Genomic DNA, 243,793 nt, shown 5'->3' with positions numbered 1-243,793 from the left:
GGACACTTACTGAACAACATGAAGGCAGGATGTGTTTTAACTGTCTCATTTACACTATTGATAAAACTGTTTCCATTGATCCTGCTGAGCTGGAACTTTTCTTAAATCCTCCGTTGGACTTTTGTTTCTTAGACAGACAGTGAATGAATAACAACACAACGACCACTGGTGCTGTCAATCCCAGTCCACAGTAGAGGCCGATCCTTCCACTTCTTGCTGTGCTGGGTCTCTCAGGTGTGTCAGTGTTGGGTTTCTCAGGTTCTGGCCAATCCCTCGCTGCTGTAAAGAGACCAAACAACACAACAGGTGAAGTCGTGACATATTTCTCAGATACTGAGAGAATTAAGTGAAGGATTGTGGATTGTGGTCGTCCTCAATACTTTTCTTCAGGATCTTATTGATCCAAAAAAGCTGCTGAATTGAACCTAATAATAAAGTTCTACTGACTTCTACTCAACCAACTTACCAGAGACGTTGAGCCGACATTCACCAAAGTCCACACCATAGTTTGTCCTCACATCACACAGGTATCGGCCTGAGTCCTCAGTCCTGAGTCTGGACATGTGAAGTCTTGAGTCGTCCGTCTCTGAGGACATCTTTGTCCAACTGGACTCGTCCTACAAACTGTTGATCCCGAGACTCTGGGACCTCAACACATTCATGTAGATGAAACAGGACTGAGACTTTGTGATCTGTTATCATCTCACAGAAGATAAAAATGGAGTTGGGGGAAGTGTCAGTTGTGGTTGGGAACATCCATTCCAGTGTGATGTTGTGGTTCTCCTCTGCCTGATAGGAGGTCTGTGTCACATTCACTACAAATGTTCCTGTTGAAGAGACAGAGAGGGAAAGTGAGGAGCAGACACACTGACAACTTTAACATGGCAGCCTTTAAGCTCCATCCACACGTTTCTGTGGACAGTTTAGTGATGTCTCAGAGCTGCAAACTGCCTCCCACCCTCATAGATCTTTTGCTTGAGGATGCTCCAAAGGTTCCCAATAGGGGTGAGGTCAGGGGAGGATGGGGGCCACACCATGAGTTTCTCTCCTTTTATGCCAATAGCAGCCAATGACACAGAGGTATTCTTTGCAGCATGAGATGGTGCATTGCCATGCAGGAAGATGATTTTGCTACGGAAGGCACGGTTCTTCTTTTTGTATCTTGGAAGAAAGTGGTCAGTCAGAAACTCTATATAGTTTGCCGAGGTCATTTTCACACCTTCAGGGACCCTACAGGGGCCTACCAGCTCTCTCCCCATGATTCTGGCCCAAAACATGACTTTGCCACCTCCTTGCTGACGTCGCAGCCTTGTTGGGACATGGTGGCTATCCACCAACCATCCACTACTCCGTCCATCTGGACCATCCAGGGTTGCACGGCACTCATCAGTAAACAAGACTATTTGAAAATTACTCTTCATGTATTTCTGGGCCCACTGCAACCGTTTCTGCTTGTGAGCATTGGTTAGGGGTGGCCGAATAGTAGGTTTATGTGCAACTGCAAGCCTCTGGAGGATCCTACCCCTTGAGGTTGCTTTGTAATGGTTTTTGGCAGCTGCTCTCTTAATCCGATGAATTTGTCTGACAGAAACCTTCCTCATTATGCCTTTATCTGCACGAATTCGTCTGTGCTCTGAATCAGCCACAAATCTCTTCATAGTACGATGACCACGCTGAAGTTTTCGTGAAATATCTAATGTTTTCATACCTTGTCCAAGGCATTGCACTATTTGACACTTTTCAGCAGCAGAGAGATCCTTTTTACTTTCCCATATTGCTTGAAACCTGTGGCCTGCTTAATAATGTGGACATCCTTCTTAAGTAGTTGTCCTTTAATTGGGCTCACCTGGCAAACTAATTATCACAGGTGTCTGAGATTGATTTAATTGAAAAACAAAAAATGAAATGTTTATGACACTTAAATCCTATTTGCATAATAATTTGGAACGCGGTGTTATTCATTGAATCACAGTGTAATAAAGTGAAGCTGGAAACTAACCACAGACACAGTTGAGGCTGATGAGCAGCAGGATCCTGCAGATCATCTTCTCCCTGTGAGAGGAGACAGAGGTGAAGAGTCATGTGATCACAGTTTAGTCCTCACATGTACCACAACAAACATCAACAGTCTGTCTTTAGTCTTTACAATACTCCTTTGTCTTTATCATCCTGCTCATCACACACAAGGACTTCCTGACTGGACACAGTCTTGATGCTAACACTAAGCTGCTGTATTGTACTTCTCACACAAGATGGCGCCAGTGGTTAAACTGTGAAGATGAAGAGTTCAGTCCAACAGCTTTGATGGTGACTCAGTAAAAACACACCAGCAGCTGTTTGGTTCAGCAGATTAAAATGAAAGAACAGAAAATCATTTATCTTCATAATAAACTTCACTAAAGTGCCCAAAAGTATGTGGACATCTCGGGAAGCAAAAACGGCGCCATCTGGTGGAGAACAACACAGAACAAGTGCTGCATGGTGTCCCGAAGATAAACCAGGAAGTGGATTATTCAGCCTTTCTGGGTGTAGAGGTGTGACGACATAATGTCAGTGATGTAAACATGTAACAGTGATACATCAGAAACACATATAAACAGTGTCTCCATATAAAGACATGAGACAACAACTGCAAATAAACACAAACAACCTTGAATTTGGCATCATGTGTCTCATAGTTGAACATTTCCTCTACAGACTCAATGTTAAGATTCAAGATCAAAATGTTTTTGTTTGACAAGATGTTTAAAAGTAGAAATGAAGCTGTTTCTGGTATAAAGTCCCTCATACAGCTGACTGATCCCAGTGAGCATTTCACACGTCACTCATCACAACTGGTTCAAAAGTGAAAGTTGTTATTGTCACATTATAGATGATGAAAGTTGTTTTTAACGTGAAGAGAAAACAAAATAAACCTGAGTGAAGGGACACGAACCATCAGTGTTATAACTGATAAACTCAACAACTTTGAAATACTGGTTTGTTTTCACTGGGTTAAATTAAATAAATACATATATGAGTATGTGAGTCTTCGGTTATTTGTGGACGAAGAAATGAGAACAAGTCTTTGTTGCGTGGGATCAAAAATGGGGAACTCAACCAAACGGACTGTCTGTTGTTGTGAGGAGGAAGTAATGTGTTTAAACTCATCTGATGATGAAAGCTGCACTAACCACAGATCACACATACACAGACTGACTGCAGACACGACCATCGACTCATTTACATCCACTTTAATTAAGTTTAACCAGAATTTGACAACTGTAACCACGACGGAGTATTAGGGCCAGACTAAGATAAATTTTTTGGGGGGAAATTACGAGAATAATGTCGTAAAACTGTTTATGAATCAAAATGACAAACATTCATACAGTTATAGAGAATCCACAGGCTAGGCTAGCTTAAAATCAAAATTGTCTTGTGTTGTCATCGCAACGTGTACGTTGTGCTGCCAGAAAACGACTGCCCATAATGTTTTGTAATGTGACATGCGAATTTACACCGTTTTAACCTATAAATAAAGTTATAGCTGACTTAAATACCAATTTCAGTTTCAATGATTTTAGGAGGATAAATAAATGTGCTAAGCGACAGCGACGGTGCATGTCAGATGATCTGATTTTGTCCGTGTTTATTCTCGTAATATTATGACTTTATTCTCGTAATATTACGACTTTATTCTCGTAATATTATGACTTTATTCTCGTAATTTCCCCCAAAAATGTTTCTCTTAGTCTGGACCTAATACTCCGTCGTAGTAACAGATACAAATATTAATTATAGCTGCTGCGCAGCAATGGGTCGGGTCCGGGCTATTTTTGGCAAATTTAGGCAATTCTGAGCAACAAACAGGAGAATAGGAAGACAAGACAGTTGACAACAATGTTCATTTTGGACCACTTGAGTATTGAACCCGCAACTTCTGGAACCAAAGACTGTCATCTATCGCTCTGAGCTAATTGTGGTAATACAACAGTGGCTTCACAAATTGAGTAAGCCAGTCACTGTTGTGCAGGCAGATTTGAAACCACTGTAAAAAATTCAGTTATCAAGACAAAAATCTGAAAATACACATATTGCAGCATGGAGATGTTGGTAATTTTAGAAATGATTGATTTGCTCCATAAGTGAATAACTGGTGTTTAGCTATGTCATCATTGCATTGACTCCAGTTGTTCCCATGAAAGAAAAATTTAAAATGCTGTGAAAAATTCAGTTTTTGAGGGTCAATTTTTGATAAATCAAAGGAGGAGAGAGGAAATAGGTTTAAGAAGTTTTACAGTTTTTGAAAAAAAACTGAGTGATGTACTTCATAATTTTTAATAGGTTTAAATGTACACAAGTTTCTTCAATATTGAGGCTACAGTTTGATGAAAGTTCTGAAGCTGTAGCAAGTATGGTTGATTTGTTATGAATTTTCAAAGGTTTGAACTTTAGATGCTTGCTGTAGCACCACCATCAGGACTATTGGCTTGGGTTTACAGCTGAGGTAATCTGGCATGAGACTGGACCTTTGTGCAAAATTCGGTTAGCTTTCATCCATGGTCCAGTCCAAGCTATTTGATTTTATTTAATTTAGAGGCTTGCTGTGATGCCAGCGTCAGGACAATGGTCTTGTGTTTTATGTTGAGGACATCTGACATTTCGGTCTGTCGTCATCATCATCATCCTTGCTGGGTCTTGAACCCACAACCCCTGACACCAAGCACCAGCTCCTAACTCACTGAGCTAATTGGCTGGAAGTGAGACCTGCTGTGTGGCTTCATTTGTCGACTCAGGGAGTCACTGTCCGGGCAGTTGTTGTCAAGGCAGATTTCAAAAATGGTCAAAATGTCAGAAATTCCTTGACTTAAAAAAAATCTGATAATACATAAATTGCATCTTGACAGCATGGAAATGTTGGTGATTTGTTTTTAACTTAAAGTGTTGTACTTCATAAGAGAAAATTTGATGTTTAAAAATGCCACTCTTCCATTGACTCCAGTTGTTCCCATGAGAGCAGAATTCAAAATGTTCTCAAAAAATCAGTTTTTGAGATAAAATTCTGATATTTGCCAAACTCCATCAACCATGACTGCAAAATATTCTCAATTTTTTTTCAGGAAGATTGAAAATGTATTTAGCAAGAATTTGATAGTATATGTTTACAGTACTGTTTACAGTCAAACATTTTGATGCACTGTAGGCTTAATTTTTGATAAATCAAAAATCCGAGAAACAAGTTTTGTGGAGGATGGTCTGAAGATGCTCTCTAGCAAGTTTGGTGACAATTGGGCAAAAATTGTGGGAGGAGATAGGTTTTATAAGTTTTACAGGTTTTGAAAAAAACTGAGTGATGGACTTCATAATTTGTAATGAGTTTAAGTGGACTAAAGTTTCAGCAGTATTGGGGCTACAGTTTGGTGAAAGTTTCAAAACTGTAGCATGTACTGTTGATTTTGTAGGTATTTTTAAAGTTTTTAAATTTAAACGCTTATTGTGCCCCCCCCCAGGAGGAATATTGACATGTCCTTGGAATTAAGTAAATCTGGCATGGGGCCGGACATTTCTGTAAAGTTTGGTGAGTTTTCGCCCATGGGAAGTATGACTTCCTCGGAAGAAGAAGAAAGAAAGAAAGAAAGAATTCCTAGGAATACAATAGGTTCCTGGCAGCTTAGCTGCCCGGACCCTAAATACATATATATAGAGGATGATGTTTATATCAAAGATATTCATTAGAAAAACATTCTCAGATAAACTAATGTGTCTGGTCTGACAGTTTAGGAGTGAAACACGTCTTTTATTCCAGCTGAGATGGTTTAATGTGTCATTTATAGTTTAACATGTCTCTATATGAATCAATGTTTGGAGTCAAGAATAACATCTTTATACAAAAAACTTTTAGAGAATGAAACTATGTTTCTGGTAGAATTTAACTCCTCAGCTGACAAGTACAACTTAAATGAACACTTACACATGTCAGGTCCAGAGTCTTCAGTCAGTAACAGATGAAATCACGACGAGAGAAAAAGACTTTGTTTTTCAGTTATAAGAACTAACCCTGCATTCAATACGCCTACTTTCTGAGCTCTTTATTATATGATCGATGATAACCTCATGTCAGCCTACTAGAAAGAGGATGTGGTCTGTTAGGAGCTCTTGCATGCATTTGCACAGCATGATAACTTTAAGGAAACATGCTGAGTATTCCCCCAGTGATTACTGGACTTCAGTGAGACTGACAGATACCAGCATCAAGTTCTCGTTACTGTATCCTTTCAGTTTCTGGTGCTTCTAAAACAAACACAGTGAGGAAGTCCGGAGCATAGACGTCTATAAATAGACGCCTCACTGAGCACTGAATCGTACGTCGACTTCGCCGCCATATTGGATGTGGCAGATCTGCACCCTGAACTAATACAAGTCAATGGAGTGAACTTTATAAAGCTCCTTCTACAAAGTGCTATAAGTTAATGCCTCTCATTTACACATTCACACATGTACGAATATATCTGGGAAACAGACAGGTACAACGTATGTAACGTAAATGTTAACTACTCCTTATATGTTTAGTATACAGGTAGGCACCAAACCGACGTACGTATTTTTCCAATGTTTTTATGAGTGTTTACAGCCATACACATATGTACATATGTTATTCAATGAATCCTTGTACATGCAGCTGTATAGATATAAGCATGTATATATGTTCTTCAATTTGCCATGAAAACGATTCATCAAAATCAGTTAAATGTAAACGTCAGTGCTTTTTATTCCCACAGATGTCACATTTACATGTCAGGATCTGGTTATTATAGACACAGATTCAATATTTAACTGTCATTTATCATCACAGTGACAGCGGTACATACATTAGTAGCTGTAAACACTCAGCACTAAGAGAGCACTAAAAGTCTTCAGATGGTTCAGGAGGCTGCAGCTAGAGTCTTAACACCTACAAGAAAATGTGATCATATTACACCAATCCTAGCCTCACTGCACTGGCTCCTAATTCATATAAGATCAGACTTTAAGGTGCTGCTGATGACATACAAAACTGTACGTGGCCTCGCCCCGTCGTACATGTCAGATCTCATTATACCATATATTCCAACTCGTGCATTACACTCTCACAATTCAGGGCTCCTGACGGTTCCCAGGGTGAAGAAGAAGTCAGCTGGCTGCAGGGCTTTTTCCTATCGGGCCCCCTTCCTCTGGAATAACCTCCCAGCTGACATTCGCAATCTGGCTCTATTGACGCCTTTAAATCTAAACTCAAACCTCACTTTGTTGACTTAACCTTTAATTAGTCCTTGACTTGGACTGCTAGCTTCTTCAGTGGGTCGGTCTCAGTCTCAATGAGTTACCTATAGTATTAGAATTTACATTGTCCTGCCGACGAGAAACAATCTGCTTTTCTGATTCCTCCTCCTCCTCCTCTCTCTTCATCCAGGTTCCCTTCTAATGGACCTCGGGCCCCTGGGAACATCTACCTCTCCTGGCTCCTGCTGCCTCACATATTGATGCTTATGGATCATCACATCCTGGACTCCGCTGGATCATTGCTCTCCTCTGTTTTACTATCTCCTTATCTGTATTTCTGTAAAATTCACTCCGATCTTTTCTGTTTTACTCCTAATTATCTTGTGTGAAATGTCCTGAGAGGAAGTAGTGTGGCTCGGGCACCACTTGGTGATGCCTCGTCTCCTGGATCCACACACTTTACATATATTTTATAACTTGTATCAGATAATCTGTCAATGCAACTTGTAAACTGTGATTTTGTTGTTCTGTCCTGTACATACAACATCTACTGCATGTCTGTCCACATTTACAGCATTTAAAGAATTAAGCTTAAACTGTGATGTTTTGTTTAAAGTAAACATAAAGTAACATCATAGTGATAAAAACTGTATAAAGTACCCAGACCCGTGTGATTGGAGAATACAGACCAGATAACCTCTTTCTAATAGGCTGATATGAATTTTAAATTGGGTGCAGTTGTGAAAATCTGGTTAAACTTGATTAAAGTGGATGTAAATGAGTCGATGATCATGTCTGCAGTCTGTATATGTGTAATCTGTGCATGAGTGCAGCTTTCATCATCAGACGAGTTGAAACATGTTTCTTTCTCACCAGAATTGGTGGTTCTGGTACCACACGACAAAGATTTGTTCTCATTTCTTCGCTTGCAGATTACCTAAGACTCACAAACTCATATATGTATTTATTTAATTTAACCCAGTGAAAACAAACCAGGATTTCAACGTTGATTAACTGAAAGTCTAATAATGTGGAAATATATAGGCAGTCTACTGCTAACAAAAAGCCTCCAGGACATCGTAATGGGATCTTTTGCACATGAATGTAAAATAATACGCTGACTGAGAGCTTCACAGCTTTGACTACTATCACATCACCATCACATGAAACACTGAACTGATTCATTTAAGGTTTCCAGAAACTGAAATGTTTGAGTTTATCAGTTACACAGTAACATTGATGGTTCGTGTCCCGTCACTGAGGTTGTGGCAGTACTGGCTGTAAATTCCTTACAGGCCGGCCCAACCTACATAAAAATAAAAACAAAATACATGTAAAACTAGGGGAATGCCCAGTGTCCACTACTTGGACAATAAACAATAAAAAAATGCCTCTTTTGGATATAATGAACAAATGCCTCTTCCCACTATAATAAATAAATGTGCTCCTACAAGCCCCAGGGAAATAAAATGATAAACTGAAGGTGTAAAGGGGCTTTGGTTTTAACAGGTTCCCCAAATAAACAAAGTTCCCTCAAGAAAGATGTGGTCAGCCAAGAAAACAAATTGGGGCCTAAATAGACCAGAGTTTATGGCTGACAATCTAATTCAGGGATCGATTCAGACTGGGTCAGGGACAGATTCAGTATTAGGGTGAGAGCCCCCAGTTTGCCATTTCCCACCTCTCTTAAGCCTTTCAATCAGGGTGTCATCACATCTTGATTGGCTGGGAGGGAAATGCCCCAAGCTGCTTCCACTCCTCAATCAGGAGTCAGTCTCCCACCTGTGCACAGGTGCTCTGAATTCCCTGCAGTCTGTCATGAGGGAAATCAGCCCAAACAAAGAAAAACAGCAAGTCAAACAATTGGACTGCTACCAGTAGTGATGAGTGACGTGTGTGAAATGCTCACTGGTCAGCTGTATGAGGGACTTTCTACCAGAAACAGTTCCATTTCTACTTTTAAACATCTTGTGAAACAAATCATTTTAATCTTGAATCTTAACATTGAGTCTGTAGAGGACATGTTCAACTATAAGACCCATGATGCCAAATTCAAGGGTGTTTGTTTGTTTGCAGTTGTTTTCTCATTTCTTTATATGAAGACACTGTTTAAATGTGTTTCTAATGTATCAGTTTTACAACATTGACAACATGTCACCACTAGTTCTGCAGTGTTTTCATGTGGCAGCTAGATGCTGTAGTTTGAAGCTGGCTGGACAGTTTAACCACTGGCGCCATCTTGTGTCAGAAGTACAATACAGCAGCTTAGCGTTAGCATCAAGACTGTGTCCAGTCAGGAAGTCCTTGTGTGTAATGAGCAGGATAATAAAGACAAAGGAGTATTGTAAAGACTAAAGACAGACTGTTGATGTGTGTTGTGGTGTTTGTGAGGACTGAACTGTGATCACATGACTCTTCACCTCTGTCTCCTCTCACAGGGAGAATGTTAGATTTAGGAAACGTTGTTCTTCACCTTTATGTTGTTTATTATTTTGACAGGACGTCTCATCAAACTCTGTCACTTATTAGACAGATCTGAAATCTGCTCTGTGTTCACTTTACTGAAACATGTCGACCTCGTACACCATGTGTAACGACTCTGTGCACTTTATGTTGTTACCTTTTTCATTTATAGCTCTATATAATGAATTAGGCCTTAATAAGATATGACATGAACACTGACAGTATATCCTGTATATCCTGTACTGGCCTCCTGCAGGATGTAAAGAAGAATCAGGTGAACTTTAGAGCAGAGAACATTCAGCAGTTCAAAACAGAAATTACTGTTAAAGATTAAATAAACTGAAACCTGTAAAGAGATATTTTTCTTTAATATTGTGATACATGATCCCTCTAAGATTTAAGATTTAAGATTGGCTCTATTCATTCCACAACGGGGAAATTCACTTGTTACAACAGCTCAAGATGCAACAAGTACAGGACAAAAAGAGCCAGACAAATATGCATAAAGTTAAATAGAAAATAAATAGAAAACAACAAGATATGATGGGGATGAGGATGAATGATCTGTGGTAGCGCTCCTTCTTACACAGTGGGTGTAAGAGTCTGCTGCTGAAAGAGCTGCTCGAGGCTTCCACAGTCTGCTGCAGGGGGTGAGAGGTGTTGTCCATGATTGACGTCAGCTTGGCTAACATCCTCCTCTCACCCACCACCTCTATAGAGTCCAGTGGACAGTCCAGGACAGAGCTGGCCCTCCTGACCAGTTTGTTTAGTCTCTTCCTGTGCATAAAGGAGCACTGATGCCACCACAGTGTCATAAAATGTTCAAAGTAATGTCCTCTGCACCCCAAAGGACCTCAGTCCCCTCAGCAGATGGAGGCGACTTTGGCCCTTCGTGTACAGGGCATCCGTGTTGTCAGTCCAGTCCAGTTTATTGTTGAGGTGAACACCCAGGTATTTGTATTTTACCACCATCTCTATGTCCAAACCCTGGATGTTCACTGGTGTGAAGTTGATCATCATCTCCTTTGTTTTACTGGTTTTACTGTCATTTTAATGTCGTTCTCCTCAGACACACATCCAACAATGGCTGTATCATCGGTGAACTTTTGGAGGTGACAATTCACGGTGTTGTGCATGAAGTCCAATGTGTAGAGGGTGAAAAGGAAGGGAGAGAGCACCGTACCCTGAGGGGCCCCGTGCTGCATAATACCACATCTGAGACACAGTCCTTGAGTCTCACATACTGTGGTCTGTTGGTGAGAAAGTCTGTGGTCCATGCAGCTAGGTGTTGGTCAATTCCCTCCCTTCCAGTTTCCCCCTCAGAAGTGCCGGCTGTACTGTATTGAAAGCACTGGAGAAGTTCATCCAGTGTACTCCAGGTTTTGTAAATGTGTTTCAGTTCACTAAGCAAGTAAATAGCTGAATAAAATTACAAAAATAGAAGACGATGATCTCAAAACACTGCACCTCAGTGTGTGATTAGTATTGTTCTTTTCAAATGATTTAAACTCAATCAAAATGAGGAAGGCCTCAGTTATCTAAGACTTAAATAATGGTTTGAATTGAAGTGAAATGCTATTTTCCTTCTTACATAATAAAAACCAATGAAACATATTTATGTTTATGTCACAGGGCAGGACTCCACCTGTGTCCCTGGCAGTCCTGAGAGAGGACGTCAACCAAACCACACAAAGGCAACAGCACATCTGCAGACATCTGAAGTGACACAGCTTAATGTGAGATGTGTTTTTAACACTCGGGTGCATCATTGTTAAACTGCTCCTAAAACAACTTTGTCACCAGGAGGCTCTTTGAACAAGCAGGTACACTGAGTGGTTTGGATTCATTTGTAGAGTGCAGAACAGATCTTTTAAAATTCCCACATATCCAACAGATCTGGTAAAACCATCAATACGATACGGGAGTATGATAATGAGCACATTGGACAGGTTGTAAGCACATCACAAAGGAGAGAAGTCTGTGAAAACTCACACATATACACACACACACACACACACACACACACACACACACACACACACACACACACACACACACACAACTCCTTCCTATCAATGCAAATCTATGAAGGAATAAGTCAAGGGCAGAGGTGGAAGAAGTAAACAGATCTTGTATTTAAGTAAATGTAGCAATACCACAGTGTAAAAAATAATGTCAAATGAAATATGGGACTGATTTAATACTGCTATAATCTGGAGTTCATCTCATCCTGGATACTAAAGACAAATATGCATCATATTCAGAAATGGACAGTGGTGATATCTGCAGAAGATTCATTAGTGATGTCCAACGTCAGGATATTGTATAGATATGACCAGTAACCATGTCTGAAGTCTGAACACAAGTGGTATCTGCTGTCTGGATATTTCAAAAATATTAACAAAGTGATTTTAGGTCATACCTGATGAAATCATGAGTCACAGATGTTGTGGTTGGAGCATATCCAACTCCCGGTATGGGACCACTTTAATATTGCTAGAATCCATCAGGATATTGTATAGATACGACCAGTAACCGAGCACAAGTGATTTCTGCTGTCTGGATATTTCAAAAATATTTTAAGTCAGATCTTATGTATATCTCTGACAGTCACATCAGATGTCAGGAAAGACCTGTATATCACCATGTGTCATATTTCAACAGGATTAACTGGTCTTGTCTGTTAACTATAGAAAAAAAATAGTATGATAACAGAAATGACAGAAAACCACTCAAGTGCATATAACCCACTTTATTATACTAAATAAAGGCAAAAAACAAATTTTTATCTCATAATGTGACTTTTTATCTCACAATTTTGACTTACAATGGAAATATTTTTTCATCAAGCTCAGCTTTCTTCTTTTTTTTCTTTAACATCTTGGAAACAAGCTTCCACACAATGTGGCCGGTTCTTCCAAAAGTCACTCTCAGGTATTAATTGACCTCTGGCCCTAACCTCAGGTATTTTGGACCCCACAAAGTGAAGATTATAAGTGGAGCTCTTGTAGAAACACCTGCTACACACACAAATCCCACAGTTTACGTCATCAATTCAAACAAACTTTATTGGCATGAATGAAGTAACATTATCGCCAAATTTAAATGACATATTATTGAATGACGACATTTTACACAAGAAAACTAAATAAATCAATTTGCTGCACAGAATCCGTCACTCCATCACGCACAAGCACGCACGCACGCACGCAGGCCATGGAAACAGAACGTGGACCAAAGCTGCTCCTCATTATTTCTCTGTTCGCACATTGAACTTGACACGAGTTGACCTGTCGCGGATCTGTTGTTGTAAAGTTTAAATCTCGGAAACCTGATCCACTTGAAGACTTCATCACTAACACACCTGTTGGATAATACCTGATCACCTGAAGACTTTTTTTCCCTAAGAAAACCATTTGTATTACTGACCCAGAGGACAACTTCTGCAGAGCGTGGACCACCGTTAACTGCTGGAGAGGTGGTTTCTGGTGGACCCCCTGTGGCGAAGAGTCTCTGCAGGTAGGACATCTTTTATTATCACACCAAGTGTATTTACTCATCTTCTTAGAGGCGTAGAAATAAGTTTCAGCTGACAATGTACTCATGGTAAACTGTTGAATTTACAGATAGGATATTGATAGCATTTTAGCTAGCCTTTCATGAAAGTCAGTTTTGGGTGACACTGGACGTTTTCTCGGTGTAAAGTGATTTTGAGATGATAAGAATGTGCTGAAAGTCCCGCGACAGGTGAGGACTGTGTCCACGGTTGTGTAGCGATTTTAAAATACTGTTATTATGTTTGAGGGCATCCATTTTTACATATTTAATATCGAAAATTCAGGGAAAAGATGGCGACCGGGCCTTTATTTTGAAAAATGCCAAAATAAACAACATTTTTGTCTCGTGCGCCATGGAGGCGCTGGAAGGGAGGAGATGAGCGCGTGCAGGTGTAAACACACCAGGCCCGTCTCTCAGCCTGCAGCTCAGTTTGCTGCTATAATCGTTGAAACTGAACTGAAAGTGTAACCGGATATGTTTTCAGAGACGGTTCAAGTTCACAGATGATCATATTTTTTCACTTTGTCAGGTTTTACACTGTAGAGTTAAAAGTAAAAGTAGTTGTCATGCAGATTGGCTCCTTTCAAACAGTCATATTACTATAAAAATATTATATTGGAGTATTGTTATTGATGCATTACCATGTAAGCAGAGTTTTAATATTGTATTTGGTCCATGTGAAGCCAATTATAACAACTATATGTATGTTAAGTAGTTGAATCGGTAACAAATCATCACTTTTTTCTTAACCAATCATATATTTTGTCCATATCTGATGTTATATAAATGCAGTGAAGTACAATATATCCCTAAGTCAATATGATATATGTTAGTCCAGGTAAAAGTGTCTCAGAAGCAGCTTCTTTTCAATGTGACAGGAATCCAGTAACCCCAGAAAGAATTACGACTACGTCTTTCTTCTGGAAGAGTAAAAGGACCAGAAACTCCACTGACAATGATACCTGCTGCCGAGATGGCGCAGATGGTCACAGACATTGACCGTATGTTGTCAGAGATGGATTGGGAGGAGATTTCTTCCCTTCTCCAGGATGCCATTGTTGACCTACTGGAAGACCAATCCATCCCTTCACCTCCTCCCCCCGACCCTGCTCAGCTGAACACCCAGCCCGAACCTGTGCCTGCATACAGTCAGGTCGGAGGATCTGGTTGGTGCCTCCCCCAGAGAGCAGATCCTTCTATGTTGACTGCTCCCTCCATGTATAGTGGACAGGGTCATGTAGGCACCATGCAGTCAGGTCACCTGCACCATCAGCCAGGCGCTTATAGCCAAGTACAGGTCAGATACTAGGCATTTGTTAGGCCAAGATACATCATTAGGAGTAGATCGGTGTCTGTATGACACAGATATTTGTCAATGGTAGATGCTTTGTGGCAAAAGAAGTTCATTTTAATGTAAGATGACTTTGTTCTCCTGAATGTAATGATGCGCAACACATGTAAAGTGTCTGAATGCCGAGTGTGGTTTCATGTATGGAGGAAGGGTTTTGTGTGTTTATTAAATGTCTCTCTCTCTCTCTCTCTCTCTCTCTCTCTCTCTCCACAGTACCTGCTGTATCAGACGCCCGTGAATGGCGTCCCGATACCGGCAGCAGCAGCCGTCAGTCATCCTGCTGCTCCTCCTCCACACACAGTAAGACCCTGGTTCACCACACACACTCTGACATCTCCAATGTTTGGTTGCAGCAGACAGCAGGTTTAGTGCAGTAGGAGAAGGATATCAGTGCAGGAACAGTTACAGCTTTACAGGACAAACACATGTTAAATCTGACTTTGTCCTGCAGTTCCAGTTCAAAGGTCCCTTAGAAAAATCGCACATTTAAGAATTATTTAATGGAAAGTGAAGCTGTGTGCTCTTGAAGCTCAGTTGTATATTTTTTGAGGATTTCAGGTGTCAGGCTGAGGCCAAGTACATCTTAAAATTAAACAGCACTGCAGGTTAATTACATCAGTGAAACAGTAAAATTGGCCATACTTTCTTTCAGAGTTTAGACAGTCTATCATCCCAACAAATAATTTGTTACATGATAAATCTAAAGCCTACAGTTCACAGGTGGATGTTATTTCATTTAAAAGGTCACACATGACACCATCGCAGCTCGTCTAACCACCTGTTCTGTGTGTGTTTGTGTCTCCAGTATAACAACATGCCATTGTTGAGGCTCCCTGAAGGCTCCAACCGGAACCTGCAGTTTGTTGGAATGATGTAAGTAACACACACATGAATGCAAACAAACACACCAGTGCACACAGCTATAGAGGTTCAGTTTGCATCATATCACACACACACACACACACACACACCACACACACACACCTCTACTGTCTAATCATGTGTGTATCTGACTTGTTACCTGTGTAGGAATGGACAGCCGGTGTACTTTCGTCAAGCAGTAGTCGTCCCTCCTCCTTGTGTCCCTGCTGCTCCTCAGCCGTGCACCTCCAACTCAAAGTAAGTTTGCTGCGGACACTTCTGATCAAAATGTACTTTTCTCCTTTTTGTGACTTTCTCATGATCAGTCTGTTTGAATTGAATTCAATCAGATGTTGTTTGATTTCAGGTGACTGTTATTTATCTGTACATTTGTGATAATCAGTGTCTTTTAATGGGTTCAAATGTACAGTGCAGCACAGACAAGGTTACATTTTACGCATGTCTTGTATTTTTCTGTTTATCTTAACGTTTCCACAGCGTTAAGATGAGCTCTCACCCTGTTTTTGTGCTGTAGCAAGAGAAAGCGTGAAAGTGAGCAGGAGGATGACCGGCCGTACATCAAAAGGCCGCCAAATGCCTTCATGTTATACGTGAAGGAGCACAGGCCCCATGTCGAGCAGGACGTTAAGAGGATGGGGAACGGGGCTGTGAACACAGTCCTGGGACAGAGAGTAAGTGTGACAGTCAGTGTTACAAACTTGATCAATGTTTGGGAAAAAATGTTTTCTACAAATCATTACATCTTTACAGTGATTGACACCATTAATGAGGAGCTGTGTGCATATTTGTGTCTGTAGTCAGTGTGTATTGTGTGTGTGCTAACGATCAGTGTGTTGTCCATCTGTCCACAGTGGAAGTCACTGTCAGCGGAGGAGCAGGCTGTTTACTACCAACAGGCCGACAGAGAAAAAGAGCTCCACGCCCAGAGACACCCCGGCTGGTCTGTCCGCCAGAACTATGTAAGTACACACTGCTCACACACAACTCATACATGTTTACATCACCACATACATCACTGGACAAGAGTCACTGCAAACAGTTTTTATTGGCTGATGTCAGATGGAAAGTGTAAAGACGTTGGTTTTTTTTTGTATAGGGCAAAAAGAGGAAGATCGGAGGAGCTCCTAAAGGTCAGGACTGTCATGTGACATGTGATGAAAACTAAAAGATGTTTGATTATTAAACTGCATTGATTTTTAGTTCTTCACTGACTGATTTTTACCACATTAAAGGACAACACAATTTCACACTGTTTTACTTTGTTTATATGTGGCGGACCCTGCCACCTTCTTGCTTCAAACAGTGTTCTGGGACCTTTTTTGTCCTCTGAGAACAGCAGAACACAAATATTTCTGAGTTTGTATTATTACCTCATTAATTTTGTAAATATTAAAATTCTGAGTTTGAATTTCTTCTCCAAAACTACGTAGTGGCCCTTTAGCTGAAGACTGAATTGTGCATCTTACAAAAGTTGTGACTTTCTCAAATGTCTGTCATTTGATCCAATAACAGTATTTAGATGTAGTTTACTGCAGATGTAAGAAGAGGTATCTTATTTTCAAAGTGTTTTTAAAGTTTTAGAAGACTGATCTTTGTTTCTGTTTGTTGGTGTTGCAGCGTCCAAGAGGCCGTGTGTGTCACCGGTGGCATCCCCCTCACAGGCGGCTGACAGGGACTCCAGTGACCATTCATGTGAGTGACATATATCACCTGCCACAGGAGTACAATGTTAGTGCTGCCTCCTGGCTGCATGTTGTAGAAACAACAGTCCCATCTCTGTCCTCCTCTGCAGGACTCACACAGAGTCCAGCCACTCAGAGGATGAGGAGCATCACCCCGTGATGGAGCAGCTTGATCCTCCACCAAGTCCATCCAGTGCAGAGCATCAGCTGCCCTCCTCTCCTCCCTGTGGACTTCTCTGATGTCATGTAGATGTATTGATAGATGTTAAGTTAGATGTATAGTTAGATGTATGTTAAGATAGATGTATAGATGTATGTTAAGTAGATGTAGATGTATAGATGTATGTTAAGATAGATGTATAGATGTATGTTAAGTAGATGTATAGAAGTATGTTAAGATTGATGTATAGATGTATGTTGTGTAGATGTATAGATGTATGTTAAGTAGATGTAGATATATAGATGTATGTTAAATAGATGTATAGATGTATGTTAAGATAGATGTATAGATGTATGTTAAGTAGATGTATAGATTTATGTTAGGATAGATGTATAGATGTATGTTAAGTAGATGCAGATGTAAAGATGTATGTTAAGATAGATATATAGATGTATGTTAAGATAGATGTATGTTAAGATAGATGTATGTTAAGTAGATGAAGATGTATAGATGTATGTTAAGTAGATGTATAGAAGTAATTTGAGTAGATGTATAGATGTATGTTAAGTAGACGTAGATGTATAGATGTATGTTAAGTAGATGTATAGACGTATGTTAAATAGATGTATAGATGTATGTTAAGATAGATGTATGTTTAGTAGATGTATAGATGTATGTTAAGATAGATGTATAGATGTATGTTCAGTAGATGTAGATGTATAGATGTATGCTAAGATAGATATATAGATGTATGTTAAGATAGATGTATAGATGTATGTGAAGTAGATGTATAGATGTATGTGAAGTACTGTAGATGTATAGATGTATTTTAAGATAGATGTATGTTAAGTAGATGTATGTATAGATATGTGTATAGATATTTGTATAGATGTGTATAGATATATGTATATATTGATGTATATATTGATAAGATTGTTACACTCAATTAACTAAAACTTTTTAAACTATATTTAATCAGTTCAATATGATTCATTTTCTGCAATTACATGGTAAACACACCAAAACCTTTGTTACATCACACTGACTTATTTTTTATTTTTTTCAAAATGATCTTATTTTTTCAGTTTTACTAATTGGTAACTACAGAATACATAAAGCTGTGTTTAACATTTCAACAGGTCATCAGTAATTGTACCGGACTGCATTTTTAAACCTTGGTGAGGACATTTTCCAAACCAGACACCGGCTGCCACTTCTGCAAATCCCTGGTACAGTCCATCTAGCCTTATCTCAGGAGAATCATGCTGCACATGCAGTGGAGGGTGTATAGAGGTGCTGCAGATATGAACAGTGTTAGAAAAATAAAATAAAAACAAGAAAACAAGAGAAGTGAACAAAAGAAGACAAAAATGCATATAAAATATTCTTCACTTCACATTGGATGGTACATTCATACGATTCCTTTCCTCCTGTGAGGTTGTTTGATTGACTCCCGGGTGGGTTCTCTGCCCTCTGTGCCATTAAACCACATCGCTAACATCACTTTAAACCAACTATGTGCAGCATTTTTAACACCTCTAATTTATTGATGATAAAATGATAATTGATGTTAAAAAATGCAACACCTACAGGACCTTTAAACACCACATGTGGTGGAGCTTCACTTTCTTGCCTTCACTTTTAATTTCTTTTGTGATGTTGTATATGAACCTGACCTACTCACACCTGAACGAGAACGTCATATTTTTTTATTAATACTATTAATGTAAAATTGTCTCTTTTTGTTTGTGTGATCAAAACTGCAGGACTAGTTATGCGCCATAATAAAGCAGAATTAGTATTAGGAATACAATTCTAGTGTGCGATGCACTTTGTACATCATACACACTAAATTAGACAATCTTCTTGCTGATGTCTCCTTTGCTTACGTAGGTCATACAGAGTCATCTGTATCAAAGACAAACAGTCTTATCCAGTTAAAGTTCATCAAGGCTCCGCTGTTTAAAAAAACAACTCCAAAATCACCACTTATTAAAAGATTTTTTATTCACAATAGAAGTGTAACAAATATAGTTTATTAAAAAGTCTGCTGCTTATTAATATCATTTTAATCCATAAACTCAGAAGATTTTTATATAAATGTAGAACGGCTCATTTGCCGGAATGGAATATTTACATTTTTATTCAATAATAATATTAACACAATAAAACAGATTTCCCCACAAAATTAAAATATTGCATATAAACGCAAAGTAAACTATGTGCAATGGAATGATTATCAGCAATATTTTGTACAGATACATTTCTGAGGTTGGTTTCACGCATTTAAACCTTTTAAAGGGCAATGCCAACAATTTTAAAAATTCAGATTATTTGAGTCCCGGGACAGGTCAGTCATTTTTAGTGATTATGCACCACGTGTGAAGAAAAGTAATGATGTCAGTGTGGTATAAATTAGAAGTGGTGCAGCTTCACAGGGACTGACTTTGTTCTGAATTCCTAAAAAAGGCCGACATTCCCCTTTAATAATCACCAATAAAAAGGCATTGGAACGCAACAGATCGTCAACACAATATTCAGAAAATCACCAAAAACAATTCAACCTTTTGAGGAAAAAAAAAGAAAAGAAAAAGAGACAAAATCTGCGTATGGAAATGAGCAGATGCCTGATGTCCCGCTATGTGAAGCTAAAGCAGACTTAGCATTGATGGCTCACATGAAAAACCAAATACATTCTGCATTTCCTTCCTGTTCAGGTAGTGAAACGACCAGATCAGTGTCACATGAGTGGAAAAAAACATGTTTAAACTTTTTTAAGTTAAAGGACACCTACAGAGTAAATGCAAACAAATGTTGGACTCAAGTTGTATCCCAGCTTTGCTGATAACTCGTGAAAATGCAGTGGATCAGCCCTTTAATAAGTCTAAATTCAAGTCCGATGTTTCTAAGCTTCCACGTTTCCAAAATGCAAGTCTACACACATTTACTTTAATATATTTAAAATCACTTAAATCAAATTTCAGACTGTAGAATTGCACTAATAAATCTTAACATAGGGCGGGAAACTCATCTACCTGGAAACCATCTTCATTCAAACTCCATTAAGAAATCTTTGACAAATGACCACTAACTCACACCATCATACTTATTGTCGAAAAAACACCAAATATAACCTCCACCATTATACAAATCTTTGTAAGAATACAAGTCTGATCTACGACCAGACAACTATAATCAGACTTCAATCAAATCCAGGCACCATCAATACCTCAGTGCTGCAATGTAGCCTAAAAATACATATTTTTCAAATGAAGTTCTGTATGGAGTTTTTAAACAATTTGTACTTAATGAAGGAACACTACCACCAGTGGTTAACTCGATCATGTCCACCCACCATTCTGTGTTAGCTCGCTAACTTCAACTAAAATGCACTCAATCACCACTGAGACAGCTCTAACGGTCCCAATATTATATGTTAAATGCTTTATCAAAAGATTAACTAGCATGACTTGAGTTGATAACTTTAGCTAATGCCTTAAAGGTCCCATATTTTACAAAGTTTAAAGACAGACATTTTGAATAGAGGTGCTGCAGTAATGAACAATATGAGAAAAGTAATGTGTTTTTTGAACATTAAAGCATGTAAAAACCAGTATGAACCTGAATTAGCACAATATGGGACCTTTAAAGTCACTTTCATTGGTCACCAGCTCAGTATTAACCAACACCAAATTGTGACTTTGACATTTGCATGTTAAATTCAACATAGGGCAAAAATTTAAACATTAAAGTGTCTCTATAATAGACACTGAGCTACATTATATCACTGGTTTCTACAATCTGATGAATCTCATTCTAATCATGAAGTTCTGACTTGGTGTCTCTTTTTCTCTGAATTCAAGTGAAGCAACTTCAGTGTTTTAACACTAAACTGTACGATGAACACCAAATATGTCCATGTTTATGTGTCTGATCCGAATAAACCAAAACAATAAAACATAAATGAACTGATACACCTCATGTGGCAGATTTGGATCATTTCCTACATTAACGGCCCGTCGCTCCCCGCAGACTTTTCTGCGCCTGCACACATTGCTTCAACTCTTTGTGCTTTCCAAAATAAAATAAAAACAAGAAAACAACAAGAGAAGTGAACACAAGAAGACAAAAATGCATATAAAATATTCTTCACTTCACATTGGATGGTACATTCATACGATTCCTTTCCTCCCGTGAGGTTGTTTGATTGACTCCCAGGTGGGTTCTCTGCCCTCTGTGACATTAAACCGCATCGCTAACGTCACTTTAAACCAACTATGTGCAGCATTTTTAACACCTCTGATTTATTGATGCTAATATGATATTTTAAGTTAAAAATGCAACACCTACAGGACCTTTTACATTTACCGACATCAGTTCAGGATGTCTTTTTTTGGTAGATACCTGTATAACCCAGAGCGCCACCTGGGGGTCAGCTCACACACTGTCCAAGTCCTATGTTCACGACTACAGAATAAATTAACACAATCAGCAAAAATCAACCATTACAATACAACTTCACATGGATAATAAATGCCTCTAAACCAGCTAACTAAACAAAACACAGATGAAACACAGAGACACTGTCGTCTGTACAGTGATATAAAGAACACGGAGGGATTCTCACAGCTCAGAAACTCAACAATATATTCAATTTAAATATGATATGTCTGTCGGTCATTATGTGGGGAGGGCTCAATTATTTCATTTGTTTTGAAGAAACTAAGTAAAGTTAAGGAATTCATTTTGAATAATTACAACCAGGTGAGAATCAAATAAAAGAATAACATCATCTGGGACTGAATTAGATTTTAAAACATTTGCAGCACAAACACCTTCTTGTTTTTAAAATGCTCCCTGTGTTTTTCTCTTTAGTTTTTTATGTACCCTTTCGGTTGCATGGCTACGGTGATCAGCATCATCTTGCAGTAGAAAACAACACATTTTGGATGCACAGGGACATAAAATGTGGGAAAACAATGAGCCAGGAAAGCACCTATCTGCCCAAAAATGGTGGTTTTTCCTTGCCTGAAGTTGTACAGCGAGTCTGTGATACCTGGGCCAAATGTCTTTAGAAGAACCTGCTGTGGTCCAGTTCAGTTCAGTGAATCCACTCCAACAGAGTACTTCAGACAACGACGCTGCTGTTGACTGAACCTTCTAATGACTCACCATCTGCCAGATCTCCCAGTGACACTTAAAGCTCATTTGTGGGAACAGGAGCACTGGGGGAGCTGAATGTGGGCAGAGTTATTATCACACAACTCCCTGTGTCACATTAACTTATACAAGATAATAACTGAAGTTATTTCAATCAATCGACAAACATTTTTCATCAGTTGAAGGTCTAAAATAAGTAAAGTACCTAATTAAAGATTAAAGATCCAGACTTGTACTTAAATTCATGAGCTTAGGAGCTGGAGCCTCATTTATCCAGTCAATTCTGATCAAGTATGACTAATAAGTTATTATGAACCTTCAAGTGAAGTCTTGAATTGAATATTTGTGTAGGAAGACTGCACTTTCGTCCAATCCTGTGGTGAACTTTACACAAGCTTTATGAAAAATGTACAAAGACGACACATTCCTAATCTGCAAGCTTGTCTTTGTCACGCTACGATTTAATCCTCTGAATACTACGTGCTGTCTGGCTTCAGTCTCCTTTACCATCACTGTGATCTGGTCAGCTACGTCTTCCAAAAAGTCGGATTTTCTCTTTTGGTCCATGGCCTTTCCTGACTCAGTTTTGTCTGCATTTTATACAGGGAAACCACAAGGAAGGTTCAGTCCGTTTGGGATGATTTGAGATTTATGGATCACAGAGTGTAAATTACTAAAGGTCTTCTTAGAACCTGCATAATCGAGGTTTTTTTATGCTCAGCCTCTTTTTTGAATTAAACGTAAGCACACAATCTGATCTTAAAACTCCTTTAAGTATAGATCTAAGAACATTTCCATCAATGAGGCCTCGGAGCTCCTCTAATTATGTGACAACAAAAACAATAGATGAGATTCTTGAAAGCTGTTTTGTTTCCTTGATCCCAACAAGTCGACATTTTGGCATAAGGGGTTTGTTTTTACCAAGAATCATCGTGACGATCACACGTGTAAGAGTGACTGTTACAGAATTTACATCCATTGAGCCCAGTGACATGTGGAATGTAACTGAAAGATCTCACCACTAGATGTCAGTGTAGTCAAAGAAATAACTGGGGACTGGTTCCTTTCAGATGCCAAGAATAGTATCAGCATCTAAGACTTTTTTCTTTGTTAAATCACTGAGTGTGACCCTCAGATGGACCTTTAGTGGTCTTATCTCAAACTAACCACAAAGAAGTTTCCACTGACTCTTGGGCTGAACTCAAGCCAAACTTATATTAAATACTGAATGAAAAAGCAGGAATTATCCTTTAATCTGTCTCTAATTTTGGTATAATCCTCATCCGACACATGGGAACTTCACTTAAAGCTCTAAGACTTTTTTAAACTCGACTCTTTTGTGTTTGTGTGAGCTGCTTTCCCTCCGACTCCTCAGTGAAGGCACTAGATTGAAGACTAAACTGGATTTTAATCTGGCTACAGTTCTGTGTGGCGTCAGGAGAAATCTTTACCATAAAATCCAACTGAATGAGTTGAGAACTCGCTGGACGTAACGTACAACAACAGTAACAGCAACACAGCGTGTGTCAATGGAGTCATACACGCCTCCACCCTGGTGAGTGGAGGATGAAGAGAACAAAAGTCTCAACGACAGAATGGTAAAGCTGTAGAGAATCGGTATGGCTTCTTGTGTGTGTGTGTGTGTGTGTGTGTGTGTGAGGGTGAAATATTACAGCAAAGTCGAGTGTCCGCGTCTCCTCATGGAGGAGAGAACATCCTACAGCTGATCCTACGCTGGGACTGGAGGACGGAGACGAGAAGAAGCAACAACGAGACAGAGGGTTTGACCGACACACTGATGAACATGATCGATCAGTGTCCTCTTTAGTGGATCTGAAAGGGTCGAAAAAATCTGGTTTGAAGAGGAGAAACGTTCAAATTTAAGGAGATTATTAATCACAGGTGGAAGAAGGTGACGGAGAAAAAAAGAACAGAAGGAACAAAATTTAAATCCTTCATTTCAAAGACCTAAATTCAGCAGAACTGTCAACCATTAAAGTTTATCCTCGATGCTAAGCTGCACACTTATTAGCTAACGGCGGCTACAGTTAGCGGTTACTCCAGGGATATGCTGCCCCCTATTTTTTTTAATTCAACAGGTGGCCGATCTTACATACTGCACTTTTAATTTCAAACGCATGCTGTAATTGGCATTGAGCTATTTTTCTGGTTGGCGGCAAATAACGTCCTAAGGGAGAAAAACCCAAAACCTGTATCGGTCAAACCCCAGAAATAAAGCTGCAAACGTGAGAAAGAGAAAAGATCCAGAATGGATAGAAACGAACTAAAGATAAGCAGGAGAAGGGGAAGAGGGACAGCTTTGTGTAAACGTTGTAGGGAGGGAAAGAGGGACATTACTAGCAGGTAGAGAGCTGGTGTGGCTGCTCGTCCTGTGTCACACCAAACTCAGAGGGAGGAAGAAGCAGTCAGGTAACGGGGGGAAGCAGAGGTCTAAAAGTTCTGTGGGTTTATAAAAAGAGGCTCGGGTTGTGCTGCGTCTTTCCTTTAACTCCCACAGAGACAACCATTTTTATAAAATGTTTCTCTAAAGACGATGCAGATGTTGGGTGGCGGTGGTGGTGGTGGCACCAGCATTGGTGCAGGGAAACCGGTTTCTATTCAGATATCGAAGCGGTACAGCAGAAGGAAAAAGACGACACATGTGAAGTGAACAAAGCGAGCGTCCTTTGGCTCGCTGAGTCAGCCTTGTAATCCTCAGACAAGAGTTTTTCAGCCCGATGCTCAGGTCCAATATGTCCACATTAGGGAGACGACTGGTTCAGGTCTATCAGCGTTCTCCTTCACAAAAACAAACTGCAGCTACGAACAACAAAATCACTGACGAATAATGCGAGAACTGGTCACACTGTCCCTCTGAATGAGTTGGAAAAAAGAAAAAAAAACAACAACCTGGCGGTGAAAGAAACTGCCACTTAATGAAATTATATCTTCAGAGAGTGTTTGCAAGAATATTCAAATCTTACAATTCCACTCTGACGATATCACCGCGTGGTTTTCAGTTATCCGGCGGCTGGTTCAGGTCAGTCAGAGCTGAACAGACAAAAGCAAAAAACAAAAACTGGATTCTACAGCGAGAGTTCAGCGCCAGCAGGCCCGAACTCTATTTTGATCCCATTAAAAATAAAAAATTAAATCCAATCAACAGGCATCTGTAACCATCGGGGACTCCAAATAGCTAAACTGTTTTCAGACAGACAGCTGGAGGCTCAGGTATTCAGGATCAGAGGTTCGCAGCGCAGGAAAGGTCCACTACTCCACCTCGTTGGGTCTGTCTGTTTTGTCCTTCTTGATGACGGGCAGAGGGTGAGCCTCAGTGTTGAAGACCCAGTGGTCGAACGGTAGGTGGTCGTCGTCAGAGAACAGCAGGTAGAGATATCTGAAGGAGACACAGAAGGAGAGAGTTTATTTAAACCACAGTAGTCTTAAACTTTTACAGATAAAAACAGATATTGTGATTGAGGGCTCCATCTTCATGTTGGTACCAAACGCAGCACAAGCAGTGCTCCAACATAGTATTTTCATGACCTTGAATTCATCATTCAGGTGCAGGTTTGACTGAAAGAAGCAGCGCTACGCCACTTGCTGGTATTTTGGTCGAAATTCTTATAATAAAAGTCACTGATTCATTCAGCAAGGGCAAACTAAATACTTAGAGGAGATGTGCCACAATTATTAAATTGTAAAAGAATTAGAAAAAGCACTCCTGTAACACAGAATCACGTTGGACAGTTAGAAAAAGAAAGATCAGAATCGATGCCACACATCCAGAGATATTGTCATGTTTATTCCACACATTCTTTCTCCTCGTCACAACCTGGCGTCTACATTACCCACAATGCAACTTGACCACTGACAGTTCGGCCAGAGATTTGGTTGTGTTATGCTAGTAGCGGCTAATGTATGCTCGAGTCTTTCGCCTGCAGCAGAGGTATGGAGCGGGGTAAAGAAGATACTGTAATCGTATTTACAGCAACAACAGTGATGAGTTTTAATTATTACTTCCAAGAATATTCATTTCTCCATCTGTGGAGCCACTGTTGTCTTGCTCCACTGTATCAGAGCAGGGAGACCTTTAGTGTGTCTGTCTCAAGAGTGTGTTTGTTCATCCCCACACCCACGGTATTTCATTTTCCATCTCACCCAGCAGCACTTTATGCCTCAAAACCTACAGTACATGAACCAAAACAGCAGGTGCACTTGGAGATGAACTTGCATCATTAAACTATGGTCCTATGACTATGAAGAAAACCTTCAGGGAAGTAGAAAACTGGGGGAAAGAAAATGACAAAATATTTAAAATATGAAAGAGGAATCTTTAAGTGTCCAAATTGCGAATAAAATGATGGGTTAAATGAAAACCTCAAAATGCTTCAGCTCCTGTCTTCATTTATTTCTAAAGATTTATAAAGATGAGATGACTTTTTTTAGTATCTTGTGGAAGTGAAATATTGTTTACTTTTCAGTTTGCGGTTATGTTGATATTTTGCAATATCTATGAGCAGTCCTGCCAAGTAAACAAAACACATGTGGAACTGAGTGGGAAGGATGGGTGCGGCTCTGACCAGTTCAGGAAAGTCGAAGTGATGAAATTCTGCGGTTCAATGTCATCAGATCTCATTAAACAACCAGAAAATAACATTAAAAACAAGGGAGTGGCAGGAAAGAAGGTAAGTAAATAAAGTGACTGTTAGGGCAAATGCTGGTATATATTCACTTCAGTTTTCATCAAGAAGAGTCGGAAAGCAACCAAGTTCTTTAAGGAGAAAATACAGAAAATGCAGCTGGAGAAAAGCGACAAATGTGTCAGACTAAAACTAATGACTCAGCAGACGAGCTGGTCGTCAACGAAGCTCGCAACCTCCACAACAAGTCCCCGTCCTCCTCCGCCTGCCAACAAAGCACTAGAAAGCAGTGAGTGATTGAAGGCAGGCAGGCAGCAGTGTGAAGTATGGCCGTGTCCTTGGCAGCAGCGGGGAAGATGAATACTGGAAGTGGCTCCGCACGATGCCAAGATCCCTGAGTAACATTAGGAGGATTAGACTTATGGGTTTGCTGCTAAATGGGATTGATATTTTCTGTGTCCAGTGGGCTCCGTCTCTGATATCATGGATGTGATGCGGCTTGACTGATGAGGTAATTATTGTGCTGCTGTCCATGCTGGTGGTCGATTACACTCTTATTTTTCCTCTAGTTGTCTGCGGGAGGCTAATGAGACATTTTCTTTCTGTGCTGCTTCTCCTCAAAACATTTTTACTGCCTCTAAAAATATTTTCTCTTCTCTACCTTCTCTCATTTTGACTCAAAGTTGGATAAAGGGGATTTTTTAACTCTGATGAACAGAAAAAAACCCAACACTTTTATCTGGATGTCACAACCTGGCGGACGTGCAAAAAGAAGCCAGACATCTTACTTTGAGAGTGTTTGTGTGTGTGTGTGTGTGTGTGTGTGTGTGTGTGGTGTAATCAGGAGTAGAGGTGACGCTTGTTAAAATTTACTGCCTATAAAAAAGCTGGATTGGATGGCACCTCGCCCCCATTGGGCTCTGTTAGGCTAACCTTGACTTCCTGTCAACAGCTGTCTGGTGTGGTGGAAAAAAAAAAAAAAAAAACGATAGAAGGAGAAGAGGTGAGGAGGACGTGAACGGGGGAGGAAAAGATGGAGACTGCAGGAGAAGCTATAAAGATTTCAATGGAAGTAAAGGAAACAGAGGGGACGATAAATTTGGAGAAAGAAAGGGAGGATGGAGAATATAGAGGCTGTGCTGAGGTCCACTGTTGAACTAGTTTATGGATTAAATACAAGAAACAGCCTTTTTCAAGGAGATGACGCAGTTATGTTTCACCATATTTATCACATATGTCTTGCTCTATATCACCTTTGGGCCAGAATCACTCCTAATAATGGCAAAAAAGTCATTTTCTAGGTATTCTCAACGATATTTTAGAGTTTGCAATTTCCTGGGAAACGGAAAAAAAACAAACCGTTGGCGACTCTTCCTACAGTCTGGAGCGTATACTAAGATGGTGTCCGATAAATGCTTTCTTGATTTTTATGACGCTGTCATGGATGTATAAAAAGAAGTGCGCTGCCAGAGTGGAGTGCTTACGGGGTCCACTTTATAACTCAAAGATTGCTGTGCTAAGATGCCACAGCACTTCATTTTATTTTTTTTTCTCTCACTTTTTGGCTTTGTTGCTGAAACACACATTGCTTATGACAGAAATACTTTCATCAGCATTGGAAAAGGAAGCACAGGTTTTGGGTTAAGAGCAGCGGACCGTCGCTGCCCACAGCATCTTTCGACCATCCAACCAGACCAGCTGGACCGCCCCAGGGAGGTAGAGAGTCGCGGTAAGAGCCATGCTATTCCAGCTTGGTTTGAGGCTGCTCTTGGCTAATGTTCTCTCGCAGGAAAATGAAATGGACAAATGGGCAAAACAACGTGACATCAGAGACAGACCTGTCTCTACTCGACAGATGGACGGTGTTCCAGGCCGACAGAGTGCAGGACTACAGCTGGAAGAAGAGAGGTCATCGAAGATCATGTGAAGATGCCGACCATATTATCATCACCATCGTATCGCCAATGTTTACATTTACGAGATTGAATCTAAAAGACGTCCTATGGTATTATTTCCTAGGTTTATGTTTATAAATAACGGTATACTGGACATGTTTTGTGAAGCATGGAGGAGCTACAAATGTTAATTTTGTTTTTCAACCCTGTGTTGTATAATCACCTTGAACCTTGAGAAAACAACTTTATAACTTCCACAAAAACACAACTTTATAATTCTACTCACTGATTTGGGGAAACTGGATCATATCTATAAAAGAAAATATTTACTAGTTTTCCCTCTGATGTTCTCCGGCTTTGGACAGATTGCTTTACTTGTAACTAAGGTACCTGCTAACTGCTGCTAACCAGCAGTCTCCCTATGAAAAACTCTGAACCGTCGTATGCAGCCTCCAAGATCGGAGGCCAGTTACAGTGTTGAGGTGTTTCCTAATGCACAGATACAAGGAGCTTTGTTGCTAAGGTAACTGCTAACTGCTGCTAAATGTAGCTACTGTTAGCCGGTTAGCTTGGTTTGCCATGAAGGTCGTCAAGGCTAGGAACTGCCAGTCTGGATAGACTGAGGGTGGGGCGCACATTAAGTTCTATTAACTACTGTAAACACCAATCAATATCTCCACACACACATAGAGTACATGTACACACTTGTTCACACTTGTTAAACTGTAGTTGGGATGTCTTGTCATGCTTTAAACAGACTGTTCTCCTGAACACAGTTGGAGAGCCTGCTGAGAGGGAAAGCCCTATTAGCCACCAGGCATCGCACTGTGGCTGACAACACATTTAAAGAGCTGTTTGTGGCCACGCACTCACACCCTCACACCCACATTAACACACACAAACTCAGGCGGGTTAAGTAAAAATATCTGCCAACCATTAACAGGAAGTGAGAAGTCGTAACTGCCTGTGGTGTGTTGGGATGTGTGGTGTTTTCACACTTTCTGTCCTGCTCTAATATATTTCTACAATTTAAGACATAAGTACAGGCCTCTAGCCAGTTTATAAAGGAAATGCTTACACAAAGTTGCAGATTAGAGCAACCTATACGTGTATTACAGACACAATGTTTGCTGAAACGTGGGAGATATGCTCTGTTATTTAAAAAATGAGTTCTGCACTCAGAAACATTTGTTTCTTTTTATTTTCATATTATTATCGGTCTCACAGGAGAAATCACTCCAGTTCAGTGTGGGTGGCTTTTACTCAATAACAGGAAGAAAATATGTTCAAGCTGTCTTTATGTTACAATATGTGATTAACTGTGTCCAGATGGCATTAGTCATTTTACCAGCTGCACCTTCTCACCTCATTTTCATTGTTAACGATCACAGTTTTCTCATCATTGAATGTTTATCATGATAAAACACTATGTGTGTCTTTTTTAAACCTGCTATGTTGTCGTTGGCGTACAGCCTCCTTCTGCTGTTTATAATTAACATATTTTTATGTCACATAGATACTTAATCTTATGTGTACAGTTGGCACAAACATGCATCTTGTCACCTGCATGTAATGGTAGAACTGGCAGCACTGTTAAAATTGTTTATTGTATTACTCTACAAAGCCAGTGGTGGCAAAAAACTCAGGTAACAAACATTTCACCTTTAAGAGACCTGCAGACGTGCAGTATAAATATATTCACCCCTACAGAACCCCATGATCTTGAGCAGTGCTTTTGGTTTTCAGCTCCTCTAAAGGACCGCATTTGCACACAAACCAAAATACCACTATTTTTCTATGAATGACAATATTCTGATTTTGATACGGGTCATGTAAACAGCAAATTCCATTCAGCGTCCTCTGAACAAGGCCTTGTTTTCAAATGTGGCATTTTCCCATTAGGACATGTGGGATGTGCTGATATTATTCAGGTTTAAGGAGCACTCTTTGGATATCTATACAGCGCATTCTCAATATGCGTCTTACCACAGTTTGACACAGACAGCCTCTTGCCTGTTCATTCATCTCTGTGCGTTGCCAAGCCAACAATTTGTAAGGCCCTCTCTTAAACATTATGAAGACCTGGATATCAACAGATAAAAACACAGATCGCAACGCCGACCTTTTCAAGAAGGTTGTTGAAGGGATGAAGAGAGGCTGTGTTCATAATTGGAGAATGAATGGTGGCATGTAGACGAGAATGTTAATGGCATATTCAGCCATGAGAGCAGCTTAGTAGGAATACTGTCTTTTTTGAAAATACAGCAAAAATTGGACTATTTGTGCATGTAAATTTAGTCAATGAAGCAAAGTTTGGGCTTCATAAGATATATAGTTATCGGTCTACATGGTGCCCAAGAAATTATACTGCAGAAAAAGAAGCTTGGGATCATTTACCTACAATTAATAGATCCCCAGTAAGTTTTGTATCACTGCTGTCAATTTTAGACAACAAAGTGTGTGTGTTCCTACATCAACCGATGTATCACTATAGGAGTTTTTAAATGTTTGTATAATTGGTCGATATATCCATTTTTTCCCCCTTAATATCGGCATCGGCCACAAAAATCAAGTATCAGTTGGGCTCTAGATTGCTCTTTCATTTCTTGTCTACTATCTGATAATGATATATAAATGCCCTCAAAATACTTGAAAAAAGGGGAAAAAATGGAGCAATGTCAGTAAATTTTGAGTTGCAAGTGTCTACAGAAGTTTTTGATGTTTAAAGAGGTAAAATCATCTAGTGTTTTACAAAGAAAACGCCCAGATGGGAGAAAAAGCAGAGAATATGTTCACATAAAAATGTGAAGATCTGTTATTTTCATTTCTGCTATCCTTTTAACCATCTCACAACCCCATTAAAAGTATCTTGAAAGGATCACGACGCCAGGCTGGGAGCCACTGATTAAGAGCTGGTCTTCAAAAGTACTCATTATGACCCATAAAACGAAGTGCATCTTGATTAATATACTGATCTGAAGTGTCAGAATGAGTCTGACAAGACACAGAAATGATTTTAGCAGCAACATCAGGTCAGATGTTGGAGAAGGACACCAAAACTTTCAGATAATCTTTTAAAAACTTGTTTTATTCTTCCTTCTGTTATCAATCTCTGACTTATTTCTCCGCTTAATATCATATCCTTCTTGAATTAGAAGGTAATTATGGATGAAAGATTGAAGCATAAAGCTGTAAAAGCCTCTCAGATTCAGTGACGGAGTGTGTGGAGTGAAGTAACCTTGCCAGTGACCTCAGCCACTCTCTGGAGCTTATTCTGAGTGAATGACAACATCATATTTTGTGTTAGAGTGTGATTGTGTGTGTGTGTGTGATGAGTGACTGTCAGTTTGGGGAAGCGGGGGAACTTGTCCCTCCATAAAGTGCGATGACAGCACAATCATAAGAGGACAGATGTGAAGGGTGTGCGTTTACAGAGAGGCTCAGTTGTGCGTCTTACTTGAGTGTCTCGGCCAAGTAGAAGCTCTGTTGTACGTCGTCGTGGTTGGGAGTGGAAGCGTAGACGTCTCTGATGCCGCTGTAGCCTCCTTCTACTTTACAATGCTGCTCCAGAGCCTAAAGGAGGGAGGGAGAGAAACAGGGAAGACTTCAGTGATTAAACATCACTCAAGCCATTTGTGTACTTCAAATATCACCAGACTTCATTTAAATTAATCGACCCTCTGTTGGCTTTCGTCCTGACTGGTGTTGTTTGAAAGCTGCCAAATGATTCAATGTTAGCTGAAGTCTCACTGAAATAAAATCTTTCAAGCAGTAAGAACAGAAATGAGAACATTTTTGTCCAAATTGCGCATCTCTTACTAAACACACTACAACAAAAAGCAATTTTCATTGTAATTAACAAGCGTTTTACCTGAATAGCCTCCCAGCCCCACTCCCTGTATTTGGGGTCGTGGGTGAACCTCCACATGTACATGTAGGTCTCTATGACCTCAGGACGGAGGATGAAGTATTTCTCGTTCTGGCGGGTGGCGATAGCCTCGACACCGCCATCGAAGCGGAACGCCTCTGGACCCAGCTTCAAAGCTAGAGGAGAGAAATTAGAAATATAAATTGTACATATAACGCAGTTTATGGAAACACAATTTTCAATCATAGGAAGATGATCTTAAGAGGTACTGAATTGTGAATGGTTTTTCTTTATATTATCTATCGTTATCCATGTGTCAACATTTTGTCATGTTTAAAGGATTAGCTTGCCCAAAAATGAAATTTCAGTCATTATGTCCTCACCCCCATGTCGATGGAAAGTTGGGGTAAGTTTCATTCCACAAAACATTTCTGGAGCATCACAGAAAAATTGCATTGCAGCATTCTTCTGAACAACTGAAGTAGATGGGGACTTTTAAAATGCAAAACAACGACCAAAAAAACCCCATAAAATCACTTCATACTGGCGTTAAGGTCTCATTGATTTAAAAAACGCTGTTTTCAACTGACAGCTCGACTGTCCGTCTTCTGAAATCAGTTTGGGATCTTGGGGGCTTCTGGACACTTGGATTACACCAGATAAGCTGTATGGAGCATTTGATTTAATTTTTGGTTGTTTGTCACATTTTAAAACTAGTCCCCATCTACTTCAGCTGTCTAGGAGAATGCTGTAACACTGTTTTAATGTGAAGCCCCAGAAATGTTTTGTTGGCATGAGGGTGAGTAGATAATGACTCAATTTTCACTTTTTTCCTGAACTTATCCTTTAAGTTATGTATATGGGAGCAGTGCAGAACAGACATCAAGCCAATGCCCACACAAAGAACTAATATGCTATTCAACTAGCTGTAATGTTCCTGCAGTGCTGCCTTTATAAATCTTAATGTGACTTGAGGATGGATTAAAATGAAGGAGATAGAATAATAGAATAATTTGATTGTGGATTAAAATAAAAACTGATTAAAATAAAACTCTTAAATAAGGCCACTTTTCTTTGAATAAATGCTAATTTGAGTTTGCAGCTTAAAAAGGATGACAACTGCACTGACAGCATTAACAAAATCGTGACACTCTGCTTTAGGAGAAGATGCTGCTGTCACTAAAAGAAGTATAATATGATTACTTTTTTAAATAAGCAACATAACAAAGATCAGTGTATTAAAATAAGACACTTCTAAATAAGAATAAACATTTCTAAATGAGTTGACAAAGAAGTGACAGATATTAAAATAAAGTTTTTCCTGACTAAGATTAGAGTCACAGTCAGCTGAAGAAAATACGATCAAACATGAATCATTTTAGTGTTTATTGTCTTTATGTGGATATCTACCTGTTCTGGCGTAAGACTCATGACAGGTCCGGGCGATCTCGGCGGCCTGCTCCATCTGGTGGCCCGTCTTGTCGCTGGGCGCTCCATCAGCACCCAGAGCGATCATGCCTCCTGCGAAACAGGTCAGGTGACCCATCTTATGCTCCAGAAGACCCCCCTTCCACTCCGCTATGTAGGTCAGCCCGCTGCTCGACTTCCTCATCAGGTTGGTTTCTATCGCCTGAAAGACAAAAAAAAAAAAAAGAATAAAGCATTGACAGGTTTGATCCTCACACCTAAATCCTTCAAGTGACAACGCAGACATGAGAGAAAGAAAACTGTCTTTGGTGACTGTATCTCCACCCATTTTGTAGACAGCTGGTGAAAGATTGCTGCTTTAAAAACACATTTCAAAGAAAAAATAGTCAATTTCTGCACACACTTATCACCTCTGTATGGACTTATTGTCTGTGCTTGTTTTGGGTGATTGACTTTACATCACCGAAGAATGATGGAAAGGTACAATAGATCAAGTTGGTGTGGGCCAGTCAATACGTTAAGGTCTGTGGCAAACATTTCATCACAGGTTTGTTAATCATGTTACTGAGTAAATGATGTGTGCCGACTGTGCCTGTAGATCGAAGCGAATCAGAAGAGTCTTTGTGTTCGTGTAACTACAGTTTATAATGTGAACAAAATATGGTCCTATTATAAAACACCTGCTTTTAAATTGGAGTTTGGTTTAACAGTCTGTCCACCGACGGACATCCAAAGTCCCAGGCCAGGTGTGAAGTTGGCAACCTAAAGCCTACATGCAATTAAACACTTTAATTCCTGGTGTTCGTGACTGAAATGTTGATTGTTTCATCCATTTGTGATATTCAAAAACAAACCAATTCTCTAACTTGGAGCCCTACCAAAACGCTGTGAAGCCTGATATCTCAGTCATCATGTTGCAGTGATTTTCTGTTCCGATTGTAAATTGTTATTATAACTCCCGGCGTTCTGTGGTTTTGGTTTGTTTGTTCTTACTGTTTAATCTTGTTTTTCTTTCTCCTGTGGATTTTGAAATGTGTTCATCCACAAAGTTTAATCCACAAAGACAAGACTGCTTCCTTCAGCACACCGTCCTTATAAAAAGGTGTTTCAAACTTTCAGTAGAAGATCTCACGGACACGGCTCACAATCACATAGTAACCATGTAAAAATTGCTGGAAAGAAAAGATAAATCTTGATGGATGGGTAGCACTCAAAGGGAGAAGAAAAGCTTTTAAAGTATTTTAAATGTACTGACCCTTTAACACGGCCCAGATTGTATTAAGTCAGAGTTATCATTTCATTTTTCCTGCTGTGACTCAGACATTCACCCTGTTGCTGCTGTCTCTCTCTCCTCCGGGGCTTCTTCTTGGCAAATAAATCAAGAACGGCTCTAATCCTTGAAGATTGGGAGGGATTATGTGTGTATTATATTAAGTATCCCTGCATGGTTAATTCTGTATTTTAGTCACAGTGTAATATATTTGCTCCTCACTGTGTAACGGAAAAACAATCGCAGCATCAGCTCCCTACAGCTGAGACCTGTCGCTTGTCAACACAATTTAAGTTGACAATTTGTTTAAACAGAGAAAAGCTCTCTGTACGTTCACTTTGATTCATCTGCTTCCTGTCTTTGTCTTCTTATATCGTGTGTTTAGCTCCATCTGAGCCATCATCTTCCCTTCTGCTCAAACTCACTATCTGGCTCCTGAGGATTAAAGGGGAAACTTTGAATATTTAAAAATGTCAGCATGACAGTGGTGGAAGTAAAAGATAGAGAACATTTAATCACTAAATTGCCACTTTAAGCAAAATACAAATCTGCATTAGCAACACAAAACTTAATTTCTCATCTCAGTTGCCTCAGAAAAAATTATGGTAATAACATCATCATCATTTTAATTATTCCTTTTATTATCTCATGAGCAACACTCGGATGCTTCAAGGTTATTTTTCCAACTGGATTCCTGTAATATCCCCCCCTCCAGGGAGAAATAAATCCAACAGCGGGACCACTTTTCGATATCTAAAGCTGACCTCATGTTTGATGTCCACTATTATCAAACAGCCACTTATCATGACTCAGAGGGTGTATGAGAGATGCAAAACCCCGTGGAGAAAATCCATGCAGCTCACCATGAGTAAAACAGCATGTTGTTATCCATTCACTGAGAACATCTTCCAATTAGAGGTTACTGGCCGTTTACTGTACATTCAGAGCTTTATAGTGGTTATCCATGTAGTGTAAAAGTTTTCACATATTGATGCAATACAAGGCAACGTTATATTTTACTTTGGGCTGCTCAGCCATTAAACAGAGGAGAGTTTTCAGTGGTAGAAGTGCAACAGATTGGAAATTACAGCCCGTAGAGATCAGTGCTGTGACATGATGGGATTGTTGGGACTGAAAAGGGGATTAACACCATTCCCAGATGGTGCTTTTAGAGACCCGCAGACAGGTGACAAGTGATGATTTCTGTTTCAGTGGTACAAATACAGCTTTCAGAAGGAAAACAAACAGAGGAAGTTTTGGTAAAATATGCAGTCAATCGACACTGACAAGTTGACTTTCTATTGCTTCTGACTGACTTTCTAATATACTGTACATCAGTTCCATAAAGGACCACTTTGGAAACCCTAAGCTTCAGTATGTGATGAGTTGGGAATGAGACTTTTTTTGCTTGGAAATTAACTCAAACTATATATCGATTATCCATCTGAATCGAGTCAAAGTCACCTTAACCCTCATTGAAAAGGTTTCTGCTGTGTGTGTGTTACCTGAAGGGCATCATAGTACATCTTCTTTCCTTCATCATCAGTCCTGTCAGACATGAGCCAGGCCTTCAGCAGGTACTCATAGAAACTGTCACCTAGGCCACCCACAGACACGTGATCTGCAACACATAGATAAACAATGCTTATGAGACACACACACACACGCACGCACGCACATGCACAGGTCTCCCACATGTATGCTGCATTAGATTGCAACTGTTGGACCACATATAGATCATCCTCACATGTGACAGAGCTGGATGTATGTGTGTAATATAGAGAGAACACACCTGCAGTGTGTGATATACTACAGTAATATGTGTGTGTGTGGGGGGGGTTGCTTTCACAGGTGAGCCTCCAGCCAGTGAAGGCTCATCCATATGCATGTGTCATTAACAGAGTCCAGCCCTGTTTGTGGAGCGCAGAGATTAAATGTCAGCTGTGATCATCTTGAAGTGAAGAGAGGGGAGGCTGGCGGAGAAGACGGTTTGGTTTTGAGCCGATAAGAGTACCCCACCCTCAACGATTGAAACCAGGAACACGAGCGTCAAAAAATCAAGAAAGACGACAGTGATCTGCCAAATAACACTTCAACTGTCTGATTATAGACGTCATGAAAAGCGATGACAAAAGAACATATTCGTGATGTGAAATCTGACTTAACGTCTCTTATCAACACCCGGTAACATAACAGCTTTTTGCATTAACCTACCAGACATGACTTGTATGTATGCACAGTTTAAGAAAGACATAGGCTAAGTAAGCATCTCTGTGAGGCTGTACTGCTGAGATATTTTTCAGACAACATTAGGCTGCAAACATCCCGAGGTCATAATTTATTCAACAAATCCCATCACCATTGCATAATTTCTTTCTAGATGAAAACCCCTCTCTGACTAAGATGAGGATGAAAGCGTTTTTTTTCCCTGAGTTCTGTTAAAACTCGCTGTTTCTATTCAGCATTCCTAATTGAATATGTCATCATTTGCATAAAATACTTGGATGAAAACACAGTCACTGGCTGTGGTTAAGAGTGTCAGCTAAATGCCAACAATTATAACTGTGGATGTGCTCTCGGTAGTTTTATTCATCAGATAATATAAAGTAAGTAGAGCAGAGGTGCAGGTCCATATTTAACCATCGCAGACACTAACAGCCCTCCAAAAGAAGGCCTGGGTATAAAAAAAAAACACCAGACAGGACTGTAATAAACTCTGAAATATATCTAGAGGTGTAAAAATCCAAATAATAAAACAGGATCAAAGGATTTCTAATTTAAAAACACAACTTGGGAATCATAAGAAATATGGCCTGATTTTATGTAGAACTGTGACTGGCCTGAACAGACATGATACCTTTACAAGCCGAAATGGCCAACAAAGCGGTTAAGCATGAAAACTAATTAAGTTTAATTAATTCAAAACTGAATTGCTCATGAGCTGACAGGGGGGGGGGGGGGGGGGGGGGGGAAGAGAATCTCAGCAGATACTTTAAAGAGACTTATTTTCTGATGATTTCAATTCCACTTCCACCTCTGCATGTGTCTGTTCTATTGATTCGACACAACAGTCTCACAATAATAAATCACAAAGAACACGATGCTTCTGTCCTATTTGTATGCAAAATACATTTTCAAACAGGTGTAATTTGCCTAAACTCTGCACTTGCTGGTCGGAGGCTTAAATGAAAACACAGCAGGCTAAAATGTTCCTGATGTTGTGTTCAGTATCAAGAAACTTGTAACAAGATTTAGATACGCCATCACTGAAAAATGGGGGGAAATATGACTTTATATTGTTACCAGGGAGTACACCATTATCTGTCCTGTATCTGTTGAACCAACTAAATTACCTGTATCAGTACTCGGAGTGGGTGGGGCTTAAACTGGAAATGGGTGGTATTTATCATTTCATAGAAAATTATTTACAGAAAAGCCTCAAAATTGAGTTTCAGTTCAATGTTCAATGTATTTTTGGAAATACACGTAAACGCTATCTTGCATAGAGTTTGACAAGGAAGGTCTACAATACTCACACTGTCTGAGAATATATATCTTTTTTGTTTAATCTGCACAAAAAAATGGCCATGTGCCAAACACTTTTTTGTCTTGGTAGAGCTCTTCTCGCAGGCTCCACTGGATATGACATGACCTAATCATCTCCTGGCTGTAGCTTCATATTTGCCGTACAGACAATAAAGTGGTGTGAATTTCCTCATCTGACTCCATGTAAGAAAGAACTTTTAAGAACTTGAAAATTTGATATCGAAGCTATGTTGACGTTTGTCCAATTTCTGCTCTCCAGTGGCCACAAATCACTTTAGCAAGCAACTTGGATGGATGGAAAATGGATTTTAATGTCCAGCCCTTCTGCTGCCACTTGTCCATGTCACTTTCATTATATCTACTCAGCTACTGCTCTACTCCGACATGACAACCGGCATTAGGAGAGGCTTTTACTGCTGGATTCCTGTCCTCAACTATACCTGATATGACTTCTGTAACTCCATGTGTTCTCTCTTTTTTCCTGAACACCTCCTTTCTCCTATTCCTCAAAGTCTCACCTCTATCATTATCATCATTACCTGTTCAGCTACACAGTTTGAAGGGTCTGATAATGGATTCAAAATTATACCCTGCTACCACAGCCCATAAGAAACATGGAGACGTGACCAGACACTTGTGCACACACTGATGTTAAAGATAGGAATAAGGGCTCAGTGAGTATGAAAATACTTGATACTGGTAAAAAGTGGGCTGCAGAAATGTAAAGAGAGTTGGCAAGGTTCAAATGGAAAGAGATAAGAAGGTGAGAGAAGAGTTGACATGACATTAATGCCATTTAGCACCACGTTTCCGACACTGCCTCCACTGATAAAACGATGCAAAATAATTCAGCGTTGTTTCGCATAAATTGAGCAGTTGACATCACAATAAGTCAATTGTCAACAGTCATCAAATATTACACGTTTTGCAATAAATGTCGCATAATGTTATGACATCATAATGTTCGTACTACGTGATACGGCGAAAAGAATTAAGTCTTAGCTTACTGTATCAAAAAGTTGAATACTCTGGCTATCATGGTTTAAATTAATTTAAACATGATCATGTAAACAACAATCTCCTGGGGCCACTAGGGGGCAGCCCGCATGAGGTCTGTTCTCGTAGGGTAAATGACTGTTCATATTTTATTTTCTCAGTTGCCAGAGATGAAGACTTCTAAAGTAAATAACACTTTATTTATATGAAATGTTTCATACAGAGGAATGCAGTTCAGTCTTCTTTACAAAGAATACACTTAGTAGAAATTATAATGAAGGAAAATTAAAGATAAATAAAACTGAATACCGAAGCAGTTAGAGGAAATAATCTGAATACAAATAACGCAAAATGACAAGAGCATTTTTAAAAATCTTTAGTCTAAATGGTAATAAACTAATAGCTGCATCACTGTCAGGGCTGCAACTAATTATGACTTTGGTTACAGATTCCATCTCTGGCAGTTTCTTCAAATAATTTTTAATTGTTTTCATCTGTTAAATGTAAGAAAAAAGTGAAGAAATAATTACACATTCATCACATTCTCCCAAAGCCCAAACTGATTTATTCAAATTGCTTGTTTTGTCTGACTAAGAGTCTAAAACCAAAATAGATCTATTTTTTATGATAGAAGATGAAGAAAACAAGCAAGAATTCACATTTAAGACGCTGTAAACAGTGAATTTTAGGCATATTTTAAAAGGACAAACTGATTATTAGAATAGTTACTAGTTCATGGACAGATTCTAAATCTGCGTGGGAGCCAGTGAAGGGATTATAACATCAGATGGATATGTGCATTCCTGGTTTTAGTCAGTATAAATTACAGTTGTAGAATAGTTTTCTTTGAAAGTTCAGTATAAAGTGCATTGCAAACTAGACAAGTTGTTATTTGCATGCATTAATGTGTCATCTTGGGAAATAAATGGTCTAACATTGGTGATAATCCAAATTAATCTTTCTGATATCAGCCTCAAAGTACAGGTACCTGTTAAGTCAGATATTTCAGTCTGTGAATTTTTTTATTTTAATTCCAATGTATTTAGGTGTGAAATTACCATCTCCATCTTTCTCTGTATCAATTATATTCTTCTGGAGGAAAATATGAGCAAGTCCTGCAAAACTGTGGCAACAAGGCAGAAAGTATTTGGCCAGAGTGATTATTGTAACAGTGAGAGTTATTATAAAAAAAGTAAAACTACCAAAAAACAAAACAAAAAGAGAAGTCTTTGATCCGAGCCCTGCATCACACCCAAAGTTTACTCCGTGTTTAACCAGTAAAGGACAAAAAAGTCAGAGAAGACCAACTGATCTTTACTGCCACTTAATAAGGATGGTCCACTGTGTTAAAAGCAGCTCTAACAAGTATCCCAAAAAACTAAATCTGCTTTAATGTGATTACCAACTCAACGACAAGAATACTGTATGTAGTTCTTGGAAGAAAAATGAGAGCAGCACTGTCAGTGTTCAACTATGGATGAGGGTCTTATTGGTGATGCTTAGTTAATGTTGTGTAGAGGCTACTATATGTCATCCGTGATACATTAAATTGTTTTTGTGTTTACATGTCAGCTTAGGTTACCAACAGTTCGTTTACTAACTACAATAATTGGTGAGTAGTTTTACAAGATTTTCAGAGTTTGAAAACCATCTCAGAAAATATCATAGTTTCATGGTATCATGGTATACGGTATTACAAATTATTATAACCATTATCAGTAACAATGACCCTTAATGGAATGAAAAACGGTTTTATTGTTGAACAAACACATTTATACCATGGTATACCTTGAAATCAATATACTGCAACAACCCTATTGATGAGTTAACCATTTATGACTTACTTGTATTCAGTTTAAATCAGGTATTTCCTTGACACACAAGCACCGTACAAGTGGGAAATGCAGAAGAAAGGCATGACAGAAGAATTTTGATTGGATGTGATAGAGGAGGGAGGACGACTTACGTTGGCCCCACTGGCCGCTGTTGGGGTTCAGGTAGTTGGGGTACAGCCCCTGGGGTTTGTCCAGACGATTTAGTACTTTCCGGATATTCATCACCTAAAGATCAAAGAAATAAAACACAATTGCACCAATTACAGCTCACATTTGAAGATATAGTATGTAAAGTGATTATATGTAACAGAAAAGTGACATACAGTAATATCTAGGTTTAGGGTTGAGAGTGTAAGTGGAAATCATGCACCAACACAACCATTAAGTGTGGTAAAAGTAATGTTATCTATGCTCATCGAGTGTGTCCATTACCTTCTGTGCAAACTCAGGATTCCCTGAGAGTTTGCTGAGGTGCATGAACTCTAAATGCAGGGTGCCGTACTCCGCCAGGATGCTGCTGCCACCTGATGCCCACGGCCAGTTTCTACCGATACCACTGGACAAAGACAAAAAGAGAAGGAGGCAGAGGTTTAACAAACAGAACAATAAAAAGACACATGAAACAGAGCTGGTGTGTAATACAAGGAGAAGACTTGAAAATTTGAGCAACACACAGCAACCTTATCTTGTTCTTACTTGTGAGTAATTATCTATAATTCCTACTAATACCCACAAGTGCTTTTTGGACAAAACACAAGAATACAGCATGAATCATGTGACAAAATCCATTCATCATCCACACAGCAAAACCTGCTCTTCTTGATACTAAACTGACAGCTGACAGACGCGACACATCTTCAAAAAGTCAACATGTAAAACTCTCAGTGACTCAGCAACTAAAACCCTCCTGTAATTTACATTTTTATATTTTAGAAAGCCATTAATATTCGTCCTGTTTTGCTTTAGTGACATTTACAAATAGATTCTTAAAATGGATACCGACTGAGAAACATCAGTGACACTAAAACCGAACTTCACACTCAATCTGTCACATTTGTGGGTGTATTCGTTTTGTTTTTTCACACACTTGACTCTGGCAGCACATCTCATCCTTGTTGGTGTCCAACTGTCAGTCAATCAGATCTTCCTGGACCCTGCCCCTCTCGAGTGGCGATGAGGTTGCATCGACTCTTGGGCCATATGTGAGTTACTAACCCTGTCATGCTTGACAAGGACAGAAGACCTAGTGACAGGGCATGTGTGTGTTGGATCATTAGAGCCACTGACAGATCACTTGCAGGCTAAAGAATGATGGCCCTGGTGGCGTCAAGTAACTACTCATGAATACATATTAAGGACTCACTACAGCGTGAAACACACACCAGGGTGTCTGCACTACAACTGCATGTAGACACATGGACACAAGCTGCACACACGGGAGGTGTTCAATAAATGAGGAGGGAGGAGGAGACAGAGTGTGATTTGGGAAAAGTGCCACACACACACGCACATCTTTTCACAGAGGTGGATGAACATACTAATTATCCCCCCTTCAACTCATCATGCTGCACAAGCCATAATTTGTTTCCCATTACACCATGGATTTAATCAAGTCAACCAAACACAGGACGGACCACAGCAGCACGAGGCAGCGAGCTGAGAGACGCAGATCAGGGTCAGAGAACATAACTGGTGAGTAAAAATCCCATCACAGGAGAGCCTCATTAAACTGGGAGCTGTGTGTTTGTCAGCTTTAGACGGATGCAGCCATTAAATATGGATATTAAAGTCTATGATTACTTGCACAGACGTTTAATTTATTCATAGTCACATGGCTGACATGTCAAGCTGCAACGATGAATAGATTCATCGATAAATTGTCAAATATTGATTTACTCGCCAATTATTTTAAAAATCGATTAATCTCGAGTATCGAGTTATTTTTTAAGGGGAAAAAAAAGGATAAATTCTCTGGTTCCAGCTTCTTAAATGTGAACATTTTCTCGTTTCTTTACTCCTCTATGACAGTAAAATATAACTAACAATGTGTTTAAGGTTGTAGGAAGTCATCTTGGACTTTTTGTAGACCAAACAACTCATCGATTGATCTATAAAATAAACAAAAGATTAATCAACAATGAAGATATTAATTAGTTGCAGCCCTACTGCCTTAAAACTTTGATTTTGGACAGACAGACAGACAGACAGACAGAAAGAGAAGACGAAAGCCAGTTTCCAGTCCCAGTGCGGGACTCAGAAAGAAAGAAAAAGAAAGAAAGAAAGAAAGAAAGAAAGAAAGAAAGAAAGGAGGACTAAATAGAAGTGGTTTATCTTCTCATTGACCATCTCTTGAGGCTGTTTCATAATCAGTTAAAAACTCCTTGTCGTAGCTTTAAATACAAAATATACGCTGTGTTTCAGTGTTCAGGAGATCATTATTTCTTTATTCCTTAACACCCTCTCTTCTGCCTTCACTTCCTCTCAGTCAGCCGTAGACTTTATCTGTATATCCATCTTTTCAATCCTTTTATAAACCCTGTGATGGACGATAAATCCCTTCCCTTGGCAGGGGGTAGGCGGGGAGGCAGACACACACCTTTCCAGCTCACCCATGTCCACCACAATCCCTCCCAAAGCCCCACTGTGAAAAACACTAAATCCCAGTTAAGGAGAGCAAAACAAAAGACAGCAGGGAAAAGCTGCTGTGTAAACCCAACAGACACAAACCAATGAGGAGCAGACATGGAGAAGAACACTAGAGACAAAAAGATGAGGGTGTGTTTGGAATATCATTAATCTGGCCAGGGTGTCTGGTGAGTTTCAGAAAGATACATTTCAGGCTATGTGAGATCTGTAATGCTGGCTGGAAGTTAATTAGAAAATGGAGAAGTTCTGGAAACCAGAGCTGTCACTGCTGTTTGATCACAGATATTGAAGTAATGGAACTACTTGGGCAAAATAAGACACTGGGAGTTCACTTGAAGCAACAAAACCCTTCTTACAAATGAAAAGTGCATTCTTAAGAAGTGAAATGCATGCCAACAATGGGATGTTTTGCAGAAAACAGTCTTACTTGGTCTGGTATTAGCAGTAGCATAAGGTTGCTAAATGTTGTTTAGCAACAAGTTGTTGTTGCTAAAAGTGCTGTGTAGATGACACTACTGATTTAGTTGGTTGACTTGATTTGTATCGAATGGTACCTGTCCTCATGATCCGTCATTTCCATGCTTCCCTTTCATTCTGTATGTAAGCAGCCGTGCAATGCATTCTGCGTTGCGTTTGTCATGTTGGCCGCTCCTTATTTGCAAGAAGCTGAGGTCTAAGCTACTTTATGCAAATCAATCGTATCCATCGGGACTCGCTGCCTCTGGCAATTCCCAAAAACATTTTAACAACCACTGTCGATCTAAAATGATGACAGATTCAGCAACTCCACAGCTTATTTCTCACCTTAGATGTTTTCAGTAAAACAGTTGTCGGTCCAGTTGACAGAATACGAGTGAAAGCCTTTGTCCAATTAAATGTAGCCTGAGAGCACCTGCCAATCATTGTGCCAACGCCTAGTACATGCTTGCTTGGTGCTTGGAAGTGGCGTGACCCCTTGGGTCCAAAAACATCCCTGTGTACATGTACCATAAGGATAGATATGCTGTACAGACTGTAAAACCCCCTGAGGTAAATTTGTGATTTGTGACATTTGGTTGTATAAATGTAATTTACTTGACTTTTACAATAAACCTATGGCTGTAACTTGTGGCCACCGTGGTCGTTCAGCCAAAGATAGGCAGGTTTGCCTAGTCCCTGTGAAGGCAAAACAGTTTGCATAATTATTAGCCTAAAGTTGTGACTATTAAAATTCAAAGAGTTTCTTCAACGTGGAGAAGAGATTGAATAATCAATATTGGATGCGTAACTGTGTCTACATTAAAAATGTATAATCAAAGGTCAGAATTGGTTTGTCTTCTCGAAATACACCCCACCTTTATCACGTGCATGCCCTGTCACTTCACTACACTACTGTTGTTTGTTCTGTTAAACTGAAGAAACCAGTAACAGACAATCAGGAAAACAAAGTATCTCAGTTACCTACTAGTACCTACTTACTATACTATACCTACTTTACTATTTTGGGTTCAAAACCACCGACTGCAAAATGGAAAATAGATCGGTTTACAAACTATGCCAAGCAACTGCCTTAAAAGCTCTAACAGCAACATCTGAGAGAAGATGGTTTTGTGTGAGTTTTAAATAAAATTCCTCTATTAGTCTGACTTCTCACTGTAGCTCCTCAAAATAACAGCTTTCAGTGAATAAACTGTGATTGAAATCATGCATTAATGCTGGTACACCCAATAAAAACATCAGATCAGGGAGCTGACGCTGCTCCATTTTGAGTGAAATAAACTTGTTTCAAAGCTAGTGAGGGGGATTCATGTCTGTGTTCTGATGGAAACTCATTGCTGTTTCAGTCACTTCCCGCACTGGGACTGGAAACTGGCTTTCATCCATTGGCATACCGCACAATACAACTGTGTTACTCCATCAGATGGGAGTCCACTGTTGTGTTTGATAACTGATGCAGATGTCCTGGTGGCCCAGTTTCAAGAGACATGTTACCAACTAACATTTACATCTACATCGCCTTTTTGCGCTAAGGACTTTACTGTTATATTGTAAAGTACTTTAAAAGTGGTCAAGCTTTGAGCATATATTTACGCTGATGTCTCAACTAGCTTTCATCTGAATTTGCAGACATTATGTACCGATGAAAAGCAATAATATCTACTGCGGTCGTAATGGATATCTCCTGTTGACTCTTGTTTTGTAATCTGAGTTGGTTTAATTTCCACAACAGTCAGGGGTAAGATGATTCATATTAAAAACAGGCTGAATAAAAAGTCTCACTCTCAGTCATCATGCGCTGATGAGCCTTGCTTTAGACCAAACAGCAGAAATGTTGAAAAACATCATCAGTTCTCTTTGAAAATGAGATTGGAAATGTTAATTAAATGTCACAGTGACCTAGAACTAGAGGACTTTTAAGAGATTATGCTAAGCTTTAGACCAGTGTATCAAAGCTGATATTGAACTTCCATTATAAATCAAGTGTTCATCCACCCCTGATAGGACTGATATGATGCTGTTTGTTTGGCTAATAGGAGTCCATGCCTGTGGATTTTAATTAATTTCCTCAGCCCATGTTTTATGCTGTTTCATAACTATTATCATGAAGAGAACAGGCCACTCACAATTCAATGAATGATGGTTTCTGTTTATTATAACCTTTCTTTGAAATATTCTAGGTCATTTTGTAAGTTTAAGAGGACATTTGGGTACTTTTTAAAGCAACAGCAGCCATACATACGCGACAGACTTTAATTAATGTCACGTTTTTCAATGTAGACTAAGAGAGACTAACATTACATCAGAGATATTGATATAAGTGATCCTCAGCTCCATGAAATACCGCACATTACTCTGGCGATAGGTTTAGAAAATATGGCACTAATGTAAAATCTTTCTGGTCCTGGTGTAACGTTTAATGCTGGGGCAGCTGATTTTACCGGAGGCTGACAAGAGTGGCATAAAAGTCATATCTAGTTTGCATAGCCAGACCTCTCTCATCTGACCCGTTTTCAGTTTATCTAGTCTTGAATGCGACACCATCACCTTGTCCACAATAGGGATAGGGCACTGAAGGCTATCTGCTTTTTTCTTCTCCCAACTATCGTTATTATATCGGCCTTTAAAAATCCACTATCGGTTGACCTCTAATAGAAATCACATATTTTCTCCACATTATGCTTCCCTACTGTTCAGCCAAGAAACAAAAAATCAGGGGCTCAAAGGGTCCATGTGACAAATATGTATCCAAAGCCTCGACCTTGAAAAAACTAGGTTATTCCACACCGATGCCACTGTGAATTATGAGGGTTTGTATATCCCAGTCCTGTCTTGTCTATCTTGTTTGTCCTTTTTTTGGGGTGTCCAATCTCCATTTTCAACCTCTCACATCCGTAGCCATTTCCTGGCCAGCTGTGAAATGACAAATCGTAGCCTGCAAGTTTTATACCCTCCAGTCCATTCTGCAGCGCCAACAACAGCGATTTTAATTCTGTGGTGCCAAGCAGTAACCTGGAAAAACAGAAAAGGCATTCCATCTCCATAAATTACCATGTCACACCAGGAAGTGCCCTCTTACACTTCTCTAGTATTATGTTAGAAAGCACTCCTCCAATTCATTTGTTCTCTCTGGTTGGATGAAGCCTATATTTTGGCCCAGGTTTTTGTTCCCTCTGCCAACCCCTTCCCTCCCTTCCTCATCCGTGCCATGACCTCTGTTTTCCTCCTGCCTTTCTTCCTTCAATATCTCTTCCTCTCTGTCTTAAAATCTATTGTACTTCTTTTCCTCCAGGCGAAGAGAAAATGTGAATTGCGATAGATTCACTGTTAACAACTTAATTAGAGGCCTTAAATCATGGCTGCCTTCCACTGCCTTAGGTAACCGCCAGGGAGAGCTGCACTGAGAGCAAGTGTGTGGATTTGTGTGTATGTTTGTTTGCTTTAAAAAATCTGCCTGTTGTTGAAAAGAGCTTCAAGGTAGTGAGACAGTGCCACTACCAATACCATGATTGTGTGTCTGCTGTATGTAATTGATGCCAGTTTAGAAAGTTATTGTCAAACCGTAAAATAACCTCCCTCTGTTACATATCTTTGTCACAAGTGTTTGATAACCACAATTGAGGGGTCATTGCAAAAAAATGTACGTTTATCAGTATAGGTGTTTTTGACTACCTAATATTGGTATCAGCCCCAAAAATTCGGTTGGGCTCAGCCACACACCCTATAAAGTTGATATGACTTGGACCTGGTTCATCTTTATATTTTATGTCAATGATTGGCCTCTTTAACTCATCATGAATTGCTAATAACGCTTTTATTTTACAGCCTGTTCTAATTCCAATCCATAAAGGAGCCACTTCTTGATTTAAGTGTCTGTAACACAAAAATGTGTCCAGTAGGAGGCACCCTTGGGCTGAAAGGGAATATAGGCAGGAACCTTCACTAATTCGACAGATGTTGTTTGATGGAGGAGCACAAACTGTATAGGTTTTTGATCACACGGCACGGCACGACACAACATGGCACGGCGATGCAAATGTTTGCTCTTTTGGAGATTTATGGACACTTGCATGTAACTCTTTGGAGACAATAAGCAATCAATATTCCATCAGAAGGCAAGAAGAAGTTGGGACTCTTATTTTCACTCGACACAAAGGTAGGCCACACTACAGCGAGAGCGTCAACTATTAGCCTGTCTATGCAGCCTCTAAATAGCTTTAAGTTTAGGGTTAGCCGCTACACTCATGTTAGCCTAACATGACTTAATCTGACTCAGAAGACCAGTCTGGAGTAAGAACATGTATTCCCTATCACAATTGGACTACGATGTATAAAGAACTTTTCATCAGCTTAATGTCCATCGAGATAATACAGAAATTGGAGGTCTACTGATGTGTCCATTGTTACTATTGTTAACAATTGTTATCGGCAGAACTTGGCTCCGATAGTTGTCGATGGCTGCGCAGCCCCTCGAACGACCACACGGAGGAGTAAGTCACCATTTTTCATGGAGGATACTTTGAGTAAATCATCATCATTTGAGGACCGCTTCTGCTGAAAATATCTAAATCCTCTTAAGCTACCTCTCCTTCTTAATCTAAAGTAAACAGGTAACTGCTGTACGTTAGATTAACTTTAGATATGCAGCAGCCATTTATGCGCAATAGACTTTAATTAATGTCACATTTTTCAATATAGAGTAAGAGAGACCAACATTACATCAGAGATATTATTTTCATTAAGTAATTCTCCACTCCATGAAATACCTTCCACGCATTACTATGGTGATAGGGTTAGAAAACATGACACTAACGTAAAATCTTTGCGGTCCCAGGGTAACGCTAAATGTTGGAGCAGCTGATTTTATCGTAGGCTGACAAGTGTGGCATTCAAGTCATCTAGTCTTGCATAGCCAGACCTCTCTCATCTGACCCATTTTCAGTTTATATAGTCTTGAATATATAACGCGACACCATCATCTTGTCCACAATAGGGACAGCCAGGTAGGCAGGAAAGGAAACCATACTTGACAACACATATCTGGTATCTGAAATAATAAAGTTATGAATGTTTTCCTTAACTTTTGGTGACCACTTGTTGAACAAATTAATTGTTTATAGGACTGGTGCCCCTTCAATTGGTGCACTGGTATCCTGTATGTCTCACTCCCATTAGGAAAGAAAGATGCCATCAAAGTCTGAGTAGAACTTCACTAGATCTCTTGATTTTAATCACGTTATTGTCTATTTTACTACCTCGTCTCCTGCTGCTACACTGACGACACTCAATTCTACTTTTACAGTTCCTGTCTATCCTGTGAGGCACTTAGGGCCTGATTCTACTGCTGCATTTTAAAGTACCAGGAGATGAAAATTACAATCTAGCTGCCTTAAATGCTAAAAAAACTGTCATCATGTCAGTACTTTACTGGATTTAACAAGTATATTTTCTATCACATGTAGGGAAAAAACCCTCGATGACAGAGTGGCACTTCACCGGGTCACCAAGTGTGACAACTCAGCTGTACTAATAGAGCCATTCTCCATCTAGACCTATTAATCAAACTCTAAGACCCCAAGAGCTCAGGATTGATTGCCTCAGTCTCAGAGCCTGTAGCTGAAGGAGCAAATTGTCCCAAACTGACTTTTTTTGAACATTTTCTTCTATGAGATAAGAAAAGAGAGCAGGGGCAAAAGAGTAAGCTTTAACTTTGCAGCGTCATTACGATGATGGCATTGCTTTTAGCAGCATTTTGTCTGGAAAGCAGATACATTCTTTAGTACACTTGAATATAAATAATACACATTTGGAGTCCCTCAGGAAAAGTTTCAAACTTTCCCATCAACTCCATCAAAGCGCCAAACCTATCTAATAAACACCTGACTGAAACCGACCACTTGTGATTTCAAAACTTTGTAATTTATTTTCAGCAAGTTTTCTGCTAGTATGGCATTTGTAGATCCAATTCCAATTCTTTCAAACCCTTTATTGTGTCAATTAGCAGAAAAGAATAATGTTTTGTGAGTGTGTGTGTGTATCTATGTGTGTGTGTGGGATACAGGCATCACCATGATGCGTGTAGAGTGGAATGAACAGCTAATTTCAGGGTGGAGTACAGATCCAGGCACCTCAACACAAACCAAACACAAGCCAGCACACACGCACACACGTACACGCGCACACACACACGCACAATGCCTCATCCCATTAAGGCCAGTCAGTATGCAGTGCAGTGGGAGTGATTTGCGAGGGCTTTATCAGTCTGAATGTTAATAGAAGAGCTATGGGACATACTGGCTGCAGCAGATAACGACTGGGTAACTACTGTCTGTGTGTGTTTGTGTGCAAAAGTAAGAGAGGAAGAAAGCAGGGGAAGCAATAAGTTGTATAGTGCTGCTATGCAACTTAATATTGTAAGAAGCCACACATGCATATACAGTATGGCTATATACAGGCAAGCTCTTTAGATGTCTTAAGGTAGGATTTTCCATTATTGCTCCGCTGTAAACCAATTTGATGTTTTCATTACTTTATTTTTTGTATAAAGTGTAAGATTTAGGGGCAGAAATAGAATATATTTATAATTGTGTTTTTTATTTGTGTATAATCATCTGATCATGGCCACCGTGGTGGATGGTGAGACAAGGAGTCAGTTTGTTTCTATCTGCAACCTCAGCGCTCGATGGCACCAGTGATGGAATGTAACTTTCCTTTACTTCAAGTACAATTTTGAGGTAATTGTACTTCTTTTCCATTACCGTTTTCTGCTACTTTATACTTCCACTACACTATATTTTGGAGGCAAATAATGTAATTTTTACACCACTACATTAATTTGATATATTTACTTTCTAGTTATTTTGCAGATTGCAGTCTGCATCAGGGCCAAAGAAGGGCATTTTTAAATTGTTGTTTTTATTTTAACAGCAATCATATTAAAAAGAAGACTGATTCTGATAATGAGAAAAGCTCAATGTCTAATCGGTGAATCAAAAGGCTGATAATCTGTTGATCCATAGTATACAGATCATACAAACAGTATACTATATGTGAATAGATGTATAATTTACTTTAACATGTACTTCTGATACTTTAGTACATTCAATATCAGATACTTTAACACTTTTACTCAAGTACTTATTGTATGGGTGACTCACTTTTACCAAAGTTATATGTTAAAACAATATCTTGACTTTAACTCAAGTATGACTTTTGGATACTTTTTACAACACTGTCTACCACTAAATCCTGGACCTTTAATCAAGTGACACATTTGTTATGTAATTATTGCTTGACTTTTTCCTGTCAGGCTTAAAAAAAGCATTATTCATCATTATTCAGTTATACAAAGTCAACTGACATTACTAAAAAAACATTTCTGAGGCTTTTCCAAAGTAAAACAAATCTACGCAGCTTTTAATTAACTAAAATTGGCTGTTTATTCTCTGTTAATGGCCACTTTTGTTCAGAACGCTCAGAACTTTGTCCAATCCAAAAGCTTTAATCCAAAATGCCAAATATTTCTTCACCAACTGTTGTATGTTTGATTATATTTGTACTTTGCACAACTCTGTGATCAATGTGAGAGATGAGAAAACCCAAGAATCAAAACGGGAATGTTTTCTCTAATATGGTTCATTTAATAGAATATTTCACCAGCAGAGACATCTCTAGTGTCGCAGATATGTAACTCTTTGTAATTCCTTTACTTGAATTATCAAAGCAAAATTCAGGGACAAATGTCCTCTGTCCATCTGGCTGTGGTGCCACCAGAGTTCGTGGCAGATCAATTAGATGAATCAATCAGATCTTAGCAGCATTTTCCACTCAGTTAGTGGCAATCAATGGGTTTGTACACAGAGAGAGCGAGAAGGAGGATCCAGGGCCAGCCTCTGATCTTTTCTGAGGTACTGTACCCCTGACTTATCAGACCTCATAAGTGGCCGAGTTCAGGCTGTTTCAAGTGTCTCCTGAAGATAAATCAACTGCACATCAAGACAAGATTTCCCACTGATCATCCTGATGAATAATTCTATGAACATTTCTTTTGAACTTCTTTCATGACTAATTCAGAGTGCTTCCACAAACATACATGTTGCTTTATCTCAGTTTGTTACGGCCCTCATAGACTAGCTAATTGGTGCATGAATTTCTATGAATACGTATTTCCAGTTCAGTATTCTGTTCAACATCTCTTGATCCCAACATATTTAAAGAATTCCGAGATCAGTGTAAAGTTTTGTTACAAGTCCAAAATTAAGTTAAACCGATGTTTGCGTAAAACAGTGTTTGTGTAAGTGTTTGCGTAAGATGAAGAAAATAAAAAACCTACATTTGGCCTGATCTCTTTTTATGACTACTGAAAGAGTAAGTTAACAAAGTGGTGGTCAAAGTGTAAACCCACCGCAATGTCACCTATTGGTTTGGGGACTACCATTTCAAAATCTTGAATTTGACATTATAGCCATCACCATTTTGTTTTTTTTAGCCAAAAGTGACCGTGTTTGGATGATAGGGTGGAGCTGGACAGGATATCCTAACTGGATCTGACTGAGAACCTGAGGACGTGCCATGCGTATAGCGACTCATCAATCAATAGGTAGCCATGCCTCAAAGCATACTCTGCTTTACCATCCATTTTACTCTAAATGGGACCATAATTTACAAAATGAACATAATGCTGTATTGAAGAAAACTAGACTAGACTATAATGCAGAAACTGTTTCCTGAGGTAATAAAACATGTTTGAGGCAGAGTCATTTTCTCAAAAGATTCAAGACTTCTTTGTGCAACCAGTCTTCCCCTGCTGGCCATTAGAAATAATGCAGTTTGAAGGCACCTACACATCTGCTTTACTTTTCAGACCCAGAAGCTCTATCCATATTTTATATACTTCATGTGGAAACTCTGAACCAGAGAGGGCAGCAAAACCATATTTTCAATTTACTACCTACACTTGCTCTTAAAGAGCCAACAGCCAGGGACATTGAAACTTCTTGAAGCAGTTTGTACTCATTTACAAGTAGATTTAGTATTTTCAACTGATGTTACTGTGTACTGTGTCCAATGTGTTCATCTTCAACAATAAACTAAAAACGTGGAAACTTTGACAAAAAATACTCTTTTTTTTACCTTGGGACTAATATTAATTTTCCAGACAAACGCAAACTTTAACACAGAGTAACTGATCAAACAAGGTTTATTTTAAGTAGAAGCAGCAAAACGTTTGAAACTGTGGCCTTGTTTCTTGTGGCCCCTCTTGGGCTTTTCAGATAGCTGCAGGGTAGAGTGATAAAGAAAAAAAAAAACTGCAAAGAGGGAAAGAGAACAAGGCCATGGAGTGGAGAGTGGACCAACAACACGATGTCCCGAAACAGAAGAAGATACTAGGTCACTCAAGGCAAGATGGATGGACTGAGGAAGGACGGAGAGGGGGTACAGGAGAGTGGGACATGAAATAGAAGTTTTTTTAAAATGAAGGAGAGTAAAGAGAGTGAGTAAAAGAGGGGAGAAATAGGGATCAAGGGGAGATGATAATTGGGCCTCATTTGCAAGTGTGTGTGTGTGTCTGTGTTTTTTACAGATTTATCCTGCTTCAATCTGGGTCAAGGTTATGCAGGCAGTCTAACAGCTCTTAAGTTCACTGCTTCAAAAGTACTTCACTGGTGTTTTTTCTCAACTGCTCATTCACCTCTATCTCTAAAGAACCTGCGCCCAGCATATAAAGCATATTCACATACTGGGAGACTTTGAAAACACTCTACGATCCTACAGATATTCTATATAGAAAATACTTTGTTTCTGAACTGTGTCTTCTTTGTCTGTGCTACCCTGTATTACTGTTTACTAAGTCAAATGTTTGTATTTTTTTTATTTGGATTTATTTTGATTGTAGGAAACAGGAAGATTGTATAAAGACAGGAATACAGCCTATTTTTCAAAGAAACTAAAGAAGTCATATGAATGAAAATTCTGTCTGTGATAAATGTAGAACTAGGTTTGGATATTGTTTAAATTTGGCAGATTATACTTACGATTATGGGAGGCAATCTCTAGGCACCTCATGATCTGTTTTACCAATTCAAAGGGCTGCAAAGTGATTTCTTCTCAAATCACAAGGTAGCCACTTTTTTACTGTGTGACTATGTGTTACTTAGAAAAAAGTGCAATATTGGATCCGAGATTAAAATAAACTAGAGCCCGACTGATGTATCGTTTGCCTGATATTATTGACCGATATCGGTCTCTCACAGATATATTGGTATTGACTTGATATGTTAGCAAATATGTGTTGTTGTTTTTTTTATTATTTAGAATTCAGAAAAAGGCAGAAAAGATGGTCGGGAGAACTCATGCATGTTAAATTCACAGAAAGTCACTAAGATTTGGTACACTGGTGTCATTTTAGACATTAACATTCGCTGGTAGGGTTAGTAGGCTGGTAGGCAAAACCTTTTACAGTTGTATATCTTTGCTGTTTGATAACCACATTTGAAGGACGACTGCAAACATTATTGTATATTGGCCAATTTATTGATATATATATATATATATATATATATATATATATATTCTATACTATTTTTAAAAACATTTTTTTACTTCCTAATATCGATATTGGCATCAGCCCCAAAAATCAAGGATTGGCAGGTAAAGAATTCAATTCCATTATCAAACATGACAAACATGTTTACGTCCATTACATTTCACCATCCAATGGTTAAGCTGTAAGGAACAAACAGCTTGGTCTCACAAAATTGTAAGACTCAATCATAGTATCAAGGATTAGGTTTTAAATCTCCAATTTTTGACTTTTCTGTATTGAGATGTAATCTTTCAAGAGATAACTGGGATGTATAAAATAATCGATTTTGTCCCCCAGCCTTACTTATGATCCTCTGTTTAGAACAAGAATCTTAGTGAAAATAGTTCTCTGCATTTAACCCATCTCTAAGGAGCAGTAGGCAGCCAACTCACAATGCCCGGGGATCCAATCCAGATCCAACTCAGCTTCTTTGGTCAAGGGCACTGACAGGAGAATAAACATAATATACAGGTTTTGATGGGTGGGGAAATGGGAGGACCTAGGGTAAACCCACACAAGCATGGCAAGAACATGACAACCCTACACAGAAAGTCCCTGCCCCAGCGTGGATTTGAACCCATGACCTTCTTGCTTTGAGGCAACAGCGCTAACTGGTAAGATACGATTTTTAGCATTTGGCTTGAGCAAGACAGCATGTCAAAATATCCTAAAAGCAAAAAACTACCATGAAGTTAAAGTATAGAAAAATATAAAAATTTTGTCTGCTTCCTTGCATTCACCTGTGCTGGACTAACGAGTATCAGCTGATTCTGGAGCAGTGAGAGTACTACCTTGGACACTAAAGACAGTACAGTCTGATTACCACCCTTGATCATGTTTGACTTCCCTAATTCACATTTTGCTGTATGACTGCTCTCTTTCATGAAGCTTGTAAGCGATTGTTCCAGTCCACTGTACTGTAAACACCATACACGTGCACTGATGCATGCGTAACTGCCAATTTGGGCAAAAGAGCAGCGTGGCTAAATTTTGCTCCTCCAAAGTCGTTTCCAGAAATCAGAACATGGAATCGAAAAACATGCATTTACACAAATTACTGGTTCCTTGAGAAAGCCTACCTAACTCTTTTGTTGCTATTCTGTCACATGAGGACACGTCACATCAGAGGAGAAAACTTTCAACAAGGAACAGGAGTTTAAGTTCTCTACTCAGGGGCACATTAGCTACTGTGGAGCTGTGTGTATGTGTTATTGTGTAATGTGTGCATGGTAATATGAGTGTGTGTAGGGATGTTGGCAGTAGGTGTATGCGTGCTTCCAAGCTATCATAGCTCAGTCATGCAGGTAAAGTCATCATCACTGGCAATCTGCTCAGGCCTCTAGGGGATCATGCATGCGCACACACATTAATGTACACACACACACACACACACACACTCTCTAACACACGCATGCACGCATGCACACATGCACACACACAAACACACACATTCTCCCTGGGGTGTTTCTAACTCCACAGAGGAGGATACGGGGGGCAGAGTCCATTCACCCATACAGACAGAAAGAAAATTAATTTGTCACAGCACGTTTATCGTCAGGACAACCTGCCTTTTAATTAACGGCTGACAAACAGCAGTGTCGAGTCCCTCTCTTGGGAGAGAGAGATAGAAAGAAAATGGAGGAGAAAAAAAAAGTTCCCCTCATCACCTATGATTGACAGAGGAACCAACAGGCCTACAAACGTTCTTCATGCTTTTCAGCGTTCTTGGAGACAGATACTGATATTATTACAGGTGATACTGTGAGCTATTTGAACTGTAATGTGATAGGCTGTAGTTATCAGTAATTGTTATTTTATATTATTGTTTTTGCTTTTTTATTGTGTTGTTTGTGTACATGTTTAATATTTAAGGTATGGTTTAGTTTAGGTCAAGTAAAGATTGCCATCATGGTTAAACACACAGCAGTGACTGTGGAAGGAGCTTGGATACTCACAAAACTGAGAGATCTAGGTTTTCTTCAAAATCTTTTATTTGACTATTTATAGACTAAAAGACTGATTGACATTTATGTACTTAAAAATATTTAAAAGGAATGATGAAATCATTAGTTTGCAGCACTTTTTGGTTGCACAACTACTCAATTCAGGCCCTCCTCTGAATGTCAAAACATTTTCGAGGAGCAGCTTCTCGAAAAATGAGCATTAAAACAACAAAAATGTAACAAGACAAAAAGAGATTGGATTTCACCACATGAATCCAAATTTAATGTATTCAGAGCAATATTTCTACACCACAGTTTTTGGATTTTACTTGCAAAGGTTTGTCTCCCACATTACTTTTTCATTTTAAAAATGATGCCAGATCTGTAACTTCTATGCTTTTGTGTTTTATTTTCATTGTTTAGGAAGTGTCATATAAATCAAGCTTTTATTTTTTTGCATTATTATAAAAAAACGATACATTTTTGTCCCTTTATCTGAGGGAACGTTAGCTAGCTAACAGTGGGAACATGTTGGTCTGTACCATAGATCTTAATAGAACCTAGATAGGATGGTGTTGCTTAGCCTTGCCTCCAATTTTGCCCAGTGGCCACTCGTGGTATTGCAGCAAAGAATGACCCTGCGGTCCAAAATGCGTTTTCCCCAAAGACTGTTATTATAAAAGAGTCGTCTGTAAAAAGTCAAATACGGTTCTTTCTATTATGAGTTTTTCGATCCATGGAGGTTTTATTTTTTGCAAAAACTTAAATCGAGCTGAGAGAACGCTTTAAAAATCTGTGATGTCATTACAATGTTAAGTAAATGGGCGGGGCCAGTGATAGAAACTCTCATGTGCATACTCAGTGGGCTGCATAACCAGGAAGTAAACCAGGAAGCCAATGGTGTATGCGCTAGGCAAGCAATTTTCATTGGTTTGAATGGGAGCTATCTTTGTTTCGATATCTAGTTCTTCTATATAAATCTATGGTCTGTTACTGATGATATGTCATGATTGGCATCATAATATTCAAGCATAACTGGTCATTAAAATAACTTTAATGTGAAGTTTTTTATTTATGTGAAATCTTGAGCACATTTAGATATTATAATAACTACTTTGACAGTGCTACTACTAGGTGGTGCTCTGAAGCTCAACAGTAGGTTAAGAATGGCCGCTTTAGTTAACCATCAAACTAATTTCCTTTTTCTCAATATATTTCTGTTGATGAAAAGCTCATCAAAGTTTAAAGAGGTCATATTATGCTAATTTTCAGGTTCATACTTTTATATGGGGGTCCTAGTAGAATATGTTTACATACTTTAACACAAAAATAACATTATTTTTCTCAGAGTAGGGCGAGTCATGCCGAGCAAGGTAGTGTGATCCAAAATAATGCCATTACAGCTGGTAAGCATGGCTGCGGTACACCCATATATATTTTACAATATATACATTTACGTAACGCCTGTTACATAATGACAAACTTAAGTTTTATGATGAAGTAAAGGCTCAACTCCAAACAAAGCGTTTCAGGCAGTGCAGGAGCAGTGTTTTCCGTGGTAGAGAGTAACTCACTTTGCCATGGACTTTGGGCTTTTTCACTTTACAGACCTTTTACATGCACAAAAATGCTACATAACACAATAAAGGAAAGGCAAAAACCCCAAAAGCAAGATATGACCGCTTTAATAAATGCACTCCATAAATGATGTACTGCATGTAATTAATAATGTAATTCTGGACAATGGCGGTACAGTAGCTTTGTCTTTTTCCTAATTGTCTTTTGTCCTTAAATGCACCTTTTCCAACACCATAGTTTTATAATATAAAGCAGCTTCACTAAAGCTAAACTGCAGTATGTTAATAAAAACTGCTTTACATTTTAGTATTCTAGATAAATACCCAATCCCTCATGTGTAAGTACGACCACTAGAAGAAAAGTTCAAATGAAATTGGGCTGAATCCTACCCAACACATCAGCGGTGATTGTTCTGTAACAAAAGAGCAAACTGGCTTCATATCTCTATTATTAACTTACATGTATTTCTGCACGTGTGAGTGCAGCAGTCAAACCCTGAGGCAGCCCCTTGACAGTGTGTCACAGTGTGTTAGTAAAGGCTGACTGTGGCCTACAACCTTGTCAGAGTACTCCCAAACTTTTGGTTTGTCTTTTGAGTGGTAGTTTAGTTTCAGAGCCAGCTGCTGGCATGTAGTCCTGGATGAAAAACCAAACAGCTTCTGTCTGACAAGTCTGCTCTGTCATGTAAAACTAAAACATCTCTGCTCGGTGTGGGAGAGCGGAACAGAAAGAGCCTGTGTTCAGCAGACTCACATCAAGCCTCAGACCAAAGAGCTCTTTAAAGTATCAAACCATAAAAACAGACCTGCTGCCTCAAATACCACTAGAGTGGACTGCTGTGAGAGAAAGACTGAATGTGTGTATGTGTGTGTGTGTGTTCTACCTCTTGAGGTTAAGCAGAGCCCAGGGGATGCCGGTGGGCGTTTTGAAGGCTGGCAGCAGCTTTTCACCCAGCTCCACCGCCTTCCTACGGAATACCTGAGAAAGAAAGAACGACAGCACCTCATTAGATGACGTTTCTCCTTGTAGAAAGAGGATCACATTTTCTTGGCCAACCTTTCAAAAAGACGCTGCAACCAACAAAGGTAATAAAGTCACTTTTGACAGCAAACATTGAGTATCTTTACACAGCAACAACATTCAGGATTGGACCCATTACTCAGGTATAGCTCGTCTGTTATTCCACCATGTACAAGATGATATCCGACAACATAAACCTTAATTTAACCTAATGAATATGAGTATGGAAAGTTATGGATTTGGGCTACAACTAAAGATTATTTTCTTTAGGGATTAATCTGACAATTACTTAATTACTCGATTTACAGGTTACAAAAATAAGGTTATAAAAATGTTTGTGTGTTGTGCGCCTAATTACAGTTTTTATAAAGAAAGAAAATCGGAATCAGCAGGTCAGACTAAAATAAATCAGAATCGGCCAAGAAAATTTCAATCGGTGCATCTTTAAAATAATAGCTGACTGCTTTTCTGTCAACTAATCGACGAGGCGACCGACTGTTGCTATCTTCATTGCTGATGAAAATCTCTCTACATGACTCAGGCAGAAATGTTCACGGACAAGGTAATATTTTTAAGTTTTGTTCACATTATGTTGAGTCATGTTCACCAATGTCCTTCCTCACCCTTTTTTGGAAGTTAGAGTGACAACTAACCAAATGAAATGCACTGTTACCTTGAGTAGTTGTGGATTTCTCTGAGATTGAACATTGTTGGAAATATGGAAATATTAGATGATTTAGATACACAACTCAACAAAATATATAAGTTCTAGTAGTTTTTAGCCATATTAAATCAGAAATGTTACATATTATATCTTGAAAGAAAGTGACAAACAATAAGGAAGAATTTCAGGTCATCTCAAAAGTGACCTAAGGACAAAATGATGGATTGGGCAGCTTTGTGGACAATGTGAGAAAACATGAAATGTAAGCATTCTCTTTAATAGGTCAACTAGTCTTAGAACATTTTTTACTACATCACCAGGAGATGAACACCAGTTCTGAGGTCAACACTTTCCTCCAGGGCAACATGTACACAAGGACATCTACACAACTAAAGTTAAAGCTCCCTGAATTTATAGGTCACAATCTTTAAAGCACCTTATTAACATTCTGAATATTGTTCATAAAGTGGCTTGATTTCAGATTTAACCTTCAATAGCAATTTTCAAAATCTAACCACTCTTATTGATATGTAAAGCTCCAAGAAGAAGTTTATAGCGTGCACCTGTAGCTAAGCCCTTCCCTCCTTCCTTCCTTTATTCCAGGCTTTCACTCTTTCCTGTCTGTCTCCTTTTGTCCGTGTAATCTTTTGCCAATATCGTTCCCTGGCTGCCTTATTGTTGCTTGCAGCCACATTAATGTTTTCCATCTGTAATTTGAGGAAGATAACACAGATTCTTTACCCCATTTAGCTTTTTTGGAAGGTCACTTGGAGTATGTAAGAATGTAGTTATAAAGATACCTTCCAGTGAAACTATTCCAATAGGGCTTAAAACTCTGAATAATAATGTAATGAGATGTGAAGTCTGGTGCTGAAGGAGAAGTATCTCTGGCAGAGACAATGAATATTTAAAGTAGGCGCGATGAAAACAATTTAACACTGCTTTAATGCTGCAACACAATGGATTTGGGGCCAGTTCACCGATGAAAATAAACAAGTCTGAAAGAATCAGCCTACATCTGATTAAACATGACTAATTACAGTTGTGGAACTAATTGTGCAGAATTATTGGGATGTGCACATGCAAAGCATCCAGCAGAGTTTCCCCGTCATACATTTAGGGTATTCCTGCACCACTACACAAACTGACAAGCAACACCCGACAGAAAATGATTAGCTTTGGGTGCTCTAATGATTCTCTGCTCACTAGAGGTAACGAAATGTAATCTTAAAGTCGAAAGTAAAAATACAAACTTCTCCTAAACAGCAGTGAGTCATCCCTTTAAGCTGGACTAACGTTTGAAGATTTACTTTTTTTCAATGCTTGGGTGTTTTACAGAATAAGATATCACAGGCTCAGCTGGTAAAACGAGCATATGTTGTCAGGGAACTGATGTCAATTCACACAGTTTTGGAGTTTTTCTAATGTTACCCTCTATCCCACTTGGAGCCTCTACTGATGTGTGCATAGGGCTGGTGTTGCTTTAAATAACTTCATGACCATTCAACTGTAAAACAAGGGCAAAAGAGCAAATATACCTGGATGTAAAACTGGGTGATGACCTCAATAAAACTTGATGACAATGTCCTTTAAAAGTCAGTTTCTGGTGTTTGTGTGGCATTACTTTTGGCCTTTGTCTTTAAACCTGAATGAAGTGTTTTTTACCTATCAAAAAACTCATAATGGGTTTAAACAATGCTTTTATTTGAGCGAACACTGTCCATTTTCATGTTATGATGTTTATGATTTGTGTTTTTCTACGAAACTAGTGAAACTCATGTTATTGATTTTGGGTTTTTTTTTTCTATCTGAAATGGGCAATAAAAAAAGAACAGCTTTTCCTTGAATAACTATCTGCTACTAGTGTTGCTGAATTAGATTTTCTGCACTGAGCTTTTATGTTAAAGCATATCTGACTGGACAGCCTTGTGGCAGTTTTAAGCCGAGGGGTTACGATGTCTCCTAGGTGTCTGATTTTGTTGGCTGTAAAAGTGAAGTACTTCCATATTTGGCTCCTGGCGCGGGTTTAGTCAAGCAGTTAAGATAGAATGGGATTTGGCCCGAGACGTGGTGGACTGTTTGACACTGCTGCCAAGGATTCAGCAGCTTGACCAGAACTGCTGCTGCTGCTGCTGTCCGCTGACAGGAGCAAGAATGACGCCATGTCTGTTTTAGTTTTACTGAAGTCCACATGTATATGGCCTTTTTTATCCCCAAGCCTTTATGTAGAAAGGAAGTGCTCCTTTGGCACTGACTTAGTTCATGAGTAATAGCAAAGATAACCTGAAATGTTTTGAATTTGGAAAAAACAACGCCAAACCTGTCATGACACAGAAACAGCCTGTCTTTCTAAACAGCCATATAAGTACAAACATTATCAAAGTATTTTTGCAGCATTGAGATTTATGAAAGAGGAGAAAATCTCACTTGTTAAAGGAAGGACATGAAATTACAACCACACGGCAATTAAAAAAAATCTGAGGAGGCACAAAGCGCTGGAATGCATACACCCAAGAAAGACTTCTGATTCCAGAATATAAATGCAGGAAATCATGCAAAACTTTTCAACACTGTTCTGCTACATTCTCAAAAGACTTTTTGGTCTTCCTTGATTTGGTGCATTTGCAAATCAAACATAGCTCTGATCTGAAACGACAGACCAACTGAATCTGATCAGGTTGGCAGAAAGCAGCCCTAGTTAATATTCCTATTATAACTACTGTGTGTTAACTCACAAAGTGGTAGAATAAATTCTTGTATTACGTGATTTAATTACAAGGGACTGCAATCACCCCAAATGTACAAATGATGAGAATACTGAATTTTAAGTAAGTATCAGTTTAGTCTCATAATCAACTCCAAAACGGATTGTTGGATAGTATTGATTTGTTAGGTCAGCACTTTTCCAATCCACTACACTTTCTTCCATCTTGATTTAAAGATGAATATTCTGAACTATTAGTAAATGCAGTCTTCTCTTTTGATACAATCTGTCCATTATTCTTTCATATCCACACACATACACACAGAGGTGATATAGTAGAATACACTATGTCAGTAAGTTGGCAGCTCTGTTCCCAGAGGACCTACCACTCAGCAGGGTGTGAGAGACCGGGGCAGGGTGGAGAAAGGAATTGTGAAAAGAAGAAGCTCAAGAGGCTACTTGTCAAAACAACATGGTAACTCGACAGCTTTTCCTTCAAAAGTCAGAGGTAAGGAAAGGTTACTGCGAGTTGGACGAGGGAGAGCAGTAAAAGAAATGTTGTATTCATGTGGAAAAGAATACACTCAGGGATTAACAATCAGAAGATTGTGGGCGAAAAGGAGCAATGTCAAAAAATATGTTTCAAAGTGTTAATATGCAACAAGTGATGTATTCTGTAGACTCTGGTTAGTAATATTAGAAGTCATCTAATGCTTCTTTTTCTGCACTCTAATATGTTGCTTTGGCTTAGAATTAATTCTGTTGTCCTGTTCAAATATGAATTTCAGGGCCAACCAAGAAATATATGACTGCAGAAACTCAAGTACAAAAAGGTCTTTTTAATATGTATATCTTTCATTACCGTCAAGCTGCCTAACCCTTTATAAGCATCTTCAGTCATGGTGAAACTGACTGAGGCTCAAAGTCCTTCACTGCATGGGATGAAACTAATGACCCCCTGTGAAATTCAGAACTTTCTCCAATAGATGATGTTGCATTTTCAAAATTTCGGCTTCAAAAAATTACTGTTAGTAAAAACTAGGAATGGAAAGTTGATACATTTTCCATATGCCATACGTTTTCTTTCATAATCTCAACATTTTATATTAACAAGGCATCAAATGATGATATGTATTGTGACGAATGACTCTTCACAGTAAGGAACGCACAGAGAAATATCGCTGGACTCTGCAGTTACCGCATCTTTAAAGGATAAGTACCGTTTTTTACAACCTGGACCTTATTTCTGGCAAAATATATGATCACTTACTCACCCAGATAACTTTGGTGTCATTCGGCGTCGTTCGGACGAAATTAGATCCAGTGTAGCGGCGATATATCCATATAATGGGAGAGACGGGGCAGCGACACACAGCCTCTATATAACGCATTATCTGCCACGAAACTAGTTAATTTCATCAATATTTTGTTATGAAATGCTAGCGCTATTAGCCTCTGAGTCCGGGCTCGTCCGTTATCAACATCCTGGGTCAAACTAGCAGTAGCAGCTACAGGTAAACAAGCCGCGCTGTCGCGGGTGTGCGCGCAGCTCAGAGACGACATCTTCCAGGTCAGAGGTAGTAGATCAGCCTACAGACCCCGGATGTTGACAATAGACGAGCCCGGACTCAGAGGCTAATAGCGCTAGCATTTCATAACAAAATATTGATGAAATGAACTAGTTTCGTGGCAGATAATGCGTTATATAGAGGCTGTGTGTCGCTGCCCCGTCTCTCCCATTATATGGATATATCGCCGCTACACTGGATCTAATTTCGTCCGGACGACGCCGAATGACACCAAAGTTATCTGGGTGAGTAAATGACCATATGTTTTGCCAGAAATAAGGTCCAGGTTGTAAAAAACGGTACTTATCCTTTAAGCCCATTGTTTTGGTTTTACAACCCACAGCTTTACTATTTTGGTTCTCTCTTGCCACTTTAATAACTGTAACTGTAACTTTAACTGTACTTTACCAAATGGCTGCAAGCACATAGCTTGGACTTGGCAAGATGGATTTGTGATCTCTTCAGATATCTTGCAAGGACAAAAGTCAACACCAACCCTTGTTAAATAACACCTTGGAGTTTATGGATTGCTTTGTTGACTTTAATAATGAAATGCTAAAAAATATAAAGGTGAAAATATTGATACTGTCCCTCACACATGCTCAGTCGGTTTTAATATCTTCATCTTCTGAAACTTTTATTTGTACCGTATTTCAAAAGAACCCACAATATACTGTATTTTCCAGTCATGATTGCTGTGGCACTGTTGAGTGTGTGTGTGTGTGTGTGTTTGAGGGTGCACTGTGGGAGCAGGACTGTGTTGAAACAAGGCGTCAGGTCCCAGTGATTAATGTCTTTAATAATGCCAGGAGCACACTGAGGGGAAGAATAAAAACACTCCCAGGGACGCACAGAAGAATAAATTAAACACACCTCGTGTCCAAGGCCATCAAGCAAACTGCCAACAAGCTTTAATAAGCAACTGAATTATACAATAAGTGAGGAACACACATGAACACACACAGGGCCTGTGGCTGATATAATTTGTAAAGATTAATGTTGATTATCACATTTCACACCTGAGTACTTATGGCACACGTATCCATCAGGAAAGTGAACTACTTTACTTTTGTGTTTCTGTTAGTATGAGAACTTTAGTAGCTGGATAAATCTGTAATCAGTTTCTGACAATTTATGAGGTCACTGTTTTTCTACTGCAAAATGTTCAGAGAGTGGGAAATGTGCATGATTCTTAATGTTAATAGGTAACGTACATCTGAGTGTCTGCCCTGCAATGTTTGTAGCAAGATCACGGAACTACTTTCATGATACAGTATGTTAACTGTGACAGCAGGAAAAGCACTGCGGCGTCGGCTTACCTGCTGAGTAACAAGGAAATGATTGATCAAAACACAATCTTATACTGTTAAACTGTTTCTCTGGCACACTAAGGTGACTTTACCGGTTGGCTTTGAAGGTGTGACGTGTGTTATTAAGATAAGGATCAAGCATCCAACTTTTTTGCAAACAAGGAATGATGTTTGACCAGCGGTGCCACTGCACTCCACATGACTCCTGGTATAATCAAGAGACTATGAAGTTGGTGGTTAGTATGGTTTGGTGAATGGAGAGAGTACAAGAGTACATGGTTGCTTTTGTAATCAATATCTCATCCAGTCCATCCAAGTCTAATGAGCCTGACCACAACATTGCCAAGAAGTTCACGTTTTCTGACAGGAAACATGAACTGAAGTAGAGATATGCCAAAGAGCAAAAGCATTGCCAACTTCTTGGTTCCCATTTTTTGGAAACCAAATTTAAGAAAGGCATGTTTTGTGTGTGGTTAAGTATCTGTCAGTCTCAGAATTGATTTAAATGAGACGTGTTTTTCAGATTCTCAATAGTCACTTTTAAATAAGTTTTATTCTTTTTTTGATCTTCGAAAGTCTTACTATAGTTTTAGTGGTTGTTCCTCTCTCTGACGAATACAATTCTGGGAGAATTACAAAACAATTGAAAAGTTGTATTCATCAGATGATTGATGAATTTGTAAAGTTAGCCATACCATTTAAAAGCCAATTTTAGCCTCAAATCTAACAACATTAACTTTAAAATACCAACCATAACAGTCATTTTTAATGCCAGATTTGTGAAAGTGGACACATGCAGTAAATTGGAAACAACACAACCCACAAAAAACACTCAAACTAATGGCGATGATTCAGGTCAGAGGATCATCTGAAAATACAATCCGATAAACAGGACTGGTAAAAACTCCTGAGATGAGTACTGGAAAGAGAAAGGAGGTAACAAGAGAAAGAGAGGAATTTGCTGTACCAGAAATTTTCAGCATTATGGTCATCTAATCCACAGAATGAGAGTAGAGTGTGTGTTTGTGTGAGATAGAGAGAGAATGAGAAAGGGAGAAGGAAAAGACAAACAAAACCATTTCAATGCAGTAACATGCATGCAACTTGTACCAGCAGGGAGTTCGCCTTGTTAAACCCAGTTTTCTTGTGTGTGTAATTATGTGTTTGTAAAAACTGAAGACATTTCAGCCAGTTACATCGTCTTTGTGTGGTATTTTAAGGCCACTATTTTGGTTTCGGGTTAACCCTGGACTGAGAATTAGAAGGTTTGGTTTAGGTTTCAAGATATCTCCAGAACAAAGAAAATAAGAGATGGCAGAAATAATTCCAACCACGCAAGACATTCAAGAGAAAGTATCAGATTTTAGTGGCTCAGCATCAAACATCCGTTTCCAGAATAATCACTTGTGTAGAGGTTCCAGTTTCTCCAACAGCGGTAGCCTCAATGCTTGATCTCTTTCCATCGATACCTCAAAGTACATGTGAAACCTCTGGCTGGAGTTCAGATCTTGTCTTCAGTTCTCTAGAGGCTACTGAAAGGCATTGTGGGACATTTACTATAGTAAGCCACTACATGAAGAATAAGTAGCCAGAGAGGAAAAGTAGTACATCAGATAAGTCGATACAGCTTTTACACACACATGGCTGATGTATTTCCACAGGGTATGGATTGGTTCTCACCACTGTCAACAATGTGAAGAGGCCAACACTCAATGAGGCATAAAACACAATACAGGTGTTGTTACTGACACTTCCTTTGTCTCTTTGGTCACAACAGAGATTCAAATTCCAGGAAAAGAGAAGAAACAGAAACAAACAGAAAGATGATGTCAGTGACAGCCTCTGTAAACACAAAACATGAATGCTCACAGACAATTGATCCACTGTCCACCATATAGAAGAACAACAGCTCTGTTTGTATAAACCACAAAGCCTGGGATGCATTCAATCTGACAGATCGATCTGGAGAAAGGTTTCTTTACAGAACAGAAGTTTTATGGAAGCTTGTTCATTTTTTTTCGCAGTCTTTCCAGCAGCTATTGGGTGAAAATACAGTTTTCCTCAACTTAATTACCGAGTTGTGTGGACTGAGCAACATTAACAAAAAGGACTGCAGTAGAGCAAACACAAGCAGACTAACAAGTAGTGAGAGTGTAAATGTAGCCCCAATTATCTAAACAAATTAAAATGTGCCAGGATATAAGTTAACATAATACAGTCCTTATTTAAAATATTCTAACTGTACTGGGGTGAAACTAAGGTCTACATAATAAAGACTTAGAACAGGGCCAGAATGATAATTTACATTTTGTCCTACATGTGTAATTTCCAAATTACTGGTTTTAATAATTTCACTGAACTGATGTGTTTCAGAACTCTTTTTTAACGTTTGGCAAAACAATCTCAACTCAAGGTCATCTCACTCGCTTGTTCAGGAGCTTTGAACCATATCAAATGCTCCTCATTAGAGTAGCAGAGTTTGCTGAGCTAAAAGTACATGTCCATGATTCAGACCCATGTTGAATTAAAAGTTAAGCTTGACTTAAGATCAAGAAAAAAAACTGTCAAGCTCTATGTTTTAAACTTCTGTTGCTTCCCTACTGTGCTTTATTTAAGCAGTGACGCAGCCGTGTTATAATGCCATTATAACTGATGAAAAATGGTCAGATATGCTGAAATTAGGCCAACAGTGTGAATACCTAGAGTTTGGAGGACTTGAGCATGATCAATAAACTACCTTAGGCTCTACTGTACAGTTTTACAGGTTTAGTTCCACCTTTCGAGCATGTGTTTGTAAGTTTAAAACAACTTACAGCCCTCACCCTGCCCTCCCCTTCCTTTCCCTACATAATGGCACAGAGCGTAGCTGACAGCTGTATGGACAAGTGTGGGTATAGGCCGCTTCAAAGATAAATTAAATCAATTAAAGCTTATATTAATGTTAAAGTCACGTATAGATAGGTAGACACGTATAGATTGTGTTTAAAGTGAGGCGTAAGCTGTGAGAGGTCCCCACAAGGATTTTAACATTAAGTGTATGCTGGATTTTGTGCTGTGTACGTGTGTGTGTTCACCCAATCAAGTTTCCAGCTCCAGTACTTTAACCAGACATGTTGCCAGTGTGTGTGTGTGTTCGTGTAGAGTGTGTATGATTATGTGTTGCAGCCCACAGAGAGTCGCCTGGACAGCTCCCTAACTAAGATGAATCACCCAGCAGGCCTTGTGGGACATGTGGCCCAGATTACAGCTATGTCTGTGGGGACGGAGCAGGCTTAACATGCTGACACCTTTGCTGCCTTCTCCTCCTCCTGAACGCTGACACACTGCCCTCTTCTCCCCTTCTGCCCTTCATCAGATCGTTTCTCTTCTTTCCCTCTGATTTTCCCCGATAATGCCATCATTCCGGGAGACTTCCTTAAACTCTTTCAATTCTCACTTCTATCCATCCATCTATAAAACTCTTCTTTCCTCTTGACCTCATCTTTATTTCTTTCAAGTCCTTCCTTGTCTCTTATTTATCTATTTATCTGTTACTTCCTTAACTGGCACTGACACAGAAGTGTAAAATCTATTTATAAGATGCTATGTGCAAACACACAGCCAACTAATGAATAATTGGATGTGTACTTTTTTTATTATTAAGCTACCAGTTTGTCAGATGTTTTTATAAAATACCTTAGAAATCCACAGTTGATTAAAACAGTCTTGGAAAAATGTAACCCCTGGAGGGATGCTTTGCATGATCATCCTGAGCAGATTGTAGTTGCAGGAATTTTCCCAAACCAAACCAAAACAAACAAACAAACAAACAAACAAACAAACAAACAAACAAACAAACAAACAGAATATTCATACAAAAGTACCTCTCAATCATCACTAAAGAGCCAACAGAAGCATCAACCTGTGGTCAGATGTGTGTAGCACTCGACAAATAACAGTACACAGGGATGGCAGTCAGAACTTTATAAAAATAAAGTAGCAGCTAGGTTGCATCCCTGTCTCAGGCTCTCTGCAGCTGCAAGTCTGTATGTCTGTTTGATTGAGGGCGGGGCAGAGCTACACAGAGCAGAGCGGAGAGCAAACACCAGACAGGATTACAAGTGTATTTCAGCTGAATCAACACAAAATCTGGAGGGCTGTACAGAGGTGTGGGTGTTTATTTGTGATTTAGTAGCTCATTTTTGCCCAGTTCATCAATATTGTTGTGACTAAAGACTCCTGCCTGTTTCTTGAACATTCTCTACTAAGTTTTTCAGTGCCATACAACATCTACTGGCTTTACAAGGAGTGGCAGCGCTAGAAGTACCTGTCAGGCATTTACTTTACATTTATATTGTTGCTTCATAACCTCATTTATGATTCCACACGTCATATTGCATGTTCTGAGACAAATATGTAAAAGGCCCTCAAGGACAACTCAAGAAGTGTGACATCTATCTTCACGAATGAATGAATCAATGCAGGAAAAACTGAATGATGAGCGCAGACTGAACGAGGAAAGAGTAAGCCTGGGTACGATTCAGTGTCAGGTGAATGAGGCCTGTTAGCTGCTTGCTGCCCTGACAGCTGTATTGGAGACACACACACACACACACACACACACACACACACACACACACACACACACACACACACACACACACACACACACACACACACACACACACACACACACACACACACACACACACACACACACACACACACACACACACACACACACACACACACACACACACACACACACACACACACACACACACACACACACACACACACACACACACCACTCGGAGGAGTTGACAGCTTTCAGTGGTTCTGAAGCCTGCTGTTGTGTGAATGGTTGCTCTTGTGCTCCTCTCCACTCTCTGTCAGAGTCTCTCTCAATCTCTCTCTGAGTTTAATAAGTTGCTTCAGGGAGGGAAAACATGGGATGAAGGGAGGCAGAAAAACAAACACTGGATGAGGAGATGAATTAGTAATAATTAAAGAGAGGAGAGGAGAGGAGAGGAAAGGGGGGGGGATTGAGAGGAAATGAGGGGTGAAGAAAGGGAAAGGTAAAGGAAAACAGGAGAGGAAAGGAAAGAAAAAAAGGGGAGGGAGGGAAAAAAGCAAACAAGAAAGGGAGAGGAGATTCTAGGAGAGGAAAGGAAAGGAAAGGGAAGGAAACATGAAGAGAGAAAGGGAGAGACAGGAATGAAAGGGGAGAAGGACACAGTAGACACAATAATGATTTACATGTCTGATATGCAAAAAGAGAAACTCAGCACAAAATGAAAGAACAATACATGAATGTAAATTAATGTAACACAGTAGCTTCTTTACATAGTCTGTCCGGCACCTGCAGACTCTGAGCTCATAACTCTGACTTACAGCAGGAGGAAGCACTGCTGGCATTCACTTAGGTGTAAAATGCAAATATGACCAACCAGGATATGAAAACATTTCCTGGCAGAACGCCTCAGGGGAGAATACACACACCCAAGGTAAGACATGGTTTTACATAGAAGTGACATACAAATTAATAGTATGGAAATGCAGATAAAACTGAACCTCAGCAGGTTTCTCTGCATTCACCCCAACAGCACATTTTTCCAGGGTCATGGTGGAGTTAAAAAGGAGATCCTCCCAAGAATACTTATTACTGTCCAAAATAATTAAACTCTGACTTCAGCACAACTCCTAGAGAGCTGCTGCAGGTGAAGCTGTTTGAATGTAAATGAGATGGATGGAAAAGGAGAGAGAGATCAACTCCTGAGTGAATTTGGTGTTTCGGCAGGGGCCACCTGTCAGCTGTGATAAAACACAAAAGGACACGAAAAACACTCACCAATCATTTATGGGGTTCGCTGTTTGCAAAGGATGTGATGGAGTGAGAGGGAGGATGACAGAAAGACCTCAAGTCCTCATTTATAAAGTGACACGTGTCTATGGTACCATTACAGCAAGTATGAACTGAACAACACACACGCCCGTAGTCAATATAGAAATCTGGCTTTTTCTCACACACGTGTTCACATATTTCAACATCTACTACACTAATGTTGGCTTTTGGACTTGGAACTGTTCTGATGAGCAAGTATTTAAAGGATAACTACCGTTTTTTACAACCTGGACCTTTTTTCTAGCAAAATATATGGTCATTTACTCACCCAGATAACTTTGGTGCCATTTGGCGTCGTTCGGACGAAATAAGATCCAGTGTAGCGCAGATATATCCATATAATGCGAGTAACGGGGCATCGACACACAGCCTCTATATGACACATTATCTGCCACGAAACTAGTTCATTTCACCAATATTTTGTTATGATATGCTAGTGCTATTCCCCTCTGAGTCCGGGCTCGTCTATTGTCAACATCCGGGGTCTGTAGGTTGATCTACTACCTCTGACCTGGAAGATGTCGTCTCTGAGCTGCGCACGCACCCGCGACAGCCCGGCTTGTTTACCTGTAGCTGCTACTGCTAGTTTGACCCCGGATGTTGATAACGGACGAGCCCGGACTCAAAGGGGAATAGCGCTAGCATATCATAACAAAATATTAGTGAAATTAACTAGTTTCGTGGCAGATAATGCGTTATATAGAGGCTGTGTGTCGCTGCCCCGTTACTCGCATTATATGGATATATCGGCGCTACACTGGATCTAATTTCGTCCGAACGACGCCAAATGACACCAAAGTTATCTGGGTGAGTAAATGACCATATATTTTGCTAGAAAAAAGGTCCAGGTTGTAAAAAATGGTAGTTATCCTTTAAGTCATTTCAAGAAAAAAAACACATATTTGTGGTTTCCTGCTCCTACATTGTGAGAAATTGCTGTTTTTCGCGGTTTTGAGTCATTCTAAAATTGATATATTTGGGTTTTGTACGGCTGGTCGGGCAAAACAACATATAACAAATCATCACTTTTGGCTCTGGGAGATCATGACTGGCAGTGTTCGCTGTTTTCTGACATTTTGAGGCTTTGGTTCTCAGCAGGGTAACAAGCTAAATAATTCACATTGAGCTCCTGTCTTGACAATTGCAGGACCTTTTCTGCAGTAATAAATGTAACAAGTGAGCTGCTCTGGACAAAGGTTGATGCAGCTCTGTGTGGAAACAACAACAACAGTTACTGCATGGTGACTTATCTACTGACATAATTGGGCCAGACATGAAACCTGGACGAGCTGTAGGATCTGACAGCAGACTGGTCTTTACTAGATATTAAAGACTTTTGAGCTGGTGCCCCTCATATTCAGTTGCAGGCTCCTGCCTAGTTTTACCTCAGTTCCTATTTATAAACTAATTAAACTCACCACATCCTTCTTCACTTGCCGTCTACGTCGTTCTCATCTGTCTCTTAGTTTCCATTTCTAAAGAGTTTCTATTTTTCTGATTAATTTGTGCAGCAAAACCACAAACTGCAGCCTGAACAACTTACCAAAGTGTTCATATCATTCTGTCTTCACTCAGCAGGCCTTGACTTTAGATCCAAAATTTGATTATTATCTTGATAAATTAAACAAATCTTTGACATTAGAGCTTAATGGCAAGCCTGAGGTCACATCCACAGCAAAAAAATATATAGCCCCGAGTAAAATTTTGGCAATAAATGTTTCTGCAAATCACTGATAGCTTAACTTCTGTATGTGTCATAGGCTACGTACCATAGTTACATGTTCACGTCACATTACATGCCTTTAACATTAATAGTGGGAGGAGGAGGAGATGGTGAGGATTTGGAAGTGAGGAACCACTGGATATTTTTAAGGAGACCTCAGGACAAGTGCCAGCATTGTTTGTGGCAACCAAAACAGGTATTTTAAGTCAAAACGTGATGTTTTTCTTTCCCTTACCAAATGTTTTTTGTGCTTAAAGCTGAACAGAGCACAGTGTTGTCACAACATTACATATCAGAGTTACAGTATTCTGGCGATCAAACAAAATATTTTTTCATTAAAGTCCAAATTTCACAGTGTGTTTCTGTAGGAATAATTTCACAAACCCTGCCCCTGCTTCATGCATCCCATTATTATGCATCTAATATAATTCATGAGTAAACTTTCTCATTACACAACTTAAATAGCTGATATGTTGCAGCGGAGATGAGGCAAGAGTTTAGAAGTACATCCAACAAGATAACCAGTGTTAAAAGTTCAAGCCAATACACATCGACTTTGCTTCCATTGTCCCACAAGGCAGCAAAATGTCAAGATAATGCCAATCAAACTGTGACAAACTTTGCGATCTCCTGTTGGTTCAGTGCTTGAAATCCTTTTAGAGTTTGACACACACTTGACAAGAGACGAAGAAACGCTTTGCAAGACAGGAAAACGCTTTGGCTTTATCCTTCATCTCAATATTAGCAACCCCAGCCTCGCTCTCGTATTTGCATACCAATGCACACACACATGTGCATGCACACGCAATGAGAATAAACTCCTGATAATATTCCCTCTCCTCTCTCGTAGCACTGTCGGTGCTGAGTTGGCATACTTTTGACAGTCAGCTCTTTTGACCATGCTGCTATGGAAATGAAGAAGACCGGGGAAAGTGAATTTACATAGAAAATTGCCATCTCGGTAGGAAAGTTACAGGGGAGGAGTGAACGCTAAGATGGGCTGAGGGGATAGAAACTGCAATGTGAGCAACAAGAAGCGACTTGAGTTTAATGCTCTGCGACAATATGTGTCTATTTCGTCAGAATAAAGATCAGTACACCTAATATCAGATTATATATATAAGGAATTGACATTAGTGGAACCATTTCGGATACACTGTGCGTTTCATCTTATAGTTAAAGCTTCTAACACTAAATAATCATGCATTTTGATATTTGAGACAAAGCCACAGGACTTTGCATGATATGTAGCAGCAACTACACTTTTATAACCTGTTGTGAGGGTGCCATTAAGCATCTACTCTGGTGGGAGAATCTGTTCACACTAAATATCTCTTATCCACACTGTGTCTTGATCCAGCTGAGACAGACTGCAGTTCACACCTGACATTTAGATGCATCTCAAGTGGCCACTTGTGATTGGATTCTTGCTTCCCTGCTCACATTTGAATTTATCTGTGGGGAAAAATGCAACTGCTGACAAACAGAAAACTACATGTGCGCTCTGGCCAAGACGCTTGACAGGAGGACTGCAGTGGAAATTTGCATACTGGATAAAACTACAATGGCAAACACTTTTCATAAAATTAATTCTGACATAAAATGGATGAACTGGAAAACATGTCTTCAGCTTGGCCTGTCACAATTATTGCATACTTTTCTGACCCTGATCATTTTGCGCAATCGTTGATTTCCACAATCAAGGGAATTTTAAGCCAATTTGAAATTCTTCTCCACAGTTTGAGTCATCTTATTGTGCCATTTTCTTCTGCAATGGTTTAATGGCACGTGATTGGACAATTGACACTCCAACTGTTCATCTTGTTGTGCTCAACTTGTAATGTTTGCATAATGGCAGTGGATGAAAACGCACAAAAATCGACATTTTCCCTTGCTGAGTTTCAGTAAATTCAGTTGGAATTTGCACTACACATGAATCAAATCCTGGTTAATGTTGGAAATCTTGCAAAAATGTGAATTAGGTGAATTCCCATCAGCTTGGTCAAGGCAAGAAAAGATAAAAAGCCTGAGTCTGATGTCAGGAAGAACGCATGGGAAAAAAGTGTTGGCTTTCCATTTCTTAATGCCATTTGTCAGGTTCTTTAGTTTCAGCTCATATGAGACCATATTTGTTGCTTTCCAAAGCAAGATGATGCCTAGTTGCAATGTTAAACACAACAGCACTGTTGTGTAGCGTAAAATGAACAGGCAGAGGTCAATTCAATTGTAACCCCAATTATCTGTGTGACAATTAATTGTCAACTAAAATTTCATGATTGTGACCTTCATGTCAAATTTGTCTACAGAACAGAATAAGAACCAGAGAAAAACATATGCTGGGATAAGATCAATAACCAATAGTGTGATTGGTCAGAAGCTACATTAGCCATGAAGACATAATTATCCAACAGTAACAAACAGGAGGCACATAATGACCATATTACTAGTTGGTTGACCAACACCTCAATCCTGGATTGAATGAAATACACTGCAGTTTGCCAGAAAACAACTGGCTGATACAATGAGAAGGCTATTCACAGGAAACCAACTCCATTTAGGTCTGCACATTCTCTTCAGCAGCCACGCTGAGAATTATCAGGAAGGGTAGTGGGACAAATATAGCCCAGAGTGAATGAACTGAACTAACAATGATAAATATTTCAGAGGAATATACTTCTTGAAACAACAGACTAAAAGTAGAAATGAAAAAGAGAATCTGAGTGAACAAGTGTATGGTGGAGAGGGAGTAAAGTGGAGTGCCATTCAAGTGTCCCAGTGGACAGTCAGTGTTGTCAGAGAACAAGCCTGAGCTGGAGCCCTGGAAGGCTTTCATCTGAAGGAAAATGTCAAATATTCACTCAAACAGTTCAGCAAGACCAAAGACCGTAAAGAACCTGATCTGACTCCCCCCGGCAAAGCTAACACGGACCAAACTGGTGTCACAGCTGAACCAGCAACAGCGCTGCTTCCACTTCGTCCTGTACCATTTTTGGGTCTGTCAAACACACTGGAGGCAGGCTGTGAAGAACAGGAGTAAAGAGAATATGTGACCTGGGCTGACACAGGTCTAATCAGTTTTATGACAAATCGGTAACGGACCTAATTTTTAAAAAGGCAAGAAATTAATCAAAACTGATGAAATGAACTCAGACGTGTTGAATTGGGGTCTAAATGTCACTAGCAAATGTCAGTCACAGCAAATGTCTGAGGCTGAGACCTTCTTGTTAAAGGTCTATGATAAGAATTAGACTATCAAGCCTGAGGGCTGCCATCTTGACAGTTTGATTGATAAAAAGTGGATATGTTTACATGATCTCTGCACTGACTTTTCCAAACGATCATAAATAACCATAACAACTGTCAAAAACAGCTCTCCTGTGTCTTATTTGTGCTTTGAGTCTGTTAATTTCCCATGCATCTACTAAAATAAGATAAACCCTACAAAATTAAAACATTTGGATTGCTGTTTGCTAGAAAGAAGATATCACCAGGTGATTTTTGCCTTTTTTCGCGGCATACCCAAATATCTTCAAAACATTTCCCAACAACAAAAACAAGCAGGCTTATAGAGGAATGTCTTACAAGTGACAGATTGAGTCTAGAGAGATCAGTTTTTGTTTAGAAGGCTGGTAAATTTAGACAAAAGGCGACAAAATCAATATGGCTTGAAGAATCTGAGGTCTCTCCCTTCAGGCTGTTTTGAAAAGACAATAGCTCTGAGGTGTTTACTTTAGATTGTCAACACGACTGTATCGTGCAAACAGGACGTATTCTTTGTGTGTAATAAGTGAAAGAGATTTTGTCACAGCTACGAATCTTTGTCACGTCAACTTGCTGATAGGGCTGGCAGCATCCCAACATGCAAGTCAAATGCAACAACAGCATCCCAAACATAACACCTGAGTGGGTACAATAGAGAGAAGTGGCACATTCTGAATATAACCATACAGTAAGTCTACAAATGTTTTATCTTGTATTGTATGTGAATCCGTTTCTATCCAGTATCTGTTCATTCTTACTCCTATTATAAACAACATAAACATGACAACTATTCAGTGGTAACTACTTTAAATGGTTTAAAAACTTATGTTGGGCATTTTATGAGGATTGTTCTTCATCGATACAAATTAAGTAGTAAACTAATATTTCTTTACATGTAAAACATGCTTTTATTAAAGTGAAATACACAATGTTTTATTTTACCTTATCATTCTGACGTCAATACTGATGTAATGACTGTAGAAAAATGAATTACGGCCCAAAGGAAGCATGTCTGCCATTGTGCAAAAAAACAGGAAGAGGCATTGTTTTTCCCGGTCACTATCCCCAGGTAATGCCTCCTTATTAATACTTTGTACTACAACCGAGTGCCCTTCATTGCACTGAGATCAGGGTCAAATTCAAGGTGCAGTTGGGACTCTTATGATTGTTTTTTGCTTTGGACAGTAGCCAGGCTGCTAATGTTGCCTCTCCGCATTAAATTATCAAAATTTCACTGGTTAAATGGCCTCCAAGTTTGGGAGGTTCTAGGCATACTAAAGTCTGTCCAGGGCTTTATCAGGCAGTACAATTTGGATTCTGTTACAGCAAGACCTAACACATGCATGGAAGGGGTCTCTCTAAAGAAGTCGGGAAGTGATGGCATGAGTCTGGAGTTCCTCAGGTGGAAGAGAGAAGAAGAAAGAAATTCTGTGGCTTGATTCAAACAACAGGGTCAAGTCAATGATAATGTCCAGGCTGTAGACCTCCAAAGACAGAAGGATGGAGCAGTCATCAGTAGATCAACTCTCTGGCCCCAAATGGTCCAAAGATTGGTGCTAGAACTCGAACAGATTCAGTTCCATGTTGGTGGAAAAGGGTTACTTGGCGTACAGTCTTGAATGCGACAACCGCGAGTTCTGCTTCCCTGTGCTGGGTTTGAGCATGTTGGATGTCATCTAGTTTTTTATGTCATGAAGACAGTTGATGAGTGATTGTGTTTTTGTTTTTTTTTGTATTGTTGTGGTAAACAAAAAAACAGAGGAGCTGTTAGGAAGAGAAGCAGTCAGACAGACAAGCTGAGTAGAGAACAAAGACCTTTAAGGCAGTGTGTAGCACAAGTGTTAAACAAAGCTACCTGTCAAACTGCTGTCTGCAAGAAAAAAACCCCTCAGATCTCCACAGCTAGACTGCACACACATACTGAGACACACACACTAACTTTTCCTTCTCTTTCAAAGCTAGGTTAGACATGATAGAAAGACAGGCCTGCAGTTTTAGCCCTTAAAAGCACCAATCTAACATCAAAAAGACATCAGAGGGGACTGCAGATACACAGATCTAGAGATATACACAGACAGAGGCCTGGTAACAAAGCCTGGGAGATAGCTGATGTAATTGGACTGTAAGTCTCATAGAGCAGTGAGCTGCCTGCTGAGGACTTCGGAGGCACGCAGCCGACGCTTAGTATTAATATTGAGCAGGGAGCCGCAGGGCATGGCGCACTTTCACCCACAAAAATTTGCACTCTTTTTGTCTCCCGGCGCAGATAAGACAATATGGACACAGTCGGGTTGGAGCCAAAGCTGACCTGAGGAACTCTGCGTCTGGGGCTACAACTGAGGTCAGACAGGGACGTGCACGGCTGAATTAATTAATAATAATTTTACTTTTTACTGCTGCATAATGTGGTATAAATAAAAAAATAAAAACCATCTGTTGACTCTAATGCTTTACTTTCAACAAATTACAAACGACCAAAAACAGAAAATCAATTGTCTTACAATACTTGACTCTGAGCCCCAGGACCCATTCTGTCCTACAGCAGACATCCATCTTTAAAAAAAGGTCACAACGATATTAAAGCAATAAACATTACTTCCTGGAGAAAGATAGATGATTGTTGAATCTCATCTCCATGTCATCAACTGTTGACATTTTGGGTTGGCAGCTTGTGTGGGATGCCAACCCAAAGCGTCAACTATCTTTCTCAAGCAAGTTACATGTTGTTGCTTTAAGTTAGTAAACTTTGTTCTTTTGCACCTAATATATATTAAAATGCTAAACTTAAAAAAGCAATAAGTAATGTCTTTATACAGGTAGGATCTGTAGTTTTGTAGTCTAAAGGTTTTTGAATTGATTTTCTGTTAAATGCCTGAAAAAAGATATGTGGTTACCACAGGCTTAAGATATTTTCACACGTTTGTTCTACAACATAAAATTCATCATCTTACGTGTCTTAATGATGGCGGTTGCTGACAAGTGGCTAAATGAGACTACAGAAGTTGTAAATGTCATCACAGAACACAGAGACTCATCTACTCACTAGTCCGTCTTTTACAGGCTGACTTCAGTTACAAACTATCCTAATGCTATAACTTTATGAATTGTAGATTTATCAATTTAAAGGTAAACGTGTATAGTCAATGTGTTGTAAGACACTTGGTCGTGTTGACCAAGTCACGTGACCACAGTGTAGTTTGTTTATAGCCCAACAATAGATTTTTACTTCTAGCGATTTCATTTAAGCTTTGAAAATCACAAAAGTGCTGTTCATCTGTGAAGATTATCTCACTGAACAAAATGTGCAAGCTTAATAAACTTGTGTTTGGTGATATTTTAAAATCCAATTAAAAAATCTCATAGGCTTTTTGTGGAGGGAGCCAGGGAGATGCTAACTTCTGTGTTAGCCCAAAAAAACATGTCATCGCTATACCACTCTATTTAACCAGGAGTAAACAGTGCGTTTGTTGGGGACTGTTTTCAGGGGTGGACTAATACGCATTTGGAGCTCTAATGAGTATTCACAACAACAGGACGGTGCATGTGGGATTGACTAAAATGACTACAGGGTATGTGTGTCCATGCTAATGATGTGGCTCATTGATGTGTTTTTAAAATAGTTTTTTGACAACAATGGAGCTCTATGGCCCAGATGAATAAAATATTTGTTGGCAGGATCAATTCCCTGTCTGTCTTGTTCTTTCTGTGGTATTTGCTGATGATAAGAAGAATAAATTAGAATACCAGATCTATCCTTGAAATCTGGAATGCTATGCTAAGCAAACTCCTTTCAGATCTACTCAGAGATGCAGCCTAATGGCTAAGCCTGCAGCCCTCCAGCCTTGCCCAGGGAAACTCTTGGTCTTTTCATGCTGCTGAACAGAGCAAAGCCTGGTTGCATTCTAATGCCACATTTACAGCACGCTTGCTGGAGCTGTAATTAAAAAGAACACCACTATGCTGAGATGCTTGGTATTTCACAGTGCGTCCTGGGAAAGTGAAACAGTTTGGGTCAATAGCTTTTTAATCAGAGCATTTGTTGGAACTGTTTCAAAATGAGCGCAAAGGCCTTGAGGCAGACCTCAAATATTGGGTTGCGTTGAGCTGGTCCATGCTCTGGCAATGTGAGTGTGTTAATCACATCGGTTTTTAAATGGTCTTGTAGCCAGAGAGAGGTGGCCATTCAGCAGGCTTCAGTGCCTTAGCAGAAGAAAACTTTCTCAACTACAGCTACAATTTCACGAGTTCAGGGTTTTCTTTAGACCACTGGTGCAGTGATGATCAATTCTATAATAAAAGATGTATGTAATTAATCAAACTTCTTATCCATGACATCACAAGTGGACAAAACTGACTGAAATTGACAAAATGAAACAAATTAGCTCTAAACTCAACACTTAAACATTTCTATATGTATTTAACAGATACATGAAGGAAATCAGGAAAGAAAGAAAAATAGGAGACCAAACTATAAAATAAGACAAAGAATGGCACGAGGATGAGTGACAGGCGAACAAGTTAGAGTCACGAGCGGAGAGCGAAAAACTGAACAATAGGCATGTCAGAGTCAACTGCTAATCTGCGATTAGATAGTGCCATGGTTTGATAATACTCAAATGTGAGAGCAAAGGGAAAGACTCTTGTTCTGCTTCCTCTGTCACTCAAACATTTGCGTGTGTGTGTGTGTGTGTGTGTGTGTGTGTGTGTGTGTGTGTGTGTGTGAGGGAGTATATTAACAAGGCAAATAACTTCTTTGCCTTATCTTCCTTGCGGGGGAAGAGATAAGGTCCAATGAGAGCGGGTCTCGGAAGCACCCGGCTCCCTTCAGGGCCGGCTGACATGAATAAGAAACAAAGCAGAACACATGAACTCCAATGACATTTCAGTGTTTCTAAGAATAACCTGCTGCAGATGTGTCAGTCAGTTACCAAGGAACATATCAGCATACTTGCTGGACATGTGTCTAGGATCAATATATACATAGAGGGGATGAGTAATAATAATTATGAAGCTGATATTGGTTTTCTGGATCTGGTCCAATACGTGTATCAGTGATATGAAAGATATGATCCACTTTGAATGATTGTACTCAGTGAATAATGTACGCTGGTTGTATGTAAGAGGATAGAAATTATTCTAATGGAGTGCTGAGAAAGGTCGACACTATTTAGCATTAGTGAACCCGGGATTTATTAGCACATAGCAGAATTATGAGTTTCCGACAAGTGGCTAATGATGTGCATGGTCGCAGTTTGGTTAGGTTTAGGCCCCAACACTACTTGGTAAGATTTAGGGAAAGATCATGATTTGGGTTTAAATAATAAGTCAATGTTGACTTTTGGATTCACACAGGACACTAACAGTGGTGAAAGTCAAGTGTTTAACCAATCCATCCGACCCGACCACCTCCCTATGCTGACTTTGTCGCTCTTCATACTATGTCACCTAATATCAGACTTCTGGAACATGCAATTTCATACTATAAATGCACTGTGGGATTGCTATCACGAGTCGACCCTCCTGATGAGAATTTTCTGACAAATAATGTCTCGTAATTGTTATACTTAAATGCAACAATTTTTATTTCACATTGATTCCCAGCCTGTGGTTTACAAACAGCCTGTCCCAATCAGAAAAAAGACCATATACACAGACTGTGAAAGCAGCTTATTACAATCCATATTGTGATGACCCGAGCCGGTATCTCCCTCCTGGAGCCTGGTGGGTGGAGTCGGGTCGTTAGCTAGATGTAGCTCACCTGTTCTGTCTGCCAGAGTATATCAGATGGTGGCTGACAGCTCTTCACTCTCTCCCGTTGGCATCCACCCTATAACTTTATCTTTTGGTTGTCTTATAATTTGTTTTGACCTTTGTTTAATAAATTACTCTTGTTTTAAGTAAAATCTCTTACATATGCTCCCTCCTCGTCACAACCCTGAGACAGTTTGTGACAATATGGACGTTTCCTGTTGGGTGGCGACCTCTAGTGGCTGTAGTAATTATTACAGCATTATGGCAGCAAAGTAGAAAGTCTGGTGAAGTAATATTAGAGTGAGAAATTCTGCATAGGGAAGAGGACGGGGGCAGATGGTTGGAATAAACAAGCAAACAACTTCCACCCAGTCCAGCTTGAAACCAAAAGTCAATGGTGAGTTATTTTTACTTACTATCATTGTAAAGTGTCGTTACGTACATAACATCGGCAATCCTCCTATTCAGTCGTTGAGGTATGAGGATGTGTTGACTACTATTTGTCTTTCCTATAGGAACTAAAGGATTCCTAAATACTCCGTCCTGAAACAAAATCCTGTTGCTTGTAAACTTTTTAGAACAGATTATTAATGAACACAAATAATACAAATAGTTTTGCCATTTATGATTTATTCTTTACCTCTACTCTTTACCTCGTTGTTAGAAATGTCCTTGCCTGTCAATTCATCCTTTAAAAGGTATGAGACGGTATGAGACAGATCATGGTCAAGGGTAAATAATACAAATTAAAATACAGACTCCTTGCATGAGACAGGAAGCCACGCTATTTCCTCCATTAGACCTGAGTGTTGCATAATAATGATAAAAATACTGCATTAACATTTCTCTCACACTGTAGGCAAGAATGTTAATGCTATGCTTATGCAATGTGCATCATTTTCAAACCACAGTGGGGCCTCTTCAACTACTGCAACATTAAAGTTTAGTATTTCTATGAAAAAACAACTCTGCCTACAAGCTGTTTTATGTGTTTTACAAATAAAGACGGTAAAAACTAACAAGGTAACTTTTTTTGTTGACGCCTAAAGTTACTTTTTTTTGCTTCTGAAACTTAGGACTTAGTAGTCCTCTCCTGCTTTTAGATCTACCCAGACTCTGATAATATTTCAGCTTTAAAAACATTTCTATTTTTTACCCTGACCTTTTCCTGCTTTGGTCCTCTACAGTCCCTGTGTTGGCTTTGTCAGTGAATTGTTTTAGATGATAAATCTAATAGTTTTGGTTAATGTATTAGACTTCTGACCTGGATCAGTCAGGCCAAAGAACAATAATACTTCTGCAACAAACATGCCGCTGCAACACACAATGTTGCCTCTGTTCAAGTTTGCTTCTCTAAAGAAACAAACTTAATAAATTAAAGTCTAAATCATGTAGAAATGTAGATGCAAAGTAAGACCTCTAAAAGTTTTTTTGGCAGGTAATCCCTCTTTCTTTACTAATTTTAAATTCTCTACTAAATGCAGATGAGGATCAAGTCTTTCATCATGAAAGTGACCAACTGAGGATTAGGATGAAGAGACATTACTCTTAACTTCATGAAGAGTTAATGCCACTAAGGAATATGAAAGTCCTCTTGTTTCATTCCTGATGAAACAACAAAATGACTGCATGTTCATTTTTTAATACATTTATCTTTGTGATGGGACTTATGGCTCTACAGCTGCGCTTCTCCAGATTTCTGGCAACGATATGGGAGAAAGTTTCCCTCCTTCCTGTAATAAATACTTTTTGTGTTGTTCTTCCTCTTGCTCAGATACAGATGGTTTTATGATAGCAGGTGTCAATACAGCCGGTCTGTTTGTTCTCCATTCCAGCTCGGGAGGAGAGGGTTGTAGGGGAGTTTTGTGCTGGACTTATAAGCTAATCCTCTCATTTGGGCTGTTCTAACCACAGCAGCACTTCTTCCTTTTCTGTGGATGTTCAGATGTAACACAGCATCAATGACTTACAAAGACCAGTGTGGCCGCCTGCTCTGTGTATGTTTGTGCGTGTGTGTGTGTGTCTTTGATGACACAGGACAAAAGCGGAGTGAGGTGGAAATAAAGCAAAGTGTGCTGTAGCAATTACACAGTCTGTCAAAGGATGCCGGGGGGAAAGGCTCGGTTCTTCCTCTGACCGTGTGTGTGTGTTTAGTTGTTAGGAGGCAACAAAGTCGGGCCACACAACCACCTGAATTACGTGCCTTGCAGGCACGCACGCACACACACACACACACACACACACACACACACACACACACACACACACACACACACACACACACACACACACACACACACACACACACACACACACACACACACACACACACACACACACACACACCACTGATGAAGGCTTTGGTAAGCCACAGGAAAGAAGGAAGACTCAGTCCATGTGTGACCCTGTTGACCAAACCAATTTTCCCCTTGTCAAGCAGTCGACTGCTGTGAGTGGCTGTGTATTTCTGGGCGTGTGTGTGTGTTGGTGTGTGTCTCTGTGTGTGTGTTTTTGAGACAGACTGGACTACAGAGTGTGTGCTACTAATGTACTGAGGTAACAATGCAACATACTGATCCAGTGGGGATATAAAACAGGACCCTAGACACACACATTTAACCCAGGATGAAAGGTGTGTGTGTTTGCACATGTACGACAATATGGATTCTTACAGCCTCAGTTATACCACAAGATCTGTGTTACGGTATGCTGTATTGTAGTGTTGTAATGATACTGGATAACTTTGATAAAAACCTTGAAAAATTATCAATATGTGATACTATACTTGATTCCACAGGGAAAAAATGGACACAACATTGGGGGCATAAAAGTTAATTTACAGGTGTCTCTCCTTTCACATGACGTGCTTGCCGCTGCGTTACCACGGTGACGTCGCAGCAGTAGAAGGTGGTACTGCACTTGATAACTGTAGACACTAGGTGGCAGTTCTTGGATCCTGATGATGGTAAAATCCTGATGACCAGATTTTACTTTATATCCTGTTTGACCACAATGTCCTCAGTAATGGCAGAATGGCGATGTCCGTATTTCAGCTGGTTGACTCCACAGGAAGCAGAAGTATGTAGTGTAATGCTATGTTAATTTGACTGCTTCGGCTGATATTTAACTTTAACAGCTCTTCTGTGAACTAAGTTGAATAAACTAAAGATGTGTAATTACATATTTTTCAGACGGCATTGCGTATACCCACTTCTAAATCCCCTCTGATGCGTGTCTTCATTGCATTGTTTGAGGGAACTACATACTTGTGGACAAAACTGTCACTAATACTAATGTAGCTCCTCAGGGATTTATGCTGTATTACAAGTATGCAAGGCTCTTCATCAAAGATAAATTATTTCACCCACCCACACCCCATCCCTATTAATCAGAATGATAGTTCTTTTGACCTGTCCGGTCTGATCAGAGGACTGAGATCCTAGCACCACATTACGCACACAGAGGTAAATTAATGACACTCAAATACAAGATTCTCTGGTTCAAATTGAGACCAAACCTTTCAATGAATGTCAATTTTCAAGCAATGACAACAGCAAAGATGTAGCCTGCAACAGATGGTAAAAACAACCTAAAAGAATAAACTGTAAACACCTGATCTCCGGAAAATATTACAAAAACAAGGTCAACATCAGTGTCACAGGAGCAAAGCTGTTACAGGAGGTGAATAGAGAGTGCTAACATAGATGCTATCATCAACACTCAATGTCAAAAGACAGAAAAGCTCTTAGTGTTAAGACAATGTGGGATCCTGAGGTATGTGTGAATGTTTGAAGGCCAGGGAGAGTTTAATGTAGTGAAGAATAAAGACTTTAAACAGATCTTTTACTAGCTGCACATAATTCCATGTTACACCATTTTATTCCTATTATTGTTTCATCCACTCTAGTTCATTGTCACGTTTTTGCAGATATCGACTTAGTTATAAATCCTACCATATGTTATTTTAATCTAGCTGTATTACAAGATATAAAAAAACAGAAGTCTCAGAGTGACGTATTTAAACATGTTCACACCCTGTAAATGGCTCTCGCTCCATTTAATTGCTGATCCCGTTTACAGTATTGTGTGATCAGTGATCCAATCAATTATTTTATCTCTGCATGACCTTTACAATATCAAATATATGTGTGTTTGTGTGTATGTATATGAGAGTGTTTGTGTGTGTGCCTTCCTCTCCATCTACTGATTCAGTGAACCGAGTTTCTTATCTAAAGTGGTTTTGGTCAGTCAGCCTCAGAAGAAAATACAACCTTGTGGCAGCATTACAAGTGCACAGCTTAAAATCCCTGCAAGGCAATTTATCCTTTAGTGAGTTCCTGTGAGTGTGTTGATCATAACCAGCTCTTAAACTCAAACTAATAGGTTTTAATCCATCAGTCTGTTTAGTATGGAATTTATTTGGGCAAATTGGGGATGTATCTTTTTTCTTTTACCCGAATTCCTGGCTAAGCTTTCCACATTTCCACACCAAAACTCGACTGTCTCTAGTTTTTGACAGCATCCTTTTTATCGTTCATATTTTATTGAAATGCATTCATGTTACAACAGCAACACAGAATAACCTTGGCAGTGACTTGTTCATTTTGGTTCTCGACAGACCATCTTTTTCCCGGCTCTTGGATTAACTGTAGAGGCTCTGTTTTAGACTGGATTTTCTCTTTGAAGCTACTGTGATGTGAGCTTTTTACTCTACAGAGGCACTACAAAGACCAGCCTTTGTTTGGATCCATTACTATAGAGGGACAGGCTACATTTCACGCCTTTAATCAAACCTGATGAATGTTTGATACCCATCACTTCACGGTATTTATAGTGCACACGTTTCTGGCATTGAAAATATGATACTAACCCAACCAACTGAGCCATAGTCGAAACTGAATTTCTAACACTACCTTTATTAAAACCGTGGACAGTCCCCTGAATTCATGCACACTGGAGCTGGTGCTGAAATGATGATAGGATCCAGAGAAAATAAATCTATCCAAGTTTGGAGGGTTTTTGACTGTTAGTTGGACAAACCAGCATTTGAAGACAATATCTTGAGCCCTAGGAGAAGATGTTGATAATTTTTCACCATTTTCTGACAATTTATACATTGAAAAGGTAGGAAAATACTAATGTTCATTAAAAAAATGTTTTGGTGATTCAGTTAAATAGTCATTGTGACAGTCTGTACACGATTTGTAATTTTACTTTGATTTGCTATCACTTATTTGGATTAAGTTAAGTTGATGTTGATGGTGAAATATTACTAATTTTAAAAGAAGATAAGTAGTAGAAATTCTATTGTTATATAACTATAACACCGGTGAATACATAACCTCCTGGGCAGAGGTAATAACCAGTTTGCCCAACTCTGGTAAAATGGTTCTGTTTGTGTAAAAAAATAAATAAATAAATAAAATACTTCAACACTAATGACACATTTGATAAAATCAGATAAAATTAAACTGAACAAAATGCCCCTCCAAAGATTTCGGAACCTGTCTAATACTTGCAGGTTAAAATCTGGGCAGCCACATCACTTCCAGTTAAGCAGTAATGAGAGAAAAATTAACACAACAGAATGAATGAGTGGATTTTATAACTCGAGGTGAAACAGAGTGACAGTGTGTATCATAATGGTCAGACTCTATTCTTTCCTCGTCTCTGCCCTCAATCCTCCTCCCTCCATCTGTAGCCCTGCTCGCTCTCCTCAGAACAGATTAGACTAAGATTAAGATAGATATCCAGAAAATTCATTCTCTACGGTCAGTAAATAACCTTTACTTGGCCGTGTATGAGTGTGTGTGTGTGTGTGTGTGTGTGTGTGTGTGTGTGAGAGAACGTGTGTGGATATGTAAGGCGCTTTACTTGGGCACAGCAGGAGGATAGTAGAGATGGCCGAGAGGAGAACAGCGATGGGGGCGGTTGTTTTTCTCTTTCGGTCCCAAAGCCAATTTTCTCACTGAGTGAATGAGGATTTCCTGAGGGTGGAAGACAGAACTGTCTGGCTCCGCCCAACACGTCGCAACAGTGTGTGTGTGCGTGTGTGTGTTTCTGGCTCAGCTGCCAGTGGTCACTAGTGTGACTTGTTGTGCTGACCTGCTCAGTGAGAGGTCAGGGATGGGATTACACTGTGGGCAGCTTTGTGTCAATGAGCTTGCCCCTTGCTGTGAGTGTCTGTATCAGAGCCAGGTATTGATAGAAAGTATAAAGTTTAGGTAGATTTATATGGATGCATGCACGTCCATACAAATGTTTAATTATGCAGGGACATAATATTTAAGCTAGTGAGTGAGAGTGAGAGCTGCTGGGTTACACTAGAGAAGAAGTGTTAGTTGTTCCACACAGCCACACTGGAAGAAGGAGGGAAAAGCCAACTGTCAAAGAGAAGGGGAGACTTGATATGTTTAAATATTTAATAACGGCATACATTGTCAGAGAGTCTACCGTGGAAGACATTTAAATTGTTATATTTAGTTGTACATAAGAAAAGGTGCCAGAAAAAGTAACCAACAAAAAAAGAGCATGAGTACACTCTTTTTTTTTGTCTACTCGCGCTCCAAGGCGCGAGTTCAAGTTGCTCCTGATGAGAAGTTGGCACCTTGCATGGCAGCCTCCGCCATCAGTGTATGAATGTGTGTGTGAATGGGCGAATGTGACGTGTTGTAAAGCGCTTTGAGCAGGCAGTAGACTGGAAAAGTGCTATAAAAATGGTCCATTTAGTCCATTTACCAAGACACTAGGTGATTCTAGGACTGGACCTAAATCCAAGGTGCTGAATTCTTCATATTGCTTTGGTTGTCCAAGTAATGGCCAAAACCCTAAGATATTAATTTTACTGTCATATAAGATAAATAAAACCAGCAAATCTTCACATTCGTGAAGCTGTAGCCAGAGAATGTTTAGCATTTAGCCTGAAAATCTACATAAAGAACTAGAACGGCACTCAGTAGAGTGCATACCTCCGCCGAGGCCCAACAGTCTACTTTAATTCATTCACGTCTAATCCAATATCAAACTGGAGAGCCTTGTATCACTACATTTATTTGTTTACTCATAATTTAAGGTCACCAGACCTAGGATCATCAAGAAATTGTACTTACTTATAGATACCTGCCACCTAAATATGCCTGATTCTTTTTCAATCAAGATCCATGCATAATTCCCTGAGAAGTTAACAAAAATGTTAGCAAGAAGAAAACACGCTTTATCTCACAGTGTTAAAGAAAGTGAGAAAAAAAATCCTGAACTGTAACTTTATCCAGACCAAAAGTTAATGGGGTCTTCTCTGGGCCGAGACTCATCCCCCATCCAATTAATCAAATCAGTTGTTTCAGTTTAAGAGAATGCAGCGGCCCAATTTCTCATTTGTATGAAGTACAATCACATCTACAGTTTGATTTGTTTGGTCTGAGATACAGTAGACAGTTTGATGCCACACTGTCAAGACTAAGATTTCTCAATGTACGGAAATCTGACAAAAAGACCTCGGGCTCATTTCCTGGAGGTCTTTCTCATTCTCACTCCAACACTCTCATTTTGAGACATCTCAGTGTGGTACCAGGTGGGGTTTTTAACTACATTCTCCTTACAAAGATAAAAACTGGAGTAAGGTTAAAACGCTCTCACAGATCAATCTTATCTACCGTGTTTCTTTTCAGGAACATGGAGGGACTAGAGCCTAATCCACTATGCATTAACCAAGAAATACAGACAAAGTCTCGACAGGGCACCAGTCTATGAACATAAATACACGTTAGAGTCTTCAATTTACCTGATATACGTGTTTAACGAAGCAAAACATCTGGAGGGAATCCAGGAGAACATGCAAAATACTTAAATATTTAATGAACCGAATCAAACATGCTCAGTGTGAACGAACCGTTTCTAAACATATACAGAAGGAAAACGGACAAATATAGAGACATAGCTTTAAAACAAAGTAGTATTTTATGTAATAGTAGTATTTTTTTGTAGGGTTACAGGGGCACATCTACATACCTCAACCTCATGCCTACAAAATTGTGAACAAGAAACTTGTATGATGATTATACAAGATTTCTTCATTTGGTGGATGCCTGTATGTTGATCCAAGGTAACCTACAGTGCCTGCCAGTATATTTAGCATGACAGGTCCCAAAGGAAATCAAACTCTAACCCTGTCTGTAAGCGCCTCGCTGCCTCGTAATTCACTATAGAATGTGTGAAAAGTGTCAAGATATCCATCCGGCTTTCTATCCCGCTCTTCCCTTTATCCAGTGGCTGCACAATGAAGTGGGATGGAGTAAACAGAGAGCTGTGGATGTGAGTGTGTATCATGCTCGACGGGTGTCTGATTGGACGTCTCAGGAGGCAGTCTGTCAATGAGGCTTGCATTTGGCTGCCTTTGTGTTTGTCACATGTGTCTGTGTGATTCTGACTGTAGGTCGACATTCAACTCAAGCCAGGGAGGAGTTTAACATTTGGCTGTAGGGCTGCTTATAACGATTATTTTCATTATTGACTAATGTGGCAATTATTTTCATGATTAATTGATTGTTTTGTTTATAAACTATCAAAGAATATTGTCAGAAATGCTCATCACAATTTTCCAAAGAGACCAAATATTACAGTTTCATGGTATAACACAATAACTCTTCTTCTCATACTAATTTTTTTCACTTATAACGACCCTTAAAGTTCCAATTTGTAAGAATTCCCAACTGGTAAAATACTGATGCTTTGGGATGGTGGCGAACCCGACCTAAAATCATCAAATCAAATCATCAGTATTTGATGTGTTGGAAATGAGACTCAAGAATCAACTTTCTCAGAAATTGGATCTTGAAAGGAAGGAAAACAAAAGTGTTTGTTAATTTAATAAATGTCGTTGAAAATTGATATAAACTTGGAATATATATTTTTTAATCAACATTATTGTATATATTCAAATGTCCAGGATATGAAAACTGTCAGCTCTCATACGACAGTATTGCTTGAAATTGGGATATTGCATCCACTATAATAAATTACTAAAAAACAAAACAAAACAAAAAAGCAGCAAATCCACACATTTAAAAAGCCGAAACCAGCAAATACTTGACATGCTTGAAAAATGACTGAAACGATTAAGCAGTTATCGCAATAACCGGTTTTTAATATCCCTTTAATCAACTCATCAATTAATTGACTAATTGTCTGACCTCTTTCTGACCGTCTCTAATGTCTGAATCCAACACCAATACGTTTGTTAAGCTTAGAATATTTTTTTAAAAGTCAAATGCTATAATCAGTGAGTTTTAAACTAATGTATGTGTTTGAATAGGAAAATGCTCGAGAAGTGAAGAAGACTATGTTTTATGACCATTGTGCTTCCTCAGTAACTTTCTGCCTGCCATACACAGATACTAGATACAGAAAGCAAGCCATCCTGCTATTGCCCTGCAGCTTCCTGTCCCACTCGATCCTCATTTCACTGACTCATTCTTCCTTTCCTCAATGCAAAACCATTTTCTCATGCCAACCATCTACCTATTGGAGTACCCTGTACCTCTACATCTTCTCTTTCGGCTGTATTTTCTATTATTTGTGCCTATGGCTAAAGTCTGGACTCCTCTGTCTTCATGCCTCTGAAATACTTCCCTCATCTTATTTGTAGATGTCAACACAGCATCTTTATTTTTTCTCTGGTACATGTTAATTGAGGACAAATGAGGGCAACTGAGGTACATATTTCAGCATGTCAGACACAATATTACTTAAACAAAAAATTGTGCGAGATTTTTCTGTGTAATAGAACACACAAGAGCACTTTGGTAAAGTTGCACGCAGGTTTCAGTTTTTGTTTAGTCACGCTCTCATCAGGAACATTGTGTAATTCTGGAGGGGTGCTGGTTATGGGTATTTGGGTAACACTTCCATGTAGAGCCAGAAGTGGGCACATGAGTTGGTGAAGCAGAGTTATTATCAGTGGTGGACTGAAGAGGCCAGCTCTCAGGCCATTTTTGCTTTAATGTCACATTAAGGCTTTCACACGTGTGTTTCTTAGCCACGGGCTAACCTCAGTCCAAGACTAGAGGAAGCCCATTTTAGTTTAACCTAATTTTATTCATTAGTCATTGTTTGTTCACTCAGGGCTAACAGTAAACACTGGCTTATGAATCACACCGTAACATAAGAGCCCCGAGTGAACATCTTCAAACTGCTGACATCACGCAACTTATTTCAATTAGTTAGGACACTAAACATTTAATTGCTTTGGTTATAACCTTGACTCACACCAGTACTCTGCATTAGAGAGAGGTTTAGTAAGTCCAATGGAAGCTGTTAGCCCAAGGCTAACAAAGATCTTAGTCCAGGGTTGATCATAGTGTGAAAGGCCTCATCACATATTGTTGCTATTAGGTTGGACACCCAAATATCAAATAATAACAGGGCATATGTGGCTGTTCCTTGCTCTCATGAAATTTTCCCAAAGCTGTCAACACAACATGTGAAAAAATGAAGTAAAGGAGCCAAATAATCAGATTTTATAAGCAAGCATCTGTTCAAGCTACCACCCCGTCAGCCATATGGCAGAGCAACACATCACAAAGTTGTTTCCAAACTCCACTTCAAGAACTGTCTGCCTGTCTGTGAGGTCACAGTCTGCCTCGATCTTGGTGCATATCTTGTTCTGTTTAATGCTGCATTTGCAACTTGACAGAAAATAAATGACTTGGAAGTTAAAGACTCATGACTTGATTTAAGACAGGATGACTCGAATGACTCCATGTTCATTTTATGTTTTCAGTTAAATTTTTTTAGTCTTGCTGTCAGTATTTCACTTTTTAAAAGTAATGGGAAGGAAATAGTTTTGACTCGGAAGAAATTAAGAAATTAGATTTTTGATTTGATTGCAATCATTTCACTTAATATTAATAGTTATGATACAAGCTCAATTCATAGTCTTACTTTTTGAACAGGTTAGATTAACTGGCCAACAATATCATTTTAAGACCAGATACTACAAGTAAGACTGCAGGATTTTGGTGTGAAAAAATGACTTGACTTAGGACTTGACACAAATTTTGGCTTGACTTGACCAGGAAAAAATTACTTGGGAATGCTTGAGACTTGGACCAGATCACTCGAATCATGCATCTGCATCAGAGGCAAATCACAACAGGCAGCAGCACTAGTGTCCTTTCAGGACCCTGAACTCATGAAATCTAAATTAGTTTAGAAAGCTTCTGGGACCCCTACCATAGGCCACTCACAGTCTACTTGAAACAGGATCTGTAATTGTATGATCTGATCATGAAGGCTGAGCATGAAACTAACAGATGAATGCTTGCCTGATTGCAGATCAGAGCATGTCGGGATGTGTGAACAACTTGGGAAAAGCAATCTAAATGGAGGCTGATCAATTAGCAGGAATTGGCAGAGTCATGCTGTGCTGTCCTGAGCCAGGCATGTGCCATCTGATCAATCACGGACAATAAAAAGGAAATTAATCAAGGCCTGGCAACAAGAACCTGAGGTTCAGCTAATTTCTGTTGTTCGTGCCACAGAAATCCATGGAACAACCAAACTGTGCCAAGCCAAATCAGTCAAACAGAGATCTGTGCGACGGTCCAGCAAAGAAGCTGTCTGTTTCTCCAGACAAACGCCAGTCGCAATCAATGGGATGCAGCATTGAGTGGCCAGTCATCGATTGGCCATTAATATATCTTGTGGTTGATACAAACATTATCTGGCTAAACAGCAGCAAAGCCATTACAAAAGTTTCCTCCTTGTTTTACGCATTGCCATGATTTATCAACTACCCTTTTGTCTCATATAATCTTTTTAGTCTGATTAAGTTAGCTCAAGAGGATAGGTTTGTCCTTGCAGTCGCATTAAGGCTCATTTATGCTCAATGTTGGATACAGATGGAGCCTTCTGTCCATACTCTCTGTCCGTATTTCTTCATGTTTGCTGAAAGGATGGATGGATACGGATCAATCGAGCAGTACCTCTGGTAGTTGTGGGGGGCAGTTCAGCAGTTTAGCCAATAGTTAAAGCAAGACACGACCACAGGCCAGGAGGAAGAAGTTTTAAAAATGACGGAACTATTTGAGGTTATGTGAGTTGGTATATTGTTAAACATCTTTATGATGTTGATTCGCAGAGACACAGAGACAAACACTTACTATAGATTGGACGGTAACTAAGTGTGGTTGTGTTGCTTAACATCCATGCCAAGGTGAAGAAGGCATGGAAGTATGTCGGCAGGGACGGTTATATCGCTTGAAACAGATGTATCTATTTTCGTACGTAAAGTAAGCATACTTACTGATGTTTTGTCACGTCCAATCAAGTCAAGTTTCTTAGCCCATGGCCTATACGACCATGAAGCAGCTCAACAAGTCTAGCAAGGGAATTTTGTCATAAAAATACCATCATTTTAGAAAATGCCCTCTCGATATGGCTAAATCAGACAGCTGAGGCCTCATATTTACCTTGGCTAAAGCAGAACTCAGAGGACTGTAGGTTTTGCCTCTGATTTCTTCAAGTGTATATAGTAGTTGCTCGCTTCACAGGCAATTTGTAGAGGAGGGATAATTGCTACAACCAGTAACTAGCCTTAAATCAATAAGTACTAACACATGAAAGTGAATTCCTTCAATTATTCAAGCTATTTCTTCTCATGTGCCAAACTTACAATTACGTCTGCCTTCTCACTGACAGAACTGGCCTTGTTAAGTAAACGTACGTGTCTTCTTCCGTAATAAATCAATTAGTTTAACGGCTATTTCTTGTCCATAAGACACCTGAAAATCAAGCCTCTGCTTTGGTTTTTCAGTGACAGGATAATCATTTTAATCTGAGTTGTCTACGAGATGAGAGAGGCCACTGGGACACTCATCCCCGCCATCAACAGATTACTTTTTTTTATCAGACACAACTAAAGGAGATTGGGATTAGTTGTCATCACAATCAACCATCATCACTGTTGTTCATTATAATCATTCCAGAATAAGGGTTTATAGCGGTTGAACACATCCCCTTATAATGACTAACAACAAATTTTAAAAGCAAGTCAGACTTGTTATTGGAAATTTACCAACTATAGTCACTTCTTGACAAAATTACTATTAAGTATTTTCTCTTTTGTTTTTTTTGCTGCTCAAAATGCTAACATCACCTCATGTAACATTTCTGAGTTGTTGCTCTTAAAACATTTATCTTCGCATTTCTCAAGGCGTTTCATTTGCAGCAGTAGTTCCTCCAACCAGCATAACTTTTCATCTTCTGTTTATCCAAACCTTTTACAATCATCTCTTCCACTATTCTTTTGATAATGTCTTTATTCCTTCCTTTTCCTGCTTTTATTGCTTCCTGTTTTGATTTCTTCCCTTGTTGGGAAACTCCCCTTATTTGTTGGCTTGTTTCCATTTCCTCTCTTTTGTTTATTCTCCACTCCTCTTTGCTTTCCATTTCCTGCCTTTTATTCCCCTACCCTTTTATTTCCTTTTTCGGCAATGGACGATGGGGTCTTCTATCGTCCTAACTATGATCTGCACTAGTCCCCCCACAATTCAATGCAGAAAGGAAGGGGCGGCTCACAGCTGGAAACATGTATTGTGTATGACTGAAGAGCTCCAAGAACACCTCAGAAAACCCCAAAAATACTATCAAATTCATTTGAAAAGACATTTTTCTGCCTTTTTGTCAACCCTAATTGGCATGGCTGTCTAATGTCATAGTCTGATTGACATCCAACTATTCATCCAAGTATTGTATAACTTCCTGTTTGGTTTATTTCTGGCAAATTAACTGAAAAACAGAACAGATTAGTGTCTACAGTTAGCATGTAGAACAGAATTGTCTCCATTTTCTTCCATCTACCATTTCAATGATTCCCTCATTTCTTTTTTGTCTCCTTTCCTCCATCAGTCATGGCCTTCTTCCGTACTTCTTTCAGGTCTTCTCCCTGTATTTTCCCCTACAATATCTTGCTTCACGCACGGTTTCCTTCTTCATTTTCTCCCTCTTTGGCTTTTCTTTCTTTCATTCTTGCTGCTGACTGTCCTTGCTCTGTCCTTCCATCCTTGAAGCACTCAGCTTTGATTAACAGGGGGACTGGAAACCTTTTACTTTGTTCAGCTCTCCATACATTGTTTACTTCCTTCCTACTGTCCTTCCCTTCTTCCCTTTCTTCCATGGATGAGGCTACACGCTGTGATCTGTATGCAGGCGGGAGCGTTAAAAGCCTGCCAGTGGGGTGCATACAGCCAGGACCAGCTGTACTTTTACTGATCAAATTTTCATCAAAGGTCCAGGTTTCTTTGAGTCGGAGCCAGACTAGGACCAGCAGGGAGAGACGGAGTGACTCCTCTCCTTCACCTGCTCCTTCTGTCTGTTTCAAACTCCTCTCACCACGCTTTGACTCTTTCAGCTTGTAGTTACAACTACAAAATCCTGTTCAGCTAAGACTGCTGGGAGTATGCGACATCAAGGATGGTTTGGTGATGGACCTCCACCTCTGTCTTCAAACAAAAAAAATGACTCGATCAGGTGGAAGTTGAATCAAATTAAGACCTGTTTTTAAACAAAATGTAAAATTTTAGATGAAAAGTTTCATTTAAAATACTAATTGAAAGTGACAAAGGCAATTTCACTGAAAGTAGATAAAATGTCAGTTGATCAGTCAATGTTGGAAGCTGCTGAAATGGCAATTAAAGTGAAGGTGGTACAAACCAGCCACACAGCCTGACACTTTGAAAGTTACTTACAGCACACTTAATATCCACTAATTTCAACAGCGTTGACACTTCAGCTGACATTTAAACTGCTTTCTTCTCTTGCTCTTTAAACGACAGTTAAGCTACTTTCAGAGCTTATTTACAAACTTACAACTTAACTGCTTTGGTTTGCACTGTGTTTCCGCATACTGTTTTAAGTGTCTTTTCAAGCACACTTACATTTTCTTCAAAACCCCTACAGGCAACATATAATACCGTTACCGATATATCTTGGATAGGCCATTATCGGCCATTAGTATCAGCTAACCAATACCGTCGTGCTCTACTCAATACCTCAGCACTGGCAGCACTTGTTGTTATCAATCACCAGCGGCAATAATTGATTAATAGGTTTGAATACATTTTAAGAGGAAAAAGTCAAAATTCTCTGATTGCAGCTTCTTAATGCGAATTTGTTCAGGTTTCCTTATGCCTCCTCGACAGTAAAATTAATATCTTGGGGCTTTGGGCAACACTAAACAACATTTTTCACCATTCTCAGACATTTTATTGACCAAATAATGGATTAATCATGAAAATAATCAACAGATTAATTAACAATGAAAACAATTGTTAGTTGCAGGCCTACTCAAAATGAGACATTGTTAATGGAAATTTCTCTATTGGTTGTGCAGATGTCTCTACAACTTATGCCAATAATATTCCATTAATTCCATTTATGGGATTTATATGTAATGTCACAGAAAAATCTATATGTAGTAATATAAAAATAAAAAGGCTACACAGAGAGCAGTACATGTTAGGGCACAAACTGTTATGTTATCCAAGGAGGTTTCATGTGTCACTGAAAGAAAGAAAACTAAAATCAGTTTTCAGTTTTTCATGATGGAATATATTGAGTGGAAAGTGTCCTTTCTCCAATGAATCCTTTTTCTAATTCAGACAGCAACACGACAGAATGCAGAAGGAGTCAAGGGGCTCAGTAGTTTCTAAGGTCGGTGTCTAATCTTTTGTGTTTCTCTCTTTATTGAGCCGACAGCCTCGCTCTCTCTCTCTCTCTGCTCAGTGGTCTCTGGGTTTTAAGGGTTGAACATCTACTCAGGAGGTCAGGTACAGTCTCATCTAATAGATACTCAAAATGGGGAGTTACATAATGCCTGACCAGTGTTCAATTAGTCCATTTTGTTATAAAAATAACAGCTCCACAAAATGCACCCGCAGTGCAATTCCACTTATCTGCAAGAGCTTTTACCAGAAGTGTGTTGCTAATAGCACTGGTTTTACAGGTGGAAGTGTGGATTGTAAAAGTGGAAAACTGGAGTGCTCTTTTTATAAAAAAGACCAAAAAATGTATGATGTGACAACTCAGAATGCAAGTAAATAAATGAATAAACTTAATTATCATCCATGCATAAATTCTTGACAGTCTAATTTGCTCAACAGTCATGGTTGTTAGAGTAATCTCATTTCACTGTTTTGACCAAGCGTGCAAACAAGACAAAATATAATCAATAAATGAATCATAACATAGACTTGGCATTTAGTGTGTAGTTTTAATTAATTTAAAACTTTACCATTATGGACAAGTTTTCTTGGGAACAAGCTTGAGTTCACACTGACAGGAATTGACAATCATAAGTGACAGTAATCAATCGTGTGCCACAATTTAGATTTTACATTGAAAAACGATCAAAATGAGCATTCAGTTTCGACAATCAAAAACAAATGCATCATCGACCCAAATACTAATTCATGATTGATTTATAAATCAATCATGAATTAATCTTTGGGTCAATAATTTTCCTCCAAGGCCACATATCAACAGTCTTTGTCATTATTAGTTAGTCTCATGAGATTCATAAATAATACTGACAAAGACTGTTGTTATGGTACATCTCCCAGTTACATCCTTGATTCCAAAAAAGTTTGGACGCTGTTTTAAAAAAAAAAAACAGAATGAGGTAATTTACCAATCGTTTTTGACATTTACTTAATTGGAAACAGTACAAAGACAATATATCTAATGTTGTACCTCATCAACTTTCTGGATTTTTGTAAATATTTGCTTATTCTGAACCAGAAACATGTTTGAAACAAGTTGCAACAGGTGTAACAAAAGACCGGGGTAGTGATGATCCTAAAACAACTGTTTGGAACATTCCACAGGTAAACAGGTTCATTCGTAACAGGTGATTGTTTGTTCTTTTATCCCAAAAAAAAACTCTAACTTCAACTTCAGCATCAACCCAGCCAGCCCTTCATCAGCAGTCCTTCAGTGGGACACCACCAGCAACATTCAGTCATCTTCTCCATAAACAGCCTTCCTCCAAGGCCACATATCAGCCATCCATCTGCCGCCTCCATCCTTCAGGGGACCCTGACCCACAGCTGAAGGAGAGGTACCCCTCAAGGCTCTGATGAAATACAGGAGTCTTGAACTGATTGACTCTCATAAAAAATAAATGGAGCTCAGAGTGACTGCTGAGAAATGATGAGGAGTCGCAGTTTACCTCCACTGGTGTCACACTTGTTGAGAGGATTATCAGTTCAGAGGATCTGGAAGCTACAGGAGCAGGTTTTTCATGACTGCATACGTCAATGAAGATCAGTGTTGTCCTTTAAAAAGTATTTTCACTTTTGCTTTTGAATTTTTTTTAATTGGTCACTTGTTTTGCGGCATTTTCTGCTGTTTGGTTGTAAAAATGTATTGACTGCTCGCCATCTTTAGTCACCCGTCCTTAGTTGCAGGTGTTAAATAGATGCAAGACATGTCGTTGTTTGCTTGATCACATGGCTGTCAATTGACACCACTGCGAATAATCCCTCCATATTGATCTCCACTTTGGAGCACAAATGGTTTGTCAGTTAATCAATTAGTCAATGAACAGAAAATAAATCGGCAATGATTTTGAAGACCGATTAATCTTTAAATGCATTTCCCAAGCAAAAATGACAATGCCTCCATGATACCAGCTTGATACCAGCGCTGAAGTGAAATTCTCATTGTGCTTGGAAGAAGAAGTTACACTACCCCAGAACTCCAAGTCTGACTCCTGCCTAAACTTCCTCTCCCTGCTTATCAAGAAGCACTTAGCAGCTTTAATTTGCTTGCAGACAGGATATAGGATAGCCAGATTGCTTCTTGACCTCTCCTGACACATTTGTTGTTTTAAATCATCTGATCCTATCTAATCTTATGTGTGTACACATAAAAAAAAAAGTTAAGTCAATAGTGTGTATGCCTGTATATGTGTTTTTAAGTCCAGATGAAAGTAGAAGTGAAGATCAGGATCGCTCAAAGTGCCCAAAGTGAAATCTCTCTTGTGACATTAGTCTAGAAACAGAAACTGTGAGGATTTAACAGCTTTTAAAAATATCCTTTGCAGGTAGCAGGTTTTGGGGGGGTTTAAAGGCTTTTCTGCAGGTGATGTGCAGAGTTATCCATTCTTTGAAGGGGGCCTTATCATTCATTAAGAGACTGAGGCGTGTAATTAAAGAGAGAAAGAAGAGAAGGTATTGAGAAAAAAGTGAGTTCAACACAAAATCCCTGCATTGCCGGAGTAGAACATGATCTGAGTGTAATACCCTGCTGATGTCATTTTCACAGCCTCTTGTCACTAAGCAGATTCACACAGCAGGACTGGTGCTATGAGTAAAATGAGAAGCCTGGTGGAATCTCTCTCCTCTCTCATATTTCTGAATAAAGCAAGGCTGGAGCAATAATTTGTCAGCACTCAGACACTTCAGAACATATTCTGCCTCCCAAGGCTGATGGAACGCCACCTTTCTTTTCCCTTTCACCTCAAAAATGTAACTCTTTTCAAATTCAACGGCAAAAAAATGGCAGTTTTCTATATCCAAGGCACCTGGCAGGCAACCTTAGGTGAGCTTATGTTCTTTCTAACACTTGCAAAACAAAAGAACCTGATACTCTCTAGCTTAACCTGTGCACAGCCTGCACATAAAACAAGAACAATATTTCAGACCATCTTCAACTAATCCACAGTATGTATTCCCATACTTGGAAATAGAACTTACCTTGGCAGTCACTTATGGAATAGAGGGCATATTACTAAAGACTTCTAACATATAAAAGCACTTATTCCCTCACTCAATCTCCACCATCAATCATCTTTTCCTCTACCATCTGTTGCAACAATCAACCATTCCCTCTTCAAGCTCTCCTTCACTGCAGAAGTGGCATTAGAAAACATAACAGGAAGCTTTGGTTTGTTCCTTACCTCTTTCCCAGACAGATAGTAGGCAGACAGCAGACCTCCAACAAACCGGATGTTCACCTCGAAAACAGACACTTCTGCATTCTGCAACAGGGACAAGGAAAAGAAAAATGAAGAGAGTGAATGGATGGATAAGATTTTGAAGTGGCTATTCTAGCATCATTTTAGCAATGCCCTTGGTGAGAGCATTATGCACCTGTTTATACTGTGCTTTCAGCAGTGGACACGTGTGCTGCATGGGTACAAGAATTATCCTGCATTGTAGGTGTTTCGAGTATTATCACAACACAAAAGAGTAACAAATGGATCTGCATTTTTAGCCACACAAGATAAAGAGATGGCAATGTCGGCCAGTACATCACTAATCATCATTTATTTGTCACATTCTTGGCCAAAAACTAATAACTGGGTTCCTCCAAAACCTTTTCCATTATCAAATTCAACCACTTTTTAAGCATTTTCAAAGCATTTTCCAACAATTCTGTGTATTCGTGTGCTGTCAGAATCATCGGAGGAAAAATGTTTTTCCTCCTGGGAAAATTCACACAAATGCTCCCTCAAGGCGGACCAACAACTCGGAGAGTCTGAAAATTTTGCTACATGAGTTGCCGAGTTGATGTCATATGATGCGGAGACATGGCAGACGAAAGTAAACATTGGGTTGATGATAAGAAACTTTTCCCACAGTCATGTATTGAATAGTCATGGTATCATTTCCTTTGCGATTCCTCGATTCCTCATCACTCAAATACTAGAAAAAGCTTTCAACGTGTTGTTGAAACGCTCTTGCGCAATAAAATGCAAAACAACTTCTTTTTGGCGTCCATATTGCTTCCACAGTCTGACATGATGCACAAAAACACACTGACGTTGGAAGAGCGACTTCCCAACTCGGAAACGGGACTATCTGAGGAACACGAGAATGTGTGGTAAATTACATATTTATTTTCACATATATACTCTAAATGATTAATTCACTTCAACACACTAAATCAGATGTTTTTTAATGCTATAAACAACCAAAATTATGGTTCATGAAAGCACTCGGGTGAGAAATCAAATTTAAAAAAAAAAGTTTATGTTAAAAATGAGTTTCCTGGGGAGCTCATTGGGGGTGTTACTGGGGAAATGATTATGGATGATTCTTGAGGTGCTCGGCAGAGCAAGGCTAAGTAACAGTATCACAATAACTGATGCACCGGGGGCACTTTATATCTTTAAGTGTCAGCAGTATTCACTCGACAAAGCTGCTGACCTAGATCTTCATGATATAGGATTAGCGTCCTGTTACCAGTTCGGGTTAAATGACTGGATGCATCAGAAGTCATGCTCATTATTCACGCAAGGTATCATAAGGGCTAGGAATAAGGTGGATATTGGTGGGGATGTTGAACATGGTAAACATTGTATTTGCTAAACATTAGCATATCAGCATTGTCATTGTTAGCATCCTGATGTTAGCATTAAGCTCAAAGCATCACTGTGCCTGACATAGCCTCCAAGAGTTGCGAGCAAAACTGTAGGTACTGAAAGATATTCCCTAAGGTGTGTGCCAAATGTTTAGTAATTTCAGCAGTTTGTTTTTAGGTTTTTCAAAAAATCGGCTGCTAAAATACATAGTCCCTTGTTGGGCACACTTTTTCCAATCTGTCACCGAGCAGTGAAGGGCTTCAAATCGCCTCCAAACTTAAAAAAAGAATGCCTTAGATACCACACATTTCCTTAAATGGCAGTGATAAAGTGCGCTGCATCTAAAAATACAATGCCTCTATTTCTAGACCGTTTTGAGAAAATGGGACAAATAATAACAAAAATTGCAAGTTTGTAAAGCCATTTGTCTCAGCAGCAGAACAATGAAGCCTCATCTCTCTGTCTCGCTCCGTCTCTTCACGTCTTTGTGAACAGATTCTTGAGTTAGATGAAGTTTTTGTGCTTGACTGACAGCTCTCATAAGTCACTGCTGTCACCCAGAGATAGGACAATAGACTCTGTCCTGTGGAAAAACAAATTATATGCCAGCCAGAATTTGTCCCGTCATTTTTCCCCAAGTCTGAATGACTGATTGAGTAGTTAGATTGTCTAGCTAATTCATCCTAATTAAAACTGAACCATTTCCACCACAAAACACAGGCGACTGAAATGAAAAGGGACAATATCATATCTTCCTACTGCCTGCTGTCTATTAGCAGTGCAGTTTGAATGAGCTAGAAGAGTGAAAACAGTGCAATATATTGGAATGAACAAGTAGTAGTTTTGCTTGTTCTGAATATGGTACTTTCGAGCAAACATTTACTGCAGTTTTCCTGCAGTGTTGGTGACTTCCTTTAGCAGTCATCACTACTTCAAGTGTTGGACAATGACCCTCTGAGTCAGCAGCTGTGTGACGTTATCTCACTCCTGCACAAGGTCCTGACAAAGTTGGCTGAAGAGGAATCAAGTCTTCTGATGTTGTAACATTAAAGTCATTACATGAATCTGACTAAGCATGGCCTTTTCCTGGCAGGGAGCTAATTAAGCACTACAGTGAGATGAGACGAGGAGATAATGACCTGAGCAGACCTCTGTAGATCAAAGTGTATCATATGATCTTGTTGTGTCACTGGACAAACTGTGTTGCTGCTCTTATAGCTAAAAACAGCAAAAAGCTTCTACCTACAGTGTTCTGGTGACAGGAAGTGTTGAGTTTCCTTTTTCCCATCTTACTCTTTACAGCTTGTGATCGTAAGTTTTGTTTCAGACTGTTTGAGTTGTGACAGAGGATGTCTCGGGAGTGCTATAAACCCTGTACCCTTGCTCTTTCTCTTTAAATAGATTTAAAAGTGCTGCTTAGCTGCTTGTAGAAATAAATGGCTGTGACCTGCCTGGGCTCTAGCAGTGGGACACTGAGGGAGGTGTTGGAGCTACAGTCACATTTTCTCAGGTTTTGTGATGCAGGCAAAAAACACTGTTCCAGTCATTGCAATAAAAATAGCAGAGAGACGCTGAAGTCACTCTGCTTTATCAGAAATGTATGTATCAGAAAACCAAAAACCTTACAACTTAAGAAGACCAAATGTACTCTGACAGTAACGTTTTTTAAGACTGAACGATTTATTGATTAATCATGAAAGTAATCAGCAGTAGAGATGTTAATCATGAATTGTTGTTAAGAATTGAACTGCACCAAAAAATGTATTTACCGACAAACAGAGAGAAATACTTGCTTATCAAATACATTACTACAGGTATACTGGTATGAGACAATGTTTTTCATTATACAAGGAATTTGTCATTTAAATAACACAAAAAGACATTCTATACTAACTTCTATTAAGCCATTTATTAGCCTCCATCTGGGTTGGATTTTGTTGGACCAAATGTTTAAGTCCTTTTTGTGTTAGTTTCAGTTAATCATTCAAGTAACTCAGTTTTTACTTTCTCTGTTCTTTTAACTCCTAATGTAGCCAACTCTGATTAGCATCGAACATAGATCAAAACAGTTTTCTGATGGAAAAATATCCAACATATTTCATATATTATTAATGATTAACTTATAATCGATTGTTACAGCAATCCAGCAATTGCAATTGCAATGTCACAGCAATTGTTACAGTCAGTTGCAGCTCCATTTAGCAGCTAAAGCTACTTCTAACCTACCCCAACTTCTCCCAGTTATTGAATCCATGTGCTGCTTTATTTACAAGGACATTATTGCAATGGCTTTGATCCAGGAACTGACAGAAACAATTAAGCGGTGGATCACTGCCTGTTTTTACGACTGTTTGTGTGGTAGAAGACAAATGTCCTCATGTATGTTTGACTGTTTTGAAATGGAGTGTGAAAAGATTATGTAACAATTCCACTATCAAACAAGAGCAACATCAAATCTGAATGGCTGAATCAAATTGTATCAGACTGGCTTCAGATCACAGTGTATTCTATCTTAACACCTTTGCATCGGACCGTGGACTGTGTATCTAGATACAAATCCAACTGTCAGAGAGATTCACACTCCTAAAGAGGAAATGGCCGGATGCAATGTCCAGTAATTGTTTAAGTATGGAGGAAAACTAATTGCTGCTACAGAACAAGAAAAATCATTTAAGAAACTATTGCACACTGAATACAGCAGACTAAATTTCCCCTGGCTCAAGTGGCATTGGCTGAGTTCACAAGCGCCAGATCAATTTAATTAAATTCAGTGAAATCTAGTAAAACCTCCCACTACATCATATTTTTGTGCCCTAATGGTTGCACAATTTACTCCTTAGCCAGCAGCTATTGGTGCATAGAGAGGGTATGAACCATTAGTTGATGCCCCACAGTTCCTGAGAAAAACAGTTTACACAGCAGTTACAAGGAGCACAGAAATATGGCAGAACTGTTTCCTCCACTGGTCACTGCTGTCAGTTTATTGTGTGTTAGTGCGCTGACGAGTCAAAGCCAGCTGAACCTTTGTACTTTGCTCAGGGACGGTTGTATTGATGTAGACATGTTGCATAAAGACATCAATTATATTTCAACTCCTTCCTTTTCTCCATCTGTTACTTCTTGGAGGCAAACACTCCTGGCTACTGTCATTACTTCTGTATTCATAAGTCTCAAACATTCCCCTTTATTTGTTTAGCAAACCCTGGTCTCTTTGAATAACATTTCTCCCTTTATGTGTCTAGATTTATCTGGAAACCAGGGCTGTGAAGTTAATCAAAATATTGTCTAAACCATAATGTGGAGCTATGTCCAAATGGGAGAAGCTGCAATTGTTTGATAAAGATAAAATATATGACAAAACAGCATTATAATGAAAAACTGTAGTGCTGCAGAGATGTCTTGGCTTACAAATTGCGCTATCCAGAGGTTAGGAAACATGTTTGTTTAGAAAAGACCCCAAAAAATGTCACTACATCACATTTATATTTTTTTCAGTGAAAATGAAAATTGTGATGCAAAAAAGTAATTCTGACTAATTGAGAATCATATCACAATAGCAACATCTATACAGATAATCTCAATGGGATGTTTTATACCGTATCATGTAACCCTAGTGGAAACCCTACTGGCAATAGCACGATTTTAAAGTCCTAAATCTTGACTTTTACACCAAAAGTTTTCTAAACGTTAAAAACGTTTTCTAAACGTGGGTAAATCCAAAAATCCTTTGCCAGGAGACACATTTTTCTTTCTGGGTTTTGTTTTCTTGTGTGCCATGTTGGTCATCACCAACACGCCGGAAAAACAGCGAACAGTAAAAAGCAGCAGATCATATCATCAGACTACATCCAGGCGACACTAAAACCTTCATTAATAACATTTTGAATGAGACACATTGCTTCTTCTACAGCCAATAACAGAAGTTGCTAAGGAGTCAGACATCTCGCTTCTTTCTCATCTCTGTTGAGAGTTGCACATGTGAAGTACCGATCAGGCAGATAGGCGCGTAAGCCACTAGCAACAGTTCCTTTTTAAATATCTTTTATTCCAGTATCTCTTTCGAACGAAGCAAGCACTGAACAATGTTCGAGTGTTACTTGAACAGAGAAGGATGGAACGATATTAACAAGCCAACGGCTGAGATTTTAACACAAATTTAGCATGGTGCATGACAAGGGGCGAAAATTAGTGTGTCCACCCTAGTTTGGTTGCACGTGCACCCAAAAATCTGTCAAGTGTGACAAAACATTTTCCATGGTCGCACCAGTACACCAAAAATTTAGTTTCTCTCAGCCTGTGCTGTGATTTAAAAACAAACAAACACGTATTTGCTCTTTTATCGCTGTTCACAATAATTTACATAAAATGTATTATTAGGTGCACGTCAATTTTGTGCTGGTGCACCTCAATGAAAAAGTTAGGCACACCAGGGGTCAGTCTAACTTTTTCAAATAAAAAGGCTGCAGATCATTTATCTTAATTTCCAGTGGTATTTCAGTAGATTTAAATAGACATTTCCATGGCGGTTTTACAACTGCTTTCCCATTAAAAAGCACTTATTTTAAAGCGCATGCAGACAGCGCTGAGTATCAAGGGTAGCTTTACGTCTCAGTATTATGCTACTGCAGCAGATCAGAAAACAACAGTCTCCTGCTGTGACAATGCTGTTTGAGTGACAGTAAGATTGTGGCAAATACTGAAAATAAGGCAGGATTATGCACAGGAGATTGCTGTGGCAGTGGAAATTCAGGTGTAGAAAACCTCTGCAAGTGATTGAGCTGCAACACTGAACATCAACAGTTTTGGATACAGAACAGTGAAGAGGATTAAAGCTAATCTGAGGGCGTACTCGACTACGGTACTTGATGTTATATCATGTAAGGCGGATATATTCTTTGGTCTTTGGTCCCGAGATACCTAAACTGATATCTGTAAACATGGCTATGTTTGCAGTCACAACTTCACTAAAGAAAAGACAACGATACTGTTATTTTTGTTCCTCCTTAATGAGCAGCTCCTAAAAGGGATACTTTAATGAGGCTGGTTCTACAATAAAGGCAGACATGAAAGGAAAAGGGGGAAAGTGTGTGTTTTTACTCACAGACATATCTACATGTTCCTATGTCATTAAGCTCATCAGCAAAAGCACAGCAATCTTTGAAACACTGAAAAACATGCTGTTCTACAATATCTATGAAGCCTTTTATCAGTTCTGGTCCCTTACATTTTCTGAAGAAAATTTGTTCCAGATTTTTAACTTGAGTGCAAGAATTTGTTCATTAAAAGATCAATAGTGCTATTAATAAATGAAAAGGTTTTGTCAGCAGCACTTAAATTAAACTTTAATCAACACTCCTCAATTAGGCTAAACATGAAGATCCCACCAGCTTATTTGCACCTTTCAATTAACTAAAACTACTGCGTTCAAAACATGCTGTTCATCTACAGTAGTAACGTGAGGGGTTTACAGATCCCATCTTAAGTCTCCCGAACTGCTCACAGGCTCATCAAAGCTGCCCAAATAATATCAAACATGTTTTATATTTACAATTGAAAATCTGGATGATTAAAACGGCACTTTCCGTGCCAGACGACAACAATCAATGAGAGAGGCATCCCGGAGCAGCTGATGATTATGCCATAAAACTGTTCTATTTAGCCCTTGAGGCTAATGTTAGCTAGCATACTACTGTTGACAAAAACTGAAAACAAACTACACACTTGTTTAACGTTCTGCATTTGTTTTGTTTTTCTCTCTGCAGTGCAATACCGAAGCAAGTTGTTGCTCTTCGCTAATCTATATTTCGTTTATGTCTGCTTCCCCATGAGATCACGAGAGGGAGAGGATAGTATTGAATGTTCCACATGTCCAAATCGCACCCAAAATTGACACTGCGCTTCCTTGGGTGCTCAGCAACAAACCTGTCAAGTGTAAAGAAGATCGGACGAACAGTTCACGAGATATGAAAATAAGATCCAGACAGAGAGAGAGAGATTCCTTGCTTCATAGTTAGATGTAACAGCCCAGTTATCTCTCTGTTTGTGTACATGTATGTAAAGGATAATCAACTCATACTTAAAAAATTGGTAACAGACAATGGCCGCGTTTCCCAGATTTGATCGTTCTTAAGGACTTAAGAAGGCTCTTAAGAAGGGTTCGGCTAAGAAGGGGCATTTAGATACGGGTGTTTCCCAGATGCGTTCTTAACTGCCTTCTTAGGAGAACCTTAAGATCAAGCCAAAGAAGCTTCTTAAGAAGCTCTTAGTGGGAGCTGTCCACCGCGCTGCTGCTGTGCTGAATCAATCGATGCCAGGCAAATCGATCACCCACCTCTTTATCAGCGCGTAAGTGTGTGTGCTGTCAGACCGGGCTGTCCAGGCAAAGAGATCCAACGGCCGTCGCATCTCCGCACGGAGCAGCTGGTACTTTGCCTGGGCAGCCCGGTCTGACAGCACGTCCAGTGGAGAGAAGTGCTGACGCACGTCAGCATTAATGTAAACCGTCTGGCTTCGCGCACGGCGACGCTGATGGTTCGCAGCGAGAATGTGCTGTGCGTTTCTCACACGCGCGGACTTTGACAACGCATTTATATACTGTAGAGTAGCAGGTGAAGCCTCTCTGGATGAGCTTCAGCTGAGTTTAATACATCCGTTCCCTTGATATCTGTGAAATGCCACAGGGTTGTTGTTTTTTCATGTGTAGTACTATAAACTTACCGTACTATAAACTTAAATGTGTAATTCAATATAAAGTTTTTTTTCATCTACCATTTTCTTATTTTTTTAATGCGCCAGTGGTCCGCAGCTATGAGCGCATTTCAACACTGAGCATTGTTTTATTATTTCGCAAAGTGGAGGATATAAATTTCCCTGACGCGGCTTGATCACTGAGCATTTGGTCGCTAAGAAGGCTATTAAGAGCGGGTCAGCTCGATCTTACACTTCCTTCTTAGTGAAAGATCTTCTTAAGCTAAGAGCGACTCTGGGAAACGCATCCTTCTTTCACAGCGCTCTTAAGAGCGCTCCTAAGAAGATCTTAGCACTTAAGACCTTCTTAACGAATCTGGGAAACGCGGCCATTGTCTATTATTATTTGCATTGGACACACACACACACACACACACACACACACACACACACACACACACACACACACACACACACACACACACACACACACACACACACACAATTGAGCTTTAACTTCAGCAACCACATAAAAAAAATGACAATAATGAAACATGAGGAAAAAGAAAGGCAGGAAACTGATATTAATCACATCCTCCAACTTATCCATCCAGCAGTGTTTGAGGATGTGTGTGTATGTGTGTTTGTTCGCACTAAGAAGTATATAGTAATAGACTTGTGTATGGATTAGATGCATTTTTGGCTCTTTGCCTCTGGGTTTTATTGATGACATTGTGGAAGAGGAATCAGAGTCAATACACTCATTTCCTGTCCACACACACATTTGTTCAACTCCTGTGGCCATGTGTAACATCTCACTCATCAAATTGATTTTGATTTCAAGACATAGAAATTTTGCATTTCTTACATTGTTTATTTTATTATTATTATCATCATTATTATTATTTATGTTTTCAGGATATTCAGAGGAGTCACAGTGGCAGAAATGTGTTTTAATTGAAACATGTCAGACAAAAGGTTCGATACATTTGATGACACGCTAACTGCATTTGTCATCTATTGCCAGCACAGCCCAGCAATATCCACATTGCAAGAAGATGCAACTTTTTCATAAAGGTGTTACAATACAGCACTATAATGAAGTGCTGCAGTGCTTTGTTATGGACGCACTCTAGACATCATCATGATTTTAATAGTTTTTTCGGTGAAAATGACGCTGAGGATGCAAAAATGATCATTCCCTATGATCGTCAATCATATCGCAATGGCATCATCTGTCGAAAAAACTGCAACATGACTGTGTCTTTACCAAATCGTGCAGCCCTAACTGTATTGTAAATTACATCTAGTTTTATATTATGCCATTAAGAATACACTTACTACATAAAATATTAAAATGTAATTATGTTTACCATAATACACCATGATGAAACTCATCAACATGTCTTCATAATGCATAATGAGTACAAGTTAGTGACTGTCACTGGAGAAAAAAACAATTATCTTATCAACTCTGGGTCTCTGGACTAAAAATACAATGTAAATATATTTTCTTATGTTTAAAATATGTGTTCTAGTTGTTGCTGCTTTCAGTTAGCGTCTGTGTAAAACACACACACACACACACACACACACACACACACACACACACACACACACACACACCAATGACTCAGCTCACATAGGCGGATGGCTAAGTGCAGCAACATCAAGACCTTTTTCCATCTTAATCGTAAACAACATGCACATGCACACACACAGTATACGTATATATACTCTCTAACATCCTAGTGAAAGAAACCATAACTCATCTCCTGTATTACAGCTCCCTTACACTGACCTACATGTGGTGAGATTCAGTCAGACATCTCCCCGTTTGTCTTGTCACGTCTCTGTATAAACTTTATTTTACACTACTTCACACATTAGATCATGCACATGAAGACAAAGTGTTCACCTGAATCACAGCCAGTAAAGGTCCAAATAAAACCGCTAACATGACTTTCAGGCTTTCTCTGAAAAATGACATCAAGCAACCAATGTAATTATCTTGAAATAAAACATTTACGGGCCTTGGGGGTCTTGTGTTTAACCTTGGCGAGAAGCTTTTTAAAAACCTCACAAGTTTCTTAGGGTTAAAATGAGTACTAAACTGTCCTTCTATTGTTCACAGTGATGGCAGGATACTTTGACACAGCCTCGCCACATAACACACAGCAGACAACAAATTATGGATACTGAAGACAGATTTGTCTTTCATTTACTTTAACAGAATCTAGTAAACATTACCTCAGCTTGTAATACTTGCATCATTTAATATCGACGGTAAACATCCCACCCTGCTTCTCTTTCATCCAACAGTTTCCTGACAAGTGATGTTTTCCCTCCTCAAACTACATGCAAGTCAGAAGCAGATTATGTTTTCCCTCCTGTGCATCCGTCAGCAACATATTTTAAAATGTTACGGATTTGGATGAAACTCAGTAGCACAGGTGGTGATCTAGATTACCAATATTATATGTTACATTCAAGTGCTGGTGGGAAAGAATAAGATCAAAGATGTGACCAGCATCAATTTCACCTCCTATTTGGAGGACAATCATACCAAGATGATTAACTATAATCAATTGAGTTGAAGTCGAACTCACAGACCTTCTGTCATTTTTATTTAAACTTCTAGCTGCTAAATTATCTCTTTAATTTCACTTTCAGTTATTGAGATGTCAGTCACAGTGTTTCTTATCTGTCGCTGTCTTAGGCCCTGTTCAGACTTGGTATTAACATCCTTCCTGAATGATCTGAAGTACATGTACGAATGCCCCCAAGGCCCATTTAAGATCCTATCACTTGGACCACATTTAGAGGTGGTCTGGGCTGCGTGTGCCACAACAACAGGCAGAAAGGATTGCACACACACAGTCTATTTGCCATGTGGTTCACTGTGATGCAAATTATGTTTTTTTGCTCTCTTAACCTGCCAATGTTAGCAGATGTCTGTGAACACACTGTCTGTAAACATTGAACTAGTAACCGTAATATCTCCAGACTCCGTTGACAAAACCTGCAGTTTTGAGAATTGTTGATTGAGAAACTAAAAAAACGTTCCGAAACAGCTGCTGCAAATTTTAAATCATTGTGCCTTCTTGTAAATTCAGCATCAAATGGAATACCTTAAGTTCTTTCCTGAAATTTGTCAGTTTGCTGCAGCACCTCTGCACATGCCTGTTGTCTTCCTCGTCTAGTGTGTCTTGCCTGCCAACATTTAGCAGCTATTTGAACCATTTACAAACATGGCCCCAGATTCCCTTGAAAAATTGTGCAATTCTGTAAGTTGTTGAGGTAGGAGACACTTTATACACTTTGTGAAATAGTTAATGCAACCTCTAAATAATTTGTGCCTTTTTGTTAATTCAGTATTGAGTGCAATACATTAAGTTGTTCCTGTCGCTGTAAAAGGGGACAGTTTCCCTGCGACAATTAGCAGCTGTTTAAACACAAAGTATCAACTGATTTCACCATTAATACTACATTTAAGAAGAACTACATTTTAATGATGAGATTTTACAACCACAGCAAACAGTGACCAAAACAGATGCTTCTTTGTCATCAGTCCCCAGACTCCCTTGAAAACAATGCACAATTTTGTAAGTTACTGATTGAGGAGAAACTTTATAATTTAATCTACCTTTTACTTAATTATTCGGGCCTTCTTGTGAACTCTTGTGGATAAAGGCTGGTCTTTCAAGACGCCTTTCGACCATTGGGATCAATAATTCAAGCCTCCATTGAATGCATCATTGTATATGGCAGTGGGTCGAGGCTTTTGCGAAATTAATCTAGCTGATCATTACAAGGTCACTCACGCACGTCCTTACCACATTAAAGTCGAGGTTCTTCTCTACCCAGCCAGTTGCAGCATCGAACTCTTCAAACATTTCCATGATATAGAGGGTATCCAGAGCATCCACTATTGTGGCTCCCTTTATGCTGCCTGCAAGAGAGACAGATTGAAAGATTAGGAATAAATAACAGAATTTGGCACGTTCTCAATGCACATTCTTCAAGGTTTTTGTGTCTTCACAAAATGTGTTTTGCATAACATCTGTCTGCTTAAAAAAACAGAAACACTGGGAAGGAAGCTGAATATAAAAGCCTCAGGTTTAACTTTTCCCAAATGAGCAAAAACTCATCTAAATGTTAAAAGCGTGTTACTCAGTGTACCATTCCTTTTATCAGTATGAATGACAACAGGTGTTAGCAGCAGCCTCACTTAAAAAAGCACTGAATAAACAGCAGAAGTTAAAAGTTCTGTTCAGAGGTTGAATTAATTATTTTGCACGACAGATGGTGAGAAGCAGCGATTATCGGCACTGATGAAACGTCGGGAGTATTGCTCATCTCTAGTGATTAGCCTCATAGCAGGAGGGAAGACACACAAACCATCATTTCACCACTGTCATTACCCAAACCCCCCCGACGAATCAAACTCCACTCGAACACCTTAGTCTGTGTATGTGCCAGGGAGCTCAAAAAATTCATTAAGCGTGCCGCGCTGAGCCCTCAGCAAAGCTTTTAGTCCTAACATACTTGTTACAAACACAAGATCCCATCTGTCGGAGCTATCTGACCACTTAAAGACAGAAAAAGGGGGAAAAAAAGGAAATGGAAGATGGGGAAGTGGAGAAAGTAACAAGACAATCAGTCAGAGACAGAGAGAAAGAGAAAGAGAGAGAGCGCAGATATGAAAAACATTAATACATCAGTGCATCTGGACCGACCTACACAGAGAAGGGCAACGTGGAAAGAAAAACAGTTGAGAGAAAAAAAACGTAGAAATAGTAAGAAGGATAGAAAAACAGACCAAGTCAGGAGAGAAAAAAGTTTGAAAATGATGTGCAAGAGTCAAGATGAAAGCCAAAAAGCTGCTGGTTTGTTATTGTGTGAATCTGTGGGTTTATATCCCTCTGTAAGCTGTGGGAGGATGTAAAGGCAGCTAAAAGCTTTCCATTAGACACAATGCTGAATCATCAGCTAGAGGTGCTGGCTACTGCTGTCCATCAGTACTGTGCTCAGTGCTGTGTGGGGAAATTATTATTATTCCTCTAAAATCACCACTGTGAGACGGCAACTAGGTCAACTGTTACTAGCTGTGGAGCAGATTCTCATTACAAAGCCATAGATACAAAAGCTATTTCAGAATAATGCTGCTGTTATACCATAATTATTATTTACATTTTACATTTGTGAAAAAGGGGACACTGAACCTATATAGGAAAGGTGGGAATTTAAGGAGGAGCTCCACTTTGCTTTTCCGGACAAGATTTGAAGGTCAATACCACTCTTCAAACTGTGTTAAATAGGGTTCTTGAAGAGTCGTTCTAGTGCAGTAGTATAAAGAGCAGGAAAAGTTTGAGTCGAGGGCAGTCAGGGTGGTTGAATGGGTCAAACACTGGACTTTACCTCTGTAGAACAGGCTTTGCAACCTGTTTCTGACCAAGAGTCAAGAGTGATTTGTTTTTAGGTTATGTTACCAGAGTAAGTTAACGTACGTAAAAGATGTAACTTAATTTATGTGAATGACTTATTATGTCTCTTATGTTCTCTCTATGTTATTTTAACCCAAAGCATGATCTTTCCTAAACCTAACCAAGTAGTTTTGGAGCCTTAGCATAAACAAGTAGTTTTGGTGCCTAAACCCAACCAAGTAGTTTCCGGGTCTAAACCTAACCAAGTAGTTCTGGCACCTAAACCTAACCAAGTAGTGTTGGGCCTCAACCTAACCAAATAGCTCTGGCCCCTTAACCTAACCAAGTAGTTTCCGCATCTAAACTTAACCAAGTAGTGCTGGGGCCTAAACTTAATCACGTAGTTCTGGTGCCTAAACCTAACCAAGTAGATTTTGTGCCTGAACCTAACCAAACCACAACTGCTTGACAACATTAATCCAAAAGTATTGATAACTTCACCGTGGAGCCCTTCACATGCAAAACTACACTAGAGGGCTGGTTAGAGCATCATAGTTTCAAGCTGGAGGCCACTGACCAGCTGCCGTATTTGACAAGCTGGAAGTGAGAATATGTTGGCTTTGTAAATCTCTTTTGGAAGAAGAAAGTAGGAATTTCAGATGTTATTGATATTAAAATGTGGCATTTGCATTCTACAATTAATGTGTAATAAATCATATTGCATCATACAGAAGTGTACCAAACATCCAAGTTGTCCAAGTCAAATATAATACATTTATTTATAGAGCCCCAAAACACAAATCACATTGCCTCAGTGGGCTTTACAATCTGTGAAGTGAACAACACCCTCGGCCTTTTGACCCTCAATTTGAGTTACACCCTTTTCACGGCTCACAACATCATGCAGTTATCTGTCTTCTGATAATAATTTGAATGATTTGTCAAGCCTAGAGCCATGTTACAGCGAGAGAGATCATGTGAGTGGAAGTGTCAGCAGATCCAGTTATTGTTGTAGTCTCTTGTCCTTCCTGTTTTGCACTCATCTCACATTTTTGCTCCATTGAAACCTCCTGAGCGACAAAGAGAGGACAAGACACTTTTCTCCTGTCCATTGTCTTGTCACTGTGCTTCCTTCCCCTTCACTGCTCTTCCTGTGCCTGAGTGTGACGTGTGTGTGTGTGTGTGTGTGTGTGTGTGTGTGTGTGTGTGTGATGTGAGAGGTACAGATGGTTGAACAGTGACCAGAATACTAATACTAAATATTAGAAGAAAAAAGTTAGAGAGGAAAAGTGTTTTTTTTGCAAATTCAAAGTATATCGGTTTATCTTTGAAGGAAAATATTTCACATTCACTTATTTATGATATACTGTGTCTTAACAGTTTTTAAATTTCTAAACAAAGTGCTGACGAGACAGAGGTCTGGTTAAAAACAGTTATTTGTCTATTTGTCTTATTTGTCTAGAGTTCAATCTTTAAAAGTCTGTCGCAGTGTTCTGCTTGTTGAAACCTTGACACTCATTTGATTCAATAGAAGCAACATGAGACAACACAGTTTTAGTAGAGATTATGTCATTATTTTATATCTAAGGATGGGAATTGCATAATTCCACCAATCTCTATGTGCTTGTCAAGCACAAATGGTAAATGTATAGGTTGTCCCACCCCGACAAGTTTAACGGGACAAGTGAGAAAGATATCACCCCAGCACACTGTCCTGAGATGAAGTCTAATCAATCCCACCAAGAAGTTGCAATGTTGTGATTGCCAATCCCTGTGAATTCTGCATGACTGTTGTGGTGATGGGAGTAAAAATGAATGGTCGTGCAGAATTCACAGGGAGAGGCAACCGCAACATCGCAACTTCCTGGAGGGATTGCCTGATTGCAAAATCAGTGCAAATATCTGTGCAGTTGGACTGTGTTTATGTTGTGTTGTAAGGTTTTATTTCCTTTTGTCTGTGGTGAAAACCTGACATCTGTGCATAAAGATCACACTCAAAGATTGAGACAAAATGGGAAGTTATGTTTTTTGTCTGCTATTAGAAAAAAATTGAGAACAACTGTTCAAACTGAACATGAAGAAAAAGGGACATCATGTTGTCTGAGGCAAAAATAATGTGTTGAACAATTGGTCAGTTGTTTAAAAGAAAATTAATTATCAACTACTTCAGTAATTTTTCGAGCAAAACACCAAACATTGGCTGGTTCCAGTTCATCAATTAAAGGATTTGATAATTTCCTCTGTCATAAATGGCAACAAATCTAATATTTTTGTCGGTTGGACAAAACAAGCAAATTTAGAAGGGGCACCTTGGGCTCTGGAAAAACGGTAATTGTCATTTTCCACAATTTATTGGAATAAACAGAATCAAGAAACAGATTTATCAATAATAAAAACAATTGTCAGTTTCTTGACAATTAAGTTATTGCACTAAATATTAAGACTGCTCGTCTTTTCATGAAGTAGACAGATTACACTGATCACAGATTGAGACTTTCATCGAAAAGATCTCTGATGTTTGTGAGACAGCTTGTCGAGCACCATGGTGGCAGAGGGCACCAATAAATCTGCTAAAATCAGCTTGTTACCGGATCCAGGATTTGTGTCAGTGTCCAGATGGGAAGACTCTAAAAACTGGTCCTTGAGGTTGTGAGAGCAAAGTCAGACGATCTTGGAGGTGATGCATGTGCTGCTGAGGATTTTGTCTCTGATTGCAACTGTGAATATGGTGAAGTAGCAGATGGCTAAGCAGAGGGCAGTGTCTATGATGCTTCTGAAAAACACAAGTGGTAGCGGAGGAGGACAGAGTCTGATGCCTCTATTAAAACGAATAGTAGGGGAGGACAGGCCTTCTATTTGCTGGTGGCGGTTGGCTTGTCACATAGGGAGTTAAAAGGTACTCCCAGTGTCTTTGTTTTGTTGTTGTTGCAACCAGTTTGAGTGCACCATTGGAAGAAATGTAAGTAAATCGCTTCTTTTTGCAGCAATTTGGTTTTTTTTTTTAGAGCTGCAATCAATTAGTCCGCCTAAAGAAAAACAACTGGCAACTGTTTTGATAATTGATAATCATTTCAGTCATTTTTCAAAGAAAAATGTCAAACATTTGCTGGTTCCAGCATCTTAAATGTAAGAATTTGCTGCTTTACTTTGTCATTTCTGTAAATGGAGAGTCTTTGGGTTTAGGACTAAAACAATTGGGACAAAACACATCACGTGAAGATGTCACTCTGGTACTATGATTATGATTTTTTTAATTTTTTTTGACATTTTAGAGATTAAATAATTACTCATTTAATCCCGTAAATAACTGGCAGATAAATCTATAATGAAAATAATCATGGGCAGCCTTATTTGGCAGAGGAGGTTATGTTTTCACCCATCGGTTGGTTGGTTGGTTGGTTGGTTGCTGGGCAGGATTACACAAAAACTACTGAACAGATTTCCACGAAACTTGGATGAAGGATGGGTCTCGGCCCAGAATAGACCTTATTTACTTGGTGCAAATCCGGATAAAGGGAGTTTATTCTCCCTCTCTACATTGTGAAATAGGCCATTTTTCGACACATTGGTTAATTTCTCAGGGAATAATGTTTAGGTGGCTGGTATTTGGCATTTAATTAGATTAGACCCAAATAATAATCTGGCGGATTTAAATATGTTTTATTTGATATTGGAATAGGCTCTATTGAATTATAGAGGACTTTTGGTGTAGGTATGTGGCTCTACTGAGTGTCATTCTAGTTTTTATTTTATTCATATTTTTTTTGCCTGACTTCACAATAGTGTTGCATGTCAGAGGTGAAGCCTATGAATGCCTGAGATTCTTCAAAGATGGTTAAATGACGGAAAGTAGAGTTTGACAAAAAATAAGGGTTGTATGCTGTGTGGTGCTCGACCTTTTGGACACACACACTATAAAGTAGAACATGGGAGAGTGAGAAATGGAGGAAAGATGAAAAATGAAAGAGCTGGTGTCCTCGGAACAGAAGGCAAGAATCATTACCTTTCTGTTCCCAGACAAAGAATAAGGACAGATGGGAGAGGGATGGCAGACAAAAATGGGAGAGTGGAGGTCCAAACGTCGTTAACGAACAGTATCAGTCTCTGGAAACACAATTCATCCAGTTCTCTTCCTACATCACTCGTCTTCTAATGAGGTATCCATCAATCTTTTCTGCTTTTTCAGTTCTCTCTTTTCAGTATTTCTATCCTCTCTCCTGCCTCTTTTCTTTATCTTTTTTTTTCCTTTGATTGTTTACCATCTTGCTTCCTTCCATCATCGGGCACTGCTCTCCCTCCTCAGACAGAAAATGAGCAGGGGAGTGATGGATGAATTAAAAGAGAAAGCACAACATTTTGCAGGCTACATTCATTATCTGCATAGGCAAATATCCTAACTTGAAACTGAACACCCACACAAACACACACTCCTACCTGATATATCCTATGGAAGATCATGTATTAAGTTTGGTAAGTATTAGTTGGTATAGAACAAGCGCGGTATCAATAATAATGCTAACTTAATGCATTCCTTCCTACACTGCAGTGTGTTTGACTGTGTGTGAGGCAGGAGAGTGATGCATTGTTTGGTTATTCAGAACAAAATAACCTTCACTTCACGCAATCAGGCGGCAAAGACAGAGCTGTAATCTGTGATGCTGTGATGTGGGAGTGCGCATGAGTGATTGAGAGCGAATGACAAATGCGATGTTGTTTTTTCTATTGCGCACACACACACACAAACACACTACTGATTGTGTTGTGGGAGGTCAAAGTGTCAAGATGACTTTAGTTTTTGGCTGAAGAGTATACATTACTTTTTAATCTTTAGACAGGAGGTAGAATAACAGTTTAACTGTGTGTGTTCCAGTGACAAAACAGGGATTAAGCAATACATCTCCAATAATCCTCTTTGAATCTGTTCTCCAACTGTATTTGTTTAAATGTGCTTTTAGTACATTTAAATCTATGTTCAGTATCTTCTATTGTTGCTTTACACACCCTGCATACATGCAGGTTTAACAGTGATGGTTATAAATATATCAGTGGATCCCCAGGATGCTAAAATGACTACTTTTGTTTATGTTAACAGCTCCAGAAAAAGTTAGTACGTGGACCTTCCAATTCTTCTGCCCCCACTATGAGTGTAGGTGCTCAGCTCAACACACTTCTAATAAAGCTTGTAGTTTTTAGTGGAGACAATTTGGGAAACTGCAAAAATAGTATTGGACAAAAAAAAAATATAGATAATAGAGTTGGCTTGGTGCAACTACCTCCCCCGAGAGTATCACCGATGAAAGAACAATATTAAGTTCTCATAGGAAGTGCAACAGAGGAATTAATCTAGCAAACACAAACGAGGAAAGTCCATGTAAAAGTAAAAAGAGTTTAACAGTAGCTTCATTCAACAGTTATGGGCCTGTGACCTCTGTTGACACACATGCAGGCTGTCTTTAAGTGCAAGAGTAAGTGACACATACATGTTAAAGAATCTACAAATGAAATTTCATGTGTGTACATGAATATTTACATCTCTAATTACTACTGAATGTGACTTTGATGAGAATGTGTATTTTCATTGTGCTGCCAAAGTCTTTACCACATAAATGTTTGTAGAAGCATGTTATGTGAAGGACAGAAGTAGAGTCTCAAATATTGACAGCATTGATGTTAATTAGGCTGACTTGGGAACAAACTAATAACCCCACAAAATCAACACCACTCGGTGTTTAACACAAAGAGATAAGGGATTAGGGCTGCCGATCCAGGACAAGCCTTGTGCACGCCAAAATCAACAACATCCTTTTTCCTACTCTGGTAAAGACAAAGAAGAAGTTCTACTATACACCAACAAATTAACTGAAAAAATTACAAGATTGTTTATTGTAGTAATAGTTTCCTTGATGATCCCCTGTTGATTTTCTTGCCGGTTTCCACTCCTTGCACCCAGGGGGCTGAGCCAGCAAATAGGACTGCTAATTAGCTGATAGCAGCTACATTTAGCAGCAGGTAGCGTTCACTTTAGCCTCCTTCATTCTCTGAGGTGTTCATTGGGAGGCTGCTGGTTAGCAGCCGTTGGCAGTTACTTTAGCACAAGTTATCTGTCCAGAGTTAAGGCAGAGCAGCGGAGTACAGAGTACAGCACCAATTTAAAGAATAAAGTTATTAAGGTGTGTTCTGTGACTCCTGGTCCAGAGAAAGACTTGGCTCTGGTGACGCTGTTCTTTTTATAAATTCATGGCAGCGGGCGTTTAATGGACACAAAATTAGTATACGCCACTGAGTGCAGGGTGAGTCATAAACAATTTTTCTTACCATTTTCTAGGATGTTACAAACTCTAAAATACCATTAAAAATACCTAAAAAAACACTTTTCTCCCATTGTTTGGTTTCAAAAAACACTTCAAACATCAATTTTGATTTCATGGAAACTGTAATGTATTTACAGTAAATTTAATAAAAATGTTCACAAAAAGAGGCTGCTTCAGGACACAATTACGTTAATTTTACATTAGCGACACATTAGCAGACAGCTACTATAGTGGCAAGCTTGATTAGGAGTAAACTGATCAGAGAAAATCATGGATGTAATGTCAATTAAACGTCATTACATATCAATGCTGCCATCAGGAGGATATTACATTAATTCTAGAGCCCATAAAGTCATAAACCCCTACATTTATTTTTAAAGCCTTTATTGGATCATGTTTCATGTATATGCACTCAGTGTGCTTACGACAAACTTTTCAAGTCAAGCAAATTGTTATCATATTTTGGTAAGTAATGTAATGTAATATCTAGATATGTGATATGAGTTTCTTTGCTTTGGGAAGAAGAGGCAAAGAACAGTAAATGTCATGTGGATTACATCACCCACACAATGTGAACACAAAGCGTGACCTCCGCAGTCAGCTGAGCCCTCCAGCTCTGGGTCACGCTGAGCTCCTTGGTGGGGTTTTTGCATCTCCCTTTCACTGTTATTCAGAGCTCCCAGCTGTACACAACTCAACCTGAGCACAGAGCCATGGACTATGTCACAGCAGCCGGGTGAAGCAAAGCTCTGCTCCCACAATAAAGTCAGCCCTACAACTATAGGTCACATGAATTGTGACTCAATCTGTGGTGCCCTTTAGCCTGAAGCTTTCTACTCCCCTCTGTCAGCCAGCATCACACTTTAAATTGCATCCGAAAACACTGAGTGTTCATTTTGTGTGACTGGCTGATAAATTAATCTACCTTTGTCCTTTTCCTTGCTCATGTTTGTTCTCTCTTTCCTTATCTTTTCTACTTCATGAGACTATCTTCCTCAAACCTTTGCATCTTAAATTAACTCAAGACTCAAAAACATAACATCTGTGTTAGCTTCTCCAACAAGCTAGTATTAATTTTAGCTTCTCCAGCAGGCTAATATCACTGTTAGCTTATCAAACAAGTTTACATCCCCGTTAGCTTCTTGAACATTTTTACATCATTGTTAGCTTCTTGAACAGGTTTGCATCAGAGTTAGCTTCTTGAACAGGTTTATATCAGTGTTAGCTTCTCGAAAAGGCTAACATTTTTCTTAGCTTCATTAACTAACCAACATCTGTGTTAGCTTCTCCAACAGGCTAACATCAGTATTAGTTTCTCAAACAGGCTAACATTATTTTAGCTTCTCCAACAGGCTCACATCAGTGTTAGCTTCTCCACCAGGCTAACAAGGATGTTAGCTTAGCTTCTCCAGTTGTGGATCGAGTATCATTTCAATCATAATATTTGAGTGTTCATGTTGTTTCCCATCTTCCTTGTCATTGGTATACAACTGGAGCTGCCATTTTGAATTAAGGACAGGCTCTTTGCCATCCTAACTTGCAAAATTCTTTAGTTATGACAGTTTGTAAATGTTAAATTCCTATCCTAAGATAAGAAACCTTTTTTTCTTAAATACAGTTTGGAGATGGTTCTGTAACACCAAAAATCCTATATATCCCCCACAGTTAACGGAAATCTGATAGGATTCCACACTTGATAACTTTCTGTAACGAGCCCCCTGTTTCCAAGATGATGAAATGACTGGATTTATTAAGCTCCACAGCAAAACTCAAACTCTCCTTTGCCTCTTTCTAACACCACACGAATTAAAGTGAAGATAAACTTCAACTTGGCAACATCAACCAAACAACTGTGAAATGCAAATATTTGTATGAGAACACTCAAAAAAGAGGTCAGCATAAATATTTATCTACCGCCCATCATCTTTTGAGTGCTCCTCCTTAGTCTACCACCAGTGTTACACCATATTCTTTGACCTGAAGCAGTGGAATAACAATTTCACCTTCAAGAAACATGAAGTGCATCGTGCATGCAAAAAAAATCTATGACTTATAAAAGTTGATATGTTCTGAATGATAAAGAATAAAAATCATTTCCACTGTTTAGCTTTTGCTGTGGTGAAAAACACTCTTTCAGTGCATGGTCTTTCTAGAAGATACTAGGTAAAATGAAAACAGTTCATATATTTTTTCACCAAGAGATCCTAGTATTATAACAACTGACTCACTGACGGATGAATAATGTTAGAAATGTTCACTCCACAAAGTCACGAAGCTTGATCTTCATGAATGAATGAAACGCTGCACCAATCGCTCCAAGAACAAAGATTAGCGTCCTATTACCATGGAAAAGGACTGATTCGGTTAAGTGACAGGACACGCTGGAAGTCACGGCCATAATAAGTGCAAGGTGGATTGAATTTCTGGTTCAGTTAAGGCCACCTTACAAAACAACATATCTAAGCTTTCTGGTGGCCAAGTGGTAAAGACGCAAATGTAAAGGAGAGTGGTTCAATTCTGGCCAGGGACGTTTGTTGAATATCATCTCCCACTCCCTCTCTTCCCATGTTTCCTGTCCTCTTCTCCTACCTGATACAAATAAAAAATAGACAGGGCTGTAAACATAACCTCTTCCCCGCTTTACTAGAGATAAATGAGTATTGGCACTACACACTGACTCAGCAGCTTTAGCTCCAAAATAGCAGCCTCAGCCTTCAAAAGAGTGACAGCAGTCAAAGTGTCATTGATATTAAAAAAACTGAAGGCTGCTCTCATCTTAAAAACATGGTTTCTCCTCAGCTCACTGCCTCTCCCTCTCAGCTCAGGATAGAAAAGGTTCCCAGTGTGTCCCATACCGCAAAGTTGACTCAATGCAAACTCCAGGTTTAATCCGTAATCCTACAATTTGATCCAGATCTCAACACCCTCAGCCCGGCTGGTGATCCCATTTAGCCCCAACTACCCACCTCTACGTCGAGTCCACACACAGTATTTTCTGCGAGGTCACAGAGGGGAGGTGAGGAAAAGTGATGGGTAAGCCTTTGGCTAATCGCGTTATCGTAGGCAGAACGCACGAACATACACATACACATTCCCAAAGTGTATTAACCTCTTGGCTTCTGCTGCCAGATACCCAAGCATCAACACTTTTTGTCAAGGTTACAGTGAAAGGCATTACCACGCTTCACTTGTGTGTGTGGAAAAACTGACAGCAGGATTTTAAGCAGAGCTGTGATAATACACCAAACGCAGGATAGAAAGAGGCGGACTGCCGATAGGAAAATATTTCGGGAGCATTTAGGTGTTAATTTTGTTTGGCTGCTTCGTTAATTCAGCCGTGGGAACTTTCAGGGACCATGGAGACTTCGAAGAGTGTGCATGAGTGTGTTTAAGGTGTGTGTGTGTGTTCATCAGGAGGATGGGCGGTGCTGCTGCAGTGTGTTGTTGTAGGCCGGGCGAGCAGGTGTATTGTTCAACGCGTATGAGTGTGTAATTAATTAATGTGGATGCAGACTCAAGGTTCTATAACGAAGGCTCAGGAGATGAGCACGAATAACACACTGTTGCAAGGTGTGTGTGTGTGTGTGTGTGTGTGTGTGTGTTCATGTGATGGATATCCCCATTTCTGCTGCTGCAGTGCTCCCCTGTCTGTGTTCCACCCACCTCTGTGCAGAGCGAGATCTACATCATTTCAGACACAACCAAACACAACCCCTTGCCTTCCCTCCTCTTACACACACACACACACACACACACACACACACACACACACACACACACACACACACACACACACACACACACACACACACACACACACACACACACACACACACACACACACACACACACACACACACACACACACACACACACACAACATGAAAACCTGAGGGAAGGCCAGAGCAGAATTACTCCATCCATTTCAATTACAGAGATTGAATATCTGATTCAGACACACAGACACAATTCTGTGTGGGAGCTGAGGCTGCAGCCCAGGACTCAATGTCAAATTATATAACCAAGTAAATGACTTGTCTGGAAATAGAAAGACACCAAAAACATTAGCCTCCTTGACTGGTGGGCGATAACAATATTTTTTAGCCCTGCTAGCGAGTGACAGAGCTGTGCTCCGAGGCTGGCAGGATACAGGAAAGTGGAAAACAAAATTTGCTTTGACACAATGATGGGGTTGTGACCCGGAAGACACACTGCATTTGGCTTTGATGGCTGCAGGACACACATGGAAGGGGCCAGGCGGTATGATCGAACATTCATTCACCATCCTGCACGACACTGACGCATATGCTGGGGCGAAAATGTTCAAGAGTTCAGCTAGTTTTACTATTCTCTTATGATATGTGGATATTTCTTTTCCAACTATGACTCACAACATCCTCCAACTGGAGTGGATATCATTTTGATCTTTGCCCTCGACTCTAGAGTTAATGAGTCTTGAACTGTTGAATCTGCTGTTCAAAAAAGAACTTCATTCTATGACCTGAAAAAGTTGAGTGAATAACACATTACAGGCAAACGTATAACAGAGATTATCTTTTAACCAGGGCTGCACAACTAATCCACATATTTGTGTATATTGATGTTACCGTTTAGAATTTACTTTAAACTCCCATCATCAGAGAAGGGGGTCTGATCATCTCTCACATCCCTGCCCGGCGAGCAACTACATAAATCCTTGCACTAGGTTTAATAGCGTCTTTGTCTCTGCACGCGTCTGTAACTTAAGCCTTAAAGTTAGCCGACTATAGTGAGGAAGCTAAGCTGAGCTACCCTCGAGAGAAACCCACCAAGAGCAGCCAGCAGAAAACAAACACCACTGCCAACGATATAACCGAGCGTCTTGGGTTCACTTACCTTGCCGGGTTATTATAAGGAAATAATAAAGAGGACATGGAGACATAACTTAAGTGCATTTTGCAGCAACAAACTTCTTATCTGTCCCACATGTCACAAACTCCAGCAACTCTTGTCATACGACAACTCTGAGGGAACACTACCTTTTTTGTGCTCTCTGGTAGGGGCAGTTTAAATCACAATGTTACGATAATGTAGGATCATCTCCCCTAAATCTTACAGATCGTTTTTTTTTATTTAGGTAATATATTCAATGGACTGGCTCCTTATCTTTAGGATCTTTAAAGGTCTTTATTGTCTTTTAGCTGAAGCACAATAGAGATCTGCCATTGCTCCTGTTATTCTCCCTCGACATCTGGACCTGCCTAACTCTCTGCATGTCCAAGAGTCGTTTTTCTGATTTTAAAATTAGCCGTGACTTGACTGTACACTGCAGAATTTCTTCTGAAAAACCATCTGGAAGTATGAAAGTCCCTTTTTGCAATGAGGATCATGTTCTTTGCTGCATCCACATGATTGTTGTGAGTTGCCGGTTAAAGCAAAAACAACTGAAACAGAAAATATAGCTGTATTACTGCTTCCATTACAACTTGGAGATAAAGAGAAGAGAAAGAGAAATGCCGCCACAATGCTGACTTGCAGCTCAGTTTCTTCATTCTTTTAAGCTAAAACCCTTCTATCTCCTGTGTCGGCCCTTAATACTTTAACCACGGAAACAGACTCATGCCCTTAATCTTTCACAGAAGAGGTGAAAAAGAGAACAGGATGAACAGAGCAGCCGAAAAGTTATTGAGTTATTGAGATAGATTAGCTGTAATGGTGGACTCATCTCTACCGTAAAGTCAGTCTACATTAACCAGTGGAGAGCCAACTGCGAGACATTTAATGGTGTAATTATTGATGGCGTAATAGACCACAGTTAAACAGACATCTGTGCTGGATTTAAACCAACAACCGAAATCAGTTTCTGGCAGAAGGTTTGGTGCAGCCTCGCCCAATCTCCCTCTACACTCACACACAACAAAGTTGATAACTGTGTTTGGAGGACAAAAGCCCGTCGCTGGAGCAGTGGATACAAAAATGGCTTTAAAGGTACAATTATGTTTCACAAAATGTACCTGATGTACCGCAGGTCTTTAACCACTGAATGTAATGGAGATGCAACATAAAATAGCATTTGAAGGCCAAGTGTAAACATAAAGGAAGGTTTCAGTTCTGCTTTTCTTTTGTCTGGGTATTCTTACTGTCACTAAAGGAAAGTGATACGGGTAGCTGCAGCATCACTCCAGGGGACAAGGAGCAGAAAAGCCATTGAGAGGGCTGGTGTGGAGGAAAGGCCACAGGAGACAGGAGGGAAAAACAACATGAAGAAAAGAGACCATCACAAAACCCTGGCAGCATCTGTGGCAAAGCCTGCCATTCATTCATGCAACAGCCTTTAAAAGCACTGCAGGCAGGGCCAAGGAGATAACCTCCGCAGCAAAGCCTGTGTGTCTCAGGAGATACAAAGGCCTTGTCCTTCTTCACACATCCTGTAGCTACAGATCCATCCAACTTCCAGCAAATAACCAAAGTCTGAACAGGCTGTCAAAGTATAATGTGAATTAGATAACCCCGAGGAGCAGAGTGGAGATATACAATCTCAGTAGAACAGGAGAGAACACATTATTATTTATCGTCTAATGAATCAGCGTCAATAAATCATATATCATGGACTACTCTGGTGAGAAGAGTCGGAGCTCATGGCAGCAAAACACATCACACTGCACACAAACTGTATTCATGCTGCTGGTAAACCTGCAAACACTTCTCATCTGTTGCACAATGACGCTGATGAATTCCTTAAGTATGTAATGATGCACTATAGGCAGAGTTGCACCGTATTGAATCCTTTCAACAAAAGCTGATTATTTCATGGTAATTGCAGCCAAAACAAATTTGAGAAAGATGTATAAAATGCGTCTTTAAATACCATCTGTGTCTAGTTTGAACCAGTTTAATTAAAATGAATGGATCACTGTATCAGTGCATCTTAACTGTAATAAAGCTTCTTTTGTTTGTTTTTTTTTGTTTATTTCTTGGGGCTGGGGTGTTAGAGAATGGGCCACAGAAAATGAGGGGAAATAGAAATTAGTTCCAACACAGGTCCTTGGCTGGATTCAAACTTGGGACAATTTTAATATCACAGTGTTGTGGTATTAACATTGTTGGCGCCTTAACCAATTGGCTACCAGGGCTCCCAACAGCCATCATTTTATTATTGGTCCAAATACCAATATGTTTTTAAACTGTTATTGCCTAAAACCAATATGCTAGCCTATGTTTGTGCTCACCGACTACATATTGTTAATAAGTTTTAAGATATTAACATTTTTTAGGTTAACACCAATATTTATGGATGCACAGATAGATTTTTCAGCTCGCCCTCAATAGAAAAACGACTGCACACGTTGACTGTAAAAGCAGCTTATTACCACCAATATTTATGAAGAGGCGTTCTGTTTTTGTGTCAGAACCTAACTTCAGCCCATCGCAGCTAATGTGAGCTGAAGAACTGAGTTTGTTACCCTCTCATGCAGAGTCCCCCGTGACTGTTTTCTGCCTAAAGTAACAAATAGCCTCTTTACTGCATTCAAAGCACTTTCACGTACACAACAAAGCACCCAGCACTTAATCACTTAATATCACTTATTTTTACACTATGTTTTCACTTTAAGCACCAATTCACTTGACGTGACCAAAAAAAACTTGCCCCCGAACCAGGGTATCCATTCTCTACTACCCACCCCGGCCACAGCCTGTTTGCCCAGCTGCTGTATGCCAACCAATACAGAAGTTTCCGCTGCCATACCACCAGACTAGCATCTTCTTTCATCAGGCTGTGACCGAAAAACAGATTTTTTTGTTTCTTTGTTTTGTGTGTACCATAAAGGAACTACATTTTGCATTTTGTGGTGTTGTAGAATGATAAATTATCTGTGACCCTTGAATTTCACAATCATACTTCATCTACAATGGTTTTCTTTTGATTTGAACTATAGCTAGAATTTTAGTCAAAGATGAATCAAAACTTCTCAAGAGGAAACAACCCACTAGTGAACTACAATCCCAACTTCGATGCAAACTTGAATTCTGTTTGTTGCAGCTGTGAAAAATCCTTCCAGAGAGCCGAGTAGAAAAGAATCCACCTGGCAGTGTAGGAAAGGGCGAGTACCAGATTCTTTCACCTGACATCCATTGAAATTGGAGTGATGCGTTCATTGGTTCGGAAAACAGTCTTCTCTGTGTTGTCAGAGTACAAGTTAGAGAACTCTTCTTCATTTGCCAATGAAACGCAGCTGGACTCCAAGATAAAAACCTTGGTACAAACTCCACCCCTGGCTCATTGTCTTATAATGGGTCTGAGATTAAATTAAATCCCATAATGTCTAACGGGAGTCATGGTGCGGCTTAAGGCTGGGCTGACAATTTACTGGTACTGGGCTCCAAATGAGCTCCTGATGATCGGGAGAAACTTAACAAGATGATGATTCATCATCCAGGGGGATATTTAACATATTCTGGTCAGGGAGATCTGGATGGGAAAAAAACCCTCAGTGGTTTTTCTGATAGGACTTCATGAGGACAGCTAATGTTAGGGGGTCTATCACCAGCAGGTTATGGTTTCTCCTTGATGCCACAAAAAGCATAGTACACTGTTTCTGTCAGCAAACTACAATGTCACCACAGGATGTGATCCACTCTGGATTTAGACACAGAGATGTACCTGCACTTGTGGGTGAGTCTCAATAGCAGTATGCTGGTTATAGACAGCTGAGTTGAGCGCTAAAGGATGAAGAGAGTGATTGGAAATGACAGTAGGGGAGATGGATGCCATCTTCGCCTCTAGGTGTATTTAATTTTAGCAAAAAGACTGAATCTACAGACTCTCCGGGGACGGGAAGCTGTTCTGTTGAAGCTAAGTCCTGCCTTACGAAATACTGTCTTTCAAAAGTTTGTACTGGGCCAACCATAATTAGAACCACAAAGAAAGCAGTTAAGGGCAAGGAGGACGAGCCAAGCATTGCATCATCACTTTTAAATCCTCTCTTCTGGATCGGTCGTAAACATTGAGGTTTGATGTTCTGCCAGGGAGAAACCATACAGCTACTGACGTCCACAGTCGACATTGCACACATTCATCAAATTAATCGATCAACTCTGCACAATAATATTGACAATGCATTCAAAATGTCACTATCAGTCAGCCTCTACATAACTAGACAGATCATACGTGAGCTGCACAAACTGTATTTATAGAGCCGCATTGACAAGACGGCAAATTAGAGGAGACTGACCTGGATGAAATATTGTTTGTGAGCGAAATTGTTGCACAACAATGAAAAGCTGTTACAGGAGGCTGGATGTTGGACAAAACAGCAATCAGTCTGCTATTCAGTTACCCAATCAATTTACAATTCACTTACTATTGCAATAGGGCACGTCATTTTAAATTTGTATACAATATGTTGCAGCTTTTGAATGTCATTTTGATTTAAAGTAGTTCAGACTTATAACAGTCACCAATACTGACACTGTATAAAATCAATCAATCTTTTTCAGTCAGATTATTTGCAGTGCTATATAATGTTATGGTAGAGAGTGTCCTAAAAATATATATTATCATCCTGTTATTTTTATTACATGTGAACTTTCTATGCTGCTTATATAATTTAATTCCTTTAAAAGTTATGTCACATTGTGGTAAAGTAGATCTACAGACTGCGACCATTTAGTTGCATTTTTTGACCATTTTTTGGAGACAAATACATTTTATAACTAGGAGCAACTCTGAGACTTTGATTTTGTTTTTCAAAATCATCATTGTATATTGCCATGGTCATCACATCAATAAAAAAAATATATAAAAGAAAGAACAATTCAGATAATCTTTAAATGAGTCAGCTAACATCACATGTAGATTTATTTAAATGTTGCTAAATACTGATTGCTGCACAGATATGTGACATCACCATTTGTCCTTCAAACTAGTAAGAAGAGCGAGAAGAAAAACAACTACATAAATCTGTCGTGCAATAAGAACAACTGCTGAGACTTTGGCAGAAAATACTATGGTAATGTTGGACCCCATCGTTAATTGTAAAAAGATTTAGAACATAAGTTTTCAGGGCCTTAAATCTAATCATTGAAATGGGGAAATTTGGTAATTTCACCAAAAAAGCAATAAGCAGAGGATCCCTGCAGCGGCTGAATCATTTTGTTGATTCTGCTGCTGCAGTCGTACCATTTCAAGATGTGATCAGTTGCTCCTCTGTACTGAAATGCTCTTTGTGTTAGTTTCAACCGGTGTCTCTCATCAGCAGGCCATTATAAACAAGCTGTTAAACATCCGGAGTCATCACATCAGCATCTTGACCTTTAAAACAATTTCCTGAAGACAAACACAACCTGTACTTCTTCCCTCTGACACTTTATTTAAACACACGATTCACTGTTTTGAGCAACTGTTTGGCTTACATGAATAGAAAGAAAAGACAAGGCCAGAGATATAAAACTGGACACCGACAGTCACTGAAACGGACTGTTTCTTGCTCATCATCTCTGGCTCTTTGCTATATAAGTGTTTGGGTTACAAAAAAAAAAACACATTTTGTAATTCTGTTTGATAAAGCATACCCAAATTGTAGGAAAAGAGAAACATAGTTGCCTGCCAACATTTTGAGAAGATCTATGGTTGCTGGTAAATTCCCATCCTGGGAAAAAGTCAGCTCTTTCGTCGTGAGCCCAGCAATACTCAGGTGCATGGATATAAATTTATGAATATTGCATCTATGATGAATGAACAGAAGAGAGAGAGGAACTGAAATCATTAGTTGATTATTTAATGTGCTGATCGACAGAATATGTATGTTATTGCTTAAAATTTTTGTTGGTTTTGCACCGATGATCGGCAAAACAAAATTTTGAGACACCAACTTGGACTCATGGAAACTGTGAGGGACATTTTTCATTATTTTCAGACATTTCATAAAAAAAAACTAATGAAATGATTGTAAAATAAATCAGGGTTCATGAACAAATCCAGAGCTCCTATTAATCATCTGAAGGCTGACATGATTAGTAAGTCCTGGTAATGTTTGTCAGACAGAAACTGGAGTTTAGCAATGAGAGTCTTTAAGTATTTAGTGGCTGAAAATTGTCCCAAAAATGTGGTAAACATTACAGTACATTAAAACCGCCCTGAATTGGTTCAATATTATGAAGTCAAACACACTAGAGAAGCAAACAGCTGACAGCACAGCTGAGACCAAGGAGTGCTCCTTCAGGGGACAGATTCAACCTCCTTCGAAAAGCATCCATCACATCTGCAGTCTTCTTCCATTCAGCAGCTCTAAAGAGAACAGATATGAGCTATCCAGGCTTTAAAGAAGATTGTTTGAAAATCCATTTTTCAGTCTCTAGTCAGGAAACATTCAGCTGAAAAAAAAAACCAGTTCCTGAACATTTTCTGATCCTTATTCCTGTTTTTATATCCTTAAAATTTGGCCTCAGCTGTTGCCGTTGGTATACATAGTTGTTATTAGTTGGGTTAGCTACAAAAGGGTATTATAAAATTTACAATTTTTGGAATATTAACATTAAAATGTTAAAAACTTTGTAATAATTTTTGTTTTTTACTTACACTATCCCAAATGTTTTCAACAATGTTCAAACACAAAGGAATCTAGTTTATTCAAAGCGACACTATTTAATTTGGCAAAAACTTCCGGGAAAACATCAGATGATACACCAGTGAGGAAGAGGGCTGGAGAGTGTTACTAAACGTAACATGAATAAGACTTGAATACAATACCTCGTCCATGAGGATAGATAGATTTTCATTAGCAATGGCTGTTGTGTAACAATGAAAACACCTTCTATGATCCCACGCTACTTATGTCTTTGTTTCGTTGATCAACAGATAATTGGCAAACAGTCCTTTGTTCCAGCTTTTCCTTTTTGAGGATTTACTGCTTTGCTTTGTTTTGAGTTATAATAACCTGATATTGTCAACTTGGGTTTCAGGAAACTGTGATGGGCATTAATTTATTTATTATGATATTTTTGAGACCAACTCCACTGATTAGTTAAAAAAAATAATCACAAGATTTAGCGAAAATGAAAATGATCATAAGAGCCCAACTGATATATTTGTTTTCTGATATTATCACGCGATATTGGCTGATCACAGATATATCAGTGTTTATATTGTCTGAAATGCATCTATATGAAAACTCTTTTACTTCTATAAGAGATTATAATACAGAAAAGGATGCTCAGGGTAATTTATAATTATTGAATTCACAGTGAAGTTTAGGTTTTCAGTGCCCTGATTTGGACAATAAAGTTTATTGTTAAACAGTAAAATATCCTGCCTCTGTTACATACTGTATATTTGTCACAGGTGTTTGATAACCACATTAGAAGGATCATTTAAAAAAATCTGTGTACTGGCCGATATATTGATATTATGAATTTTTCACTTCCTTATTTCAGTTTAAGCCCAGAAAATGTAGGCTGTAGTTGCAGCCCTAACATCTATTGAACATTTCTATGACAATTTCTAAATCTGAAAGGTTTTGCAACACCAGGTAGATGAATATTTTGCTTATTTAAAAAAAGATGCAACTTATTTTGTAGGTATAGTTTTAGGGGTTCTTGACAGAAGCTTAAGAGCCACTGCTTTCAATGTTTCCTTACGGAGAGCATGGAGTAGGTATGGTAATGCGTATCATGCTCATTTGATTTATGATTTGAAAGGACATTATGGACCTTGTTATTAAAGTTAGTAAAGTTTTTAATGTTCCAACTCTCCTGGCTAGTTTGAACCCGCAACCCTAAGGTAACTGCATATCAGGGAAATAGCCTCAGGTATGGAAAGTGAGTTCATTGCATAATTTTCCAGGTCAGGCTAATATTATCGTCATACATCATGTTCTATAGGAGTTGGAAACGGCTGTGACAAGGCCCTGGGGCAGAGCTGTCTTATTTACTGATGGAAGTGGGTCTGCTGGAGCAGCCGACTAAAACCTATTTACTTTTCTTTAGCACAGACTTGAGGGATGGATAGAGAGAGAGAAACACAGAGAAAGACTAACACAGGGAGTTGAACAGGCTAATCTAACAATTAGTATTCACACAGCTGCCTTCCCCTCGCTTCCTTCATTTACGTATGATAAATTCCGGTAATGAAACAGTGGATGGAATTTACACAAAGCTGATTGAATTTCCTCATTAAACATAAGAAGGCAATCATTAAAAATGAGCCTGTAAATCTTCCACACTGTATAATGGAACAGACTTAGTGGGGGTTTTGGCATGTTCCCCTGGGGAAAGACTGTTATCTATGACTGAGTTATGTGTTTCAATCTAGGTCCGTGTATGAAAACAACTTCTTTACAAACTCTCATGTTGGGAATTTGTGCACATTTGACACGTTTTTATGTTTTATTTACTCCAACATACAGAGTGAAATCAGATTTTTTAAAACAGCTGTCCCATCTCATAAAATGTATTCCCCTAAACCTATACCAGTGCTGAAAGATGAATCACATTGTCATCGTCGTTGAGATACGAACATGAGCGCTGAAAACCTTCCAAAACACTGACTGAAACGAAAAGTTATCATATGGAGCCCTGGATACATGAGCCATGCACTGTCACCATTTGGCAAATCAGATGAAGCTCCAGCTAGCGGTCAGCTACCCTCATATATCAGGTGTGCTACATCTTAATTGCTCAATAGGGTGCACCTGGCCTGGGTTAAGAAGTGCTTAAAAGCTCATTATTGATTATTCTGCTGATTATTTTCATAATTGATTCATACAATGTCAATGTTTTTTTTAAATCTTCATCAGTTTCCCAGGGCACAAAGTAACAGCTTCAAACTGCTTCTCTTATCCAACCAATAGTCCAAAACCCACAGACTGAAACCAACAAATGTTTAACATTTTTGCTTTGTCATCCATCTCCAATAATTGGATATTAAGTTTCTTTCAGTCCACTAATCAATAGTTCAACTAAACTGACGGTCTATTCTTCATATCATGCAGGCCAAAAATAAACCAAAATATATTATCTTGTCTAAATGTTTCCAGAAGAACAGTGGCTTTATGACCCTTTTGTGACGCAAAAGCTTAAATGCATCTCTCAGTAAGAACTTGATGTAGACAGACAAAAAGCAGGCTAAACATCATAAGAGTCATCTTTGTGCGCTCACTGGAAAAAAAAACAGTCTTGACCCAATAAGTGGCTTCAAACCCTCTTTGTAACACCCTACATACTGTATATATGTTCAAAGTGCTGTCAACCTGTCACTTGTGTAATTTGATAGTGTTACAGAAACATGTGAGAAGCAACCCAGAAATCAACATCTCAGCTCAAGTACCTTGACACAAATAATGCTGTTCTACTAATGATGTAAGATACAGAAACAGCCCAGAGATACGATGTTCAAAAATAACTCTACGTTATGAAATCTGCTCTCTGTGGTTTTATGTAGTGAAGATTCCAAGGTAAAAATGGATGAAGGACTAATGTGAGACTGCTTTAATCGGACAGAAAACTTACTCAGTCACAACTTCCATTCATTATTCACTGAATAAATAATACACAACTGCACAGAAAACTCCATCAACCAGAGCCAATCACAGGGCTTGGAGGTCAACTACAGAAATCAAATTACACAACATACACTCAAGCTATTTGATGCAACACTTGACTCGAGTAGCTGGTGAGGGACAGGTGACATTATGTTCCTCATGTCTGTACCATGTTGAAGGTAGTTGTGGTTATTAGTTGGTGCCACTGGCTGTATGAATAGTGGAAAAAAAATCAAGCCAATCCAGAAGTGAATCAAACCTGCTTTATTTTTAATGACCAGCAAGGGGTGACTGCGTGCGTTTATGAGGTTTTCTTTCACTATTAAATGTTCCTTAAAAAGGTGCAATATGTAAATATTGGCCACCCGCTGAACTCAAGACTCCCAGCAAGCTAGAGTAGCTGACTGCAACTAACTCTATTATTTTTGTAGACTGTAGCTACTGTTAGCTTGTTAGTTCAGTTAGCTGTGCAGCTACCCAGAGTGTTGGTTTTTACACTGAGCTTTTACAAAGAGCTTTTAAGGCCCGGTGCTAGCTGGTTAGCACGCTAACTTCAGTAGATATCTCTGAAACAGAATACATAGACGTCTTTGACATAACATCAAAACTGTTATTTCTTCACATTCATTTAAAGCTGCACTAATCTATTCTTTTTATATAAACAATACACTACATAACTTTGTGTATGGTGAAATGGATTTTGTCTGGTTAGGAACACAGAGAATTATCTCCCAATCCTGTTGTTTCCCTCAGCTCTCAAAAGTGTTTTAGCATCTTTCAGGTCTTTGTTTTGGTAAGTGGTCCACAACTCACAACAGTCTCCAGACCCAGTTTCCAGCTGCAGCAGCCAAATTGCACTGAAAACCCTGCTGTATGATATCTGCCCAGACAAAGTTAGCACCTAGCCACTCAATAGTGGAGCATTGAGCCACTTCAGAGCTGGATAATTTCCTTAGTACATAAGTAAAATGAAAGTTAATATTGGTGTTACAATGGCCAGTTAGCCAGGACCACATGTCTGCTGGATGTGTGAATAAGCACACATCCAGATCGCTAACATGTTGGCTATATTTACTTAATAAGGTGATAACGTGCAAGTGATATGTAAAGACCTTTTTTCCCGCCACCCCCTCGCTAAAAATAATCAATTTATAACACTTTAAACATAATTTCCAATTTTCTCCTTCCTCCCACTATGACGCATTAATTTAACATTAACTCTTTTCTTTATTGGCAGTTTGCTTGACATTTTGATGGAAATACAGTATATATTGCTGTTACAAAGATGAAGATCAAATGTGAACAGTTTCTCTGCTACTGGCTTCACTGACAAACACATGAGCCTTGAAATGAGTGCAACATAAAAAAAAAAAGATCTAATACTGTAATTGAGTGTATTTGGGCGTCAAGAGCCAGTCTTATCAGCAGTGAAGGCACAGTTACCTCTTTCACACGTGAATGTCATTTTATCTAGTGAAGAGCTTTCAACTCTTAACTTTCACACACACACACAGCCACACACACACACACACATCTGGAGCTCAAGATATCCAAACAAATATTCTCACTGAGAATTTAATTAGGTCAAGAGAGAGAGAGAGAGAGAGAGAGAGAGAGAGAGAGAGAGAGAGAGAGATCTTAACAAATTAAAAATCCAATTCCCGATCTTATTAATCCAATCATCATTCAGAATAAATTACAATATTCATTATGTGTACAAACACTACACACAGAGTACACACGCAACACCTGCGAAAATGTACAGGTTGTTAACACTGTCTCAATAAAGATTAAACTTTTTTTTATATTGCAAAATTGTGTCAGCTCCACAAGGCTAACCAGTCAAAATGCTATTAAAGCCACTGGTCCCTTTATCTTTTACCACAATTAGTAGAAATACATTGCAGATTAAATGTGATCATAGCATTACAGTTTTAATGAGTTGTACTGATCCTCTGCCACTGGCACAAATGCTGTCACAACAGATCTGTGGGATCCTCTCCTTTTAGCTTTATATTTACTTTGGCGCCATTTCTCTGTTCTCTGAGTCCAGCCTTTTAAGCCAACAATCTCAGCCAAGAAAACACAATGCGACAACATGAGGAGGAGCAACATGTAGTGTGTGTGTGTGTGTGTGTGTGGCTGGGGAGATTAGAAAAGACTTTAAAAAGATGCGGCTATTATCCCTGTTTAATTTGGCTTCTGCTGTACACGCACAACCAGTCAGACCAGAGAGATCATTCCCATAAACAGACTGTGTGTGTGAGTGCATGTGTGTGCAATATTTAGTAACAAGGCCCTGCGGTCAACTAGCAGCATTATGTGTGTGTTCTTTCACAAGCGAAAAGGCAGACAGAGAATTAAGGTTTTATCACAAATGGGAAAAAGAAGCATGGACAGAGTAAAATGCCTCACGTCACAACACTCATTAACAGCACAGACACCAACAACTGGCCAAGAGCACAAACAGAATATAAATATATGATAAAGTTGACATTTAGAGGCATCCATAGATGGATGACTCTAACTGACGGCCAATTTGGCTGCTAATCTAAAGGCCAAGGCCGCCAGTAGCAGGGACAAGAGATCAATCGTGTGTGTTTGTGTGTGTGTATGTGTGTGTGTGTGTGTGCGTATGTGTGTGTGTGTGTGTATGTATGGTCTCTCACTCACCAAATAGATTGCTGGAGTGGCCTTGTTTGGAGACGGGCCTGAGCTCATTGGAACCCCAGGCGTAGCGCCTGTAGCTGTCCCACGCATGTTTCATCATCTGACAGGGAGGAGGAGGAGGGGGAGAGAGGAGGAGAAGACGACAAATGAAGAGAGTTAAAGAGGACATTCAACTTCGAGCTGTTACAAAGACAATTAAGTCATTTTCATGAAATTTTAGGTTTGTTAAGAGCCCAACTGATGGTAAATATTCACAGCCAATAGCGATACTTGAGCGTTGTACAGTTGGTCTACATGCATATCTTTCAAATTAACACCTACATATGGATCACTTAACAACTTAACGAACAGTTTTGTTCCCTGTAAGCTAGCACATACAGCATGTGCATCATTTTTGTTAGCATTTTCCCAGAAAATGACAGAAAACCCATCACTAAGACTGCACAATATGGTAAACAAGTCCAAGTGGGATTATTCTGACAAATAGTATGATTGCCCAATGATAAACATTGGTGGGATTGACCATTTTCACAGTTTTCATTTTCATTGGGAAAAAAAAAAGGGTTAGGGTTAGACTTGCCTGACATTTGTGAAAAAAAACATGTTTTCTTATATCTGGAGAGCAAAATTTGTAGGCCAGGGTTTCTCTGCAGCACTAAGGTACTTAATTTAATTTATTTTTTTTATTTTACCTTTGCTTTGATACTGGCTATATCACAATTTTGATAAAAATTACCCTACCAACTAAATCTTCCCAAAGCCCAAGTAGATATTCTCAAATGTCTTGTTGTTTTATTACTCCAAAACCCCAAAGACAAAGAAAATTAGCCATTAGAATGGCACTCGGTAGAGCGCATACTTCCGCCAAGGCCCAACAGTCCCCTTTAATTCAATCAAACTTAATTCAAACTCAAACCCACCCTGTATCACTCTAAATTTTATAGCATCCATTACCTGCTGAACCTTTAATTTAAGATCACCATATTTGGCATTGTTAAGCGACTATTCGATGTCCCTGGATATCTACGTAATTAACTGAGATGATCTCTATCAGACATCCATGTTTAAGATTGACACATATTCTCACGACTTGATCTGTTCCAGCTAAAAAGGCCAAAATCCAATCACAAAAGCAGTCTGGAGCTCTGGATTTAATGATAAATATGTCTGGACCTAAATCAATAAATAACACAAGAACAACATCTGTCGACATGTTCTAATCTGAAACAACATCCAGTACAAGTGAAATCACATGTTCAACAGGCCCCTTTGAGCACTGGGAATGTGTATTAACTTGTATTGTATTAACATGTCACACAATTAAAATACTCCTTAGATAAAACGTAAGTAGTATGTTAGTCACTGCAGCTGCAAAGATTGACTCACTCAGAAGGTTTATTTAATGATGTTATTCTGTGCATCAGGTGGCCAATGACCTATTCAAAATGTCTGTCAGCCAATTATAACTGCTGCCTGATTGATTTGCTCACCACTCGCTCAAAACAACACACAAACATCACTCAATTCCTTGTGAAAAGGGAACATTTTCCTCTGCTGAGTCCCATTATCTGCTGTTGAGACCACCCGAATCCCCCAGCAGGACTCACTGAAGTTTCATCTTATTTTAATCTGGTGCTGGCTGGAGGCGTTATAGCAGCGTGAGCACTGGTTTCCAATCTAACACCCAGACAGACACCCATTTCAATCTCACACGAGGCTCCTCCTCCAGCTCCGCATTTGTCTGTACCGCTAATCCAGGTTATATAGCATCGTCTCCGAGCTTTCTAGAACCTGCCTCTGGATTAGACACGCTAAAACCTTTTATCCTCCACCCTCAGACGAAAGATCTGCACACACACACTTCAATTATAGCCTGCTATTGTCATAAACTCACACTGTATTCTGTATATGGGGTGAATGACTGCCACATGCACCTCAGTGCTAGCTTTGAACACCTGAATATAGTGAACCACACCACACAAGCGTTCAGCAATGTGACTGTAAAGCTGACGCACAGCCTGTACAATCCCTCCTGGGGGTATTGTATTACTGTACAATACACCCTCTCACTACACATATCCTGTTGGAAGCCAATACATGTAAGTGTGTGCACAGTTTTGGATGAGGGTGCATGTTTGCGTGAGAGTGAGTGGCACAGTTACTTCCGTGACTGCCGCTGACTCACCGTTAGTTAGCCCACTCGAGGACAGACACTCACTGAGAATAACAATCACTGTAATGATGTCAAAAGTGGGTACAAATGACCACAGCAGGCAGGGAACCAGTGGGTCAATGAGCCAATCAGTGAGTGTGACGACGTGCGGCCAAAGTTAGCAGAGTAAGCCTGTAAACTGGTCAATCAACGCGTCAGTCATTTAGTGCTTCAGTCAAGCAGAAAACAAGTCAGGAAATCATACTGCTGCACCATCCAACCTGTCTCACAGCCACTGTAGGTACAAGGTTAAGAGCGAGAGAAGCTGAAGTGAGGTTCAATAAAATATGAATGAGTTTTTGATAGCTGCACTATATTACAACTATTATTTAAAAAAAGACATTCATAGGAGGCTGTGCAGCTATAAAAACACAGGAAACTGTCAACATATTGCTGATTTCATTCAGCCCATTTGTTCTTTAACAAGTTGTGGTGCTGTATTTTTTTTTATTTAGACAGCCTTATGATAACATCTTGTAAATAATAATGTGTCTCTGAAAATAATTTTAATTTCTTCCATTCTCACATTGTCATAGTAGGTGTTGGTAATGCACATTAACACTGGTTGCCACCCGCCAGAAAACAGAAAAAGGAAAAAGAAGTAGGCAAGTAGCTGGCTAGCTACTACCACATTGTGTGTGTATGTAGCTGTGTAATGTAGATAGTAGTAGTTAATTTTCCGTGATTGCCTCATCGATAGCAGAAGTATTAATAATTGGCATTTTGTCTAATATTATTATTATTATTTGTTTGCAAGTAATGACCTATTTTGAGTACATTTTAATGCAGATTTAGATTATGATTTCCAGATATTTGACTGATGATGAACAGCGTACACTGAAAAGAGGTGTGTTGCCAGGGCAAACTGACAAGAAATAACCATAAATAGCATAGAATATTTTTGCAGAAGAAAGGCGAACAACTTGAAAACATAATATTATTATTATTTCAAATGGTTCATACACGACCACAGGTGCGGTGCAGGTGCACGGTAACAACCCAGAACACTAGAGAAGAGGACTAAGTACCCACACGCTGCTCTGATGCTCCCAAGAATTTATTCTTCTATTCATCCTGTGAGCATGACTGACAACGTCTCAATCAAAGATGGTCTTCAGCAGGTTACATCATGTAAGCTGACGAGCCTGCTGCATGAATAGACTCTGATTTCATGCTTTTCATAGAACAAATGGTTATTAGATTGCAATACATTAGAGAATATGGCATACTGTGCTCGAGAGGGAAAGGGGAGGCATAATTAGCACAGTTACCTCTCAGCCCTTGTGCTCCATATGCATCTCTCACTTGTACAAAGACACACAGATCACCACATCAACACACACTCACATACACACATGCATTCGCGAGGTTCAGTATCGGTGTAACCCTCCCTGACAGGTAGCTAATTCCTGAGATTCAAAAACGCTGCTCTATCTTCACATGTGCCCTTATTTTAAACACACATAGACACGAAAACACAGAACAAAAGCCACTTCATTTGCATAGCATCTCCCACACACATCAAAAGGACAGCCAGCGATAGCTTTCCTCCATTTAAACCCACTAATTAAAGCTAGTGAGCCTGCTAATTACTGTTCCTATATGCATGTCACATTAAGAGATCGACTCAAACACTCTTGTTCAAGTCCACATGGGCACTGCAACACATGAGAGGGAGCGGATCTGAGGTCTGTTCAAGGATGTTGAGATCACGACGACAGAAAATGGAAAAAAATAACAAAGAATTAACACTGTAAACAAAGTGGCACTGGATAAAATTATACAATTTGGAAATGTATAAAAAGCAGCTGTGAGATTTTACATCTAAATTACAGCTTTTATCCCAACAAAGTCAGACAACACTCAACATACTGATATTTAAGTGTTTGCACAAAACTGAAAACTCAATGAATGATTGTTTATGTTACCTTTCAGTCAAGAGTTTCACTGACACGGTTTTTACTGGTTTCATCTGCTCAGGTTGAAGCTAGATCAGAATAACAAAGGTGTTCGTTTTCTTGCCCTACCAGTTTCAATAATGGGCATATCAAAGACACGTCAATCAAGCCTGGTCTGCACACACCCTGACAGAAATCAGAGATCTTATCAAACCAAACTAATGACTATACCTGTCTGGGTGTATCAAGATGTGCAGGTCATTACAGGTACCATAGTCAACTGCCAAATACATAGTGTAGAAACATACATGCAATTTGCATTGAAAGAGGATATGTAGACCCAGTTACCACTACTTCCTTTTTCTCAAAACTTTACCAGATTGGTGACTTGCTTGTTTGCCCGTTTTCTATGTGGGGAGGATTTGATTATTCTACTAACCACTGGTATCCGGCCACTCCAATGACATTACAGCTGCAATGATTCACCGATTAGTTGTCAATTATTAAATTATACTAGACATAAACTCTTTTGATAATCTTGTAATCAGTTTGAAAAACTTTTTTTTCTTAAAAAAAAAAGAGAAATAATACTCACAGTCCAGATTTTAAATGTGAATATTTTCTGGCTTCAGTTCGAGGCCAACCCATAATGGATCATTTTGGCCAATGCTGACACCAATATTTAGGAGAAAAAATGAGATAAGTAATGGATGCAGGATATTTTGAAGATTAACAATAAACATTATTGTTCAAAACTGCATCACTGCTCTGAAACAGTAAATTTCACTGTGAATTTAATAGTTATAATTTACCCTAAGCATTTTTTTCTCTATCATAAAAGATGTTTTCATATCGGCGCACACTGGACAAAATTTACACCCAGATATTATCGATAATATTGATCAACCCATAAATTGATCAGGCTTAGTTTCTGTACTCATCTCTGACGTTTCTTTGGGAAACCGACAATTTGTTGCAGCCCTAATGTCATTTCGAGTAGTCTTAATACTTTGTTAGCCACTGTGTAATTAGCATACAGTAATACAGACAATGCAGTTGATTTCGAGAATATATACTATTTAATTATAAAGACAGTGTGTCACTTAAGCAGTACAACAAAATGTCTTGATATAAAAAAAAGTAACACACAGGCAGAGTTGAATTTTCTGTATCAGGTAAACTTTGAAGACACAAGACACAGAAACAAGGAAACAAAGGCAAGTTGTTTGTTTAATTCAAGACAGACTGCCCCCTCCCAAACAGGTGTATTAACCTATTAGCAGAAGGAGGGAAACAGGCTAAGCGGTTGGGCAGGCTTACATCATGCTAGCAGTTACAGCCAAAAGGCATATACCTGAATAGCTTTCATGATATCATGAGGAGTGGGGTGGGACAGGAATGAGAGTCTATAAGCTAGCTCGGACATGTCAGCAAGCCAGGTTATGTTCATAGGCCTTTGTCTCCTAACATACCACAACTGAACTGTCCTGAATTGTTTGACAAAATTGGAGATATGGGTGAAAATGTAGAGGATTTCCACAAACTGTCAATGTAATTAAATTACATTTTGGAAAATAGCACAAAATCACAGTCATTTCACAGGTGAGGGGTGCTGTTCTCTAACTCGGTATGTAAATGTAAGCGTGCCTCACAGTACTAAACATCGAAACATTCCTGTGCGTTAACTGTTATTGGATTTGCTGCTCAGGATCCCTATGTGTTGACTCTAATTGGATTAACCGCTGAGGATTTTCTAGGCTGACCGACCGCTGTTATCAGTGGCTGAAGTCATTTCAGACATACAATAGCTCCATGCTAACTGGCTCTGTGTTTAAGGTGTAATGGCTTTTCTAGGGCACCAGCATCAAGTCCAATCTAACAGGAAGATCTTAAGTACATACACAGCTGCTCTCACCTCAGGAGTTCGCAGTCACACAGCTACAGGCCAGGGATCAGATTATTTAGTACAGAATGGTTGCGTGGGAAGTGCTGATAATCACCCCGAGTGGAGTGTCTGTGTTCAGGTGGCATGTCCTACCTATCCTCTTGGATCTATGCTCTTCACTTGTTATACAATCTACATTTATCTGTATTTTCTAGGGCTGCAACAATTTTTTTTTTTCCTCAAGTAATCATTTAGTTGTTTGGTCTATAAAATGTCAGAAAATGGTGTAAAATGTTGATTAGTGTTTCCCAAAGCCCAAGATGACGTCCTCTAATGTCTTATGTCCACAACAGAAAGATACTCAGTTAGTTTACTGTCATGGAGGAGTAAAGACACCTGAAAATATTGACGTTTAAGAAGCAGAAAGAATTTAGACTTTTTTTTCTAGAAAATTTGCTCGAACCGATTATCAAATAGTGAGCGATTAATTTATCAGTTGACAACTAATTGACTAATTGTTCCAGCTGTGGTATTTATTTATTTTTTTTGTCAGTAAAAAATGTTATACATCACGATTTTCTTGATCTATTCCCTACAAATGTCATCTACTGCATGCCTGTCCATCCTGAAAGAGCGATCCCTTCTCTGCTGTTCATCCTGAGTTTTCTCCCTTTTTCTGTAACTCCACTTAAAGGACTTTTAAAAGAAGTTTATTCTTATCCGTATGGGGGCTGTAGGGACATGGGGTGTCTCATGCTGTACAGATTGCACAGCCCCTCGAGGCAAATTATACTTTATGATTCTGGCTAAGTACAAGTGACTTGACATGAGGATCACCTCCTCCTCTCACTCTTCATGTCATTCTTATTCTCTTTTGTCTCCGTGCTCCACCTCCTCTCTCAGCCTATTGATCTGCCACAGGCAGTGAACTAATAACTATGTTGTGTTCACTGGTGACATACAGGCACATATATATATTGACATACATCCATGTGCACAATCACATGCACTGCCAGAGCCTTGTCTACAGCTGTTTCCTGTCAGCAGGACAGCTAATGGAGGAGAACTTGTTTTGGAGCATGCCAACACAATGCACAGGGGAATAATACGCCTCACATATTCTGTTTGTACACACAATGTTAACATGTTCTTGTAGTGAACATGTCTGTTCATTCCAATGAGCATGTGAGCATCAAAATAGGAAATTACTACATATTAGGGGTGTCACAATTTCAATTCTAACTCAAAAAATGATCAAAATGATCTTTTAATTTTAATTAGCTACATAAAAAGCAAATTCTGCGATTGTGATTTCTTCCTCTCAAAAATCCCATTTACTTGTGGACATCCAAAGAAAAAGACAGCTAGCTTACCGGTAGCTTGCAGATGCACTTCTAGACACATAACCTGTGTGCACGAAGACAATCAACTGACTGGTACCACAGTTAACTCCTGCTGCGTTGGAGATGTTGGGTTTATTTTCTTTTTCAAAGATCTTTTACCGATTTATTTGGGAGTTACTCTCAGTGGATCAAGTAACTGAGTTTCTGTCTTTTGTTGTTTGTTACCGAATGCCCGAAGGGTGGTGTTTTTTGTTTTACTCTGGAATCTTTGGTCTTCGTGGATATTATTTCACCTTGCAAAATACACCAGTATAAAGCCAAGCTGTTAAAGCTGCTAAGTGTTATTTTCTTATTAAAATATGTGTTAAATAGGTCTATATTCCAAGAGTCGTCACACTTTCAGTAACCCACGTCCCTCCTCCTCTTCACTGCTCATGCAGTAAAAGAAAAAAGACATTTTCTGGGATCTCTGCACACTTTTTGGTGACAGAGAAATCCATAAAGAGGCAGTCCTGTCTGATCATGAACACACAGAAGGCAGGATCCTCCTGTTAACCAGCAACGACAAGGCTACCAATTCCAGCGCTCCCGGTGACAGCTTATATCATCAGACAGTCAAGGTGAAGACAAACACTTGAAGAAAAGAAAGAGGCAAAGACAACTGCCTCAAAAAACAAAGGAGTCGTGCAAGTGTGGTGACGTAGAGACGAGGGAGGGGATTGCCAACTGTGAAAATGACAGGAAGTCAGGTAAAACGACGCCAACGCTTGAAGCAGCTTTGAAGAATTTAAAGTGGAAATGTCAGGGGATATAACCAATGACTAGCTGATCTTTACAAATCCAGATACGATTGCCTAGAAGGGCAATGCCCATCACTGCTGAAGAGTGTTTAAATCAAACACCAGTTTGTATTGTATTTTGAAGAATCATGACTTCCCTATTATATATGATTATTTCTATATATTTTTAATTGATAACAAATAACAACTAAAATTTTTCTATATTCATCCATATGTCAGTAGACATTAAATAATAGTAAACTGACACATTTGTTGAAATGGAAACAAAAATAAAACAAAACTGGAGCAGGGAGAAAATTCTGCCGCTGTTCGAGGGGGTCCATCAGAGACAGCACAGCACCCTGTCAAATGTTCATTTGAAGCCAACAGCTTACATGAAGGAAGCAACTGCAAATAGTCGACTGTCCTTTTCTGAATTACACACATTGCTCCAAAAAATATTTATTTAAATATTACTCAATAGACCTCTGAAGCTCTCAACATTTAAGAGGGCTTTTATCAAAAGAAATTTGATGAATATGGTTTATTTTTCAGTGTGTGAGTAAGAGTACGACTGAAGGATTTTTACTTTTATCTGTATTTCATCTTTTGATAAATGCAAGTGTGGATCTCATCTTAATTGAAAACCTAGGGGAGATTTTTTTGACAAATGTTTTGAGACAGCACTCTACACCACCATCATCAAAGGCTTTAGGATAGGATTAAAGATGTAGGATTTCAAGACTAAATCAAGAAAAGAACAAATAAGAAGACAAATTTAAAAAGAATAAATAAGACATTAAAGTCAGGAACAGTTTGAACACCTGCCTCAAGTGGGCAAGACATTTCCCACAACACAAATGTTACACAGCATTAAGGTCCAACCAAGTGGTATACTACCACAGATGGGCACTGATGTACAAATGTCCACTGAGGCCTCATTTAAATGTCACCAGAATGAAAACCTGCCGTTGATTCAGTGTGTGTACTTTACACTGCTGTTTGTACACACACAGAGTGATGATGGTAAATCATTAACTGGTGTGCAAAGATCTGAGGGTAATGACCCTGTTTGCTTCAGGGTGCCTTCAGTAATCTGTAACTGAGGGTATGTGTGTGTTAGTGCGTCTCCCCCAGAGGCTGCTGTGGTGAAAGTGAAGCTGAAACTGAAAACTGTCTCAGGGGAAACACTTGTGACAAACGCCCTTGTAACAGGTGCATTACGAGTGTGTGAGAGAGAGAAAGAGGGCAGTTAGGTGACAATATGGTCGTTGGGCAGATAAGGACATCAGACAGCCAACCGGCATGTGGACCGCACAAACATCAACACACACACACACACACACACACACACACACACACACACACACACACACACACACACACACACACACACACACACACACACACACACACACACACACACACACACACACACACACACACACACACACACGTGTACAATCTGCCTGCCAAAGCAGCATCCCCAGTGAGTGTGTGGTGAAGTACAGATGCTTGACTGCTTCTCTCCCTGCCATCTCAATGAGAGGAAGATAAAGACAGAGTGTGATACTGAGAGAAAACAGGCCGGGTCACAAAAAGCAAGGACATACTGTAGACGGGAAGCAGGCAGAAACGGCTACTGGGTGTAAATATATCGCTAAATACTTCATATAGTAAATTAAAATTAATAGTTTTTATCAATCCTTAATAGAGGCCATGAAAAGGAGGGATAAACCAGATACATAACAATCTGAAAAAGAAGAATAGAGCTGCATTATTTAGCCTGTGAGGATAATGGAAAGTGCTCTGCAGGCCACTATTGATTTATAACAGTCTTTTAGCAATGGTTGAGCAAACTTCTGAAATATCAGGTTGAAGTTGAATCAGATTTCTGACGTCAGACAAATTCCAATAAAAGTGATTCAGATTCATTGAACTGATTGAGATGAACACTGTTTTTAGGGTGCTGTTCGCCATCTGTTGCCTGATTCTCATCAAGAAATCACATACACGTTCAAAAAACCTCTTATTTAGGGGGCATAAGAATTCTACATAGTTGTTAGCTTGCCAAAGTTCGTTGTTAAATAAAGCGTTTGTAATTCAGCTCTCTAACAGCAATCTATCATCTTCACATATTTATACAGGCCCAGACATGAGCTTACCCAGGTAACAGTTACCATTTCCTTTTCTGTTCGTTTCATTCCCAGCACTTCTTCAAAACATGTGATTTCCTGTTTATCTCTCGTCATGCAGCAGGTGTTTGGAAGCGCAAATCTTAAGCTTTCATCAAATACTTTTAGGTTGACTCACTACGATACACAGCGGCTGCTCGGTGCGATCAACAACAGCCTGTTCGCAAGTGAAAGGGCTTTGAAATGTTTCTTAAAGCTGCTGCTAATGTAGCTACAGGTTTCTTACTTGAAAAGGGTTTCAGTGTGGAGTTGCCCCAAGACTGGAACATATACAGAAATTGGTATTTGAAACATTTTTAAAATAATGACAAATGGTCAAATAGAGCAGAGAATTAACAGAAGAACCTAGTTAAAAAGGTGAAACACTAGAGCTACAACGATTAATCGATTGGTTGCCAACTATTAAAGAAGACCTATTACGCTTTTTCATATTTTATACTCTATATGTTCTTGTGCAAGCCCACACCAACAGAAGCTCCTCCTTTCCCACAAAAAAACACTGCTCCTGAAACGCCTCATCAGTCGTTCCGTCTTTAATTCTGTGACTTTATGACATCACCATTTCACACATTTACTTAATTTATGCCTAGCAGCTTGTGGCATGTAATTATGGATTCAGCACTGCTGTTCTGCTGTTGTAAGCTATGCCGGCAGAGGTGTGTGTGAGTTGACCAATCAGAAGAGACTGGGTATTCAGGAGCTAAAACAGAGCATTTCAGACAGAGGGGGAATACAGAGCTGCGGCACTGGACAGTGTGAGAAAACTGATGTGTTTTTGAGCACTAAACCATGTAAACCTGTTCTAGTAGTAACCCAAAATAATGATGAAATGAAAAAAAAAAGATGAACCTGAAAAAGAGCATTATATGTCTCCTTTAAATCAATTAATAATTTGAATGATTTTTTAAGAAAAAAAAAGCCTAAACATTCTTATTTGTGACCAACATCTTTTACCATTTTCATCAATCGACTAACCGAGAAAATAATCAACATATTATTCGACAATGAAAACAATCAATGAAAATAAGCACGTGTAATCTGGGCCAGTTTTCTAACAGATGACCCCTTCAATCTTTGTCATTTCACTGCATGAACTAAAGCTTCAAGTGCAGGAATAGCCTTTAGAACAGAGCAATGCAGCAGCAATTCATCAGTGGTATAGAAACGAAGAAAAAGCAGAGAAAGGTATGCTTTTGATTTCAACCAAAGTAAAAATTGATCAAGTAAGTGCTTGTTATCCTTACAGGAGAACTTCTGTAAATTCTTTTTCAAATGGTTGTTGATTCGCTTGCTGCAGGGGTTGTTTATCAGCTTTGTCTGTGTTTATGCTATCCTGAATTTAATCTCTCCCTCTATATCCACCCCCTCTCTCTATATGGGGATGTAAGAAACAGTGTGCACCTCTGTAAAAAATATTACTGCATCTCTCTCAACCCTATCTCTGAGGCCAGACAGCCTGCTGCTGCTATACTTCACACAAGCCCAATGCATGGGTGCTGATATACACACAGGCTTTCATGGGAATAAATAAGAGCACATTAAACATTCACTATGATCAAGTCGGCAAAAACAAGCATAAAAAAATAAGCTCCTTGCATCATGTAAATAGTACGTAATATACCCCAAGTATCCATGTATTTCAGAGAAAGTAAAAGGAGATTGAAAATCTTGACGGATGGAGAGAAGGAAGATGCCAGGTCTGACACATTAAACATCATGAAATAGAAATGACATTTTGAAATGTGCCAGACCCTGGGGCTGCATCTATATTAGAGGAGAGAAGACGGTGGGAGCCTCCAAGCACCATTACACCACTTACACAGGGACACTGCTGAAAGGCTTGGAAACATATGGGATAAAAGTGCTAAGAATATTATACATGGCAAGTTTTGCCTTACATGGCAAGGGGACCTTTTATGCTTTTCCTTATTGTCTGTCAAAGAGAAATTACACAGTGCAAAATGTTCATTTTAAACAAGGCCAAAGTTTCAAATAATTAGGTAAAGGTATGTAAAGTAATCCCTGTGAGCAAAAACGAAATTTCAGACTGCTCTGAATGTAACCTTTTTGTTCTACTTTCATGCAGCCTAGGCCTGGGCGTTGAAAAGTCTGTCAGGATTGTGAAGTTTCATATTGGTCAATATAGATAATTATTGATCATATTTAATGGCCATTTTTATCTTTTTAAAGACTGGGTTTAGGAAACAGAGGCTAAAGGTGTTTCGGATGAAGAATGAACTGAGTTGCTGCATGAAGTGCTAGTATGAGATAAATAAGAAATGTTTTTCAAACTGTGAATCGTTTAAAGCTATTCTAGCTGTCCCAGAATAAAAAAAAAAAATAGAGCTGGAAATGAGCATATTAGGTCCCTTTTAAGGTTAGGTGCACTGAAGGGGATTGGTATGTAACACTTAAGCTCAGGGGCGGCTAATTGGTTCACTGAGTTAAGAGTTAACACTTTTCCAATCGGGCTCTGTCACAAGAGACACTCATCCCAGTGCAAAAACCACAGGTGTAGCCACTAACATTAATGAAGGCTCTGTTCCATTCGATGCCAGCCTTCACAATGCCAAGCACACCTAAATGGAATCCAGCTATTATCAATGTCACCAGTCCCACCTGTGTTTGAAGGCTCAAACTGTCCACCATTAGAATGCTCTCTTCCAGGCACAGCACAACAGCAGGTGCCGCTGCATTTTGTCCCACCTGTGTGTGCAGTATTAACCAAAGTATGGCATGCAAATGAGTCCAGTTACAAATAATTAGAATTACAAATGTGCGGATATAATGGCCAGTAACCCAGGTGCAGCCAGTCCTCAGTGTGCTGCAGTTTAATGATGGAGAAATAAAAGGGACAAATTTCTCTCTGGTGTGGGGCGGCACGTGAATCACAATTTTGCAGAAGAGAAAGCCTCACAAGAGGAGGCAAATCGAAGCCAAGCTTTCCACAAATAAAGGCTCTTGAAAGCTACAACATGTGATTTTAGAGGCAGAGGCATTACAGGTGAGCAGGTGGTGAATAACTCTCTTTGAACTGAGTAGTTAAGAAATGTGTTCCTCAAGTTGTGGAGAGTATTTTCTATTGTTTACTCATTTACTTCAAATCATTTTACTTTAGATTACTGATGACCACTTTTTCAAAGTATGCCATTATGTTTCAGGATTTACAATCTGTCCTCTTGCCTTCCAGGCAGCCATTCGTTTCCTCTTTGGTTTAAAAATCAATTTGCAGAAAATCACTTGAGTGGTGTAATTCATCAAAGTGAACATAATGTGTCTTTTTGTTATTGTCATTAAAGTTAAACGATAATTGCATGGAAACAAATTTGTGAGTCAAGGTTGACGCACAAAAAAATCTGGAGTGCATTACCATTAAACAATAAGTTAACTCTGTGGCTCAGGTTTTGCTACTTGCTAGTATGCAAATGGTATCAAGCAAATATATCCATCTTTATTTCTTCAAAAATGTCCGAAAAGTAAGAAAAAAAAGATAGAAATTGCAGCCAACACTTGCATATGTTGACAGTGTTTCAGTCTTCTGGTTTCATAGGAATGCTCAACACAAATGCATATGCAATTGGCCCTGAGGGAAAGTGAGCTCTGACACTTGGATGAACCTGTTATTCCCAGCACAATTCCCTTGTGCCGACTTATTTAAGCAGAAAACAAGGTTTTTCCTGCCACAGTTCTTTCTGTGCTGGTAGAAACCTTTAAAAGGTACAGCACACAGAAGCCCTGACATTTCTGCTTACTAAACTTGCTTTCTGACCCATGCTGTTTTGGAGCAAAACTCACCACCTTACTATTTTTCCACCCCGTATCTTCACATGTTCTCAGTGCTCAGAGACAGAGGACAATATCCATCTCTCCGCCTAGGGACCAGTTCTTCAGGGATCAGTGAGGGATTTCCTAAGCGGTTTAGTATTTCAGCAGCCATATATGGGTCAGTATTGTACTGCTGGAAAAAGGATGCAGCCTCCACACAGTCTCCGCTGACAGAAAAGTGGGTTTAATACTTTTTCCATGATGGCTAGCTCCAGCTTCAACAGGAAACAGGGCTCTATGTGAAACTATTAAAAACTGAACAACAACTACAACAAACAGTGATAAATTTCCAATAGCTACAATCTGATGAAAACAAGTTTCATGCCATGGTCATGACACCATCAGCTTTATTACACACAGTCTCACATAGTATCTGAAACTCTTTTTGAATGAAGGGGACTCAGAGGTTTTTCTTCTTTCAAGGACACACCAGTGATGCACTTTTGGTGGTCTTTTGCCACATCTTCACTGGCAAATCCAGAAGGAGTGCATCTTTTTCCTGACCTCTTAGAAGGAGAAAATCTGTAGCAGCAGTTTCAACAAAGCAATTTTTTGCCAAAACACACTCACAAATAACACAAATTCTGGCTATTAAAAAGTTTGAAGGAAACAGGAAAAGGCACAAACAAAACTGTGAGCAGCAACAATGGCTGTGTTTACAAGTTATCTGATTGGCTATTAAGTTCAACATCTTCTAAGAAGGCCCTACAAGCAACCTGTCTCCAACAGCCAAGGCTGCTCAAGGCTTTCAGTGCTGAACAACAGCACTGGACGACACACCAAAACAAAGGATTCAATTAATATTTCATGAAAAATTATTTTCCTCAAGAGCAGACAAACAATGCACTGATATTTTACACCTGTCAGTGTAGGTTGGAGTGTGTTCAACCGGTGTTTCCCACAGGATTTCGTGAGACTATGGGGGGTGGACCTCGGAAACCTGTAGCGAGGTACTGGGCCCTGCTCCCCCGGAAGAAAATTTCACACATTTTAACATTTAAGGCAATCTGGTGCGCTTTGAGCAACTGTATGTGTATAGAAGGGGGTGGGGCCGTAGACTGACTGGGAGTGAGAGATGCTTTGGTGAAGCAAGGATGCGAAACGTTACAGATCTTCAGCGCTATTATGAGAGATGAAAAACATTCTTAGATCAATATGAGACCATGGCGCAGCAAATTAGACTGACTGACGGGCCGCCAGAGTCTCGTTAATTAATGGCAAACACTGGTTCAACTCAACTGATTTAACTAATCTGAGGCTAATGTTGAGCTCAGGGTGCTCTTAGGGACCCTGACACACCAGGCAGACAGTCCACCAGTTGTCAGCCAACATCAGGTCCTTTTGGTGAGCGTCCCTCGCGCTTGTAGTCGCGCACCATTGGCACTAGTCAAGTCCACAGTGGTTTTTCGGCCAATTGAGCATGTCGAATCAGCAGTGGGCCCGTCCATTACATAAATCACTCTGATTGGCTGTTCAGCTAAGCAAATCAGTACACGAAAAGTAAAATGAAAAAAAAAGAAATGGAATGCCCATTGAGCTGTAGTATCCAAGATTTCACTCATTTTGCGCGATTTCTCCTTGATTTTTGTCTCTTTATTTTAATTACTTTAATGTTTTATGTTTAATTACTTTAATTTAGTGAGAGTGGTGTCAAATAAAGCTCCGTTATCACAACAACGGTTTTCATATTCACAGAGATTTATTTCCGCTCTGGAAGGCGCAGAAGGTACAAGCATGTTGGCTATCGGCTGTAGTCTTTGAGATGTGTTCAAGTGCAGCTGTTTGGCCTAGATACAGGCGACGTGATGCGACACAACAGTCAGCCTTTGTCGCCACTGGTTATTTGGTGATAGGTATGTCTGAGCCCTGACACCTAACCTGTTTGATGCAGCTCAAACAAACATTGAAACAAACAACCAGACCAAGACTGCATGAAAAGGAGGGTCTGGTTCGCTTCCAGTCAAACTCTGATGTGTTCGATTGCATTGTGAAAGCAAAGCAGACCAACATGATTGATGAAGTCCAAGCACCAGCACTAAATGGCGAAGACGTATCTTTTTCTTTCTCCTTGGTACAGACCAAATAAACCCAACTTCCGGTATGAAAGTGTCCCTTTATTGATGCAAATGTGACAGAATTTATTTCCACAGTTTCCAAGTAAACCATTAGAGTACCATTTGTATTTTTTCACCAGAGGAGCAAAGTGCCTGCTGAGTCACATTATCAGGCAGACAGAGCAAATACCATCACAGAGAGCGCACTGTTCCACATTGACGTAGCCATTCAGCATGATGCAAAAGCGATAATAATGAATATGTCAGGTTGTTATGAGCTAGAGAACTTCCAATCAATCAAAAGAAGATGAAGAAAAGTTCAGAGAATTGTGGACATCCTCTTCAATCTGTGTTATTCAATATTAATGTAATGATTTAGTTCACTGTCCACCATTGACTAATCAGTGACCATCTATAGTGTAAATTCCAAGTCAATAAAGTCTGTCCAATAGGACAAAGATTTCCCATCAGACCTCGTCTATTTCTCATAGATTACTGCCCTCCTAACAAGTCGAGCCAGTGCCAAGACTCACTGACCTGATGGGGCTCGTAAAATGCGTTGTTCCCAATAGCCTGATTGGTCCTTAACAGTGCTCAGTGTTGATAATATGGCCAACAGACCAAGCCTACCTGTAAAGCAACATTGCACACTAATCAATATTAGCTGATGCCCGTCAAGGGAGGAGTGGAGAGAATGATGAAATTGAAGAGAGGGGAAAAAAGAAATTTTTTCTGCAACTGACTGTTTGGTTAAAAACCTGGTTCTGGCAGTAAAATACCACACCTGTGGGAGTGGAATTATTGACAAAAGAGATGTTACAATAAAACATGAACACTGAAGTCTTGGTGATATGATTATTTTCATTATCTGGCCAGAAATGGAGCCAAAAAAGCTATTAGCCATGTTGTTATTGAGCTAGAAGAATGTTGTGTTTTAAAATTAAATTCAACCCATTGAGTCCATGAAGATCCAATCCAGAGAGGGTTCAAAAACTAAAAGTTCATTTATAATTTTGAAGTGAAGGACAAATCAAATCTATGCTACATTTTCACAACATTTGAAAAGAAGCTGTTTTCTAGAGAGCGAAAAACAATGGGAAACATATTCAGCATTTTTATCTGGATGTTTTCCAGCAAGGTTTACAAAAGACTTTGATTTCACTGTGACTTGTTGTGCCATAGGTTGAAGTGCTAAACTCTCCCTCTCAACCCTCTGCAGGGTGTGTATGGGCTTGCACAACTGTATCTGACCACACACACATTTATTGACTTGACCTTTCTCTTGGTGTAGGAAGCAGCCCAATTGGGTTTGACCCAGCCGCTTGACAAAAGGCAAACTAATGAAGACTTTGTGAAAGGCAGATTGATTTTTTTTCCTCTCCCTCCCTCCATTACATCCATTGCTCGCTTCAATACAGCAGGCAGGAAAGAAGGCAGGCGGTGGCGGTGGCGGCAGAACTTGAGCTCATCATTCATTTGTTTAACAGGTTGGCAGAGACGAGGACTGAACAGCAAAGAATGCCAGAACGTTCACCCTGTGCTCTATTCAAATGGCCCAGGCTGAAGGAATGGAGAATAACTATGAAATGTGAAATGGCTGGATTAAGGGGAAATCTGGAAAACTGCCCATTTTGGCTGTTTGACAGAAACAAATTAAAAAGCTTTTTGTCTCTTCATCCAAATTATTATGGTTTTAACCTTTTTACTAAATACGCTATCAAACACCTGTGACATCGCCGATAGAATTAAAGTAGGAAAACCACTGGTACAATGGGTTGGAGTAGACAGAAACTGGCACAAATTACAGCAACTTTTCAGGCTCCATCAACCAATCTCTTACTTCAAGTAGACCACAAAGGATCATACAATGTAGGACTGCAAAAAATGACTATTTTCATTAAAGATGTATCTGCAGATTATTTTCTCAATTGATCTGTTTGATTTTCACCCGACATGCCAGACACATCTAGAAAGGCACTGCTATAAACTGTTTGGAAAGGGCAGGCACTCTCGAAAAAATACTTGGAAGATGATTGGAGATACAGGGTTTCCCCCAGAAAACTTGTTAAGCCCGGTGGTAGGGTGGCCCACCAGCGGCCCCACGGTGCCCAAGCGTGTTTTTTTGTGTCAGGGGCCTGACCCTGACCATTGACTGATGGCAGGGCCCTATAGGTAACAGATTCATTAATGGAGTAGTAGAACTTAGAAGGAGTGATTCCATAAGGCTTTATTAGATCAACGTTAAAAGTTGACTGGAAATTTGAAAATATTATCATTATCATGTGTTATTATAAGACATTTATGTAAAACCAGGTCTTGCAGATTGCACTCTTGAAATGTTGTTCAACCAACCACAAAACTAAATAAATAATAAAAATACTATTTAGATAAATAATATCAACTGTCTGCACTAAAAAACAACTGCCTGGTGTCTCCAGACATTTTTATTTTTTTCCTCAGAGATTTTTACAATCTGGAGTCACGTAAACATGACCACGCGTCTTTTTCCGGTCAGTCTTCATGGAAACGTGACAATCACGGATCTACTAAAGATACTCTGTAATCTACTGTTTGGACCAGAGAAAACAACGAGCCGTACGAGCTGAAAAATGAAACACTGGGTCATTTTCATATCTGGTGAAAGCAGCTCGGCTCACAGAAGTCCAGAGCTCTGACGCTGCAGGGGATGACGTGCTAACAGCTAACAGCTACTAGCCGCTGCAGCAGCTGGCTGAGCCTCTAGAGCCGCGGCTCGGCTCACGTTAACGGCTACGAGGTCGGTCAGCTGGTGAAGCAGCAGTCTGATGAGCATGATGTCTGTGACATGTCCTGTTATGCGCGACGAAGTTGTGACGTTGTCAGGTGATGAAAAAGACACCTGATCATGTGTTGATGGAGCGCAAAAACTGATTTAAAAAAATAAAATAAACGATGTTTAGCCTGGCGGGGGGGCAAGTAAGACATGGCGGCCTGCCAGGCTTATAATACACTGGGGGAAACCCTGGAGATATCACTGCCAATCACGGACTAACTACAATCAACAGTAGGAGAGCGCCACCGACAATGAAGCCTGTTGGTAGATCAAACTCTTGACGAAGTCAATTAAGAGAACATCTTTTCCATTGAGAAAAACCTTCAGTGCCATTCTTCCAATTATATACATTCTCCGATGCTCAAACATCTACACTATACCCTTGAGGAGCTGCCTTTGTTGTTTTCAAACAAACAGTCGCTTTGACTGTAGCCGCCAGTAGGTCCTCATGGGACACTGATTGGTTCCATGATGGATTTGCAAGATAACAAACACATGATCTCGCAAATCAAAATGCCATGCAAGGTAACTTTGCTTTATCTAAGTGCTATAGGGAGGCAACTGGACTTGCTTGAGTTTCTTGAGACTTTTCACCTCTCGTCGAAGAGGCTTCCTCAGTTCTGACAGTTAAAAAGCTTCTTGAAAGAGAGGTTGGTTCCATCCTGGAACCAATCCATATAGCTCTTCGATATACCATGAACTGGATGACTGACAATCTTCACCTTCAACATAAATTTGTTTTGCTTGGTCTAGATGTCAGAAAATAGCAAAAACAGTTAGAAATCCAGCAAATATTTATATTTGAGAGGCTTAAAAACATACATTTATATAGTTGTTGATTACTTTTCTGTTTAGATTATCAATTAATCGACTAACTTTTCAGCTCTAATCCATGTTTGTCAAGTGTTGGATCTCCTGGGTACATTAATCAGCCAGAAGAGTAATTGTCTGCTAATCCAAATCACTTCTACAATCCCATTAAATGGAAGCAATGATCAACATTTACATCCCACCCATGCATCCAACTCACTGTGGATTTATCCAGTATTCACTTAACTTCATCAGTTCCAGTCAAACATAAAAATAAAAGCCTTGAGCTCTTTAACCAAACTGTTTCTTCCGTTTCATTTTTTTCTTATTTGCATATTCACAACGTCCAATACTTTCTTGGTAATGATATTTAAACTTGTGATAATGTAATAATTACACCACGTCTCCACTACAAAGCAGGCCAAAATTAGATTCGCTCCACTCCAGAGTAATTAAGTCACACATTAAATAGGGATAATAAAGTTGCCGTGGTATTTTCTAATCTTTTAGGCAAATTTATTACCTGGAAATACCTAGATAGGCCCCAGCATAATTATTGCACAATTTGCATTACAGTTGTGGCTATGTAATTTGCAATGATAAAACACTGCATGCTCGAATTAAATTTAAGAGTTTATATGCTATTAGAAGCCGGGGGAATGTTGGACATAGATTCCTGAAAGCTGGATAAACACGTTTTACTTTCATTATTTACCCAAGCCTTTAGTTGTTAACCACATAAGTACATACAGGTTTTTGTGAATGTAATTGCCCTCAGTATATTATTTTCCTGATAAATTTAGCTCACAATGTTTAGACCCTTATTAAATTAGAGAGTATCTGTTTGTTCACTACAAAAGTCTTAAAAAAAGCCTTTTTTTTGTTAAATTATGTGTGCATGCAAAGTTCCCCCAGCTGTAGCGTTTAAGACAGGAATAGTTCATTAATTCTTTACAAAAACAAACCTTTTCTCTGTGGATGTACAGTATTTTTGTCCCAGTCATGAAGAGCTAAAGAAGACACCGTTTGACAAATTGTCCGTTGAAGTTCCCAGCTGGAAGCCTGCAGTATATGCCCCTATATTTTACCAGCTGGGCAGCAATCCAATGCATCTTCTTTAGCCAGCTAAAACAGTTTAAAAGTCTTCCATTTGTAACTATTAGTGCAGTGGTGGGAGAAGGCGAGTAAATCCTTTCTTCCTGCTTTGTGGAACAGATCAGTTCAGTCCTAATCTTTATATTTCAGAAGGGTGGAAGTGGCTTTGTAAGCCAGCTTTAAAAAGGACACCAGCAGCTTTTTGGATTTCAGCTATAGGCAGCTGGAGAATTTGATGTGAATGTAGGGTTTTGTTGGTTCATTTGTCAAGCTAAATCCAGATCCTGGTTTCTATCGGTGTCTTACGAGTCGGATATATGACAAATGATCTTATTTACTCTGTGCATTGCCTTGTGAACTCTGCAAAAGATACCTGAAAGTCCAGAGAGGGAACCAAACAAGCAGTCTCTTGAGTTTAAACACTGAGAAACAATGTTCCCATGGTGGCACAGATCAGAGGTTATGCAAACCTCCTCCAGTAGTTTCCAGTGGGTCATAAATCCCCCTCTTAGTTTGTCCACGAGACCATTAAAGTAAAAGACACCATTCAGTGAGGGTAAGGTGAGGGCAGCGGCATCAGATAGCAGAAGATGAGTTGGACAGAAAGGTGTGGGGTTGGCTCCGTTTAGACCCTCAAGGCTTCGGGTGTATGTTTGGCTGATGTGGTTAATCAGATTCACAGGCCACAGCAGTCTAAAGAACATGAGATGAGACTTTTACCTCTTGGCAGGTAAGAAAACAGGTGTTCAGTAGTTCATAACAAATATAATTTTATTTAACATTCAAAGCTTCTATTGAGGTTAACCATCGACCTAAAAAAGAGCTCTCAAACAAAATCCTAAATATAAAAGAAGTGATTCATTGGAATAATTGAGTTAGCCTATAGCCCATAAACTAACATCGGCAACCTGTACTCTAACCCTGCCAGTCAGTACTGATATTAGAGGAGTGGTACCAAGAGCAGCAACTTTGCTGCTGGACTTCAGTTACATTTCCACAGTCATATGCCATCAAATTGGGCAAATGCAACATTGAAATACATCAAAATGTGGGACTGTCATTAACAAATCAGCTAGAATCAGGACACCCAACCCCTCAGTGTGAATGCAGTGTGAAACTTAGGAGCTTTAAACTATTTGGTAAGCATCTGAAACGTGTGCGCTTGATTATTAGCACTGATGTGTTCATTTACTGATAATAACCTTTTATTTAAAATTAGCTGTGGTCCAATTAGCGTGTTTTTGTGCTATGATGAATGTATGGCTGAGTAAATACCACAGTAGTTTTCTAGAGCAAATCAACGGTCTGAATCAAATTAATTGTGACATTACAATGACATTCCGCACAAGTATTAGTACATTTATATCATCATTAGCTTTTCAATAGCAGATTTAGGTTTAGGCACCCAATTATGTTCTTTATTCCGTTCCAAAAGCTTTGAAATGAAATTGCTCAGAATGAAAGGAATCATTTGCAGTTATAATAAACTTTGATCCAAAAGTAACACAGGGCTTCAAAAACTCATATCAGTTACTAACAAGTACCTTGTTGTCTCACCCTCACATCCTCCTTTTGTGTCTCTTCATGTCTTTATTCTTGACCTTTCTGTTTGTCAGCTTAATGACTGCATGTCTGATACAATATTTCCAATTAAGTTTACGAAATAAACTCTTTCACAAAGCCCGTATTTACTTGAGCCACATTACGTCTATTTAAATGAATCATTATCAAAATATGTGGTATACGACTGTGCATAATGACCCGTATCTATTAGAGCACACACACACAAACACACTCATCTTCTTCCGTCCATGTGTTAGAGTGGCTGCGGGATGCAGGCTGAATTATTTAGCTTGTGTACTTGGCTCGCCTCTCTCGGCAGTAAATTGAACTGGGCACGCCACAGCACACAGCCTACGCACGTGTCAGGGAGAAAAGAGGAAAACTAACCACAACAAGCTGGAGTTCAAACCACAGAGGGGAAAAACACAGAGGGCATGATGGAGACGTGTTGGAGGTAGACTCAGCAGTCAACCTTCACATTGGAGAACAAATAATTTTTTTCTTTATGCATATAAGAGAAGTGGGACCACAGAAATCATTGTTATGATCTGCAGTTGATTTACTGAAATTCACACAAATTGCATGTTTTTAGCTGTATGAAGTTTGAGAGAGAGTGTGGCGGTGGGTAAACTTTTTGGATAGTGAATTAATAGTGACAGCAGTAACACAAAAATGTAGCGAGGAGCTGCACTAAATCAGTTCTAGAGCAACAAAAATTGTCTTAGAAAGACAAACACAGCGGTAATACCAAATGACCATTTTATAATGCCAAAACAAAGAGCCAACCGGGAGTTATGGCCGTGTGGTCATTAAACTTGACATTCACAGAGATGCTAATGCACTCTGGCACTATGCACACCCTTTGTAGGACATTTATATTGACGTCGCTACATTTTCATGAGCAATCTCGTGTTTCTTTCTCAGCTGGACTTGAATTGTGTCCTCAGTAAATGTTTTGGACTGTCGTCACCTCGATAAAGCTATTTCTATTTCAGCATCACTGCTCTTGCTGATCTCACACAAAATCCACCGCTACACTGCAACTTTTCAGCTCTCTATCACTTGCAGAGCGTGCCCAGAGGGCAGTCCCATTTGCTGATTGTGTAATTACCTTCAAAGCCAGTAAATCAGACTCTTAATTGCAAAAAGACTGTAAATGCAGCCGAAGGAAATGCCTTTCAAGTATGTAAACCTTGCCTCAAGCTGAGACTGTCCTGTTGGCTGTCAACCTACAAGAAAAAATAAAGACCCTTATTTTGTGTCAAATAGTGTATACAAAATGATTACATTAATGCATATTGATTCTGAACATTTGGAACAGTTTCAATACTCATTTTCTGTTTTATCGATACCTCCGGCCCAGCTTTCTTACTCCCTCTTCTCTCAGTGAGCTGACACATAGAACTTTTAAATAAAAATCAGATATTTCTTCGCTCTTGATTTTTTTCCCCCTGTGGTAACAGCTGCGGCTGGACAATCACTTATCAACATAAGCTGCAGACTCTCGATTATGCTCCGTCTCTACATCAATGCAGAATCTATCACGTCCGCATCGCGATGCATCTTATAATTGAGAAATTTTCACACCTCTATTACTAACAGGAGCTTTAAATAAAGTTTAGAATAATCCGTTTAACAAGTTTTTCCCTCCCATTATAGGGCTAAGATGCAGCACTCAAGCCATTTGGGGCCCCACCTAAGACAAATTAATAGAAAATCAATGTGGACGGTATCAAAACTAAATGACTTTTTCAAGATTTAATGATTGTAGTTGGTCCTGCATGGACTCATTTTATTTTCATGGAGGACCCCAACCCTCCCTGCCAAATATGTGCACCTAAGTTTTCCACAAACCAATGGAATACACTGTAAAGAATTTGTGTTTTGTTGCATGAATGATGCTGGTGGATGTGATGCGAGCTCCATGAGGCAGACAATCATTTTTTTACGGTCCTTAAATCAGGAGATTATCAGGTCCTTAGCTGATACGATATGCAGGATGAGGGAGCCTGCGGTGTTAAAATGCTAGCCCTCACATGGAAAAAAGGGGAGAGAACGAAGGAAAGGGAGATTGAAAAATAAATGGAGTATGTGATTGACAGCCTATGATTCTGGGTATTAGACTGAATTGGATTAGGGAGAGAGAATCAGTCGGCCTTAACCTCTGGATTGCTTGGGATTCGTTAATAGTGAATATCCAAGAGCATTTTCATCTATCTCCATCACCGGCCTACAAGGCTGGGTCACAAAATACTTCATCCCCTCTGGAGGCGCACAGCCTAAAGGGTTTCAAATCCAAACCAGCTCAAGCATTTGAAAGCAGCCAGCCAGACTGTGCCAACACCTTAAAGCTCATATTTGCCAAGAATAAATTGGCATCTTGTTGACAGGATGTGAAATGGCGAATTTTCTGTCCCTGGACTTTGTGAGGGGTGTCTTATCTTTTTGAACATCACAGACATGCCTTTTAAGTGCAAACAGGTGGGTCAGCTTCAAAACAACCTGCTGAATGAAGAGGAAACCTGAGCGTGTGGTAACATAACCCTTTATAGGAAATATGATAAGCTAACACAATGAGCTCATGTCAAATGACAGATGTGTGCATAATGGTCTGAATTTTGGCTCATATGCTGGGGTTGTCAGTACAGAGAGAAACGTCCATTTAGGGACTCCATAGCCTTCACAGAAATAAAGCTGCTAACAGTGTTCATTTAAAATGTATTTGGCTGCCCAAAAAGATCTAAGTTTTTTGTGTTTAATATTCATTTTAACATTCACAAGTCTGAATTGAACTTCATAAATGTAGATAAAAGTGAGGACTGACTCAAACATCACATGGGGTTACTAGTAAGCTGTAAATTCTGTGTTTTGCAGCACATTATGAAAGTTCACCGCTGTCTGCATTTTCAGGCTATTTAAACTGATCGATCAGTCGGCAGTATAGGAATACACATCCACAGTATGCTTCAGTACCACAAGAAAACATATCACAATATTGATTATTTGTTAGTTAAAAAGTTAGTGAACTTGAACTATGTAGAGTATGTTCACCATCAGTGCATAGTCCTCTAATGGAGACTAAACTAACTCTACTGAACTGTCTCTACCTTGGCGAGTGCTAATACATCCCAAACTGTCCATCCCTCCTCCTCATCCTGCTCCTCCTCCCCTTCCTGTGTACATCATAATTATTTCCATGGCCCTGTGAAGCATCCAACAACACAGCTCAAACACAAACACTGTTTGTCCTCCCTTTACCTTTAACAAAGTGATTCGTTTGATGAACCACTGGTTATCCTCAGTACTTGTTAGACAGCATGTTAGACACATTTCATCACTTAAATCACGTAAAACACCAACTTTTCTTGTTACGAGTCAGTAAAAACTGGCTTCTGGGTTTCAAATGATTTATTTAACTAAAGAAGGACAAGTAAGGGTATATCACCTCATGAGGGAACACCTAATCCTTGAGTTCATCAAAAAAATAAAATTAAAGTCACCAAATTTTGAGAAACATGACTTGTAAACTGTTCAGAAAAGGTCTCAGGGAAAAATCACCCATTGCATTCCTGTGGTCATTAAAATCTACTCATTTAGGTCCTTGCACACAACTAACACAGGAATAATAAAAGAAAAGGTCATCAGACTATTGACTTAATTCATTAGACTTAAAGAAGTATATTGATTTACTCTTTAACAACACATTGTGCTGATATCAAGCGTCTTAACTGAGATATTGATGCGTCATGCCATTTTAACACCTCTTTGCCCTTTAACAACTCCGAAAATCTAAACACCAATTCTAAACGTAATCAATAACATCTGAATGCTAATGAGCTAGCAGGGTGTTAGCTCTGAGCAAGACAAGATAAATTGCACCTCCTGTCCTCGCTAATCCAACTAGTACGACAAGCGCACAAGGGAAGGCACGGTTGTTAATGGCAACACCGGGCCATAGATTTTACATGTGTGTGTTCACCCACAGTCCCATGAGGCTGAGGGGCCGCTCTGCTCGGCATACATCACTGTCTGTAGCAAAAGGAATGCTAATAATCCTGCAATCCTACTGTAGACTGCTAATGATCCAAAAAGCTATGCACATGCCTCGCCTGCACCCGTTCTGGGACGAGCATGGCATGGTCAGATAATGGCTGGGTTGAAAAAGGGGAACTAATTATCCGTGCTTTAATAATGTTAAATTCAATACATTCTACATTCCTACAATATAACACACATTCCACCACAGTCGTAGTTTCCACCACACTGCTCTGTGTTTCTCCTTAATATAAAAATACTGCTGTCACTAATTTATTTACTTCATTTGTACTTTTCTCAGTGTTATCTTGCTGTCTATGACACACACACTTCCTGCAGATGTTTCACAATACAAACCTTGTAGTTAAGGAAAGGCATTACACCCCCTGAACTGCTGGAAGTGGTTTAATGTGCAACAGATGGAGAAAATGTTTTCATTAACAGCGAACAGCAGCAGCAGAAGCAGCAAATTGACACAGGGAACGGAGGGAGGCTTCTCAATAAATGTGAACACATTTACAAAGTAGAGATACAGATTTGAAGGTTGTCACGACACCACAATATTACATTTTGATACAATATAAAAAAACGTATAAAGGTCTGAGCCCCCCTTAATGAAATAGTTTTCTTTTTCCTTTTTGTTTATACTGGACAGAGCGCTGCTAATAATGTTAATTTCTATGACATTTTAACTGTGTTCCAATAACAGTTGAGCCAGCTTGGTACCCAGATGAACCTATGTAAACTTTACTGTTTGTGTGCTTTATGCTAAGTCCATCCTAGCTGAAAAGAAAAACAAGTCAAGAAGATGCTTAAAAGATGTTGCTGGGGGACTCCCACTACTACCTTGATAGCCTGACAGTGTGGAAGGTGTTGTGTTTATTCTGTTTCCCAAAACCTAAGACAAATTTTGTCCACTGTTAAGAATGGATTAGGCTGTACAGTAGACCTCACCATCAGATGAACATCAACACCATCATCGAAGACACCTACATTTGTACAAAGGTAACATTACGATGAAAAGTCACATTATATTCTGAGGTTAGCTAATGTTAGCAAAACGTCATCATATAATGAATAGCTGAGGGTACATCGGGAGGAGTTGGCCAAATCTCAGATCACCAACGTCAGCCAGATTTGCTTCCTTCTGATTTCTGATTTTTTTTCCTTCTTTAAAAAGATTTGGAAAAGTACAGATAAGTGTGCTGCTGATGTATTTTCTAAGATGCCATGATGCCATTGCTTTGCCATTGCTTTGCCCTGTTCATAAAACTTAACATTGTGAATATATACGTTTTATATCCTTCCATCGCGTTCTGTTGTCCTTGATATCTGCTTCTCGAATAGTATGTTGTCCAACTCCCAGAAAATCTAATAAACACTGTGGCACCCAGCTAAACAGGACCAGTATCACCATGTTTCTTATTGTCAAGCTTGTTCGACCTCACAACAGTAACAAAAGGGTGGTGGGACTTACCGGTCAATACTACCAAGCTGTGGATATTGCATCATTTTAAACATGAGGCATCAAAAATGTATCAGAGTACTGATATTTCTGACAACCTCATAAGACTGCTCTTTAATCATGCTTTGTCTGAAATGTAAGTTCTTTATTATGTTGAGGTAAATTAAGTCTCTTGCCACTATGTAGGAAGAGAGCCTGAAAGCAAAAATACACTCTAAAAGTCATCAGTGGGTACGTTAAGTTAAGGGATGATTTTAATTAATGGAGTTGATGGAGTACCGCGAGACAAATCTACCATATATCTTTGACTTTTTTTGTATGAAAAGAGAAGTGAAGGAAAGCAAGTGTGAGAGAAAAGGGAAGAGAAACTAACAGCCAACAAATGAGACTGCAGTCAGAACTCCCCGGTGCACCAAATAAAACATGGTCACATTTGTAGAGCTACTGGAATTTGTCAATAGGCAGCTGCCCACAGCAGGAAGAAGGAGGAGAACACACACACACTCGCACCAGAAAACCAAGTCCATTTTCAACTGGAGGCCAAAGCCTGTGGTGTATTGATAGTATTCAGTAAAGAAAAGCAAGCTCCAAAGCTCACCTTTAGCTGAAAATGTCAGCCTGTACATACAGAAGGTCCGAGTGGGAAAAAACATGAAATGAAACACCACAAGACAAAACTCTGACCAACCAAAAAATCCATTTCAGATTTTGTTTTGTTGGACTAGCAGCACAATATGTCTCTTTTTGGGCTTATTCTTTTTATAGTGAAAGTGCATATCCACTAGTTTATGTTTGGCTGTTGTTGTTGGTTGAGCTACAAGCTCTCTGGAAGCTGAAATACCAGCTGTAAGTGGAGAGTGAAGTAAGTGGACTGAAGCGTCAAACGGAGGTGGTTCAAATGATGTGTGGAGGGAGCCTGAAGGGTTATTGATGACTTGTTATTGACATTTCATTTAGCCAGCTTTTCCAGGCACTAATTTCTCTCAGTCTAGTGTAAGTTAAAGGCACCACGACATTAGCCGACTTCCTATTAAACTTCCTTCAGATGATTGAAGGCACGTTTCCAGCCTCCACAGTCACACTAGAAGTCCAAACATCATAGCTTCATAACACATGCAACAAATGACAGTCGTTTAACTTTATTGGCACATTTTGAGCACTTCTAAACGTTAAGTCTTGAGTTTATAAAACTGCATCACCCAGTGCCTTCATGCGTCACAACACACACAAATTAAGCTTGAGGCAAAAATGCACACTAATGAAGCCTTAGTGTTGTCATTGAAGATGAAACTAGGGCTGCACGAGATGGCAAAATAATCATACTGCAATCATTTTGACAGATATTACCTTTGCTATATGATTCACAATTAGTCTGAATGATCATTGTGTCGCACAATTTCACTGCAAAAAATATCATGATGATCAAAACATTGCAGCTTCCGTGATTTGGATATTACACTTGACCATATTGAGACTTTTTTTAAGTGGGCAGCCCTAGAGGAAACAATACACAGTTCAGTGTCCCAAAATTGGCAGTGCAACAGGCAAAATCCCAGGTATAGGGCAGCATTTTCACTACTTGATTATAGTGGCCAAAATAAATCACGATAACAATATTATCACGATATCTTTCTATTTAAAAAAAAAAAATCTTTCTATTTAAAAAATACTCAAACCCATTAATTGATCAACAAAATAGTTGACAGTTAATCTAACAGTTGACAACTGAAGGTTTAAATGTTGTAGCAAAGTTGGTACTCATTGAAGAGCCTGGTAGACAGAAAGTACTGTACCATCTCAAGGCTGGGGGTGTGAAGTACATATCTAACTTTGCATTACTTCAATGTCCATGACAATCATGGCTGTAACACTGAAGGCGGTATGCGTGTGTGAGTTGGCATTTGCTTGAACAGTTTTCCACCCTCGCTTCAAGGTTTGCTCCTTGACCTATAGCACAAATACTAGGTAATAGTAATAACGATCCATCCAATTTATTTTGCTCCAAGCTTTTCCAAATGAATGCTCAATGACTATGCATGAGCAGGAACGGAGCTGAGAGAGTAGATACAGTAACAGCGCTAGATGTACCTCTGAGATGGATGCAGCTTATAGGCAATAACGTTTAATATATCACCATCTCCCCATCCTGGCCTGTGGTGTGTGGGATGCTGGGGCTTGCCCCTAGCTACGGATGGACTACACAAAGGCTAAAAGACTCCCACATAGACACAAATACAAAAAAGACGTGTACTGACAGTATGTGTATATATGTAAATCGACCCTATCAGTCACTCTGGAGTCTATATTCCCTCGTAGAGAGACCTCGGAGCCAGGAGGCAACAAACGCAAGACGTGGAATGAGCACATTCATCCTCGTCCTCCCCCAGTACTGCCTGCTATAACTGCCCCAAACACAACCACCAGGCCCATCTATCCACACTGACTTTCTAAGAGCCGCGCTGTAACAATCCATATTAATATATGGATTTTAAATATCTATAGCCTCATAGGCTATCCACTAGGACTATATATTTACAGTGACTTTATTACACTATCACAATATTCATTACTTGGATTTTATACTCCAAGCCAGCACTGGCCTTGAGCTTAAGGTACAGAATGATTTGTCTTTTAAGGGAAGATGGAGGACATCCTGATCTATTACAGTAGCCTACAATCTCTGGGTAATCTACAATTCATAACTTGGACCATTTACATTCACCGCTTCAACCAAATGTGAAAGTTTTCTTCAGTGTCATCCATCATGAATGAATTAAATAATGGTATTATCATATGAAATCTTTCTCCTGATCAAGATATTATTGAGAATATTGATAAAAATCAAATGACAGAAGATTTCAATCGATTGATTAATTTTACAACAGCTTAATCACAGATGGAACAGCACTAGAAGGTGACTGATACTCGATTTTTGGGGGCGATACCAATATAAGGGGGTAAAAAAAATTCTGATATCAATGTACCAGTCGATTTTGTGACACTTGTGACAAAGATGACAATGTAGTACTGGAGGCAGGATATTTTAAACTGTACTGACAAAATGACACCACTAGCATCTTTTTCTGCATTATGTTCTGAAAAAAAGAAAACGTTTTCCTATCAGTGCATACTGGACAACATACACGCCAATCAGTCAGGCTCTTAACAACGCAGCAAAGAAAAATGTGCTTCATTTCCCATAAGACAACTTAAATTAGCATGTTTGTACAATTGTTAATTGAATATACAGAAAGGGGTCGGTTTTCAGGGTCTTCCACCACTGAAATGCAATATCAAATATAACTGGCATTTAACCAAAAAAGAAAAAACAAAGAAAAGTATGTGTGTATGCAGTTTTAATAAAGTTAGGCATCACGGTTTCTTGAAAAATTACCTAGACAATTCATCATCAGCTACTTATTAACTAATCATTCCAGCTCTCTACAGAGCCAAGTTTAATGCTCCTATCATTTGAACTAGAAAATTAACTAAAATCCTGCCAGCACCAAGATCAATGGTGATGAAGCACACGTTTCCATAGAGGAGAAACAAAGCAGCTTTTACGTCACGATTGCGGTGGTTTCAAGTTTCAGTTCATAGAGAACAATGCAGTAGTACATCTGTCCTTTTTGATTTATGTTGATTGAGAACAGAAGAGGTACACCAAATGTCACTCTCCTTCTCTGCAGAGGGGTTAAACCTGATGATACGAGCAGAACAGATGTGACACTTTTTGATCTAACGCAAACGGGCGAGCATGCAGAGTATGGATATTCTAAAAATAGGAAGCAATCAGAGAACCGTTTACATGATAAATTTTCCTCCTTTGATCAAATTATTAAAAAGATTTAAAGAGTTCAAGTCCTTTCCAAATGGCCCAGTTTGTTTTGATCAAAGTGTTCACATTATGGGCTCTCATTCAAATGCTTCCACGTAAACGCAGCTATTGATGACTTGTCTACATCTTTACTAAAATTAGCATTGGAAATGAACTGGGCTTCGATTGCCAGACGACTGAAAGGAATTCTCTGAATGCATTAGAATATTAATGTACATACACACAGAGCTACAGCTATTATTGCCATTAGACAATTAAAGAAAGCACCTGGAGAGGCCAGCAGAAACCGTCTGACACACACACACACACATACGCAGACACAGACACATCTGGTATCCACTCTAAAAGAAGTAGGACCACAGAACCCAAGGCAATTAGTTCAAATGGTCGATACAGAAATAGGCTGCCAAGTTAGCCTGGGAAAGAGACAGCAAGAGACAGAAACAGAGAATTTTATTTCAGGCTCTAAAGGTTGGTGAAGCAGCAAATCGGCTTCTTTTTTTGGTGCAACACATGCACGCTTGCAAAGACACACCCACACATGCACGCACAGTTGAGAGACAATCGTGTTGGGAGTGGGCAAAAACAACTGAACTGTATCCTGAAGACAGTAGAGCAGAAAGGGAACGAGGAGAGGCAGGGAGAGGAGCATCAACAAAGATGGAATGAAGTGGACAAGAAGGAGGAGAGAGGAAAACAAAGGGGAAGAAATGACACGCATGTAGAGATGGAGGAGAGGAAAGATAGTCGGCTTTGGACAGTGAGGAGAAACCTTTACAAGCCACCAGCCTCTAATCCACAGCTCTCTGAACAGCAAGACATGCATGTGTGTGTATGTGTATAAATTCAGTCAGTGTGCATGAGCATTTCAAAGAAGAGGTGTTGACGAAGATGGCGGGCTGACAGGGTGTTGGGCGATTGTCCTTTAAGATAGTGAGTTGAAAGGAGTAAATACTGCAAACACTCTGTCCTTATGGCCAGTCAAATGCCCATTTGCATCTCATCTGCATACTTAAACTGCAACAAGTTCCATCTCATCACATCACAGACGCACACTAATACACACATGCACATACACACAAAGGCAGGGTGATGAGTCAGACAGGACAGCAGCCGTTACTCGGAGCAGAAAAGGTGAGTCTGTGTTTATTAATTAGCAACAAGTCTGTCGTTATATTAAAAACGCTGCCACAAAAATAGAGCTTCAGTGGAGATCCAGGGTGTCCCCAGAATACTGTGTAACAGACAGATTTATATTCTCCAAATGTTTTAGTGCCGTCTTAGGAACCGAATTTTAACTTTGTGAATTTGACTGTGGGAATCATTGGGATGATCATTTTTTATTTAAAGCAGAAAAGAAATGTTGCCAAATTTTTCAACTTTCTCCCATTCTAGCTTTTCCCAGTGGTGTTACTGTTGGCGCTGCTGTTGCAAAGACAGAAATATGGCTACCATCCAAAACAAAAAATAACCCTTAAGAATCCCATTTTGACCAAGGAATACCAATCACGGTGCTATTTAGAGGCAGAGTAAAACACCTGATTGTATTAATAAGAAGCCCGGTCTGGACTGAGATATCCTTGCTTTTGAACCACGTGTTCACGTAGACAACCAGTTGTGTTATGAATGTAGTTGTTCCCATACTTGCCTGTATACTATGCATGTTATTGGAGGATACCACTAGATGGCACACGTTAGCATGTCGTCCCTGCTGCTGCTGCTGCTGACATGCTTGCTGACCCCTGACCCTGACACATCCCCTTACTGCCACCACATTGACCCTACAGTTCATGTGGGTATTACATCTTGTGGACGCGTAGGGTTAATTTCTGAGGACAATGCACAACCCAGGCTCCAAACAGATGCAGGATACGCAATGTAGCCATCATGCAAACAAGTTCACAAAAGCAGGTATATCTTTGGCCTAAGGGGAAACATGAACAGGGGAACAGATGTGGAGACAACACTGGAGTGCTCTCCATCGAGTAAATGCCCATCTGTTCACTCTTGCTTTACCCCGGTTTCTATCACCCTCCCTTTTCACCTTCCTTGCTTCCTTTGTGCCGTAATCCGACCTTCATTTTTGCGGGAAAAATCAAGCCCAGTGGAAGACCAAACAGCATAGTGAAAGCGAGGCTTATTAGGAACCCATCTATACAAGGATGGTGTCATTTTTCTACAGCCATTACACTATGCAATTAGTATTTACTTCAGAATGATAAGTTTAGCAGAAAAGTTGTCTATTGCCAGTTTAAGGTAACACAGGGTCAGGAATTTTGGTTGGATTAAAACCTGAGTTCAGCAGCCTGCTGTGACTGAATGAATAAAACGACTGAAAACATCCAAAATTCAAAATGACATTAACAAAGACTGTATTTAATATGTTCGTCGCTGGCATCGGGCCAATACATTATCAATTTATAATTATAGGTCAGTAGTTTCAAGTTTTTATAGTAGTACAATAATTGAACATCCTTTAGAAAGAGATTGTGATAAGACTGGTCGACAGAGAAATGGCAATAAGGATTGTATAATTTTAAAATAAAGTATGTGAAAATTTCAGCAGGTAATGAGTATGGAAATCTGTTTAGCAAGCAAAGAGATATGCTTCAATGAATATGCAGGAGACACATCTCAGTGTCAGCTGTAAAGGGTCTCCTGTGTGATTGTCATATGAAATTTCACAACTTTCCAGAACAATTTTTCTCAAGAGATCAACAGTTGGGGTTTTCACACCAGTTAGGCTGAACACCAACAGAAACCGATTTCTCTTTCAAACAGGAAGTGTGACGCAGCTCCACCAAACACGCATTTGAGCTGGTTCACCTATTCATACACTGCCACAGGCTAATCTCTGCTCATCTCAGTTTAAAGAGACTCTGGTCATGAACGGTAATTCCACCAAGTGCAGTGCCTGACCACAGAATTACACAGAATTACACGCCAAAATCACCACCAAAGGAAGTCGAGTTTCGGTTTCGGTTGGATCCACGTGCTCTCATTCACCACTCATGTATGTTAAGTACATTTCCTTTTACTCTCCGTCTCTCTTATGGAGGTGGTAAAATGACATTTAAATAGAGTGTATACAGTTTAAGTCTGTAAAAGAGGCGTCTGCTCAGTGGACACTGCCTGACTTTGGTAAACAGTTTACCTTGGTTTAGAGGAGTCAAAGATAACAGGTTAACCCATTCAGAACAACTGCTAACAAAATTTATAATCAATATATCGCTATGTTGGTTTGACTGGGAGCAAATAAGTCAAAGCAGTGTTTCCCATTAATTACCTGGACTGTGGCGGCCCACCACAGTCTAATTTGTCCCACCACTGTTTCATATGGACCAAAAATATTTTTACACTTCCCATAATAGCATTGAAGATCTGCAGTGTTGTTTTGTGCAGCTTTAGCATCATTCACTCCTGGTCAGTCAAGTTACATGTTATACTCCATTGCATTTTTGGTCACTCATGCTACAAGTCTGATCACCAGCTTACATGTCTGGCAACTGCAAGATGGCGTCAGGTTGAGTTTCTCCAAAGTGGATTCTGTTTCAACATTTTTGTCGCAGACGGCTGGATTTTGCTTAGCTCCCCTTGTGGTCCGCACCGCTGCAGCCTAAACACACTACCCTCACTCAAATGAATGGGAGAACTGCCGTTTTAGTCTCAATCCCTGATTCTGTCTGAATGAGGCCTTAAAGCTGTCCACATGTTATCAGATCACACGAGACGCATGTTAATGCCAGGTGAAAACAGGCCCTCTGACAGTGAGTGGAAGCTCAGACTGCAGACAGGATTGGGCTCTCCAGAGACCCTTTGAGTTCAAGCAGACAAACAGGTTTAGCCGATTTTCAGATTGTGGCGTTCACTCACAACAAGTTGTTTAGCCTTAACAGAGGGGCTCCTGCAGCCTGTTCACAACACTCACCCACTGAGACCACAACTCCACAGGGCAGATCACTGGGTAACTGGATCAGATGGTGGTGAGGTTGAATAAGAAGAACTTCACCCTCAAATAATTTAAGAAGCTAGACTAAATAACACCAGGCCACCGGAGTTCAGGGGGAAATACATTTTTGTAAAAAAAGAAAAGAAAAAAAGAGACAATAGGTCTGAAGGGAAGCTTAAAAACCTTTAGTTGCCAATGGTGGTTGCCAGTTATTGTGTCAATATAACACCCTTAGATGGAAATCAACCAATCAAACCATCACTAAGAAATAAATATACCAGCAATGTATCTCTTAATGCTGCTGCTATTCTTACTGGTGCATTTTATGATGCTGATAGTCTGATTATGGGAAGGACTTTCTGAATAAAAGGGGAATTAAAATGATGAAAAAGTAGCCACGTGCAGTAGTATAGATCATTGAGGATGCCATACACTGAGATGCATCGAGCTGCATCAAGAATCTTTTTGTTGAATCATGAGGCCAGTGAAGATTCACACCTCTAGTACTTAGTAGTGAGGGACAGTCAAGAGAAATTGTATAAACATTAAGTGTCATTTGAAGCCAGTTGAATAACCAGGTTTTCTAATGAACATAAAATATCTGGCAGGCAGATATCCTAATTATAACATAATATAATATCCATTTAGGCCTGTAACTAATTTTTATTCCCTTTCAAAGCCACAAACTTTACTTACTTTTTAAACATTTTTTTCCTTTCTTAAAATATGTTCCCTTACATCGCCAGTAGCGCGAAAAGAGAATCATGTTTGAGAGGAGTATCCCTGTAATTTTTGTAATACCGAGATATAATACACTACTACAAAAAAATGAAACTCTGATAACAATAAGAATATTGTTTTGTCTGATATCTTGACTTTGACATTCCTTTCTGATGGTGGCATGTAATCTAGGACAGCATGCTTAGTCTTCTCTGGAGACACACATCAGCTGAATGCCTAAAATGTACAACACCTGCATGTCCAATTAGGTCCTTTCAAAGCAGGACGTAGCTTCAGGTTTTTTGTATTGTATCATGTCTGCTCACCGAGAACCAAAAATGCAAAGCTAAACCACCAGGGAAATAAGCAAATGAAGACTCACCTCAGCTGACATTTCTCATAACTGCTGTTTAATCATACAAGGCAGAACCAACACTGTTGGTCAGTGTTTATCTGAATTACTTATAAGCTGTAAAGGTTTGTCAAAAAACAGTCTACGTATCCTTGTTGATTTATTCCAATGGCCTTTTATCGCAGAAATAGACCTATCTTGAATGTTACAGGGAGAATAATATCTGCACTAACGTTTATTCAAACATCTCATATTAAATTTGGTTCACTGCTGGGACAATGTGGTTTTCTCTGAAAGATTTTTATCTGACGATTAAGTTGAGCTGTCATGACTGTGCCACATTTTGTATCCTTGATGGTTACAATACCGTTTCTCTTTTACAGTTAAAAATGGAAAGATACTGTATCTGACCCCACCATAAGTAGATTATGTCTGACACATCCTGTACCATGCTCAGTTGTAGGTTTTTATTGTAGTTCAACACTACACACACACTACAATGTTTTCATTAGTTGCATCATTAGGTTGAAGGTTTTGGCAGAGTTTGCCTTTGTTTTACTGTCAGAAAATATTGCTCTGTCATCGACCATTTCTGTACCACTGTGAGTTTACGTTGAGCAAACAGAGATTAAGACGTATCTAGTTACAGATGGGCAGATGTTTTTCTTCTCTGTGACAAACTGTAGCCTCACAATCTAAGCAGCTGTCACACAGGACACATTCACATTCAGACGTCAGAGTAGCCATTTATGTAGAGCTGCAATGATTCATTATTAGTTTCCAATTAATACATTTTTTTACTTTTTTGATGACCGATTAATTTGTTTGATTAATTTTTTAAGGAAATAAAAGTCCAATGTGCAATTATTTTGGTCACACATATTTAGGCACACCAGTGCAACCAGTGTGAAAAGTTAGAATAGAGCCCTGCAGTAAACTGAATATATTTGGGTTGTGGACAATGTAAGAAATCTGAGGACATAATCTTCGAACAAAAATAATCATTAGTTTGCTGCCTTACATTGAGGTGTTTACTATTGGCACCAAATATTTTATGATTGTGATTTGCATGGTTTTGTATAAAGCAATAAATATATGAATAAATGATCAACAATTTTTCAGAGCCTGCTGGATACACGTATACGTATAACAAGAAACAAAGTCCTGTAGTGATGCATCTGATCTGCATGGGATGCCGTGTTGACTAACCTCTCAGTGAACTTGTACCCTCGTTAAAAAATGTAACTGATGATGCTTTAACAAAAATTACAACTCAAATCCTCCTGTGAGACTTAGGTTGCCAAATTCTGAAGCAATCAACAGGTGATCTTAAGAAAATGGTGTTCATTTTACTGTTTAAATCCCTGGTGGATCTGCATATGAGTTTCCTACTTAAGTCAACTACAGATCAACAGTTAATAAAGGCAAAAATGTTTAGAAAAAGGAAAGAAACAGAAGGAAATCTAAATATATGTAATAAGTAATGCTGCTGGAGCTACTAAAATTTTCAAAAAGCAGCATCTGTGCGACTTGAGTAAAAATTCTGTCTGATGCCCTCAGCACCAGTTGGAAATAAACACAATATTTGGCCATTTGAAAAAATAGCCCAGAGCAAGACAATCTGTGCACTTTACATACACAGATAGTTGCTTTAACAAAACAAAAAATCTTCAACGGGACCTATTACTATAAAGTATGTTGACTTTGCCTCCAGTTCACTGTTGCTGATTTGAAAGTCACGCAGTTCACATGAATTTCTAAACATAAACAGAGAGCTGGGAGGGAGGAAATTAGGGATTAAGGGGCTCAGTCCAGCGCTTCAGATTCACAACATGTGCTATAAATTAAAGCAATACAGCACTAAAGTAAACTGTTAGAATTTCAAATTAAAAACTGAAATAACTCCATCCTTTTCACATTAATTGCTGTTATTTAGCACAGTAAGGACTCTGATGTAGGTCTATTAAGGACTACTACTCAGTACAAACTCTCAGCTGGAGTCCTCGTTGCATGGATTGTGCGTTTACTGCCATCGATATGATGACAAACACATTAGACATCTGCGGTATGGCTTCTGTGATGACAAGCAGTTGACAGGAGGATGCACACTATCTGCAAACTGTAATCTGTAAACAGTATGGCCCCTAGTTGACATGAAGGCCTCGCTCGTGTGGTTGACAGCAGTGGTGATGGCAGGGTTTCTTAAACCTTTAGTGGCAGGTGATGTCAAGATAAGATCTGAAACATCCCCTAATGGGATTTCAAACAGTGTGTCTTTAATAACAAATACATGTAATGATCTTTTTAGGTTTCAGGGCAGCGCTTACAACCAGACACCTTGGTGATATATTGATAAAATATCAGGCTGTGATTTAAGACTGGGCAGTATAGGGCATTTTGGTTATCATAATATTGTGAGAAATTGTAAGTATCTTTTCATGGTCCTGAAACGGTGTTCCTATTAACTGATAAGATTGTATTAGTTTATTAGAATCTTATTAGATTAATCGAATTAGACTATTAAAACTGATTGTTAGTCGAGCCGGAAAGATATTATGGGCAGATATTGGCTTATCACAGATAAATCGGTATCTGTGTATATGTTGTCAGATATTTGCCAATATTAACACTTTTTTTTAGATAACATATCATCAGATATATTGATTATATATTGACAGCCATATATACTGTAGGTATCAGCACTGGCCCCAAAACTCCAGTATTGGTTGGGCTCTAATTGATAGGGATGCAAGAAATTTTTTTTTTTTTTTTTTCAACCTACTCCTCATGGCCAACACTGATTAGATAACTGTTAATTTCACATTTCTGTACTTTAAAAGAAGTTCATAACCTGTAGTTTCAGAGCATCTGAAGGTACGAAAGGCTAAGATGTTGTGATTTAATATTCAGAACCCTTCTGGAACATGTATTACGTGCTGCACTTGTTCTTGTTCTCCTTAATCTCTGTGTTCATTGGCAGACTGCAAACTGTCAAGGTGCATACTGTCACCCACTGTATCTGTATAGAGCCTGCGTTTGTTAAATCCATGAAAGCAATTTGGCCAATAATGAGGCCGATAATAGAAATTTATAATGTAACTTAATAACAATTTTCTCAAATACTCTGCTTAGGTAAAATTTTGACATAGTATTTCCATTCCTGTCAATTTATACTTCCACTCCACTAAATTTATTTGATAGCTTTACTTACAAGTTACTTTGCAGATTCAGATTATTCAGTGTTGATAGGCTGGTACTGACGTGTAACCAATCAATCAGCTACTGTCGTGGGCGGTACATTGAGTGAGACCATAGAGTGGTGACTACAGACAGAGTGGTGATCATTAGAGCCAAAGTATTATTTTTTTAAATTAATCTGCAATCGGCCACAAAAAACACTGATACTGATAATCTGAAAATAGTCGGTCAATTCAATAATCTGACTATCCCTAATCCTAATTGATTGGTCTTTGCTCATTTTTTGCTTTTCGTAATCTCTCTTCTCGAAAGATCTCTTTAAATCAGACAAAAAGTTGTCCTCAAATATGATCCCATTATCGATAATGTGGTTTTCAGTGAAATACATCATCATGATATTTCATTTTATAAAGTATTGACTGTATTCCCATGGATTTCCCCCCGAGGCTGTATCCTCACCTTATTCATATCAGCTCTGGGTCAGAATGACCTGCATATATGTCATTTTCAAATGATTTTCAATGAAAGGCCAATATCAGTCTATCTGAATGTCAATACACTGTCCACATGAGCTCAATCAGGACTCCAAACCCTTATCTTCCCGCTCACTCAATGCTCCTCTGTGGGAGTCTACCAGTTACACCACCTGAATGAGCAAATGGAACTCAGCTCACTGAGCAGATCTACGTGTGACAACTGCTCTCCACCAGTGAAAACTTATCTTCAAAATAACACCAGAGATATGACAACCACCTCCACCTAGGTTTGGTGAAAACTTTTAAAGGACATTCTCATATCAGAGAGATGGGATCATGACATCACAGATAAAGCAGCAGCCTGACAACACAGCCTCCCATCAGCATCCACCTGAAACCACCTCTGAGACTCCACCACTGGGCTTTTCAAGTGGTGTCCGCGCGCGCGCGCACACACACACACACACACACACACACACACACACACACACACACATAAACTGTGCAGTGACATAACACAATGATACCAGACATGCTACCTGTTGTGTTATTTTCCATGCTGCAGGCTAACGTTTAGCTCTCCCCGGTGTGCTATGACAGGACATCAGGGGGCATATAAGATATGGAATAAAAGAGAATATAGATGCACTGACACTGACCCCATGTAATAACATAAATAGTAATAAATCAGACTGTCAAACGAAGCATGAATTCGCAGGTTATCTTAAAATACCCATTTGCGATTACGAACTGTGAATCTCACTGTTAATCTAGGTCATATATACAATATGTGAAAGGCTCAAAGGTGTGTTTTATCCCCCGCCCTACAGGCATGATTCCTGTTTTGCACCACCCCCGTATTGTCCTGACACGGAAAACCCGAAAGACAGGTATACAAGCCCGGAGAGGGGCGGAGGATCCTGCACGCATTCCTTCCTTTGCCCCAGGAACACGCTGCTGGTAAATTTCGTGGAAAGAAAAAACGTCACGCAGAACTCCGTTTGAAAACCTGCCAACTCGGTGGATCGAATTCACCGGCAGGTGTGCGTAAATCTCACAACATGACATAAGATCGTTAGCGAAACACTACTGGGTGTTTAGTGCGTTTCGGCTACAAGTGCTCCACTATAGAGTCAGGTTTTATTCAGTGAAATCACAAGTTGTGTACTTGGCGTACGCTCACACTGCCTGCCCTCTCAGCGAGGTATATCGGCGGAGAAGACTTTCGAGATAACGAATGAACATTTTGTAAAAGTTCACATTTCATTCACTTAAATCCTCTTTTTTGTATTATATGTGCGCCGAATTATAAAATGGCCATACAAGATTTGTGTAAGGCGTTGAGTCACGTCCTGCAATGAATACCAGCTCCCCTAAGCCAATGCAAATAATAAAATGTCAGATTTTTGGCGGAGTTTGGCGTGACGTTTGTGAGTGCTCGAGCTCAACAGATCCTCACCTCTTTGACTTTAGCCCGTCTGTCCCTGGTTTCGGAGTCCAGGGGTTCATGTCCAGTCGTCCCGGGCGGGCGGTGGTACTCAACGAAAGGTAAATTATTGACATCCTTCCCACCTTGACCAATCTCCTTTGCAACGTTCTCTTTCTCATTTTTAATGTCTAGTTTTATCTCGTCGGGCCGTTTTTGTAACGTATCCTTGGCTTCTATCAGAGCTTTTTCGTGGTCTTTCCTGATTTTGGCCAGGACCCTCTCGTCGTTCCCAGCAGAACCCGAGTCGCTGCTGTCCGGACCGGTGCGGGTGTTGGTCTCCACCGCGGGGGAACGAAAGAAAACTCCGCTAAGCAACTTGGACGAGTCCGGTAGGAAGAAAATGGCCCCGAAACACAGGGTTATAAAAGCGCTGAACACTAACAACAAAATGAATTTCTCTGTCAACCTGAACGAGGTCGGGCTGGCAGACTTCCTATTCGGGGTCGCGGTGAAAGGCAGAAGAGTTGCAACTGGCATTTTCCCTCTTCCTTCAACAACTCGAACAACACAAAAAAATGAATCTAAACGGTCGAGTTAACTCGCGTCGGGCTCTCTTCTGGCTTATTCCGTTCAGAAATCCATCTCCAGCTGGTTTAAACCGTGTCAAATGGAGAGAAACTGTGGTAAAATCTCCGGTGAAAAGTTGAGGAGTAGAAGGCGGCTGCCCATACCGGAGACTCTCTGCAGACAGACCGAGTCCAACGGTTCACACAGGAAGCCGCCGTAGATAGGCGTGACTGACAGCCGCGATGAGCTAATCACTTTCTGCCCTGTGAGTGGTGGGAACCCGGGGGGCGTGTCCTCCCAGCGGCGGGGTATAAAGACGCTGACAGCCGCGGTAACGGCTTCATGTTCCACTGAGCGTAGAGCTGTGGAGAGGCAGAGCCACTACATGAGTCCACGCTAAGTTTTTAAAGATGCATTATGTAGTTTTGGGGAGGAACTTTAATGTTGACAATATCAATGAGGTAATGATACAAACGCATACATTTGTATTTCTTCCATAATGGAATAAACAAGCTGTTCTCAGAGTAAAAATAAGGTCCCCAGAACACTGTTCGAAGCTAGAAAGGTGGCAGGGTCCGCCAAATATAAACAAAGAAGAACAGTACGGAATTGTGTTGTCCTTTAAGATCAGTTTGTTTATTCAGTTTAAATCAGTCATGAAACTGAGAGGGTTTGTTTATTTAGTTTGTTTAGACATACAAAAAGCAGTTAATGAAGATCGTTCTTCCCCAAAGCTAGACAACACAATAGAGTGGTGTAGTTTGTAGACCTAAAACCCGGAAATTGGTTGTTGATTTTTTTTCACATCTTGATCCCTCGTCTCAAGGTCTATGAGGTTTTTGAATTGATTTTTGGCTAAATGTCTGAAATAAGGTCTGTGGTTACCACAAGCTTCAGATATTTACATATTTTGTTCTACGACATAAAATACATCATCATATGACCCACATTTACTTCGAAAAATAACATGTCCAAGTTGCTCTGTAGATCCACTTTTAACAAGTATTCTAAGTATGATTCATAAGAAAGGTTTGGTCAGCCCAATAAAGCATCCTCATTTATTCCCATGATGAAAAAGAAGTAGAAACAAGATTGTGCAGCAAGTAGAGAGACAGTCATCTGGGTCTTTATTGTTTCCCCCAGCCGTGACATTCCTCATCAGCTTACTTATGTCATGTGCCTCTCTGCCCAGCCTTCAGTTCTGTCATCTGGTCACTTGTGAAAGAATGAGCGGGTGGCGTCAAGCTTGTGATGTTGAAAAAGGGGCCACTAAACCCCATGCTGCAGCAGAGTTGTTGTTGGTGTTACAATATTAATCACCAAGACTTTGTAGCTCACATATTGTATGTCCAGTAAATTGCTTACTCACAATTATAAAGAAAAACACCGGACCTATTTATGCAGAGGTGTGGCCAGAGTCCATCTTCACAATACACAGTTCACCACCGTCTATTACTTTGTGCAGGGCGCTTATTATTATTCATACACATGCATGGATGCACACACACCCTTCACTGATGAGATCCATGATCTTTGTTAGTCTGTGTGCGGTTTTGGGAGATAAATGGCAATCGTTTCAATTGTCTCTGTCGGCGACTAATAGCGGTTTGAGGAACCAGTGCGGTTATAAGCATGAAACATGCAATTTACTCTTAAATAGAGAGTGGAATTAGGCACAGCGCATACTAGAGTTTTATCTGATAGAGAAGAAAAAAATCAATCTTGGACTTGTTTTGTGCTATTAGAGATACTGATGAGTGTGTGTACCGAATCATTCCTTGCCTCTGTGATTTGAATGTGTTAACATATTTTTACTGGCTGTTAAACATTTACATTCCTATACCACTGCATCATTGGCCATATTGTTTCTGATAAATAGCAGCGACGTCGGGACAACATCGCTGAACAGAGAGAAAGAAAAACAGTTTGGACTCAGAGCTCTGTCAGTTGTATAATGTCCCTCACCTATACGTCACCTGCAGAGATGGAAAGTCTAATCTCTGGATGACAGATGCATGCTGCCATATTGAAATTGTAATTCCGGGATGACAACTTGTCTCAATGATGACACACGTGCGCATGATTACTTTCTCTCTCTGCGATTCAAGCAGAAAATTAAATCTGGGATGAAATGTATGGCATCTCAATATCGAGCTAAGAGTCTCTCGTGGCAACAGTTCTGACAACCGACATTCTTTGCTGCGTCATTTCATCAGAGTTGCCTTCTTCAGCGGGGTTTGTTTTCAGCCTGAGTAGCTGTTGATAATATATGTATTAAAAAAAACACCATTTCCCTATGGTGTCATGGTTTTCTAGGCGAGGAGAAATGAATAATCCTTTGTTGTGAAGCTGGTAAAAGTTGTAAAGCAGTAGAGGAGGGTAAACATGCTTTTAAGACTCACTCAAAGGAAAAATCCCCTTTGTATACTCCTACACTATTAGATCTTAAATGCAGCGCTCCCCAGGAGTTATTTTAGAAATGCTGTACCAACCAAACTACTGAGAACAGACATTAGGTGGCAATTACAAGTCCAGACATGGGACATTTCTGTCATCATAAACTATTATGACAGCGAGCCAACAGTGAAGGCAGGTACACCGCTCAATCCGCTGATGTTGGCAGTCGCAGGTCATAAAAACCTGAATTACCTCTCATATTCACACCAGTGCAATGCCACGTAGAGAAAGTGAGAAATTCCTTGTGTACATAATGCATGGTTGATTTTAAATTCATAAGCTACTTTGGATGTGGCTGTTCAAAGGAGATAAACACATGACGGCTTCAAAGCTGTAGCAACAAGTTGTCATTCTTATTGCAGAGGATTCTGGTCTACCGTAGCAACTGTTGGTTTAAGAATCAGTCAGTCCTCTCTTCTCCCTGTATGATTGATGAATTGTTAATGTAGGACGGCAGCTCCAGAGAGAACATCTGGCTCTTTGATTGTCAGGGACCTCATCGAAAAAAAATGACGATTGTTACCCGTGTAGTGGATCAAAGCAGGATAAATCTGCTTTCCTAAACAGCAATGCTGAATTTTTCAATATTTGGATGTGATGTTACGTTATCTATATACAAGGGAGGCAGTTATCATGAGAAGTAATATACCAAATAACAAAACGAGCCCAGAGATAGAAGGTCCACTGTATCGCCAATAGTTAATTTTAGCATCTTAATTTAATTATTAAAGGAAATTTAAAGCTGTATTAATATTTTTGGGCCACCAGGGGGCAGTAGAAATCTCAAAAATGACAACAAACACATACTTCTGGCATATTATCACTTTATAGTGTTGATGTGACTAACATGTCAGCAAACAAACATCCAGGTCCTCATCCAGCAGACGTGGAGCAATGTTAACACTCATTTGAAATTTGATTCCTGGTTACCTAGAGCAGGGCCGTGGACCAGTACCAGGTCTTGGATTGTTCAACACCGGACGCAAAAACCCATTAGGAAGTAAGGAGGCTGATGTAATTGCCTTTTTTTTTGTTAATTATATTGCTGGAAATGACAACCATTTTATTACATATCACAAAGGCAAATTGTGTACTGTATGTGTTTTATGTAGCTGTTTTCATATTTTTAGTCATATTTGCAATGGGGACATAAATTTAGACTTCTATCTGGTCCGTGTTGTCAAAAAGGTTGGGAAACCCTAACCTAGAGGACATTAACTTCCATATTCCCTGTCCTTTTAGTTCTGTTTTAGTCTCCACCAACCACTTGAGCATATCTGACTGATATTTCTCCACTAGCATGCTGCTAACGCTGTCTGCTTTGATTAGAATTTGCTTTGTAAGTCCAGTATGTTTAAATGTGTGCAGTATCTTAACATATTCTGGTGTGGAAATGACAAATAGGTACAAACAATTTTGGAACTGATCCAGTAGATCACCTCAGCCGAGCCACTTCTACATATTTTAGCCACCAAGGGGCAGAAGAACATAAGAACACTCACTTCTGACATATTATCACGTTGTACTGTTGATGTGACTAACATGTTAGCAAAAATAAAATGTCCAGGTACTCATCCAGCTGACATGGGGCAACATTAACATGTGTTTGAAATCAAATTTCTGGTTACCTCAAGGACGTTAAGTCCAATAATCTATTCTTCTCAGCCGAGCCGAAACAGGCTGCAATGTATTCCTTTGGGGCAACTGCCTGGGTCAAAACAAGTCCACTATAAGTGCTTGCTTTTGCCACTGACAGGCTGAAATTGTGCCTGTCGACATATTCTTACAAAGAAAGGCTTTTTTGATAGAGTAAGATCCTTTGTTTGATTGGAAACAGCCGTTATATTGCTCTGTTTAAAGTCACCAGAATCCACTGAAAAAAACATTCAGCAAAACAAAAAGTAATTTCATCTGGCAGGATACAGGAGTTGTTGGTCTACTGCTGCCTCCATTGGTTAGTTATATAGTTATATTATCACAATAACTAACAAGCTAACTAACAGGTTGAAAAATACCAAAACACTGAGCAAAACAAGGCTAAAAGAGGCAGGCTATGTGGACCTGTAAAGTTTGGTGCTTATTTTGTGTGGTTTCACATTAAACTTTTATTAATAATAAATCCTTTAAAAAAATAATGATTACTGAGACCAGATCCGAGTATTTGAGTCCACTTGCTACACTTGGCTGAAGCCACTGTTGGATTTTCACATTGATGTTTTCCACCAAACTTCAAATTTTTAATGCTACGTTACCCTCATTTTTATCCACTTCTATTCATTTTCTTCCCACTATGAATGATTTATGGGCTGTAAACAGCACTTTATCTCACAAAATCCTTGACATTTTTTAAATATTTAAAAGATATTTACACTCGTATACACTTGGATGGATTGGAGATTATTTCCAAACCTAAGACAGACTTTTGGTAAATCTGCTAGAGAGTGGAAGCAGCTGTTGATTCTGGTCTCAGTCCAAAGAAGTGGTTTTAAGTCCAGCTTAAAACTTTGGTCCAAGTTTTGGACCAAAGTCCACCGTGGTCCCCCATACTTGGCATCCACACTTATTTGCTTGATGGCTTTTGGCTAGATGTTCTGGTTTCCAGGTGACACTGAAATGTCTTCTTGGAGAGTGGAGTGAAGGAAGCAGAAATGGTAAAACAACAATTGCAAAAATAGCTGCTGCAGTGCTAATCCTAATGAACTTAAACTTAAATTTTCTGAAAACACACAATGAGATTTTTAATAAATAATCATCAGTCATGTGTATATAATGACTAAGTGGGTCAAAACAAGTAGAACAGTCTGGTGAGTTCAGAAATATCATCACTTTACTGTAATTCAGCTTTTAAAACCAGGAAAAGACAGCACTAATGACATATCATGATGTAACAATATCCAAAATCTCAGACGATATGTAGTCTCATATCATGGTAACAATATAATATCGGTATATTGCCCAACTGTACTTCAGTCTCCAGTTTTTCCCACAATATCACCATCATGTTTAGCTTCATCATCCGTGTGTGTTAGTGGTAATTAAACAGGCAGCTTCAAATTTTTATTAAACTAATATCACTAATATTGTCAGCTCGGCGCGCACCCTGGGAATCCACTGTCAGCCAATTTGCTGATGTAAAATAGGCCATGCAGTCATCACCCAGCTGTTTGATGCTCCTCTCTCTCTCTTCCCCTCTCTCTCTGTTGCCACAGTCCAAATATAACCTCGCCCCAATCTGATTTAACCACCGTGGTTTCATCCCCGTGGGCAAAATGGACTCATTTGTGCGGAGAGAGGGAAAGAAAGAAACAGGAGAGCGGATAGAAGTGGGAGAATAGAAGTCCAGCGGAGAAGAAAAGCAGGGGTGTAGAGGGTGGAGGGGCATGAAGGGGTGGTAGTGAATAGAAAGTGTGATGAAGAGTGGAAGGGAAAAAGAGACAAGATGTGCTCAGTGAACGAGGTCACTAATTGGGTTGAGACTCGTAGCTCCCCTGCAATCCCTTCGCCTCGCTCCCGACAGAAGTCAAATTATTTCAAAATTCTTTAATAAGAGCAAGAAAAATATGTGAACTTTCAAGCAGATTGTAGATTGAAAGAGGCTGAAAGAAGGAGGACCATTACACAAACAAAATAACAAGTGTGGCTTTATTAAGACATTGATTGATACTTTGTGCTTTGTCAATTTTGCAAGACACAATCTTTTCTCTTTTATTTCAGAGAGTTAAGGTTGGAAAAAAAGACAAGATGATACAAATTCTCTCTGTTTCAGCTGTGTGATACAACACTGATACTTGATAGGAGCTACTGGGCCCAACGCTAATCTCCATTCTGCTTTCTGACCCTAATGCTCCTGTTGCTTCCATTCAAGAGAGGTAGACAAAGATAAAGACACCATTTCAGCTCTGTGTGATAATAACAACAACAAGAAAGCACAGTGAAATGGGCTGTGATCTGTCTATTAGATAGTATATAATAGTTGTGCATTCAATTTTCAGAAATAAACATTAAAACGATTCATACTCTATTTGTATAGAGGTCAGAAATGATTCTCAGCAGAAAAATCAGCACAGACTAATTTTATTTTTTCTTTCTTTCTAAGGTTTAATCAATATATCAATATATAATATGGATGTTTATTGTGATGGTGCAGACAGCGTCCATTTGTCAAAATCCCACAGTATTGATTGATTGATCCGTGCGATGATGATTGTCATCATTTTGGTGTTTTAGCTGCTCTTATACTCATCGATTTGTTGCGCTGTGTTTTGTTTTTGAAAAATGACACAATAAATTTCCTTTGTTGAGAAATTAAGTGGCCAATGTGAAAAATGAAAAATCTTGGATTGTTTTGTTGGCCAATATTTTCTTTTCCTAGGATGGCGAAGGACCTTTTTTTTTTTTTTAAAGCAATGGTGGATTGTGGAGCCTCTTAATAGTTTCCTGTCATTAGCTGCGAATAAGAGCAGCCCAGTACTGTTAATCAATCAATCAGTAGATTATGTATCAACTACAAATTAAAAAACATCGTACTTCTGTCTATCTGTATTTGTGCATGTGAACTGCCTGCTTAGAACTTCCTGGAAGTCTCTGTGAATCACGTGACGATCGGCATTTTGAGCTTCCATTGTCGAGACTCTCGGGCTCTGGTTAGGTCTAGGCCTGGGGAGTGGTGATTGGTTGGGGTTAGGGTAAGTTTATCAGGGTAAGCCAATCACAGGCGGAGTAGTGCAGGTCATTCCTTCGCACAACAACCCATGAAGTTGTTATGCCAAACATTAGGAAGCAGTTGCTCTAGACTACCTTCATGTGCATGATTTACCTTTAAAAGTCATTAATAACCTGATGCACCAGATGGTTTGTTCCACAGCACCATCTGGGAAGTCAACATGAGAAACTGTGTGGAAAAGGACAGGCAGTTTCCAAACATTGGGATTGTACAAACCATCTGTCCGTCACCATCTTCACTATAACCAATAAGATCAACACTAGGAGAGCGCTAGTTGAGAAAAGCCTTCTTGCTCTGGTTTTAATGAAATAAAATCTCCAGTTCTTCAATAACAGATGCATTTATATTAACTTCTTCCAACAGTTGCTGATATACATATCAAGCAGATGCTGAACAACATTTATATTAATTTGAAGCCATTTTTCTGGACACACTGTGATTTCAATAACGACTCTCCTTTTCGCTCTGTTTTGGTCTCCACCAACCTCCTCCCACCATGCTCCTCTGTGTTCACCTGCTAACTTTGTCTGGGTGGTGTACAGGGAGTTTATCAAAGAGTTTTCACCAGAAACAGCATCTGGCGCACAGCGTGAAGCTCCGAAATAATGAGCTGGAAGTGAAATCATTTGATTCTTTGTTAATACAAAAGAAACGTTGTTTGTGAAGCTTAAAAGAGATTCTCTATCGTCAAACAGTACACATCAAACTTCTTAAACCCATATCTATCAGTCATATATGAGATCTTTTAAGTCGGAGGAGGAGGGATGGGACTTTCCCCATTAATCCGGGTTGAGCTGTGGAAAGCCCCAACAAGAATCTCAGACCACATATCATCTTCAGTTTATGTGGGATCATGTCAAGCTTGAGCAGATATCTGTATTTTCTCCTCTGAATATCACCCATTTCATATCTGATTGACATTTCCTGGAAGAGAGCAGACATCTTGATACCGTTGCTAATACATGGTCTTGACACCTGGGTTCATTCAGTGTGAAAGCCAACGTTGGGTTTAAGGCAGGATTAAAGTTGACCTATGAAATCTTCCTGCAAACACAGGTGAGGGCAACCTTGAGCCATGATATTTCGCCAAGAACTTCTTAACTTTCTAAGCACCCGAGTAGATGTTTGAAGTCTTTGTGTATTTGACTAAAACAGAGGACGGATATATCCCAAACAATGGGGTGAAAAAGTCATAGGGGCTGCTGGAAGTGCACGTTTACAGGTGTCTCTCCAGAGAAGAGGTGTAAGAACGGCTTCTCCCCTCAGCTGTCGAGTGTGAACAGCAGGTTGGAGTTGAGAGGTCCTTGTCAATCCAACAAGAGTGTTGTGGAACACCGAGTCCTTCCCAGGCTTTAGAGATATCTCCTCTCCACTCTCTTGTCATTTGTAAGATGTACTCCCATTTCTTGTCCTGAGGCTAGTTCTGAATCATTTCACATTTGTAGGCTGTGACAGCGAGCGAGCACATCAGCAACAGTGGAACACATTCGCAGTGAAAACCTCAGATGTGAATTTACTTTCACTCCACAGGGATGGGAATCGATTTCTGCGGTGGTCTCAATCAAATATGCATTTTATTTCAGCCTTGTCTCCTGGAATTTTGTGAAAATGACATGACGTCTTAAAATGCTACACGGTCTCGTTTCTATTTTATTAGGGATGCAGAGATGAGAAGGCAGGAGCAGGATTGCAAGTATTTCCCCTTGTTTTTCTTTGTAACAAGAACAGGAACAGTGAATACTGTCTCTGCATCGAAAAAAGAATTGCAGTTAATCGAATACTCAAGGGACGAGGCTGGTCAGGAATTAAAGCAGTTTATGAAAGAGTTCCTTTTTTGGGTAAACTTAGCAGAGCTGCGTTCCAATTTCAAACTTATCTTTTCTTATTTAAGAAAGGACAGAACATCCTTAAGCCGTGGAGATATAGCTGGCACAGCGATTGAAAATCCAAACTAAAGAAGCGTGAAGTTGCAACATCAGGTTGTTCACAAAGCCTTACCCTACCACATTTGGCCAGTCAACTCCCTCACAGTCTTTCTCTAATATTTATTGTTGTTCACTTCCAGTTGGACGTGTTTTCCTCTACTTTCCGATCCTGTTTATGATCTCAAAGTGTTAAGACTCCCTCCCTCAGGTCTGAAACCTCTACCTTAGATTAGTGCCATTAAAAAGGATTTGGTTTGTCTGGGGAGACACTTTGTGATTTGTCGCACCTGAATATAATCTGGCCAAATAAAGTTGATATAGTGTCTCGCTTAGAAGCCGTTTTCCAGCCCTCGCTGTGTGATCGAAGCTGATGAATTGGGCTCAGTTTTTTTGTATAAGTGAGTAGCTTTGAGGCACATCCTGAATATAACGAGCCATCATTTTCTGCGGTGAGATTTTTCGCTCCCTCAGCGACTCATTCCTCGAATTTAGATGGTAAACCGTGATCAGGAAGTCATTGAAAGATTTAGGTGGAATAAATCCTCCCAGTTGAGTGCCATTCTCATCAGTTTTTACGCGCCCCCCCTCTGTGGGATGAAAACTCTATATACGGGGGGGGGGGGAAATCAGCGCTGACAGTGAAATGAGGAAGACAATGAAAGAACAAAGGAATAGGCCCTGAAACAATGACTGAACCAGTGCGACTGCAACTTCACATCGAGAGTAGATTAGGCAAGCTTCCTTCAGGAGTCTGCTCAGCTAGCCGCGAGCAGATCTCTCCGGCATGGTGGGCCGCTTCTTTGAGCTGTGTTTCAATGGCTTTCCCAAGTGATTGCCGAACTAGAGTGTGTGTGTGTGTGTGTGTGTGTGTGTGTGTGTGAAGTGTGTGTGTGTGAAAGAGAGTCCCTTGAGGCTTCACTTGCTCCCATCCATCGTACATTGTGTTTGAATTTGGCACAGTATGCAAGTCTTCCTACAGATGTGTGACTGGCGTGAATGCAAATGTGCACCTTTAACATGAGTGTGTTTCTACATGTGTGTGTGTGTGTGTGTGTGTGTGTCTCTACATGTGTGTACCACCAGCAGGAAACCACACACTCACCAGCTCAGCACCTGCAGTTTTGCCACCTACCTGCTGTCCTCACAGTTTGGCTGCCGGTAATTCATCATCGCGGCCCACGTTCTGCCGTCACATCCAATTATTAGGCGATTAGCAGACACACACATTCACACCTAACGATGTGGCATCACTTCCCATTACCGCCCCACGCATCATGACTGGAAGACAGGGTTGTAAATGACGGGGAGGTAGGAATGATTTTTGTTTCCACTAAAACCGCTCGACAGGGAGATTAAAGCTGCCATTTTTCTGCAACCTCGAGGATTTGGAAATACATTAAAAGTCCAATGAAATCACATTTAGTCATCCTTTTTTTTGTTTTTTAAAATATATTGTAACAAAGTAAACAACTCGTGAACTAACTGCAAATATGTCGACAAAATTCAAAAGCATAATCATGCAGATGTTGGCATGACTCCAGGCGAGAGAGAGCCAGAGCCACACCAGGCTCGGCTCTGATCTTGTAGGAGCACTTGGGTCAGGTCCACCTAATCTGGCGGACTGCTGCAAACATGCTCCTCCAGTGCCTTTTAAGGAGATGTAGTAAAACGCAGTAACTCTTGCACCACGCCTGTGTATCAGCAGGTTAGGCAGCCGCTGTCACCCATTCAAAAAAAGGAGAAAAGGTTTTCGAGGAAACATCAGAAATCCTCTTTTTCCCTCTAAGCAGCTTTGGCAGTGAGGGGGGACTGGAGTGTAAACTTGGACGAGGATGGACAGTGTGCTGTTTGCAGAGGTTTTAAAGAAAAACTAGAATGGCACTCAGTAGACAGCACACCTCAGCCAACAGTCCCCTCCAATGAATCAAAGCCTAATCAAATATCAAACTCAATAGCCCAGTATCACCCAGAACTGCTTAACTATGATTTAATTTCCTTTTTTTAATTTACTTTCTTTAATTGCCCCCCGGGGACAAATAAAGTTTTTTGAATTGAATTAAGCTCACCGGATCTAGGATCAAACTGTACTCACTCGTTAGTACAGTACCAGCCCATTGAAAAATATGCCTGATCTTTTTCATCCAGATCCATACGTTATTCCCCCGAGAGATTCACAAGATATCGGAAAAAATGACCCCTATCTCGCAATATTAAAGGAAGTGAGAAAAAAAAGTCCTCGATACACGCCAAAAGTTAATGAGGTCTATTCTGGGTCGACACCCATCCTCCATCCAAGTTTCGCTGGAGTCCGCTCTGTAGTTTTTGCGTAATGCTGCTGACAAACCAACTAACAAATGGACACGGGCGAAAACATAACCCAAGCAGACTGTGTTATTGTTAAGTGTTATTTTAACTGCTGTTCAGCAAAACGGCCTTCTAGCCTACAAACTCACATTAGCATAACATTACAGACGTTACTGTCTATCTATGTTAAACTCTGACACTACTGCTTCATGCAAATAAGTTAAGACTGGCTATATGGAAAAATGTCTATCTGCAGACACAGACTACTGAAAGTATTCAGTGTGATTAATGCATGAATCACACTGAATACTGAACTGTTGGTCTATGATTTTATGAACACGGAACATGTGATTTACAGGTTCTGTCCAGATGTGGATTTCCCACACGTGCCTGGGAACTACTCAGAGAGATACTATGTATACACCGTGTTGTGTATGTTTCCATTCATAAATCTAGCATTGTTTCCAAGGTCAAGGAGCTCATCAGCACCAACTAGAAAAACCCGAGCACAGGACCGACACATTGTTCTGTTCTGTCAATCATGCCGCTTCATCCACATTTGGCAGGATTCTGGTTTGGAAACGTCAAGTTGAGTTTTTATTCAACTCACAGAGCTAATGAGAAATAAGAGGCTGCTTTTGTCCACTTATTACTGAGACCAAGAAGAACTCGATGTTTCATTAAAAATTGCACATTACAAGGTTGTTTTTTCGCATGTCCACTTGAATCCAGTCATCACCACCGAGTGTGGAATAAAAAGCTGAAGAGCCATCTGACAGATATAATCCTGCCAGTGTTGCCTTTTCCTTTTTGCTTCACTACGAACAGAACTCACATGAAATAAACTGGAGTGACCACCACATCTCCAGCCCCGAGCGCGCTCATCCCCACGCAGTTCCTCGAGGACCTCTGCTGCTTCAGCCGACGTTGTTCATGTTACATGGCTCTTTAATTGCTGCAGGCTCGTACAGACACATGGTCAAAATCATGTGCCTGTGCGCGCCCTCACATGATTCTGCAATTACGTTTATGTGCGTGCATTCAAATTGGAAAGCTCTTCATCAGCACTGAGGCATACGCTTATCTTCTTCATGAATTTTCATGTTCATGTATTTCTTAGTGTTTCAGGTTGCTGGTGCTTTATGCCAGTGGGCTTACATTGTATTTTAAACAACATGCATTAGAATATAAGCTATGTCTGAATTATTTATGTCATGTGCGCGATTTTGAATGGAAATATACTTGAGTATGCACATTTTTCATGGTTGCCCTTCATCAAAAGTAGCAGCTTGAACTAAAACTTTGAATTGAACAATATGTAGTGTTGCTCCTGGTGCATTCGGTGTCCTCAGCACTATTGTACACGAGGTAAGACACAGAATTAACTGAAGTCAGCCTCGGGGACCAGATCATCCATCATCCATTGACAGCAGCTACACTGATGTGAGGCCGTTCACACTCGGCTGGTCGTGCAGCATTAAGTTATCTGCACTCGTACTGGTGATTTGTGCCATGTTAGGATAAAAGCACTGATCACTCCCGATGCACAAGATGTCTTCACCAGAAAACTTTTTCATCCTGTCAAACTGACGACAACAGGTCTGTTTGTTCAATGTCTTCATGGATACCGTGGCTCACAGCAGGTTCACAACAGCAGACATGATCATCTCTACACAGAGTGCATACCAAGCATTACACCTGCAGATTTGGAAACTCACTGCCAGTTGAATCGACCAAACAGGAAGATAATTTGCAATTTACAAATTAAGATTTTGTTTCGCTAAGACATTTTCTGGAGCTGTGAGCAGAGCCTCCATTTTGTTTATGCAAGATTTCCTCAGGCACTAAGTTGCAAAGACAAAAAAACCCCCCAAAAAACCTCACGTCTGCCTGAGATCAATGTGGAAAATGCACATTATATCCAGTCATCACCACCAAGTGTGGAATAAAAAGCTGAGTGTGACTGATGTCAGTCACTCTGAGGATGTAGATGTTACATATTGTACACAAATACAACAAAGTGTAATTCCTGATGTTTACCCACCAGATTCTGAAGCTGTCCTGTCATAAATGGTTTTGAGACGCTAGATTTTCTCCCTTCTTTGCAACCATCAAAGGCTCAGAAGAGGTGAACTGTGTATATACAGTATGAATGAAGATTAGCTGTAAGAGCAGATGTTGTTTCCCCTGGGCAGCATGTATTTACTTGCCAGTGGTTCAACAGGATCAACGGGATTGTGAAAAGCGGTTTAACATTTTAATAATGCATCAAACTGGTTTTCTCACATCATAAAGTAGATCTAGTGTATCTATTTTGAAAATCAATAAATTAATTTGAGTGATTTCTTTTTAGGGAAAGAAAGTCAAAATCATCCAATTCAAACTTCTAAAATATGAATATTTTCTATTTTTTTCCTCCTCTGTGACAGTAAACTGAATATCTTTGGGTTGTGGACAAAACAAGACATTTGAGGATGTTAGCCTGGTCTTTGGGAAACACTGATCAACATTTTCCACTATTTTCTGACATTTTATGGATCAAATAACTAATGGAATGATCAAGGAAATGATTGCCAGATAAATCTAGAATTAAAAAAATAATCAAAAATTAAAATCAGAGCAAGGTTTCTCTTATTTTCTGATAAAAACTGCAATGCAAACTCTTGAATCATAAATAAAATCATTTAAATGTATATTCAAATCAATATTTTGAAAATGAAAGACAATCATCACGAAATGTGGACTGATGATTTTTAAATCCACGTGAAATCAGGTGTGAAATGGTTCTGGACTGTTTGGGGAGGGGCTTACGGAAAAGCTGATGAAATAACGGACACGGAGGTGAAGGTCACATTGGATGATGATTAAAAAGATTGACTATTGTGATCAGCCGGTTCTGAATAATCCATATTATAACCAAAGTGTGCCACTGATAACAATACAATCCCCACTCCAACTAGTGACCGTGTTTATAAAGTGATTATCTCGGCAGACTGTGAATTAACAATTAATAGTCTGACGGTGCATGTTGGTGATTATTGATACAAAGATGATTAATGCAGTCTGAAATATTTAAGAGAAATTAAATCCTTTCTTTCTTGTGTCCTTTGATTGACAGGAGGGTTTATGATGGTTATGGATATGCGAGTTTATAGTTTCAATACAATAAATGGACACAGAGGTCTGTTGTTAAAGCTTGTACATGTTGTACTACAATTATTTCATTTTGGCTGCTGGATGCACAGTCAGCATCAGTTAAACCAATAAACAAGCTGTAAAAAAAAAAAAAAAAAAAAAAGACCACAGTAGCTGAGTCAGCAATTGCCCAACAAAGAGCAGGTGTGTGTGTTTGTGTGTGTGTTTACTTCCTATTGACTTCCTCTGACCTGTGGAGATTGACTGCAAGCAAGCTCACTGTGGACAAAACACCATAGATCTCTGAGCGGCAGTGATATCTCTCTCTGTGACTGGAGCCAGATATATAGGTCTGTTCTGTATCAGTGAGACGAGACCAGAGTCTGTAGCCGCACGAGCAACTGTGGTAAAGCTCACTAAACAGCATTTTTTGTGAGGAAATATTAAGAGATTACAACTGCAGGTCTGAGGTTCTTGCCTTCAGTGGAACGAAGATGTCAAGTTTGGCCTGACGATGGTGGAGTGGTGTGTTAGGTTAACCCCACAGATGTAGCCGGATACATGAGTGCTCATCGATCACAACAGACACAATTTGAAGAACTAAAGTCACCGTCCTTTACTGTATTTGTAGATTACAAAATGTATAAACAATATGTAATTTCTGCCTCCAGGGGTCTCAATCAAGACAAAACAAAAGACGTTTAGAGTCCGGGGTAGATCCAGACCTTCTGGAGGAATAAACACCCGGATTCAGATCGGATTCTGCTCTGATCCGGAGCCGTTTACAGACGGGAGGAGAGCCCAGCGATTAGTTTTCCACTTTTGGGGATAAAAAGTGAATTTAAGATAATATACGATAAGCCCTTAGTAGCCCCACGACAGGAACATTTGCAATTTGATTTATCTTCACTCCTGTTTATCAACCTGACTGCAGCAGCAATCCGTGGAAGTGACCTCTGTTGTCGGGTGTTTATGTACAAGCCTGTCCTCATCAGAGAAACAATCATACAGGTTGAAAATGAAAGCAGCATATTATGACCCATATTTACATTTGTTGTCAGGTGACGACCTCTCGTGGATGCAGTAATTAGCAAAGGAGGAAGTGAGGAGTGGTAAAACAAGCACAGGACCTTTATACAGGGGACTGCTGTCCATGTCCGGTATGAACCAGAAGTCAATGGTGAGTCCTCTTAACTTACTAAGTTACGTCACGTACATAACGTAGCATAGGTATGTTTGTAGCGGAAGTTAAAGCTATGGTCTACGATTTGAAAGATTTGTTATTATTATTAACATCATTTAGATGGTGGTTATGACCCAATAGTACCACCTACACAATGTGGAGAGTAAAAGGAACCAAAAAAATCCTTTCTCTCTAGTGTCTGTAAAACTGAAAAGAAATGGACCAATAGGAACCATCCGGCCCGGATGGCTCCTATTGGATCAATTTTCCGATCCAATCCTCGCTCACTCTCCTGCTCCTGCTCACGTCTGGTCCCGACCCACTTCCGCATTTGAAACTACAAGCGGACAAGAGGTTTGTTTTGCCCTGAGCAGTTCAGCTGCCTCTGCTTGCCCCACTGACAAAGAGTCAAAGAAAGAAAGTCTGTCACTGAAAAGACACAAACCGGAGATGTGAAACAAAGAGGGCTCAAACCGAATAAACATCGGGTCATCATTTGAACGGTGGCGAAAGGTCCGTGAAGATATGGACCCGGTGCTGATACAGCGGCGTTTCTGTTGAGCAGGTAACCTTCGTCTCTATTGTGGATGTTGTGACACAGATAACTTTCATGCTGATGCTGCTTATGACGGTGAGATCTGCCGTTAGTTTGTTTCTGTGTTATTAGACGGTGTCTGTCTCTGCAGTGTTGTCAACAATTGTTTACTTGTTCGACGGAGACGTTAGCCTCTATGCTAGCATTGTAAGCTAACAACAAGTCTGAGTAGCACCGAACAGCAGCTGGGACACACACAGGATTGTTTTTCAGCCACAATGTGGAAGCGATCGTTGTGATGAAAGCTGGCGGCAGCATCTGTTAGTCTCTTGGCCCTCAATAACTTTTAGAAGTGGCTAACTTAGCTGTTGTAACTTATTACGTAGCTGTAAGATAACGTAGCTGTAGCATGCTAATGACGTTACGCTAGCTTGGCTGTGGAGCTTAGCTGTGGACATTGTAATGACTTACAAGATTTACGTGAGTTTCAACGTGCATTGTAATAACTTTATCTGTGAATCCGACATCGTTACTCCGCATTCAAAGCTGGGCTGTATTTGGTTTCTGCCGGTTTGTTGCTCTTGGTGCTTGTTGCGGGACGTATAAAGTTCGTTGAAGAGAAAAAAAAAGCTTGTAGCGGGAGGGGGTGTGTCGCGGGACTCCGAGGGGAGAGCGATACGAGCTCGGAGGGGAGGGGTTAAGGAGCACAGAGGGGAGGGGTGTGTGTGTGGGGGGGATGCTTTTTTCAAACCTTTCTCAGATCGTAGACCAGAGCTTTAAGGTAGTAACGTAGTGATTTTAACCCAAACCACAATATTTCCAGAGATATAACCGAGTGGTTTTAGTGCCTAAACCTAACCAAACTGCAACCATACGAAGAAGATCCGGTATGCGTGCTGTGTGTCACGAAACAAAATGGTGAGGGATCCAAATGCAGATATGGAGATTGAAACCAAAAGTGAGCTTTAATGAAGCTGTGAGTCAATTTACAAAAATACGAAATCACAAAAAAAAACAAAGGGCAAAGGCTGGCAGTCAAAACTCAGCAACAGAACAGAAATCGACAAGTGTAACATTATACAAACCAGGGAGACACCAGGAACATGGGAAGAGACACAGGTAGGTAGGTACAAGTAGAACACAGGACGGGGGACAGGTGAGACAATGCAGACAAACCAACGAAGAGTGATAAACTAACTACAGGTGAGGAGCAAAAAAGGCGGGAAAACAGACAAAGGGAGGAAGTAGAAAATGAGACCTGACACTTAAGGATGTCACCAAAATAAAACAAGAAATGACAAAATGACAAAAAAAACCCATACCATGACGCCATGTTGTTTTGTGAACTGTGATAAAAGTTGCCAACTGCAGCTGGAGCGGAAAAGTACTTTCCTTCTTGAGCGTAATGTTACAGAGAGGCGAGGGAAAAAAGAAGAGAGAGGACCGGAGGCTCTGGTGAGTGCTGAGTTCATTGAGAGGCTGACCTGGCAAACACAACCTCAGTGTGTGCCGTTGCTTGCTAACTTGTAGCTAATGTACAGTAAAGTAATCTGACCGTTAGTGGCCAGTAAACACAAATAACACTGCAGCAAAAATGTGTCTTGTTTACTTCATGTTTAGTCTCATTTGCAGACGCATAATGCAGAATTCTTACATACTGTATCTTTAAATTTGTTGACAGGTAGAGTGGGGTGAGGTTGTGACCCTCATTCACGACCTGTCATTTTGCTTTAAGCCTAGGTTTTGTGGGGTTTCCACAAGACCGACACCTTCACTTAACACACACATAAACACACACACAGGCTCTGGGGAAGCCATTTTTCATCATGATGATCCACAATTAACCGGGAATGTGATGGAAGAAGGGCCACAACATTTCTAAATGCAAAAGCATTTCATTGGAATAGATGGGCCACTGTGTCATGAATACTAATAAGGGACAGAAAGAGGAAGAGGAGGGGGTCAAGAGATGTATGTATAATATTGAGAGAGAGAGAGAGACAGAAGGAGGGAAGAATGGAGCTGTAGTGAAAAGAGGATTAAGAGATGAGCGTAGAGCAGGAGGATGGAGAGGGGAGGACAGGTACGGTTTAATTTTAATGCTAATAACAGCAAAAGAAAACAGAAACAGATGACTGAAAAACACAAATAACACCATAGTTTTTTTTTAGTATGTCAGCACTGTACTGTTGGGAATCTCTGTTTGAGAGCAATCCTACATGTGACGAGTGGGAATAGACTCTGAACATATGGACTGTTCACTGTGAAGGCGTGAGCACAGTTCTCTCCAGCTCTGCTCGTGTTCAAGTTCAATTTTAGCACTTGATCTGAAACGTGCGTGGGTCACTGAGCCCGTAAATGTCACAGTGTATCGGTAAAAGGCAGACGTGTTGCTTGTTAGAAGCGACGACTGTGCCTTTGTTGGAAGGGAAAGGTTTGTCATTTTTCTGTTTATGTTTATGTGCCGACAAGTCCTCCAAATGAAATGACAAAACAGATTGTTTGAAATGGCCCTTGAGAGTGACACATAGAAGTGTATTTCTGCTCCGATGCCACCATCAGCGGGAAGGTGACATTGTCGCTGCAATAGTTGGATAAAAAAAAACAGTTTTCTGATCTCGCACTTGCCTGGTTAGTGTTTGTTTAACTTTCAAGGTCTGAAATCATGTTTTCTCTCCGTCTGGGGTGATATTTTGCTATTACAGAAACATTTACTGTAACCGTATTTAGGAAAAATCTATCTTAGCAGCAACATGAGCAACAAAATATTATGAAAGAAAGGCTACTCAACTGTTAACACCGACGTTAGCCTGTTGGAGGAGCTAACACCAATGTTAGCCTGTTGGAGGAGCTAGCACCGATTCTAGCCTGTTGGAGGAGCTAACATCAACGTTAGCCTGTTGGAAAAACTAACACCAAGGTTAGCCTGTTGGAGAGGCTAACAGCGACGTTAGCCTGTTTGAGAAGCTAACACCAATGTTAGCCTGTTGGAGAGGCTAACAGCGACGTTAGCCTGTTTGAGAAGCTAACACCAATGTTAGCCTGTTGGAGGAGCTAGCACCAATGTTAGCCTGTTGGAGGAGCTAACATCAACGTTAGCCTGTTGGAGAAACTAACACCAATGTTAGGCTTTTGCAGAGGCTAACAACAATGTTAGCCTGTTGGAGAGGCTAACAGCAATGTTAGCCTGTTGGAGAAGCTAACACCAATGTTAGACTTTTGAAGAGGCTAACAACAATGTTAGCCTGTTGGAGAGGCTAACAGCGACGTTAGCCTGTTTGAGAAGCTAACACCAATGTTAGGCTTTTGGAGAGGCTAACATCGATGTTTACATTGTAAACACAGGTGCCAATTCTGCTGAGGTGCCCTTGAGCAAGGCACCAAACCAATAACTACTCAGGGTACCTGACTATTTGGTAGCCCCACCACTGTAATCGTCTCGCCTCAAAATAAAATTGTCCTTGATTCTTCTTCAGCTTAAAGTTTGTGGATCTTCATCACCGTGGCTGACAAACTAACCACATGGTGAAGGTTAGAGAATGACCAATGCGTTGACCACAGTCGAGCTTCTTTGCACTGACCGGCCGTGTTATTTAAAATCTTTTTAAAAACACTTTATCACTTTAAAGGCTCTGTTGGGTTCAGCACCTCCTTATATCTCTGAGCTGCTCGTCCCTTATGATGAAGCACACTGCCTGAGATCCTCAGGCAAAACTCTGTCATCCGTTCAGTAGTCACAGCTAAAAACCAAAGGTGACTGTGCATTTGGTGTTAGAGCCCCCGGACTGTGTGACGCCCTGCCTGAGGACACCAGGCCTGCTGAGTCACTGCCCCATTTTACATCACTTCTCAAAACACTAACACAAGTATAAAGCTGCTTTAAAGGCTTCACTCTGATGCTTTTATCTTTATTTTATCTTGATTTGTTCTGTTTTTTATCTGTTTGTTCTATTAATTTGATTTTTTTATATTCATATTTGTAATGGCTTCTGTAATACTCACATTGCTAACTGACCCCCATGTGTGTTATTGCTTTGCTTTAATAAAGTTATCACTTTTATTAATGTCGGGAAGAAACAGGAAGCAAACAACAACCATTTGTTACGGTGTGCAACAACATCACACTATTTCCTTTTTCCTTCCTGATGGAAGAGTCATGTTTTCTACGATCGCGAGAGGATTTTGTCACTTAAACAGTTTTTGTGCATTTGCTGAAACAATGGATTCTGCTCTTTATCCTCGGAGGTCAGCTTGTATATGTGCTGTATTTATTTGCAGCAAGTTTAAACGTTCATTAACTGAATAAAGATTTATGTTCTATTTATTTGATATTTCGAGCGCCTTCACCCAAACAACACAGTCTGCAGTGGCTGGAGTTCCCATGGCATGCATCCATTAGCAAGATTGTGTAATAACGGATTACATTTAATTGGTATTTCATCATCAGATTACAAATATAAGTACTTATAATCAGCCCTGATTACATTTAAATGTGAAAATAAGGCCATTTTAAAATCATGAAAGTTGTTTTTTTGACATACCAGGAGTAATTTTTATTTTATGGATTTAAAATGGAGTAATGGATAATGGAGTTTTTATGAGCGAAGTGTGGACATGAGACCTTTGATTGAAAAACAGCAGCAACAAACACACACACACACACACACACACACACACACACACACACACACACAGTACACATACAGTTTGTGCCTCGACTGTTTTTGTAAGGGTCATTTTATTCAACCATCTGTACGTAATGAATATGCAAAATGCATTTAAATGATAATGGAAACGTTTTTGAGGTGTTTAAAGAGAAAAAATAATATTTTTAGGAGCGACATTACAAGTAATCCAAAAGTGAAAAAAGTCAAAAAGTGTTCAGATCAGATTATTATTCTTTTTATCCAATGAATTATGTTAGTTATTACAACAATTGCCAGTTATTCATAAACCACACTGACTACGTTTCAAAGTGATCTGATCCCACTCTGGTAATATAACTCTGGTAACATTTAGCACACTGCACTGATGTGTCTCATGTTTTGAGTTTGTGGTTCTGTTACTTGCTGTTTAATTTTGAACTTCTGGCCTCGTGGGTCAGGTTCTGCTTTTCATTTACTCCCTCTTCTGTGTTCACCTGTGTCCCATTAGTTAATCAGCCCTTCTGTATATAGTCTGTGCTCCCTGTTGTCTTTGTCTTTTCTTGGTTTCTTCTCTGGTAGTATTTTGGTGTTCTTTCAGATCTGTGTAATTAAAAGCTTGCTTTTTGTTCTTCACCCTGCCTGCCTCCTGAGTGTCTTGTGTTTGGGTCCTCACTATTGCTGATGCTGACTCTTTGTCTTGTTAAATGACAGCTTGGCCTGTGCAGGAAAAAGCCTAAATCTGTTAGCTGACAAGAACGAGAGGTTTGCTTTAAGTCTTTACCTGTGATTAAACTGTGTATGTTTCTGTCGATGCTTGTTTTTCCTGATGATCCAGAGTTTACCCTTCATTTTCTTCCAGCCTTTAAAAAAGACGAGATGTGTGTCTTTAATTTCATTTAATCATCACAACATCCTGATTTTTGGTTTTATTTCTAGGTGACGCTCCGACTGGCGGTTATTCTTTTGCTCTGCTCGCTTTAAATTCCTCTAGATTAGAGTGTCAGCTAAATGTCTGAAATGTCAAATGAAAATGTAATCTGTCATGCATTTATGTGAGCATTTACTTCTTTATGAGCTTATTCAATAACCTCTACATCCCCCCGTATTCAGCCAAAGATGCTTTAAAAAGCTTTGAGTGAGGCGTAACACAGCTGCTGCTCCGCCTGCATTGCTGACAGGTACTTAAGAGAGGCATTTATTTCTCATTCAGTGGATATCAAGCTCATTCAAAATCTACACCCCTTCCCAAGGGTGGTAGATTGGTAGTCAAGTGCAGCGCTGTTTTCATCAAGCTTTCAGCGCGGTGGAACGTGTCGCAGCTGCCGACACTCCAGGTACCTTTGGTGGTAGTGTTTTTTTTTTTGAGGGACTGCCTTGCTTCTTGGTCTTCGGGTGTCAAGCTTTTCAGCGGCTTTCCATCCGCCGACGGTAAATGGACGGGAATAACAACAATGGAGGATTGTAATTGTGGTTGTCAAGCTTGAAATGAACAAACTCTGTCAACGCCTTGTTTTATTTATTTACCATTAAATGGTTTTGTTTGGGATCATCCATCATCGTCTGCCGATGAATTTGTTTGCTTCATCTAAACTTCTCAACTGATGTAGTGACAGTTTAGCATTTCCTGTCGTGTCCAATGATCCAGGAGGTGGACAAAACAATACAAACACCCGAATAAACACAAAAGTACGACATTATTAAAACAATGACGTTGTTCCAGTGTTCCAGGTCGCACGCACGCTGAAATATTATTTCATCCATCAATTTTAAAAGCCAATGGATGCATTTGTTTTACACTGGTGAAGAAGAATCATCCATGACATCAGGTTCGGGGAATTTAATGAACACTAATGCTAATGAGCAGGTACCAAATACGAAGTCATTTGATTTCCTGTGCAGACAAATGAACTCGTCCCACGCTGGGAAAACAAGAGAACAATTGGTTGAATAATAGACCGGGTGTAAATGAGTTCCTGGGTGCCAGAACATCCTCAGTCAAACTGAGAGGGAAATTAATTTGAATGGAAAGTGGTGAAAAATGTTTGTTTTTTGTAACCGTACAGTACCATGTGTGATGATATGCTCGCTGGTTTATGTGAAGCTCGTTGATTATTTTTCCTGTCTCTCTTGTTTCCCGTCATAAGTCATGAACAGATAAATTGTCCCTTTGCCGCATGTCGCCCTCCCTCTCTCCCCATTTCCTGTTGCTCCTCACCTGTGCTTTCAGATAAATAAAGACATGACAAGGCCAAATAAATAATAATAATAATAATATAATGATATAATAAAGATCATGTTTTTTTCCTAATATACACAACAAACATGGCTAGAGATGGGTTAGGGTTAGGGGCTAGATGGACTGTATTAACATAGCGCTTCTTTAGTCTAGATCACTCAAAGCGCTTTACAACACAAGTCAGGTTGAATTTTCTTTTTCTCTGTCGTCACAGCTCTGTGCGTATGCTCTGGTTAGGTTTAGGTACAAAAAACACTTTGTTAGGGTGAGGAAAAGTTTGCTGGACAACAAGCTCGACAACAACTGTTTCGCTCGGCTCGATCACAGATGAAGATGGTCCAACTTCCCGTTAAAAATAGTCGGCTTTGGTCGGCACGAAGAATCTCTGGAAATGTCCGCAGGTCTCCTCCGAAAAACGAACCGCTCTTGACGAGACAAAAACAGATCCCCAGAAACATCCCCTGGTGTCCTTAAAAATATCCAGTGGTGTGAGTTGAACTGCGGTCGGCTGTTTTGGCTGTAACGGCGCCACCACTGTCCCGTCCACCTCCTCATGTGAGAGACAACTAATAAGCATTTAATGTGAACGTGATGTGACGCGCTTGCTACACATGTCAACCTTAGATGTATCTGTGGTTTGCAGAAACGTTAACTGCTAACAGACTGGGCTGAGTCCCATGATTTGAATCATTAATACAAACAACATAAGTCTGCATATCACTGGTGTTAGAACCACAGCTCAGCTATCTGAGAGCGACAGCCGTGAACACTTACAGCTCAATTTCTTCAGTTCTGAAGATTTCTGACATCTGCAGACGGCTTTGTCTGTAATTTAGAATCAAATCAGCTGTGAGTGCTCTCATTTACAAGGCGGTGGGTCGGTGGAGAGGTGAGCGCGGCCTTGCTGACAGCCTCACACTGATGTAAAAACACCTCTGTTGTGAGACGCAGAGAGAGCGCAGAGAGCACAAGCTGTGCTCATCCGAGCAGGAGCAGCGACGCTGCCGTTTATGCCTGCTGGAATGACATAACCTTGGTGTGCACTCAGCGGAGGGATGAGTCAGGGATGAGGCCGCCCAGCTACGCAGCGACCTGGGCTTCCTGCAAGCCTCTTAAGCTGGAGTGACATGGCTCGCTGTGATAATACTGCCAGCGATCACAACATGAGCATGAAGACTTTAAAATGGCTGCAGCTGCTTGATATGTTCGACTGCCACACGGATAACAAGATATCTACAGAGCATGAGGACGGGGTGCTCCGTGGGTCAGCTGAGATTTTAGGCGATAAAACAGTAGATCTATGAAGCAGTCAGCTGGCACCGAGGCTGAACAATTCTGTGAAGGCATTTTAATTATAGAATATATTTGGACTGTGTCTGGATGTAGATCTGCATCATAATTCACATGGTGATGGAAGATCACGCAGATTTTTTTCGTAGAGTCAGTCTATCCTGACTTTGTGCATGATAAACTGTGCAAACTTTCATGAATTTTTTTGCAGGACTGCTCAATAATGATGGTGAGGAGTCTTCTAAAGTCGGATTTAATTGGACTACATTCAATATTTATGGCAGTTTATCAAAAATGCTAGAAAAATGGTAAAAAACAAACAAACAACAAGCTGTTTTTGGAGTGAAGACAAGACAAGAAGTACAAAGGATGAGGTTTCAATCCAGATAACGGCAACGCAAGGAACAGGCAAACACAAGGAACAGGCAACACAAGGAACAGGCAAACACAAGGAACAGGCAAACACAAGGAACAGGCAACACAAGGAACAGGCAAACACAAGGAAAAGGCAAACACAAGGAACAGGCAAACACAAGGAAAAGGCAACACGAGGAACAGGCAAACACAAGGAAAAGGCAAACACAAGGAAAAGGCAAACACAAGGAACAGGCAACACAAGGAACAGGCAAACACGAGGGTTTTTATTGACATCTGTAGTTTTTCAGAAATCCTGCGTGTCAATGTGTCTGTTAAATTATGGCACAGTGTTGGATGAATGAAGTGTGTGTTTGGTGGCCATGACAGTGTCAGTAGATGAGCGTAGGGAGATGAATCCTCCTATTTATCCTTTGCGAGTAAAAGAAAGCAACGTTACTTTTATGGCACTGCAGTGCAACAAGAACCAGTGACCATCTGTCCACAGCTAGAATGTCACGCCTGAGCATCCCCACCTAAATATAATGTTGTGAGGCTTCATCTGTCCCACTTTTAAAAGGCCTACCACTGCTGCGTTTGGTCAAAAAAAGAATGACTACATCTACACGGAGGGTGTGCTGCCGTTACTCACGTCGTCTAAGATAAAATAAAAAGGGTGAGCGAGTGTCTGCAGTCTGTGATATTTACAGGGGGGATAAGCACCTGTATAAAGAATAATCTCTAATAAAGAGTATCTCTATATACACAAGTCTGTTTTATGTTGGTTTTTATTGTGCACGCAACAAACTTGTCAGGTTAAATAAGAATTTTAACTATTATCTGTGCAAATAAAAAGATGTGTTAGCTGTGTTTAGGTGGTGTAACCTCCACTATCCTTTCAGCTACATGAATAAATCATACTCATCACTGCAATAACAGAAATGATGTTTCTCATTAGTTGTGTATAATTCTCTATTTTTAAAATTCATAACAAGAAATTAATTAAAATACGATAAAATGATTTTCTATCGCTCTTTGAAGTACTGTAAAGGACTGTGGGGTCGCATTAAACTATTTCTATTATCAACACTGTAGCTCCAAATCTCTTTACTAACAATGGCCAATGTATTAATCAGTTACGTAAGTTTGAACTGGGTGTAAAATTGCCAAAAAAAGGACAAAGAAGAGCAGATTTTGATTTGTCAAACAATTGTTTTCAAGGTCAGTCTTGTTATGTGTCGAGTTATTTCGTTGATTGAAACTGTGCAATTTTAATTTCGTACTTTTTGTAGTTGTTATATTAATTAGGGCCTCAGGAAGACAACCACATTATGGAAATGAATGGGGATCTGATAATAATAGAATAAACATCAGCCTCCTCCTCACTATAACGAACAGACGTCAACAAAAAAATCCACCGCAGAAAATAGAAATATACAAGTTTCTCCACATGCAGCACGAACAAACGGATGATACAAAGCTCTTTCCTTGTGGCGGACAGTGACGCTGTGCTCGTTCAGGATTGCATTCTACCAGATCACCATTGAGAAATTGAGTACACACCGTCTTCAAACTCATTTGATTTCAATCCACAAAGGCAATGGGGTGACCTCTGTGCTCAAGCTGAATGTCAGCTTGATTCACCGGGTGCTCCGGTCTAGATTGGGCCACGAAAACAAATTTGCTGCAACCTTCAGTGTTTTCTCTCCAAATAGAGCATCTGTGGCTGGGAAAGCGTCACCGGCATCACTGGTTGATGGGAAACAATTTAGTGTGGATGCTACAGAAAGAAATCCTCCTTCATGTCACTTACTGTACAAGTTATCATCCTTAAAATGTCTGTGAAGAGACAATATATCCTCTTTTTTTGTAATTCCTGCAACACATTTGTTAACTAGATGTCCTTAAAAAAGAAATCAGCCTAGAAACAGTTAAAACAGGGTGGCATGGTGTTTCTCCAAATTGTTCCATAGAGCGATTTAAGAGGTAATTTGTTCCTGTAGCTGTCAAGTGTTTTAATGGCCGTTTGTAGTAATGCACCCCCCGGGTATATGGCTGATTACGTTCTGATGTATCTCAATTTTTATTAGGTTAGGCTCCCTCACAGGCAGCTTGTGTAACATACCAGAGAAATGATGTTCGTCTACAGCTGCCAGCACTATAGACAGTCGTGTCGTTGGGAAAAAGTAGTGACTAAACATCCTGATAATGCCGCGGCTGACAAAAGTTTATCATCGTCATCACTTTCTTTTGTCTTAAAACAATAGTTAAATGTCAGCGCTGTGCATTGAAATCGATAGATGAATGACTCCCTTTGAATTCTCCCTTTGTTTGGTCATTGATTTCTTCCTGAAGTATAACAGATACACACATCTGTCTTTTCATACTCGTAAGAACCCACTTTATTTACTGCTTAACCCAAAATAACTGCCTTTAACCTGTCGCCCAAATCTTATCCTTGCTCACTCATGTGCTAACTCAACAGTCTCCCAGAGTACCTTTAAACATCTCGTTTTCAAGATGAGTCTTTTATAGCTCAGATTACTGCAGGTTGAACAGGTGATCTTACAATGTTGAATCTGCAGTACTTCCACATTGAACCTCTGTCCTCCTGCTCACATCAAATCCTCATTGAAATTGTCTTGATGTCCTTGTGTAAGATGGTTAAATGCCAGAGAGGGAAAAAATACACACACGTTTGAAAAGACAAATTGTGTCTCCATTGTGTCTACAACACGATTTTCCTAGTTTCAGGGATGATTTGGCAGGTTGTGTTCTTATTGAAAAACCCCCTTCAACTGCTATGACCTGATGAAAATGCTGCATTTGAAAAAAACATTGTGAAGTGCCCATTTGGCTTGATGTTATCTCTGGAAAAACTCAAAATGATCAGTGTGTAACCGCCCTAATTCAGGGTCTGAATACATGTACTGCTGTGTATATGATCTTTAGATACAGCATTACATTAAAGATGCTGTGATATGCATGAACTTCTCACCATCGTTATGTAATGTCTGTGAGGGCGACAGGCTGTGAGGGAACATGTGGGGCTTCAGAGTGTTGGATGCATGTTCTCGTTCTGATCTTTAGTATTCACAATTTAAAGGAACAGTTCACCAAAAAAAATGAAAATTCAGTAATTGTCTGCTCACCCCCATGCCATTTCTGGAGCTTCACGGCAAAACAGCATTGCAGCATTCTCCTGAACAACTGAAGTAGATGGGGACTTGTTTTAAAACGTATAAAACGTAAACAAAAAAAAAAACGCTTTAAAAACGGTGTACAGTAAATAACATGTTTTCACATCAACTGCATTACTGCTCACTGTAGAAGGAGGTGATTGTGGACTGAGCCTCCTCTGACCCCTGTATCCATCCAGGGTGAGGATGTTCAGATGGTCTACTCAGTGTGTCGTGGCCGTGCGCTGTACCTTTGATGCTGCTGTAGACTGGAGCCGGAGCGATATGGTGAACGACGTTAACAAGCTGGTTAGAAAAAGGCCAGCTCAGGGATTGGAGAGGACTCTCTGGAGGCGGTGATGGAGATGAGGATGCTGTCCGAGTTGGTTAGCATCTTCTACAATATCTCCCACCCCCGCCACGACATGCTGGTTGAGATGAGAAGCAGACTTATACCCCCGAGGTGTTCCAGGGAACAGCATCAGTGGACTGGAAGGCTGCTGTGATTTATACTGGACTCACAGTCGGACTTTATAATTACATTTTCCTTAATTTAAGGCAACGTACAATACATATCTTTGACTACTTTAAGTCAGAATGCTTAAGTACATCCAATTTGCAAATTTGCCTGCATCTCGTTTGAAAACTCTGAAGCATTTGATGAGCAAACTGTCCTGCTGGCACTCTGATCATGTTGGCTCCGGGACAGCTTTGTGGAGGAATGGGGCAGAATAATCGTGTTGGCACCTCCTCTCTGCTGCTGCCAAGCCTTTTCAGGACATTTGATGTTTGCCTCAAACCATGGATGTATTAATGTCATGGGATGTGTACGGGGCTTCAAGGAAAAAGGGGCTCAACCAGAGAGGAACAGTTCAGGGATTCTGAAGGTGAAGTGATGATACAGAGGCTTACAGGCAGGACCCACAGGTTGAAAACATACCCAGAAGTCTTACTTGAGTAAAAGTATCGGATATTATATGTACTTCAATATCAAAAGTGTCTTTGCCTTGGCTCCGATGCAGCAATCTGCAAAGTAACTAGTAACTTAAGTTATTAAATTAATGCAGTGGAGTAAAAACTACAATATTTGACTGGAGTGTATGTATAAAGGAGCAGAAATGGGAAATACTCAAGACATCAAGTATCTTAAAAACTGTACTGACTGTGACTTTATGTGATAAAGTCAAAGATTAGCTGCACCCCAACTTGCACCAACAGTAAAATAATAATCTAATGGTATAATATATACTAGATTAACACACACAGGGTTCATTTTTACTGTAATACTTTAAGTACATTTTCCTCCACAGCAGCAGGTGAGCTGCTTGTAAACACTAAAGAACTGACGGGATAATTAGAGGCAGGTGTGTCAACAGGTGGGAATGATTGGGATATGGGAGTCAGCTGACCACGGCTGTTGGGGAAAAGTCCTGAGGACATCTGGGAGACAGGTGGAGAATGGCAGGTCTGGAAAGTTCCCTGGGCCTGCAGCAGGACGTGAGGAGCTGGAGGCAGGGACAGAGACAGACTGAGCAAAATAAGAAAAGCTGAGGCAGCCGTCGTGACACTTAAGAAGACGCCTCTGAGTTGTTTTTCTCAACTTTACATCAAATGTTGTCAAGGTTATAAGAACGTACACCATGTTTTAATTTATATTTGACATTGCATTGAGTGCTGAGACAATGAAATACATTTTAGCATCTAATCAGAAGTGCAAAAAGCAGTAAAGTGCAGAATTGACGCATGTATATTGGTAATATGGACAGTGACAGTTAGATATGAACAGTATGAACAGCTGCTACTAATATAAAGCCAGGTTTAATTATAGACAGTAAGCAAGTATAAATGTGCTGCACCATAGTTCACAAACATTATGGACAGTTAGTATGGGACAAATATAGGAATAGTATATATAGTACAGTATGTGCAGTGGTGCAGCACGAGTAAGTCAGCAGCTGCTGAGTCACAGACAGTCATTGGTCATCATTTTACATTTACAGCCTACAGTGAAGTCAGCCTGTACTAGGGCTCCACAGTTGATCAAAATCTGGTCCAAAGCTTGAGATCCAAATGTAGTTGTTGACTAAAGCGTACCTTTGTCAGCAACTTGTTACTGTAGGCTCGTGGTGCCCGTCGTGCTCAGATTGTGAAAAATAATTAAAGGGTAACTCGTCCAATTCTACACATTAAAGTGTGTTTACAGGTCTTGGGAAATACGACTGCATATGTAAAAATAAGTAGTATAAAGCCTTCTATGGCTCCAGAGGAAGCTGCATGTTGTATGATAAATTGCCTCAAGCAATGTCACTCAGTGGCTAGTTACATTGTTTTGGATGGAGGTGTCATCATGTTTTAAACAGAAAGAGAAATGTGTGGAATAAAAAAGGTGATATCTCTGGTTCTGCTTTTTTGAATATGATCATTTGTCTTTAAACTGTCCATAATGAGTCCAACCGTGTTATTAACCTGCTGCCCACATTACCCACAATGCAACTTTGTCACTGAGTGACATCACTGGAGGTAATTTATCAGATAACGTGGAGCTTCATCTGGAGCCACAAAAGGCTTTATACTACTTTTTTCCCACATATGTAGTAATGCTCCCCATGACCTGTAAACACTTTAATGTGTAAATTAAACTTCCAGTTTAGCGCCTGGCTAACTTGAATATAAATTCAATAATTTAATCTTGTGGCTCTTCTAGACTTTCCAAATTTTATTGGACCTAATAGCTCAACTTATGGTAGTGAAACGAGCCATTTTGCGGGTGTTGTGGCGCTCAAAAAAAAATTATCCACCATTTTATGGACCCTACACGTGACCTTGTAATTACACAGTTTGGCCTGATGCGGCTAACATTAGCTAACGTTAATGTCACCAACACTAGCTAGCTAACGTAAGGCCCGAGCAGCATGCTGGGTGCATACTGTAGAAAGCAGCCATTTTTACTTTTCCCCCCCTTCAAACTGGCAACTAATAAGACATTTCAGCGCGGAAGAAACACAAACAACACGTGATACCAGAGGTGCTGAACAAAACAATAATTTTTAATTTTTTTAACTACATTAACATTAACATCTGGTGGGCCAACTTCGGCCTGTGGGCCCCATTTTGTGCAGCCCTGCTGAAGGCCACCTGTGAGGAGCCACAGTAGCTGGTGTCAGTGTGGAGAGTTGGGAGTGTTAACCTAGCTAACTGATGCTGAAGAGAAAAATGAACTGGAGACACCTTACAACGCGACCTGAGGTGAGAACATGGGAGAAGAAGGAGGAAGAAGCAAGAGAAGGTGAAAATATGAACTGAAATGAGCAACAAGTAGCTGGTGCTGCCAGCTAGGTGGCAGTGCTGAACACGAGAGGGACGTGAAGTTCATGAACATCGTCTGAGGAGCAGCATATCAGGACAGCTTGGAGGAAGACGTCGTGATGAAGCTTTAACTTCATAAAGGTAAGACACATGTTGTCATTAGTCATGTTGTGACTGTCATGCTCTCTACATGTCATGGCGAGGCTTTTGTATTCGTATCTCAGCTGTGGAGGCCTGTCTTTTTTTATAGAGGTGCGTGTCTAAATGTGTGCTTGTTGTTGCTGATATACAAGCTAAGTTGGGGATTTAGGGTGTAATAAGTGTGCGTTTATATTTACACTGAGTTGCCTGCTGAGTGTTTTATTAAAGCCCAGTCTATCACTGCATGTATCCTCCACTGGCACACAGAGGACCAGCACTTCATCAAGGTAAGTGTTGGCTGCCTCCTCCGACACACACACTGAGAGGCTGTTCTGGCTCTGTTCATCATGTCTGTGCTGCTGTTATGTTCCCTCTGATGTGCTTTATGGTGTAAATCTTGGCATCTGTTGGCTGATAATCTGCTAAATTGCGCTGCTGTCCATCTATCTGTGTGTGTGTGTGTGTGTTGTTTGCATTGGTATTGATGGTGATTCAATTTCCTTGTAGTGGTTGAGCTCATTTGTCTTTTTGCTGCTTGTTTGGGCTGGTGACATATGCTGCTTCCACGCTGCTGATTTAGTTCATTGTGGTGAAATATGATCACGGATGTTTTGAGTATTACCGTGAGCGGCTGATCTGTTTTTGCTGCAGATTTCCCCACAGGTTGTCGTTGTTTTTAGGTGTTTCCTACTGTAGACGCTGTCGTCTTGCACACTGAGCCCACGTATAAAAATGACTTCTCTGTCATATTTGCACTAGAAAAACTCAACATGAAGTTTGTCTCACGTCATATAGCTTCTTATTCCCTCCCCACACTTGGTATTCATTCATCCTGAGCCTTAAAAAACATTTCCCGCTCGAACCAATGTGATTATGTGACAGCTTCTGTTGCTTTTCTTCATATCATAATTGCATCTAAACTGCTGAGCCGCTGTTATCCTGTTCGCCGCGGCACACATCGCCACCTCAAGCTCACGTCCATGTACTGATGGTCCTGCTGCTTATCAATGCGACATAGCGTTTCACTAGAAGAGATTGTCTGCTCCCAGCCCATAGATTTTTGTGATTGGAATATGCATAACTGAATAATTATCTGCTGCCACACATCAGGTGGACTGCTGGGTTTAGATTTGTACGTCTCATTTCACTAGATATTATGTTCCCCTCGGTGGCCGGTCGGCAGCTCAACCATGTTACAGCTCCATTTGTGTCTGTTGCAAAGTTTTGTTGGAGAAGTTGAACAATACTTCTTGGAGGAAGTGTCATCAATGTACAGTAGGCCTCGAAACATGTTGCAAAAATGGGATAAACAACCCCTCCTCTACTTGATTTTTCATTAACTGTGAATGAGATGCTCTGGCCTTTAAGGCATGTCTTGTATTTTTGGATGTTATGTTGTCATAGCGATCAAGAAAAACATCCCCTCCTGGTGGGACGAGGGCCAGAAAGGTGAAGGATTATGATTATGAGGCTGTGCCGATGCAGATTGGATTCCTCTATTATCCAGAGTGTCATCATTTTCCCAGGAGAGCTTACACTTTCCTAATCCTCCAAGGCTGTTTCTCTCCCTCTGTGTTATCTATCACTTTGTCTGGAGGGAGCGTTTGTCTGATCCTTGTAGTTTTTGTCATCCCGCTTCTATCTGCTGTGACACCATTTGGCCTGGAGAATAGACGGACGACACCTCTGGGTCTGAAAAGTGAAACCAATGCAGAAACTTCACTGGTTTCAAAAAGAATCCCGATTATATGTAAGCATCTGAGAAAATGACCCTACTGCTCACTTGATTTATTACCTCAGTAAACAGTTTCCTAATGAGTTTCTGCTTTCAATCGCTAGTTTCAAGTAAATGATGGTCCCATTTAGAGTAAAATATATAAAGCAGGGTATGGCGTGGGGCATTTAGGGTGCGGCTACCTTGGGATTGACAACTTGCTACCATGGCACGTTTTTGCTTGTTAGTCCAATTCCAATCAGGAGGCGTAACAAGTGCATATCCTCCCCAGCTCCACCATCTTGTCCAAATAGGGTCACTTCTGGCTCCAAAAAAAAAACAAAAACAAGATGGCACAGGCCATAATGCCAAACTTGCTGATTAAAAACAATAGTCACGGTGGGTTCACACTTGGTCTGGAGACAGACTTTGCACTAGTCCTATCTGGATACTTAACATGAAGTCCTCCGAGCCGACCTCATCTGTCATAAATAATGTCATGAATAATCACAAATGGGTAGAAGCATGACTAAAACGACTTATCTTGTACTGTACTCAAAGCGTAATTTATCGAAGTATGTCCACGAAAATGCTTGTGTGTTTTAAAACACCAAGGTCACACAAATACACAAACTAACTAACTGATGGAGGCAGCTGTGAACCAGCAACTTCTGCAATCTGTGAGGTAAAATTACTGTTTTTGTGGAAGGAGTCTGGTGGCTCTGAAGAGATCGATAAAACAGCTCTCTCTGGTTATACAAAGAGGTCTGCCTCTGTAAGGATCCTTTCCATAATGATGCCAGACACTTAACAGTGGCAAAAAAATAAATAAAATAAATTTGTGGGCGTACTTTGACGGTTGTAGTTGCCAGCAGGGATTACGTTGCAGCCAGTGCAGTTTAAGCCTGCCAATTTATGTGATGAACTGGGGAAAATTACCATGATCAATTGCACCTTTTGGTTATTTAGACACCAAAATATGAAGATATAAGGGCCCAGAATAAACATTTAACTTATTTTCTCTTTCTAAATGATCAGGTAAAAAACAGAGTGTTTGTTGGTGTTGCAGTGTTTCTTATTGATTAACTAGACTCTGGTGGCTCTCCAAAGTCTATATGTAGATATATATCACCACATACTCAATCGAAAAATCCAGCTTTGGCCTTAAAATATCACACTTTATGGCGGCAAACCATTAATCTCCTTCCATCTCATTGAGAAAGCTAAGTTGGCTGCGCTGATGGGTGGTAAAGACCTCTGACCTCCTGCCTGTTCCAGCGAAGCCCGACTCCCCCCAACAGGAAAGGGGAGGTTTGACCGAGGCTTGCCACCTGGGGCTCTCTGGCACTGGAACATGCCTGCAGTGATAATTAATGAGAATTACCGCTGCCGAGAGAGGCACTTTGGCAGAGAGGGTGAGAGAGAGGGAGAGAGAGAGGGAGAATTGGACTGAGAGAGGATCATTGAGACATAATGACTGCAGTGGAGAAGACAGAGATGGAGGTGGTGGGAGGAGAGATGAAAAGAGACTAATGTGATTATTTTGCTACTGGCAGGATACATACTAGCCTTGGCATTGGGGTGTTTTTCCAAACTGTCTGAGTGACAAATATACTGCAGGTTCAGAGCTATAATTCTCATAAATATCATGATTTATTTAACTTCTCAGCTCTGCAAAGGAGGGATGAGTGGCATTGAAGCATATTGGGTGGGAGGTATCGCAGCATTATGCGCTGACAGAAAAAAGTTTCATCCTTTTTTCCGAACAGCAAAGAGCCTCCCCTCTACCCACTCAAATTTCATTGCATAAAACGCTTGCTTAGTCTCGAGTACACTTGACTGGAGAAAGGAAATGCCTGAGGCTAGACTCACTGTGATGAAACAGATCCTTGGGAAAAGGCCATGGAGCCCAAGTAAGTAAAAACCAATGCAAATAATTAGTTCTGAGCTAATAGCCCTCAAACAGCAGAGTAAAGTGGACTTCCAGCAGAGCAGAGCTGGTCAGGTTCTCTCCACCAACACATTAATTATAATTTACTTTCAGACGGGGCTTACACTCAAGGGAGCAGCGGTTCTGACAAGAAATAATACTTATTATTACAGTCATTTTCCAGCTTTTTGCATTCAACGAACCAGCAACTACACCGCTGAACAATGTTTAATTTGCTGCTTTTTCTTCTGTCAGGCCTCATTACAAAGAATAAACAGTCACACTAGACTGACATTTGTATATTTTCTTGCTTTCTTCTTGAACACAGTAGCTATTTCCAAGGTTGCAGTTTCCCCTGGGGACATTTTAAAAGTCGTATTTTTGTCCCTCTGCTGTAATTTCTGACTGTAGTCCCCCCAACAACGTCACGTGTACAGTAGGTCCTTTGCAAACAGCTTATTATAACCCATTTTTAGCTTTATTGTCAGGCTTTGACTTCTGGTGGCTGCAGTTATTATGATAGGAGCCAAGGAGTAAAGTCAGATAGAGTAGTATAAAGAGCGACAAAGTCCATGTACCAAGTTTAGGTAACAGGCACCTTAATCAAAACCATGATCTTTTCCTAAACCTAACCAAGTAATTTTGGTGCCTAAACCTAACCAAACTGCTACTTTAACCATGTGTTTATTAATGTTACAATGACATTACCAAACTGCTGCAGTTTCACAATGTAGACCATGTCGCTTGTTTAGTTAGACTGTCAATGATAGTCTCCTTTGGTTGGGGTTTAGGGAGTCATTGGCAAACAACCTATCCTAATGTTTACGTATAAGGAGGTGTTGTGTAATTTACTTATTGTCCAGACAAGAGTAAATCAATATTGGTCTTATATTAATATATTAATTTATATTAACATACTAATCTTAGAGAACTGATAGCTGCAGCTAATGATTTGCAAAGATTTTTTTTTGCTCTAGGTTTTGCCTCTCAGTTTTTTGGTCTTAATGCTGCCTGAGGACCCTGCAGTCAGTACTAACCCTAACCCTAAAAAAACAGATTCATCTATGCATTACTTATATTTTAAATATTTTAGATTAACAAGTTCATATTCTCCTTTGAGAACCAGTTAATCAAAGAAAAGACAAAAGTAGTAAAGATGCATCATTTTCTACCAAATAATGAGTAAAAACATTAAAGTATTGTGCTTCAAGTGTTTTTCATGTTGCTTCTCATTGGTTGCTACCATAAGGAACTTAAATTTTTGTTGATTCTGGTGCCCCCTGAGGACAACAGATAAAGATGGTGAAACAAAGTAATCTTGTTTTAGTGCCATACTGTACCACCAGACCACAGAGCAGCTTCTTCAGACACGGTGACAAGTTTAGGATTGTGGAATGACTGGAAACATGTGGACTCCCCCTTCTGGCAATTAAAAATTAATCAGAATATTATTGAGCTGGACAGCTTCTGCAAATCACTTGATGAGGATATTCAGGATTATCTCGTTAAGGGAAATTCACCATAATCAACTTGTCCTGAGTGATTCTAATGCAATCAGTGATGAAATCTTACATGCCTCCATCCCTAGTCCACTGGATGTCTAATAATTGACAGTTGCTGCATTTCTTTCTCTTTTCTGCCATGCTACTTTTACTAAAGGCAGCCTAATACCTATTTCATCATCAATGTTATTTGCTGGATTGATTTAAATGCACATAAGTACAAAAAAATAGCATTCACTTGCATTATGTTTTGTGCTTGAACACCTGTGACTTCATTTTGTCCGTTCCATTCCAGGACAATTCAAAGATATATCCCAAAAAGAAACACAGACCTGAAGTTTTGTTTTGTCCACCATGCTGTCTTTAATCATTTGTGGTACTTAGTTTCCAGTGATATGTGGGATACCATAATACAATTAATTTTACTAATTAATTTTACTCATTTTACACATTGGTATCTCGTATTGGAGAGGGAATAAAAATCTGTAAAATCAGGTTTTATGAAGTGTTTAGTTTGAATGAAGAAAGTGCAGATATTTTTATGGCAAAGGATCGGACCCAAGTGAGTAAAAACGCACTTTTCTCTCTTGAGTGTATACTTGAGTTGCTGTTGGAAGTGCTGAGAGCAGCTGCAGTCTTTGAGTGAGGTTTTCATATAAGACAGTTCAGCTTTGGAAGTAGGAACATTCTCCCTCCTCCAGTGGTTTGCATTTTTAGCTTGCTTTTTAGTTTTGCTCAAACTGAGGCTCAGTATACCTGGACAGAGCCAGCAGTTTGATTCACATGTCCTTCCATCAAAGAGTAGTGTGATGGTCAGGTTCAAAACAGCCGGTGGAAAATTCACCCAGTGAAGGAAAAAAGCGTGTTTTTGTGTTGTACTGTAGTCAAGCATAAAATGCAGCCTTACAGAGATCAGTGGTATTTCAGATGGGCACATACTCTCTCTTTCATCACACTTGTCACAAATGATATGTGTCAGTGATATTGACCCTTGAGGGTGAAGGTTTAGACTAACAGAAAGGCCAGAGAGGTGCAGAGAGTCCAGAAAAAACAGTGGGAAGTTCATTTTCAAAATAATTAAATTCTGAGATTATGTTTGCCGCTGCAGATTGCCTGAACAAATCCACTCGACTGTTTCCACCATCTCTACAGTGTGTTTAAGTGTGTGAGTGTATTTGTGCTGTGGAGAATATGTGGTCATGTCTGCTAAATATTACAATCACCCAGCCGTATCAGAAATAACAACAGACCTGTATTGGATAGCATCGTTGTGGGCTGCCCACAGATTCAATGAATCTTACTGCATCAACTTATCTAGAAGAGATAGGACATGAGTCTCTGCAGCTATTGCAGTATTTTCCATTTCTGATTGCTCTGTGCTGAGCAAGTTTTTCTGTCTCTGCCTGCATGTCTGTCTGCAACCATCTGATGAGTGAAAAGTAAGACAGCTACATTCAGGGTGTGTTTATGGGTCATGTTGACAATTCTATGAAGTGTTTTCAAGTCTATGACAATGTCTCTTCATTTTTCTTTCTTTCTTTTTCTTTTATTTACAAGAACTTGCTAGTTATCAAACTTAGCAGGTTTATTGTTGAGGACCGAAGGAAGCGTAGCATTGAATTCGGTGCAGTTTGGACTTGACAGCATCGTCAGGTGCTCTGTGATGCCTCTCTCAGTCGTTGTTGAGGTCCGGCTCCTGAAGTACGGATGTCATCCAGATTTTAAATAGTAAATTAAGACTGGATCTGTAAACCTCTCACATTACCAGAAAATCTGTGCTAAACTGCATGCTTTGAACGGACATAGCAGTAGTTTGAGGCGATATTTCAGATTTTCTAGTCAACAAAGTTACAGGTAGTGTCTTGTTTTCAACGGGAGGTAAAATCAATAAAACGTAATGTGTCTTTTTTGCTGCAGTAGCTTTTTCATTTGCATGGCAGCCACCTCAACATACTGAGTTAATGTGAATGAGCTTCAATACCTCTGTGGTCTACTTAAAAATTCTCTCAACACCATCCTTCACACATCCAACCCGCTATCTACCAATTACTCCGTCTTACTTTCCATCTCTGCATTTTAAACAACAGAAAAAAGTTAGATGTGATGCTATACAACTCCCCTGATGGACACTAATGAATAGGACGGGTCATAATGTTGATGCCTGACCTCGGTAGCATGGGGTGAAATCATGGTGCTACCTACACCGTCATAGTAATTGCTTTTTGGTTTAATGAAATTCCTCTCGCGGACAGTCCCTCACCTTGAGAGGTGTCCTTGCATGTGTTAAAGAAGTAGAGGCAAAAGTTTCCTCCATCTGTGAGGAGAATAATCTCATTGTTTCCTCTAGAAGGTCTCTTGAGTTGACCGAATGGTGAAAAGAAATCCTTCTCACCTTAAATGCACAGTCATGGATGTTTGTGCTGGCAAAATGCAATGGAAGGAGACTGACAACAATATGTCCATTCAAAACTGAGGTCAGGTTCGACAGAATCCCTACTTGACTATTTTAATACCAAGCAAATATAAGGGAAAAAACAGAAGGCAATGCTTCGACTGGACTGTTCTTATCAAGGCAAAATTCAAATGTAAATACTGTTTGACTTCAGAAGCTTGATCTAAAACAAGCCTTTTGTAAAGCAAAAGCCTGAACAGGTTGTGAATCAGGTCAAAATCAGTCCACACTAACAGACCCCACCACCTTTGCAAAAGCTGTGAACACTTTCTACAAACGATTTGACTACCATAAACGCTCTGCTGTCTGTGTGGAGCTGCTGGGAGCCCTTCACTTTCATGAGCCTGCACGCCCCCCCTTCATACAGGAGGATGTCCAGCAGCTAAGGTGCTTAAGCTTTTTGCCATGGAGCTCTCTACCTTCCTCCGCTTCATCTAACAGAACGGTATCAATACCCCAAGCACAACCACTATCGACCGTGCACACTCACCATGATAATCATGTATTGCCTGGAAAATCTGTCTCTGATTACCACGTTGCCAGAAGACAAACCACACCAAACCCCCAGCAGCTGCCTATTAGGTCAAACAAGGGAGGGAGAATGCTGCGGCACGCCTCCTCCACTCTCTCCTCCAGCAACTGGAATCACAATGAAGCTTTGCTACAATCCTCTTTGACTTTAGCTCTGCATCCATATTTAACACCACCAGATGGTCAAGAAAGCTCATCACCTCAACATCCCTCCAACCCTCGTCCACTGGATTCAGAACTTCCTCAGCAACAGACGTAGGGCTGTATCAAGTATTGAAAAATGTCTTGTCATTTGATATCAAATTCCAATACGTATGGAGTTAATCTCATCAGCGTCAGTGAGCCAATAAGCATTCAGCATGCTAATCTAATAGTGCTGGTGATTGTCTGTCTCGAGGCATGCAGGAAAACCAATAGGTTACAGCCAGAGATGGGACTCACCACGTGTACTGCATATGTAACGTAATCCTTTGTTAAAACGGATTTAATCAAAGTAGTATCGGAAAATGTATCGTTCAGGAGCCAATATCAGAGTCAAGGTATCGGTATCGACATTTTTTTAACAATACCTAGCCTTACAGCCCAGACACCAAGGCAAAATGTAGGCAGTTACTGTCTCTGCAAACCACAGATACATTCACATTTGTATGTGTTATAGACCTACGTACCATATCAACGACTGTCATATCCAGAGGTGGAGGGGATGGTGGTTGAGTGAGAAAGGCTGCAAAGTCAGCGACGCAGTTCAAAACGTCATTTCCATTTTTAAGCCACAAAAACCTGGCATTTTTGACGGGAAGTTGGGACACATCCAGCAATGTTTCTGGTGACATAACTGTGATTTGACAAGACCTTTGTCATTTGTGGCAACCAGAGCAGGTCTTGTAGGCCAAAACATTATGTTTTCCTAACCCTAACCAAGTTGTTTTTGTGCTTAAAACAAATCCTCTCTGGTGCTGAGATGTGATAAACACTTGTATCTTGTCATCCACAAATCCCTCATTGGACATTCACCACCCTATCTTACGTCTATGCTGGATCACAGGACCCTATCAAACTCGCTCTACTAACTGTATGCTTCCAGTACCACGGGGCTATTCTGAATTTGGAAAATCTGCCTTAGTTTTTGTGCATAGAGCACATGGAATTATCTGCAAAACATTCTCAAGATTTACACCCTCACTACCCCTGGATAATTCAAGGCAATGATCTCAAAACACTTCACCTCAGTGTGCAATTGTTTTCACTGTGTATTGTTCTTTTGAAATGTTTTATCTTTGCGTATTTTCATGTATCTCGACATAATTGCAAATGAGGGAAACCTCAATATCTTTCTTCAAGGCTTTAATAAAGGTTTGAAATGAAATGACACCAGAGCACAAGCACATTGTTGTCATAAGATGAAATTCCTCTGCTTCTTCCCCATTTGGACCATCTCGAATAAAAACAAACTGAACAGCATCGCACATACTGCCTCCATAATCATCCGCCTTCACTCAAACCCATCTCTTAAACATGAACGGCTAAGACGTCACACGCTTCAAGCACTCAACAATAGAAAGTGGCACTGATCACCCCCTCAATCATTATTTCACATTACTGCCATCTGGACATAGACATCGGACCTTAAAAATGGACAAGCATTTATTCCCCTCTGCCAATGCAGCATCTGCTTCGTTGACAATGTGTGCTGGGATGTATGAATGTATTTATGGAGACTCCATGCGTTTTCTTTATCTAAATGCTGTTGTGTGATTCTCTGTTGAACTGAAACGAATTGCCCTCTGGGACAATGAAGTCTAAATTTAAAAACATATCTAAAAAAGCCATAAGTTGCTAAATTGGTGCCTGGTTTGAATTGCAAAGAACCCTTTGTACGTCAGAATAGCATATGGTCAGTGTTTTACATATAGCCACTCATTACCAACAATGAAAAATGTACTCATGATGAGTCATAGAAGTGGTCGGGTATTTGAACCCTTTCAGCTTTAGTATAACAATAACACCACACTGTAAATGGCCGGTATTAAGTGCATTTAGATTTACGTCCATGCTTCTAAGAATAAAATGGACTGATGAAATGCAGGTGTGCATTTGATTAATACCCCTGCCTCTCCCTCTTGTGTCTTATGGCAGCTTACAACCCCCTGTCCTCTGGGAGCAGAGGGAGGAAAGTCTAACAGAGTCTGACAGTCATTGTAACTGCATTCTAATTAGATTATTCAACGACTATATTAATTCAGGAGCAAATCACTTTACTTACTTAGCATCAGACTGTCAGGCGGCATTGTGGAAAGCCAGAGCAGCATAATCAGGTTTTAAGTGCCCTCAGATATTGGAATTGTATTAGCCAAAGTCAAAGAAACAATCCCGGCCAAGTGGGAGGTGGGGGCTGGGGGTTGGTGTGTGAATCTAAATAAGCTACAGACAACATGTCCACTTAACATCATACGAGACCTACAGCATTGACTGAAACTCTCTCATACACTGCATTGGTATACACCTGGGGTAAGGAATTTAGATCAATTTGTGGAGTGGAACTGCCTCCAAGATCTAAAGGAACTGGGGATTTGTTAAGAACACACTCTTGTGTTCGTGCTTATTTTCTACTGAAAGAGATTTTACCTGCTTTTGTGGCAACTTGTCATAAGGAAACGGTATTTTTGATCAGCTAATCATAGCTAATGAGGCGAGTCCAACTGTGGACCTCGCGAGACAATGGGGTTCCCATGTCACTTCTGTTAGTGATCTTTTTTTTAGTTTTATTTTAAAATTTTAGTTTGCAAGATTTGAAAACAGTCCTGTTTCTCAGCTTAAGACGTAGTGTTTTTTTATAAGGTAAAAACAGATAAATACTCTCTTGTTGTGTGTTCAATGCAAAATGAAGTAGAATAATTACCTGAAAAGTACAACCTGGTTGAGGTTACGTAAAGTGCAGCTTGTGTTAAGATCTTGTGAATCTTGAATTGTAATATATCCTTGGTAATTCAACTGAAACAACAAGCAAAACAAAAGACTTTCCAGTATTTTTTCACTATTGTTACTTCATTGACAAACACAAAATCGCCAAATACAACAAGGTTATCTTTAACTGCACATGAGCTGTCAAACCCTTAGCTATCTGAGCTTCTTTCTAGCTTCTCTTTACTGCATGGCTTATTCTCCCCTGGCACTATGTTCTCAGGATAGCACATAATTTTATTCAATAAAGAGTAACTTTAACAAGCCTGTTAGCTCAGTCAGTAATAAGATCATTTGGTTAAACAGTTTATTGAAGACATACTGTATTTGTACTCTCAACTCCTGTCACATTGCTGTTTACACTCCGACAGAGGAGTTAGATCAGTGCAGAACACACAAAGCAGTTGCATAGCTATGATAGCCTTCTGTTTTTTGGACTCTATGGCTCTCTGGTCATCAGTACTGTCAAATAGGTTTGTTATTGGGCAACAGCAATGATCTACCAAATTTGAGTGACTGCAGTTATATCAATGAAATGACTTGATTCGATGCAAATCTCTGCCATTTTAAATGCTAGTGTGACCAGGCAGCCTAAATCTGCTGAGAATGAAACTGTCTGTTGCTAGACCTTTGTTATGTATTTTGTGTTGAGTTGTGCACTTACATTATCCCAGATGTTTCCAACATTGTTCAAACCCAGAGATCTCCTAATTTAATTTAAGGTGACGGTGCATTTCATGTGGTTGTCTGTCGCTATAAACAACTGATGATACGATGATACGAGAGCGAGGAAGGATGGCTGCGAAGGTGACTAAATGTAAAGTGACTAAAACTTAAAAGCATTACCTCATCCGTGAACAATTCTGCCTAAGTCACCTTAGTCAAGATACAGTAAATTTTCATGGTAGTGGTGGTTGTTTCACAGTGAAAATCACTATTCCCATGATCCCATGCTACTTCACCATCTCATCAAACTCTTTTTGTTATTGTTTTGATTGAGAGTCCTGTAGCGGCAGAAATGACATACTGTAAGTTTAAATGATTTGGCAAGAATCATAAGCAGGATTTGATAAGAACCTAGATGTAATTGGAATCTGATCAAAATCCAACCACATGCATTCGACATGGAAGAAAGCTCTAAAAATGAAAATAGAAATTGGACGTATATGAATATTTGATAAGTATAAGCTGTGAGTCAGCAGTACTCTTTCATGTATTGAAATCACTCCCAGCTTGATGCTTTCACAGCTCTCCAAGCAAAAACTCAGAAACTAGCAGTTCTTTAAGTTTCTGCTGATTTGTGCCACAGTGGTGCTGTCGATTTAAACTGCCTTCAACCTGACATGCCTGGACCCACAGAAATTGATTTCACTTGACAGTTGGAAGTCCTTGACAATGCCGATCCTTAACTCCACGTCATCCTCTGATTGACCTATTGGGCTCCTCGATCCTGTTCCCCTCCTTCTCGCTAATATCCACCCGAATCCTCTAAGATCAACTCTCGTGTCCAGGGACTTGGACCAGGCTTCATTGCGAATGCAGCAACGGCTTCTTTCACCTTGATGTTTCAAGCACTAGTCCTCTCAAGGTTGCTGCGAATGTGATCCAGTCAGGCGGTGTTGGCGATGGAGAAACATCCCTAGCTTGAGCCTTTGTAGATCAAGTCTTTAAAAAGAAATCTCAATGGGCTTGGGGAATTAGTATTTGCTAGTGTGTAATAGCGTGCATGCCTTTTTGTGTATGTGTGGGAGAGTGGTGGTATTATGGCGGAGGACCAAGATTAACCTTCTCAGCACTGGATTGAGAAAGACAAGGAGACAAGACGAACATGAAAGCAAGAAATAGTAGGACGGTCATTTAGAGGAGTATGAAGAAATCCAAGACATATAAGAAAGAAGTTGAAATAGAGGGAAGGACTTGGAGAGAGAAGGTAGAAAAGTGAGGAGAGAGTTGAAAGAAAGTGAGAAAATGAGAGGGAAATGAATAAAGGAATCCAGATGAGGAAAGGCAGGATGATTGCGAGACCAAGTGTTGTATTTCTGTTTGTCCCTGCAGGAGTTCAGTTTGTGGTCAGTACTTTGCATCAGCATCAGTGCATAATTAATCAATCATTATTTTGCTTCCCTCTGTTTTTCACTTTCTTTCTTTTTGCTTAATTTTTTTCTCCCTTGGCCTACACTTAATTTAAATGCCTGTATCACTAATGGATTCCCACGTTATTAATTTTGCCATGCTGCTTGTCTCCTCATGCTTATTTCCAATTCTTCTCATGAAATGCAATACATACAGTGTTGTAAAGTGCTTTTTATGAATCCTTTATAATTGTCCTTATATCCTTCCTTCCTCCAACTTTTTGTCTTAGCAACACATATTCAGCTAAATTCCTTTTTACTCTATATACAGCATGCCTTAGCCGAAGGTCGTTCCCTAAAACTTGGCAGCGTGTCAGCTGAGGCCTGATTGATACAGTTTTCAAACCTGTGAAATCCCCAGCTAACCCTGTTCCAGAAGGGTTACGTCTCTCTGGACTAAAATAATTTCATTTTAGATGGTGCCAGTGAGCAGAATGAAATGCTGAGGTTTAAAAAGCTTGAAGAAAGCAGTTAGTGTGTGTCTCGGTCGTCTGTACCTGTGGAAAAGACTGATGGCTGAGTAATAATGCGAGTTATTACACCTACGAGACCTTCGGCCCGTTTTTTTTCATGTGGTAAATATTACAACGTAGAGTTTACCTAATTTTTCAGCAGTGATGGAATGTAACTGAGTACATTTACTCAACATACATTTATGTACATACAATTTTGAGGTACTTGTACTTATGTATTTTCATTTTCTGCTACTTTAAACCTACTCTTTAGTGTAGGTTTAACCTTTAGGTAGTTTTTACTTTGCAGATTGCTGCATAAGAGCCAAAGCAGTGCATTTTCAAATTATTTTATTTTATCTGCAAGCAGATTTTAGAGAATAAAAGTTAGCTAGGTACGTTTCAGCAAAACTGCACATAAGTTCAAAATTAACATTTCTTTATGTTGCAACTTTACATGTACATCAATCAGGCATTACATTATGACCACCTCCCTGATATTGTGAAGGTTCCCCTTGTGCAGCCAAAACAGCTCTGACCTGTCAAGACATGGACTCTGAGGGTGTCCTGTTGTGTCTGGCACCAGGGCGTTTTATAGTGGATCCTCTGGGTCCTGTATGTTGGGGGGTGGGGCCTCCATGGATCAAACCTGCTCCAGCACGTCTTACAGATGCTCTATCAAATTGGGATCTGGGGAATTTGGAGGCCCGGTCAACACCTTGGGCCCTTTATTGTGTTCCTCGAGCTGTTCCTGAGCAGTGTTTGTGGTGCGTCAGGGCACATTGTCCTGCTGGGGGGCCACTGCCATCGGATAGTGTTGTTGTGATGGGGGCATGCACTTGGTCCACAACAGTTTTTGGATGGGTGGTGCATGTCAAGTGGCATTCACATGAATGCCAGCACCCAAGGTTTCCCAGCTGAACATCGCATTGTGATGAGATGATCGATGTTATTCACGTCTGTCAGTGATTTTTATGTGGTGGTTGATAGGTGTATATGGGTTCAATTTTCTATTTCTCTCTTGTTGCAACGCTGTGCCTGTGCTTTTTCTGTGCTTGGGTTTAGGCACAAAAAACACTTGGATAAGGTTAGGAAAATGTCATAATTTTCACTCTTTTGGTCACCACAAAAACACCATGTGATGATCTGACTTCCTGGTAAAAAATGATCAGTTTTGGCTGCCAATAACTTGGCTGGAGATGGTCCGAAATGTCCCCACAGACAGACTCGAACTGTGGTTGCTGGGTTGGCAGCCTTGTAGCTTGTAATAATACCATCTCCTCCCCCTCCAGCTGTCGTTAAAGTCTGTTAATAAGCATTAAATGTAAACTTGATATGCCACATCTGGTACAGATGTCAACCTCGGACATATCTGTGGTTTGCAGAAACGTTAACTATTAACATTATGTCCTGGAGACTGGGCTGGATTCTGATAATCAGAAAAATTCTGATTTTTTTTCCAATAACACAAATACCAATCAAACCCAGTTCTCTTATTTGCTGATGCCTGACATCACAAACAATGAAATGCCTGTGATCAACTATATAGGGATTAGCATGTTAATTTCATTTAAAACAAATAAAATTAATGATTTTTATCACACAAGCGTTATGGCATGTCAGGACACAACCTTCGGCTAAATTTGTTGATTTGTTGTTGTACTGAATGAACAAGTGAGTGATACCTTGGGAAAATTCATCAAAACAAAATCCATGAGAAGCCTTCACAGTACTTAACACAGTCAACTGATTGATCGGCAATATCTGAGATTTGTAGTGCAGAAACAGCACAATGAGTAATGAGAGCTCATAGAGATTAAAAAAGTGAAAATGAAGATCCCCTGGAGTACCACCTTAATGAATCGAGTTGTAAAAAGCGAAGTGTAAAAGCCTGCCTGCTCGAGTTTGGCTCAGTCTTTGTAGTGACTGTCCTGGGATTTTTACAGATGCATTAAAATGTAAAAGACGGCCGTTAATGCCCAGTCAGCTCTCATTGTCACTGAGGTGTTAGGCTGTGCCCCACAATGGTCTCCTGGCTATTAGCAGTTTACAAGTTGTAACCATTCAGTGTTAAATTCAGTATTTTTATTTTTTTTACAACCCAAGTGTTGACAGTTTTGTTGTGTTGCTGAAGATTTTACTCACCAAATAAGCTGCTGAGATCTAGGGAGGCATCATCATTTCTACAGGCGGGTCCAGGGTTGTGTATTACTAATTGGGTTGCTGTGTTATTCATTTTTCATTTGCACACCAAACAGACTCTTTGTAATCAAAGACTAAAGTCTATCACGTATTTGGAGCTGAAACCAAAAGTGACCTCTCTCATAATGGTGGCGATAATTCTTAACTCCACAGAACAACTAAAGTTAGATGCCAGTTAATTAGCTACACTTACCCGGCACTAAATCCTACCTTCATGAAGGTTATAATGTTCAGGTTTTAATGAGGTGGTGATTCAACTTTATGGCCATTTGAGGAGGCTGTACTTTGTTCAATGTAGCTGTATTATATTCTGATATTCTGATGAAGAGTTGATAAAGAGTTGTTTTAATATGAAGTCTGCTGTCCTTGATACGTTGGAGGTGCCCAAGTTAACATGTTTAAATTAATATTTAATGTAGTAATACATATTATATGTATCTTTGAGGGTCAACACTGATTATTAGTAATCAAAGAGATCAATAACCATTATTTGGACCTTTATACTTTTTCAGAAAAAAAGTCTTAATGTCATAATTTAGAATAACCAGTGATGAAATGTAACTTACTACAGTTTTCTCAAGTAGTGTATTTGGGTACTTTTTAATGTACTTTACTTGAGTCATACTGTACTTCCTCTCCACTACATTTTATTTGCTAACTTCTTGTGACTTGGAACCAACGAAAGGTTGTGGGCAGGACATTGAATGAGACCACAGTATAATGACTACAGAGTACAGGATGCTGCATCAGAAAATGCATCAAAATAATGCATTTAAAAAAATTATGTATTTCATAGGCAATCGGACAGAGAAACACTGATGCTGATAATCAAAAAAAAAAAAAAAAAGCTGAATATTGACCCAGATAATCACTCAGGCTAATTATAGTCTGTGATTTGTTGAAATCGCTTGTTTTGTTGGACGAACAGTCCTGTGACGCCCTCAACAAAACAAATAGTTGGCTCTACCTTGTGACATCAGCATATTGAAACAGGTTGCCATATAAGTTTGCAAAAGAAAGTGAATGTTTATTCACAAATAATACCAAAATTAACCAAAACTAACGGAGTCTGGAGACCTGGCCAAAATGAACAAAAAGATGGAGGAAGTCTGGGCCAGCTATGCAGTGGGCTGTAGGACCCAGAACTCTACTCCTTAAACTAAGAAAAGACTACATAAACTAAACTAACAACAAAGCCACGAAAACAGGACTACCAGACCTCCAATCCTCAAAAGTAAACAAAACACCAACAGAGGACAAAGACAGAGATAATCGAAAAGAGTCAGGAGTGCTTGGTCTGTGGAAGAAGAGAGCTCCTCCTCCTCCACCCTCCCTTAAATATGGGGCAGGGATAATTGCCTGATGAGCAGCACCTGAGAGAACAGGGGAGGAGAAAACACAGAAGAGGGGAGCGTGGACCAAATCCCAAAACTAAAATATATTGAGCCTACCATCATACAAGGCTGAGGAAACAAGGATATATTTAATATTGACGAAAATAAAAGCAGTGATTGAAGTGACTTAAACAAGTATTAATTATCAGAATTTAAGCAGATCACTTTTAGCTATAGTTGTAGGTTTGATTTGAGCCAGACTGTAAAACAAAGTCTAAAAACTTCTGTCAATCTCATGGTCAAAGTAGCCTACATATAGCAGAGTCGGCCTAAAATGACTGATGGACTCGGTAGATGGCAAATCAACTGTAACAATTATAATAATGGATTGTTTGAGTCAGAGAAAGTCAGAAAGAATGTCAAACATTTGCTGGTTGCAGCTTCTCAAATGTTTGAATTTGGTGCTTTGCTTTTACTGAAAATAAGTAAGTAAAGGGCAAAATTAATCAAGAAGATTGCAGCCTATAGAGCAAGGAATAAGCTTTGCTCTGAACTGCCCACTGGTAGCCTGTGTAACCTGTATTTAACCTGTATTTAACCTGTATTTTGGCAGCATCTAGACAGGAAGCGTTCATAGGTTATAGGTCCTGACCCTACCAGTCTTGAGTGGCATGAAGAGGCTGAGCTTGGCATAGAAAGAGGATTTAAGGTGACCAACACAACTGAGGAGGTCATTTTTTATCAAACCAAGCAGCCAAAGAGGACCTAAGGGTGCCTGACATCCAGCAGCAGCTACAATACAGCTGTTTTATATGGATAAGAGAGTCTCCCTGTTGAATCCATGTGGACGCACACACATTCACACACCACCCACTGTTACATACACTCACCTTGAAGGAAGGGTGAGCTCTTATCTGAAGCTGTGATCAGCTGATGTACAGCACCTGGATACTGTGGCTCCACACAGCCGACCTGATCTATGAAGCAATTATGGTAAAAACGTCTGTCTAAGCATTCCTGGGGTTGAAAGGCCTGACCGGGATATTAAACAGATTACATTATACACAAAGTGAAATGTGATGGCAGCAGACCAAGAGAGAAGCCTTTTGTGTTGCCGATTAGGAGTTCCCTTATAGATGGCCCCCTCCCTGACCAGGTTTTTTAACCTCTACACACACACACCAACGCACAACACCAAGAGTTGCACTTGGCGACAGGCCAAGCTTCAGATTTGTGTGTGCATGTACAGCATTTAAAGTGTACGTGACATGACTGTGTGTTTGTTCTTAGCGTCATACACTTTGATAGATTGCGGAGTGCTAGCAGACTTTTCATTGTGTAGGTAGCTTGGCAGGAGACAGCAACTTATCCCGACTCAACAAGCACTTGATTTACTGGTACACAGGACCCAATCAAATCAAAAGCCACGCCAGATAGAGCCGATTAAAACCAGACCAGTCCAGACCAAATTATGAAAGAATAAATAAATCATCACAGTGTGTATTTACAACAGTGGGTTGCGTTCAGAAACTGTGGGGGGCGCAAAATTGCACAAAATGACAATTTCTACATACTGTTGCTTTAAATAATAAGATCCTTTTGGGAGACTAAGAGGTTGCTGCCTGAGGAAGAAGGCGGTAGTTTTGGGTCACCAGTAAGCAATTTAGACTATTAACAGAGTGAATGATTCAATCTGGACTGACTGAAACAAAAATACTTGTTTTGTATTTATTGTTATATACTGACAACCCATACTGGCTGTGTAAAACAAAACAGAATGTACTAATTTGCCATTACTTTATGACGTATCAGCCCAGTCACCTTAATAAAACGTGGTGCTTTACATTTCTGCAAACCACTGATATGTTCGCATTTGTATGTGTCATATATCACGTTCAAATTACATGTTCATGACCTGACTTTTATATCGGGAGTTGGAGGGGATTGGTAGATTGTTAACAGGCGAGAAAGGCATTTTATTTTCATTGTATGTGTGTTTTATGTGTTTTTTGTGGTGTCTTTTGCCCTTTTCTGATGTTCTGTTTTTCCTCCTGTTTTCTTGTGCTCCTCACCTGCTTAATTTTCCCTCCACACCTGCACTGCATTTCCTTTATTAGCCTTCCCTCTTCCCAGTGTTCTCCCAGCCTATCAGCTCCTTCCCTGTTTCTACTGTTTTTCCGTTCATTACCCTCACCTTTGTTTCTCACCTCACTCCATCAGACCTCATCCCCTTGTTATTAATTTAATTTGTATTTAAGTCCAGTTTTTGTTCAGTCATTGACCTGTTGAATTTCTGTGATCCTGCTGTTCTTGTTTCCCATTCCTGCTATTGTTTTTTTCCCCTGATCCTGTTGTCTTTGCTTGTTCCAGCTGTCGTTCCTAAATATACTTCATCCATTGTTATTTTTGCCTGCTGTCTCATACATTTGGGTCCACCGTCTCTGCTTTCATCGTGACAGAACACTTCCAAGCCGTTGACCACATGGTCTGCATTTCAACATTTGAAGGCATGAAATCTTTGGATGTTTTTAAGGAGACCTTGGCACACATTCCACCCATGTTTGTGGCGACCAAAGAAGGTATTTTAAGCCAAAACAACTTTTGCTAACCTAAGTGAGTTTTGTGCCTAAACCTAACCAGACCACAAGCACAGCTTTGTCACAACATAAAGTTGAAAACTGAACCCAAACATAAAGAAGTGTAAAGTTTCAAAATACTTGTGGGCTTTCGAGGTTGCTCTTTTCATACCCAATCATGAGACTATCACCTGTTTTCCTGTGAAATGTTCCAAACGTGTTTTTGAAGCATTCTACAACTTTCAGTCTTTTGTTAAATTCAGAATAAGCTAATATTTACAAAAATTAATGAAGTTGATGAGGGAAAGCATTACATATATTGAGTAGATGTCAAAATTGATCAATTATCACATTCTGTTTTTTTGTTTTACTGTTAGTCGCAACCTTTCTGGAATCTGGGTTTATGATTCAAAAATTCAACTGGATTTCACACCATGAATAACCCATTGAGTGAACTATGTGGATCTGCTCCATAGTCCAGAGGCTACTACTTGAGACTAAGCCGCTAAAGCTGCTCTACTTGCTTACCTAGTAGCCCTCAGCATTGTCTCAGTCATGCATAAAGAAAGGGAAACAGGGACATATGACTCATCGTGTTCAGGAGACAGAGAAAATCTTTAAGAAATCACATTTTTAACTTTCCTTTACACCAGACCTTCATCCACCCATTCTTACTTTATGTTATGTTTAATGTACATCCATGCATATCACATATTAAAAAGCCTTTGTTCAGATCACATTTATTTTTTACCTGATGATGTTTAAGTGATGGGAGATAGATACTGTATGTCCCACTTAAAAATGGATCTAACGTACTCAGGCCTTTTTGCAGGCTTAAATGCACTGAATGTCCTTGTGGCTCTGCTTGCAATTCATAGGTGGTTTTGAGCAGGTTGAACTGCCTCGGGCCATTACCTTACCCTCATAGCTATTTAAAGTACTCAAAGTATGATACATGTCCCCGCACTGGAGATTGTAGCTGAGGTGTCACAAATTTGCACCGTCTTCAAAATGAATCAATCACAGCCACCGCATGCAACCGTGGCGACTTCCTGTCGAGTGAGACCACACCAACATGACCTGGCAAGTGACCAATTCCATCCCCATTAATTTCATATGAAGAAGTGAGCACTTTGCTGCACAGTGCATGCTGGGACAGGGGAGCTTCAAGTGCACATCAGGCACATGACGCGTGAAAGAGGCAACTGAAGAATCATTTCACTTTATGCAGATGTGCACCGTGTCAGCCATGCAAGAACAAATTCAATCTGGCCGAAGAAGATTCTGTTATGCTTCTACAAGTTTTCTCATGATCTAACATGAGCTGCCCAAGCATGTCTCTCGAAGATTAATTTGTTACGAAGGTCTCAGGATTTGGGAAAACTAAGAATTGTTGCCTGAGGAAGAACAGGGATATTTATGACCCACTAGTCAGTGATCAATGGATGGAGTTACCAAGAAAGATGCAACGATTAGTTGATTATTTGATTAATCGATCAGTAGGTGCCAATGATTTTGATGATCAATCATTATTTTTCAAGCAAAAATGTTTTTTGTCATTTATGATAGGAAATAAAAAGCCTTTGTATTTTTTGACTGATGTTTGGACAAAAGGACTCTGATGGCGTCACTTTGTTCATTGGAAAATTGTACATTTTATAAATTGAATGATTAATCCTGAAAATAATTGGAAGATTAATTGATAATGACGATGATTCTGTATGGATTGATTGGAACTAAAGCATTTGTTTTGATATGGTTACATATAGATGGGTACTTTCAGATATGGAGGCCAAGGTCAAACCTACATACTGTACCTGCAGTTGTATTAATTTATTCATTGGAATAGAAGCAATCCACAACAACCTGATAAACCCAAAGCCTGACATTTCATTGTCTCTAGAGGCCAAAAATAAAAAAAATGCTGCAAAATGCTATACAATCTATAATTAGGAAAAACTTGCAAAAAAATACTTCAATAATGAAAAAATGAAGGGAAAAAAAGTGAAATGTTGGATAAAGTTATTATTGGCTCGCGTGTGGAACAAAATTAGCTGACCTGATGAATGTAAGTACAATATGATCTGATTTGGTCCTTCAAATATGTAGGGCTCTTTAGCATCTTGATGTGTAACAGGCAGTAAACAATGGTTTATCAGAGCTTTTTTTGGCTGAAAACAGATGATCAAACTACAGAGTATATGACAAAACTAAAACAGTGAGCTAAAAGTGGCTAAGAAGCACAGTAGACCCACAGAGTTGAATCGGATGTCTCTGGGTTTCAGTGATGGTAACCCCTTTCATATCACATGAAGTTATTTGATCCATGGTTAATGTAACAAAAATTCGCTGGTGCTTCAGATTATAGAGCCACACTTAAATCATGTCTTGCAAGAGAAATTTTCCTGAGTTCTATTCGGCTTCTTTATTTGCCTTGTGTGAAAGTCAAGTCCTGTCCTTTTAAATTCAAGAACCTACATGACAAGCGAGATCTCACAGATTTTGCTGGTGAGTGATGTTGTGATGCCAGATTAGCCTAAATCATTTGGGATCATTACAAAGTATCACAGTATATGGAGAGTCATTGCTCATTCTCTCCTTTTATAAAAAAAATAGAGAAAATCACTGAGCTGCACGAATCTTTCATCCTGAAAAACTCCTGATTAATAAGCGCCTGGAGCACTCCTCTGAACCAGACTCTTCAGTTCATTCACGGGTATAACTGTTGATTAGATTTTACAAAGAAAATGTGCCGCGTTTCAGAATGTGCTTCTTTTTGGGTTAATTTTAGCTTTTGTTTTCAGATACGGCCTATTATAAGGAAGCATGCATGCATGCTCGGCTTTAAATGGCAATGTATTCAGGAGACATGACCAGGGGATTATGATAATGAATAAAGATCTCTGCGCCTGTCTCAAAGGGCATTTGTGAGAAGTGAGGGAAGGAGGGGAGGCCTGTAGAGAGGAGACGAGGGAGCAGAGGATCAGGGGAAATATTCAAGACTACAGGCGATAAATCTGTTCTGAGACCAGTGGTGCTGAAAGAATGAATGGTGGTGGGATTAGATCAATACTTATGGCCGATATTGGTCATGAATCATAGATGGAATCTAGTCATGATTGTCTCTAAGATGATGGATAGGATTTGTTTAATTAGTTAGTACATCAATAGTGATCAACACTTGGTGACAAACTGCTTATCCTTGGGGTTTTGTCCTGATAAGGATTTATTCTAACGTGTGATGGCGTCTGTCAGTGATGACAACACATCAGCTGATAGGAGCTTCCCCTCTGTGACATCACTGACTGGAGAATGGTAATGAGTGCAACATGATTCAAATGATAAGCCCACAGGGGGTCAGCGTAGCCGCAGTTTCCTGCCCTGTGTGATTGAGTGGTTGTTTATCTTGTATAATGTCAAAAACACAGAAAATAGCTCATTTTCTTATTGGCTGATAGGTATCTGTTCAAATCAAACATTACAGAAAACAGTATTGTCAATAGTTACATCATTATTCAAAGTCTGTCTACCTTTGAATTTTCTGCCAACATAATTGTTGAAATCAGTGCATGCTCAATGATGCTATGCTGTCTCACCCTACCCAGTGTACATTTTGTGGATATGAGTCGACAACAAAGGCTGAGGTCACCTGAAAGTTGTGAATAACAGGAACAGTAAATGGTATTTTTGTTGATATACAAAAAAGGTTTAGTGGACATTTGAAACAAATAAAGCATCATGATGCAACCTTCAACACAGTTGGTGCAACTCACCATCCTCTTGTGGCCTCAGATGATGGTGAACTCATCATGTTCTTTTTGTTTTTGTTTTGAAACATGAAAAGCAAAAAAAATACTCTTTGCTGCTAGAGCTCGCAGAATTCATTGCTGACCAGATACTGACCACATGCATGAAAACAAAACAGAATCAAACACAAAGAAGTCTCCAATCTTGTCTCAGACTTGGTGCCATTGTTCCTGTGCAATATGTATGCAAAGAAATAGTTGGCATTTTCAGAATGGAATTCTGGTTCAGTGTGATGATGCCTGAAATAGAGTCTGAGGGAATGATTAAGATGAGATGCTGAATTATATGCCTTGACAGAAAATTGAAGATTTAACAGCCTTAGGCACAACTGAAGCTTTTTTACCTTTACTGTTTTTAAAACCTTTGACATCTCAAGCTTAAAAATGAGAAACCATGTCATTACAAATCACAGATCACTACCAAAATATGTTCTTAAAGCAATAAAATGTAACATCCTGGAGGAAGATGTTTGATTATTGTGTCTCAGCCCAAGATCTTTGGGTCGGCAGCTCATGTCAGAGCATCAGTATTTATTGACCTGGGGATGATACACAACAATCAACTATCTTTCTCTAGGAAGTTACATTTTGTTGTTGCGGATGAACACATAATTGTAATCCAACTGTATTTGACAGAGGTAACAATAGAGCGTAACTAACTCATAAACTATATAAACTAATTGCCAATGTGTGATTTAATCAAAACCTAAGAAGTAATCGTCCCTATAAGCACCACATAAATATAGAGAAGGAGGTAATACGAAGAACACCCAAGAGAGAAGAGGGAATTACTGTCCTCTACCAGCCTTTACCTCACATCATGGGGAATCTCTTTATTTAGCATGAGAATCTTATAGAAACACCACAATTATGTTGTCAAATGAGCCATTGCAGGCACAATTAAGCTACCTGCACAAGTCTGGAATTATATATTGCCATTTGTGCTCACACATGGATGAGGAGTTCAGAGGTGCACATACGTGTCTTCTGCTGCACAAATGAGATTAACATACATGTATTATACATGTCCTCGTTTTCGAATGTTTGCTCTCCCAGATGTTCCTCAGCTTGCTTTCATTCAGTGCACCTATATTTGAGCGCTGCACACGTCATGTCTGCTTCGTCGCCGTAAATAATTCATTAGGTGTAGGCAACGCTGCTCTGCTTTGAAGAAAACATCCTCTCCACTTCTGCAACGTGACAGTATTTACATGTATAACACGGCAACACTGATCGCAGCTTTGCTCAACATAACAACATGTCACACCAGGAAAAGAGTGAATCTGTCTGTCCTAATGAGAGATGACAAACAACAGTCTTTTTATCCCTTTATAGGAAACCTTTGCTCTGTAAAAATCTAATTTCTGCAAAATCCCCACCGGGAGAGTCGGGGCTTGGAAAGTCACTTTGCTTCACTGATTTACTTTGAAGCAGCCATAATGAAGAACGCAGCAGGAAGGGTTCGAGACATTTCAGATGGAGAGTGAAAGAGAGAACTGGCCTGAGAGCCAGACTTTGATGTTTATTTATTATTTCTCAGCGATCCAGATCAATGAGTATGCAAGAAACACCATCTGAGGTCATGAGGGGCGCAATTATTTAAATCATAAACCACAGCTTCATCATTTGTCTGTCTGCCCATTGTTGACATCCAATCTCTTTCTCCCCAGGCTGAATCTGGCTGTCTGGGCAAGCAAATGGGTTTTGAATCTGATGAATAGAAAAGGTAATTGTTCGCTGGAAAGCAGATTTGATAGTGTTATGATTATCCATCCAGCACCATGTGTCATTTTTCAGATGTATATGAGTGGCCTGATATAAAAACATCTGGTGGTTGGCTGTTTGTGGTGGAAATCTGCTGTCTCAATGGAAATCTGTGGAAAATATGCAACACAATACAACAGAAGCATCCTATATGAGAAGAAAGTTATCTTCTAACTCACAAACCACCTGCTGTTAGGACGGGGAAGAATGTGATGAGGGACAAGAAGCAGAATGGTGCAGGCAGCTGTTAGCAGTCTGAGGTGCCAGGCAGGGCTCACTGAAGCTTTCATAGAACTGCATTCTGAATTTAATTCATGACTTTCCAGAGTACACTGTCAACTGCAACAGGGTCAAAGAAGGAAGCCAGTCAAATTTGAGGGGGCTGAGGGGTCAGTCTGTATAATGACATCTTAATAAATGGTGTGCAACATTCATGTTTTTTGTATTGATTTGAATGGCAAGGGTCACTGGTGTCTGATCATTATTAATAAATAATTTACACTTTGAGAACATTTTGCACTACAGAAGACAACAAACCATCATATAGGTCAAAGCAGCCACATCAACTACAGTCAACAACAGCAAGGAGATGAAGAGGGAGAGAAAGTCCCCAGACTCCTTTTTAGAAAATTTTTCTTTATTCTGTCCCAGTCTGTTGTTCAGCCTTGTTCAATGGGAGGTGGCAGAAGTTGGTCGAGCTGAGTCCCGTTGCTCGCAGTGACTCCTCCTGTCATCCAATATGGCAGTGTTGGAAGATTTTGGTCAGCTTTTAACATCTCTCTCTCACAGGAGACTGTTCCCACCTGCCTCAAGACAGCCACCATCGTCTCTGTATCTGTGTCTAGTCTTAACGACGACCGCCCTTTGGCTCTGATAAAGTGTTGACGTTGTTCCCCAGCACATCAAAGACAACATCTCTGCCAACCTGGACTCGCACCAGTGTGCATTCAAAACCAACAGATCCACAGAAGATGCCATATCCACTGCCCTCCACTCAGTCTCCTCACACCTTGAGAATAAGTACAGCTACATCAGAATGCTGTATATTAACTGAAACTCAGCATTTATTACAATCTCAACCATGACGGTGATTTGGAAAACTTAGTAGTACCACCCTCCATGAAAATACAAAAAATTGTGTGATCAATTAAAATAATTAAAGCCTAATTGTTGGCTTTTAATTCCAGGCCTGAAGCATAATTTCACTGCTAGAGCACAATGGCTGAAAAGCATCATTCCTTTTTCTTCTTCTTCTTTTTATCCAACAGGCCGTACTTCAGCACTCAGACAGCTTTTCATTTTGGCGTGGGTGACCACTGGGGGATTGAGAGTGAGAGAGGATCACCTTTTATCCACTGTCTCCCTCTAAAACACCTTTCACTTTCTATTTTCTGGATGACCAGCCTGCACTGTTTTACCTTACAGGATAAGCCCCTCTCTCAGGTGATCCGCTCCTCTCTGTCCTACCTCTCACTCTCTCTATGTTCCTGTCTGTCTGTATGTCTCTCTACCTCTGTCCTTTCCCATACATGTAAGTACATTGGACATCTGTATGTATTTAGATTTGTCTTTGTATGTGCAGAATATACATTAACGTGTCTTACTGGTGAATGCTCGCCTGTACAGAAGGCATATGAATATACTGAGTGCTTCTCTTCTGGCTCAGTTTGTTATGGGAGACGGATCTCTGCTTTTATTTCTATGCACATATCTACTCCTGCTATTAAACTTTTACACAGTGGGTAAACACACAATTTCCAATGCTCTTTGGCTGTCCAAACAAGTTGAATTTTTCCTATTAAATTTCAATTCTGGGATTTCACACTCCGGTCTATCCTGCGCTCGACTTTCCCTGCTGAAAAGCAAAGAACATGTTATTCAGATATTCATTTTTCAGTTGAATAATCGGTAGATTGCGTGTTGGGACTATGCAATCGAAATGACAATTGCAGTAACAGACACAATATCTGTCGCTTACACACGAGGCACATAGCAGCACTGCCATAAATACACAGATATTTGCCTGCATTCATTCACACAGCAAAAAAGAAAGTATTCTATTCCCAGGCTCCTGTCTCCTTTTCTCCGATTTAAAATGAGTTGCCATTTGCACAGCTGCTGGTTTTAGATTATACAGCACATTTTCTGTTAAGTACAAGCTTTCAAAGTTGAAGAATAGCTGGGTGACACTGCGAGGAGCAGAAATAATCAGTTTTGTGTCCTACATGATACTGAGCTTGTATCATTGTCTGGGAATTTAACCTGCTGTCTATTGTGTCTGCATACAGCATTAGCTTTACACAGTGCTGTGAGTAGATCTGCAAATGTGCAGCAGGAAGATTTGCTGCTGTGCACAGCATGCTTGCAAACATGTAGCATACGGACATGTATTGAATTAAATTTTGAGGAAAGAATCATCAAGGACTCATAGAACATAACTTGAATGCTCTGGTTGCCACAGGTACACACTTACCTGAATCGCAAGTGAGCAAGGTTAGCTTCCATCACAACTCTGTTTCTCTTCTTGCTCAGGTGCTCCACTGGTTTAAATGTTGACTTTGCCGATTTTAAACCAGATTTGGATCACTGCAATGTGGTAGTATATGCTAATGAACAATGGTAAACTTCTCTCCATTTTGCCTGCCCACCACTTTTTTGCTGGCAAAGATCTGCCAAGTGACCCAAAATATGCCATCTGTCCGAATCTAGGGCCGCTGTACCAACTACAGATTGTTGTTCCACATTTTATGTAGGCGCCTCCAAAGACACAAAGACTTTAGTCAGATTGAGAGAGAGAGAGCCTCCCCTCTTTCTTTCTCTTGGATAGGGTCGGGGGCATCCCATGAACATCTGATCAAACTGTCTAAACTAGGTACTGATATTTTACATAAGAGACTATTTTATTATAAGATTCTGTTACTGCGGAAGTGACTGCAGTTCATTGTCTGCTTCTCGCTTAAAATATTTTCAAAAAATGTATTCTAGTGTGCTGTTGTACTGTTTCCTGTTTGAAAATAGAGGAAGAGTTGCCCAATTGGCAGTACATCAACCATCAGCTGGGTTGTTTAATAGTGCAGTGCATTCTGGTCGCTTGAAGGTTTTCTAACTTTTAAGCAAAAGGGAATACCACAGCCCTTATCTTCTGTTTTCTCTGGTGATGAAGCACCAATTTCAAAAATACTGCATAGACAGCCCAGGTTAATGCAAGGGACATTTTTCCAGAGGTGAAATCCTTTTCCTTTTAGTTCCTTTAGGTTAACAAATAGACTTGGACAGAAGTTAAACCAATGTCAGGGTTATCATAAAGTGTCCATCATGGTCCTATTGAAAAGTTGCTTGGTACATTCATCTGCAGAACGTCACTCTCAAGCTTCCTTTCGAGGGATATTATTGGTACATCATTGACTTTGATCAGTAAAGACTTAAAAAGTCTGCCCAGAATGAACATTGAACATATCCAATTGTTACCGGGGTAGTTTTCTTTCTTTGCCCAGTGAATATGTCCATTTTGAAAAGCACTGTATGTGTGCATCTTCCAGAGGGCCATCACCATGAGCAGGCATTATAATATTAATACTAGGACAGAACAGACTTGATGTTCTCTGCAAGTAGGTGAAAAAAAAAAAATATGTGCATATACTGTATATATATATATATATATATATATCGGCATCAGCAATTGGACAGAATTAGTTAGAAGATATTGGTCCAATATTGTGCGTCTTTATGTCAGGATACATCCTATCTCCCTTTCCAAGCGTTGGCTCTGTGGCTCATATTGCACTAGACTAACCCTCTTGAGAATGGCAATCAATCAAAATGGAAAACTAACAACCTGTGACTGTGAAAGGGTCCATGATACGTTTATATCAACAATACCAGCTTGGGTTGCAGCTCACGTGTATTCTTTAATTTGATCTATAAAATGTCAAATGTTGATTTGTGTGACCTGAAGTCCAAAACCAAAAGATATTCAGTTTTCTATCATGTGAGACTAACATTAGGGACGCTAACATGAATAAATGTTTGGTATTTTTTGCTTATAAAAGACCTAAATGATTAACCAAATAAAACACTTTGTGTGTGGAGAAGATACCCCTGCCTGAAAATCAGAAGCCGAAAGGCTCTCAATTGGTTGTTTTAGGATGCATTTCTGTAGCCATGGACCCATGGCCTCAGCTGATAACATTGAATTTTACATAAAAACATCCCCAGGGCGACAACGCCAGCAGTGTCCCAGTCTCTTTTCTTTCCCTAACCTATCATTTCTCTCTCTCCATTGCTATGTCATCTGTCTCCCATCATCACAGATCATCCTGTCTGGCTTTGTCCTCACCTGCTACACAGCTGCACACCTGGGACCCACTTTAGTGCCCTCCATTCATCATCCTCTCACCTCACTTCATAATTTCCTCTCTGTCACACACACACACCTCCTCATTGATTTCTGATTCACAGGCTGAATAGCTTTTTTATAGCATAGAGAGGTGAGATGTTTGGAGCTGCTAAAGTAGTTGTAGATATTTCTACAACGTCTGCATAGTTGGATTGTCTTTCCTCTGGTTGTTGTATAAATTCTGTCTCTATAAATCATGTATCAGAACAGTGAGGTGTTTCAGTGTTTCAGTGTTCAGCACTGTGGTCTCACAGCCAAAAGACTGTAGGATTGATAGGTATGGGGAGTTTACATTCCCTCCCGCTGTTCTCCCAGTTTTCACCCACTGTCAAATGGATAGGACTCTGACAAGGATGGAGTGTCATGGAGCGTTTGGCATTATTATTGGACTACTGCTGTGCTTTTAGGAAAGACTCCTGCAGCTATTGAACAGCATAAGGAAAAGACACCTGCAATGCCTGCATGACATGAGTCCAAGAAGCAAGATGTCTCGCGGGGGGGTAAAAAGTTGAGATATTCTGACAAAACAGATGGGCTGGAAGAGGGCTTGTTTATCATCATGTTATCTGTTGATTTAATGGTGAAAACTTGAAATGACCTCTTTTAAACCGTTCCTCCTCACACTTAACAAAAAACCCTCTAAAATCTGGCTTTGTCTTTAATGGGAAAGGGTACAATTGGTGTTCATTCCTAGGTCTAATGACTCTTGTCTGGTCTAGTAGTATTTTGGTGTAAAACGATTATTACACAAAGTTAGGACTACAACTTATTGAGTCTTTCTATCGTGATCTTATTGCTTGATGTGCAAAATGTCAAGATGACATCTTCAGAGTGCGCACCAAAGGTCCAGAGCCCAAAATTCTCAGTTTGCAAAAATGTAAAACAGTAAAAAGCAACAGAAAAATCACATCATTGTTTGAGAAATGACTCAAACAATTAATTGATTGTAAAATCGTTACTGATATTTTCTGTCGATCCACTAATGGTCTCAGCTCTCAAAAGAATAAGCTGTCTCTCTGACTGATGAGGCAGTTATTCAGATGTTCAAATGAGGCCTAACTA

The 243,793-nt window shown here is 39.7% G+C and overlaps 2 protein-coding genes and 1 long non-coding RNA gene across 4 annotated transcripts; 1 reads left to right on the top strand and 2 right to left on the bottom strand.

Moving 5' to 3' along the window:
* Positions 1–601: 601 nt before the first annotated feature.
* On the bottom strand, positions 602–6,011 carry LOC311272089. The gene is made up of 3 exons (XR_014624511.1): positions 5,954–6,011; positions 2,000–2,052; positions 602–827 (listed from the first exon to the last, which is right to left on the bottom strand). It is a non-coding gene; the product is annotated as an uncharacterized lncRNA (long non-coding RNA).
* A 6,926-nt stretch (positions 6,012–12,937) lies between these two features.
* Positions 12,938–18,302, top strand: LOC311272159 (uncharacterized protein). 2 transcript variants are annotated; one of them, XM_084378348.1, is made up of 10 exons: positions 12,938–13,224; positions 14,142–14,560; positions 14,828–14,914; positions 15,420–15,487; positions 15,644–15,733; positions 16,011–16,167; positions 16,348–16,455; positions 16,593–16,626; positions 17,114–17,188; positions 17,289–18,302. In XM_084378348.1, coding segments are annotated over exons 2-10 (963 nt in total). In that variant the 5' UTR covers positions 12,938–13,224; positions 14,142–14,218; the 3' UTR covers positions 17,291–18,302. The 2 variants fall into 2 exon arrangements, with proteins under 2 accessions (XP_084234474.1, XP_084234473.1); XM_084378347.1 differs by having other exon boundaries at positions 17,265–18,302.
* Positions 18,303–19,463: 1,161 nt separating this feature from the next.
* On the bottom strand, positions 19,464–181,755 carry man1a1 (mannosidase, alpha, class 1A, member 1). The gene is made up of 12 exons (XM_084377979.1): positions 181,029–181,755; positions 139,069–139,165; positions 113,979–114,094; positions 102,049–102,129; positions 60,092–60,186; positions 42,412–42,535; positions 42,111–42,204; positions 37,108–37,223; positions 34,315–34,534; positions 32,908–33,080; positions 32,494–32,609; positions 19,464–25,895 (listed from the first exon to the last, which is right to left on the bottom strand). Exons 1-12 carry the CDS (start codon positions 181,533–181,535, stop codon positions 25,769–25,771), a joined length of 1,866 nt encoding a protein of 621 aa, XP_084234105.1. The 5' UTR covers positions 181,536–181,755; the 3' UTR covers positions 19,464–25,768.
* Positions 181,756–243,793: the final 62,038 nt, after the last annotated feature.

The sequence above is a fragment of the Pagrus pagrus genome (assembly GCF_965226575.1).
Source record: "Pagrus pagrus genome assembly, chromosome: 16".
NCBI classification, from domain to species: Eukaryota; Metazoa; Chordata; class Actinopteri; order Spariformes; family Sparidae; genus Pagrus; species Pagrus pagrus.
This window is presented reverse-complemented; position numbering and strand designations above follow the sequence as displayed.

Coding starts and splice junctions, on each gene's coding strand:
- LOC311272159 (XM_084378347.1), top strand. CDS start 14,219: ATGATACCTGCTGCCGAGATGGCGCAGATGGTCACAGACATTGACCGT. Junction 15,488..15,643: donor CTGCAGTTTGTTGGAATGAT/GTAAGTAACACA, acceptor TTACCTGTGTAG/GAATGGACAGCCGGTGTACT. Junction 15,734..16,010: donor CCGTGCACCTCCAACTCAAA/GTAAGTTTGCTG, acceptor TTTGTGCTGTAG/CAAGAGAAAGCGTGAAAGTG.
- man1a1 (XM_084377979.1), bottom strand. CDS start 181,535: ATGCCAGTTGCAACTCTTCTGCCTTTCACCGCGACCCCGAATAGGAAG. Junction 139,166..181,028: donor GACGGGCTAAAGTCAAAGAG/GTGAGGATCTGT, acceptor CCTCCCTGTCAG/ATGATGAAACATGCGTGGGA. Junction 32,610..32,907: donor GGGGCTGGGAGGCTATTCAG/GTAAAACGCTTG, acceptor TCCCTCCTTTAG/GCTCTGGAGCAGCATTGTAA.